The sequence below is a fragment of the Triturus cristatus genome, chromosome 2_1 (genome assembly GCF_964204655.1).
Source record: "Triturus cristatus chromosome 2_1, aTriCri1.1, whole genome shotgun sequence".
NCBI lineage: Eukaryota > Metazoa > Chordata > Amphibia > Caudata > Salamandridae > Triturus > Triturus cristatus.
The window spans coordinates 39,267,938-39,519,665 of record NC_140581.1 but is presented as its reverse complement, the minus strand read 5'-3'; the positions used below and the strand labels follow the sequence as shown (position 1 = coordinate 39,519,665).

The 251,728-nt window shown below is 50.3% G+C and overlaps 1 protein-coding gene across 3 annotated transcripts; it reads left to right on the top strand.

The window, feature by feature from the left end:
* The first annotated feature begins 72,045 nt into the window (after positions 1-72,045).
* LOC146863674 (sialic acid-binding Ig-like lectin 15) lies at positions 72,046-251,351 on the top strand. Of its 3 annotated transcripts, none has more exons than XM_085627792.1 (10): positions 72,046-72,152; positions 181,041-181,460; positions 202,509-202,850; positions 208,328-208,355; positions 224,517-224,593; positions 232,967-233,035; positions 236,181-236,240; positions 247,226-247,267; positions 249,885-249,925; positions 250,685-251,343. In XM_085627792.1, exons 1-10 carry the CDS (start codon positions 72,080-72,082, stop codon positions 250,697-250,699), a joined length of 1,167 nt encoding a protein of 388 aa, XP_085483918.1. In that variant the 5' UTR covers positions 72,046-72,079; the 3' UTR covers positions 250,700-251,343. The 3 variants fall into 3 exon arrangements, with proteins under 3 accessions (XP_085483918.1, XP_085483920.1, XP_085483919.1); XM_085627793.1 differs by lacking the exon at positions 72,046-72,152 and adding an exon at positions 111,805-111,868; XM_085627794.1 differs by lacking the exon at positions 202,509-202,850 and having other exon boundaries at positions 250,685-251,351.
* The last annotated feature ends 377 nt before the right edge of the window (positions 251,352-251,728 follow it).

The following is a 251,728-nucleotide window of genomic DNA, read 5'->3' as shown; positions in this document are numbered from 1 at the left end:
GGGAGCCTCCAATTCACAGGGACCAATAGAAAGGGGCACAGGACAAGAAACCGGATTACAAACTGGGGTGCCAGAAAATCCTACTGAAACATTAGTCAAGCCAGACAAAGGTGCGCCGGGGAGTTTAGAGTGCATGATAGAACTCTTTGCTGCACCAGTATCCAAAAGAAAAGGTTCTGCCACACCTGATGTAATCACTTCAACATAAGGTCCACTCTGGTCTACTGGAACTGACACTACTCCCTCCCTTCGTCCATGGCTGTCCTAACTATCATTAAAACCAGCACTCTCACTTCCAACATAATAATCATCAGTGTAGTACTGAGCGGACTGGACGGTCGGAACATTCTGTTGGTCAAAATAATTCATAGAATTCTGAGGGGAAAAGGAACGTTCATTCTGGGGAAACGTACCACGTCCCCTACCCCTAGGTACTTGTCGGAAACCACCACGACCTCTCAGACCATACATACCATTCGCACGCTGTAGCAAGATCGGGCAACTATTCTTAAAGTGACCTTCTTCTTTACAATAAGCACATTGATTAGGGCCTAGCGGGAGTCGCGAATCAAAAGACTCAGGCTTCTGCAACAGTTTCTGAAACTGTGGGGGTTGCTGAAACTGGGAAAGTTGCTGAAACTGACGCTGATTAGGGCGAGGCGGATAAGCCTGCTGCAGAAGAACTTTTGTTTTTAATTCTCCAGTCTTCTTCTCTACTTTATCCTTCTCATCTTTATCTCTATTCTCATAGTATTGTGCAGTAGCCAATATCTGAGCCGAAGAAGAAACAGACCATGAACTCTCAGAGTCCTTTAACTTATTAGAAAGTTCAGGAAGTAAATTAAAAACAAACTTATCTACAAACAACCTCTGACCACCTTCTGTACTCATATCCTGACCACTATGCTCAATGAATGTTTTCTCAAACCTAGTGAAGAAATCAGACATACTCTCGTCTTTCTTTTGTTTGCATGCTGCTAACTTGTCCCAATTCACCCGCAGAGGAGGCATCATAGTTTTCATTAAATTAATAATCCTACCAGGTAGTTCTGCAACTAAGGGTTCAGGTTTGGCACCTCCTACCTGCCGACCATCTGCAGCAGTAATATTAACCCACGTATCTCCTAACTCTGGCGCGTGATCCTCATGACGGATCTTAGCCCACAAGGGTTGAGGAACTACATTACCCATCAACATATCTATGTCAGCTAAATTCATAACACACGCATCAACTGTCTGAGACAACTCCTTATAATAACCAGCAGGATTTTTACGGGGGTCAGGCAAAGTCTGCTTAAGAGCCAGGACCTCAGCCCTCTTCCAAGGGACATGCACCCACACTCGCTGAAAATGAGCCGGTGCAGCCGCAATACCATGAGCGGCATCAGCCACAACTGCCTCTCTCCATACAGGGGGAACCTCTCTCATAGGATACTGCTTCACTTTTCTCCTAATAGAAGGGTCAGGTTCGAACAATGACTGAGGTGGAAGTCTAGACCTAAAAGTGAGTAGTGTCTCTACCGCTTACTCAACATCGGAACCCACTATCGTCCCTTTAGCAAATTCAGACTGAACATTAAGTAATTTCAGTGGAATTGAACCCAACTCATTATCTTCCCACTCCTGACGAAGGAAGGTACACATGACATCAAAAACATACCTTTGTTTTGGTGCCTCCCACTGTAGGAAGATATCCATAACCACTTGTGGACTGTACTTGGAGGTATTCTAAACCCATCTACGAGCAAGGAGATCTAACACTGCCCACTCTTCGGGACCAGGGAGCTGACTACATCTCTGCTTACGTTCAGAAACAGGGGTCATATTCAGTGACCCAAAGAAAGGAGATAAAAGACTAGTGACAGTCTCAGTCATTTGTTGCTGAGCAGAAGGAGAAGAAGTTGACATGAGGACAGGAGACAAAGTGTTTTGAGGTGACAGAGACGTAGGGACAGAAATAAGAGAAGTCGAAGATAAAGGAGTGTAAGGCAAAGGAGTTTGAGGCAAGGCTGGTGGCAAGGCTGGCGGCCCTGGAGGGGGCTGCGCCGGGGTAGGAAGAAACACCTGTGAAGCAACGGGTTGCTGAACAACAACAGCCAAAAAAGGTCATGCCGTGCCAAGGAGGAAATATTCTATTACCTGGGGTAGTAAATCCTGACAGTGAGACTCGTCGTTTAGCCCCTATGGCAAAGATGCACGATTCTCCTTCTGTTAATCTCCCACCAGAGGCTGTACCGCTTGTAGTGGTGCTTGCGGGTGTTCCCATTTTGAAGAGCGAGGTTAAAGAGGGATATTCCCAATTAAAAAACAAGGTGATTCACTGGCTGGGACAAAATCGCCCCCTCCCCTCATACATTAATGGGGAAATCCTACATGTTAGGCGTTTATCATGGTTGGGTAATACACCAAAAAACATAAAAGGAGACATTATCCTGGTTAACTTCAGGGACCCCAGGGCTGTTAATTACATTTTAAACTGGCATACAGATCACAGGAGGTCCGATATTACTACCTGGGAACTGACTTACTTCTTTCCTAGACCTAGGCCAGTTTCTAGTTTTAATCTTGGAACCTCACTATGTAACCAAATAAATGCCCCAATTTTGACGAGTAATCGCTTTGAGGTGTTAGCCAACCTCGAAGATGTAGATTGACTTAATAACAATCTGGTCATGATAGCGAGCCCTGTTCAACCAACGCTTGATCCACTTCTTTTTAGAAATAAGACAAGAAATCTCCAAAAGGAAGCAACTATAGACATCTGTCCAAAACAAGTTGATGATCCTCCATTGATCACTATATGCCTCACTAATGCCCAGGGAACTAAGGGGAGCTTATTGTCCTGGAATATTGCTGGGCTGATTTCCAAACTAGAATCAGCAGATTGGCTTAGTTTTGTCAACAATTATGACCTTTGCATATTCCAAGAGACTTGGTCATGTGAACCTTGTTTTGCTCAGGGTTATCTTAATTACTCTGTGCCGGCTTCTAAGGGCCTTAGGGGCAGACCCATGGGAGGATTAACAATATGGGTTCGCCAGTGCCTAAAGCTGGTTATTAAAGTTATTGATATTAATAACCAAGACATCCAACTAATTAGACTGGAATCAGATAAATTGGGAAGATTGGACATTTACAATGTATATGCCCGGAGTAACATGGGTAGAAGGTCCGATACTTTAGTCGCTCTAAGTAGTCTACTCGACACCTATTCTTTAAACAATAACATTGTCATTGCGGGTGATTTTAACAGAACTTTTGAACCCCTACTTAATAATGATGACTTATTTGGTGACGAGGAGGATCAACAATGGGGTGTTCCCAAACTAGAGCTTCCACCGGTTCTGCGGTGGACTTCAGATGTTATAGCCCTAAATTCCTTATGTTACGAAAAGGGCTTAAGAGCCCTAAACGGTAGGACTAGCGGCGACAGGAATGGGTCAAATACATTCGACAATGGTCGACATACCACTAGAATTGATTATGTGATATGTAGCCTAAAACTATGGCCCTTGATCTGTGATATGGAGGTTGTAAAGAGGATAGAGAGCGATCACAATCCTTTGTGTACCACTCATAAATGGTGGCTCTACACCATTTTACCCCCTTGTCCTTTTGCGACTGCTCCCCCACGGGTCGTTCCTACAAACGACATGCGGAGGTTAAGATGGGAAAAGGTAGCAACCAACCACCAGGTCATTGCCGCGATTAATTCCCGGGTGGACACTGCAATATCAGATATAAAGAAACTAAATTCACTTGGAAGTGGCTTAGGTGAAGTTGAAGGATTACACAATGCCCTTTTTCACAAGATCAAGGAGTATTTTCTGAAACCTGTTAAAAATAAAGGCAATAGAGCTCTTAAACCTGCCAAATGGTATAACGAACAATGCAGGAAATCAAGATTAACCCTAGGTGAAGCTATTAAAGGGGGTCAATCCACTCTAATTCAAGCCGCTAGAAAGAACTATAAAACTAGCATATCCAAGGCTAAAAAAGCTTGGGACGAACATCACTGGATCGAGTTAAAGGCAGCCAGTGACAGTAGGGATTCCCGGTTATTTTGGCATATTGTTAGATGGGGTAAAGCTGGTTCTCCGGGGTCCCCAAACAACAATGTGCCTGAAGAAGCATGGATAAAATTTTTCAAAAACCAGTATGCTGCTCTAAAAAATGACAGCATGGCTCAGGAGCCTAGGGTTGACCTCCCTAAAGTGAATCTTTTTGGCACCGCTGAAATTATGCTGGCCCTGAACACGGTTGCCTGTGGTCGTGCTCCTGGTCTTGATGGTGTGCCAGCTGACTTATTTGTAAATGACAAGGATCGCTGGTGCCAGTATATTCACCTTCTTATTAATGCTATAGCCTTGGGTGCTGCGGTTCCCAAATCCTGGCAGGGTGCAGTTATCATTCCTATTTTTAAGAAGGGTGACCGATCCCTTCCAGGCAATTACAGGCCAATAAGCCTTATTGATACCGTCCAAAAGGTTGTGGGACGCGTGATCATCAATAGGCTCCTGGAATGGGCGGATGAGACAAATGCCCTCTCACCATTCCAGGCTGGCTTTCGATGGTCCACAAGCACGGTCGACCAGGTATTCCGTTTTACCCTGCTACAATGGAAGACGGTGGTGCTGGGTAAAGGCAGCTTGTATGCAGCCTTTGTCGATCTACGGGCCGCTTTCGACCTTGTCCCTCGCTCTAATCTCTGGACGGTTCTAAACAAGCAGGGTCTCCCTAGCGATCTACTGTCTTTAATAATGAGGCTACATGAATCTAACTATGCCAGAATTCAGTGGGGAGGACTCGGTTCGGTAACCACAGACTTCCCTGTTGAAAGGGGAGTCCGGCAGGGATGTTCGATGGCTCCCGTCCTTTTCACCTTATACATCAATGATGTGGTAGCCCGCATGACCTCTGCACAAGTGGACGCTCCCTTTTTAGCTGGGATAAAAACTCCTATTTTAATGTTTGCTGATGACACGCTCATCCTATCTAAAACCCCGAGTGGTCTGCAGCGTGCCTTATCTATTTTTGACCAATTCTGTGGGGAGTATGGATTAGAAGTTAACACTGCCAAAACAAAGCTTATGATATTTAACCCTCATCGTAGCTTTAAATCAAAAATTATCCTAAATGATCGCCCGCTAGAAGTAGTGAATACTTTTACATACCTGGGTATGCACATTTCTAGCGAGATGAATTGGCGACATCATGTTGACATTGCTACACTTAGACATAGGCAATTGGCAGGTACCATTTCCTCAGAGCACAGAAAATCATTGACCAAACCTGTAAAACCTGCTCTACAGGTTTATGAAGCAAAAGCTCTAGGCTCCGCTTTATATGGTGCTGAGCTCTGGGGCTTTGAGAAGGTTGTTGCACTCCAATCTTCAGAAAACAAATTTCTTAGGGCAATAACAGGACTCCCTAAAAGTACTCCATTGGTGCCCCTCAAATATGATTTGGGCAGAAAAGCAATTTCAGACATGGTACAACTGCGCCCGATTTTGTATTGGCGCAGGTTATGGACGACTCCTGTTCTTTCCCATTATGTAGATGGTTTCTTAGACATCATAAGGTCTGATGTTCATCACAAAATAGAATGGTTAAAGGCACTTAGGACATCCCTGTATGAGCTTGGCTTGCGCTCACTCTGGGATGATCCTGCGAGAGCCAGCTTTCCATCCAAAAGTATTCTAAAGAACATCTATTGGGAGCTGGTTGCTCGACGGAATTGGAATAGTATGAGTGCTGGTTCTATGACTTCAGATTTTATAGAGGCAAAGATGTATCCTTGTCTGGAACCATACTGGGATATTATAACAAGGCCCTTAGAAAGAAAGCTTCTTTTTCAACTTGGAGTAGGTGCACTTCCCCTTAAATTTTTGACATCTAAGTGGGAAGGGGGTTCTGGCGATGGATGTCCTGTATGTGGCTCAGGTAAAGAAACCATTGGTAATTTTTTATTTGTTTGCAAGCTTTACGCAGTCCCTAGGCGTAACTGGTTGACCCCGATGTGTAAAAATTTAGGTACAACCAGTAGTACCGTGGCCCTGCGTATTATACGAACATGGATATCTGTAGCCACTGCAAAATATCTAGGCTGGGCGTGGTCAATCAGACAGAGACTGCTAGTCGTTTGACTATTCTTACAATTCGGGAGAGACTGCTAGTCTTTTGATTATTCTCTATGTTTTATGTCATTTTCTCTGCTATATTTAATTGGTTTTTAAATATCCCTATTTTATCATTTAGTTGAGTTTTAAAAACTTTTTACTTACCGCCAAAGTTCAACATGCCGCGGGGTTATGCTTATGATAAAAATTTCATGTGTATGCTTCGTATCTGATCCTTTGATCACAGTTTAATACTTTTTTTTAACTAAGTATGTAATTGTCTATGCAAATGTATTTTTTTTGCTTTTATGAATGATATTCGAATAAAGCATACTTTGACTTGAACAACAGGGGGTTGAACGACAACAAGGGGTGCAACAACTGGAGGTAACGGAGGTGCAGTAGCACCCTGCACATAAGGGGGTGGTAATCTCAGTACATGTGACATCAAAGGATCCTTTTCAGGGTCTACAGTCACATTTGAAAGGGGAGGTGGCAAAGCCGGGTAACATTTGTCAATGGCCATGCAATGTTGTCTATCTGACACTTCAATCACACAATCTTCTTCATCTTCCTTAAACTGCCTAGCAGCTTGCATTACCGATATATTCCTTTCCTTCCTATCTCTCTTAGCTTGCTTAATTTCTCGCTGTTTGGCTTCCTTACGCCAAAGGCGGAAAGAGTCAAATATCGCCGGCCGGGCTTTCTTCTTAAATAGCGCAACTTCTAGGTTATCTAAAACATCTGATTCAAAACTAACATGTTGGGGCCATCGTAAAACACCATCTTTCCTTGTATAACGAACCCATACTGCATTAAAGGTAATGGGACCTACACCATGCTTTGAATAGAGCTCATAAGTTGGAGTTCCAACCGTAAGTATCGGACACAAGTCCTCCAATCGGGAATCCCTATTACAACTACAACAAAACCATTTCCTAAATTTGCTAAAACCAGGCATCTTTTAGCTCACTAGTCTTGCTTCAAACTTCAAGGGGTTATCAAAAATGATACACTCGCAAATATACGAACCCCCCGGCTTCGACTATTGCAATGGCCGAATCAAAACCAAGAAACAAAACAAAGTCGTGGGAGCGACCCACTTATACTTAACCAAAATGTCTGTCTCGCCACCAGAAGACCGTCTAACGTCTCGCCTTACAAATCATCACAAGAGGGTCCGAGACAGGGCGACAGTCAGGGCAGCAGTCCTTCGCAGCCGTCGGAAAGGGGAAGCCTCGCAGAAAAAACCTTCGGTCCACGTCGACATGCAGGGGTCGATGAAGTAGCGGCCGTCCTCCAGAATTTCCTCACGGGGCTCCTCACAATCTTCGGGCTTGGACCAGTACTGCTGAAGTCGCCCCACGTTGGGCGCCAGTTGAAGAACCGGGGTTTAACCCAGCGGCGTCAGGGGCACGCCTAAGATCTTCGAGTTCACCTGTCTTGGTATACAGAGACACGGATTACTTCTGGATGGCATCAGAGACCAAGTTTATTAGCTGCAGCTAGTAACAGTGATCCTAGAAATACATCACGGTGTAAATTCTCAGGAGACTGCTCATTTTACTAAGGCGAGACGTCTCCTTTTATACCCAATATTCACAGTATAATTGTACACCCACTGCATAAAATTCTAGCCAATAAGGTACATTTTCAAACAAAGTGTCACATAACAAAAACTCAATTTACAGTATCCCAACCCAAAAGTTAATTATTAGGAATGTCCCAAATTCAATCTCCACAAGCCGGACAAACCTATAATTGAAAGCATAACCCATGTAATGAAGAAACATAAAAACAGAAACGGTAACAGATGCTGAACAAGATAAGGCATGTGCAAGGTAACTAAAAGTTAACGATGTCCTGAACATTGATTGGCAATCTCAGACAAAGATCGAACAGGGAAATTGGCTTTGCGGGGTCAGTTTCAGGTGCAGAGGTCAGTTTCTTACAATTCATTTCAGAGTCAAAAAGAAACCTAGTTTATGTATACATGAACTAAGAAGGCCAGGCCACTTTATTCGCCAGGCTACCTTCACAGGCCTACGTGAGGGCAACACAAAATGGTGGCACAGAACAAAATGGAGTCAGACTCGAGAATTACAGAACCTCAACTCTTTGCATTAAAGAAAAATGCAAATTTAGGAAATCAGTTCAGATCAAATTGGAATTCCAACAGGACAATATCAAAAGTAAAAACACTATGTGCCATATTTTCAAGGAGCTATCTCTGACTTAACGGCACTTTAACGCAGCCAAAGTCGTGATAAAGTTGTCGCCCCATTCACAAGCCGATGCAAACAGCCTACAGCGCCACTTTTCCAGCGTTAGCATCCGCAACAAACATCGTCACGGATGACCCCGGCAACTAACGCTAATGAGATGCAGAGTAGGCGTTCCCGAGCAAAAAGCAGCGACAACATCACTCCGCAACATTCCAAACGACCAGCCAGATCTGCGATAAGAACACAAAACATGCAATAAGGCGCGTTAGAACCAGGAAATTAATACCTGCTCTGACCTCGTGCAATGTCAGACCACAACCTGTACCAGACAAGGGAACACAGCTCATAGCCACACATGAAGAACAACAGATGCCCCCGAGCAACTGCACATGCAGCATGGACACCCAAGAAGGCCACAACAACCACCGACACCACACCCAGGCCCGCAACCCACCCCCCGGGCCCACCCCTCAACCCCGGACAATGAAACTGCACACCAACACTACGAATCCCAAAACAAAATATTTTGCCTGATGTGGCACAAGAAGGAAAATCAACATACGTGCGTGGCCAGAAAATGGAGAATCAGTCATACAGCAATGCAATCACCAACACAAAACACCATTCAAACAAAAGCTAAAACAACCATTCGGATGAGTCCTAGCGGGTCCTCACTGGACAATCTGTAGGACACAGCCTGGAAGACAAAATCCAAGAGAAGAAGGTGTGCCATGTGCCCAACAGAGGAAAGAGAGGGAGAGAGCGAGGAAGAGAGACAGAGTGAGATTACACAAGCAGCGCAAGGCCTCTTGGGCACCTGGCTCCACATGCCAACGTATGTGTGTGTGTGTGTGTGTGTGTGTGTGTATCGCCATCGGTACACCATTAGCCAAAGGCCTTGTCTCAATCTCAGCGCCAAAGCCACATCACATTCCGAAAACGCAAGTAGTAGTCAGACAAACATTAGGGATGAAAGCTCCTTTTTTCCAATGCAGAAGGCAGGAGAACACCTGCACCTCTGACCTTGGTCCTGATTGCGCCTGGAACACCCTGAGAGAGATGCCATGGCAGATGGGGACGACTCCGACACCACGCATTGCGCAAATGAACTATCCAACTTATCCACACCCCACACACAGAAGCCCCTGCCTGAGGTACCCCCGCATGGGATGTCCTTGACACTCACAGAAACAGCAACCTATTCTCCCCAAAGTTGCACACACATTCGAATCTTTGCTCAGAGCTGTGGCATATCCTCCACAAAACTGCCGCAGTCCAGAAGAGTGCCGGTTCCACGACATGCACCAACGCAATAGCAGGCCATCCCGGACATACGCACGACCCCTGTCACGTGGAACAGTACCGTGCACGTATGCTGCATTTACTGGGTGCACTGCCACTGCCAGTGCTGCGGATCAGTTACCGGCTGAGATTCCGCCTTGCCGAACATGCACTTTCGAGTGTCCCATGGATGCCTGTCTATCCAACACAACCGTAGATTAATTGGACTGTGACTTGTGTCTGCGCCCCCAGTTGGATCATGAACAGGAGTGTAACCGAGACACCCGTGCATGGGATGCCTTGACATACTGCGTATGCATTGTCAGTTGTGCATGGGAGATTGCACAATCCCTCGTGTGCAGTGACCATATCGAGGCGCTCCCCTATTGGGCTGTGTTGCGGATTGGTGAAACGGCGTGGGCAGAGCGCACCTGCCCGGACCAGTTAATGGATTGGTTCACCCTGGTGTTCCTTGAACACGACAACAACGTACTATTGGAACACATTGCACATGAAGCTGCACGGGCATTCATGGACGAGTAACTATGTTCCTGCAGCCACATCGGATTGTCACCCACAGCACAGGTCCCAACAACTTGTTGCATCATGGGGAATGCTCACATATCCCACCACAACAGAGGACATGTCTGCCTTCGTCAGGACTCTGGATGCATGTGCGTGGAACTACGCGTGTGTACACACACCTATGTAAGGTGATGCAGGTCCATGGTCAGAGCAACACAGAGTCGTTTGACAACATTACCAATTCAGACACACTGCTGGAGGGAGAGTACACCCATGGCAATGAAGCACAACATGTGAACTGGTCGGACCCTTTCACCTGCTCACTGTCAGCAGAGCAGACAATTGGCGCACTCTGGTGGCAGAGCACTATGCAGATCCCATGGGCAGTGAGTTGTGCCCCCTCACACGGGGCAATGGGCAGACGCAAAACAACAAATGACTCATCCAGCACGGCTAAGTGGGCTGAGACAGTTGCCATCTGTGATGATTGTTGTCCATTTTTGCCTCACCATTTTCTGAACCTCGACATGTTCCCATGCTGCGTGTAAGTGTCTTAAGCATGTCCCTGCCTGTTGTGGCCGTTGCCTCGTCCATACTGACACGCACATGCCAATAAAGTCTATGCAACTCCACTGGTGTCTAACTGTGATGAGTGTTGATTAGATTGTCCACTCGTGTGCCACAATGAGCATCGTCCCTACACAGGGAGGAACTGACTGACCCATGTACAATGGGGGTGGCTCCATTTTGCAAGCTCCACCTCTGAGAGCCCGAAATTGTTTTGGGATAGTTGCTGGCCGACCTGTGCACTTACGTGACTTCAGCAATGTGAGTATGGTGTCCAAATTCAGACCATGTGAAGCAATGTTATGAATTGTAACAGGAAGTGTCCACACAGATGTCTGTAGGTAGGTATGCGACGTGAAGTTCGGTTGTCACATGTGATGTAGGACCCCACTTCTGGCCTGCTACCGATCTGGTCATTCCTACACACAGCCCTATTCAATACATGGACGTGTGCCTAAGTTGGGGGGTTGTGAGATTGTTGTTGATGTGCAATGGGGACACAGCTTGGACTCACCTTCACATTCATCCAATTGGCCATGTGTCTCAGGGATACACATGCGCATAGATGTCAGTTACCAGGGTGTACCTTCATGTGCTATCATTGTCCCTACATCCAGCCATACTTCCATACGTGAGTGAACATAGTCATGACACATCTGTGTGATTTAGAATGTTTTATTCACATTGAGGTGATTGACGGAGCTGGAGCTGTACATGGTCCTCTAAGCCCACATTACATGGAAGCCCAGTGGTGGGCCAACCAGAGTCCTTTGGGTATTGAAAAGTTATTTGGAAGAAGGAGAGTGCAGTCCGCAGCAGGATTGATGTGTAATTGTCCAGCAGTGAAGATATAGCAGTCCGTGTCGGGGTCCAGGTGAATGTCGCAGAGTGTTCCGGGGGTCAGTGGGAGGTATCGTCCCAGTGCATGATGCATAGGTCAGAACCAGGCAGGGACAGGCCATATGGCGGTGATGGATGCTACTGCCTCCTTCCTCACACAGCAATTACCATCACCATCTTACTCCCCTGATATGGGTTCTGTGTCCAGTGTGTGTGGTGGGGTAATGGCTGCATCACTGTGTGCCAATGACACATCAGACTGCGAAGGTGATGGGGCTGCATCACTGTGTGCTACTGACACATCAGGGGTCGGAGCTGTGTGTATCGATGTTCCCGCTGCAGTCATCTGGGACAGGCTCAGTGGCAGCAATGGCAAGATGATGAACTGCAGGGCATTGAAATTCCCTGCTACTACTCGCTGGTGTCCAGCCGCTGCAGCCATACTTCCAGCCTGCATCTGCTCCATGGTCTCCATTGACCTCCGCATCTGTGCCAACTCTGTGCTGTCATCGCTGGTGCCTGTCTGACCAGACAGTTCTTGTATCCGATTAATGGCCCCAGCGAGGTCAGCCAAGGTCTGTAGTGGAGCATGGAGCATACAGGGAGTGTCCGATAGGGACTGTACGTGGTCCCTGATGGGACTCAGACACCCACGTATGGCATCGAGTTTGGCTGCCACGAGCTCGAAACCCACCCGCAGCTGTTCAGCCAACTCCACCTGGCAACCCCACACACGCTGTTGGAATTCCATGTATTGGTTGGGGATCCTGGGAGACAGTTGTGGTGGTGTGTGTTTCTTGCTGTGTGGTCTGTGCAGGTGGTGGGGTCACCTCGAGGCAGCTGGCCTGCCCTGCTACTGGGAATGGGGTGTGGAGGCTGTCCATTATCCGTTGGAGGGTGTCTTGACATATGTGCAGGTTGTCCTCTTCATCATCAATGATGAGAAGTGTGGTGTGCTCTGCAGGAGGTGCTGTTCTTCCCTCTGCAATGTAAAGGGGAGATGCAGGTTAACAGAGTTTCACATGCATGTTGAAGATTTGCAGATGTTTACATTCAGACTGCATGCCAATGTACATTGTTTCGGTGGAGCTGGCTATTTGATGGCAGTCAGTGGGTTTTTCGACTACATGACGGATGTGTGGTAGTACCCGTACATCATCATCACGCAGTGTCAGGCCGTGCCAGATGTGAGTGGACAGTTAATACGCATGAGCAGAACCTGTTGTGAGCTCTGTCCTGTGGTGTTGGTGTTGCACTTTGTACCACATTGCTGTCATTGCTGATGTTCTGTGATTGCTATGTGTGTGTGCTGCATTGTGGGGGAGTTGCCCCTGCAGCTCTGATTTCGTGTACCCTTCTCCCTTTGAGGCGGGGTGCCTTTGAATTGTGTGCTTTTCGGGGGCTGAATTGTTTTTGACTTGGGTCATATGTGCTCTCGGACAGATTTTGGGGCTTGGTGCATTGTTCGGCTGCTGCGTGTATTGTACTGCATGGGTTGTGGGTGCAAATGGATATGTCAGAGTGTGACCTGCTCCTTTACAGATGTGGTCCGCACTGGGCCACCTCCATGTCGATTCGTGGACCATGTCATGTTTTTTGGCTGCTGCCATGTTATCGGGCATGCAGTGTCACTTGCATAGTCAGTGTGACTCACAGAGCCGCTGCTTTGCTGAATTCAGCACATGTGCATGGGTGGGTTGTGATATTGGTACTAGGGAGGGGGGCCCCTTTGTGCACATTGTGGACCGGGGCCTACTTGGTGTTTCTATGTGTGCTGTAGTTTGCCAAGGCTATCAGGGACATGTTCCACGATCATTGTGGGTGTGCAGTATGCTACACATAATTGTGCATGTGTGCCATTGTGCCCGTCTCCTCCCGTCCCCCCAGTCCCTGGTGGTTACTCACCCTGTTGCTGTTGGGTCAGGTCGTATTGAGCTGTGTCCAGGCCCCCAAATCCTGCCACCGTCTCCACACTGCTGACTGTGGCCACCATTTCCTCCAGCTCATCCAGCTCCTCCTGTGTCGCAGGACTCCCACATCCAGTCGCCGTTGCTGCCTTCCTGTTGGCGGCGAGTTTCTGTTTGGTCTGCCTTGTCACATCATGCCAGCGCATTTTGACCTCCTCCATTGACCTCCTCGACACTCCGACTGCATTGACGTTGGTGACAATGGCCTGCCATATTTCCGTTTGGGTTGCCAGTGCTGCAGTGGAGGTGCCAAACAGTTGATGGTGTTCTATCACCTCCGTGACGATGATCCAGTCTTCCTGCGGACTGAACCCCGTCTTCCTCTTCCTCTTCTCCTTGCCCTTCCCCAAACACGGGGTTCCATGCTGGTCCTCCATGGGACTTGTGGAGTTTGGCTTGTCCTTGTCCTCAGCACTCGGACCGGGTGCATCCATGGTGCTACGCAGTTTGAATTGGTTTTGGTGGTTTTTTTTTTCTTTCTTTGTTAGTGCATTTTCCCGCCAGACGCGTGTGATTTGCAGACCTGTGGATGAGTTTCGCATTTTTGAGGCGTGGTGTTGATTTTCACGTTGACATTTGACCCGTTATCTGGTGACTATCGCATGCTACCGCGGCGTTGTGAATACTTGGTTGGCACTGCGTAACTTTCCCGCTATAGGCTGCGATGTTGAGAGTTGCGTTAAGCTACTCTTGCGGTAGTTATCACAGGTTCTTTTGAATATACCCCTCTGTTTTTGATTTGTCATACTAAAAATGAGGTTTAGGCCATCATCTGCCCATGTAAAAAAAAAATACATTGGGAAAAGAAGACAGGAAATACTTCAAAGAATTGTCCAACATCAATCAAGAATCCGAAAAAAAATTCCAGCACCATTGGTGAGCCCCTTTGAGGAGAAGCGCCATACGGAAAACGATCTGAGGTGGACGGTTTTAATAGCAATCCAACTGAGCCAGAGAGGGGGAGACACCGAAAGGATTTTGCTCCAAAAAAGAACCTTACCTCATTTTGTTCTTTAATAAGACAATAAAAGGATTTAACGAGTCTCCGATTTGATCTGAGCTGATTTCCTACATTTTTGAGTGATTAAATACAAACTACGAAATCCATCATGCTTAAATATGAAAATACAGGGGTAAAGACAATCGACTTTTAGACGCTGGCGAGGACAACTGGGTGCTTTATGCAGACGGAGAGCGTGTCAGTGTTCGGAAACGGGCTCTTGGTTTGGAAAATAGTGTGCCGATGTTTTATGTGTAACGTAAAAATACTTGTGAAGAATGTGTAATACACAATGTTCATTGAACAAAGGCCAAAGGGCCCGTGATAACATTGTTGCATGAGATCCAATGAGTTTGAAACAAGAAATGTTTATAAAAATAATTAAGAAATTGGTAAAATGAAAACCAAGGTTCGAGGTAATCACTATCCTGAACCTAAATGAACAACGTTGTTATAAATAAATCCAGATAAGGCAAATAACTTGTTCAAAATGTTAACGTGGGCTAGCCTTTGGCTGAGTGATAAGCCCAACCCCTACTCTTGGGACTCAAGGCATCCCTTTTGAAATTCCCAACCCGCTGGCACTCAGAGCACATTGGTGGCGCCTTCCCTAAGGGAACCATTTCTTTTTCTGCTCAGATGGGGAGTGGATTCCTGACTCCCAGAATTATTTTGGGTGCCTTTAGAGAACTCCTGGTTTTATGTTTGTCTCCAGCCTCCTTCTTCTGGTGGGGACCCTTCTCATCCTCGTGGTGACCCCCAAATTACCTTCTTGTGGACCCTGGTATTGTACCAACGGTCCACCTCCTTATCAAGCTCCCTGGGGCCAGTGAGCTTGCCATCAATCAGATTTTGACACAGATCTGCAAACAAAGGCTGCAACTTGTACTCTCGGGCACCCAGATTGTACAGTCCTTGGTGATCCCGGACTTCACTGCCCTTCACCCAATCATCCAGTGCCTTGTAAAAGGAATCTGCACAATCCACCCAGGACTGATTGGCCAGCTTCTGGCTGTCCCAAATCTTTTGCCTTTTCAGTGATGAAACCATATTTCCTGACGAGGGTTTCCTTCAATCGGGGATACCTCATCCTGTCCCCCTCCTCTAAGGCCAGAAGGATGCCCTCCCCTCAATGGGTATACACTCCCAGCAGTCAGCCCCTCAATCCACCTCAGGGATTCTATGCTTCTGCAAAGCTATCTCGTAAGCTTCAAACCATTTCCAATGTTGTCCCCCACAACAAAGCCAGGCAGCCGGCCTTTAGGGATGTGGACCGTCTTGTCTCCAGAGGGCACTGCAGGTAGGCTGCCCCCAATAATACTGGTCTCCACTTGCTTAGCTCTTATATCCATAACTCTGAGACTTAGCTTCTGAGCCATTCTCCTCTCCTCCATGACTAGTCTCTTTTCCTCCATGGCATGTTTTACCTTTCATCGTCCCTCTCAGCCTTCTTCTCCTCTGCGTACAACCTGAGTTTGGCTATTTGCAGCCTAAATTCCCTTTCTGCATTCCTGTCTGCTAGCTCCTCTGGGGACAGGCCTTATGAAGACACAGTGTCTTCGCAGTGAGCTCCAACACAGGAGACAAGTCCTCCCCCTCAGCTGAATGCTGCATCTCAGGCCTGGTATCCAGGTCCTCTCCCTGCCTTTCCACATCATCATTCCCTTCTGTTGCTGTAACCAGTGACCGGTGGACCTACATTGGACCACCTCCCGGCCCTTAGAGCCTTCTGGAGCTCCATATTTCTGGTGTGCTCTCAGCTGGAAGTCCCCTGTCTTTGCAGATCTCCGTGAGCTCAGCCACAGTGTGGGTGTCCATGTTGGTGGCTCGAACTCCATCCTCCAGGTGTGGTTTCAGGCTCAACGGTCAGAAGAATGATGGGGGAATTTGGAAAAAGCAAGACGGCCAATAAAGGAGAATCTAAAGCTTGAATTGGTCTCAAATTGGATAACTAGTTGAGGGGGAGGTGGGGGAAACGCTACTCGAGCAGCAACCACAATCCTTGTCAGGGTGAAGTCACAAGCAAAGCCCAAATCAACATATGCTCAACCCTCTGGTAGCTGGGCACAGAGCAGTCAGGCTCAACTCGGAATGAAGCAGACCGCTCACACCTCGGGGCCCAAGGCGCTGCACCTTCCACACTAATGTTAGCTACGCTTCAGGTCCACATGAAGATTGCTTTTATTACACACAAAGACAGGTACCTCGGCTCCTCGGCTCCATACATTTTATTTCATTTATTGGTGCCTACCATATCGCATCATAGTTACCTCTGATCAATACACAGGGGGCATAACAGAAGGCACGGTCCTAAAGAAAGCCATGTACGCTGCCCATCTTTGCAGGTGCTACTAAGTCTGACATCTACCGTCTGCCGGCAGAGTGCGCGAGGGAGGAAGGGCCAGATGTACATGGCCCTATGGCCTAATGTGTTTGCAACCCCTGTGGTTAGCCAATGATACTTTAACAATCTGCACAAGAGGTAGAGACATTTTCCATGAGGTTCAGGGCTAGAGAACATGATATAACGTGTATTTATAAAGCGCACGTTCACCCAGAAGGGCCTCTTGGCGCTGAATAACAAATGTTTATTATTACCCAACTCAATGGTGCTCGTTTTATCGACCTCAAAAGAATGAAAGGCTGAGTGGATCCATCGTGATTTGAACCTGTGACCATGAGCTCAAACACAGGCCCGACAGTGAAGCATTAGTTCACTAAGCCACCAGACCTTGCCCAAAATAGCAACATGTTTTTCACTAAAAACATAATGTGACATTGACTTCAAGTCCACAACTGATATGGCACGCATGCATGCATTCAGCGCCTTGAGACCCTCACGGGTGAGTAGTGCGCTATACAAATTGATTGATTGATTGATTGATGCATGGGCCTGGATGGATTGACCTGCTCATCAGGTCATCTGGCCATGGAACATCTCCAGAGTCCTAAACTCAAAAAACAAGCTTGTGTTGCCGGCAAACACTGCCCCAAATTGAGCATCTGCTGATTGTGGTACCCCATGTTTTAATCTCCCGTATCTCCCTAGCCCAGCTATACAAGTTGCACTGCAGAAAGAGACTGACACCCCATCTCTGTGAGAACCCCTCCTCTAACCTGAATTGAAAGCCCTGGAGCTCCGCCCTCCTCGGACAGCCTATGAAGAGAACCCCCACCCATCCCTTCTGTCAGCTTTGCATCTGAGCTCCGTTTCCCCAGCTGTTAATAACCAGTGCACGTGCACAGACCAAGGAAGCGAGAAGCACTGACAGTTCATGAGGTGCGTGTTTCACCATGACTGACCAACACACACCTACACGCACATGTGCACAGATAGACCGGCACACAGCACAAGAAGTAGCACAGCCTTGCCACACAGACACATGCAGAGAGCCAAGGAGTCGAAGATGAGGTACATCTCCACCCCCCATACACACCATAGATGAGGTACCTCTCTACACACACAAACGCACACACACAGTTGGACAACCCTCGCGGAGGGATCAGCGAGCTGCTGGGCTAAGGTTTCAGCGTGTGGTGCTCCTCTGCCCAAAACCCGGAAATGAATCACTGAATGAATGAATACGCACTTATATAGCGCATGGCTACCCAAAGGCATCCCAGGGCTTTCTGTGAAACCTTATCATTCACCACTAATCATGGAAAGAGAAAGGTCTTCAACTGCTTCCTGAACCTAAGATAGTCATGTTCAAGACTAATAAGATCTGGAAGCTGGACCAGACCTTGGCGGCGTTGTATGGAAACCGCCGGCCTCCCATCCGTGACCGTTTAATCCTAGGGACTACAAGAAGTTGTTTTACTATGTTTTACTAGAAGATGCTTTATTATTTATAACAAAAAGCATCTTTACTCCGAGCCGAGACCTTTAGTCAGGCTGCCATTATTTATGTTCTATAAATAGCTGCATGGCCACATGGACGATCAACAGATGACCACATTTGCACAATGTATGTACAGACCTTGTACGGGATGTCCAAGGTGCTGTGATTATGTTCTTACTAAGTAGGAATTTATAAGAAATGTTTTTTCAGAGATACTAATCCTGCATTGTCATGCACGCAAATGTGTGTTAAAAGTAATTGTGTGAGAGAGAAAGCAACTGAAGGAAAACATGTATCTATGCAAAATGACAGTGTTTCTCCACGGGCCTAGCTAATACACACGACACTGGTCATAAAATACTCCGAGAGCGTCTCCCTCCCTGAACCCAAGCAAGCATTTTAAATTGCTTATGAGCCCACTGATGCCGATTATGAACTTGTCCCTCACCAGAAATGCTGAAGTTCAACTTTTACTGCTATGTGCCCGACATACTTGAACCCAGATGCCACTGCCTTCACTACACATATATTCAGTTGGTGAAGATCACACGCCCCGGTCCTCCTAGACTAGAGGTTCTACCAAATGGAACACATGAGCAACAGCCCATACGTACTCAGGTGTGGGAAGAGGCCCAAGATGCTGACCTTCAGTGGCCACCACAAAAAGAACCCCAGAAGTTCTGACGACGTGACACACTAGACACACACACACTGGAAAAGCTTAAAGAACCTACCCTCCCCAACCCGGCAGCCTCCCTGTGCAGATCCTACTGTTTGAACCCACTTCTAAATGGCACCACTGCTAACAGTGATGTGCGCACCAAATGGTAGTGTAAATCGCACAGTTCACTCTGGCACCTATCTACTCAAATTACATGCCTACTCATCTATCCATAGGTATGCCTGCATGTAGTCTTTCTGTCTCTCTGTCCATGCATCTGTCAGCCTCCCATCCAGCCGTCATGCAGCTGCTGGTGTAATACCTTACACCAACAACTGGCTAAGCCAATACGTCTCACCCGTGCCAGCTATTAAGTTATAGTGCTTTTTTAGGTCTCGCCTAGCAGCGCGCATTGGAAAAAGACCCAGTCGGCAAGATGGCGGCCGATGCTTCGGTCGAGTGAGCTGGGCTGAAACTCTCCCTGCTGCTGGTGTTCCCCCACTGATACTGCTACAGAGAGGACTGACTTTTGGCAGGACGATGCGGATTCTATTGATTACCTGCGCTTAGGAGGTGATACTGTTTTCAGCTCCTTGGTGATGATCTGGCTCGCAGCTGCATCCCTTCTGATTCCGACGCACAGAAACGGCTGGCGTCTCGGAGCTGTCGGTGCTTTCCGCCTCTCCGCTCGGCGTTTTTACGCCGCTTCTGTCTCCGTGGCTTTTGGCGATCTTCGGGAGACCTGTGGAGAGATGCCGCCTAAGCCGATCGCCAAGGCTTCCGCCAGGAGTAGTAAGCTCCGTAACGCACAATCGGCAGCTGGTATTGACACTCCTGGAAATCCCGGGGGGCTCCTGAAGACACAGAAATCTCCTTCTGGAAGCGGCCCAACAGATTCTACGAAGACAGCGGCTGGTAAGACCCCCGTTGCTTCTGCAAACGTAGTAAAGAATACCGCCCCCTTGTTTGTAAAGCGCTCTCTGAAGAGCTCGGTGCAAAATGTATCGAAACCTGCCAGTACTGGGCCCCCCCTCGAGGCGACCTCAGACCCTCCCCTGATTGACAATGAATTGAATCATCTGAATCATTCTCTCTGCCAAACTTCTGAGCTAACGGCAGTTTGTCAACCTGCAGGATGCATTATGGGATCTGTAGTCCCCTCTATCCCTACTATCCTTTCTTCCCTGGCCGGTGGGGCTATAGCGGCGCCAGTTGATGTCCTCGAGGTTGAACCCCTGACGGGGGCTAGTGGGGGAGGTCCAGTGGTTAATGACACTGGAAGAGCTGAGCCCAACCACGATAATGACGCGCTGGATAACTTCTTTTCTCTCTCAGATGCATCATCGACCACTGATGACGATGACGCTACTAGTAGAGACTGGGCTGAGTATGAGGCTGGGTCTGCGAGCCAGGGCGAGATTGATGATTGCTTGATGGGTGGTTATATGAACTCGACTGTAATTGATGGTACAGTCCGGAAAATCAAGTCATCAAGCAGACAGGAATTACCTGTAAGCTCCGCACCAGTCAACAACACCTCTGACCCTCTGGTGGAGAATCTGGCCTGGGACTATTCGTTTTTAACCACACACCCACTGGCAATCGGCAATGACGGGATGGAGGGGATCTCAGCTACCGCCAACTCTTCAGATCCTATAAAACCGATCACCTTGGAAATGATTTATAACACAATGCTTTCACACAGGGCTGAGTCTAGACTTGAGAATGTCAGAATGCAGGGGGCTTGCCGCAAGCTGCAAAACGCAATTAGACGCATAAGTAAGACATGTTCTGAAATTGGCACCAAAGTAGGGGAGACAGAATCTCGCATATCTATACTGGAGGATGAAGTAGCAACACAGAGAGGAGTAGTCAATGAGCTAAGGACCCAAAAAGAAGATGTCTCCTGGAAACTATCCGAATTGGAAAATCGGATGAGACGAAATAACCTACGGGTTTTGGGTATTCCAGAGGGGGCGGAAGGGGGCGATACGAGACAATTTGTCATTCAGCTGTTTGTAGAGGCCTTCCCTGAACTCTCCCACTTGGACTGGGAGGTTGAGATTCAGAGAGCTCACCGCTTTCCCTTCCATAGCAAATCGCAAGCTACTCGTCCTGGCCTAGAGACCCCATACTCCCGTGCCATTCTGATCTCTATAAATAATTTTCTTGCACTAGAAGCCGTCTATGATCTAGCTAGACCTAACCAGAAGAGATCTGCCAAAGGGGTACATTTTTTTGTTAGGCCTGACTTTTGCCACGAGACAGTTGCTCGGAGGTGGCAGCTCCGCCAACTAATACCTCTCTTTCAAGCTAAGGGGGGGCAAGCTTTTCTTCTTAATCCCGCAAAGTTAAAAATTGTGTATCAGGGTCAGAATAAGTTTTTTTTTCCTGAAATTCAGGCCAAAGAGTATTTACATTCACTTAAGGCTGGCTCTTGAAAGTAGGAATGGCATAAGCTGGGCATACAAATAGGTTCTCTCTGTGGGCTACTTTTCTCTCTTTTGTATGTTATGCTGATTTTTTTGGGGGCACCGCAGGGAGCGTCACCAGCTTCCCATCACAGGGACCTAGGTCCCATTGCCACTGAAAAGGGAGGGTGTGGGGGGGTGGGGGCCCAAAGGGGGGCCGCGTGGGTTGGGGGTGGTCGAAGGGGGAGGGTTCAGGGGGGGGTATATGAACAAACAATTTGTTCCACAGTACACTTTTAGATTTGTATTCTTTTTCTGTTTTTGTCTATCAGGTTTACTTATGAAAAGGCTTAAATTTATTGGTAACTTACTACATGTTGAATTATGGCTAATACGAGGTTAAGAATAGGCACATATAACGTTTGTGGCCTCAATAATTATGATAAGCGCAAGAAGATTCAGGCTGAATTAAAAATTATCAATCCTGATATTATCTGTATGCAGGAGACGCATATCTCTTGGTCTTACAGGCAGAAATTAGCTAATCTGGGATATACTACACTTGCTACCTCCAAACAATCTGATACGACGCGAGGGGTGGCTATTTTAGCACGACCCTCTCTAGTCCTTTCAGGGCGCTCTTTGGTAGATATTCATAGCCGGTGGGCAATTCTCGAATGTTTAGTGGGGGAGACAAGATTTACTCTTTGTACTATATACGGCTCCAATGTAGACAAACCGGATATTTTTAATTACCTAAATGGGGAACTTACTCTTTGGCCCACTCCATTAATACTCTGTGGAGATTTGAATATTCACTTATCTGGTGATTGGGCTTGCTCTTCCTCGTATGTCTACAAGGGTCGTAAACCCAAAGTTTTTCAAGCTCTTCATAATTTAATGGGTGATCACGGGTTAGCGGATGTCTGGAATACGATTCATCCGCAAGATCCTGGGTATACTTTTTTCTCCCCACCTCATAGTAAACTATTTTGTTTGGACTATTTCTTTGTTCCTGTTGCTTGGGCTCCTAGCACTCAAATTCAAATCTTCTCGAGATTACTGTCCGACCATGCTCCCGTAGTTATTTCTCTTCACAATGTTACTATCTCTAGAGGCGTTAAGCCCTTCTCTTTTGATAGGAAATTGTTATGTGATCCTCATTTTTTGGGTCATATGAAAAAATGGATTCAGAATTTTTTTTTGTGTAATCGTGGCTCAGCCTCCCCCGTGGGGGTATGAGTTGCCTTTAAGGCCTGTTTTAGGGGTGAGGTCCTCAGTTATGGATTATTTGTTCAAAAGTCACTTAAACAAAAAATGATAGAACTTTTTTCTTATCTACGGAACGCTGAATTGGACCTCGCTACCCAGTTACGGGCAGCAGTGGATCCTAAGGAAAGCCTAGCAAAGCTTGCCCAGTGCAAAGCTAATATTAACCTTGTATGGGCCCAGGAGATCGCACTTAAGCACCATCTTTACCGGAGACAGCTTTATGAATTTGGAGAATCCTCAGGGAGATTTTTAGCTCAAAGAATACGTGCTAAAAGTCAGGCTTCAAAGATTAACGCTATTTATGATGCTCAAGGTACACTAGTTCATGATCCCCAGACTATTATGAAGGTGCTTCACCACTTTTATTCTGAGTTATATAGCCAACCGAATATTGGTGACCTTCCTCTCAATCTGGGGTTACCCGCATTGACGTGGGAACAGCTGGATCCGGCAGATGCAGAGAAAATGGATATGCCGTTCACTTTTGAGGAAATTGATCAGGCATTACTTAAAATGCCTTCGGTTAAGGCTGCTGGGCCAGATACTCTTCCTATGGAGGTTTATAAGGTATTTTTCCATGAACTGCGAGAGGATATGTTGAATACTTTTGAGGCGGCTAGATAAGGATCCCCGCCTCAATCTTGGGACGAAGCGCACATCGTTATATTTCCTAAAAAAGGAAAGCCTCCTGATCAGCCGGGATCCTATCGTCCCATCTCTCTGGTTAACTGCGACGGTAAATTGTATGCCAAACTCCTTGCCAATCGATTGGCCCCGTTTGTCGCTGGATTGGTTTCATTGCAGCAGCATGGGTTTGTTCCTGGTCGGGATACAATTGACCATGTTAGCCGGGTTGTTGCTCTTCTCGACGTCGCACAGGTCGAGTCCAGGTCTCTGGGTCTCGTCCTGCTCGACGCCGAGAAGGCTTTTGACCGGGTCGCATGGAGTTTTCTCTGGGAGATAATGGTGCGTATAGGGTTTGGGGGTGGTTTTATCCGCGCTCTTCAGGTCTTTTATCAGGCTCCTACTGCGAAGATATGTTCAATGGGAATTAAATCGGAACCGGTTCAGATCTGCAGGGGGACCCATCAGGGTTGTCCCTGCTCTCCTCTTCTTTTTGCGTTGTATATTAAACCTTTTGTGAAAATGCTGGAATTAAATACCCAGATCCCTCCTTTTGTTGTTCAGAATTTGCCTTGTATTGTTTTCGCTTATGCTGACGATATCACAGTGGTTACCTCCAACCCTGATACCGCCTTGCCAGTCATTGAACAGCTTGCTGTTTCGTTTGGTAGATATTCCGGTTATAAGTTGAATACTGCCAAGACTGCCCCTATATGGGCACCTAAACCCTTGCATACATGGGCCGCAAGTTACGTTGTGTAGGCCGTGTGTTTGGAAGGGTTCTGTCTTTCTTCTGTTTTAGTGTGGGAAGTGACTCCATGACAGTGCCTGATGACCACCGAGGTGTGGTTATGGTATCAGAGCTTAGGAATGTGGTGGATGGTGGGCTGTGAGAGTTAGATGTGACGTTTCGGCTTTCAAAACAATTGGGAACAGTGAGCGCGAGACAGACCACACTGCTTGCATTGCACCGAAGGGCACACCGAATGCAACGCCCATTACACCATCACTAGAAGCAATAGACTTCGTGTTTCCATGAAATGGCGTGTGTGCATACACTGGGCTAGGCAGATAGAAACACATAGTGTCTGTGTCAGCCCCCACCCACCCTTTAATCTGATAACATCTTCAGTTTCTACATATTAAAAATGCCGCAATCTCCTGATAAACAGGCACCAGCAGTGCAAGTGCAGCGTTTGGGCTAGAGATGTTATGGTCAGTGTCTGGCAACGGTGGTTACAGGGCAGAAGGGATGAATGCAGAAGACTGGGATTACTGTGGCAAGGGGACTGACTCCCTAAGAACGTGCTACCGGTACCCGATCATTGGCACGGTCCTACTGCATGTCCATCATATCTCTTCCCAACCTCCCTAAAACCAACAGATACAAATTAGAATTCACAAATCAAAACACGCCTTAGGTCAAAAATTACGAAATCCACAAGGTCTACCCGTTTGTACCAGAGACAATATACCTTTCTTGACGTTTACGAAACAACTTAGTGCCAACTAGGCAGGGCACGTTCAGGGGTGATTGTGAAAACATTGCTAATACCTCTCGCTAAACACTTATAACGTCCCAAAGGCGAGACCTATTGGCTATGTCAATGCTTGTTTTAAATTGCGAGGCGGAAGGCATTTACTGCCCTCAGTCCGAGATTCTTACGCCCTCCCACCACAAATTTTTAACCATTTTGAAAACTTTCAGCCCTGCTGCACCTCATTCATGCGGTTCTGCAACATGGCTAACACATTGACAAAGTCAATAGCTTGCATAGGCGAAACCTATTGGCTTTGCCAATGCTTGTTGTCTTGTGTTTTCACTTTATTACTGTTTGAAGTGTTACACAAATACTTTACACCTTGCCTCTAAGTTAAACCTGACTGCTCTATGCCAAGCTACCAGAAGGTTGGGCACAGGTTAAGTGGGGGTTTGCCTGTGACTTCACCCTGACAAAGATTGTGTTTGCTGCTTCAGAAGGGTTTCACCCCCTCAACCAGTAATCCAGTTTCTTACATCTGACTATTTTTTAGGGCTTTTGCCTGATGTGCATGCTGTACCCTCTCTTCCGGACAGGTCCCCGGGGAACTGGGCATTTCCGGTGGCTGTCTCCCCGGAAGCTGCTGAGTAAAGTACCCCAGCCGCACACGGGTAGAGTAGGGGCGCCTCAGGTGGAGACCTGTAGTGGGGCACCCATCCTCTCCCTCTTGCAACAGCAGCGCTTCTTAGCAGCACCCCCTCCCTCCTCCACCAAAGGCATCTATGCCTCGTCGGGGGGTGGAGGGAGGCAGAGGCTTTATACATTCAACTTGCAAACTTTGGCCCCTAGGACGCCAGTCCAGCCTGAAACTGCGGAAACAGCTCAGAACATGGCTTTTCCACTCTCCATGCAGATGCAATACATGAAATGCAAGTGATCTCACATGGTTAAAGTCGCTAGCGCCAAGAAGACGCCTTCGGGCATACGTCGCGCTCCACAGAAACAAAAAAAAATCTATCCCTTGGTGATCTACATATTAGCAGTTTACCATTTCCCTTCCATTTAGGGTGACCAACACTTCGTAAATTTCAGGGACTGTCTGTAAATTGGATCTCACGCCCGTTGTCTGTGACGATCCCTTTTACGGACGCCTTTTGTCCATAATTTTGGGCATTGGAGAACATCTCTGTTCCCTGACACAAGCATCTGCTCCCTGATGGGGCCGCCTCGCACTCCTCTGAGCACAAGAGCAGCCCACCCGAGTACTTCACAGGTCTCTAAAAGACAATTTACGTGTTAACGGGGCTTTATTGTGTTTTCACCCCTTCATCTCCACACTGCCTATTGCTGGAAGAATTAGCCCCCCACCACGCCTCCGAAACTTGTAGTAGCCTTAACCCCCCACCCCCCAAAATTTGGCTCTAGTTGCGCCTCTGATTGCGAGTGACAGATAAGGCTTGCTGTTTAGCTGTCAATGCTGTAATTGGATGTGTCCTCTGCGGGTGGTAGGTCTGTAAAGAGGTATGAGGTGTGAGGAGACGAGTGACTGAACATTACTGACACAAATAGGCCTGCGAGTGGCAGTGCTGGGAGGAGCGGGCCTGCAAGGCCATGGCTTTGAAGAACCGTGATCCGAAGCACATGGATGACCGCGTTGGGGTGTAATGGGCAAGGACAGCACAGGACTCTGGGGGACACGCCTCTGTGTAGGGGGACAGGCCCATGGAATGTGGCTCCTAACCGCAGAGGTTCATAGCACCAGCAGGAGGCAACACTCCCCACCCCCCCCACAATAGCATGCATGTTCTACGCATAAATAAAACACACCACACAAATTTTGTTTGGGTAAAAAACTGCTGCAGGTTTATTACATACATCGTTATGTAATATGGTGGGTTCTCTTACGGTTGATCCAAGGGCAGGCAACCATCTGGGCCACCTGCCCGCCTGATGAGCCAAGCAGCACTGGGGAAAACCCAGTCTGTGCTGCCCCTTCGGTGATCCTCTTCCTGGATCACGGTCCCTTATTACTCACGCCCCTTTCAGGGCAGAGCGTAGCAAGGCAAGCCCCCAGTTGTTCAGGCCCACAACCGCCCGAAGGATTAATGGGGCGCCGACACGGTTTTCCTCCCATGAGGCTCCTGGGCTCTGGCACCCCCTATGGTGCCGCGCAGAGGTACCCTTCGGTACCCATTTGCTTCCAGATCGCCCTGTAACTCTGCCACAGCTCTGGAGGCGGCCACCGTCGCCGCCAGAGCCCGCCACCAAAATAGCTATTGTCTTGCCCACTAACTCTCCTGTCTAGAGCCTCCTGCAAATCTACATGATTGGTATAGACAACCCCCATCTATATCCCAATAGCCCTTGATGTTAGCCTGGTTCAGCTAGTGTCTGATGAAATCAAAGCCCTTTTGGCCTGTGACTTGTGCAATTAACTCTTCACCCTTCTGCGTGAAAGTTCCACTGCCTCACATGACTCCACCCTGTGCCAACTCTGGCTGGAATGAATTCAGACACTATAGCACCCATTGCCCTATCTATTTGCTGATCTTCCTTAGCTGGTGCCCTTCTAGCACCGTGTGCGCCTAGACACCTGTGTCTCCCATCTCTGGGACAGCAGCCCACTTGTTAGGAGACCGCTCCTTCCCCCGCCTGCCTGCTTTGGCTATTAAGGCTTGCTAAATCATGATGCACAGGAATGTCCATAGCTCGGCGAATGTGACAATGAGCAAGGCTGCCCTCCAGCACTTCCCCTGCATCCCTTATTCCTTATGGGAATTTTGCCCGCTCCGCTCCCTCTGTGGTGAAACCCCCTGGGACTACCGGCTTAGAGAATCCGTCTGATTAGCACAGTGCGCACTGTCTGCAATATGGTGCCTAACATTCAAGATTGACTAAGTCCTACTTTACCACCATCCTCAAATTTTCCCAATCACCCTTTGTTCTGTAGTGCACTTACTTCACCCCGTTGACCTGACAATTGCACAGACCCCTTTGAGTGCTAACCCTGTTGAACACCTTATTGGTGTCAAATCTGGTTTGAACCATGTATGTATTGTCCCACTATTAGCGACACCTCCCCTTTCGTGTATTGACAACTTACGCAGCGCACCCCGCTTGCTTAACTGCCCTCGGATCACAGATGCCAGTACCTGCTAACTATCTCTGACCCTGGATGCCTAATTCGCAAAAGTGTCGGAATCCCAGATTCCCAGTTTTATGTTTGGCTGCAATACACCTTCAGTTGACTGTGAGAAGTTGGCCTGGTATATGATGCTCACTAGTTAAAGTGATCACCTTGTACCATGCCAAGCAACCCTTATGGTGTGGTTGTAAGTCAACCTTTTCGGACTAGCTGCCCTAGTAGTAGCGTAGGCTAAGCAGTCTTTGAGGCTAAACTCGTGAAGCGTGTTAAGCCAGCTGTTTTACCAAATGCAACCCCCTTTTATACCAATGAAAGGACACCACACAGATATATATTCAAAATATATATGTATTTATTTCTCAAAGTAACCCCTAGTCTCTTTATGTGCACAGGAGCACAAATCGTCAAACAAGATTACAGTAGAATACACAGAAGTTGCACTTTATATGGATAGGCCCTGGTGGCCACTCGAACCATATACTAAAATAGTGGTATAAGTACCACGAACAGAAAAGGGAAAAGGCCTAGGGCCTCTAGAATCGCTGGGCCTACAAGGAGCTAACGTCAGTTAGTGACCAGGAGGTCCACGGGTGGCGTGTGCAGAGCAAATAGTCACACGCGTGCTCCCATAGGTTTCAATGGGTGCGTAAAAAGTACAAAGTTACTGCAAAGAGGATCTTCCGGATGGACTAGGAACTCAAGATTTGGAACACAGGCACTAGAGATGTATTACTACACTTGGGCACAGGTGTGCCAGCTTTACCTCACCCACAGGAAGCGGGTGCATAGGCCTCGAAGTGCGTCGGGTTTCTTCTATCTGTTCCGTGGAGCTTGAAGACAAAAATGCTGCAGGCGGTCGGTCCGGGAGAGATGCAGTGGATCCAAGAGTGGATCGGAGATGTTGAAGACCTGTAAGCAGAGGGGACAGTGTTCACAGTCACTAGCCAGTGACCAGCGTGGCACCAGGTGGGTACCAGGCGATGTCGGGTGCAAACAGGAAGAAAGGTGTAGCTTGTCTCTGCAGCCACGTGGTCCCTGGAGGTCGACGACGTCCAGGAGTCGGTTCACGAGCTGTCCCACGCAGGCTCTCGCTGTCGGCGGTGTCGGCGACTTGATCGAAGCAAACAAGCCTTGGCAAAAGCAATTGTTGTAGGAGATGAAATAAGCTGATGGTTCTGACCAGCAAGGTCAGAAGGACTGCTCCTTTGGAGGGGAGCAAGAGCCAGTCTGGAGCAACCAGATCAGCGGTGTATTTCGTAGAGTTCGTCACCAAGATGGCCACTAGCCAGCGGGCCAGCAACCGGTTAGGCGCGTCGAGTGGCAAAATGCAGAAGGGCCCCACGCAGATCGTGGAGATGCTGGAGGGCTCACCTTTGGTGCAGATGCTGCTCGGGTGTTGGGCTTCTCAGATCCCAAAGCACAACTTGGAGGGAGCCTCGGTTGTTGCACTTGTCAGCTTGTCGTGGTCGTTTCAAGATGGCTGGCTCCACGTGTCTCGGTGCCTCCACGGGTCTCCTCTTTTCAGGGACTGTGGATCGGGCGGTGAGAGGTCTGGAGGTCCAGGTCTTGTCAGTCTCTGGGCTCGGGCTCCGGCGGGAGGCGGCGGCAAAGCAGACATTGATTCGCTGGATGGTGCTTGCGTTAGCAAGGTGGTCACTCCCTGACCACAGGGGAGATTGGCTTCAGTCCTCTGTGCAGCAGAGCGTCGAAGTTCCCGTCTTCTTCTTAGTGTTAAGTTGATTCCAGGATGTCTGAAGTCTTAGGACACAGCTCCTACCTTTAAGCGGATTCTAGGGGCCGGACTACCTGCTAGGTCCCTCCCTATGGGTGGGACCAGGAAGGGGGGTGGTTACACCCCCAATCCTTTGTCCAGCTCGCCCCAGGCCCGGGACTGGCGTGCCCCAGGACCGGTTTGAACTGGCATATGCACCGAGGCTCTTTGTGAGCCATAGGCATGTCTGGTTTCTTTCAAGCCCTACCTGACCAATACACAAAATCCTGTCTGGGGTGGTGCACGCACCTCCCCTGGCAGGAAACCCTTTGTCCACACCTCCCAAGCTGGAAGGACTCCCAGCAGCAGGAGGGCAGACTTGTGTCTGTGGTGGCAGCATCCATTTTGTGGAGCTGAGGCTATGTCTGATTTTACCCGGGTTTCAGGTACTGTACATGTCGTGTCCCTCTAGAAGGGTGGAATGCTAACCCCGTCGCCAGAATTGGCGAGGGGTTAGTATTCCAATTCGTATGACACCTTACTCGACATGTTTTGATAAAGCCAAACCAAAGATAGCATTTAACCGCGAGGTTCATAATGCACTTAAGAGTATATGGTATGACGATATCTGGAAACAGTAGAAGGAAGTTGTTCCGACCACTGCAGACAGGCTCAGCTCATGCCAGAGCACCATCTCACATGGAACCAAGCACTCTGCCTTCAGGATTGTTAAGGCCTGCCATAGGAGTGACTTATAGGTTACCAGGTGTCCCATTTAAGGTTAGGTATAGGTATACTACACCTTAGTAAGAGGTGATTACACCAACTTACCCCAGCTGAGTGATCAGCCAGTTGTGTCAAATTGTTAGGCCAAGCCTGGGGTGGCATAATACATGCTTCAGCCCTTGGCAGGCCTTGGGTACACCAATGCCCTGGGTACCTAGTGTACACTGGTACAGGGGCTGACAGGGTGATCCACTTCCAATTGGTTATGCACCTAGGGTGCATAGTTTTAATTTAGTAGAGAGAACAGCAGGCTGGGGGTCTGATTGGCAGGCCCACAGCCTCAATATGTCAAAAACCAGTGAAGCAAAAAGCAAAAATTTGGGGTGACCATAGGATAGCAGACCCTACTCTCCTACACAACCCCCCCCCAAACGCTGGGACATTAAACTAGCCTTGACCAGTCTCGTCTTCATGTCCTAAGTGGAAGTACCTGGAGAGACCATCTGCATTCCCATGGTCAGTACCTGGCCGGTGCTCCACGGTAAAGTCCATCCCCTGTAGGGAAATGGACCACCTAAGCAGTTTGGGGTTTTCACCCTTCATCTGATTTAGCCACAAGAGGGGCTTATGGTCGGTCTGAATCTTGAAGTGAGTGCCAAACAAGTATGGCCTCAGCTTCTTCAGGGCCCACACCACAGCAAAGGCCTCCCTCTCAATAGCTGACCAATTCTTCTCTCTGGGGGTCAACCTTCTGCTAATAAAAGCAATGGGTTGGTCTTGACCATCTACATTAAGTTGTGACAGCACAGCTCCCACACCCAACTCAGAAGCATCTGTTTGGACAATAAACTCTTTGGAGTAGTCAGGACTTTTCAGGATAGGTGCAGAGCACATGGCCTCCTTCAGGTCATCAAATGCCTTTTGACAGCTTACTGTCCACTGAACCTTTTTGGGCATCTTCTTGGATGTCAGATCATTAAGAGGAGTCACAATGGACCCATAGTTCTTAACAAACTTCCTGTAGTACCCAGTCAAGCCCAAGAAAGCTCGAACTTGAGTCTGGGTGGTTGGAGGGGACCAGTCCTTGATGGATTGTATCTTACTCTCCAGTGGTTGAACTTGGCCTCCACCTACAAGGTGGCCCAAATATACAACCTTACTCTGCCCTATCTGGCACTTAGTAGCCTTGATAGTGAGGCCTGCCCTTTGCAGGGCCTCAAGAGCCTTCTTCAGGTGGATCAGGTGATCCTCCCAGGTGGAGCTAAAGACAGCAATGTCATCAAGATATGCTGCGCAAAAGTCATCCAACCCAGTAAGGACTTGGTTCACCAGCCTTTGGAAGGTGGCAGGTGCATTCTTCAGACCAAAGGGCATCACCACAAACTGGTAGTGCCCACCTGGGGTTGAGAATGCTGTTTTGGCCTTAGACTCCTCAGCTAATCTGATTTGCCAATAGCCAGCTGTTAAGTCAAATGTGCTCAAAAACTTTGCAGAAGCTAGTTTGTCTATGAGCTCATCTGCCCTTGGAATAGGGTGTGCATCTGTCCTGGTGACAGCATTGAGACCCCTGTAGTCCACACAGAACCTCATCTCTCTCTTGCCATCTTTGGTGTGAGGTTTGGGGACCAGAACCACTGGGCTAGCCCAGGGGCTCTCTGAGGGTTCAATGACACCTAATTCCAGCATTTTATGTACCTCAGCCTTTATACAGTCCCTGACGTGGTCAGGTTGTCTGTAAAGCTTGTTCTTTACAGGCAGACTGTCACCAGTGTCCACCACATGGGTAAACCAGTCAGTTTGACTAGGTATCAAGGAAAACATATGTGAAAATGATTGCAACCTGTCAGACCTAATACTGGCCCAGAACAAATTCTTTAGATCGCTAGTAGGACTCCCACAATCGACCCCACGAATTCCCTTATTGTTTGATCTTGGTTGCAACCCAATTGAGGAAGTCGTCAAGTTAAAAATGTTATATTTCTGGAGAAGGTTGTGGTCGAATCAGGAATTAGTCCAATTCTCTAAGGCCCTACTCGAAGTAAGGGGGTTGGACCATTCCAATAAGATTTCATGGTTAAAAACCATCAAAAACCTCCTTATAGATATGGGCATGAGAGACCTCTGGTTTTCCCCGTCATCTACTGTAATCCCATCAAAATCGGACTTAAGAGTGGCTTTCTGGAGTTTGGTCAAATCAAGAAGGATCAACATACTATTGGACTCTCCTTTGACCAGAGCCTTTTTGGATTTTAAAGACGAACCCTCTCTTGAAGCTTATTGGGACCTGATCACAAAGCCCAGAGATCGTAGGCTGTTTCACCAGTTCAGGGTGGAAACGCTCCCTCTAAGGGATTTTACCAGAAAATGGAAAATAGGCCTGGGAGACAGGTGTCCGTTCTGCCCTGAGCATTCTGAAAACATAAGCCATCTCCTCTATGTCTGCCCAGCTTACCAATTACCTAGGAACACATGGCTTAAACCCCTGTGTCGCTCACTGGGCACAGCCTCTGCCCTGTCTGCTAAAAGGTTGTTAAAAATTGGTGACAAAGACTTAATTATTGTTGGTGTAGCCAAATTTCTTAGTTGGTCTTGGGCAATCAGGGAAAGGAGCGGAGGATTTTAGCCCAACTTGCTTCCCTCCATTTTTACTTATAAAGCTGATTTTATGACCATTTTACATTTTATGAATTGTGTCATCACATTTTAATTATGATGTATTAACTTGATTGTTGCTTTTTAAATTGATTTGTATAGTATGTCTTTTAAGATGAATAATCATAAATAAAGACTTTCTGAATGAAAATGATTGTAGAACCTGTCTACATTCAGTCTGCTGATGGGCAGTGAGGTTGCCTCCAAGGGTCACTCCTTCAACTGAGCCATCTTCAGGGTTCTGAGACAACAGGTCTGGGAGAGGGTCACTCTCTTCCTCCTGTCCCTCATCTGTAGCCATGAGCAAGCCCATGTCTGCCCTGTCAACATATGCTTTAAGCCTGTTAACATGGAGTACCCTGTGGGGACTCCTGGGAGTTCCTAGGTCGACCAAGTAGGTGACCTCTCCCTTCTTTTCCAGGATTGTATGGGGTCCAGACCATTTGTCTTGGAGTGCTGCTGGGGCCACTGGCTCCAACACCCATACCTTCTGTCCTGGCTGACACTCAACCAAGACAGCCTTTTGGTCATGCCAAGCTTTCTGTAAGGCCTGGCTTGCCTCAAGGTTTTTGGATGCCTTCTCCATATACTCAGCCATCCTGGAGCGGAGACCAAGTACATAGTCCACTATGTCTAGCTTAGGCTTTTTGAGAGGTAACTCCCATCCTTCTTTAACCAAACACAGTGGGCCTCTTACAGGGTGCCCAAACAACAATTCAAAGGGGCTGTAGCCAACTCCTTTTTGTGGGACCTCTCTGTAAGCAAACAGAAGGCAGGGTAGAAGGATGTCCCATCTTCGCCTGAGCTTTTCAGGTAATCCTTTGATCATACCCTTTAGGGTCTTGTTGAATCTCTCAACAAGCCCATTGCACTGTGGGTGATAAGGGGTGGTGAACTTGTAGTTGACACCACATTCCTTCCACATAGCTGTCAAGTATCCTGACATAAAGTTGGTACCTCTGTCAGATACTACCTCCTTAGGAAACCCCACTCTGGAGAATACTCCCAGCAGGGCCCTGGCCACAACAGGAGCTGTAGTGGTCCTAAGGGGAATTGCCTCTGGATACCTGGTGGCATGATCCACTACCACCAGTATAAATCTGTGCCCAGATGCAGTGGGAGGATCCATGGGACCCACTATATCTATTCCCACTCTTTCAAAGGGGACCCCCACCACAGGTAGTGGTATTAGGGGGGCCTTTGTTGTGCCACCTGATTTGCCACTGGCTTGGCAGGTCACACAGGAGCGACAAAACTCCTTTGTATCTTCATTCATATGAGGCCAGTGAAAGTGAGGGACAAGCCTGTCCCAAGTCTTGTTCTGGCCTAAGTGTCCTGCTAAAGGAATATCATGGGCCAAGGTAAGAAGGAAGCCCCTAAATTGCAGAGGTATAACCAACCTCCTGGTAGCACCAGGCTTGGGGTCTCTAGCCTCTGAATAAAGGAGCCCTTCATCCCAATACACTTTATGGGTACCTTGAGCATTCCCAGCAGCCTCAGCAGCAGCCAGCTGTCTGAGGGGTTCAAGAGAGGGACAGGATAACTGAGCCTGCCTCAAGTCAGCCCTTGAAGGTCCCCCTGTCCCCAGAAACTCAACCTGATCAGGTTCAAGCTCTTCAGGGACAGTTCCTTCAGGGTCCTCTAGATCAGCTTCCTGGGAAGGCTGATCATCACTCTGAGGCAGGGGGGAAGGCACAGCCTTGACCCTCCTGTTCTTCTTCTTGGTAGGTGCTTGGTCCATTGTTCCAGGATCCAAGACCTGAGGTTCAGTGAGGCACTTTTTGGCCTGTGACCTGGTCACAGCAAGGACATGTGATGATATACCTAACATCTCTGCATGAGTCCTGTACTCCACTTCTGACCATAGAGAACTCTCTAGGTCATTGCCCAACAAACATTCTACTGGGAGGTCTGCACTAACCACAACCCTTTTGAGGCCAGTTACCCCTCCCCATGAGAAGTTAACAACTGCCACACTATGTGAAGTAGTGGCATTGCTGGCATTGGTCACCAGGTAGTTCTCACCTGGTATGTACTGTCCAGGGTCCACAAAGCCTGGTGTCACCATAGTGACACTGGCACATGTGTCCCTGTAGGCTTGAGCCACTTTGTCATTAATTAAAGGAGTCTGTCTGTACTTGCCCAGGTTACTGGGGCTCACAGTCAGGGACAAATCAATGTCCCCATCACAGATCAAGACTGCCTGTGTCAGGGTTCTGTCTAAGTCAGAATCTCCTTCAGTTCCCATAGTGATTCCCACTACACCCTTTGCCTGGGGACCAACACTGCTAACAGTAGTACTGGGAGCAGGTGCCTTAGGGGCAACAGTGTTGGGGGCTCCACCCTTTTTGCAATCACTAGTCCAGTGAGTTGTATTTTTGCAATGATTGCACCAGGGTTTCTTTTGACCTTCTTTCTTCTTTTTGGACTGTTGTTGGGACCCACCCTCCTTAGCAGTAGTTTGGGGCCCTGTTGAAGACTTCTGGTCTTTAGGTTTCTGATCTCCACCCTTTTGGTCTGTTTTCTTCTGATCACCCCCTTGGCCCTGGTTCTGGTTCTTTTGCTTAACCCTGGTTCTGACCCATTTGTCTGCCTTCTTTCCCAATTCTTGGGGAGAGGTCAGATCAGAGTCAACCAAGTGTTGATGCAGTTGCTGGTTTTGACAGTTATTTAAAATCTGTTCTCTCATCATCAAATTATACAATCCTGTAAAATCAGATACCTTACTTCCCAGCAACCAACCCTCCAAAGCCTTAGTGGCACATTCAACATATTCAGACCAGTCCTGAGTCTGTGTCTTTTGGGTGTCTCTGAACATTAACCTGTACTGTTCAGTGGTTAAGCCTAACCCATCTACCAGAACACTCTTCAGGACTCTGTAATTTCTGACATCCTCTTCTCTAACAGTGAGGAGTCTGTCTCTGCCTCTTCCTTCAAAGGAGAGCCAGAGGATTGCTGCCCACTGGTCTTCAGGAACCTGCTGTACTTTGCAGGCTCTCTCAAGAACAGTTATCCATTTGTGGATGTCATCCCCACTTTTGTAGGGGGGCACAACCTTAGACAGGTTCCTATTATCAAAGACCCTATCTTTGTCCTTAGGGACAATGCTGCCACTAGTGGGTATAGCCCCACTCTCTCTAGGTTGCCTAGCCTTGTTCAGTTTTTCTTCCATCAGGGCTACTTCTAGCTCCTGCTTCCTGATCCTCAGCTGGGCTTCCTGCATTCTGGCCTCATGTTCCCTCCTCTGAGGGGTGGTCATCCTTTTCCTGGAGTGACCTTGAGAGCCTCTAGAGCCATGAGAAGCATTGGAGTCACCTGAGCGATTCCTTTGCCTCCCAAGCCGTGTGTTAAGTCCACTGGGGAGATCCAATGGGGTAAACCCACTGTCAATCCCCAATAGCCTTAGTTTAGCTGGGCCAAGTATAACACTTGGCACTGGGCTAGTTCTCCCTTCATCATCACTACTTTCTGTATCCTCACCACTTTCCTCCCCTGTAGTATGATTCTCATCTAAGGGATGGCTATTGGAACTGGGTACCTCTGTAGCATCTTCAGAAGGGGGGCCTCCTGTTCCTGACCCTAAGGGGGCTAACTGGGAAGCTTTCCTGAGTTCTCTCTGATTCTCATCATTTTGTAAGAGTTCTCTGAGCTCAGCAGAGGTAGGGTTCTTGGGCTGTTTAAGGCCTCTAAGAGTTGCCAAATGCCTGAGCTCATTCTGGTTAAGGGTAGCAAAGCTGGATGGTGCCCTCTGGGGGTCACTCTCAACAGAGATGGGTACAGTGGACTCCTCTGCCCCGGCCATTGCTCTTAAGTGTGGGTGGATGTGTTGCAATCTACCTACACTTGGGTTTACCTACTAAACCTATCTAGTAGTTGTAGTCAGGGTGTGCTACTCCCTTTGCTCTACAACAACTAAGTTCAGTAGAACTTATGTATATCTAATCTTGTTTTATATGTACCTACAGGTACCTATGTGATCTTTCAATTGGTAACCAAGAGATTACAATGGTAAAACACAGCAAGCTCAAATCCCACCGCTGCCACCAATGTGAGAAGTTGGCCTGGTATATGATGCTCACTAGTTAAAGTGATCACCTTGTACCATGCCAAGCAACCCTTATGGTGTGGTTGTAAGTCAACCTTTTCGGACTAGCTGCCCTAGTGGTAGCGTAGGCTAAGCAGTCTTTGAGGCTAAACTCGTGAAGCGTGTTAAGCCAGCTGTTTTACCAAATGCAACCCCCTTTTATACCAATGAAAGGACACCACACAGATATATATTCAAAATATATATGTATTTATTTCTCAAAGTAACCCCTAGTCTCTTTATGAGCACAGGAGCACAAATCGTCAAACAAGATTACAGTAGAATACACAGAAGTTGCACTTTATATGGATAGGCCCTGGTGGCCACTCGAACCATATACTAAAATAGTGGTATAAGTACCACGAACAGAAAAGGGAAAAGGCCTAGGGCCTCTAGAATCGCTGGGCCTACAAGGAGCTAACGTCAGTTAGTGACCAGGAGGTCCACGGGTGGCGTGTGCAGAGCAAATAGTCCCACGCGTGCTCCCATAGGTTTCAATGGGTGCGTAAAAAGTACAAAGTTACTGCAAAGAGGATCTTCCGGATGGACTAGGAACTCAAGATTTGGAACACAGGCACTAGAGATGTAATACTACACTTGGACACAGGTGTGCCAGCTTTACCTCACCCACAGGAAGCGGGTGCATAGGCCTCGAAGTGCGTCGGGTTTCTTCTATCTGTTCCGTGGAGCTTGAAGACAAAAATGCTGCAGGCGGTCGGTCCGGGAGAGATGCAGTGGATCCAAGAGTGGATCGGAGATGTTGAAGACCTGTAAGCAGAGGGGACAGTGTTCACAGTCACTAGCCAGTGACCAGCGTGGCACCAGGTGGGTACCAGGCGATGTCGGGTGCAAACAGGAAGAAAGGTGTAGCTTGTCTCTGCAGCCACGTGGTCCCTGGAGGTCGACGACGTCCAGGAGTCGGTTCACGAGCTGTCCCATGCAGGCTCTCGCTGTTGGCGGTGTCGGCGACTTGATCGAAGCAAACAAGCCTTGGCAAAAGCAATTGTTGTAGGAGATGAAATAAGCTGATGGTTCTGACCAGCAAGGTCAGAAGGACTGCTCCTTTGGAGGGGAGCAAGGGCCAGTCTGGAGCAACCAGACCAGCGGTGTATTTCGTAGAGTTCGTCACCAAGATGGCCACTAGCCAGCGGGCCAGCAACAGGTTAGGCGCGTCGAGTGGCAAAATGCAGAAGGGCCCCACGCAGATCGTGGAGATGCTGGAGGGCTCACCTTTGGTGCAGATGCTGCTCGGGTGTTGGGCTTCTCAGATCCCAAAGCACAACTTGGAGGGAGCCTCGGTTGTTGCACTTGTCAGCTTGTCGTGGTCGTTTCAAGATGGCTGGCTCCACGTGTCTCGGTGCCTCCACGGGTCTCTTCTTTTCAGGGACTGTGGATCGGGCGGTGAGAGGTCTGGAGGTCCAGGTCTTGTCAGTCTCTGGGCTCGGGCTCCGGCGGGAGGCGGCGGCAAAGCAGACGTTGATTCGCTGGATGGTGCTTGCGTTAGCAAGGTGGTCACTCCCTGACCATAGGGGAGATTGGCTTCAGTCCTCTGTGCAGCAGAGCGTCGAAGTTCCCGTCTTCTTCTTAGTGTTAAGTTGATTCCAGGATGTCTGAAGTCTTAGGACACAGCTCCTACCTTTAAGCGAATTCTAGGGGCCGGACTACCTGCTAGGTCCCTCCCTATGGGTGGGACCAGGAAGGGGGGTGGTTACACCCCCAATCCTTTGTCCAGCTCGCCCCAGGCCCGGGACTGGCATGCCCCAGGACCGGTTTGAACTGGCATATGCACCGAGGCTCCTTGTGAGCCACAGGCATGTCTGGTTTCTTTCAAGCCCTACCTGACCAATACACAAAATCCTGTCTGGGGTGGTGCACGCACCTCCCCTGGCAGGAAACCCTTTGTCCACACCTCCCAAGCTGGAAGGACTCCCAGCAGCAGGAGGGCAGACTTGTGTCTGTGGTGGCAGCATCCATTTTGTGGAGCTGAGGCTATGTCTGATTTTACCCGGGTTTCAGGTACTGTACATGTCGTGTCCCTCTAGAAGGGTGGAATGCTAACCCCGTCGCCAGAATTGGCGAGGGGTTAGTATTCCAATTCGTATGACACCTTACTCGACATGTTTTGATAAAGCCAAACCAAAGATAGCATTTAACCGCGAGGTTCATAATGCACTTAAGAGTATATGGTATGACGATATCTGGAAACAGTAGAAGGAAGTTGTTCCGACCACTGCAGACAGGCTCAGCTCATGCCAGAGCACCATCTCACATGGAACCAAGCACTCTGCCTTCAGGATTGTTAAGGCCTGCCATAGGAGTGACTTATAGGTTACCAGGTGTCCCATTTAAGGTTAGGTATAGGTATACTACACCTTAGTAAGAGGTGATTACACCAACTTACCCCAGCTGAGTGATCAGCCAGTTGTGTCAAATTGTTAGGCCAAGCCTGGGGTGGCATAATACATGCTTCAGCCCTTGGCAGGCCTTGGGTACACCAATGCCCTGGGTACCTAGTGTACACTGGTACAGGGGCTGACAGGGTGATCCACTTCCAATTGGTTATGCACCTAGGGTGCATAGTTTTAATTTAGTAGAGAGAACAGCAGGCTGGGGGGTCTGATTGGCAGGCCCACAGCCTCAATATGTCAAAAACCAGTGAAGCAAAAAGCAAAAATTTGGGGTGACCATAGGATAGCAGACCCTACTCTCCTACACACCACTGGGAGATACCACCAAATGGCCATTCAAGGGACATCTACCCCAGCATTGACTATCAACGTATTTGGGACACAGGTCGCAGAAGATGCCCCTTCCAGTTTCTGGTTCAAGCCCATAGAAGGTTAACCCAGGGGGCAGACCAGTCTGTGGGAACCAGAGGGGAACATTATGTGCAAATACCTGCAGTTTCCTGAATATTGGGAATGGCAGATGGTCTATAATACCCTGTCGCCATTTGGCTCTAACGCAGTGTTTACCAAACTTTTTTGCACCGCAGCACACTTGTTAAACGACAACTACCACAACCCGCCTGCTGCCCTGACTAAAGCGCGGGTGAATATGTCTTAACTGAAGTGACCTGTAGCCTGCCCTTGTTTGCAGAGGGCACTTTTTAACTGCATCGACCAGACATAGCAAGATGAGACGAGCTTGCGAGCCCCACTCCCACACAACTAAAATTAAACCTAGTCCATCAGGGGCCAAGGCATTGCCTTCGCTGCACCTCCCCTTGCGTTGTAATTGCCCAGAGTAAGTGTAAAATTGTACTATCCCACCATTGGGCTGGTAACCAAAGGCAAAGAAAGACAGAACCTGGGAATAAGATCCCCATTTCCTAGGGCAAAACAATAATTATCCTGCGCCATTCTCAAATGTGCCACAAGCACCCAATGCGCTATCCACCTGTTGCTATGCAGATGTCATCCAGTTCAATGACATAAGCGACTTATGAACCCATTCTGCCTATGTGGTCAACAAAATACCATCTGCCAGGATTTCTCCACTAATCCTATGATGCTGAACCTGGATTTGTAAGGCGCACGTGAGGTTCGGCGATCGTCCCAATACTAGATGCCATGTCCACCTTATCAATATCGTCCCACTTAGTGAGGGCACTACCAGGACTCGTGAAACAGAATAGAGGTCTAAAGTCTTAGTGCCAATTAAGAAACCGCCAGGAAACCTCCGCATCATGCAGGAACTAGCCAGTGGGGCCACTTCCCCGAAAATCGGCCACAAACCCGAAACTCCCATAATCCCGCAATCCAGATTTACACCAGGGGGGCAAACAGGCGACTCTGGTAGAGGTGAAAGAACATGCGAATTCCATCCTTGCAACCCGGGCATACTACTAAGTTAGAACCGCACATCTCTATAAGCAAACAAAAGGACAGCCGGACACAGTTGTGCCACATCCAAGAACAACCCTCTACGGTTTAAAACCCACTGAGGGGAGAAGTACAGTTCCTGCCTACTTCAAAACCAACAAAACTAAAGAGAAGGTAGACCTCACTGGAGTGCCCCACCTTGGCCCCCTGACATGCACATGTCTGGGGGGTTGGGGGCAGAGAAACCATGACCACTGAGTGGTCACTCGCGACATCGATTGAGTTGAATGCCCAGACAGAACTGATATTGAAACCTACATGCTCCATGATTTAACTCGGGCGCCATGAGACAGAGTCTTAAACAAGAACCGGTGGACAGCCGGCCCACTGGAGGCAGAGGTCTGTCCAGTTCTCCTCCGAATTCTCCGCTATAGGGGCTCCAGATAATCTCAGGTGTGAGAACAGTCTATCTAACGTAGCCAACCTACATTTTATACGTGAGTCACTGCCCCCCATTATGGTACGACCAAACCAAAGCTAAAGCAATAGGTGCATGAGGCCTTAAGCAACGGGTGTCTTTGTGTGCTGGAACCCTTAATTAGCCACTCAATGAACCATGGGAATCCCCGTAAATGCGAGTCATCAGATAGTCAACACAATAGTGTTGGATTTGAGACATCGGCGCCATCGAAAACTACTGATTAAAATTGGTGAAAATAGTTCTATGAAAGAAAAGCGTTGAACGAATCGCTCATCAAAGTCAAAGGGCATATCAAACCGCTTTGGTCTACCTTGCTGCGAAGGATGGAGCAATTCACCTTATCAGTATTAGTGAATGAAGGCATTATACATTCATGTTCAGCCAAAGTGATCAACACTGCCCCCAAGTAGCCTTCCCACTTTACGGCACCCTGGCAGTGCAAATTTTTTTAACGCACCAATAATCAACCCCCAACTGATATACTGTTTTGCCCCACCCAGGGCACCCTGTCCGGTTACCGCCAAGGCAGGCACTGCAAGGCCAACTGAGGGCAGAGTAAAACACAAGTTCTGGCCTAGAGCTGTTCACGGCGACACATACATAGAGACGCCCAATGTTGTGCCTAATGCAAATAGCAAGTAACTGGACAGCAGAGCCAGTGAACGGCATAGCTCTGTTCTGTTCTTGACTGGCATAATGTTAGAAATACACAGTGGAGCACTCGAAGAAGACATTTCATAAATAATGTGTCCACAGTGCTCCACCTCCTTCATAGGTATAGTAACAGTAAAATCGTGCAGCACTGCCACCCGGTGGCCTACATAGCCTATGGCACCAAGAGCTGAGGTGGCCTACATAGCCTATGGCACCAAGTGCTGTGCTCGAACCATAGGAAAGGAGACTGAACCTGAGAGTGTTGTTCCAGCCCGCCCACGTTAAATAAGTGCTGAAGGACGAACATGGTGAAGGTGGGCGAGTCCACGAGCTTGAGCTCGACACGCATTTAAGTGCCCCCTACCCCAATATGTCGTCCCACTAATAACTTGCTGCCCGCACGACAGGTTCATCAGCATTTGTGACCATTTTGAGAAGCACACACATATTGACACCAACAAGTGTACTATCTGAATACACCTTGTGTTAGTCTGCTAGTACCTCTTACATGCAGCTGAATGTCTGGCACTGTGCGCTTCTGGCTCTCGCTCCATGCGGAGTATTCCAATTAATGATTCCCGCAGATGCTCCCTGTTCAGTGTTCCCCCTCACTTCCCAGTCGTTCAGACATTCCCTCAAGGCATGGCAACCTCTTAGTGGGAGAAGTGACCGAGGCTGACCTTACCACAGCTGCTGGGGCTTACCTCCCCTGCACACGAGGGTTGATGGTGTTTGTCGAATTCGTGCGTTGGATCGCACTGTAATATCGCACCTTTTTTTTTTGCAAAAACAATTTTTATTGCATAATTCAAGTACAATAGCCATCTGCAATGACCAGCATATCATTGGTCTTCTCCTAGTAATATACTCCAGTGCATAGTACAGTGCAGACCACTTCCAACTATCAATGCTTTGCCCCCCAACACTCCCCAAACACAAATATTCCCTCCCCCCACCCGCATGTCAGTGTGCCATAGTCGTAGGTACCGTGAGAAGTCCATCTCGTGATTGGCCGTGGGAGCGGCCGCGAGCCACTCTCCACCCCCATGATCAGGCGCCAAGCAGCAAGGAGAAGAGGAGCCCTCCCGCCCCCACGTGTGACCCGTCAGTAGCCGTTCCACCGCTACTCTGCTGCATGCTGCTCCTGTGCGTCAGTGCCCTCCTCTGCTTCTGCGCCCCACCCTCGGAGGTCCACCACTAATGCTTCCCATGCATGTGCCATGGCTAATGCTTTTTCATCACTTCCCCGCAACGCTAGCTGCAGCCTAAGTGTACTCTCGCTACCCGCCCATTTTGTGAAGGTGGTTCTCCACCTCTCAAAGCTGGGGCCGGTTCTTGATTTCCAGTGCAGGGTAATTTCTCTTTTAGCCATCACCAGCCCTAGGTCGCAAAACTTGCTCGTGACTTTCGTGCGTGGAGTGTGGGGGAACCACAGCAGCAGGCAAACTCCCATGTCCACCCCCAATTCCCGCCCCGTTACGTGGGTCAAGCAATCAATGACCTCCCCCCAATAACCGCAGAGGACGCCACAGGACCAAAACATGTGCTTAAAGTCGGCCCCCTCCTCCCCACAGCGAGGGCACCGCGCACCTTTTACTCTCCATTCGCTCCGAATGGAGGGCAATCATGGAAAAGCATAGGGTCCAGCAGTCGCACCGGTGTTGAAAACTAAAACAGCGATCTGATTAAGCATTCACTAAAGACATGAATTCCTCTTCCTTAGAACAAGTTTCTCTTCTTATGTTGACTAATGTCTGGACTCCATCTTGTATTGTCGTGTCTCCACGTGCTCTGCACGAGAAGAGTCCTATCTTCGTGTTAGTTGCTCTTGTAATCTGCCTAGTAACAGTCTATAAATAGCTCCTTTGTCCGTCTGGCGCATGCCCAGACTTGACCACATCTGTTATCAGTTAGTCCTTGTTTGACCATGTTTTCGCGGGCTCAGGAAATTGCTTACTCCGCCCACATATTGATTTTGTATCGAAAATGTCCATAAAAGGTAATACTCTTTGCTTCATGTTGTATCCACCCACTTATGAGCCCCTCTGTTGTGTATAAAAGGGGACTGTGTATGCAAGTTCTTTGTGCTACTCTATGCAATACTGAAGAGTGTTGTATAGGTTGTAGGACCACCCTTAAGGGTTAATAAACGTTGTCTTTGTATTTGCAGTTTCCGTGCCAACTTCCTTCTAGCTTTTGTTACAGGAGAGCGAACCCTTGTATTCTGCGGGCCTAGCTGGGGCCTGTATTCATCAATTGGCGCCCGTCACGTGGGGCTCATCGGCGACTCGGATGCTCGAAGGATTGGTCGTGACGAAGGTGAGGAATTTGGCCGGGGATGTGATCACTGCCAATGGCGGTTTTAGCCCTGGCATCCCGAGGTTTTCTTCCTTCCCTTCCGAACTGACCTTCTGGGTGGCGCCGGTCCTCGACTGAGACCTCTTCTGTCGGTTTGCCGCGACAGCCGTTTGGGCGAATTTTGGAACTTGGGAGTTGGAATCTGGACACTCTTGATTGGTAAGAACCGTTGTACGGTACTTGCTCCGAGTTTTGAAGCCTGGGTTGGCTATTTGAGTTTGATTTGTGATGACTGGTCATATTTTGTATTGATTATTGTGAGAATATATGCGTTGCAACACATATAGGCAGGTAATGTGGAGATATTTCTCCGGAGTTGTGTAAATTTGAACGGCGCAAAGTTTAAGTGCCATTTTTGATAATACTGCATATGTTGCATTATTTTTGAGCATGCCTGCTTTTAGCGCACTCCGTAAGTGGTGCTGCTGCTTTGGAAACCGGTTAAATCTCGAGGAAGCTGCTCCAGCCCCCCCAGAGGGGACTCCTAATAGGGACATGTATGTGAAGCATGGTCTTTCCTCTATAATGTACAGCACAGTGTGGAGGAAATACACCAAAAAGGATCCTGAGTTACGATGGCCTTTGTATGGATCGTTTGATATGCGTAAAATTGAGTATGTGGAACAGTGTATGTGTAAACGGCGTGCTCGGCAAGACATGTTTGAATGTGTACGGTTATGGGTGAAGGAAGTGCGTGAGCGAGAGAAACGTGAGAAAGCGCTGTTTGATAAAGAGCAACGGAAAAATGATCATGTGAGAGCGCAGGAAGCGAAGCGTCGGGAAGAAAGAGAACTGGCGGAGAGACAAGAGAAAGAGCGTAGGTTGCAAGTCTCGGGTCAATATGCTGTCCGCCAGCAACTTTATCCTGTCCTTACTAATCTTGAAGATGATTTTTATTTATTAGATCGTTCTCCGCCCCCTTATGTTGGTGCGCCTGCTCCGAGGTCACAGGATTCTGGATCGGTTTAGGATAAGGTAGACACGCGGTCGATGTTATCAGTTGAGCGTATGGGTGAGCTTCGGAAAATTTCTCTTCGTGCGCTTAAGGGCAAGCTATCTCTTTCTGAATAATTGGAATCTTTGGAAAACTGGCGGGATAGAGAGAAGCTGTATTTTGTTGAAACTTTTTCTGATGAAGTGATTACTGCCTTTCGGAAATATTCAGATGTTTTCGAGCCTGATGCTGTAGTATCAGATGCTAAAGCATGACGTAACGGTGTTTTTTCTCCCTCTAAGGTACCCGATGCGGTCCGACGGCTGTTTGCATTGCGGGACGCGACGGTTGAACTTAAAGAGAGAGCGCGCCTGCAGGCAGGGGAGAAGGAGCAATTGGATTCACATATCGGCGGCGACCAATCATCTACCTCCCATTCAGATAAGAGTGAACTAGTGCATGCTAAACCGATGCGAGAGGCGGCACCTTTGTATGTTCCTCCTAAAGGAGCAGGAAATAGTTTGGATATATCTTCCCCCGATGCTAAGGGATATTTTGTGTATAATTGGGTTTATACTCCCTGGCATAGGGCTGATGTTATGGCATTAAAGAATGCACTGCCTGACCCCCGCAAGAATCCAGCGGCCTTTTATGAAGAGGTCGAAGGGGCCTTGAATTCTTGTACTATGAGTTTAGCGGATATAGATTTGTTCTTTGGGCTCATTTTACCACCGGATATGTGGAGATCTGTGCGGAAGGTGGATGATGTCCCCGCTTTTAAGGCTAGGTGGTCCGAGATTGAGGATGAGGATAGGGAGAGAAAACCTGCGCAAAAACCACCGCGGATTATTTTAGATCTTCCTGCTGCTATCTTGACTAAATTGAAAACAATTATCCCCCCTAAAAAAATTGACTCGAACATGTTAGCCTCATGTAAACAGAAGGTTGATGAATCAGTTTCAGACTTCTTTACGCGCTTTGAGGAGACATTTCATGATTTCAGTGGTCAGTCGCTCACGGATGATACGGGTCGACATCTCTTTGTTGATAAATATGTGGCGAATTTATTACCGGGAATAGCAGCTCGATTGAAAGCGAGTGAAAGTTCTTGGTCCACCTCGTCTCCGGCATCCCTCCTGACTATGGCTCAGTATTATGAGCGTCAGGAACAAGAAGCGAAGGGGAATGAGGAGAAGAAATCGAAAGATTTGAAAACTAAGGTGATGTTAGCACAAGTATATGGTTCGCCTCGTCGGGGTGTTGAAAGAGGTAGAGGAGGATTCTATGGTCCCCCTTCTGGTCGGTCAGATGTTAATAGAAATCAATGTGCGTATTGTAAACAGTCGGGTCATTGGGATAGAGATTGTCCGGTATTATATGCATCTCGTCAGGGACGTGGTCAGGGACCACCGCAAGGTAGAGGGGGCTTTTCGAATTTCAGGAGGAATTCTAATGATCGTGCTCGCTTTGAGCCTAACGTGCAGCAACGAGATAGACCTAATGTATTTGATCGGCAAAATCAGTATCAGATGTCTGGGAATGACCGTTCTGGGTACCATGACTCACAGCATGCGTAGGATTGCGTTGGATGGGGGTTAGAATCAGTTGAAGTGCCGGTTGATCAGAAGGGTCCTTATGTTTCAGCAAATGTTTTGGGTTCTACTGATCGGTTCCTAGTTGATACAGGGGCTACTCGCAGTGCGCTGTCCAAACAATTGGTTCCGAGGGCTCCCTCATCTGGCTTAATGGCTACATCGGTAGGGTTTGATGGTACACTCTCTCGAAGCCCTCTTTCCCGACCCCTTGCATTCCATGTTGACCACTTTTCTGCACCCTGTCCGTTTTTGCTTGCTCCGAACACGCCCGACAATATTATGGGTCTTGATATGCTCAAACACTTCAGAGCTACGATCCGCTGCTCCCCTACTGGAGTACGTGTGATATTAAACGATAATCACCCCATGACAGAACGGATGTGTGTGGTTGCGGAGGATACTGTATTGGCTTCCCTCCCTCATTCTTTGTGGGCCACTTCGGATACTGATGTGGGACAGATGGTGATTCCGCCTGTCCACATTAGTGTCCAGGAGGGTGCGGTGTTGCCATGCCTCCCTCAGTATCGCATTTCCCAGGAGGGGGAGGAGGCACTCATACAGATTGTGCAGGATTTGATTAAGGTGGGAGTAGTGGAGGAAGTTCCCTATAATGTCTGCAACAGTCCTATTTTGCCCATTTTGAAGAAAGATACCGACACTAGGGTTTATCGTTTTATCATTGACTTACGGGAAGTGAATAAGATAGTGATACCTCAGTATCCAGTGGTTTCTGATATCACGACGTTACTTACTCTGGGCCCGCCAACGGCGACCACGTTTTCAGTTATTGATTTGAAAAATGCTTTCTTTTCGATTCCTATTCACCCTGATAGCCGATACCTTTTCGGCTTCACTCTGAATAATAGGTCTTATAGATTTTGTAGAGTCCCTCAGGGTTATACAGAGAGCCCTAGTATTTACAGTCAAGCGTTGAAAAGACAATTGGATTCCTTTGCTCTGCCTGATGGTGTCGCCCTTATACAATATGTCGATGACATCTTGTTGGCGGCCGACACTCCTGAGCTGTGTGAGGAGTGTACGTTATCTTTGCTTTCCTTTTTGGCATCGCACAATCACAAAGTGTCGAGGAAGAAATTGCAATTCTGTAGACCAAAGGTGACTTATTTGGGTCACCTTTTGTCTAAGGAGGGGCGTGCACTCACACCAGATCGTATTCAAGCAATTTTGGACACGCCAGTGCCTTCCACACAGAAGGATGTGCGTGCATTTTTGGGTCTTGCTTCTTTCTGTAGGCAATGGATATTGGGGTTTTCACACATAGCTAAACCATTGTTAGCCCTTTTGACAAAAGACACACGGATTCCTCTTCCCTGGTCAAATGAGTGTGAAATAGCTTTTCAGCAATTACGACAAGCCCTCTGTTCAGCACCAGTGTTAGGTACCCCTGATTATACGAAGCCCTTTTCACTGTATGTGCATGAGAAAGATGGATGTGCATTATCAGTTTTAGTGCAGATGCACGGCGACAAGCAGCGCCCTTGTGCATATTTTTCGGCTGTACTTGATCCTGTTGCCCGAGCATTACCTGGTTGTTTTCGCTCGGTTGCGGCGACAGCTGTGTCAATACGCCAAAGCGAGGGAATTGTGTTATCTCACAAACTGTTGGTATTAGTCCCCCATGCTGTTGATGCCCTGCTTAATCAGACAAAGACGCAGCATTTGACCAGTGCTCGATTAACGGGATATGAGTTGACGCTTTTAGCTCCTCATATTACGTTAAAGAGGTGTGCAACGTTAAATCCAGCCACATTGTTGCCGTTCCCAGAAACTCAGTCTGAAGCACGGAAAGCACATGATTGTATTCTTGTGACTGAGGAACAGACAAAGGGTCGTATTGATCTCCAGGATACGCCCTTTACAGATGTAGATGGAGAACTGTGGGTGGATGGATCATGCCTGAAGCTACCAGATGGTACGACTTCAGCAGCGTATGCAATTACCACATTACAAACAATAGTGGAGACTGCACGCATACCGCAGAAATCAGCTCAAGCAGCGGAACTGATAGCATTAACGCGAGCATGTGAGCTCAGTACAGGATTGTGTGTGAATGTTTATACAGATAGCCGCTATGCCTTCGGAGTAGAACGTCACATGGAGCACAGATAATGTATGGAGAGTTAGTTCACAATCTTTTGACTGCATTAACATATCCAAAGAAGATTGCTATAGTTAAATGTAGTGCCCATAAAAAGGTGGTTGATAAAGTTGGAGAAGGGAATGCTTTAGCAGACCGGGTGGCACGAGAGACTGCGATGCAGCCTGGTGCTACTGCAATGTATGTTGTGAAGTCGCAGACAGAAAGATGGCACGATGCTAGGAGAGAAGTGCTGGAGATACAGAGGACCGCTTCCGATAAGGAACGGGATCAATGGTCCAATGATGGAGAATTGGATGATGAAGGGTGTTGGAGAAGTAAGCAGATGGATAAATGGAAGTTACCCACAGCCTTCGTACAACCTATGGTTCAGATGGCACATGGACTAGCGCATGTCGGAGCTTCCGCAATTGTTAAATTACTCACACGAGTTTGGGAGCATCTGGAGATCGCTAGTACGGCAAAGAGGGTAGTGCAGACCTGCATGATTTGCCTGAGGTACAACCCAGGAAAGGGTACACGAACTCCAGCAGGAGGATTTGCAACACCTACTGCACCCTTTGAGGTTTTGCAGATGGATTACATTCAGCTTGAGCGCTGTAACAATCTGAAGTATGTTCTAGTAGTGGTTTGTGCCTTCAGTAAATGGGTTGAGGCATACCCTACGAAAGACAATACTGCAATGACTACAGCCAAGATGCTATTGAAGGAGTTCTTCCCTCGATATGGTGTTTGCAGATTGTTGTGGAGTGATAACGGACCTCATTTTATAGCAGACGTTATCAAGTATGTCCTGAAAGGTCTAGGCATTACTCAGAAGTTCCATGCAGTCTTTCACCCCCAGTCTGCGGGATTGGTTGAGAAATATAACGGTACTTTGAAGCTTAAGATCGCTAAGATCCAAGCTTCGACTTCTTTGACTTGGCCAAACGCTTTACCGCTGGAATTATTGTCAATTAGATCGATACCGCATTCTTGGACCAGTCTCACACCCTACGAGATCGTGTTTGGACACCCAATGAATATTTGGGGTCCACCAAAACCGAAGTCAGTGTATGATGTACCTTGTGTAATGATGAATGATTATCTGGCACAGTTAACGGATAATTTGGTTTCCATTCATCAACAGGTTCGAGAGGCGCTCCCTGATCGGTCCACCGGTGAAGGCCATAATCTCCGACCTGGCGATCAGGTTATGATAAAGGTGTTCGAAAGGACGAACAGTCTGGAGCCGAGATGGGTTGGTCCTGAGCAAGTCCTGCTCGCAACGAGGACAGATGTGCGAGTTTCCAATCGGAAGAACTGGATCCACTCTTTGCACTGTCGTAAAGTGCCGCCTGGATTGGTGGAGCCTGCTGTGTTGACCGACCATCGAGGAATCCTGACTGCAGAGAAAGGCCGTGCTGTGGAACCGAACGACACTGAGGAGCTCTTCCCGGACCAAGCGATTCCTGGAGGAGGAAGATATCATCTTCGACCGAGGAAGTGATTTTTTTCTGTATCCAGATATGTTGTCAGAACGGCCCTTAGGTTAGTGAAACGGAGAGCCAATGAGGCAAGGTGGGGGGGGATCAGCCCTGCATTAGTGTAGTGACACCCGTCTTGGCCCGCTGGTGAAGAAATCAACGGCTGCCTAAGGGGAAGAGTTCTGACAACCTTTTAGTTTCAGGAAGATATTGACTTATTACTACAAGATGGAGAAGAAGAAGATTCTCTGTGCGACAAGCTTTATTATCATTGTGGCTATTGTTGGTATAACCACATGGTTTGTTGAGGACGTGACTCCTGCCCGTGAGTTGCTTGTTTTGACCACTCCAGTGCCTGAGGAGCACTACTTTTATACCCTTCCGTATCAGGAATTGAAGCATCGTCAGTCTTATTTGAATAACACTTTCATCCAGATGTTGCATCATACCCATGTTGCCACAAATGCTACGAACTGTTGGATATGTGGTATGATGCCAGCTCATCAGAAGAAAGGAGGAACGCCGTTTATACCTCTTCCTTTCTCTCATAATGGCTCTTGTAGAGCATGGTACACTTTGCTTTTTGCCACACGGAAACCTACAGTGGGACGATTACTTTTCAGACTTAATAGGGAATGTCATCAAGATAAAGATGGCTATCCACAAGCGAATGGGACAATATAGGAATGGGAAGAATATCGACTGGACAATGAATCGATCCCCTACATTTTCACGAATACCAGAGACACTGCAGGGAAGGAGCAATTCGTGATTCAAGTGGCACAAGCTCAAGCGGATCTGTGTGTTCAGAGTGTGGGTTATATTCCTGTTGGTGTTAGTGATTGTATTATTGTGTTAAATATAGATGGATTAAATAATAGTACTTTCTTAGCCTCCCATAATACATACTTTGTATGTGGGAATAAGGGCTACTATCGTTTGCCAGCTGGCTGGTCCAGAGTATGTTATGTAGCGTTCTTATTACCCCCTGTATTTTTAGCACCTGCATCTTATCATAAAGATTTGAAGTTGTTGAATAATGTGACTGTAAATAGGTATAAACGTACTCTATCCATTGATGATGTTGATCAAACCGATACTAGCTTACAGCAGTATGTTGATTTTAATCTAGGATTGTTTTTCTTTGTTGGAGCTGCCCTAAATAGTAGGAAGGTTCGAAGATTAACGAGAGTTGTAGAGGCTGTGACAAATCAAACCGCTGCTGCTCATGGGAATCTTACGGAAGAATTACAAATTACTAGAATTGTTGCATTGCAGAATCGTATGGTATTAGATGTTATGTTAGCTGACCGAGGTGGAGCATGTAAAATTATCGGAAGTAGTTGTTGTGTGTTTATTCCTGACCATATGCCATCAGTTTATAACGCTATTAATAAATTGCATAAAATCGCAGCTGAGATTCATACAGAAAATGGCACTTGGACCTTTTCTGGATGGTTTTGGGCATTGATCACTGCATAGGGATGGAAGGTTTTAACTGGTCTCTGCATTATTGTGGCAATTCTGTTTTCTTGCTGCATTTGTGTTCAGTGTGGTCCTTTACTCTGTTCGCTATGTGTGTCATTCTGTATTCCTGATAAGAAAGCGATTGCCAATGTCACCTATCAGAAACATTTAACCAAAGAGGCGGAAGAGATGATGAAAATTGATATATATGATGATTATCCTAATAAGCCGAATGTCTTCAGTAAATGCTGAAAGGGTCGTCTGTTGAAAACTAAAACAGCGATCTGATTAAGCATTCACTAAAGACATGAATTCCCCTTCCTTAGAACAAGTTTCTCTTCTTATGTTGACTAATGTCTGGACTCCATCTTGTATTGTCATGTCTCCACGTGCTCTGCACGAGAAGAGTCCTATCTTCGTGTTAGTTGCTCTTGTAATCTGCCTAGTAACAGTCTATAAATAGCTCCTTTGTCCGTCTGGCGCATGCCCAGACTTGACCACATCTGTTATCAGTTAGTCCTTGTTTGACCATGTTTTCGCGGGCTCAGGAAATTGCTTACTCCGCCCACATATTGATTTTGTATCGAAAATGTCCATGAAAGGTAATACTCTTTGCTTCATGTTGTATCCACCCACTTATGAGCCCCTCTGTTGTGTATAAAAGGGGACTGTGTACGCAAGTTCTTTGTGCTACTCTATGCAATACTGAAGAGTGTTGTATAGGTTGTAGGACCACCCTTAAGGGTTAATAAACGTTGTCTATGTATTTGCAGTTTCCGTGCCAACTTCCTTCTAGCTTTTGTTACAGGAGAGCGAACCCTTGTATTCTGCGGGCCTAGCTGGGGCCTGTATTCATCACCGGGGCTGAAGCTGCCCCTATACAGAGACCCGGCTGCTAGGATCAGCATCTTCCGAGGTGCGTCAAGATTTCTAAGCTCTAAGGATTAACCGCAGGCACGCCCTCGCAGCCGAGGCGTCATGCTGCTGACCCGTAGTGCAGTGTACAGTGCGGACGGGATGACTGGGACAGTCGACACGCCTCCCTGCTTCCAGCCTTGGGTCTGTTACCAGGATTACTTCATCCTTTGCAGTAAAAGTGGCCCACCACATGACGCAAATATATAACAGGACACCAAATTATTATTATTTTTTTTTTTGAAGAATGCGTAATACTCATTATAGGTGCTGTTACTAGACACGGGGAGATGAGTGGTTCACCCACACTCACGGTACGTTGAGCCCACGCCAAGCTCGAACCGGGATATCCCAATCCACAGACGGCACATCCGGCCGTTACTTCACCTCCTCTCTTCTCCCGATAAGTACCCATTTTGCAGTGCCTGTCGAGTGTACAAGTTTTTGCCAAATACATAGCGAACGAGGCATAAATTATCGCCCTTGCCTCCTACACATTGTGGGATTACCTCCAGCTGGGACTTCATGCTGACCTTAGTGGAGACAATTTCGGCAAGCTCGCTCTGTGCGAGACTGGGGAAAGGTATTTCCCCAACCTGAAGCACGTTGACGCCCGCCGGAGCTGCATGTATGCCACCCCCTGAAAAACACGGCACTCCGCGTGCGCGAGCCCGGCCCTTTTTATGCCGCAAATGTGCCACTCAATTTGCTCGCATGCCCGATTGTCGTCAGGTCAGACCTGCCCCAAATGCCCGCAGACAGGGACAGCCGTCCCTAAAAGGCATCGCCAGGAGACCAAGCAAACTGCCCCACTCCTGGGCTGGGGTCCCACACGGGCCATGGCCAGCGTGGTGGGACCCAAAGAGGGGGGGCGTGTGGGGTAGCACTCACCTCGCTACTAACGCACTGAAGCACGACCTCAGGGCATCGAGTCCCGCAGCGCGACCAACAGACAGCGTGTCCAGGGCACAAAAGAGGAAGACCAGAGGGTGGGGGCGGCCTATATACCCCCCCTGTTCCTCGCGCCCCAGAAATGACGCGCCCTGCGCGCAGCAGCCCCTGGCTGCCAGAGTGGGGGGACTCCTCCCCGAGGGGACCCCATACTTAGAAGAAGAGAGGTGGGCTGGTGCCTTGCTGGCACTAGAGGCCCGTCCTTCTAGGGCACCCTGCGGGCGCCAGGGCAGCTGCAAAGTGTAGGGCTCTGAGGCCAGTGGTGAGTGTATGGCTGCAAAGTGACAGTGTACAGAGGGCGGGGCTTTTCAAAAGTAGAACTTATGACGTGACCCAGCCAAAGCTGTTGAAAGGTCCCGTGCCATGTATGAATCACTAAACCAGTTCCGGCCTTTTAGCCAAAAGCAAATTGTAAATATGGGCATCAAAATCCCAGCATGGAGTGTGTTATTGGCTGGAAACAAAAAAGATAAACAAGTCGCTCTTGCACGGGCCTTCCTGGCAGCTGTGGTACCCACGGAGGCACCTGCACTACAGTCCAGAGCGACGGGTAACGTCACATACAGTGTCATCACATTCTTTACTCTGCAACATCCTTGGGCAACCAATAAAGGTCATGTGCTGGAATTGATATACTGATGCATGATACCAGGAAGACCTAACCACGATCGAGCCTGATGACAAGCCTTCCAGCAACTGACACCATGATGTGACCAACCCAAGAGCAGAGCTAAAACAGAAAGGCTACCAGTAACCCACCCTTCATTTCAGTCCAGCCCAAACCCACCTCAGAGTCCTTTTCGGGAGTTTTAAATTGACCAAAGAGGCCATATGTTTGTCCGTCATATTTGATATTTTAGTCTTTTCTGACTGCACCTTTGACATTCCTTAACTTAAGGGGTTTGACGTATGGAAAATTGCCACTATGTGCAGACAAGGGAGGGGGGCAAACAGAGTAGACGGAGAGGGCTTGCTATACGGCATGCAGGCTTTTAAACCCCACACTCCAAGCCTCGTGCCTTCCCATAGATGAACTTGGGTATGCAAAGACCCCTGCCTCTCACAGGAGCCCCTACTGATAGCATATGGGAGCAAAGGATAGGTGTAGGGAGGGGGAGGCTTCTGAAGAGCTGTTTCCCTGTCAATGGGTACGAAAGAGAAGCTGTGTGTGGGATCCCCCTTGTGGCAGATTAAAGCCCTCTCCATGTTACTAATGTGAAGGGCCATCACAATGGGAGGGCAGTGATTTTTCTGGGCCCCATGATGATGGAAGGATGGATGGCTAAATGAAAGAGGGATGTAGAGAGAAAGAGAGGATGGATGGATGAGTGAAAGGGTGAATGGGTGGAAGGATGAGTGACTGGGTGGATGAATGAGTGAGTGAGTGAAAGGATGGTTGGATGGGTGAAAGGGTAGATGGCTGGATGGTTGAATGAATGGATGGATGAGTGGAAGAGTGAATAAATAAGTGTACGGATGGATAAGGTGAAAGGATGAATGGAGGGATGGATGAGTGAAAGGGTGGATGAGGGATGGATGAGTGGAATGATGGATGGATGGAAGGATGGATGATGGATAGGCTCACAAATGGTTGAATACTGATATGGATGAGCACACAGATGGAAGGAGAGAAGGAATGGTGAAAGACTGAATGATGGATGAAAGAATGATTACACCTTGTAACCCCCATCATCTTAAGTACATTTCCTATAGATTGACTTTCACATTTATATGAGCCATTGTCTCTATATAATATGTGTGAGATGTAACGCACTCCAACACTCTGCCCTACCTACTTGGGATGAGTAGCACCATAGAAGAAGTTAGATACACATGAGAGAGGGTCTCTGTGAAGAGGAGGGTCACCATTGGAGGGTGGTAGCAAGGCCGGACTGGCTGGCCAGGCATCAGGTGTTTCCCTGGGACGCTGGAAAGGTGGGGGGGGGGTTGTTACCACAAGAAGACCTGCACATTTGCTCAAAGCTGCGCGCATACTGAAAAACCATGAAGTGCACCATCATCTCAACCTAATATAAACTTCTTTTTACTCGTACTTAAGTGGTTGTCTATTTTCAAACTTCTATATTATCGCGCCACCTCTTCTGATGTGTCTGTAAAACTTACCTTTTGTCCTGAATTTTGACCTCCTGTCTGGAATTTGCACCCATGGCAGTTGGTCACCCTACTCCCATTGCTGCAGTCAGGTCTCAGAGCTGACGGGTAGGTCAGGGTGTCACTTCCCATCGACGGGGGGAAGGGATGAGATTTCACTCCTGCATGGTTTCAAGACATCACAGTCTCAAGATGGCGAGAATGTCTCATTCTTTCACAATAATGAAGGTGCGTTCTTACTGCAGCGCCTGGAGTCATATAGCGCTTTACATAGAATGCTTCTGAATAACCTCTTTAACCTCCACTCATCTCATCCACCTTGGAAAGATGAAAGGCTGAGCCTGAGGTATCACTGCTTCCATCGGAATCTGTTAACTGAAGGTCAGGGACGCCTCTCTGCCTCTCTGTACTGTACAAACATTTCTATCTGTGAGACTAGACAGAAAGCTGCACTGGTGACAAAAATGAATATTTCACTAGTTGAAATATATGTAAACATGTATAAAAAGTAGGCCTTTGATAGAGCAGTGACGTCATTTCCTGTAGCACCCCTTCTTGTGAGGGCAATGCTTATAGTGCCAATATCGGCAACACTCCCCATCCCTCCCACAGCAATATCTTAGAGAAATAATCAGACAAGACACATTCTTAGTGGAGAAAATTGCTGCAGGTTTATTTGCATAACAAATATGCCAACATGGTGGGTTATCTTACGGGCGATCCCAGGGCAGGCAGCCCCTCACCGCCTGCCCACCTGATGAGCCACAATTTACCGTGGCCCTAGCCAACCGGTGTTTGTTAGATTTTGGGGAGGGGATAGCCCCTCCCACCGGTGGACCACCAGTCCACCCCCTTACTCACACCCCCCCCTAAGAGGGGTGGAGCGTTGAGGCAACCCCCGGTTGCTCAGGTCCACAACCGCCCGTAGGACTAACGGGTTGCCGTTGCGCCTCCAGGGTCCAACGCGAGGACCTCCCTGGGGATATTTGGCTTTAGCACCCTTACTGTGCTCGTGCAGAGGGTACCCTTCTGTACCTTACAGCCTCTGGATCACCCTGTAACTCCGCCACAGCTCTGGGTGTGGCCACCATCACAGCCAGGGCCCCCCACCAAGGTAGGCCTCTTCACCTCCTTCTTGCTGATTCCAGGGACTCTTCCAAGTCCAGCAAAATCAGTCTATGCCCACTCTGGGAGGTGCGCCCCATCCTCTTTCAAACCCCCAGTGGACTTAACATGCAGCATGCCAATGCCTGATGGACCAAACCCCCCTGTTTCTCGAATCTGCGCCTGGCACTGTAAACTCTGCTGCATGAGGAATCCCCGGCAACCTCTGACCGAGCCCCTCACCACACTCCAAGTGGAGTTATCTCTGCCCATCGTAACACCCATGCCTACCATAGGTTGCCTAACTTACACCCAGAGTATTTCATTACTGGCCGCAGTGCCCTCCTATCCCGGAAAGTAGAATCATGCCTCCCCGGTGTCTGACCTAACTTTTGGGAGGGGAGACACCCCCCCCCCCCAGTCCGTGCCGCAGCTTCTACAGCCAGCTGTACCAGCGCATGCTTGGGACCCCCAACCATATTATCTCAGTGGAGTGCCGCAGCTTCTCCAGCAAGCAGTTCTAGTGCATGCCTGGGGCCCTCAACCAAATAAGTCAGTGGTGGAAAACCATGCCCTCCAATTCTAGAATTTCGCGTGTCGCATCAATCCAAGGCAGCACGGACAGACCTTTGATCCTGGCAAAATAAAGGAATGCTAGGTTGCTAACACCCTTTATTGACCTCAAACCCCTGTCTTAGAAGCGCAGCAAGTCAAATACAGAGTTAAAACCCCCATCATTCTTGAGCTTAAATGCACCGGTACTAACTGCTCCTATTACCTGGAAATGTGTGGTGCGTCCCCAAGCTGGAAAACCTATGGGTGTGCACAGACAATGCCTGGAAACATGTAAAGCCCAAGCTGTTAGCAGATCCACCTGCATAACCCAGACAAGGAGTCCTGTCAGAACTCTGTGTCCCTTTACCTTGGTTCCGAGTAGCCCTGCCACTTTCTGATAATCAGTGGCCATCTCTGTCTCTGAACCTAACCCATGTTGAACTGGCTTGGGTGCAGGCCCTCAAGATCACTTCCATGGCCCTAAACCACTTCTCACTCTAAGGGCAAACCCCGGCGGCCAAAACAGGGCACTGGTGGGTGCCGCCTACCCTTTCTAAACAAGAGGTCGAGCCCAAGCCCCTTACATTTCTGCTGCTCCACAGGCCTGAAATTGTAGCCCAGGACCGACTTCTGGCACCTGACCCTTACTTGGACATGCCCGAGCTAGAAACCTACATCTAGAAGGCCTGCCAACCGGCTGACCACCTCCCATGCCAGAGTGTCACGCATGGCCAGGAACTAAACCAGGTATAGATGTCTCGGAAGACCCATCTCTAGGCGCATGCCTGCCACACATTTCACTGCGTATCCTAGTCTGTTAAAACCAGGGCGCAAGGTAGCCTGCAGAGCTAAGCCCACAAAGAAATCTCCCGCCCCTGCGTGCAGACCAAGCATCCCTTATTCGCCCCGCCACAGAGAACTACATGTTACATGTAGCTGTTATGCACTAGCCCACCCTGACGTGGCCAAAATTCCAGTCACCGAATATTAGACAATGGCATGCCAGCATTGGGCCCCTCCTAATAATACATTCTATATCAAAACCCTAAATTCAACTTGCAGGAAGTTAGAATACCAGTGCCAGGGTGACTAGGGGATTGCTGCGTCCCTGCGGACAAGTTTTTAACCCTATGACCCATCCCTGAAAAGATGCCAGCTGAAGGAGTTTGTGCGGGCTGTCCTGGTCGACAAAAGGGTGGGGACTGGCCTGAGTCTCCCTGCCCAGAACTTACCACAGACACCACAACACCCAAAGTTATTGCTCACCGACCTGAGTGCAGGAAGACACACTGGCCGGCCCTTAGACCAACGGACCTCTAACCCCAAACAAGGTAACCTGCCACAAGCAACTTAAAATTGCCATTATGGTCACCCCGAATTCAGTAAACAGTACTGCTGGGAGCACAGGCCACCAACTTCGCGACCATCGGCGATAGGACAGGCCATGCTCATGCCCAAACCAAACGACACAAGCTACCAACCACACGTGGCACCGTTCCCTTGCCAGGTTGCTACGACCTTTATACGCACCTACTGCAGGAGCCTGAGAATTGGTCTTGTGCTCTGCATTGTATAGATTAGTAAAAGATGCACGTTTGAACTGGTAGCTGATAATGTTAATAAAGCCTGCAAATACTCCAGTCAGAGCAACCCGCTAGGCAATGGCTTCCATTGAAACGGCTGTGGCAACAGACCTCCAAGCACCGAAGGCAGCACAATGGAGTACAGCTCTAATCTAACAGATGCCCCTTGCATCAGATATCAACCACACCCTCTTGGCTGAAAGCTGCTCAGTGCTTCTGATGCATCGGCACTCCCAGCCAGCTCACCCTGATAAAATCAGCTCATGACTGGGACTTAACCGTGCGATGAGAGCACAAGACACACTAGCCCGACATTAGCTCTAGAACCAGGCTCCACCACAAGAGCCCTTCACAAGCCATGTGGCCTAAAACATTCACTCTGTGGGGGGGTTGCAAATGGACTGCAAACAACTCCTAGGCATTCTCTACCAATGTTATAAGTGGAGTCTCTGGTTGGCTAAGGTCTGCACCTGAGCCTGGCCGAACCCCCCACTAGTCAGGAGAAGAGAGTACACCTTACAACTAACTCCTACTCACCACCTAGGTAGCTAGTCAGAGCCTTAGGGCTTATCCCAGAGGCAGTGTAAATATAATATTCAAGCCGCACACCCATAGTAGCAAACTAGGCACCCCACAGCGGAGACTGCATACACCTCTCACCTAGTTACCGTACTGTCACAGAACGCCACCACCATGGCTGCTGGCACCAGTCTTCACCCTGTCTTGAGCCATGTTGCCGCGGTGCGCCTCTCGCAGACATGTAAGGGACAAGAAACCAAGCAGATTCATGGATGTATTTTGATATGACGCTAGCATGCAGGTGACCAAAAAGCGTCCAGGAAAATAACTTTATTCACGGTAATTGGACGGTATATCAAACACACAGCCAAGCTCCTATGGAGGGAAGGGGACATCAGACAAAACCTTTCCTTATAACACTAATGTATCCAGCCTATCAACTGCACACCACATGATATATGTGCTTTATTAAATAGAGCTGTAAAGCAGAGACACGTGTAGCGACAGTACCCAAGGATGAAAAATACCCGTAAATAAGAAAACGTTGATGCGATAATGGCTCATAACCATGTCCAGGGGATCAGTTCCCGAACCTGTCCTCCCTCACCATGTCTGAAAGATTCTCAGACTGCTGCCGAATGGACAATTACCCAGCTGTCTGACCAGTAGGTGAAGATTAGGAGCTATGGGATAACCGCATGCACGCGGCCGAGACCCTAATCACCAGACTCGCTGCATGATGTAACTGACGTGTTCCAACGTACCCATAGAGGATCTGGTTTGAATATGAATGGCAGAGGACTGGACTCAAAACCCATTGAACAATACTGCCAAAGGTTTAGATTGCTATGTGTGACATTTTCGTGATACAGTGTAATGAGTGATAGTTACCCAACTATGAGTGACACTTTTTTTTTTGTGTGAGCATAATCAAGCCAAGGAGACGACGAAAACATAAATCAGAAATTGCACCAGTTCGAGCAACAAAACCCAAAAGATCGTACCACTGGTGCAAAGCACCAGAAACGGAAGGGCCCTTATTGCTGCAGGGTTGCAGTTTAGGAAGGACAGATGCAGCGAGCGATCCCCCAGCACACAGATGTAGCCGTAAAATCGCAGCATTCCTATTAAACTATCCCAAGAACCCATAAACCTTTGCTTGGGTTGCCGCTGAGCGCAGCGTTCTATTCCCCATAAATGCACCTCCCGTGCGAGGCGGCCACCTTTACTGTGAACGAGCACATCCGTTGAAGGATAAAAGTTAACATGGAACGTAACTACTGGAATATAGGGCACAAATTAGGCTCTAGCAAAAAAAATATCTGGGCCCAAGACATAATAGCCCTTTGCTTATGTTCGACCCTTCCCCCAAGCGCCACAATATTACCCCTACAAGACATCATGTGAGAGGTGGCCATGACGACGGGGCACAATGCCGCCCGTGACCACTCCCGCCTGGCCACTTACCCCGTAGCACGGTGGAGGCTCCACACGGCGGGGCGGCCTCTCCTGCTGCCAGTCGTGACCACTCCCAGGGCTCCCTAGGGATGTGGACGCGAGCCACCCAAGATAATGTTCTATTCGGTCCATACAGAGGCCAATACCAGCTGGGCAATGCAAGGGGTTTATTGGGGGATATTTAGGATTCAGCCGAGTATTCAGACGATTACCAGTATATTCTACTGCATCCCTTATCCAAATGTGTGTCGACAATGACCTACACACTGTAGCTGGGCCTAAGCCCCCCAGGCTCACTTGCCCTTCAACTAAAGCGCTAAACACTCGAAGTAACCACTCCAGGGAGGGCCAAATAGGTGGCATGCAGACACTCCCGCTGTGGTCTCCACCATGAGCATCACAATGGACGCAGCAAAGTGTCAACAGGTTTGTATCACACTGGTCGCAGGGACACATTTGTCCACAATGATACCAAAACTGTGTGAGTTTAAGCACAAACTCCTATGTCTCCTGTCTCCTGTGATTGCCAAACTGGTCCATTTGGAACTCGTCCAAAGGGATGCTCCGGCTGCAGCCTCCTTCCTGTGATAAGTGGACGTGCTAAGTAATACGCCTTATCACAATTCATATTCATCGGTGGTGCGTGGACGCGCGCACGCGAACTCTTCTGGGCCGACGCTGTTATCTCCGGATGTTGTCTGAGGAGAGCGCATAGTAGATGTAGGGTTGTGGGGTAGAGGGGTCACAGGCCACCCGCAGCCGGGGGGAAAAAGTGGGGGCAGTTAATACTCGTTTGCAGACAGGGCTGCGCGCTGGTGCAATCATTCCTGTGTGGGAAGGCGCGGTCTAGCGCCCATTGCATTGTAATCACGGGCAGTCCTACAGACGGCCCAGGGGAGGGAAAGAGGCGGGAAAGGGGCATGTTGGGCTGGGTAGAGGTCCTGCTGTCTGCCTGAAGGGGTGGAGACCTCCCGTGCCTCAGAGAGGGGTACAAGTTACTCGTTGTGCCAGTTCTGTGCAAAACGTTAAGGGAAATGCCGCTGCCCGCGTCCCACGCAGGGAGACATCAGCAGGGCAGCTCTCTAGTGGCCACCCGTCGGAGCCTCCTCCCCCCCCCCCCCCCCCCGTTCCATCTCTCTCGAGAGGCCGCGCCTTGGGGAGGGGAGGCCCCAATGGGCATTGCTGGGGGAGGCGGGCTACTGGGCTGGGCGGGGCCAGGCCCTATTTATGCCTCCCGCCCCCGTAGATCGCCCCCTGCTTCCTGTTACGCCCCTGGCTGCGCGGGTCCCTCACCACGTCGCCGTTTTAAGCGTCCTGGTCGTTTTGATCGTCCTGGTCTGGCTTCGGGTTTTGTGCCCCCTGTTATCCCGGTGAGTGTTAGTTGTCCCCTGTCCCTGAGCCTCACTGGCCTGGATGTGTGCTGGGTTGCCTGGTGGGGCTCGGGAGGTGGGCAGATGGGAGCAAGACTTATGCTGAGCGGCGGGGTAGTGTGCAAAGGGCGCGGAGTGTGGGTGCGAGGCCGGGGGGGGGGCCTTTGTGGTGGGTGCGAGGCGGGGGGGGGGGGCCTTTGTGGTGCAAGGCTTTCATGCCATTGGTCTCCTGTGCTGCGCGAGTTCCTGTGCCCTCTGCTTCCTGGTCTGGCGTCGGTCACACGGTTGTGTCCCGGTTCTGGCGTTGTTTTCCTTGGGGAGTGCAGGGCAGTACCGCCTCCCGTCTTTCCCCGATACTAAGTGGCTCTAGGCCCCAATTTTGGCAATATGTGTGTTGTAGGGGTTGAAGGCCCGCGACCGGGCACTGCCTTTGTGGTGTCTTTGGGGGCCAGAGCTAGCTGTTTGGCTCATGGGGGGCGAGCGCGGTCGGGAGGAACAATTTAGCAGTGTGGAGGGTGGTCCGGAACACTCGGATCGAATGGCTATTGCAGGTTTGCTCGGCGTGCGTCCGGTCAAGTGAGCTGCATATGGCAGATGATTACAATATTTTACAGCAAAGTGTCAATTAACATCTGCCTTTGTGTAACAGGCACTCTTAACGACTGGCTCTTCGGGTGTAACATTATTTCGAGTCTTTAGAAAGAAGTCAAGAAATGTCCGTGGTCAGCGAAAATTACCACAAGATAATCGATTCCCCCATGTCTAGTTTGTGGCTGAAGTGCTTTAACGGTGGTTATTTCTGTTTTATTTACATTGTAGGCGGGCTACACTATTTTGTCATCCCGTCTTTTACTTTCTTGAGTGACGTTTAGCCTACGTTAGATCGCGGGTGCGGCCATGTAGATACATATACGAATAAAAACAAAAATGTTCATGCGTTAGGCATTTGCCTTAAATGTACGGGGAAATCCCTCAAGAGGCGCGTAGAGCGGTGCCTACATTATCACAAGAAAGGCTCGTTTTCTGACTTCGGACTTTTATTCGTTATTTCAGTGTTGAACTCCAAATAATGCAGAGAAAAGGGCCTGAGCTGCTTAGTTGGCCCTCCTGGTGATAGGGAAGTGCCCACGGCGTGAAGCCACAAATGTGCGGTGGTCGCTCGTTCAGGCTGGAGATTGGCCGCGCGTAGCGCTATTAAGACTGCAGTGCCAGGGAGGCGAATACTAAGGGGGCAGAGGTCATCGCTTAATTGCAGCTGAACTAGTGCCCGCTTACCACGCTGTTGCTGTTGGAGGATCGCGTTTCCTATGGGTTACTAACGTTTAGGCTTTTGCGTGCGCGCCGGGGCGGTTCGGCAGAGTCGCGCATTATATATGGCGATCAGACCCGTGGATGAATCGGGGAGGGGATGTGGCGCTTCGGCTAGCCTGCCGACTTTGGGGCTGAGTGCCGGAGTTCGAGTCTGGGGTCGCTTCCGCTTCCTGTGATTCTGGGGCGGGTCGCTTGGTCTCTCCGTGCCTGCTGGTGTAGTGAAATACGGTGCTCGTGTGAAGCGCTCCGCTGCCTTCCGGTCGAGTTCGCGCTATATAAATATGCAACAATTTCAGCCGTTAAGCGCCGATAATACCTGCTTTTGCACGTGTCGCTGTGCCGCCACGCCCACTCGAACCCATCCCCCAACCCCTCCCCCCTAGCGCAACAGAGTTGGAAGCTACCTGGGCCCATCGCGGGTGGCGCACACGAGATCTGTCGCTGCCCCCCCCTCCGGTGGCCGCAATGCGGAGCGGGTGTGAGGGGGGCATGCATGGGGCGGCGTGCTCAGGAGTGCGTGGCCGTGGGGGAGGAGGAGGAGAGCGGGGCAAAGTGTGAGGCGAAGTTAACCTAGGAACGGGACGCGGTGAGAGAGATCACGTTCCTGCCCAGGGGGTCGCGTCTGTTCGCGGGTGATTTGCATCTGGGGAGGCCTCACGCTGGCCGCGCGTCAGGCAGCACTGGATTTCTTTCATCGGCAAGTACCAGGCCTTAATAAGGGTCAAGATAACTTGTGTGATTCATTATCTCCTGGTGAGAGATCAGGAATTGGTATAGGAGGTTTTGACTCTGTGTAGTTAGTGCAGAGGGTAATATGCCGGCTGCAAAGAACGCGTGCCAAGCAGATTGCAGAGTGTGTATGATGTAAATAGGTCAGCAGGTTACTATGTTCAAAAGAGGCATCCTTTTGTTAATCGCAATGTATATCTTAAAGCCCTAATAGTCAACAGTGAACTACGAACGCTCATCCTAGAGCTGCATACACACCGCTAAGCATACATTATTAGAACATTGATTAATGTTGCTAAGAGGGTTAATTTGGCTAGAAATCGACTGAGCTTGTGCTTCTCCACACCAACCAGCCTTAAACTATACTGCCTGCCAGTAGGGATGACATGAGTCTCCTACACTTTGAGTCCTTTGGCTCAGGTAACATTTCCTATACACAGATTCACATGCATATGATTGATTGGCTCTGCGGTTTTGTGTGGAATGCAAAGTTCTCGGACACCCTACACTGGTAGGAGTGGCGCTATATAACTAATTCAATGCATCTGAGAGTGTGGTTACGGAAATTTGGTCAACTGTGAAAGGGGGCTAGTGAGAGAATCTGTGGGGGAGGCGGCATTTGGGGGGGGGCGCCAACAACATTCTTGCACAGGACACCACCATCGCCAAGGCCGGCATCGCCGTGTGCCGCGAGAGTGCGTGAGTTCTACAACACTTTTAGGGCGTGCCGAATTACATTCATCATAACCAGCATAGCGCAGGATACAAACCAAATTATTTCCGGCAACTAAGTATAATTTTCTAGTGATACCCAATGAAACTGGTGTATCGGGCAGAAAATAACAGATTTCACACTTTAGCTACTGAAAATTATGCTTTCCATGCACAACTAGCTAGTGCATGGCCCATTACGATAGGCTGGGGAAGAACCAGGCCCGAAGCCTCAGCGCCTTATCAATATGCAGTGATGCTGGGAAAATCACTTATGCTCCCCGTGCCTAATAAGAAAGGAGTGTGTCCTTGGTGTACCGTTAGTTGGTGCGCAGGTAAAGCACGCAAGCACTCGATACCTTCTGGTCGTGCAGCACTACCATACACTGGAAAATATATATGGTACCAAATAGTCTAGCATGAGGGTGTGTTGCAGACATATTAGGGTAATTTGCGGCTCACTAGCTACTTTTTTAACAAGAGAAGCTGTTTTACATAGTGTGGACGTCAGTGATCTGGCTTTGTCATTCGAAGTCTGCAGCGTGCGCTTCACCTATTTCGGATATTTGGGGTCCGTAACAAGATAGCACTCACACATAGTTTCAGCATGAGCACCCCCCCTGTGCCAGCCGGTTAGTTGATAGCCCTAGCCTGGACTGACACAGCTAGATCTCTACAGCAGCCGCCTGTGTCTCCAAAATATCGTAAAATAAGTTCTGTGTGACACCATAGGTGTTTGGCGGCAGTATTGTATTTTCGGTGACTTTCTGTGCTGGAAGAAATGTGCGGGGGTAGCTAGCTTGGTTCTTACTAGATCAAAGTTGGAGACTCATTCTGAATGAGACAAGTATTGGTATAGAGACATGTTGTTAGTTGCAGGTACAGGAAACTGGCTACTTTTACGACCACTTCCTCGAACATAACGGCTTGCCAAAACAGCATGGTTTTCAGAGTCTGATGTAAGATATATAGGCATGGTTGCCCAACATCATGCTCATATTGGTCCCTGTAATGTAATTCTTATTGCAGCCCACACGCTGGTGGAACTACAATCCATGCAAGCAACCTATGGGGCAGTATCCCAAGCTCGAGTTGAGTTAGTGGTCTCTCTTAACTTGACGGATGTTTCATTCCTGAAAGCCCTGAACCAGAGGCCACCATCACTATTCACACTATTGTCCCCAAGCTTTCCTTCGATTCCTGGCTTCATGTTGAAAATGCATGGCTTTATATTTCAAAGGTACTCTTTTGCGGGCCACTCGCCATTTTACTAAGGAAGTAGGCCCAGGCTGATGGTGATTAAGATAGTCACATGTGATCAAATATTGGTTAAAGGTTTGGATTTGGAATACCGATGTTATTAGTGTGAGTTCCACGCTTGAGTCAAGAGGTGCTGCTGTCTTTCATCTTTGCCTTGCTATTCGAAAACAGCTGGTGTAATGTTTTATTTCAAATCACAGTCATAGTGGCAGCTTAGTCTATACGGAAAAGTCAGCAGCTTGAGCTGTTATGAGACAAGCTGAGGGCCTGGGTTTGTGGGTCATACATAACATCTTGAAGGTATTTATTAGTATTTATTTTATGATGGTGACAGATGCTATCACAGTTGTTTGATAGGCACCAGGGCCAGATGACATTTAAGTGCACTGTGTTCTGGGAACTAAGGATCGGGTCCATTTTAGTAAGCACAAGGAGCGGTAAAAATTTGGTGTCACTCATGAGATGCCCTGTGTTGGGTGAATGATATCTGAGAGCTGTACTCCTTCGAAAGGACATTGCCACATAGGCAAGCCAATGGCACATCAAGTGGTCATGGTGCAAAATCTCGAAAGTCATCTTGTTCTGGAATCAATAGCTCTCGGGGCCATGCAACTGAGCTATAATGGGGGAATTATTTCACTATATGCAATTAGCAGCACTGATTAACCAATAGAGGGGCTTGTTGCATGTTGTGCCCAATGTGTAGTAAATATAGGGATGCGATGACGTGCTTAGTATGGTACGTAACTGGAGCTCATTACTGCTACTACTGTCATTGTTATTAAACACAACTAGTACTTGTGGTACTGCCATGTGCACCCACACAATAGGTACTCCAGGACGCATGTCTCCCATTACACACATCTCCAGACAGGACTGCCCCTCCTCCTCCCCTCCAATTCTTGGAGCAATAGGGGTCCAAATACTTGTGGGGTTGGCAGGCTTGGACAGAGGTTGGTGGCAAGCTCCCACATCATTCGGTAGGAGGATTTCGTAGAGTCTTGGGGCAGGTCACCGGCCGCTTCCTCTCGCTGTGTTTGTTCTTTTAGGCGTGGTCGGGTCAAGTGATGGAAGAGAGCCATCATCGCATGGTATATCTGCGCATGAAGGAACGCCAGACAAGATTGTAGCGTGGGTAGATAGTGGTACTTATCGGGGACTGGAGGTTGGTCTCAATGGCATGCCGCCATGCAAGGGGACCATGGACCTAGGTCACGTACATCAGGCAGTGACAGGTGAACTGGGACCATAAGTACTAGAATATACAGGAGTGGTTCCCACAGATGGAAGCGGTCATCTTTATTCTCACTGGATATCCTTACTCCATCACTCCTATTGTAAGCTGAGGATGCCTGTTGACGCTGTTAGACCTGCTATTAGTTATTACACTCACCTGCGTGCCTTGGCATGGTTTGTCTCGCAGTTGGGCCAGTTTGGGGTTACTGGCGAATTGTTTGCTCTAGGGCTGAAGCGGGCGCTACTAGAACAGGGCAAGATTGATTAGGCCAGGTAGCATGACAAAGGTCTTTTCGGCACTGGCAGAATGGTGCAGGCTGCGAAGTAGAGCCATTGCAGAACATAGATTTGTCAACATTCGGCTAGGAAATGATTAGCAGCAGGAAGGTATTGAACCATGGTGAGCAATTGGTTGTGGGTTCGTGGTCAACAGGAGCAAGGGAATTGCTTTCTGTTCCATCAGGCTACGGGTACCGTCTATAGCACCAGAAACTTTATAGCTGCTATTTTCACCTGGGGCTGGCAATGTCCGCTAACTTTGCGGCCAGACACTGAATAGGCAAAGACAGACTTGCGTTGGTGCTACGGGCACTCAGCAGTAGTCAGCGGAGTATCATCACACCCTGGTATCTGTCCGTGATAAAACGCAAGGTTGTGTCTACACTCGAACAGGCACTCTAGGGCAGCTGGGTCGGGAGTGTGCCAGTGCCCGGAGGGTGCGGGTTGCCTGGTTAGGGCTGCCTGTTGGGAGGGAGCACTAATACAGATAGCCGCAAGAGCGCGTTTGCAGGCAGAGAAGGCTAAATTGATACTTTTATGGTAGGGTGCCAGTTGCTTCAGTTATGCGCGTGTTCCTTGGCAGTGTCAGGAACATCCAGAATGCAATGTTGGTGGTCAGCCTGTTGTCCTGCTTTTCAGAGGTGTCTTAAGCTCAGGCATGGCCAAGCATGGGTCTGAGGCCGGGGTCTGCCCTGGGGATTCGTGTTAACAGGCAGGTGAAGCAGCAGAACTTAGAGGGGCTTGGGTCGGACCCCTGGTTTCAAGGGCGAGCCGGGTCAGCTCACTTAGTTGCCTGTCCTTTAGTTCGACAATACAGGTACATTTATAGTGAGTAACGGTAAGGGGTGACTTCTCCCGCCCTCTAGCACTGCCTGGCAGCTATGCAGGCTGTGGAAGCGGCCTTCCCACGGGGGCGATTGGGTCCATATGTTTGGGGCAAACTCCTAGGAGGCATATTTGGGCTGCAAAGTAGCAGGAGTACCACTGGCATTCCCAGTATTAACATAGTGAGGCATTTATGCTTTGGTTCCCCCCTGGGTCACGCTGTCCTGTCTGCTCGCTGGTATGCGGGCAGAACTTTGGGAGGGCTAGGCTTCACATAGGGTGCTGACTGTCGGAAGGTGATGGTTATACTCCGACTGGGGCTAGACTCAGATAACTGAGGTAGGAGGAAGTAGAGCGGCTTTGTCAACTCTTACCTCCGCCCGCGGGCACTTCCTGGCATGAGTGGCTTGTCATAGGTATTGTTCTTCAGCCATGCAAAGGTAACATTGGACCAACGCCTATTTTAGGTTTCGGGTCACTTCAGTCAAAATCCACGGGGAGTTTTGATAGAATGGGGGTACTTGCCTGAGGGGGCATGCCGGCTCCGGGCCTGCATGGGCTAAGACTGGTTTGGCTGGATCTGGGGAAGCCCGGTTATCGGTTACAAATTATTGCCGTTATTTACGGGTTTCAGAACAGGATCCATAATTTAGCCCACTAAATGGGCAGGGCACCTATAACAGCGAAGGGAGGAAGGGGGGGCTCTGGCAGCGACGGCAGCCTCCCCAGAGCTGTGGCGGAGTTACAGGGCGATCTGGAGGCAGAAGGGTACAGTAAGGGTACCTCTGCGACAGTCGGTACAGTAAGGGTACCCCTGTCCGGCACAGTAAGGGTGCCCGAGCCAAGGTCCGAGAGCCGAAGGAGGTTCTAGGAAGACCGCGACGGTGCCCCGTTAGTCCTTCGGGCGGTTGGGGGGCCTGACCAACCGGGGGTGTGCCATAACACGCTCCGCCCCGTTAAAAGGGGCGGGAGTATTACACAGATCACGTGATCCAAAGGAGGATCTGAAAAATGTGCCGCACTGGATCGCCCGTAAGATAACCCACTCTATCGTCATACTTATGTTGTATGAAATAAACCTGCAGCAGTTCTTCACCCATAACGAATGTGTCAGTGTAATCATTGGGTGATGTCTGTGCATGCGTGTTGAGTGGAGCGGATGACTGTGTGGTCACTAGGAGCTGTGTGAGCATGGAATACAAGTGCACTCTCGGACCGGGGCTGCACCGAGCACAGATGCAGGGTGAAGGCTAGTGTTTGCACAGAGGTGAACGGGGGCTCGAGCTGTGCTCCGCTGCGACACACGTCACTTAAAGGAGCTGTGTGAGCATGGAACACAAGTGACACTCTGTCCAGGGCTGAACACAGCACAGATGCAGGGTGAAGGCCAATGTTTGCACTGACGTAAATGGGAGGCTCGAGCTGTGCTCTGCTGGGACACACGTCAGTTAAAGGGGATATGTGAGCATGGAATACAAGTGACACTCTCGGACCGAGGCAGCTCCGAGCACAGATGCAGGGTGAAGGCCAATGTCTGCACAGAGGTGAACGGGGGCTCGAGCTGTGCTCCGCTGCGACACACGTCACTTAAAGGAGCTGTGTGAGCATGAAATACAAGTGACACTCTTGGACCGGGGCAGCACCGAGCACAGATGCAGGGTGAAGGCCAATGTTTGCACAGAGGTGAATGGGAGGCTCGAGCTGTGCTCCGCTGCGACACACGTCACTTAAAGGAGCTGTGTGAGCACAGAATACAAGTGACACTCTCGGACCGGGGCTGCACCGAGCACAGATGCAGGGTGAAGGCTAGTGTCTGCACAGTGGTGAACGGGGGCTCGAGCTGTGCTCCGCTGCGACACACGTCACTTAAAGGAGCTGTGTGAGCATGAAATACAAGTGACACTCTTGGACCGGGGCAGCACCGAGCACAGATGCAGGGTGAAGGCCAATGTTTGCACAGAGGTGAATGGGAGGCTCGAGCTGTGCTCCGCTGCGACACACGTCACTTAAAGGAGCTGTGTGAGCACGGAATACAAGTGACACTCTCGGACCGGGGCTGCACCGAGCACAGATGCAGGGTGAAGGCTAGTGTCTGCACAGAGGTGAATGGGAGGCTCGAGCTGTGCTGCGCTGCGACACACGTCACTTAAAGGAGCTGTGTGAGCATGGAATACAAGTGACACTCTTGGACCGGGGCAGCACCGAGCACAGATGCAGGGTGAAGGCCAATGTTTGCACAGAGGTGAATGGGAGGCTCGAGCTGTGCTCCGCTGCGACACACGTCACTTAAAGGAGCTGTGTGAGCATGGAATACAAGTGACACTCTCGGACCGAGGCAGCTCCGAGCACAGATGCAGGGTGAAGGCCAATGTCTGCACAGAGGTGAACGGGGGCTCGAGCTGTGCTCCGCTGCGACACACGTCACCTAAAGGAGCTGCGTGAGCACGGAATACAAGTGACACTCTCGGACCGGGGCTGCAATGAGCACTGATGCAGGGTGAAGGCTAGTGTCTGCACAGTGGTGAACGGGGGCTCGAGCTGTGCTCCGCTGGGACACACGTCACTTAAAGGAGCTGTGTGAGCACGGAATACAAGTGACACTCTGTCCAGAGCTGAACACGGCATAGATGCTGATGGCGCCCTGTGCGACAATCACTTTTGGCGCCCTCACATCCCATGACCACCTCTTCGGATTCTCTCCCTACCACCTGCAAAAGTTCCCCTTGCCTCTCCCGTCATAAGATATGGCTAAACACAGCGCCCCCCTGAGGTCACAGCGCCCCCCTCCGCAAGTCAGCGCCCAGTGCGACCGCACCAGTCTCACTGCCCTAATGCCGGCCCTGAAGGCCAATGTCTGCACAGAGGTGAATGGAGGCTCGAGCTGTGCTCCGCTGGGACACACGTCACTTAAAGGGGAAGTGTGGTGAGCGGTGGCCCATTTCCTACAGCTCACTGCGAAGTGGCAGCGAGGTACTGGGGGGGAGGGATGAGGGGGTGTCCTGATGTAATCTCTCCTCAGCGCTCCCGGCGGTTCATGAAAGCAGAAGTGCCGACACTTCCTTCCCAGCTGCACCCCTGTGACATGGGGCCCTGTGTGCTCCGAGGACACTCAGTGTGACCTCAGCAGAGGATGGCGGAGATGGCGCCACGCGCTGCTCTCACCCCGCAGGGGATGCTGCTGACCCTGGCCTGCCTCCTGCCAGGTAGGAAGAGGATGAAGGAGGGGTGGGGTTGTGTGTGTTTGTGTGTGGAGAGAGTGGTATCTCATCTTCTGTGTGTGTGTGGGTGGAGAGAGCTACCTCATCTCTGTGTGTGCCTGTGTGGAGAGAGCTACCTCATATGTGTGTGTGTCTGTGTGTGGGTGTGCGTGTAGAGAGAGCTACCTCATTTTGTGTGTGTGGGGGGGTGGGTGTGAGTGAAGAGAGGTATCATCTTCTGTGAGCTTGTGTGTTTGTGTGGTTAGAGAGACTCCTTTGCTCTCTGCATGTGTCTGTGTGACAAGGCTGTGGTACCGCTTGTGCTTGTGTGCACGTCTATGCGTGCGCATGTGTGTGTTGGTCAGTCAGGCTGAGACACGCCCCTCATTTCCTATCAGTGTTCTAGCTCCCTTGGTCTGTGCACGTGCACTGGTTATTAACAGCTGGGGAGACGGAGCTCAGATGCAAAGCTGACAGGAGGAATGGGTGGGGGTTCTCTTCATAGGCTGTCCGAGGAGGGCGGAGCTCCAGGGCTTTCGATTCAGGTTAGAGAAGGGCTTCTCACAGAGATGGGGTGTCGGTCTCTTTCTGCAGTGCAACTTGTATGGCTGGGGAGATACGGGGGCAATGGGGTGAGGGGACACATCACACTGTTGGAAAGATTAAAACATGGGGTACCACAGTCAGCAAGTGCTTAATTTGAGGCGGTGTTTGCCGGTGCGCACCTCAAGCTTGTGGTTGACTTCAAGTAAATGTCATATTACGCTTTTAGTTACAAACATGTTGCCATTCTGGGCCAGTGGCCTAATGCCTCCACTGTTGGGGCTTATGTTTGACCTTATGCTCACAGGTTCAAATCCCAGTGGGTCCGCTCATTCTTTCATCCTTCTGAGGTCGATAAAAAGAGTACCATTGAGTTGGGTAACAATAAACATCTGTTATTGAGCGCTAAGAAGCCCATTTGGGTGACTATGCGCTTTACAAATACACCTTATGTTCTCTAGCACCAACCTCATAGAAAATGCCTCTACCTCTTGTGCAGATAGTTGGTGTCATTGACCAACTGCAGGGTTTGCAGCCCCAGTAGGCATAGGGCTACCTACATCTGGCCCTTGCGCCCTCTGCCGGCAGCACTCGCAGGTGTGAGGGCGAGACATGTCAGACTTGGTGGCACCTGCAAAGGTGGGCAGCGCACATGGCTCTGGCACCGTGCCCCCTGTGTATTGATCAAAAGTAGCTAAGAAGCGACACGGTAGGCCCCAATAAATTTCATTGAATGTATGGAGCCGAGGAGCCTGCGTTCCTGTCTTTGTGTGTAAGAAAAGCATTCTTTATGTGGACCTGAAGCGTAGCTAGCATTAGTGTACAAGGTGCAGCGGCACCGGGGCCCGAGGCGTGTGCGGTCCACTTCACTAACAGGGGCCCGTTTTACGTCTGGCGATGGCCAAGACCTTTTGGTTTTTTGGTTCCGCTAAAATTCGAAGTATGATGTACAATGTGAGACCAAAAAATGATTTGCTTTTAGCCAATGTTTTTTAAAATTTTGATTGATGAAGGCTCAGCAGTAAGACAATGTCAAAACACGACAGGCACTGACAAAGCCAAAAGTTCGTGGCCAATGCAGGCATAGTGGCTTTGCCAAGGCTTGTTCTTGCTTACATTTGGACCCACGGCCCCCTTACTAAACCGCCGTGTGCTGTGCGTCCCTCCTCTCTCAGGCCCTGTCCTCCTCTGGAGGGTTCCAGGTACATCCAATGTTCAAGGTGTGGTTGTGGGGAAGCATGCAGCCTGTGAATGAAGCCAGGACAGAGGGACAAGGGAAGGTCTACGGTGGAGGAAGGGACGGTGGGACCTTGATGACAATGGAGCCTGTGAATGAAGCCAGGACAGAGGGACAAGGAAAGGTCTACGGTGGAGAGAGGGACGGTGGGACCTCCATGACAACGGAGCCTGTGAATGAAGCCAGGACAGAGGGACAAGGGAAGGTCTACGGTGGAGGGAGAGACGGTGGGACCTTGATGACAATGGAGCCTGTGAATGAAGCCAGGACAGAGGGACAAGGGACGGTCTACGGTGGAAAGGGGGAAGGTGGGACCTTGGTGACAATGGAGCCTGTGAATGAAGCCAAGACAGAGGGACAAGGGACGGTCTACGGTGGAGGGAGGGACGGTGGGACCTTGATGACAATGGAGCCTGTGAATGAAGCCAGGGCAGAGGGACAAGGGACGGTCTATGGTGGAGGGAGGGAAGGAGGGACCTCCATGACAATGGAGCCTGTGAATGAAGCCAGGGCAGAGGGACAAGGAAAGGTGTGAGGCAGAGGGTGGGACGGTGGGTCCTTGATGACGATGGAGCCTGTGAATGAAGCCAGGACAGAGGTACAAGGGAAGGTCTACGGTGGAGGAAGGGACGGTGGGACCTTGATGACAATGGAGCCTGTGAATGAAGCCAGGACAGAGGGACAAGGAAAGGTCTACAGTGGAGAGCAGGTGGGACCTCCATGACAATGGAGCCTGTGAATGAAGCCAGGACAGAGGGACAAGGAAAGGTCTACGGTGGAGGGAGGGACGGTGTGACCTTGATGACAATGGAGCATGTGAATGAAGCCAGGACAGAGGGCCAAGGGAAGGGCTACGGTGGAAGGAGGGAAGGTGAGACCTTGATGACAATGGAGCCTGTAAATGAAGCCAGGGCAGAGGGACAAGGGAAGGTCTATGGTGGAGGGAGGGAAGGAGGGACCTCCATGACAATGGAGCCTGTGAATGAAGCCAGGGCAGAGGGACAAGGGAAGGTCTATGGTGGAGGGAGGGAAGGAGGGACCTTGATGACAATGGAGCCTGTGAATGAAGCCAGGGCAGAGGGACAAGGGACGGTCTACGGTGGAAGGGGGAAGGTGGGACCTTGATGACAATGGAGCCTGTGAATGAAGCCAAGACAGAGGGGCAAGGGACGGTCTACGGTGGAGGGAGGGACGGTGGGACCTTGATGACAATGGAGCCTGTGAATGAAGCCAAGGCAGAGGGACAAGGGACGGTCTACGGTGGAAGGAGGGACGGTGGGACCTTGATAACAATCGAGCCTGTGAATGAAGCCAGGACAGAGGGACAAGGGAAGGTCTATGGTGGAGGGAGGGAAGGAGGGACCTCCATGACAATGGAGCCTGTGAATGAAGCCAGGGCAGAGGGACAAGGAAAGGTGTGAGGCAGAGGGTGGGACGGTGGGTCCTTGATGACGATGGAGCCTGTGAATGAAGCCAGGACAGAGGGACAAGGGAAGGTCTACGGTGGAGGAAGGGACGGTGGGACCTTGATGACAATGGAGCCTGTGAATGAAGCCAGGACAGAGGGACAAGGAAAGGTCTACAGTGGAGAGCAGGTGGGACCTCCATGACAATGGAGCCTGTGAATGAAGCCAGGACAGAGGGACAAGGAAAGGTCAACGGTGGAGGGAGGGACGGTGTGACCTTGATGACAATGGAGCATGTGAATGAAGCCAGGACAGAGGGACAAGGGAAGGTCTACAGTGGAGAGCAGGTGGGACCTCCATGACAATGGAGCCTGTGAATGAAGCCAGGACAGAGGGCCAAGGGAAGGGCTACGGTGGAAGGAGGGAAGGTGAGACCTTGATGACAATGGAGCCTGTGAATGAAGCCAGGGCAGAGGGACAAGGGAAGGTCTATGGTGGAGGGAGGGAAGGAGGGACCTCCATGACAATGGAGCCTGTGAATGAAGCCAGGGCAGAGGTACAAGGAAAGGTGTGAGGCAGAGGGTGGGACGGTGGGTCCTTGATGACGATGGAGCCTGTGAATGAAGCCAGGACAGAGGGACAAGGGAAGGTCTACGGTGGAGGAAGGGACGGTGGGACCTTGATGACAATGGAGCCTGTGAATGAAGCCAGGACAGAATGACAAGGAAAGGTCTACAGTGGAGAGCAGGTGGGACCTCCATGACAATGGAGCCTGTGAATGAAGCCAGGACAGAGGGACAAGGAAAGGTCTACGGTGGAGGGAGGGACGGTGTGACCTTGATGACAATGGAGCATGTGAATGAAGCCAGGACAGAGGGCCAAGGGAAGGGCTACGGTGGAAGGAGGGAAGGTGAGACCTTGATGACAATGGAGCCTGTGAATGAAGCCAGGGCAGGGGGACAAGGGAAGGTCTATGGTGGAGGGAGGGAAGGAGGGACCTCCATGACAATGGAGCCTGTGAATGAAGCCAGGGCAGAGGGACAAGGGAAGGTCTATGGTGGAGGGAAGGAAGGAGGGACCTTGATGACAATGGAGCCTGTGAATGAAGCCAGGGCAGAGGGAGAAGGGAAGGTCTATGGTGGAGGGAGGGAAGGGGGGACCTCCATGACAATGGAGCCTGTGAATGAAGCCAGGGCAGAGGGACAAGGAAAGGTGTGAGGCAGAGGGTGGGACGGTGGGTCCTTGATGACGATGGAGCCTGTGAATGAAGCCAGGACAGAGGGACAAGGGAAGGTCTACGGTGGAGGAAGGGACGGTGGGACCTTGATGACAATGGAGCCTGTGAATGAAGCCAGGACAGAGGGACAAGGAAAGGTCTACAGTGGAGAGCAGGTGGGACCTCCATGACAATGGAGCATGTGAATGAAGCCAGGACAGAGGGCCAAGGGAAGGGCTACGGTGGAAGGAGGGAAGGTGAGACCTTGATGACAATGGAGCCTGTGAATGAAGCCAGGGCAGAGGGACAAGGGAAGGTCTATGGTGGAGGGAGGGAAGGAGGGACCTCCATGACAATGGAGCCTGTGAATGAAGCCAGGGCAGAGGGACAAGTGAAGGTCTATGGTGGAGGGAGGGAAGGAGGGACCTTGATGACAATGGAGCCTGTGAATGAAGCCAGGGCAGAGGGACAAGGGACGGTCTACGGTGGAAGGGGGAAGGTGGGACCTTGATGACAATGGAGCCTATGAATGAAGCCAAGACAGAGGGACAAGGGACGGTCTATGGTGGAGGGAGGGAAGGAGGGACCTTGATGACAATGGAGCCTGTGAATGAAGCCAGGGCAGAGGGACCAGGGAAGGTCTATGGTGGAGGGAGGGAAGGAGGGACCTCCATGACAATGGAGCCTGTGAATGAAGCCAGGGCAGAGGGACAAGGAAATGTGTGAGGCAGAGGGTGGGACGGTGGGTTCTTGATGACGATGGAGCATGTGAATGAAGCCAGGACAGAGGGACAAGGAAAGGTCTACAGTGGAGAGCAGGTGGGACCTCCATGACAATGGAGCCTGTGAATGAAGCCAGGACAGAGGGCCAAGGGAAGGGCTACGGTGGAAGGAGGGAAGGTGAGACCTTGATGACAATGGAGCCTGTGAATGAAGCCAGGGCAGAGGGACAAGGGAAGGTCTATGGTGGAGGGAGGGAAGGAGGGACCTCCATGACAATGGAGCCTGTGAATGAAGCTAGGGCAGAGGGACAAGGGAAGGTCTATGGTGGAGGGAGGGAAGGAGGGACCTTGATGACAATGGAGCCTGTGAATGAAGCCAGGGCAGAGGGAAAAGGGAAGGTCTATGGTGGAGGGAGGGAAGGAGGGACCTCCATGACAATGGAGCCTGTGAATGAAGCCAGGGCAGAGGGACAAGGAAAGGTGTGAGGCAGAGGGTGGGACGGTGGGTTCTTGATGACGATGGAGCCTGTGAATGAAGCCAGGACAGAGGGACAAGGGAAGGTCTACGGTGGAGGAAGGGACGGTGGGACCTTGATGACAATGGAGCCTGTGAATGAAGCCAGGACAGAGGGACAAGGAAAGGTCTACAGTGGAGAGCAGGTGGGACCTCCGTGACAATGGAGCCTGTGAATGAAGCCAGGACAGAGGGACAAGGAAAGGTCTACGGTGGAGGGAGGGACGGTGTGACCTCCATGACAATGGAGCCTGTGAATGAAGCCAGGGCAGAGGGACAAGGGAAGGGCTACGGTGGAAGGAGGGAAGGTGAGACCTTGATGACAATGGAGCCTGTGAATGAAGCCAGGGCAGAGGGACAAGGGAAGGTCTATGGTGGAGGGAGGGAAGGAGGGACCTCCATGACAATGGAGCCTGTGAATGAAGCCAGGGCAGAGGGACAAGGGAAGGTCTATGGTGGAGGGAGGGAAGGAGGGACCTTGATGACAATGGAGCCTGTGAATGAAGCCAGGGCAGAGGTACAAGGGAAGGTCTACGGTGGAGGGAGGGAAGGAGGGACCTCCATGACAATTGAGCCTGTGAATGAAGCCAGGACAGAGGGACAAGGGAAGGTCTACGGTGGAGAAAGGGACGGTGGGACCTTGATGACAATGGAGCCTGTGAATGAAGCCAGGACAGAGGGACAAGGGACGGTCTACGGTGGAGGAAGGGACGGTGGGACCTTGATGACAATGGAGCCTGTGAATGAAGCCAGGACAGAGGGCCAAGGGAAGGGCTACGGTGGAAGGAGGGAAGGTGAGACCTTGATGACAATGGAGCCTGTGAATGAAGCCAGGGCAGAGGGACAAGGGAAGGTCTATGGTGGAGGGAGGGAAGGAGGGACCTCCATGAAAATGGAGCCTGTGAATGAAGCCAGGGCAGAGGGACAAGGAAAGGTCTATGGTGGAGGGAAGGAAGGAGGGACCTTGATGACAATGGAGCCTGTGAATGAAGCCAGGGCAGAGGGAGAAGGGAAGGTCTATGGTGGAGGGAGGGAAGGAGGGACCTCCATGACAATGGAGCCAGTGAATGAAGCCAGGGCAGAGGGACAAGGAAAGGTGTGAGGCAGAGGGTGGGACGGTGGGTCCTTGATGACGATGGAGCCTGTGAATGAAGCCAGGACAGAGGGACAAGGGAAGGTCTACGGTGGAGGAAGGGACGGTGGGACCTTGATGACAATGGAGCATGTGAATGAAGCCAGGACAGAGGGACAAGGAAAGGTCTACAGTGGAGAGCAGGTGGGACCTCCATGACAATGGAGCCTGTGAATGAAGCCAGGACAGAGGGACAAGGAAAGGTCTATGGTGGAGGGAGGGAAGGTGTGACCTTGATGACAATGGAGCATGTGAATGAAGCCAGGACAGAGGGCCAAGGGAAGGGCTACGGTGGAAGGAGGGAAGGTGAGACCTTGATGACAATGGAGCCTGTGAATGAAGCCAGGGCAGAGGGACAAGGGAAGGTCTATGGTGGAGGGAGGGAAGGAGGGACCTTCATGACAATGGAGCCTGTGAATGAAGCCAGGGCAGAGGGACAAGTGAAGGTCTATGGTGGAGGGAGGGAAGGAGGGACCTTGATGACAATGGAGCCTGTGAATGAAGCCAGGGCAGAGGGACAAGGGACGGTCTACGGTGGAAGGGGGAAGGTGGGACCTTGATGACAATGGAGCCTATGAATGAAGCCAAGACAGAGGGACAAGGGACGGTCTACGGTGGAGGGAGGGACGGTGGGACCTTGATGACAATGGAGCCTGTGAATGAAGCCAGGGCAGAGGGACAAGGGACGGTCTATGGTGGAGGGAGGGAAGGAGGGACCTCCATGACAATGGAGCCTGTGAATGAAGCCAGGGCAGAGGGACAAGGAAAGGTGTGAGGCAGAGGGTGGGACGGTGGGTCCTTGATGACGATGGAGCCTGTGAATGAAGCCAGGACAGAGGGACAAGGGAAGGTCTACGGTGGAGGAAGGGACGGTAGGAGCTTGATGACAATGGAGCCTGTGAATGAAGCCAGGACAGAGGGACAAGGAAAGGTCTACAGTGGAGAGCAGGTGGGACCTCCATGACAATGAAGCCTGTGAATGAAGCCAGGACAGAGGGACAAGGAAAGGTCTACGGTGGAGGGAGGGACGGTGTGACCTTGATGACAATGGAGCATGTGAATGAAGCCAGGACAGAGGGCCAAGGGAAGGGCTACGGTGGAAGGAGGGAAGGTGAGACCTTGATGACAATGGAGCCTGTGAATGAAGCCAGGGCAGAGGGACAAGGGAAGGTCTATGGTGGAGGGAGGGAAGGAGTGACCTCCATGACAATGGAGCCTGTGAATGAAGCCAGGGCAGAGGGACAAGGGAAGGTCTATGGTGGAGGGAGGGAAGGAGGGACCTTGATGACAATGGAGCCTGTGAATGAAGCCAGGGCAGAGGGACAAGGGACGGTCTACGGTGGAAGGGGGAAGGTGGGACCTTGATGACAATGGAGCCTGTGAATGAAGCCAAGACAGAGGGACAAGGGACGGTCTACGATGGAGGGAGGGACGGTGGGACCTTGATGACAATGGAGCCTGTGAATGAAGCCAGGGCAGAGGGACAAGGGACGGTCTACGGTGGAAGGAGGGACGGTGGGACCTTGATAACAATCGAGCCTGTGAATGAAGCCAGGACAGAGGGACAAGGGAAGGTCTATGGTGGAGGGAGGGAAGGAGGGACCTCCATGACAATGGAGCCTGTGAATGAAGCCAGGGCAGAGGGACAAGGAAAGGTGTGAGGCAGAGGGTGGGACGGTGGGTCCCAGATGACGATGGAGCCTGTGAATGAAGCCAGGACAGAGGGACAAGGGAAGGTCTACGGTGGAGGAAGGGACGGTGGGACCTTGATGACAATGGAGCCTGTGAATGACGCCAGGACAGAGGGACAAGGAAAGGTCTACAGTGGAGAGCAGGTGGGACCTCCATGACAATGGAGCCTGTGAATGAAGCCAGGACAGAGGGACAAGGAAAGGTCTACGGTGGAGGGAGGGACGGTGTGACCTTGATGACAATGGAGCATGTGAATGAAGCCAGGACAGAGGGACAAGGAAAGGTCTACAGTGGAGAGCAGGTGGGACCTCCATGACAATGGAGCCTGTGAATGAAGCCAGGACAGAGGGCCAAGGGAAGGGCTACGGTGGAAGGAGGGAAGGTGAGACCTTGATGACAATGGAGCCTGTGAATGAAGCCAGGGCAGAGGGACAAGGGAAGGTCTATGGTGGAGGGAGGGAAGGAGGGACCTCCATGACAATGGAGCCTGTGAATGAAGCTAGGGCAGAGGGACAAGGGAAGGTCTATGGTGGAGGGAGGGAAGGAGGGACCTTGATGACAATGGAGCCTGTGAATGAAGCCAGGGCAGAGGGACAAGGGAAGGTCTATGGTGGAGGGAGGGAAGGAGGGACCTCCATGACAATGGAGCCTGTGAATGAAGCCAGGGCAGAGGGACAAGGAAAGGTGTGAGGCAGAGGGTGGGACGGTGGGTTCTTGATGACGATGGAGCCTGTGAATGAAGCCAGGACAGAGGGACAAGGGAAGGTCTACGGTGGAGGAAGGGACGGTGGGACCTTGATGACAATGGAGCCTGTGAATGAAGCCAGGACAGAGGGACAAGGAAAGGTCTACAGTGGAGAGCAGGTGGGACCTCCGTGACAATGGAGCCTGTGAATGAAGCCAGGACAGAGGGACAAGGAAAGGTCTACGGTGGAGGGAGAGACGGTGTGACCTTGATGACAATGGAGCATGTGAATGAAGCCAGGACAGAGGGCCAAGGGAAGGGCTACGGTGGAAGGAGGGAAGGTGAGACCTTGATGACAATGGAGCCTGTGAATGAAGCCAGGGCAGAGGGACAAGGGAAGGTCTATGGTGGAGGGAGGGAAGGAGGGACCTCCATGACAATGGAGCCTGTGAATGAAGCCAGGGCAGAGGGACAAGGGAAGGTCTATGGTGGAGGGAGGGAAGGAGGGACCTTGATGACAATGGAGCCTGTGAATGAAGCCAGGGCAGGGGTACAAGGGAAGGTCTATGGTGGAGGGAGGGAAGGAGGGACCTCCATGACAATTGAGCCTGTGAATGAAGCCAGGACAGAGGGACAAGGGAAGGTCTACGGTGGAGAAAGGGACGGTGGGACCTTGATGACAATGGAGCCTGTGAATGAAGCCAGGACAGAGGGACAAGGGACGGTCTACGGTGGAGGAAGGGACGGTGGGACCTTGATGACAATGGAGCCTGTGAATGAAGCCAGGACAGAGGGACAAGGGACGGTCTACGGTGGAAGGAGGGAAGGTGGGACCTCCATCACAATGGAGCCTGTGAATGAAGCCAGGGCAGAGGGACAAGGGAAGGTCTATGGTGGAGGGAGGGAAGGAGAGACCTTGATGACGATGGAGCCTGTGAATGAAGCCAGGGCAGAGGGACAAGGGAAGGTCTATGGTGGAGGGAGGGACGGTGGGACCTTGATGACAATGGAGCCTGTGAATGAAGCCAGGGCAGAGGGACAAGGGACCGTCTATGGTGGAGGGAGGGAAGGAGGGACCTCCATGACAATGGAGCATGTGAATGAAGCCAGGGCAGAGGGACAAGGAAAGGTGTGAGGCAGAGGGTGGGACGGTGGGTCCTTGATGACGATGGAGCCTGTGAATGAAGCCAGGACAGAGGGACAAGGGAAGGTCTACAGTGGAGGAAGGGACGGTAGGACCTTGATGACAATGGAGCCTGTGAATGAAGCCAGGACAGAGGGACAAGGAAAGGTCTACAGTGGAGAGCAGGTGGGACCTCCATGACAATGAAGCCTGTGAATGAAGCCAGGACAGAGGGACAAGGAAAGGTCTACGGTGGAGGGAGGGACAGTGTGACCTTGATGACAATGGAGCATGTGAATGAAGCCAGGACAGAGGGCCAAGGGAAGGGCTACGGTGGAAGGAGGGAAGGTGAGACCTTGATGACAATGGAGCCTGTGAATGAAGCCAGGGCAGAGGGACAAGGGAAGGTCTATGGTGGAGGGAGGGAAGGAGTGACCTCCATGACAATGGAGCCTGTGAATGAAGCCAGGGCAGAGGGACAAGGGAAGGTCTATGGTGGAGGGAGGGAAGGAGGGACCTTGATGACAATGGAGCCTGTGAATGAAGCCAGGGCAGAGGGACAAGGGACGGTCTACGGTGGAAGGGGGAAGGTGGGACCTTGATGACAATGGAGCCTGTGAATGAAGCCAAGACAGAGGGACAAGAGACGGTCTACGGTGGAGGGAGGGACGGTGGGACCTTGATGACAAAGGAGCCTGTGAATGAAGCCAGGGCAGAGGGACAAGGGACGGTCTACGGTGGAAGGAGGGACGGTGGGACCTTGATAACAATCGAGCCTGTGAATGAAGCCAGGACAGAGGGACAAGGGAAGGTCTATGGTGGAGGGAGGGAAGGAGGGACCTCCATGACAATGGAGCCTGTGAATGAAGCCAGGGCAGAGGGACAAGGAAAGGTGTGAGGCAGAGGGTGGGACGGTGGGTCCTAGATGACGATGGAGCCTGTGAATGAAGCCAGGACAGAGGGACAAGGGAAGGTCTACGGTGGAGGAAGGGACGGTGGGACCTTGATGACAATGGAGCCTGTGAATGAAGCCAGGACAGAGGGACAAGGAAAGGTCTACAGTGGAGAGCAGGTGGGACCTCCATGACAATGGAGCCTGTGAATGAAGCCAGGACTGAGGGACAAGGAAAGGTCTACGGTGGAGGGAGGGATGGTGTGACCTTGATGACAATGGAGCATGTGAATGAAGCCAGGACAGAGGGACAAGGAAAGGTCTACAGTGGAGAGCAGGTGGGACCTCCATGACAATGGAGCCTGTGAATGAAGCCAGGACAGAGGGCCAAGGGAAGGGCTACGGTGGAAGGAGGGAAGGTGAGACCTTGATGACAATGGAGCCTGTGAATGAAGCCAGGGCAGAGGGACAAGGGAAGGTCTATGGTGGAGGGAGGGAAGGAGGGACCTCCATGACAATGGAGCCTGTGAATGAAGCCAGGGCAGAGGGACAAGGGAAGGTCTATGGTGGATGGAGGGAAGGAGGGACCTTGATGACAATGGAGCCTGTGAATGAAGCCAGGGCAGAGGGACAAGGGAAGGTCTATGGTGGAGGGAGGGAAGGAGGGACCTCCATGACAATGGAGCCTGTGAATGAAGCCAGGGAAGAGAGACAAGGAAAGGTGTGAGGCAGAGGGTGGGACGGTGGGTCCTTGATGACGATGGAGCCTGTGAATGAAGCCAGGACAGAGGGACAAGGGAAGGTCTACGGTGGAGGAAGGGACGGTGGGACCTTGATGACAATGGAGCCTGTGAATGAAGCCAAGACAGAGGGACAAGGAAAGGTCTACAGTGGAGAGCAGGTGGGACCTCCATGACAATGGAGCCTGTGAATGAAGCCAGGACAGAGGGACAAGGAAAGGTCTACGGTGGAGGGAGGGACGGTGTGACCTTGATGACAATGGAGCATGTGAATGAAGCCAGGACAGAGGGCCAAGGGAAGGGCTACGGTGGAAGGAGGGAAGGTGAGACCTTGATGACAATGGAGCCTGTGAATGAAGCCAGGGCAGAGGGACAAGGGAAGGTCTATGGTGGAGGGAGGGAAGGAGGGACCTCCATGACAATGGAGCCTGTGAATGAAGCCAGGGCAGAGGGACAAGGGAAGGTCTATGGTGGAGGGAGGGAAGGAGGGACCTTGATGACAATGGAGCCTGTGAATGAAGCCAGGGCAGAGGGACAAGGGAAGGTCTATGGTGGAGGGAGGGAAGGAGGGACCTCCATGACAATGGAGCCTGTGAATGAAGCCAGGAAAGAGGGACAAGGGAAGGTCTACGGTGGAGAAAGGGACGGTGGGACCTTGATGACAATGGAGCCTGTGAATGAAGCCAGGGCAGAGGGACAAGGGAAGGTCTATGGTGGAGGGAGGGAAGGAGGGACCTTGATGAGGATGGAGCCTGTGAACGAAGCCAGGGCAGAGGGACAAGGGAAGGTCTATGGGAGGGAGGGAAGGAGGGACCTCCATGACAATGGAGCCTGTGAATGAAGCCAGGGCAGAGGGACAAGGGAAGGTCTATGGTGGAGGGAGGGACGGTGGGACCTTGATGACAATGGAGCCTGTGAATGAAGCCAAGGCAGAGGGACAAGGGACGGTCTACGGTGGAAGGAGGGACGGTGGGACCTTGATAACAATCGAGCCTGTGAATGAAGCCAGGACAGAGGGACAAGGGAAGGTCTATGGTGGAGGGAGGGAAGGAGGGACCTCCATGACAATGGAGCCTGTGAATGAAGCCAGGGCAGAGGGACAAGGAAAGGTGTGAGGCAGAGGGTGGGACGGTGGGTCCTTGATGACGATGGAGCCTGTGAATGAAGCCAGGACAGAGGGACAAGGGAAGGTCTACGGTGGAGGAAGGGACGGTGGGACCTTGATGACAATGGAGCCTGTGAATGAAGCCAGGACAGAGGGACAAGGAAAGGTCTACAGTGGAGAGCAGGTGGGACCTCCATGACAATGGAGCCTGTGAATGAAGCCAGGACAGAGGGACAAGGAAAGGTCTACGGTGGAGGGAGGGACGGTGTGACCTTGATGACAATGGAGCATGTGAATGAAGCCAGGACAGAGGGACAAGGAAAGGTCTACAGTGGAGAGCAGGTGGGACCTCCATGACAATGGAGCCTGTGAATGAAGCCAGGACAGAGGGCCAAGGGAAGGGCTACGGTGGAAGGAGGGAAGGTGAGACCTTGATGACAATGGAGCCTGTGAATGAAGCCAGGGCAGAGGGACAAGGGAAGGTCTATGGTGGAGGGAGGGAAGGAGGGACCTCCATGACAATGGAGCCTGTGAATGAAGCCAGGGCAGAGGTACAAGGAAAGGTGTGAGGCAGAGGGTGGGACGGTGGGTCCTTGATGACGATGGAGCCTGTGAATGAAGCCAGGACAGAGGGACAAGGGAAGGTCTACGGTGGAGGAAGGGACGGTGGGACCTTGATGACAATGGAGCCTGTGAATGAAGCCAGGACAGAATGACAAGGAAAGGTCTACAGTGGAGAGCAGGTGGGACCTCCATGACAATGGAGCCTGTGAATGAAGCCAGGACAGAGGGACAAGGAAAGGTCTACGGTGGAGGGAGGGACGGTGTGACCTTGATGACAATGGAGCATGTGAATGAAGCCAGGACAGAGGGCCAAGGGAAGATCTACGGTGGAAGGAGGGAAGGTGAGACCTTGATGACAATGGAGCCTGTGAATGAAGCCAGGGCAGAGGGACAAGGGAAGGTCTATGGTGGAGGGAGGGAAGGAGGGACCTCCATGACAATGGAGCCTGTGAATGAAGCCAGGGCAGAGGGACAAGGGAAGGTCTATGGTGGAGGGAAGGAAGGAGGGACCTTGATGACAATGGAGCCTGTGAATGAAGCCAGGGCAGAGGGAGAAGGGAAGGTCTATGGTGGAGGGAGGGAAGGAGGGACCTCCATGACAATGGAGCCTGTGAATGAAGCCAGGGCAGAGGGACAAGGAAAGGTGTGAGGCAGAGGGTGGGACGGTGGGTCCTTGATGACGATGGAGCCTGTGAATGAAGCCAGGACAGAGGGACAAGGGAAGGTCTACGGTGGAGGAAGGGACGGTGGGACCTTGATGACAATGGAGCCTGTGAATGAAGCCAGGACAGAGGGACAAGGAAAGGTCTACAGTGGAGAGCAGGTGGGACCTCCATGACAATGGAGCATGTGAATGAAGCCAGGACAGAGGGCCAAGGGAAGGGCTACGGTGGAAGGAGGGAAGGTGAGACCTTGATGACAATGGAGCCTGTGAATGAAGCCAGGGCAGAGGGACAAGGGAAGGTCTATGGTGGAGGGAGGGAAGGAGGGACCTCCATGACAATGGAGCCTGTGAATGAAGCCAGGGCAGAGGGACAAGTGAAGGTCTATGGTGGAGGGAGGGAAGGAGGGACCTTGATGACAATGGAGCCTGTGAATGAAGCCAGGGCAGAGGGACAAGGGACGGTCTACGGTGGAAGGGGGAAGGTGGGACCTTGATGACAATGGAGCCTATGAATGAAGCCAAGACAGAGGGACAAGGGACGGTCTATGGTGGAGGGAGGGAAGGAGGGACCTTGATGACAATGGAGCCTGTGAATGAAGCCAGGGCAGAGGGACAAGGGAAGGTCTATGGTGGAGGGAGGGAAGGAGGGACCTCCATGACAATGGAGCCTGTGAATGAAGCCAGGGCAGAGGGACAAGGAAATGTGTGAGGCAGAGGGTGGGACGGTGGGTTCTTGATGACGATGGAGCATGTGAATGAAGCCAGGACAGAGGGACAAGGAAAGGTCTACAGTGGAGAGCAGGTGGGACCTCCATGACAATGGAGCCTGTGAATGAAGCCAGGACAGAGGGCCTAGGGAAGGGCTACGGTGGAAGGAGGGAAGGTGAGACCTTGATGACAATGGAGCCTGTGAATGAAGCCAGGGCAGAGGGACAAGGGAAGGTCTATGGTGGAGGGAGGGAAGGAGGGACCTCCATGACAATGGAGCCTGTGAATGAAGCTAGGGCAGAGGGACAAGGGAAGGTCTATGGTGGAGGGAGGGAAGGAGGGACCTTGATGACAATGGAGCCTGTGAATGAAGCCAGGGCAGAGGGAAAAGGGAAGGTCTATGGTGGAGGGAGGGAAGGAGGGACCTCCATGACAATGGAGCCTGTGAATGAAGCCAGGGCAGAGGGACAAGGAAAGGTGTGAGGCAGAGGGTGGGACGGTGGGTTCTTGATGACGATGGAGCCTGTGAATGAAGCCAGGACAGAGGGACAAGGGAAGGTCTACGGTGGAGGAAGGGACGGTGGGACCTTGATGACAATGGAGCCTGTGAATGAAGCCAGGACAGAGGGACAAGGAAAGGTCTACAGTGGAGAGCAGGTGGGACCTCCGTGACAATGGAGCCTGTGAATGAAGCCAGGACAGAGGGACAAGGAAAGGTCTACGGTGGAGGGAGGGACGGTGTGACCTCCATGACAATGGAGCCTGTGAATGAAGCCAGGGCAGAGGGACAAGGGAAGGGCTACGGTGGAAGGAGGGAAGGTGAGACCTTGATGACAATGGAGCCTGTGAATGAAGCCAGGGCAGAGGGACAAGGGAAGGTCTATGGTGGAGGGAGGGAAGGAGGGACCTCCATGACAATGGAGCCTGTGAATGAAGCCAGGGCAGAGGGACAAGGGAAGGTCTATGGTGGAGGGAGGGAAGGAGGGACCTTGATGACAATGGAGCCTGTGAATGAAGCCAGGGCAGAGGTACAAGGGAAGGTCTACGGTGGAGGGAGGGAAGGAGGGACCTCTATGACAATTGAGCCTGTGAATGAAGCCAGGACAGAGGGACAAGGGAAGGTCTACGGTGGAGAAAGGGACGGTGGGACCTTGATGACAATGGAGCCTGTGAATGAAGCCAGGACAGAGGGACAAGGGACGGTCTACGGTGGAGGAAGGGACGGTGGGACCTTGATGACAATGGAGCCTGTGAATGAAGCCAGGACAGAGGGCCAAGGGAAGGGCTACGGTGGAAGGAGGGAAGGTGAGACCTTGATGACAATGGAGCCTGTGAATGAAGCCAGGGCAGAGGGACAAGGGAAGGTCTATGGTGGAGGGAGGGAAGGAGGGACCTCCATGAAAATGGAGCCTGTGAATGAAGCCAGGGCAGAGGGACAAGGGAAGGTCTATGGTGGAGGGAAGGAAGGAGGGACCTTGATGACAATGGAGCCTGTGAATGAAGCCAGGGCAGAGGGAGAAGGGAAGGTCTATGGTGGAGGGAGGGAAGGAGGGACCTCCATGACAATGGAGCCAGTGAATGAAGCCAGGGCAGAGGGACAAGGAAAGGTGTGAGGCAGAGGGTGGGACGGTGGGTCCTTGATGACGATGGAGCCTGTGAATGAAGCCAGGACAGAGGGACAAGGGAAGGTCTACGGTGGAGGAAGGGACGGTGGGACCTTGATGACAATGGAGCATGTGAATGAAGCCAGGACAGAGGGACAAGGAAAGGTCTACAGTGGAGAGCAGGTGGGACCTCCATGACAATGGAGCCTGTGAATGAAGCCAGGACAGAGGGACAAGGAAAGGTCTACGGTGGAGGGAGGGACGGTGTGACCTCCATGACAATGGAGCCTGTGAATGAAGCCAGGGCAGAGGGACAAGGGAAGGGCTACGGTGGAAGGAGGGAAGGTGAGACCTTGATGACAATGGAGCCTGTGAATGAAGCCAGGGCAGAGGGACAAGGGAAGGTCTATGGTGGAGGGAGGGAAGGAGGGACCTCCATGACAATGGAGCCTGTGAATGAAGCCAGGGCAGAGGGACAAGGGAAGGTCTATGGTGGAGGGAGGGAAGGAGGGACCTTGATGACAATGGAGCCTGTGAATGAAGCCAGGGCAGAGGTACAAGGGAAGGTCTACGGTGGAGGGAGGGAAGGAGGGACCTCCATGACAATTGAGCCTGTGAATGAAGCCAGGACAGAGGGACAAGGGAAGGTCTACGGTGGAGAAAGGGACGGTGGGACCTTGATGACAACGGAGCCTGTGAATGAAGCCAGGACAGAGGGACAAGGGACGGTCTACGGTGGAGGAAGGGACGGTGGGACCTTGATGACAATGGAGCCTGTGAATGAAGCCAGGACAGAGGGCCAAGGGAAGGGCTACGGTGGAAGGAGGGAAGGTGAGACCTTGATGACAATGGAGACTGTGAATGAAGCCAGGGCAGAGGGACAAGGGAAGGTCTATGGTGGAGGGAGGGAAGGAGGGACCTCCATGAAAATGGAGCCTGTGAATGAAGCCAGGGCAGAGGGACAAGGGAAGGTCTATGGTGGAGGGAAGGAAGGAGGGACCTTGATGACAATGGAGCCTGTGAATGAAGCCAGGGCAGAGGGAGAAGGGAAGGTCTATGGTGGAGGGAGGGAAGGAGGGACCTCCATGACAATGGAGCCAGTGAATGAAGCCAGGGCAGAGGGACAAGGAAAGGTGTGAGGCAGAGGGTGGGACGGTGGGTCCTTGATGACGATGGAGCCTGTGAATGAAGCCAGGACAGAGGGACAAGGGAAGGTCTACGGTGGAGGAAGGGACGGTGGGATCTTGATGACAATGGAGCATGTGAATGAAGCCAGGACAGAGGGACAAGGAAAGGTCTACAGTGGAGAGCAGGTGGGACCTCCATGACAATGGAGCCTGTGAATGAAGCCAGGACAGAGGGACAAGGAAAGGTCTATGGTGGAGGGAGGGAAGGTGTGACCTTGATGACAATGGAGCATGTGAATGAAGCCAGGACAGAGGGCCAAGGGAAGGGCTACGGTGGAAGGAGGGAAGGTGAGACCTTGATGACAATGGAGCCTGTGAATGAAGCCAGGGCAGAGGGACAAGGGAAGGTCTATGGTGGAGGGAGGGAAGGAGGGACCTCCATGACAATGGAGCCTGTGAATGAAGCCAGGGCAGAGGGACAAGTGAAGGTCTATGGTGGAGGGAGGGAAGGAGGGACCTTGATGACAATGGAGCCTGTGAATGAAGCCAGGGCAGAGGGACAAGGGACGGTCTACGGTGGAAGGGGGAAGGTGGGACCTTGATGACAATGGAGCCTATGAATGAAGCCAAGACAGAGGGACAAGGGACGGTCTACGGTGGAGGGAGGGACGGTGGGACCTTGATGACAATGGAGCCTGTGAATGAAGCCAGGGCAGAGGGACAAGGGACGGTCTATGGTGGAGGGAGGGAAGGAGGTACCTCCATGACAATGGAGCCTGTGAATGAAGCCAGGGCAGAGGGACAAGGAAAGGTGTGAGGCAGAGGGTGGGACGGTGGGTCCTTGATGACGATGGAGCCTGTGAATGAAGCCAGGACAGAGGGACAAGGGAAGGTCTACGGTGGAGGAAGGGACGGTAGGAGCTTGATGACAATGGAGCCTGTGAATGAAGCCAGGACAGAGGGACAAGGAAAGGTCTACAGTGGAGAGCAGGTGGGACCTCCATGACAATGAAGCCTGTGAATGAAGCCAGGACAGAGGGACAAGGAAAGGTCTACGGTGGAGGGAGGGACGGTGTGACCTTGATGACAATGGAGCATGTGAATAAAGCCAGGACAGAGGGCCAAGGGAAGGGCTACGGTGGAAGGAGGGAAGGTGAGACCTTGATGACAATGGAGCCTGTGAATGAAGCCAGGGCAGAGGGACAAGGGAAGGTCTATGGTGGAGGGAGGGAAGGAGTGACCTCCATGACAATGGAGCCTGTGAATGAAGCCAGGGCAGAGGGACAAGGGAAGGTCTATGGTGGAGGGAGGGAAGGAGGGACCTTGATGACAATGGAGCCTGTGAATGAAGCCAGGGCAGAGGGACAAGGGACGGTCTACGGTGGAAGGGGGAAGGTGGGACCTTGATGACAATGGAGCCTGTGAATGAAGCCAAGACAGAGGGACAAGGGACGGTCTACGATGGAGGGAGGGACGGTGGGACCTTGATGACAATGGAGCCTGTGAATGAAGCCAGGGCAGAGGGACAAGGGACGGTCTACGGTGGAAGGAGGGACGGTGGGACCTTGATAACAATCGAGCCTGTGAATGAAGCCAGGACAGAGGGACAAGGGAAGGTCTATGGTGGAGGGAGGGAAGGAGGGACCTCCATGACAATGGAGCCTGTGAATGAAGCCAGGGCAGAGGGACAAGGAAAGGTGTGAGGCAGAGGGTGGGACGGTGGGTCCTAGATGACGATGGAGCCTGTGAATGAAGCCAGGACAGAGGGACAAGGGAAGGTCTACGGTGGAGGAAGGGACGGTGGGACCTTGATGACAATGGAGCCTGTGAATGACGCCAGGACAGAGGGACAAGGAAAGGTCTACAATGGAGAGCAGGTGGGACCTCCATGACAATGGAGCCTGTGAATGAAGCCAGGACAGAGGGACAAGGAAAGGTCTACGGTGGAGGGAGGGACGGTGTGACCTTGATGACAATGGAGCATGTGAATGAAGCCAGGACAGAGGGACAAGGAAAGGTCTACAGTGGAGAGCAGGTGGGACCTCCATGACAATGGAGCCTGTGAATGAAGCCAGGACAGAGGGCCAAGGGAAGGGCTACGGTGGAAGGAGGGAAGGTGATACCTTGATGACAATGGAGCCTGTGAATGAAGCCAGGGCAGAGGGACAAGGGAAGGTCTATGGTGGAGGGAGGGAAGGAGGGACCTCCATGACAATGGAGCCTGTGAATGAAGCTAGGGCAGAGGGACAAGGGAAGGTCTATGGTGGAGGGAGGGAAGGAGGGACCTTGATGACAATGGAGCCTGTGAATGAAGCCAGGGCAGAGGGACAAGGGAAGGTCTATGGTGGAGGAAGGGAAGGAGGGACCTCCATGACAATGGAGCCTGTGAATGAAGCCAGGGCAGAGGGACAAGGAAAGGTGTGAGGCAGAGGGTGGACGGTGGGTTCTTGATGACGATGGAGCCTGTGAATGAAGCCAGGACAGAGGGACAAGGGAAGGTCTACGGTGGAGGAAGGGACGGTGGGACCTTGATGACAATGGAGCCTGTGAATGAAGCCAGGACAGAGGGACAAGGAAAGGTCTACAGTGGAGAGCAGGTGGGACCTCCGTGACAATGGAGCCTGTGAATGAAGCCAGGACAGAGGGACAAGGAAAGGTCTACGGTGGAGGGAGAGACGGTGTGACCTTGATGACAATGGAGCATGTGAATGAAGCCAGGACAGAGGGCCAAGGGAAGGGCTACGGTGGAAGGAGGGAAGGTGAGACCTTGATGACAATGGAGCCTGTGAATGAAGCCAGGGCAGAGGGACAAGGGAAGGTCTATGGTGGAGGGAGGGAAGGAGGGACCTCCATGACAATGGAGCCTGTGAATGAAGCCAGGGCAGAGGGACAAGGGAAGGTCTATGGTGGAGGGAGGGAAGGAGGGACCTTGATGACAATGGAGCCTGTGAATGAAGCCAGGGCAGGGGTACAAGGGAAGGTCTACGGTGGAGGGAGAGACGGTGTGACCTTGATGACAATGGAGCATGTGAATGAAGCCAGGACAGAGGGCCAAGGGAAGGGCTACGGTGGAAGGAGGGAAGGTGAGACCTTGATGACAATGGAGCCTGTGAATGAAGCCAGGGCAGAGGGACAAGGGAAGGTCTATGGTGGAGGGAGGGAAGGAGGGACCTCCATGACAATGGAGCCTGTGAATGAAGCCAGGGCAGAGGGACAAGGGAAGGTCTATGGTGGAGGGAGGGAAGGAGGGACCTTGATGACAATGGAGCCTGTGAATGAAGCCAGGGCAGAGGTACAAGGGAAGGTCTATGGTGGAGGGAGGGAAGGAGGGACCTCCATGACAATTGAGCCTGTGAATGAAGCCAGGACAGAGGGACAAGGGAAGGTCTACGGTGGAGAAAGGGACGGTGGGACCTTGATGACAATGGAGCCTGTGAATGAAGCCAGGACAGAGGGACAAGGGACGGTCTACGGTGGAGGAAGGGACGGTGGGACCTTGATGACAATGGAGCCTGTGAATGAAGCCAGGACAGAGGGACAAGGGACGGTCTACGGTGGAAGGAGGGAAGGTGGGACCTCCATGACAATGGAGCCTGTGAATGAAGCCAGGGCAGAGGGACAAGGGAAGGTCTATGGTGGAGGGAGGGAAGGAGGGACCTTGATGACGATGGAGCCTGTGAATGAAGCCAGGGCAGAGGGACAAGGGAAGGTCTATGGTGGAGGGAGGGACGGTGGGACCTTGATGACAATGGAGCCTGTGAATGAAGCCAGGGCAGAGGGACAAGGGACCGTCTATGGTGGAGGGAGGGAAGGAGGGACCTCCATGACAATGGAGCCTGTGAATGAAGCCAGGGCAGAGGGACAAGGAAAGGTGTGAGGCAGAGGGTGGGACGGTGGGTCCTTGATGACGATGGAGCCTGTGAATGAAGCCAGGACAGAGGGACAAGGGAAGGTCTACAGTGGAGGAAGGGACGGTAGGACCTTGATGACAATGGAGCCTGTGAATGAAGCCAGGACAGAGGGACAAGGAAAGGTCTACAGTGGAGAGCAGGTGGGACCTCCATGACAATGAAGCCTGTGAATGAAGCCAGGACAGAGGGACAAGGAAAGGTCTACGGTGGAGGGAGGGACAGTGTGACCTTGATGACAATGGAGCATGTGAATGAAGCCAGGACAGAGGGCCAAGGGAAGGGCTACGGTGGAAGGAGGGAAGGTGAGACCTTGATGACAATGGAGCCTGTGAATGAAGCCAGGGCAGAGGGACAAGGGAAGGTCTATGGTGGAGGGAGGGAAGGAGTGACCTCCATGACAATGGAGCCTGTGAATGAAGCCAGGGCAGAGGGACAAGGGAAGGTCTATGGTGGAGGGAGGGAAGGAGGGACCTTGATGACAATGGAGCCTGTGAATGAAGCCAGGGCAGAGGGACAAGGGACGGTCTACGGTGGAAGGGGGAAGGTGGGACCTTGATGACAATGGAGCCTGTGAATGAAGCCAAGACAGAGGGACAAGAGACGGTCTACGGTGGAGGGAGGGACGGTGGGACCTTGATGACAATGGAGCCTGTGAATGAAGCCAGGGCAGAGGGACAAGGGACGGTCTACGGTGGAAGGAGGGACGGTGGGACCTTGATAACAATCGAGCCTGTGAATGAAGCCAGGACAGAGGGACAAGGGAAGGTCTATGGTGGAGGGAGGGAAGGAGGGACCTCCATGACAATGGAGCCTGTGAATGAAGCCAGGGCAGAGGGACAAGGAAAGGTGTGAGGCAGAGGGTGGGACGGTGGGTCCTAGATGACGATGGAGCCTGTGAATGAAGCCAGGACAGAGGGACAAGGGAAGGTCTACGGTGGAGGAAGGGACGGTGGGACCTTGATGACAATGGAGCCTGTGAATGAAGCCAGGACAGAGGGACAAGGAAAGGTCTACAGTGGAGAGCAGGTGGGACCTCCATGACAATGGAGCCTGTGAATGAAGCCAGGACTGAGGGACAAGGAAAGGTCTACGGTGGAGGGAGGGATGGTGTGACCTTGATGACAATGGAGCATGTGAATGAAGCCAGGACAGAGGGACAAGGAAAGGTCTACAGTGGAGAGCAGGTGGGACCTCCATGACAATGGAGCCTGTGAATGAAGCCAGGACAGAGGGCCAAGGGAAGGGCTACGGTGGAAGGAGGGAAGGTGAGACCTTGATGACAATGGAGCCTGTGAATGAAGCCAGGGCAGAGGGACAAGGGAAGGTCTATGGTGGAGGGAGGGAAGGAGGGACCTCCATGACAATGGAGCCTGTGAATGAAGCCAGGGCAGAGGGACAAGGGAAGGTCTATGGTGGATGGAGGGAAGGAGGGACCTTGATGACAATGGAGCCTGTGAATGAAGCCAGGGCAGAGGGACAAGGGAAGGTCTATGGTGGAGGGAGGGAAGGAGGGACCTCCATGACAATGGAGCCTGTGAATGAAGCCAGGGAAGAGAGACAAGGAAAGGTGTGAGGCAGAGGGTGGGACGGTGGGTCCTTGATGACGATGGAGCCTGTGAATGAAGCCAGGACAGAGGGACAAGGGAAGGTCTACGGTGGAGGAAGGGACGGTGGGACCTTGATGACAATGGAGCCTGTGAATGAAGCCAGGACAGAGGGACAAGGAAAGGTCTACAGTGGAGAGCAGGTGGGACCTCCATGACAATGGAGCCTGTGAATGAAGCCAGGACAGAGGGACAAGGAAAGGTCTACGGTGGAGGGAGGGACGGTGTGACCTTGATGACAATGGAGCATGTGAATGAAGCCAGGACAGAGGGCCAAGGGAAGGGCTACGGTGGAAGGAGGGAAGGTGAGACCTTGATGACAATGGAGCCTGTGAATGAAGCCAGGGCAGAGGGACAAGGGAAGGTCTATGGTGGAGGGAGGGAAGGAGGGACCTCCATGACAATGGAGCCTGTGAATGAAGCCAGGGCAGAGGGACAAGGGAAGGTCTATGGTGGAGGGAGGGAAGGAGGGACCTTGATGACAATGGAGCCTGTGAATGAAGCCAGGGCAGAGGGACAAGGGAAGGTCTATGGTGGAGGGAGGGAAGGAGGGACCTCCATGACAATGGAGCCTGTGAATGAAGCCAGGAAAGAGGGACAAGGGAAGGTCTACGGTGGAGAAAGGGACGGTGGGACCTTGATGACAATGGAGCCTGTGAATGAAGCCAGGGCAGAGGGACAAGGGAAGGTCTATGGTGGAGGGAGGGAAGGAGGGACCTTGATGAGGATGGAGCCTGTGAACGAAGCCAGGGCAGAGGGACAAGGGAAGGTCTATGGGAGGGAGGGAAGGAGGGACCTCCATGACAATGGAGCCTGTGAATGAAGCCAGGGCAGAGGGACAAGGGAAGGTCTATGGTGGAGGGAGGGAAGGAGGGACCTTGATGACAATGGAGCCTGTGAATGAAGCCAGGGCAGAGGGACAAGGGACGGTCTAATGTGGAAGGAGGGAAGGTGGGACCTTGATGACAATGGAGCCTGTGAATGAAGCCAGGACAGAGGGACAAGGGAAGGTCTACGGTGGAGGAAGGGACGGTGGGACCTTGATGACAATGGAGCCTGTGAATGAAGCCAGGGCAGAGGGACAAGGGACGGTCTACGGTGGAAGGAGGGAAGGTGGGACCTCCATGACAATGGAGCCTGTGAATGAAGCCAGGGCAGAGGGACAAGGGAAGGTCTATGGTGGAGGGAGGGAAGGAGGGACCTTGATGACAATGGAGCCTGTGAATGAAGCCAGGGCAGAGGGACAAGGGAAGGTCTATGGTGGAGGGAGGGAAGGAGGGACCTTCATGACAATGGAGCCTGTGAATGAAGCCAGGGCAGAGAGACAAGGGAAGGTCTATGGTGGAGGGAGGGAAGGAGGGACCTTGATGACAATGGAGTCTGTGAATGAAGCCAGGACAGAGGGACAAGAGAAGGTCTACGGTGGAGGAAGGGACGGTGGGACCTTGATGACAATGGAGCCTGTGAATGAAGCCAGGACAGAGGGACAAGGGACGGTCTACGGTGGAGGAAGGGACGGTGGGACCTTGATGACAATGGAGCCTGTGAATGAAGCCAGGACAGAGGGACAAGGAAAGGTGTGAGGCAGAGGGTGGGACGGTGGGTCCTTGATGACGATGGAGCCTGTGAATGAAGCCAGGACAGAGGGACAAGGGAAGGTCTACGGTGGAGGAAGGGACGGTAGGACCTTGATGACAATGGAGCCTGTGAATGAAGCCAGGACAGAGGGACAAGGAAAGGTCTACAGTGGAGAGCAGGTGGGACCTCCATGACAATGAAGCCTGTGAATGAAGCCAGGACAGAGGGACAAGGAAAGGTCTACGGTGGAGGGAGGGACAGTGTGACCTTGATGACAATGGAGCATGTGAATGAAGCCAGGACAGAGGGCCAAGGGAAGGGCTACGGTGGAAGGAGGGAAGGTGAGACCTTGATGACAATGGAGCCTGTGAATGAAGCCAGGGCAGAGGGACAAGGGAAGGTCTATGGTGGAGGGAGGGAAGGAGTGACCTCCATGACAATGGAGCCTGTGAATGAAGCCAGGGCAGAGGGACAAGGGAAGGTCTATGGTGGAGGGAGGGAAGGAGGGACCTTGATGACAATGGAGCCTGTGAATGAAGCCAGGGCAGAGGGACAAGGGACGGTCTACGGTGGAAGGGGGAAGGTGGGACCTTGATGACAATGGAGCCTGTGAATGAAGCCAAGACAGAGGGACAAGAGACGGTCTACGGTGGAGGGAGGGACGGTGGGACCTTGATGACAATGGAGCCTGTGAATGAAGCCAGGGCAGAGGGACAAGGGACGGTCTACTGTGGAAGGAGGGACGGTGGGACCTTGATAACAATCGAGCCTGTGAATGAAGCCAGGACAGAGGGACAAGGGAAGGTCTATGGTGGAGGGAGGGAAGGAGGGACCTCCATGACAATGGAGCCTGTGAATGAAGCCAGGGCAGAGGGACAAGGAAAGGTGTGAGGCAGAGGGTGGGACGGTGGGTCCTAGATGACGATGGAGCCTGTGAATGAAGCCAGGACAGAGGGACAAGGGAAGGTCTACGGTGGAGGAAGGGACGGTGGGACCTTGATGACAATGGAGCCTGTGAATGAAGCCAGGACAGAGGGACAAGGAAAGGTCTACAGTGGAGAGCAGGTGGGACCTCCATGACAATGGAGCCTGTGAATGAAGCCACGACTGAGGGACAAGGAAAGGTCTACGGTGGAGGGAGGGACGGTGTGACCTTGATGACAATGGAGCATGTGAATGAAGCCAGGACAGAGGGACAAGGAAAGGTCTACAGTGGAGAGCAGGTGGGACCTCCATGACAATGGAGCCTGTGAATGAAGCCAGGACAGAGGGCCAAGGGAAGGGCTACGGTGGAAGGAGGGAAGGTGAGACCTTGATGACAATGGAGCCTGTGAATGAAGCCAGGGCAGAGGGACAAGGGAAGGTCTATGGTGGAGGGAGGGAAGGAGGGACCTCCATGACAATGGAGCCTGTGAATGAAGCCAGGGCAGAGGGACAAGGGAAGGTCTATGGTGGATGGAGGGAAGGAGGGACCTTGATGACAATGGAGCCTGTGAATGAAGCCAGGGCAGAGGGACAAGGGAAGGTCTATGGTGGAGGGAGGGAAGGAGGGACCTCCATGACAATGGAGCCTGTGAATGAAGCCAGGGCAGAGAGACAAGGAAAGGTGTGAGGCAGAGGGTGGGACGGTGGGTCCTTGATGACGATGGAGCCTGTGAATGAAGCCAGGACAGAGGGACAAGGGAAGGTCTACGGTGGAGGAAGGGACGGTGGGACCTTGATGACAATGGAGCCTGTGAATGAAGCCAGGACAGAGGGACAAGGAAAGGTCTACAGTGGAGAGCAGGTGGGACCTCCATGACAATGGAGCCTGTGAATGAAGCCAGGACAGAGGGACAAGGAAAGGTCTACGGTGGAGGGAGGGACGGTGTGACCTTGATGACAATGGAGCATGTCAATGAAGCCAGGACAGAGGGCCAAGGGAAGGGCTACGGTGGAAGGAGGGAAGGTGAGACCTTGATGACAATGGAGCCTGTGAATGAAGCCAGGGCAGAGGGACAAGGGAAGGTCTATGGTGGAGGGAGGGAAGGAGGGACCTCCATGACAATGGAGCCTGTGAATGAAGCCAGGGCAGAGGGACAAGGGAAGGTCTATGGTGGAGGGAGGGAAGGAGGGACCTTGATGACAATGGAGCCTGTGAATGAAGCCAGGGCAGAGGGACAAGGGAAGGTCTATGGTGGAGGGAGGGAAGGAGGGACCTCCATGACAATGGAGCCTGTGAATGAAGCCAGGAAAGAGGGACAAGGGAAGGTCTACGGTGGAGAAAGGGACGGTGGGACCTTGATGACAATGGAGCCTGTGAATGAAGCCAGGGCAGAGGGACAAGGGAAGGTCTATGGTGGAGGGAGGGAAGGAGGGACCTTGATGACGATGGAGCCTGTGAATGAAGCCAGGGCAGAGGGACAAGGGAAGGTCTATGGGAGGGAGGGAAGGAGGGACCTCCATGACAATGGAGCCTGTGAATGAAGCCAGGGCAGAGGGACAAGGGAAGGTCTATGGTGGAGGGAGTGAAGGAGGGACCTTGATGACAATGGAGCCTGTGAATGAAGCCAGGGCAGAGGGACAAGGGACGGTCTAATGTGGAAGGAGGGAAGGTGGGACCTTGATGACAATGGAGCCTGTGAATGAAGCCAGGACAGAGGGACAAGGGAAGGTCTACGGTGGAGGAAGGGACGGTGGGACCTTGATGACAATGGAGCCTGTGAATAAAGCCAGGGCAGAGGGACAAGGGACGGTCTACGGTGGAAGGAGGGAAGGTGGGACCTCCATGACAATGGAGCCTGTGAATGAAGCCAGGGCAGAGGGACAAGGGAAGGTCTATGGTGGAGGGAGGGAAGGAGGGACCTTGATGACAATGGAGCCTGTGAATGAAGCCAGGGCAGAGGGACAAGGGAAGGTCTATGGTGGAGGGAGGGAAGGAGGGACCTTCATGACAATGGAGCCTGTGAATGAAGCCAGGGCAGAGAGACAAGGGAAGGTCTATGGTGGGGGGAGGGAAGGAGGGACCTTGATGACAATGGAGCCTGTGAATGAAGCCAGGACAGAGGGACAAGAGAAGGTCTACGGTGGAGGAAGGGACGGTGGGACCTTGATGACAATGGAGCCTGTGAATGAAGCCAGGACAGAGGGACAAGGGACGGTCTACGGTGGAGGAAGGGACGGTGGGACCTTGATGACAATGGAGCCTGTGAATGAAGCCAGGACAGAGGGACAAGGAAAGGTGTGAGGCAGAGGGTGGGACGGTGGGTCCTTGATGACGACGGAGCCTGTGAATGAAGCCAGGACAGAGGGACAAGGGAAGGTCTACGGTGGAGGAAGGGACGGTAGGACCTTGATGACAATGGAGCCTGTGAATGAAGCCAGGACAGAGGGACAAGGAAAGGTCTACAGTGGAGAGCAGGTGGGACCTCCATGACAATGAAGCCTGTGAATGAAGCCAGGACAGAGGGACAAGGAAAGGTCTACGGTGGAGGGAGGGACAGTGTGACCTTGATGACAATGGAGCATGTGAATGAAGCCAGGACAGAGGGCCAAGGGAAGGGCTACGGTGGAAGGAGGGAAGGTGAGACCTTGATGACAATGGAGCCTGTGAATGAAGCCAGGGCAGAGGGACAAGGGAAGGTCTATGGTGGAGGGAGGGAAGGAGTGACCTCCATGACAATGGAGCCTGTGAATGAAGCCAGGGCAGAGGGACAAGGGACGGTCTACGGTGGAAGGGGGAAGGTGGGACCTTGATGACAATGGAGCCTGTGAATGAAGCCAAGACAGAGGGACAAGAGACGGTCTACGGTGGAGGGAGGGACGGTGGGACCTTGATGACAATGGAGCCTGTGAATGAAGCCAGGGCAGAGGGACAAGGGACGGTCTACGGTGGAAGGAGGGACGGTGGGACCTTGATAACAATCGAGCCTGTGAATGAAGCCAGGACAGAGGGACAAGGGAAGGTCTATGGTGGAGGGAGGGAAGGAGGGACCTCCATGACAATGGAGCCTGTGAATGAAGCCAGGGCAGAGGGACAAGGAAAGGTGTGAGGCAGAGGGTGGGACGGTGGGTCCTAGATGACGATGGAGCCTGTGAATGAAGCCAGGACAGAGGGACAAGGGAAGGTCTACGGTAGAGGAAGGGACGGTGGGACCTTGATGACAATGGAGCCTGTGAATGAAGCCAGGACAGAGGGACAAGGAAAGGTCTACAGTGGAGAGCAGGTGGGACCTCCATGACAATGGAGCCTGTGAATGAAGCCAGGACTGAGGGACAAGGAAAGGTCTACGGTGGAGGGAGGGACGGTGTGACCTTGATGACAATGGAGCATGTGAATGAAGCCAGGACAGAGGGACAAGGAAAGGTCTACAGTGGAGAGCAGGTGGGACCTCCATGACAATGGAGCCTGTGAATGAAGCCAGGACAGAGGGCCAAGGGAAGGGCTACGGTGGAAGGAGGGAAGGTGAGACCTTGATGACAATGGAGCCTGTGAATGAAGCCAGGGCAGAGGGACAAGGGAAGGTCTATGGTGGAGGGAGGGAAGGAGGGACCTCCATGACAATGGAGCCTGTGAATGAAGCCAGGGCAGAGGGACAAGGGAAGGTCTATGGTGGATGGAGGGAAGGAGGGACCTTGATGACAATGGAGCCTGTGAATGAAGCCAGGGCAGAGGGACAAGGGAAGGTCTATGGTGGAGGGAGGGAAGGAGGGACCTCCATGACAATGGAGCCTGTGAATGAAGCCAGGGCAGAGAGACAAGGAAAGGTGTGAGGCAGAGGGTGGGACGGTGGGTCCTTGATGACGATGGAGCCTGTGAATGAAGCCAGGACAGAGGGACAAGGGAAGGTCTACGGTGGAGGAAGGGACGGTGGGACCTTGATGACAATGGAGCCTGTGAATGAAGCCAGGACAGAGGGACAAGGAAAGGTCTACAGTGGAGAGCAGGTGGGACCTCCATGACAATGGAGCCTGTGAATGAAGCCAGGACAGAGGGACAAGGAAAGGTCTACGGTGGAGGGAGGGACGGTGTGACCTTGATGACAATGGAGCATGTGAATGAAGCCAGGACAGAGGGCCAAGGGAAGGGCTACGGTGGAAGGAGGGAAGGTGAGACCTTGATGACAATGGAGCCTGTGAATGAAGCCAGGGCAGAGGGACAAGGGAAGGTCTATGGTGAGGGAGGGAAGGAGGGACCTCCATGACAATGGAGCCTGTGAATTAAGCCAGGGCAGAGGGACAAGGGAAGGTCTATGGTGGAGGGAGGGAAGGAGGGACCTTGATGACAATGGAGCCTGTGAATGAAGCCAGGGCAGAGGGACAAGGGAAGGTCTATGGTGGAGGGAGGGAAGGAGGGACCTCCATGACAATGGAGCCTGTGAATGAAGCCAGGAAAGAGGGACAAGGGAAGGTCTACGGTGGAGAAAGGGACGGTGGGACCTTGATGACAATGGAGCCTGTGAATGAAGCCAGGGCAGAGGGACAAGGGAAGGTCTATGGTGGAGGGAGGGAAGGAGGGACCTTGATGACGATGGAGCCTGTGAATGAAGCCAGGGCAGAGCGACAAGGGAAGGTCTATGGGAGGGAGGGAAGGAGGGACCTCCATGACAATGGAGCCTGTGAATGAAGCCAGGGCAGAGGGACAAGGGAAGGTCTATGGTGGAGGGAGGGAAGGAGGGACCTTGATGACAATGGAGCCTGTGAATGAAGCCAGGGCAGAGGGACAAGGGACGGTCTAATGTGGAAGGAGGGAAGGTGGGACCTTGATGACAATGGAGCCTGTGAATGAAGCCAGGACAGAGGGACAAGGGAAGGTCTACGGTGGAGGAAGGGACGGTGGGACCTTGATGACAATGGAGCCTGTGAATGAAGCCAGGGCAGAGGGACAAGGGACGGTCTACGGTGGAAGGAGGGAAGGTGGGACCTCCATGACAATGGAGCCTGTGAATGAAGCCAGGGCAGAGGGACAAGGGAAGGTCAATGGTGGAGGGAGGGAAGGAGGGACCTTGATGACAATGGAGCCTGTGAATGAAGCCAGGGCAGAGGGACAAGGGAAGGTCTATGGTGGAGGGAGGGAAGGAGGGACCTTCATGACAATGGAGCCTGTGAATGAAGCCAGGGCAGAGAGACAAGGGAAGGTCTATGGTGGAGGGAGGGAAGGAGGGACCTTGATGACAATGGAGCCTGTGAATGAAGCCAGGACAGAGGGACAAGAGAAGGTCTACGGTGGAGGAAGGGACGGTGGGACCTTGATGACAATGGAGCCTGTGAATGAAGCCAGGACAGAGGGACAAGGGACGGTCTACGGTGGAGGAAGGGACGGTGGGACCTTGATGACAATGGAGCCTGTGAATGAAGCCAGGACAGAGGGACAAGGGACGGTCTACGGTGGAAGGAGGGAAGGTAGGACCTTGATGACAATGGAGCCTGTGAATGAAGCCAGGGCAGAGGGACAAGGGAAGGTCTATGGTGGAGGGAAGGAGGGACCTTGATGATAATGGAGCCTGTGAATGAAGCCAGGGCAGAGGGACAAGGGAAGGTCTATGGTGGAGGGAGGGAAGGAGGGACCTCCATGACAATGGAGCCTGTGAAAGAAGCCAGGGCAGAGGGACAAGGGAAGGTCTATGGTGGAGGGAGGGAAGGAGGGACCTCCATGACAATGGAGCCTGTGAATGAAGCCAGGACAGAGGGACAAGGGAAGGTCTACGGTGGAGGAAGGGACGGTGGGACCTTGATGACAATGGAGCCTGTGAATGAAGCCAGGACAGAGGGACAAGGGACGGTCTACGGTGGAGGAAGGGACGGTGGGACCTTGATGACAATGGAGCCTGTGAATGAAGCCAGGACAGAGGGACAAGGGACGGTCTACGGTGGAGGGAGGGAAGGTGGGACATTGATGACAATGGAGCCTGTGAATGAAGCCAGGACAGAGGGCCAAGGGAAGGGCTACGGTGGAAGGAGGGAAGGTGAGACCTTGATGACAATGGAGCCTGAGAATGAAGCCAGGGCAGAGAGACAAGGAAAGGTGTGAGGCAGAGGGTGGGACGGTGGGTCCTTCATGACGATGGAGCCTGTGAATGAAGCCAGGACAGAGGGACAAGGAAAGGTCTACGGTGGAGGGAGGGACGGTGGGTCCTTGATGACAATGGAGCCTGTGAATGAAGCCAGGACAGAGGGACAAGGGAAGGTCCACGGTGGAAGGAGGGAAGGTGGGACCTCCATGACAACGGAGCCTGTGAATGAACCCAGGACAGAGGGACAAGGAAAGTTCTACAGTGGAGAGAAGGTGGGACCTCCATGACAACAGAGCCTGTGAATGAAGCCAGGACAGAGGGACAAGGGATGGTCTACGGTGGAGGGAGGGAAGGTAGGACATTGATGAGAATGGAGCCTGTGAATGAAGCCAGGACAGAGGGACAAGGAAAGGTCTGAGGCGGTGAGAGGGACGGTGGGACCTTGATGATGAAGATAAATTGATGTTTGGATGCAAAGCTTGTTTTCTAAAAGTGAACAGAAGGTATTGAGATGCAAAAATAGTGTTATTTTTTGAGTGAAAATTAGGATGTGGTATGGTGGCGAGGATTACATCTCTTTTCCAAAGCTAGAAGTGTGTATTGAATAGCAAAAATGTGAGTGTTTTCATAAACTGACAAGCTGATGTTTTACGGACACAATTATTGGATTTTCAAATCTACATTTAAAGCAAATACGCGCGGTTTCCAGGTTAGAATTGATATAGGTTTGTTTTAGTGTGAGGTAAGAGTCCATAACAATTTAGTATCCTAATACCTGCGACCTTAGGATAGATCTCATCACGGCTGTTACTCACCGGGGGTTTTCTTGAGCCACTCCTAACCAGATAATAGTCATTTCAACCAGACCGGCCACTTGTAGGGTCTTTTCTGCTATGATCACTTTACTTAGCATCGAGAAGTCAAGCTTTTTTTCTCTAGGGGGTGTGGATTTTATCTCTTCCGGTATAAACACTTTAGTGAGTTTGTACTTGCACAACTGCAATCCCAAATACAATTAATTTTGGCGGTAAAGTGATGGACAAGCAATGATTTCAAGTGTAATTTACAATGAGGTGAGGTTGCAGGAACATCAAGCAGAGATCTGATGTTTAGCATGTAAATTATATTCAAATCTGATATTATAGCTGAAGGCGGATGACGTGAGAGGATCATTTTCATGTTTACTGATTAACCAGCGGTTTCCATCCTTGTAACAGAAGAACGCTGAGAACAAATTTGCGTTTTTTCAATGCTTATTCGTAAATACTCACAACTACTTACTTTTTCAATTTGATAAATTGCCAAAAGCGCCCATGTCCTTTCCTTACATTTAATTCACGAAGCACATTACTTTTATTTTTGAACAATTTGCTGTAAGGTCATTGGCCAGCTTGTATTCGGGTAATGTTGATAATGGTTTCTGAAGGCCTTTAGATGTCATTGACAGTATCACCACATCATCACATAAACCAGAGCGTTTGCTTCTCCGGTTTCAGCACAAGACCTTCTCTCATACAAGGTACTCAGCCATATCTGAGACATATTTAGTCCCATTGTCTGGAACCCGATTCACTAGGATTAGTGGAACCTGACAGCAGTCTGAGCCCGTACATTCTATATAATCTGAACGACAGCACTACAGTCCATGCCCGTACATTCTATATAATCTGAACGACAGCACTGCAGTCCATGCCCGTACATTCTATATAATCTGAACGACAGCATTGCAGTCTGAGCCCGTACATTCTATATGATCGGAACAACAGCATTGCAGTCCGAGCCTGTACATTCTATATAATCTGAATGACAGCACTGCAGTCCATGCCCATACATTCTTTATATTCTGAACGACAGCACTGCAGTCCTTGGCCGTACATTCTTTATAATCTGAACGACAGCACTGGGGTCCATGCCCTACATTCTTTAAACTCTAAATGACAGCACTGCAGTCCATGCCTGTACATTCTATATAATCTGAACGACAGCACTGCAGTCCATGCCTGTACATTCTATATAATCTTAACAACAGCATTGCAGTCCGAGCCTGTACATTCTATATAATCTGAACGACAGCACTGCAGTCTATACCCATACATTCTTTATATTCTGAATGACAGCACTGCAGACCATGCCTGTACATTCTATAAAATCTGAACGATAGCACTGCGGTCCATGCCCGTACATTCTTTATAATCTGAACGACAGCACTGCGGTCCATGCCAGTACATTCTATAAAATCTGAACGACAGCACCTCGGTCCATGCCCGTATATTCTATATAGTCTAAACGACAGCACTTCAGTCCATGCCCTTACATTCTGTATAATCTGAACGACAGCACCGCGGTCCATGCCCGTACATTTTTTATAATCTGAACGACAGTACTGCGGTCAACTCCCTACATTCTTTATAATCTGAACTACAGCCCTGCAGTCCATGCCCATACATTATATATAATCTGAAAAACAGCACTGCAGTCCCTGCCCATACATTCTATATATTGTTTTTAAAAACACTTTATTGGTGACTGCTGTACATCATGTACTTACAACATATAAACATACAAATACAGTCTTTTGGTTTTCTCCCCTCAGGTATCATTTACATCCCCAGACATTTGTTTCAATCTGATGTCTCCTATCTTGCATTAGAGGGGAGTCCTATATAGTGCATTATGAACCTGAAATAGTGCATTGATTAAATGCAACCGCCCATACATTCTATATAATCTGAATTACAGCACTGCAGTCCGAGCCCTACATTCTATAAACTCTGAATGACAGCACTGCAGTCCAGGCACGTACATTCTTTATAATCTGAACGACAGCACTGCAGTCCATGCCTGTACATTCTATACAATCTGAATGACAGCACTGCAGTCCATGCCCATACATTCTATATATTCTGAATGACAGCACTGCAGTCCAAGCCTGTACACTCTATATAATCTAATTGACAGCGCTGCTTTCCAATCCCGTACATTCTATAAAATCTGAATGACCGCACTGCAGTCCATGCCTGTACATTTTTCATAATCTGACTGACAGCACTGAAGTCCGAGCGTGTAAATTCTACATAATCTGAGTGACAGCACTGCAGTCTGATCCTGTAAATTCTACAGAATCTGAATGACAGCACTGCTGTCTAATCCTGTACATTCTACATAATCTGAATGACAGCACTGCAGCCCGAGACTGTACATTCTACATCATCTGAATGATAGCACTGCAGTCTGAGCCTGTACATTCTACAAATTCTGAAGGACAGCACTGCAGTCCGAGTCTGTACATTGGACATAATCTGAATGACAGCACTACAGTCGGACCCCGTACATTCTACATAATATGAATGACAGCACTTCTGTCTGATCCTGTACACTCTACATACGCTGAATGACAGCACTGTAGTCTAATCGTGTACATTCTACATCATCCGAATGACAGCACTGCAGTCTAAGCCTGTACATTCTACGTAATCCGAATGACAGCACTGCAGTCCTAGGCCGTACGTTCTACATAATCTCAATGACAGCACTGCAGTCCGTGCCTGCACATTCTACATAATCTGAATGACAGGACTGCTGTCCGAGCCCGTACATTCTACATAATCTAAATGACAGCACTGCAGTCCGAGCCCGTATATTCTAGATAATCCGAATGACAGCACTGCTGTCTGATCCTGTACATTCTACATAATTTGAATGACAGCACTACAGTCCGAGCCTGTACATTCTATATGATCAAAACGACAGCACAGCTGTCTGAGCCTGTACACTCTACATAATATGACGGACAGTTCGAACACAATCGAGAGGCAACAAACCACGTACAAAATTAGTCGATGCACACCAAGAGGAAATTTATCAAAACAATTCTCCAGTTGATTCTGTGGCTCTTTAATCAATTTCTTCCTCACTAGATATAAATAAGTGCAGCCAATGTGTTTCGCCTGGTTGCAGGCTTCCTCAGGGCAAGATCCTATGTCAGGTTGAACACACTGTTTAAAGCAGACATGGCGTTGCAATGGTTACACCGGTATTCCACGAAGCGTAGCAGCAGTGAGCTTGAAAATTCTGCCAGCTGCTGGTAGGCAAACAAATAGGTTTTTATGCCATTGTTGTGGGGAATTACCTCCATCCATCTATGTAAGAGTGAAAAAGCTAGAGATAGAAAAAACATACCTCTACTGGAAATTCATCCAAAGACATTTTGTGGTGAAAGATAGCCAGAGAAGGTTCAAAGCTGTGGCTACAGATATGAAACAGATGATCTAGAGATCACAGAAAATCTCCAAGGGAATTGTTGGTCAGACACGTAAAAGTGAATATGTTGCTTAATGGCAGCCAGTTTACTATGAAGTCCTTTCTATTTGCAATTTTTTCAGAGAGATGACAAATTCAAAATTACTGTTCCTCACCACAAACTTGTGTGAAAGAGAGGGGAGCGTTTTAAGAAACATGTTGACATCCTTCTTCATTTTATGCAGCAGCAAGCAAACCCCTTTGAAATGACTGAGCCTGTGCGACTACACAACTTTGTGACCAAACAATAATAACGACATAAAGACATGACTACTAGATGTCCTGGAACATGGATCAAAACTATACACAGAACTGAAGCAGGAGAGATTTGTATTGAAAGAGAAAAGGATGTTTGACAATCACTAAAGCTAAACCTCCATGCTTTAATTGCCATAGTAAAGTTTCGTCCAACCAGCCACTACAAAACATATTACAAAATAAAAACCTTTTGTACGCACATAGAGCGATGGATGTGGTAAGAGGTGAATTTATCAAGGACATTCTGTTGCATGATCTTCTTCCAACCAACGCATTGTTTGATGGAGATGCTGCAACCAAACAAGTGAAGCACAAACTCGTACAAGACCTCGTAAAAAACCTTTTACCTGAACAATTTCAATTCAAAAAGGTGTCCTCATTGAAAACTGCTGTTGTTCTGAACTATGTCACAATTGCGAATGGTCAAGATTTCATCCATGCAAAATTTCAGAGAGGTCATTCAGACCGTTCTTCAGATATCAAAGCAAGTGTGCACTTTGCAAGAACTGCACATTGTCTTTGACAGTTATCTTGAACTATCTGTCGAAGAATGTGAGAGATTCAGACAAATGTCTACAAGTGGAATAATTGACCTTACCTGCATCTTAAATTCGACACCTATACCTGTACAACGTGATAAATTGTGGTCATCAACTCCGAACAATATGAACTTGGAGATGTTAACTCGCCAAAACATCGCTGATGCTTCAGTGAACACTGAATTTTCAATATTTGCAAGTGGAATGATTGTCCATGAGGAGTTGGTGCCCGCAGAGATATATTCAAAAGGTGCGGGCCATATTGTTCAACAACTTAACAGCAAATTGGAGGAAGCTGACTTTCGTGTTGTGCCACATGTTGAGTGAGCTGTTCAAAATGGTTCCAATCAAATCATTGTGCTGTCAAATGACACAGATGTTAATATTGTTCTACTTAGATTTGTTGAAATGTTCATAAGTTAAGGATTGTCAGAGTTATTAATTCGTTATTGAACAGGTGAGAAAATACACTTAATCCCGCTTCATTGTACAAGAAACTTGACCCAGAGATGCCCAGTGTTCTTGTCAAGGCACATATTCTTGTGGGTGATGACATCATGAGCAAAACTAGAACAAGCCTTGGAGCTTTAACTGCTGAACCTGTGAAGTTTCTTAAAGGATTTGCTGGGACAGAAGAATGTGACTTTAAAGATGTAGGAAAATACCTTGTGCGTGTGTGGAAAACAAGTTCTGACTCTCACACATTTGACGATCTTCGGTACAGAGAGTTCAAGACATCAGTCCCGCTAAGTTACCTTCCACCAACGGCATATTCTGTGCGTGGGCACACTAGAAGAGAGTTCTACTTGATCAGAAGATATGTAAATGGTTTTTTATCATGCATAAATTGAGAAATATCCGTATGAATATGGCTGGGAAGATACTGATGGGGTGCTACATCCTAAAACAATTCTAAAGCCTCTACCCACAGAACTTGGGCACTCTACAAATCTTGATTGACTGATTGCAACCAATAGGAGAACAGGCAGTTTTATCAGACAGCCCCTCGAGACTCTCACAGGTGAAGCAGCAGCGCTCAACAAATCCTGATTGATTGATTGAACTTACACGTACTTGTACTTGCAAGACATGAGCTACAAAAAGGTGCACCTGTCGATCTGCTCTTATCAAATGTTCAACGTTCTGCAAATGTAGCACAAGTGATTGTCGAAACAAATAAATAAAGTGAACTATAAAAATGTGTCTAAAACACGAGTGATAAACGTTATTTTTTTCATTTTCAGATCACAAACATTTTTTGGGTATACATAAAAGAATTAAAAAACATTATTTGTTTAATTTCTTCATATGCCTCTTCTTCCTTTATTATAGCCATCATTTTGGAAAATGGCAGAAGGGTTGCTCTGGGAAGTTGTTTTCTGTCTCTATAAGACTGCTTGACCCCCAAAACCTATGTTTTGACACCAAAATAAAGTATATAGGTCTCATTGTTCCTAAAATATTACATCATCACTGCAAGACATCAGCCATTTTTAAAAATGTTGTCCAGAAAAATTTGGCCGGGATCAGCAATGTCTACCCAAGCTAAATTACTTCTCTACTGATCCAAAAACAGAAATCAAAAATGAAAATCTCTGAACAACAATGTTTTTCCGAAAGTGTATCAGGGGGCCGAGATTACCCCATTGACTCAGAAGTCTCCTGCCAGCGGATGTGACTGCAGGGCTGGCATTGAGAGGTCTGATGGCTGGAGATACATAGTCATGCCACTCACTACACAATGTTGAGTGGGTTTCCAGGGAGCAGAGTTTCACTTCTTACTGTAATAAATCACTAAAAATGAAATTTCTTAGGCATCAGCTGTGCCTCCTCCCATGTGCAGAGAACCTCCCACCATGGCGGAGGGCGCCGACCCAAACCTCTTGCAGCTTGTGTGACACAAGCAAACAGGAGACATTCTGCACTTAACCTGCACCTGCAAGGAGCTACTGCAAGAAGTGATACAGCTGTTAAAGGCCCCCTTCAAACAGAGAGGAATTAGCTCTAGGAGGCAAGCGGTGCTGGCATGTTTTGATCCAATTGAACTGCAGAGTGGTAACATTTCTCATGCTGTCCGAACAAAAAATGCCACAAGCTTCCGACTGCAGAGGCGATCAGGCTACCAGCTGAAGATGCACCGGAAGTCCACTGCGTAGTGTGCATAGGCCAAGAACTCGGCATTAGCCCTCTTGCAGAGACCCCTATTTTTAAACGACAACGTCACATTTGTAACTTCATCAAAGCAAAGAACCGGATTCCAGGAAACTCTCAAAGGAAGCCTGATTGACTCCATAGTACATCATGTCGGGGATGCAATCTGAGAGACTTTCTATCTTCTTCCTTCCGTTGGCGGTTCGCCCATAGGGGGCGCAGGGGCGGTGAACTACCAACAAGTGGCCCAGGCCTGCCTCATCTTTAATTACCAGCTGACATGATGTTACACTTTAACAGGAAACGGAGTGTCTGTTTTCAAATTAAACTGCAACATCATGGCAGCAGCAAAGGGGGCTCCACTGTCCCTTTCAAACTGCGCATGTGTCAGGCGGTGGCTTCTTCAGCCCACCTCACACATTCACACTGGATAGCAGACATGGAGCACTTGCCTCGGGCAGTGCGGCATGTCTGCAAATGAGGCTTCGGTGGGGCTTGTCAATCTTCATCCCTTTACCCTATCAGATGGCAGGTTAGGGGAGAAGGGCCTGCCCCAGCCCTATCCTGACATCTGATGGGACAGTAGCTCTTGTTCGAGGTCAGAGCAAGCTAAAGCTATCCCTTATGACAGCTTCCGCTCGTTTAGAATAGCGCGCAATTAGTGTTGTTCAGAATCCTGGAGTAAATCACGGCAAGGTCGAATTCGGAGCCCCAAGGTACAATTGTATTATTAGCTTTTGTGCGCGCGTGAATGACTGTGATTGTTTGTGTGTGATTGTTTGTGTGTGTGCATGATTGTGTTTATGCGTCGATAGTTCTATTTATGTACATATGCATGTATGCGTCTGAGAGTGTGCATGGTGTATGTTTCTCTTCTGCCATGAACACGATCTATACATGCCAGCATTTAAACTTTGAGAGGGAGAAACGTATGTGGCTGGAAAAGCATGAATATTCTTTTTTTTCTGAAGCCCCGTTCCTGAGTTCAGTTACCAGTTTTTGCAATTTTTTCTCTTCAATTTGCAGCTTCAGATGGATTGGAAGGATGGTGGGCGTCGGGTGGAGTGGGCATTGCAGTGCTATTCGTTTATTGAACATTATGTTCCTTTGCGACACATGGCACAGTCAATGCCAGGTTTTTGCAACCTTCCTATAACTACTACTCGAAATTAGGATGGTTTGTTATATTTTTGCAGATACCTCAGGCCCACATGGAGATGATTGACTGACGCGGTATTCTGGTGCAATAACTGGCCTCGGGCACATGCACCCGGACCCTTTTATTGACAGGGTCACCTGACTGGTGACGCCTGTGGTGGGTGGGTGTAAAGTGTGTTAAATTTGCGGGCAGAACACTAGAACGTGTCTAGCTAGACACTACATTCCCCCCACCTTAATAAAAAGAAAGGAACAAAAGTCCAACCTGGAAATAAATACACAACACATAGCACTAATTGAGGTTCTTCAGGCCGTCAGCCAGGCATCACTGGAGCTTTGGACCGCATGGTCATGATGTTTTAGTTGGGCTTGGCGAAGTGTTTTTTTTTTTTTTTTAGACCGGCCTGGTCTCGCAGTGTCGAAGTCTATGTACAAAGTCCAGTCTTCGACTGTGGCCTCCCTGCGTCCTGTGTGTGTCGAGGAGCTGCTGCCGACGCATTTCTCCTGTTCGGACTCCCATTTCACGGGAGCTCCGCCGAGGCCCCTTGCCCCTGGATTTCCACGTGACCACATTGGCTGTACAGGCCTTTGCGTAGGCCGCGCTTAGGGGTCGCTGCAGATGCAGAACTCCCCTCAGGGCCACGGCCTAGTGTTGCGTAATCCCTGAGGTGGATCTTCCAATGGCCGGGTGCGCTCTACTTCAGTATGCTGCAGGTTGACTGGGGCACACACAGACAGTTCCTGGGTGGCTCGCTCATGGAACTCCGGTTATCTGGAGTGTGTGGATTCACGTTGGTGGTGCGATGCTCCTTCGTAGTGATGATGAACGGTTGTTGTTTCTCAGTTGGGCAGCAGGCGGCGGTCTGTTGTCTTGGGTGAGTTTGTGGAGCGAGAAGGACGGGAGCAGCTTGCCTTTATCTTGCTCAGGTTGTCTTTCGCCTGTGTCATCTGTGGTGGGACACAGGGATGTCGTCTGACTTATCCCGTCAGTGTTTGGGACTGAATGGTTGCACGGGGAAACGTTCGGAGAGATACTCGCTTCCTGCTGGCGGCTTACGTTTGGTTCTCCTTGTTTGACTGTCTCCAGGGATTTCGGTCTGGCTTCAGGAGTGGACAGTCTCACTGGGATGCTTTGGAGAGAAACTTGGTTTGCGCTAGCTGCGACTTCCAGTTGGGTCTTCTCTGTGGGCTGTCTCCCGGGATGTCGGTCCGGCTGGTGGCTCTCTGGGTGTGCTCCTCCGGTGGTGGTCTTCTGCTCCTTTCCTCCTGCACGCCTGTGGTGGTAGTTTGTCCTGTGGCAGTGTGCCACTGTTCCTTCTCTCTCCGTGGAGTGGCATCATGTCACTCTCTTCTTTCTCATTCGACCAGGATCTCACTTGGAGGTGGCATCCTGCGTGTGTCTCATGTTGGGAGCACACAGCAGGCTGGCATGGCATACTCTCTTGTGCCTGCCAGTCACGCGCTCACTCTTTCCGCGGGTTGGGGCACTGTCACTTCTGGCTGCTCTCCTGCATGCATGCGGCCGGAGACTCACTCTTGTCTGCCAGTTGCAGCCACGTTCACGGCTGCTTCCCAGGACTCCGATGGTCAGCCGGACCGCCCCGGGGACCTCCGTCTTCACTACGGTGAGTGTCCTGTTCTTCCGTTTATTCCGATTGGGAGCCGGGCCTCGCTGCCACAGTCTTTCTGTGGCCTCGCCGCTCGCCTCACATTCACGGCCGCACACGCTGTATTGGCCGCAGCCTCTTTCACTCACTGCGCTGGGGGGCTAGCGCGGGCACCGGGGACCGCTGGCTCTCTTCTTCGTGGGGGCGGGTGAGTGGTTGGCTACTCCACTCTCCGTCCTCCCGCATTAGGCACACTTTCTCTCGCTGATGCGGGGTGGGCTCCCGCGAACCTCCGGCCAGAGGTCACTCTTCTTCGCACCACGGCCCCCACGACCCCTTCACTTCTACGGGCTCACCTCCTGCCCAGCGTGTCGTCGCTACCGATGCGGGTGAGCTCCGCTCGGCTCGCTCATCAGTCGAGCTTCAGTAGGCAGATGACAGGGACATGCCACCGGCTCCAGGACTCGCTGCGTGGGCTCTCTTCCTTCGTGTGCTGCCATGCGCTAGCGGGCACACCAGGTGTGGGGTGGGCGCCCAGTCACCTTCTCTTCACCCCGGGGCTCTTCACACGACCCGCGGGTCTTCCGCTCATCCCACCCTCGTTGCCAGTGTAATGTTGGGCCTCAGGCCCACATGGAGATGATTGACTGACACGGACACGCGGTATTCTGGTGCAATACCTGGCCTCGGGCACGTGCGCCCGGCCCCTTCTATTGACAGGGTCACCTGACTGGTGACGCCTGTGGTGGGTGGGTGTAAAGTGTGTTACATTTGTGGGCAGAACACTAGAATATATCTAGCTAGACACTACACCTGAGAGGTTGGTGTCTTGCCACGAGTTCCTCCTATTTTGGGCCAGTCAAGGTAAATTGTGAGGTCCAAATGTTTCCTTTGCATTCTTGTACTTGTAGTCCAGTGTATAACATTCTGCATTACAAATACCAGAATCCAAAGAACAGTTCAATGAGTTACTGAATGCGTAACAGTTTTACTGGTTTGGAAAACTTCAATGCTCTGGAATGCTCATTTCTTGATAATAAGGCGGGCTTGGCGCTGCCTCTATTTTGTTGTGATTGCCGAGCAGAGCAGGTTTGAGGCTTGGTTTGATTTGTTTCCAGTGAAGCAGCAGGCTAAGAGAGATCTGACTGTGGCACATGGGGGCTACTCAAGAGACTGTGTGTGCTTGTGTAGCTTGGCATGGGCTTACCTGTTTGGATCAATACTTTATATTACCTTAAGCAGGACCACAGACAATGCTGTGGCTGAGAGGGTGACAGGGGTTTGAGTGTTTCAGTGCATTGGAGTCCTGCAGCAGCAAGACACGGGCCGCACATATGGATGAGTTGGACCAGTCGCTTGTATCCTGCCAATGGAACAGCCCACGCCCTACATTTAAACCCATAGAGGCCCATATGTGACTTTAGGGCAGGCTCAAGATATGGGATGACATTTGCTTGACATACATTAGAACTAATTTACAAGTTCCCTTGTCTATATGCAGTAGATTCTTCAAAATTGAATTTCTGCAGCCATGAATCGGGAGGGTGGAGACTAGTTTTCAAATCAGCAGTCCCTTAACTCGCATTCTACAACGCAGATCTTAAATTGGCGCCTCACCACTTTTAAAAGCTACCAGTCGCCACTGCTTCCTTCTCCTTTTCTCTTTTCTCTCCTCTCCCTTCCTCTTTTTTCTTGAACTGTGAGCCCTGGCAAACGACCTGGCATCAGGCTGAATGGAAAGATGCCGCTTTTCAAATGAAAATGCTGCTCTTTTAAGAATAACTTCACTGCAACAACAAAATGAGTCATATTCTGGCTGCCCCGCGCCTGTTAGGTTTGATTTTCAAACATGTATACGTTGCACCGCACTCCGTTGAGTGTATTAAGCTAAGTGTGAAGAAACTGATTTCTAATCTGACAATGCCGCTTCTATTTGAATTATACCGTAAAAATAAGAAATGAGCATTTAAAGATGTACCAAATTCTATTGGCTCGCCACCTTCCAGGTGCTATCACCAGTGCACTGCACTTAATTGTGTGTATCAATGCTTTTTATTCATTGTTTTTAATGCATTGCAATGGTGTTTAGTAACTATGCAAATAAATAAACTAAAACTTCTTACTGTAATAAATGGAGTGAAAAAGAACAGGGAAGAAACACAGTGATAAGATTGGTAATGACTCTTCCGGCATAAGAGGGTTATAATGCCCGAAGGCTGCAATCTCTGGGTAAAAACTGCCTTTAACATTAAGGACACAAGTGGTTCTGGCAGAGACAATAAACATTTCTAGATTTTTTTTTTTGCATACCCATCAATTAACACACTATATACAAATAGGCATTAATGACACATTTTATTTTACATTGAAGATTGTTTATCAGATTCTAGTTTTTAAACAAGGCTATTGGAGCATTTGCTCCAAGGTAGGTGCAAAAGCGTAAGTGGTTGATAGAGTGCTCGAGATTAGATGCAGGTTAAGAGGAAGACAGGAATACAAATAATAATTATGTAGAATAAAAATGATCTAGAATCCATAAATCTGAAGCCTGTCTGTGAAATATTGACACATTTTAGATAATCCGTAGTTTAGAGAATGTTGACTTCAACTCATGTTGTCTAAACATGGATTCTGTTCCACTACAGGTTATTATGGTAGGAAATGTTGACAATGTCGGCAATGCAATAGGTCTCGCATTTATGCGAGTTTGAGCTATCGGCATTGTAAATGCCAATGCCTTTTAATTGTGTTTTGTTTTTTAAAAGATAAATAAAAGGCATTGTCATTTACAATGCTAATAGCTTAAACTCTCGCAAATGCGAGGCCTATTGCATTCCAAATGCTTGTTTGTAAAAGTGCCCTATGCCGCGCTTTCACTTTAATGATGACCACGTCCCTTTCTTTAGACGACCCGAGTCTAAAGAAAGGTACGCAGCCACGATTAAGGTGAAAGTGTGGTATGGGGCGCGTTTACCAAAAATGCATTTGTTTAAGTTGGCAAACAAATGTTTTTTTTGTAAAAGCGCCCCAAGTCACGCTTTGACCTTAATGGCAGCCACGCTCCTTTCTTTAGACACGGTTGTGTAAAGAAAGGTGCGCGGCCGCCATTAAAATGAAAGCGCGCTATGGGGCGCTTTGACAAAAACAAAAAATGTGTTTGTCAAGTTGACAAACAAATGTTTTTTTTTGTAAAAGCTCCCCATGCCGCACTTTCACTTTAATGTCGACACGCCCCTTTCTTTTAGACGCGGCTCGTCTAAAGAAAGGTGCCACTGCCATTAAAGTAAAAGCACAGTATGGGGCGCTTTTAAAAATAAAACGCATTTGTTAAGCAGCATAGTGCGTGCAGAAGTGCTGCGCTGTGCAGGGAGCATTTTTGAAAGATGAAGCGCAGTGTCCATGATCGGGCGCCGTGCTGCCAGGAAAACAGGGTGGGTTAGGGAGAGCCTGTCATGCCTGCAAAACCTGCTAGATTACAGACATTAAAAAAAATAGTGCCCATAGACTGTAGATAAAACAGACCCTGTAACAACACAAGTAAAAAGTCCAATCCTCATGGGAGGTTACAAATGCAGGCAAGGCGTTACTAAGGCGGTACTAGTAATTCTATTACCGAATCAGAAGCAACCATTTCAAAAGGACAGTAGCAGGAGCCAACTGAAAAGATGGTCAGAGAGTGGGCGGAGCTTCATGTTCAAACCTGAATACAGCATGCCTTGCAGAGCAGTGCATGCGTTGCCCAGGCTCGACCTAGAAATGATGGTTGCTAAATTCAGTGCTGCTTGATGCCTGATTTGCTTCTTTTCCTTCGGGTATCTTGTAACCAAGCGCTTGCCTCTTTCTTTAAGATCTTTCTGAAAGTTAGTGCCCTCTTAGCTAAACAGCAGCCGAGTGCGGTCGTTGAGCAGCGGGAGCATGTGATGGCTAGGAAGGACACAAGTGGCCCCCGGGCCGTACTTTGAGTATCACTGGAGGTAACCTCAGCCACTTTTCTCCTAACTTCACCAGCTGGAAAGGTTAACACATGTCAGCTGCCATTGTGCTCTCTACTTGCCATTCTCTGGCACAATTCAAGTGTGAAAGAGGCACAGATGCTGCAGAGCTCTGTGGATGCAGTGGGATCCGCGCTTAGGATGGAGTAACACAGTGTCACGTGCCTCTTTTCCACTTGAAACCTGCCAGAAAATAGCAAGAAGGAGAAAAGGGTGGCAGCTGCCAAGTAATAAACTTCAACTATTAAATTTAGAAAACAGTGACAGAAAGTACATTAGTAATAATGTCTTCTGCTGCACAGAATATTAAAATCACCCACTGTGGTGGAAAAAAGAGGCATCTAACATCACAGTCTACACCACTGTTTTTTAATCGAAACAAAGTACACTACACACATATTTGGAGAAAAGCCACTTAATTGTGTAGGGAAATAAAGATTCAGGTGTTAGCTTCTCGTCGGTGGCTAGTTCTGACGATGCAAGGATCTTGCTGTGTGGTCACAAATGTTAGGGCCACTAGAACTACGTGACCTGTGGCTTCAGCGCTTTCTACGTGATTGCGGATTCATCACACTTTCGACTGATTCCAACAAAACCTGCATAATTTGCAGATTTCATTTAAAAAAATGGTCCTTGGTCAAATTGATCAAAAGTTATTAAATAGCACCACATGGAAGCGCCGCAGTGGAAGGCCCCTTGTCAAGGTTAACTTGTCGCCTTGCATTTCCCGACTGCTGTATTTAGGTGTTAGACTGTTATTAATAATGTGAAATCTTTGCCCTGGCAGCATTAATGTGTCTTGAAACACAAAAATAATACAACAGCCGAACGTGCCACATTATGCACCATGATTTGCCTTTGTTACCGCATAATTTAGTCCACCCTGCTGCATAACTTTGTCCTTTTTTGCTGCTTGATTCCGGTGGCCCTTGATGTAGCACCGCAGGGCCGTAGCCACGGGGGGCCCAGCGGGGCCCGGCCCCCCTATATTTCTTCCTGCCCCCCACCCAATTATTGATATTAATAATATTTTTTAAAATTTTATTTTACAGAGTTTTATATAGCGCAAACTTGACCCGAATCTGGTATCAGAGCGCTTCACATAGCACCAGTTGCATTACATGAGGACACATGCATTAGGTCTCCCCTAGCGCTGCAGCGCGAAGGCGCTGCTATCGCTTTGCAAGGCATGCAGTATACACTATAGTGGGGGAAGCGCCGCCCACTCTCCGCCCATCTTTTGGATTGGCTTAGATCGTAAATGCTGCTTTCTGATTGGTTTTTAGCTTGTTAGTCCCTCCTCCTGACGGCCATGTTCTGATTTGTATCCTTCCATTGCTATCAGCCCCTTTACTTTGAAAACAATTTTGTTGCCGCGTCTCACCCCCTTCCCTTTCGCAGTCCATGATTTCTGGGGCCACCCCCACCCACCCCTGCACTCCCGTTCATGCCATTTTGCCCGCCCGCACTCCCGTTTTAAATGCAATAGGACTCACGTAAATGCGAGTTCTATTTCATTGCAAATGCTTGTTTTTAAAGTAGTCCCCCAAATGTCAGCAGCAGTTGCCTGGTTGTGGGCAACAGCACGCGTCACTTCGGCCTCGCTCGAGCCTCCCTGGAGCCCACACCTTCCTTTAAATATACATTTTACAGCAGCTGCCCGGCAGCATTGAAAGCGAAAGCGCGCTTAATATAAACACAGCACGTTGTCCTGCCCGAAGTAGGACAACACTTACTGTTTGTCCAGACTTTTGGCACACATGCGTACTATGTACGGTATCGCACGCATATAAAATGTTAATAACTGTTTATATTGAGCGCTGTGTGCGCGCCTTCGCTTTTAATGCTGCCGTGACACTCAACACGCTTGTTAATCGCCATCCTGGGCCGGCGACGCCACGGGTACACAGGTGCTGGTTGCTCCTCCTGGCAGTGCTGGGGCTCTGGTGGGGGCTACTGGTGCTCATATAAGGGGCTGTGGCAGGGACTCAATCTCCGATGCACCCGGTGCCGTGGGAGGACGCGGGCGGCTTACCGAAACCGACCGGTGTACGAGAAGCACAGCTTAATGAGGTTGCTTTGGGGAGCTGGGCCGGGCAATAAAGTTGAACTTGCAGGGCGAGGAGCGCACCAAGGAAAAGGTGTTGTCCGATGATTGAAAGTGTGTGCTGGAAAATAATTGCTGTAGTGGCCTGGACCGCCACCGCGGCTGCAGTGCGGTGCCTCACAGTGCTGACATACTGCACTACACCAGACTGCCTGTGAGGCACCGCACTTAGTATGTAATACAGCGTGCAGGAGCCACAACTCTTCTCCTGGAGGATGGCAGCGAGCCCGCAAATGGGTGAGAGCCTGCATCACTGACACTACGACTTCTCACCAGTAAGTGTCTGACTACCTGTCCTTTGAGCCTCAATTCTGGGCTTGTGTACATAACCTGGAGGCAGCCTCAGAGGTCCAGACACACATTTCTTTCACAGCACGTTCAGGTGGATTGTGTTGGCCTTATAACTAGAGTAAAGTGTCTTGTTTGGGAGCTGTTTTGCCTAATCGGTTTTAAGAGTCTGCATCTCATCACTCTCCCCCCGCCCCCCTCCCTTCAGCTGCCACATCTTGACCCTTAATTTTTCGGTTCCCACAGTACATGTATTCCAGCTCTGGTTGCGCGCTTGTCTCATTAAAGCGGCTTTTGAACCCACTTGTGTGGCAGTTTATTGGGATGCGCCAGCTCTCCCGATATCACACTTACAGTTGTAGCATCAGAAACCTCAGAAGGCCCTGAATGTTAGAGTCTCTCTCCCTCATGGTGAGGTGAGGGCTCTATAATTGGAAGAGTGTTGTAAAGTGATTAGGTAGGCAGCAGGATACTTCTTTGTAGTTGCAAGATAGATTTATTAAGAACACAGCAGAGCACACACCTCGCCAGCTAACCAGACATCAACTGACCAGAATGGAACTCTCAAACAGTACAAGGTAGGATGCACACAGGTATTCTGGGAGGCTGGGAAGGTGGGAACACGAAGGAAGGACTAATGACAACAGGTGGCCATCTTGTGAGGATCACAAGTATACTACACATCTCCCTCCCTCACAGGGAATATTAAATAAAGAAACCAAGAATACTGCACATCTCCCTCCCTAAACGGGAAAAGGAAATAAAGAAACGAAACACACAAAAGGAAAGCTCAAAGCATGAGAGACAACAACAATAATAAAGAAGACATGTAGGTGGTCGGCGACATCTCGTACTTTCAGGTCACGAAGGCAAAGAAGCGTTTAGAGAAAGGTAGAGAATCGTTTCAGGGTCACAGGTGAAATGAGGAGCAAGAGCAACGCGACTGATAAGCGTCACCATCACCTACTCCCTTCCGGCTGACAAAACAGGTAGAGACAGTCAATCTGACTCAGTCCACCACTGCCTTCCGCTCCCAGTCGTGGATAAATCGCTGAATAGATGCCTCCATGCTTTCACTTAAGAGTTTTAACCGCAGGCACTAGAGTCGTGTGTCCTCTTCTAGATTTTCAGGTGCAAAATCGCTTGTGATGTTTGCAGTGGTCAGACGAGATAATCGTTGGTCCGGCATGCTTCATCTTTGTCCGGTTTCTGGCCGGTTTTACTTGTCGGTCCTCTCGTCCCAATTCTGGTTCTCTTTCTCTGGTTCTGGTCTCGGTGACACAGTTCTTTTTTTCCTTTTCTTGGGCTCTCGGTGCTACAGAGCTAGCTTGAATGTAATTACACTATTTTCCCTTTGATACCTTCATCCACAAGGGAACTGTGGATCTGTGGAGGCTTTGGTGGGGTGAATTCCTATTCTCAGCTTCCAACGCATAACCAATGTCCTCTGAGCAAAATGTTCCCATCGCATCAGCGAGGCTGCCATGGATTCTGTATATTCGCAACCGTCTTTCCAACAACTGTGCAATTTCCCCAAGCTTATACTGTTCCTTCATATGCACTGCAGAATGCAGTTCTGTCCTCATATCTAGTAATACACAGTACACATCACAATTCTCCGGTAAGTTCCCAGTTTCTAGAAAGATCCAGGTGTAAACCATAACGCAGGTTTCTCTTGTACTTCCACCTAGATAATCTTCGTGTAATCACTGCAGAAACTGTCTTCACCGGATGGAACCTTCCTCTCCAATACTCGCAAAAACTGCACTCTGGGCTCTTATGACCCACAGTTCTCCGGGCACAGTTTTGTGGACTCACCAACCCGGTTCAAGTTGCAGGACCTTTGTCTCCGTGGTAGGCGTTCTGTACTGGCTGTGGTAGTTCCCATAGTTTCATGGTTCTGGACTCTGTGCTTTCACTGGTTCCAGGGTCTCTGGGCCTTTTTGACCCGGTTCAAGGCTCAATGTACATTCACAGGTTCTAGGCAACTTTCTTTTGCAGGTTTTAGCACTCTCCCTAGGGCGCCCTTTGAATTTTTGTTTAGAAACTGGACACACTGATTAGTCTCCGTAATAGGATGCATGGTTCCAGGTCTCACATCCTTTTTGAGGGTGTTGTTGTGTTTCTTTTCGCCTATACTCTTGATATGTTCGGAGTACTGTGAATGGCTACATGACGTCCAACTTCCTCTAGGTTTAGTGCTAGACGTGTACGTTCTCGGATTATGACTCTTGGAATTTCCGTAAACCCCATACAGTTATACAGTTCAGTAAAAATATTGTTCAAAGTTTCCAGTGCACTGATAATGATCAACTGTTTGTGGTCTTGCCTTGACAAGGGGTGGTATAGGTTCTGGAACTTTTGTCCCCTTGTAGTACTGGAGAAACAATTGTACCCTTCTGATTCTGGAGACCTCTCTGTCACAGTTCACTGTCGTAGTTCTGGGTTCTGTGTAGTGATTCTGGGACCTTAGTTCTTGTGGGACTACCTTCTGTCTGTTCCTGGTTCTGGAGGAACCTTTGTCCCCTTCTGGTTGTGGGAATTTTGGTTCTAGGTTCTCTGACCAGCTTGCAGTCATTGGACCGCCTTTGTTTCCTCCTGTTTCTAGGACCTTTGTCCCCTCCTGGTTCTGGGTCGACCTTTGTCCCCTCTTTGTCTAGGACGACCTTTGCCCCCTCTTGGTTCTGGGACACTTTTGTCCCTTCTTGGTTCTGGGACAATCCTTGTACCCTGCTGATTGTAGGAACCTCTCTGTCACGATTCTCTGTCGTGGTTCTGGGACGACCTTTGTCCCCTCCTGGTTGTGGGAACCTCTCTGTCATGATTCTCTGTCGTGGTTCTGGTTCCGGGACGACCTTTGTCCCCTCGTGATTCTGGGACGACCTTGTCCTCTCTTGGTTTCGGGATGACCCTAGTCCTCTCCTGGTTCTGGGAGCCTCTCTGTCACAATTCTCTTTCGTGGTTGTGGTTCTGGGACGACCTTTGTCCCCTCGTGATTCTGGGAAGACCTTGTCCGCTCTTGGTTCTGGGAACCTCTCTGTCACAATTCTCAAATGTGGGAGCCTCTCTGTCTCGATTCTCTGTCGTGGCTCTGGGACCATTGTCCCCTCCTGGTTCTGGGACTTTGTCCTGGTTCCGGGACGACCTTTGTCCTCTCCTGGTTCTGGACGACCTTTGTCCACAACTGATTCTGGGGCAACCTTTGTTCCTGTGCTGGTTCTGGACGACTTTTGTCCACTGCTGGTTCTTGGACCTTGGGGCGGTCTTTGTCTACCTATGTCACGCATCTCTGTCGTAGTTCTGGGACCGTAGCCCTGGTTCTTCTGTGAACCCCTTTGTCACGATTCTTTGTCATGGTTCTGGGACCTTAGTCCTTGTTCTTCTCGGAACCTCTCTGTCATGAATCTCCGTCCTGATTCTGGAACCTTAGTCCTGGTTCTTCTCGGAACCTCTCTGTCACGAATCTCTGTCGTGGTTCTGGGACCTTAGCCCAGGTTCTTCTGTGAACCCCTTTTTCACGATTCTTTGTCATGGTCTGGGACCTTAGTCCTTGTTCTTCTCGGAACCTCTCTGTCACGAATCTCTGTCGTGGTTCTGGGACCTTAGCCCTGGTTTTTCTGTGAACCTCTGTGCTGTGGTTCTTGGTTCTGGGACAACCTTTGTCTACTCCTTCTTCTGGAATTCAAATTAGGTTTGCATTTCACTTGCAATAGTGTCCTCGAGGTCAAAATACTAAATGCTACTTTCCAATCTTCCCATTTGCATTTCTTCCCAAGAGATTCAAAGCCCTTGTATACTTCTGAACGGTGACATCCCTTCTTATGACTTTAAGTCTGAAATATATATATTTTTTTTTAACATCTGCCTCACTTGCTTACAAGCTGCCCTCTGTCAAAACGCTGAAATAGTGATGAATCCCTCTCCTGCCCAGAAGATGTTGATAGCTGCCTAACAGGCTTTCTCGATTTTTTTTTTTTCCTAGTTTCACTTTTATTTTTTATTTTTAAATGAATTGGAACAGGTCTTCATTTGAATCCCGGTTTATGGCAGTGAAGAGAAAATGATTGCGAATGAAAGTCTTTCTATGTTTCAAGCCACTGAGATACACGACTTTGAACTGCTTCCACACAGTTCACAATTATCCTCAAAGCTTGCGCGCGCTCTTACCTTTATCCAGCGCCTGTCTTTCATTTCTTCTGAATTCTTATGCTCCTCTCCTCTCAATCACGCTGCCATATTGCGACGCTGTCAATTGGCAACGTTTGCTGATGTGGAGAATGCGCATGGAGAAGGAAGCAAGTGACACTGTTGCCTGGCAACGCTTTGGACATACTGAGATCACGCATACCAAAGGAAGCGCGCGCACTCAGTAACTGACAAAGGTAACGTCAGCAGTGCTTCACATTTAATACCCTTAATTCTCGTTTGTATTAATTTTCAGTTAACACTGAGGCCCGATCTTTGCCCCCGAACAACACCATTTATTTATTTATTTATTTATTTATTTATTTATTGGGCTTATTAAGCACGACAGATACCCAAAAAGGGCTTCCCGGCGCTAGGCAGAATACTGAACCAGAGAGACAGGAAAGGGCAATGGGATAAAAATCTGAACCGATCACTGGTTAAAAAGCCAGGTCTTTATGGCTTTACGGAAGTAAGTGTACATTGTTTCTGAACGGAGAGGTTGCGGAAGGGAGTTCCAGAGCTTCGGGCCAAGAAGGGAGAAGGATCTCCCTCCCATCCTCGCACGGAAAGTCTTAGGAACACAAAAAAGACCTTGTGGGTAGATCTCAGGCATCGCGCAGGCGTGTAGGTGTGTACAAGGGTTTGAAGGTATTTGGGAGCATTGCCCCACTTTATCCTATGCATGAGGCTGAGGGTCTTGAATTTGACCCTGTTGTCAATTTTTAGCCAGTGGAGTGCCTTTAAATGACTGGACATACGATCTCTTCTGTTACACTTACGAAGCAGTCTAGCTGCCGCATTCTGTACCAGTTGGAGACGCCGCATGACTGCCTGGGATGCCCCTAAGTAAAGGACATTCCCATAGTCCAGACGGGAGGTAATTAATGCATTGATCACTGTCTTTTGAGTGTTGTCAGGGAGCATCCATATGATTTTCCTGAGCCATCTCAGGATTGTGAAGCAAGTGGCTGTGAGATTGTTAACCTGGGGCTCCATGGTTAGGCCACTGTCGAGAATAATGCCCAAATTTCGAACTTGGTGTGATGGAATTGGCAGGGGGCCCATTTCAGATGGCCAGTGTCTGGAATTCCAGAGGTTATGATTGGGACCTACTATCAGAACCTCGGTTTTACTACCATTGAGTTTGAGCATATTTTTATTCATCCAGGAGGAAATATTTCTAAGGCCAGTCTGTAGGCGTGAGGGAGAGTCCTGATTTTCGTTTGATAGTGAAAAGACGATTTGGGAGTCGTCAGCATATGTGAACATGTTAAGACCAGCTGATTCAGCTATCTGGGCCAGCGGGGCTGCGTAAAGGTTGAAAAGCAGGGGGCTTAATACTGATCCCTGTGGAACTCCGTGCGGAGAAAGGTGGACCTTGGACGCCGCATTGCTGGAAGAAATTTGGAATGTCCTGAGAGTCAGGAAAGAGGCAATCCAATCTAGTGCCTTTCCTCTTATGCCCATGTTGGAAAGGGAAGCGAGCAGGGTACTGTGGGAGATGGTATCGAACGCCGCGCTGAGATCAAGAAGGATCAGCGCGGCAGAGTTACCCTTGTCGACCAGATGTCGAAGATTTTCCACGACTCCAAGTAAAGTGGTCTCCGTCGAGAATCCGGTACGGAAACCCGATTGGGAGGGATGTAGAATATTATTTGCCTCCGTAAAATTGGTGAGATATTTGTGGACATGCTTCTCCAAGATTTTGGAGAGAGCAGGTAGAAGGGATATTGGACGGAAGTTTGCCAAAATTTTTGGGTCGGCTGATGGTTTCTTAAGAAGGGGCGAAACCATGGCATGCTTCCAAGATGGCGGGACCGTGGCAGAGGAAAGGGACAAATTTAAGGTTTGACATAGTACTGTGAGAAGAGGAGTGTCCAGGAGTCTAAGGATAGACATCGGGAGGGGGTCGGCAGGAGATCCAGATTTAACCATACCTAAGATGTCCCGCAGGCCTTGGACATCAATCTCGGGCCAAAAAGTAAGTGGCGCGTAGGGTAAATGGGATTGGGCACAGATGTCGTCTGTCTTGGGTACGAAGTTTTGCGTACTATTTGATTGAGCTTGCTGTTGTGTTGTTATGTCCTGGTAGATATTTTCAATTTTTGATGTGAAGTATTTCGCCAGTTCCTCACATTGCAGACTATTAAGGGGCGGAGGTTTAGGAGAAGTGTTTGCACCTGCTAGTTCTTTTACAAGGTTAAAAAGAATTTTAGATTTGTTGGTAGCTTCAGATATGGATTTAGCTACATAATTAGCTCTAGCCTTGTGGCATGCTTTATGATAGAGCTTGAGCTCACTTTTGTAGAGTGTGCCGGCAGCCAGGGAATAGTCCTTCCTCCATAGGCGTTCTAGTCGCTTCCATTTGGACTTAGTAGCCTTCAATTGTTCGTTATACCATGGAGCAGGCGGGTTATGGGAAGTGTTTGTTTTTTGTCCTAGGGGCAGGCAAATGTCTAAAGCACCTAGGAGCCATTTGTTGATATTAGTGGCTACAATTTCAATGTCTCTGGTGTTAAGCGAAACCTCCGATGCGGTCACGCTGAGGATGGCCATGAGGCGGTTGGTGTCCAAATTTTTCCAATTTCTCTTGAGGGACTTACTGGTCCCGCTAGGAGGGCTGACAGCTGTATGGTCCCCCAAATGAAATTTTATTAGAAAGTGGTCTGACCAATCTAAGGGCAGAGCCTGCTGGCACTGAAGTTGGGGGAGGCTGGAAAACAAAGGGTCCAAAAGGTGTCCCCTTTTGTGGGTAGGGCCTGAGTTACATAGAGTGAGATTCATGGCAGCTAGGTCATCAATTAAATTTATGCCTGGTTTGTTAGCAGGGTCGTCGAAATGAATGTTTAGATCGCCTAGAATGGACAGATGGTTATAATTCACCCTTATCGAAGCGATCCAGTCCACTAATTGGGTGGCCCAAGGAAGAGTAGGGGCAGGCGGACGATAGATCAAAAGACCATTGAAAGTGAAGGTCGGATGAAGTTGAAGTTTGAAAAGGGCAGCTTCACATGCAAGTAGAGGAATGGGCTCCAGAGTACATTGAAGTGATTTTTTGAAGATAACTGCTATCCCACCTCCAATTCCGGAGGTTCGGTCTTGTCGAATGATAGCATTATTAGCCGGTAGGGCTTCAACAATGTCTGGGCCAGAGCTGGCATGTAGCCACGTCTCAGTAAGAAAAAGGGCATCTAGAGAGTTGTCAGACAGAAGATCGAAAATGTCCCTTTTGTGTTTGCAAAGTGACCTGCAGTTAAGACTGCCAAGTAACCATGAACGAGTTGGCTTGTGGCCATAAGGTCTAGGCCGTTGGCCACATAGTTGCGGGGTGTCAAGATAGAAATTACATGCACAACATGTGATACTATGATTCCTATGGTTAGTTAGTATTTCACAGGTAAGTAGGACAGGGGGACGTAGGGACCATAATAGGTCAGGTGTGTAGGTAATCAATTTTACGGAGTTTAAAGGCCCCGGACCCGGCCAGGCGCGGACGGGCGCAGACGGGCTTCCCTTTGGCGCCCCTTCGGCGCGCAAACGGCGCTCCCGCTGCGCTCGTCCGCTGCGCTTCCGGAGTATGCACATTTATAAGTCGTAAGGGAAAGAGCCGGAAGGGGCGTGGCCTCAGGTAGGGGGCGTGGCCGATGGGCTCGCCAGTAATGGCGGCAAAGGACTTTGGATTTTTCGTCCCGCGGCAGCGCTAAGCTCCGCTGCGCGGGTGTCACAGAAGAATGGCAGAGCCACAAGACGAAGTGCAGGTAAAAACAGCAATCAATTAGTGACACTCAAATTTTAAAACAAAGCGCTACTGTGGTCAGGCTCCCGGCTTTCCGCCTCAGGAGATTCAGAGCATCATACAGCTGACTCACAGATTAGACAAGTGATGACAGGTATTGTGGCATCTAGATTCTTTTGTCCACATTTGTGACAGAAGTTGGTTTAGACATGTAGGGGGAAACGCACGCACTCGAAACTGACTCTCACGGTTTGAAAATGTGACGTCACGAGTGCCTCCAAAGGGTTTTTCTTCTCATCACGTTAAGTGCTTAAACTGTCAAACACCATTAAACAACGCTTGGGCCTGAACCATGCCCTGAGCATTCTTTTCAGATGCAAGTCTTCAGGGTGCTTGACGTTCACACCGGGGTGCTATCTCTTGACGTTCACACCAGGGCCCGATCTTTGCCCCAATAAACTGCTTTAATAATGTCAATGTCACTACAAACAGGATTATTTAGCGTCGGGGTTAACTTTGCTCTGGCTTGGAACTTTCACAGTGTAAATGCACCATCTAGTTGCGAACAGTTTAAATGACGCATGCAGGGATAAATAAACCTTGACAAGTAACTGACTCACTCACGATTCAGACGAGTCACGGCAGAAGTGCTTAAGACCAATTCCTTCTATTTTTCAGTTTCTGCCAAATATTTCAGAATGTTTGACATTCATGCTGGGGCCCGTTCTTTGCCTGCAATCAACTCCTTTCACGATGTTAAACATTACAGCCAAACAGGATCAAATAGCATCGGGTCCAATCTTCGCTCTTGCTCGCATTACCAAAGTATCAGTAGACAGTCTTATGCTAAACTCGCGGACAAGCAATGGACGCGCTGCCAGAGACCAGTAATGAACTCGCGGTTGGAGTGACGAACGAAGTTACTGGCTTCTTGTTTTCTTCTCTTAGTTTCGTATTTTCAAGTTACCTTTGGTTTCTAGGTTTTCTTTGTTTCTTATGGTCACGTTACTGGCAGCAGATGGGTGGCACAAAGCAGCGATTTCACCAAGTAATTGAGGTACTTGTGACTGATTTCCTTTAGTTTTCCGGCGTTTCATAAGTTTCCAGTTGCTTTTCTCTTGCTTCTTGCCCCAGTTGGGTGGGCCACCGTGGGTTCTCGTTGCGAGGTGTTAGTCAGGACTGTGCTGTGTTTCCTGCCTCTCTGGTCTGGTCAGCTAAATCGTCGCCAAAATGTTGTAAAGTGAATAGGTAGGCGGCAGGACACTTGTTTGTAGTTGCAAGATAGGTTTATTAAGAACACAGCAGAGCACACACCTCGCCAGCTGACCAGACATCAACTGACCCGAATGGAACTCTCAAACAGTACAAGGTAGGATGCACACAGGTATTCTGGGAGGCTGGGGAGGTGGGCCACGAAGGAAGGACTAATGACAACAGGTGGCCATCTTGTGAGGATCACAAGTATACTACAAAGAGTAGTCCTGCAATTACAAAACTGGTACTTGTTTAAATATTTAGAAACAAATGTAGTAATGAATTACGTTTGTCAGTTCACGAGCAGAAAAACGAAAAAATGTAGCAAGTTGTTATATGCAACCGAGTCACAGATGAGTAACGGTGTAGTGCGTGAGGGTGCACACCATAGTGGGACGCTGGCTGGGCTCCTCCTTCAGTGGGCAGAGCGTGTGATGTTGATAGTATTGGACTCTGCAAGGTGGCCGAGAAATTAAGAGGTGAGGCTTGTTTGTTTTATCACATCTGTGATATGCTTGTTTGTTTTAGCACATCTGTGATATGCTTGCTTGTTTTAGCTCATCTGTGATATGCTCATTTGTTTTAGCACATCTGTGATGTGCTTGTTTGTTTTAGCACATCTGTGATATGCTCCTTTGTTTTAGCACATCTGTGATATGCTCGTTTGTTTTAGCACATCTGTGATGTGCTTGTTTGTTTTAGCACATCTGTGATATGCTCGTTTGTTTTAGCACATCTGTGATATGCTTGTTTATTTTAGCACATCTGTGATATGCTTGTTTGTTTTAGCACATCTGTGATGTGCTTGCGCTTTGGATCCCGCCTGGGTCCCTGCCAAACCTCATCTTCATGGAGCAGGGTACTTTTCTGGCCACAAAATGGAGCGTCTCTAGAGACGCTCCATTCCGGGTGCCCAGAAAAAGTCTCATTCAGGGCTTTAAGTTGCTCGGGTCACCGACAGTTTTTAAAAGTGACCATTGAACCAGTGGGGGCCTGCTCTGTTTTGCCCTGGTTTTCCCCCACGCTCCGGAGTCGAGGTTTACATGCAACAAATTCATGTTACAGCAAGCATTGGCATAGCCAATAGGTCTCGCGTTTGGGACCTTATAAGTGCACCAAGGATATTGTGCTGCATAACAACGAGCTGTTAACCTGATAAGTGTTAGGACAGTGCTTGGGGCAGGGGGGTAAGCACGATCAGCTTTGAACCTGATGATAAGTGTTAGGACAGAGCAGGGGACAGGGGGATAAGCATGACGAGCTTTGAAACTGATGATAAGTGTTAGGACAGAGCAGGGGACAGGGGGATAAGCACGGCGAGCTTTGAACCTGATGATAAGTGTTAGGATAGAGCGGGGGCAGGGGGTTAAGGACGGCGAGCTTTGAATCTGATGATAAGTGTTAGGACAGAGCGGGGGCAAGCACGGCGAGCTTTGAACCTGATAATAAGTGTTAGGACAGAGTGTGGGGCAGGGGGGTATGTACGGTGAGCTCTGAAGCTGGTGATCAGTGTTAGGACAGAGCGAGGGCAGAGGGGGTAAGCACAGCGAGCTTTGAATCTGATGATCAGTGTTAGGACAGAGCGGGGGCAGGGGGTAAGCACGGCGAGCTTTGAACCTGATGATCAGTGTTAGGACAGAGCGGGGGCAGAGGGGGTAAGCACTGTGACCTTTGAACCTGATGATAAGTGTTAGGACAGAGTGGGGGCAGATGGGTAAGCACGGCGAGCTTTGAACCTGATGATCACTGATAGGACAGAGCGGGGGCAGGGTGGTAAGCACAGCAGGCTTTGAACCTGATGATCAGTGTTAGGACAGAGCGGGGGGGCAGAGGGGTAAGCAAGGCGAGCTTTGAACCTGATGATAAGTTTTAGGATAGAGCGAGGGGCAGGGGGTTAAGCACGGCGAGCTTTGAACCTGATGATCAGTGTTAGGACAGAGCGAGGGCAGAGGGGGTAAGCAAGGCGAGCTTTGAACCAGATAAGTGTTAGGACAGAGCGGGGGCAGGGGGTAAGCACGGCGAGCTTTGAACCTGATGATATGTGTTAGGACAGAGCGGGGGTAGTGGGTAAGCACGGCGAGCTTTGAACCTGATGATCAGTGTTAGGACAGAGCGGGGGCAGGGGGGTAAGCACGATCAGCTTTGAACCTGATGATAAGTGTTAGGACAGAGCAGGGGACAGGGGGATAAGCATGACGAGCTTTGAAACTGATGATAAGTGTTAGGACAGAGCAGGGGACAGGGGGATAAGCACGGCGAGCTTTGAACCTGATGATAAGTGTTAGGATAGAGCGGGGGCAGGGGGTTAAGGACGGCGAGCTTTGAATCTGATGATAAGTGTTAGGACAGAGCGGGGGCAAGCACGGCGAGCTTTGAACCTGATGATATGTGTTAGGACAGAGCGGGGGTAGTGGGTAAGCACGGCGAGCTTTGAACCTGATGATAAGTGTTAGGACAGAGTGTGGGGCAGGGGGGTATGTACGGTGAGCTTTGAACCTGATGATCAGGGTTAGGACAGAGCGGGGGGCAGGGGGGTAAGCACGGCGAGCTTTGAACCTGATGATCAGTGTTAGGACAGAGCCGAGGGCAGGGGGTTAAGGACGGCGAGCTTTGAACCTGATGATCAGTGTTAGGACAGAGCAGGGGGCAGAGGGGGTAAGCACTGTGAGCTTTGAACCTGATGATAAGTGTTAGGACAGAGCCGAGGGCAGGGGGTTAAGGACGGCGAGCTTTGAACCTGATGATCAGTGTTAGGACAGAGCAGGGGGCAGAGGGGGTAAGCACTGTGAGCTTTGAACCTGATGATAAGTGTTAGGACAGAGCGGGGGCAGAGGGGTAAGCAAGGCGAGCTTTGAACCTGATGATACATTTTAGGACAGAGTGGGGGGCTGGGGGGTAAGCACGTCGAGCTTTGAACCTGATAAGTGTTAGGACAGAGCGGGGGCAGAGGGGGTAAGCACTGTGACCTTTGAACCTGATGATAAGTGTTAGGACAGAGTGGGGGCAGATGGGTAAGCACGGCGAGCTTTGAACCTGATGATCACTGATAGGACAGAGCGGGGGCAGGGTGGTAAGCACAGCAGGCTTTGAACCTGATGATCAGTGTTAGGACAGAGCAGGGGGGCAGAGGGGGTAAGCAAGGCGAGCTTTGAACCAGATAAGTGTTAGGACAGAGCGGGGGCAGGGGGTAAGCACGGCGAGCTTTGAACCTGATGATATGTGTTAGGACAGAGCGGGGGTAGTGGGTAAGCACGGCGAGCTTTGAACCTGATGATCAGTGTTAGGACAGAGCGGGGGCAGGGGGGTAAGCACGGCGAGCTTTGAACCTGATGATATGCGTTAGGACAGAGCGGGGGCAGGGGGTAAGCACAGCAAGCTTTGAACCTGATAAGTGTTAGGACAGAGCGGGGGGCAGAGGGGTAAGCACGGTGAGATTTGAACCTGATGATCAGTGTTAGGACAGAGCGGGGGTAGTGGGTAAGCACGGCGAGCTTTGAACCTGATGATAAGTGTTAGGACAGAGCCGAGGGCAGGGGGTTAAGGATGGCGAGCTTTGAACCTGATGATCAGTGTTAGGACAGAGCAGGGGGCAGAGGGGGTAAGCACTGTGAGCTTTGAACCTGATGATAAGTGTTAGGACAGAGCCGAGGGCAGGGGGTTAAGGACGGCGAGCTTTGAACCTGATGATCAGTGTTAGGACAGAGCAGGGGGCAGAGGGGGTAAGCACTGTGAGCTTTGAACCTGATGATAAGTGTTAGGACAGAGCGGGGGCAGAGGGGTAAGCAAGGCGAGCTTTGAACCTGATGATACATTTTAGGACAGAGTGGGGGGCTGGGGGGTAAGCACGTCGAGCTTTGAACCTGATAAGTGTTAGGACAGAGTGGGGGCAGATGGGTAAGCACGGCGAGCTTTGAACCTGATGATCACTGATAGGACAGAGCGGGGGCAGGGTGGTAAGCACAGCAGGCTTTGAACCTGATGATCAGTGTTAGGACAGAGCGGGGGGGCAGAGGGGTAAGCAAGGCGAGCTTTGAACCTGATGATAAGTTTTAGGATAGAGCGAGGGGCAGGGGGTTAAGCACGGCGAGCTTTGAACCTGATGATAAGTGTTAGGACAGAGCGGGGGCAAGCACGGCGAGCTTTGAACCTGATAATAAGTGTTAGGACAGAGTGTGGGGCAGGGGGGTATGTACGGTGAGCTCTGAACCTGGTGACAAGTGTTAGGACAGAGCGAGGGCAGAGGGGGTAAGCACAGCGAGCTTTGAATCTGATGATCAGTGTTAGGACAGAGCGGGGGCAGGGGGGTAAGCATGGCGAGCTTTGAACCTGATGATCAGTGTTAGGACAGAGCGAGGGCAGAGGGGGTAAGCAAGGCGAGCTTTGAACCAGATAAGTGTTAGGACAGAGCGGGGGCAGGGGGTAAGCACGGCGAGCTTTGAACCTGATGATATGTGTTAGGACAGAGCGGGGGTAGTGGGTAAGCACGGCGAGCTTTGAACCTGATGATCAGTGTTAGGACAGAGCGGGGGCAGGGGGGTAAGCACGGCGAGCTTTGAACCTGATGATATGCGTTAGGACAGAGCGGGGGCAGGGGGTAAGCACAGCAAGCTTTGAACCTGATAAGTGTTAGGACAGAGCGGGGGGCAGAGGGGTAAGCACGGTGAGATTTGAACCTGATGATCAGTGTTAGGACAGAGCGGGGGTAGTGGGTAAGCACGGCGAGCTTTGAACCTGATGATAAGTGTTAGGACAGAGCGGGGGCAAGCACGGCGAGCTTTGAACCTGATAATAAGTGTTAGGACAGAGTGTGGGGCAGGGGGGTATGTACGGTGAGCTCTGAACCTGGTGACAAGTGTTAGGACAGAGCGAGGGCAGAGGGGGTAAGCACAGCGAGCTTTGAATCTGATGATCAGTGTTAGGACAGAGCGGGGGCAGGGGGGTAAGCATGGCGAGCTTTGAACCTGATGATCAGTGTTAGGACAGAGCGAGGGCAGAGGGGGTAAGCAAGGCGAGCTTTGAACCAGATAAGTGTTAGGACAGAGCGGGGGCAGGGGGTAAGCACGGCGAGCTTTGAACCTGATGATATGTGTTAGGACAGAGCGGGGGTAGTGGGTAAGCACGGCGAGCTTTGAACCTGATGATCAGTGTTAGGACAGAGCGGGGGCAGGGGGGTAAGCACGGCGAGCTTTGAACCTGATGATATGCGTTAGGACAGAGCGGGGGCAGGGGGTAAGCACAGCAAGCTTTGAACCTGATAAGTGTTAGGACAGAGCGGGGGGCAGAGGGGTAAGCACGGTGAGATTTGAACCTGATGATCAGTGTTAGGACAGAGCGGGGGTAGTGGGTAAGCACGGCGAGCTTTGAACCTGATGATAAGTGTTAGGACAGAGCGAGGGGCAGGGGGTAAGCACGGGGAGCTTTGAACCTGATGATATGTGTTAGGACAGAGCGGGGCAGGAGGGTAAGCACGGTGAGCTTTGAACCTGATGATAAGTTTTAGGACAGAGCGGGGTGCAGGGGGGTAAGCACGGCGAGCTTTGAATCTGATAAGTGTTAGGATAGAGCGGGGGCAGGGGGTAAGCACGGCGAGCTTTGAACCTGATGATAAGTGTTAGGACAGAGCGGGGGCAGAAGGGTAAGCACGGCGAGCTTTGAACCTGATGATCAGGGTAAGGACAGAGCGGGGGGCAGGGGGGTAAGCACGGCGAGCTTTGAACCTGATGATCAGTGTTAGGACAGAGCCGAGGGCAGGGGGTTAAGGACGGCGAGCTTTGAACCTGATGATCAGTGTTAGGACAGAGCAGGGGGCAGAGGGGGTAAGCACTGTGAGCTTTGAACCTGATGATAAGTGTTAGGACAGAGCGGGGGCAGAGGGGTAAGCAAGGCGAGCTTTGAACCTGATGATACATTTTAGGACAGAGTGGGGGGCTGGGGGGTAAGCACGTCGAGCTTTGAACCTGATAAGTGTTAGGACAGAGCGGGGGCAGAGGGGGTAAGCACTGTGACCTTTGAACCTGATGATAAGTGTTAGGACAGAGTGGGGGCAGATGGGTAAGCACGGCGAGCTTTGAACCTGATGATCACTGATAGGACAGAGCGGGGGCAGGGTGGTAAGCACAGCAGGCTTTGAACCTGATGATCAGTGTTAGGACAGAGCAGGGGGGCAGAGGGGTAAGCAAGGCGAGCTTTGAACCTGATGATAAGTTTTAGGATAGAGCGAGGGGCAGGGGGTTAAGCACGGCGAGCTTTGAACCTGATGATCAGTGTTAGGACAGAGCGAGGGCAGAGGGGGTAAGCAAGGCGAGCTTTGAACCAGATAAGTGTTAGGACAGAGCGGGGGCAGGGGGTAAGCAAGGCGAGCTTTGAACCTGATGATATGTGTTAGGACAGAGCGGGGGTAGTGGGTAAGCACGGCGAGCTTTGAACCTGATGATCAGTGTTAGGACAGAGCGGGGGCAGGGGGGTAAGCACGGCGAGCTTTGAACCTGATGATATGCGTTAGGACAGAGCGGGGGCAGGGGGTAAGCACAGCAAGCTTTGAACCTGATAAGTGTTAGGACAGAGCGGGGGGCAGAGGGGTAAGCACGGTGAGATTTGAACCTGATGATCAGTGTTAGGACAGAGCGGGGGTAGTGGGTAAGCACGGCGAGCTTTGAACCTGATGATAAGTGTTAGGACAGAGCGAGGGGCAGGGGGTAAGCACGGGGAGCTTTGAACCTGATGATATGTGTTAGGACAGAGCGGGGGCAGGGGGGTAAGCACTGCGAGCTTTGAACCTGATGATCAGTGTTAGGGCAGAGCGGGGGCAGGGGGGTAAGCACGCCAAGCTTTGAACCTGATGATAAGTGTTAGGACAGAGCGGGGGCAGGGGGGTAAGCACGGCGAGCTTTGAACGTGATGATAACTGTTAGGACAGAGCGGGGGCAGAGGGGTAAGCACTGCGAGCTTTGAACCTGATGATCAGTGTTAGGACAGAGCGGGGGGCAGGGGAGTAAGCACGGCGAGCTTTGAACCTGATGATCAGTGTTAGGACAGAGCGGGGGGCAGGGGGGTAAGCACGACGAGCTTTGAACCTGATGATCAGTGTTAGGACAGAGCCGAGGGCAGGGGGGTAAGCACGGCGAGCTTTGAACCTGATGATAAGTGTTAGGACAGAGCGGGGGCAGGAGGGTAAGCATGGCGAGCTTTGAAGCTGATGATCAGTGCTAGGGCAGAGCGGGGGCAGGGGGGTAAGCACGGCGAGCTTTGAACCTGATGATCAGTGTTAGGACAGAGCATGGGGCAGCGGGGTAAGCACGGCGAGCTTTGAACCTGATGATATGCGTTAGGACAGAGCGGGGTGTAGAGGGGTAAGCAACGTGAGTTTTGAACCTGAAGATAAGTTTTAGGACAGAGCGGGGGGCAGGGGGGTATGCACGGCAAGCTTTGAACCTGATAAGTGTTAGGACAGAGCGGGGGCAGGGGGGTATGCATGGCGAGCTTTGAACCTGATGATCTGTGTTAGGACAGAGTAGAGGGTAGGGGGGGTAAGCACGGCGAGCTTTGTGTCAAGAATTCCTGTCATACAAGGGAAACACGCCCTTATGTAAACAGGAGAGCTGTTACATAACTCAAGGGAAACACGCCCTTATGTAAACAGGAGAGCTGTTACATAACTCAAGGGAAACACGCCCTTATGTAAACAGGAGAGCTGTTACATAACTCAAGGGAAACACGCCTTATGTAAACAGGAGAGCTGTTACATAACTCAAGGAAAACACGCCCTATAAAGGGAGGAACCGGGAGGTACAAGGCTGTCGGATATTGTGTTTACACCGACGTACCTGCTTCGTGTAGAGCAGTGTTCAGGAGTGGTGCTCCAATAAGGCAAGAACGGAGGTAGGTCGAGTCGTTACTCCCTGGGCCGTGTCTTGCCCCATCGTCACCTGTGAAGGACCCGGAAGCTCTACCGGTCAACCATTGAGCTTCGCTTTTTGACTCGGCTGAGTCCAAGCGCAGTGGCGCTTTTGCTGGTTGGAGTCGTAACTCCCAGCCCGACCAGAGACACAGGGACTGCCAGCTGTAACGCACACCAGGAGGTGTTTGCCGCGTTACAGACTCGGAAGTCCACAGGATCGATCGAGCGGCTGCTCTCGGTTCAGTCGTCTTGCTTGTGATTGGGGTATCGGTGACGCATCACCAGGAGGTGACTCCGCGTCCCGGTGCAGTCTGAGGAAGAGGTTGAGCGGCTGCTCCCTTCAGGTAGAGACCCCGGCTGGGTGTTTCCCTGACTCCTCGATTCTCCCCAACACTCTTCGTGCCCCTCACAGCCTACCGATTGGCATTGTCGGCCATTTCATTTCTGCCCTCTGTTGGCATACGCCGGGATCGGCGTATATGCAGAGGACGGTTAGGACCATCCGTGCTGTGGGCTGGTAACGTACTTAGCCTGGAGGATTCCAGTGACTATAACTTTTGTTTGTTCTTTGTATGTTATTTGCCTTCATTAAAAGAACTAACCCTTCACAAGTGGTTGCGTCCTCATTGTCGTGTCTGTTAAACGATCCTGAGACGTTCAGGGCGTTACAAAATATCCGACCTTATTAACACTAACTGTCTCCCGGTCGATAACAGACATGGCAACACTTGATGATGTGCTGGCTGCTTTAGCGGCCATGCAAGTTGAAGTGGCTGCCTCTAGGCAAGAAACAGCCGATGTAAAAGCCAGACTGGATGCTATCCAATTGGACCCGTTCACGCCCAGCACCTCCCTCACGAACCAGACCCCTGCGGTAGTAGTGGAAATGCCGGTAGCCATCCCCTTGGCAACACCAGAGAGGTACAGTGGGGATCCTAACACAGTGCAGGTATTCCTCACACAAGTGGCGCTACATTTATCGTGCAAACCAAAGGCGTTCCCCACGAGTCAGGCTCGTGTGGCTTTCCTTATATCCTATTTGGCTGGAAACGCGGCACAATGGGCCGTACCTCTGGTGAGCAGGGATGACCCCCTCTTATGTGATTGGGGTGCTTTTCGCGAGGAATTCCTGAAGGTATTCGACAGAAGGGCTGACTCGTACACGGCGGACCGTGAAATGCTTGAGTTGAGACAGGGATCCAACGACCTGGTGCAGTATCTCAACGCGTTCCGAAGGCTGGTTGCGGAAACCAAGTGGCCTGTTGCTAAACAGACGGCGCTCTTCCATCAAGGGCTGTGCGATGAGCTCAAGGACGCCGTGGCTCATATTGACCCTCAACCCAAGACATGTGAGGGCCTTATCAACCTGGTATTACGGCTGGAACATAGGCTAAGTGAAAGAAAGGGGGATCATGGGAGAAAAGGAAAATCCCTTCCATCCTATGTGACGGTGGGAAGTCCTGAAACTTCCACCGCATCCAAGGGAGAACCCATGGACATCGGCGCAATACGAGCGAGCCTCACAGCCACGGAGAAAGAGTCACGCCGTAAACAAGGATTGTGCCTATATTGTGGCAAAAAAGGCCACTACGTACGTGAATGCCCTGCCAAACCGAAGACGTCACGTTATCGGGCCAACCGGTCGGTAACAGCCGTGGTGGACATACCGGCGGAAAACTAGAGGACTCCAAGACCAGAGAAGGGGCATCTCGGAGTCACTCATCCATCCCTTCACTTTCCAACTCGGTCACTAAGGGACAACGACACCTGTTTATCACGGTGCACGTGGGAGTGCATGACCAGTGGATACCCGTTGTGGCCATGGTGGATTCAGGGGCCACTGGCATGTTTATGGACCACAACGAGGCATGCAGGCTAGGGCTAGTGCTTCTTCCCAAAGCAGTACCCGAAGACGTCTATGCGGTAGACGGAAGGCGATTGGTGACGGGGCCCATCGGACAGCACACGGGGGTCCTTCCGATGAGATATGGGAGGAACCATTTGGAACAAATCGATTTTAACATCATCCGAGCGCCCCAATATGGCGTCATATTGGGATTGCCGTGGCTACAGAAACACAACCCCTTTGTGGATTGGCCAACACATCGCATCGAAATGACGTCACCGTATTGCATCCTGCATTGTGGAATAAGAACGGAATCCCTTGACGCAGATGAGAGCGGGAGTCAGACGGTGGCTACAGCGGCAGAAAAAGATGTGGCTCTCCCCCAGGCTTATCACAGTTTTGAGGATGTATTTGATGAGGTGAAGGCGGAAGTGCTACCACCACATAGACAGTTTGACTGCCAGATCGACCTGGTGCCAGGGGCCAGCGTTCCCAGCGGCAGGCTGTATGCCCTGACGGAGCCTGAAAACGTGCATCTCCGGGGGTACCTGGATAAACTCCTCAAGCTAGGATTCATCCGCCCGTCCAAGTCTCCGGCCGCCTCGCCACTCTTCTTCATCCCGAAGGCTAATGGGGAGCTGAGAGCCTGTGTGGACTTTAGGGCATTGAATGCGATAACCATAAAAAATCGGTACCCCTTGCCTCTCATCAGTGTACTTCTGGAACAGGTCAAGAAAGCTCGTATCTACACCAAGTTGGATTTGAAAGGGGCCTACCATCTGGTGCGCATGAGGGACGGAGACGAGTGGAAGACCGCCTTTAAGACCAGGTTCGGCCTTTTTGAGTACCTCGTCATGCCGTTCGGTCTGTGCAACGCCCCGGCAGCCTTTCAGTACTTTTTGAATGAGGTATTCAGAGAGGAGTTGGATATCTACGTGGTCGTATATATCGACGACATCCTCATCTATTCGTCCAGTGTGGAGGAGCACGTACACCACGTCAAAGCTGTGCTCCAAAAGCTGAGGGAAAACATGCTGTTTTGTAAACTCAGCAAGTGTGACTTCCACGTCACATCCGTGGAATTCCTCGGAGTGATGCTGAGTCCAGAGGGACAGGAGATGGCAGAACGAAAGATCAAGGCGGTGAAAGAATGGCCGGTGCCCCAAAGCGTGAAGGACGTCCAAAGTTTCATTGGCTTCGCCAACTTTTACAGGCGGTTTATAGATGGATTTTCAGGAGTGGTGGCCCCAATCACACAGCTACTGAGGAAGTCCAAGGAGTTTGTCTGGTCCCCTGAAGCGAACAAAGCCTTTGAGGCCCTGAAAAGCGCCTTTGGTAAGGCGCCGGTGTTGGCTCACCCCGATCCGGATCTCCCCTACGTGGTGGAAGCGGACGCGTCGGATGTGGCGCTGGGGGCTATCTTGTCCCAACGCAACCACGACACAGGGGTGCTTCATCCCGTTGCGTACATGTCCCGCAAACTCAACGACGCCGAACGCAACTACCATATTGCGGAGAAGGAGCTTCTCGCAATCAAGGACGCCTTCACCGAATGGAGGCATTGGTTGATGGGGGCAAGACATGTGGTATCGGTGTACACGGACCATCGGAACCTACAGTTCATGACGGCCACTAGACACCTTTCTCCCAGGCAGCTGCGGTGGATGATCTTCTTTGCGGGGTTCAACTTCCGCATCACATTTCGGCCGGGGACGGAAAACCGGAAGGCGGACGCCCTGTCCCGTCAATCTGCAGTTAAGGAACCATTGCCTGCGACCGAGCGTTCCATCATTTCCCCGAGGATGGTATTGGGGGTTATCCAACCGGATACTTTCCTGAGGGGAATAAAGAGAGGGATCAGGTCATTCGCATGGCGGAGGTGGCTCCTCAGTCACAGAGAATGGCAGCTGAAGGACGGGATACCCCTGAAGGGCAGGTGCCTATTGATACCCACGCCTAGGCTAAGGAAACAAGCATTCATCTGGTGCCATGACTCTCCATGCGCAGGTCATTTGGGCTTTGAAAAAACGGTGGCTAGCATGGGACGGCATTTCTGGTGGCCAACCATGAGAGTGGATGTCAGGAGGTGGGGACAGGAGTGTCCTACGTGTGCTACCATGAAGGCCGACCATGGCCGAACCCAAGGGCTCTTACATCCACTTCCGACCCCGGATAGACCATGGGATAGCATATCACTGGACTTCGTGGTGGGCCTACCGGTAGACCAGGGGATGACGGCAATACTGGTGGTGGTGGATTACTTGACGAAAATGGGGCACTTCATCCCCTGCAAGAGAGTCCCTACGGCCGGGGAATTGGCGTCACTACTCCTAAAGAATGTGGTACGACTGCATGGATTACCTGGGGTGATCGTGTCTGACCGGGGGTCGCAGTTTACTGCGCAATTCTGGAAGACTTGGTGCACTGCGCTGCATGTTAAGACCGCCCTGTCCACCAGCTACCACCCTCAAACGGACGGCCAAACCGAGCGCCTGAACCAAACGCTCAAACAGTATCTGCGATGTTTTGTGGACCAGGGCAGGGAAGAATGGGTCGACTTGCTATGGGTTGCAGAGATAGCCTATAACAACGCCACTCACAGCTCCACACAGTCATCTCCGTTCTATAGCAACTATGGCCAACATCCCAGGTTCTTGCCATTTCTACATCCGTTCAGAGAGGACAGGATTCCCGCCACAGCGGACAGGGTGGCACACATAAAAGACACGTTGATGCGCTCAAGGGCTGTCCTAATAGAGGCCAAGAGAAGATACAAGGCTGCGGCAGATAGGAAGAGAAGGCCCGGGCCACTGTACCGCACTGGAGACTACGTCTGGATATCCACAAGAAACATGAGGTTTCGAAAGAACAGTGTGTTCCATCCCAAGTACATGGGCCCCTATCGAATTACCAAGTGTATGGGTCCCGTGAACGTGAAGGTGTGCTTGCCCCAGTCATTGCGGATACACCCTGTCTTTCATGTATCATTGCTCAAACCAGCACCCTCCAAGCCGTCTGGGACACCTAGGCCGGTATGCGTGGAGTCGGAGGTGGAGTATGAAGTGTCGGGCATACGGGCGTCCAAATGGCGCAGGGGGAAGCTGTGGTACCTGGTTGCGTGGAAAGGCTATGGCCCGGAGGAGCATTCATGGGAACCGGCTGAAGGGGTTCATGCTCCGCGCTTGGTCTCCTTGTTCCATCGGCGTTTTCCTGCCAGCGCTGGACCCGTGGGGAGCCGCTGAGAGGGAGGATGTACTGTCAAGAATTCCTGTCATACAAGGGAAACACGCCCTTATGTAAACAGGAGAGCTGTTACATAACTCAAGGGAAACACGCCCTTATGTAAACAGGAGAGCTGTTACATAACTCAAGGGAAACACGCCCTTATGTAAACAGGAGAGCTGTTACATAACTCAAGGGAAACACGCCTTATGTAAACAGGAGAGCTGTTACATAACTCAAGGAAAACACGCCCTATAAAGGGAGGAACCGGGAGGTACAAGGCTGTCGGATATTGTGTTTACACCGACGTACCTGCTTCGTGTAGAGCAGTGTTCAGGAGTGGTGCTCCAATAAGGCAAGAACGGAGGTAGGTCGAGTCGTTACTCCCTGGGCCGTGTCTTGCCCCATCGTCACCTGTGAAGGACCCGGAAGCTCTACCGGTCAACCATTGAGCTTCGCTTTTTGACTCGGCTGAGTCCAAGCGCAGTGGCGCTTTTGCTGGTTGGAGTCGTAACTCCCAGCCCGACCAGAGACACAGGGACTGCCAGCTGTAACGCACACCAGGAGGTGTTTGCCGCGTTACAGACTCGGAAGTCCACAGGATCGATCGAGCGGCTGCTCTCGGTTCAGTCTTCTTGCTTGTGATTGGGGTATCGGTGACGCATCACCAGGAGGTGACTCCGCGTCCCGGTGCAGTCTGAGGAAGAGGTTGAGCGGCTGCTCCCTTCAGGTAGAGACCCCGGCTGGGTGTTTCCCTGACTCCTCGATTCTCCCCAACACTCTTCGTGCCCCTCACAGCCTACCGATTGGCATTGTCGGCCATTACATTTCTGCCCTCTGTTGGCATACGCCGGGATCGGCGTATATGCAGAGGACGGTTAGGACCATCCGTGCTGTGGGCTGGTAACGTACTTAGCCTGGAGGATTCCAGTGACTATAACTTTTGTTTAGTCTTTGTATTTTATTTGCCTTCATTAAAAGAACTAACCCTTCACAAGTGGTTGCGTCCTCATTGTCGTGTCTGTTAAACGATCCTGAGACGTTCAGGGCGTTACACTTTGAACCTGAGGATATGCGTTAGGACAGAGCGGGGTGTAGAGGGGTAAGCAACGTGAGTTTTGAACCTGAAGATAAGTTTTAGGACAGAGCGGGGGGCAGGGGGGTATGCACGGCAAGCTTTGAACCTGATGATAAGTGTTAGGACAGAGCGGGGGCAGGGGGGTATGCATGGCGAGCTTTGAACCTGATGATAAGTGTTAGGACAGAGCGGGGGGGCAGAGGGGTAAGCACGGTGAGCTTTGAACCTGATGATAAGTGTTAGGACAGAGCGGGGGGGCAGACAGGTAAGCACGGCAAGCTTTGAACCTGATGATCTGTGTTAGGACAGAGTAGAGGGTAGGGGGGGTAAGCACGGCGAGCTTTGAACCTGAGGATATGTATTAGGACAGAGCGGGTGCAGGGGCGTAAGCAAGGTGAGCTTTGAACCTGATGATCAGTGTTATGACAGAGCGGGGGCAGGGGGGGTAAGCACGGCGAGCTTTGAACCTGATGATCAGTGTTAGGGCAGAGGGAAGGGCAGAGGGGGTAAGCACGGCGAGCTTTGAACCTGATGATAAGTGTTAGGACAGAGCGAAGGGCAGAGGGGGTAAGCACGGCGAGCTTTGAACCTGATGATAAGTGTTGGGACAGAGCAGGGGCAGGGGGTAAGCAAGGCAAACTTTGAGCCTGATAATAAGTGTTAGGACAGAGCGGGGCAGAGGGGGTAAGCAAGGCGAGCTTTGAACCTGATGATCAGTGTTAGGACAGAGCTGGGGCAGGGGGATAAGAACGGTGAGCTTTGAACCTGATGATAATTGTTAGGAAAGAGCGGGGGCAGGGGGGTAAGCACGGCGAGCTTTGAACATGATGATCAGTGTTAGGACAGAGCGGAGGGCAGGGGGGTAAGCACGGCGAGCTTTGAACCTGATGATAAGTGTTAGGACAGAGCGGGGGGCAGGAGGGTAAGCACGGGGAGCTTTGAACCTGATGATCAGTGTTAGGACAGAGCGGAGGGCAGGGCGGTAAGCACGGGGAGCTTTGAACCTGATGATAAGTGTTAGGACAAAGCGGGTGCAGGGGGATAAGCACGGCGAGCTTTGAACCTGATGAAAAGTGTTAGGACAGAGCGGGGGGCAGAGGAGGTAAGCATGGCGAGCTTTGAACCTGATAATAAGTGTTAGGACAGAGGGGGTAAGCAAGGCGAGCTTTGAACCTGATGATCAGTGTTAGGACAGAGCTGGGGAAGGGGGGTAAGCACGGCGAGCTTTGAACCTGATGATCAGTGTTAGGACAGAGCGGAGGGCAGAGGGGTAAGCAAGGCGAGCTTTGAACCTGATAAGTGTTAGGACAGAGCCGAGGGCAGGGGGGTAAGCACGGCGAGCTTTGAACCTGATGATATGTGTTAGGACAGAGCGGGGGGCAGGGGGATAATCACAGCGAGCTTTGAACCGTATGATCAGTTTTAGGACAGAGCGGGGGGCAGGGGGTAAGCGCGGCGAGCTTTGAACCTGATGATCAGTGTTAGGACAGAGCGGAGGGCAGGGGGGTAAGCACGGGGAGCTTTGAACCTGATGATAAGTTTTAGGACAGAGCGGGGTGCAGGGGGGTAAGCACGTCGAGCTTTGAACCTGATAAGTGTTAGGACAGAGCGGGGGGCAGGGGGGTAAGCACTGCGAGCTTTGAACCTGATGATAAGTGTTAGGACAGAGCGGGGGCAGGGGGGTAAGCACGGTGAGCTTTGAACCTGATGATCAGTGTTAGGACAGAGCTGGGGCAGGGGGGTAGCACGCCAAGCTTTGAACCTGATGATAAGTGTTAGGACAGAGCGGGGGGCAGGGGGGTAAGCGCGACGAGCTTTGAACCTGATGATCAGTGTTAGGACAGAGCCGAGGGCAGGGGGGTAAGCACGGCGAGCTTTGAACCTGATGATAAGTGTTAGGACAGAGCGGGGGCAGGAGGGTAAGCATGGCGAGCTTTGAAGCTGATGATCAGTGCTAGGGCAGAGCGGGGGCAGGGGGGTAAGCACAGCGAGCTTTGAACCTGATGATCCGTGTTAGGACAGAGCATGGGGCAGGGGGGTAAGCACGGTGAGCTTTGAACCTGATGATATGCGTTAGGACAGAGCGGGGTGTAGAGGGGTAAGCAACGTGAGTTTTGAACCTGAAGATAAGTTTTAGGGCAGAGCGGGGGGCAGGGGGGTATGCACGGCAAGCTTTGAACCTGATGATAAGTGTTAGGACAGAGCGGGGGGCTGAGGGGTAAGCACGGTGAGCTTTGAACCTGATGATAAGTGTTAGGACAGAGCGGGGGGGCAGAGAGGTAAGCACGGCAAGCTTTGAACCTGATGATCTGTGTTAGGACAGAGTGGAGGGTAGGGGGTAAGCACGGCGAGCTTTGAACCTGAGGATATGTATTAGGACAGAGCGGGTGCAGGGGGGTAAGCAAGCTGAGCTTTGAACCTGATGATCAGTGTTATGACAGAGCGGGGGCAGGGGGGTAAGCACGGCGAGCTTTGAACCTGATGATCAGTGTTAGGACAGAGCGAAGGGCAGAGGGGGTAAGCACGGCGAGCTTTGAACCTGATGATAAGTGTTAGGACAGAGCGAAGGGCAGAGGGGGGTAAGCACGGCGAGCTTTGAACCTGATAATAAGTGTTAGGACAGAGCGGGGGCAGGGGGTAAGCAAGGCGAACTTTGAGCCTGATAATAAGTGTTAGGACAGAGCGGGGGGCAGAGGGGGTAAGCAAGGCGAGCTTTGAACCTGATGATCAGTGTTAGGACAGAGCTGGGGCAGAGGGGTAAGCACGGCAAGCTTTGAACCTGATGATCAGTGTTAGGACAGAGCGAGGGCAGAGGGGGTAAGCAAGGCGAGCTTTGAACCAGATAAGTGTTAGGACAGAGCGGGGGCAGGGGGTAAGCAAGGCGAGCTTTGAACCTGATGATATGTGTTAGGACAGAGCGGGGGTAGTGGGTAAGCACGGCGAGCTTTGAACCTGATGATCAGTGTTAGGACAGAGCGGGGGCAGGGGGGTAAGCACGGCGAGCTTTGAACCTGATGATATGCGTTAGGACAGAGCGGGGGCAGGGGGTAAGCACAGCAAGCTTTGAACCTGATAAGTGTTAGGACAGAGCGGGGGGCAGAGGGGTAAGCACGGTGAGATTTGAACCTGATGATCAGTGTTAGGACAGAGCGGGGGTAGTGGGTAAGCACGGCGAGCTTTGAACCTGATGATAAGTGTTAGGACAGAGCGAGGGGCAGGGGGTAAGCACGGGGAGCATTGAACCTGATGATATGTGTTAGGACAGAGCGGGGCAGGAGGGTAAGCACGGTGAGCTTTGAACCTGATGATAAGTTTTAGGACAGAGCGGGGTGCAGGGGGGTAAGCACGACGAGCTTTGAATCTGATAAGTGTTAGGACAGAGCGGGGGCAGGGGGGTAAGCACTGCGAGCTTTGAACCTGATGATCAGTGTTAGGGCAGAGCGGGGGCAGGGGGGTAAGCATGGCGAGCTTTGAACCTGAGGATCAGTGTTAGGACAGAGCGGGGGCAGGGGGGTTAGCATGGTGAGCTTTTAACCTGATGATAAATGTTAGGACAGAGCGGGGGGCAGAGGGATAAGCATGGCGAGCTTTGAACCTGATGATCAGTGTTAGGACAGAGCTGGGGCAGGGGGGTAGCACGCCAAGCTTTGAACCTGATGATAACTGTTAGGACAGAGCGGGGGCAGAGGGGTAAGCACTGCGAGCTTTGAACCTGATGATCAGTGTTAGGACAGAGCGGGGGGCAGGGGAGTAAGCACGGCGAGCTTTGAACCTGATGATCAGTGTTAGGACAGAGCGGGGGGCAGGGGGGTAAGCACGACGAGCTTTGAACCTGATGATCAGTGTTAGGACAGAGCCGAGGGCAGGGGGGTAAGCACGGCGAGCTTTGAACCTGATGATAAGTGTTAGGACAGAGCGGGGCCAGGAGGGTAAGCATGGCGAGCTTTGAAGCTGATGATCAGTGCTAGGGCAGAGCGGGGGCAGGGGGGTAAGCACGGCGAGCTTTGAACCTGATGATCAGTGTTAGGACAGAGCATGGGGCAGCGGGGTAAGCACGGCGAGCTTTGAACCTGATGATATGCGTTAGGACAGAGCGGGGTGTAGAGGGGTAAGCAACGTGAGTTTTGAACCTGAAGATAAGTTTTAGGACAGAGCGGGGGGCAGGGGGGTATGCACGGCAAGCTTTGAACCTGATGATAAGTGTTAGGACAGAGCGGGGGCAGGGGGGTATGCATGGCGAGCTTTGAACCTGATGATAAGTGTTAGGACAGAGCGGGGGGGCAGAGGGGTAAGCACGGTGAGCTTTGAACCTGATGATAAGTGTTAGGACAGAGCGGGGGGGGCAGACAGGTAAGCACGGCAAGCTTTGAACCTGATGATCTGTGTTAGGACAGAGTAGAGGGTAGGGGGGGTAAGCACGGCGAGCTTTGAACCTGAGGATATGTATTAGGACAGAGCGGGTGCAGGGGCGTAAGCAAGGTGAGCTTTGAACCTGATGATCAGTGTTATGACAGAGCGGGGGCAGGGGGGGTAAGCACGGCGAGCTTTGAACCTGATGATCAGTGTTAGGGCAGAGCGAAGGGCAGAGGGGGTAAGCACGGCGAGCTTTGAACCTGATGATAAGTGTTAGGACAGAGCGAAGGGCAGAGGGGGTAAGCACGGCGAGCTTTGAACCTGATGATAAGTGTTGGGACAGAGCAGGGGCAGGGGGTAAGCAAGGCAAACTTTGAGCCTGATAATAAGTGTTAGGACAGAGCGGGGCAGAGGGGGTAAGCAAGGCGAGCTTTGAACCTGATGATCAGTGTTAGGACAGAGCTGGGGCAGAGGGGTAAGCACGGCAAGCTTTGAACCTGATGATAAGTGTTAGGACAGAGCGGGGGCAGGGGGATAAGAACGGTGAGCTTTGAACCTGATGATAATTGTTAGGAAAGAGCGGGGGCAGGGGGGTAAGCACGGCGAGCTTTGAACATGATGATCAGTGTTAGGACAGAGCGGAGGGCAGGGGGGTAAGCACGGCGAGCTTTGAACCTGATGATAAGTGTTAGGACAGAGCGGGGGGCAGGAGGGTAAGCACGGCGAGCTTTGAACCTGATGATCAGTGTTAGGGCAGAGCGAAGGGCAGAGGGGGTAAGCACGGCGAGCTTTGAACCTGATGATAAGTGTTAGGACAGAGCGAAGGGCAGAGGGGGTAAGCACGGCGAGCTTTGAACCTGATGATAAGTGTTAGGACAGAGCGGGGGGCAGGAGGGTAAGCACGGGGAGCTTTGAACCTGATGATCAGTGTTAGGACAGAGCGGAGGGCAGGGCGGTAAGCACGGGGAGCTTTGAACCTGATGATAAGTGTTAGGACAAAGCGGGTGCAGGGGGATAAGCACGGCGAGCTTTGAACCTGATGAAAAGTGTTAGGACAGAGCGGGGGGCAGAGGAGGTAAGCATGGCAAGCTTTGAACCTGATGATCAGGGTTAGGACAGAGCGGGGGGTAGGGGGGTAAGCACGGCGAGCTTTGTACCTGATGATAAGTGTTAGGACAGAGCGGAGGGCAGGGGGTAAGCACGGCGAGCTTTGAACCTGATAATAAGTGTTAGGACAGAGGGGGTAAGCAAGGCGAGCTTTGAACCTGATGATCAGTGTTAGGACAGAGCTGGGGCAGAGGGGTAAGCACGGCAAGCTGTGAACCTGATGATAAGTGTTAGGACAGAGCGGGGGCAGGGGGGTAAGCACGGCGAGCTTTGAACCTGATGATCAGTGTTAGGACAGAGCGGAGGGCAGAGGGGTAAGCAAGGCGAGCTTTGAACCTGATAAGTGTTAGGACAGAGCCGAGGGCAGGGGGGTAAGCACGGCGAGCTTTGAACCTGATGATATGTGTTAGGACAGAGCGGGGGGCAGGGGGTAAGCGCGGCGAGCTTTGAACCTGATGATCAGTGTTAGGACAGAGCGGGGTGCAGGGGGGTAAGCACGTCGAGCTTTGAACCTGATGATAAGTGTTAGGACAGAGCGGGGGCAGGGGGGTAAGCACGGTGAGCTTTGAACCTGATGATCAGTGTTAGGACAGAGCTGGGGCAGGGGGGTAGCACGCCAAGCTTTGAACCTGATGATAAGTGTTAGGACAGAGCGGGGGCAGGGGGGTAAGCACGGCGAGCTTTGAACGTGATGATAACTGTTAGGACAGAGCGGGGGCAGAGGGGTAAGCACGGCGAGCTTTGAACCTGATGATCAGTGTTAGGACAGAGCGGGGGCAGGGGAGTAAGCACGGCGAGCTTTGAACCTGATGATCAGTGTTAGGACAGAGCGGGGGGCAGGGGGGTAAGCGCGACGAGCTTTGAACCTGATGATCAGTGTTAGGACAGAGCCGAGGGCAGGGGGGTAAGCACGGCGAGCTTTGAAGCTGATGATCAGTGCTAGGGCAGAGCGGGGGCAGGGGGGTATGCATGGCGAGCTTTGAACCTGATGATCAGTGTTAGGACAGAGCATGGGGCAGGGGGGTAAGCACGGTGAGCTTTGAACCTGATGATATGCGTTAGGACAGAGCGGGGTGTAGAGGGGTAAGCAACGTGAGTTTTGAACCTGAAGATAAGTTTTAGGGCAGAGCGGGGGGCAGGGGGGTATGCACGGCAAGCTTTGAACCTGATGATAAGTGTTAGGACAGAGCGGGGGGGCAGAGAGGTAAGCACGGCAAGCTTTTAACCTGATGATCTGTGTTAGGACAGAGTGGAGTGTAGGGGGTAAGCACGGCGAGCTTTGAACCTGAGGATATGTATTAGGACAGAGCGGGTGCAGGGGGGTAAGCAAGCTGAGCTTTGAACCTGATGATCAGTGTTATGACAGAGCGGGGGCAGGGGGGTAAGCACGGCGAGCTTTGAACCTGATGATCAGTGTTAGGACAGAGCGAAGGGCAGAGGGGGTAAGCACGGCGAGCTTTGAACCTGATGATAAGTGTTAGGACAGAGCGAAGGGCAGAGGGGGGTAAGCACGGCGAGCTTTGAACCTGATAATAAGTGTTAGGACAGAGCGGGGGCAGGGGGTAAGCAAGGCGAACTTTGAGCCTGATAATAAGTGTTAGGACAGAGCGGGGGGCAGAGGGGGTAAGCAAGGCGAGCTTTGAACCTGATGATCAGTGTTAGGACAGAGCTGGGGCAGAGGGGTAAGCACGGCAAGCTTTGAACCTGATGATAAGTGTTAGGACAGAGCGGGGGCAGGGGGATAAGAACGGTGAGCTTTGAAACCTGATGATAAGTGTTAGGAAAGAGCGGGGGCAGGGGGGTAAGCACGGCGAGCTTTGAACATGATGATCAGTGTTAGGACAGAGCGGAGGGCAGGGGGGTAAGCACAGCGAGCTTTGAACCTGATGATAAGTGTTAGGACAGAGCGGGGGGCAGGAGGGTAAGCACGGCGAGCTTTGAACCTGATGATCAGTGTTAGGACAGAGCGGGGGCAGAAGGGTAAGCACGGGGAGCTTTGAACCTGATGATCAGTGTTAGGACAGAGCGGAGGGCAGGGCAGTAAGTACGGGGAGCTTTGAACCTGATGATAAGTGTTAGGACAAAGCGGGTGCAGGGGGATAAGCACGGCGAGCTTTGAACCTGATGAAAAGTGTTAGGACAGAGCGGGGGGCAGAGGAGGTAAGCATGGCGAGCTGTGAGCCTGATGATCAGGGTTAGGACAGAGCGGGGGGGCAGGGGGGTAAGCACGGCGAGCTTTGAACCTGATGATAAGTGTTAGGACAGAGCGGGGGCAGGGGGGTAAGCACGGCGAGCTTTGAACCTGATGATCAGTGTTAGGACAGAGCGGAGGGCAGAGGGGTAAGCAAGGCGAGCTTTGAACCTGATAAGTGTTAGGACAGAGCCGAGGGCAGGGGGGTAAGCACGGCGAGCTTTGAACCTGATGATATGTGTTAGGACAGAGCGGGGGGCAGGGGGATAATCACAGCGAGCTTTGAACAGTATGATCAGTTTTAGGACAGAGCGGGGGGCAGGGGGTAAGCACGGCGAGCTTTGAACCTGATGATCAGTGTTAGGACAGAGCGGAGGGCAGGGGGGTAAGCACGGGGAGCTTTGAACCTGATGATCAGTGTTAGGACAGAGCGGAGGGCAGGGCGGTAAGCACGGCGAGCTTTGAACCTGATAAGTTTTAGGACAGAGCGGGGTGCAGGGGGGTAAGCACGGCGAGCTTTGAATCTGATAAGTGTTAGGACAGAGCGGAGGGCAGGGGGGTAAGCACGGCGAGGTTTGAACCTGATGATCAGTGTTAGGACAGAGCGGGGGCAGGGGGTAAGCACGGCGAGCTTTGAACCTGATGATCAGTGTTAGGACAGAGCGGGGGGCAGGGGGTAAGCACGGCGAGCTTTGAACCTGATGATCAGTGTTAGGACAGAGCGGAGGGCAGGGGGGGGTAAACACGGCGAGCTTTGAACCTGATGATCAGTGCTAGGACAGAGCGGGGGGCACAGGGGTAAGCGCGGCGAGCCTTGAACCTGATGATCAGTGTTAGGACAGAGCGGAGGGCAGGGGGTAAGCACGGGAGCTTTGAACCTGATGATCAGTGTTAGGACAGAGCGGAGGGCAGGGGGTAAGCACGGCGAGCTTTGAACCTGATGATAAGTGTTAGGACAGAGCGGGGGCAGGGGGGTAAGCACGGCGAGCTTTGAACATGATGATCAGTGTTAGGACAGAGCGGAGGGCAGGGGGTAAGCATGGTGAGCTTTGAACCTGATGATAAGTGTTAGGACAGAGCGGGGGCAGGGGGTAAGCACGGCGAGCTTTGAACATGATGATCAGTGTTAGGACAGAGCGGAGGGCAGGGGGTAAGCATGGTGAGCTTTTAACCTGATGATAAGTGTTAGGACAGAGCGGGGGGCAGGGGGATAATCACAGCGAGCTTTGAACCTGATGATAAGTGTTAGGACAGAGCGGGGGGCAGGGGGATAATCACAGCGAGCTTTGAACCGTATGATCAGTTTTAGGACAGAGCGGGGGGCAGGGGGTAAGCACGGTGAGCTTTGAACCTGATGATCAGTGTTAGGACAGAGCGGAGGGCAGGGCGGTAAGCACGGCAAGCTTTGAACCTGATGATCAGTGTTAGGACAGAGCGGGGGCAGGGGGGGGTAAGCACTATGTATTAAGGGTAAAGTGGCCGCTTCTATAACATACCTAAAGCTGCTGGTTGAGAAGCTTGCAATGGACCCAGCCTCCCTTCTCCTCCCCTCTGAAAAAGTGTGGGGGGGGAGAAGGAGGAGAGAAGAGCTGCAGAGTGAAGCTGCTGGCAGACTCTCACCTTGAAGCCTAGAGGTGGGGGCCAGAGGAGCGAGCAGCCCAGAGTAGAAAGGGACACTTGTTTTCAAGAAATGAAATGCACTGTTGATGCCCTATTGACAAACTTCCATGGCATGAATAGTGGTGAGGCTTGCAAACAGGAGCAGTTCCCCTCCTCCCTGTCCAAACCAGAGGGGTCGAGAGGGGAAAAAGCAGGCTGGAGAAGGTCTGCGGAATGCAGAGGGCAGAGAGAACAGCCAGGGCCTTTGACCCATGACGAGAGCGGAAAGCCATATGGCGCCTCTGCTTGTAAGTGCGGGTCTGTGCACATGCACTCAAGCTCTAGGCCACAGTGGTACCATTTTCTGAAGCCCTTGCTAAAAGTCTCGCCAGAGTACAGCGCATGCGCTACTATAGGCTCGACCTAAAAAACGTGATCATATAACCAAACAGCTCTACAGCAACGTATTGACTCATTACGCGAGGCTAGTCTTTAAAACTTCCAGCTCACCTTCTGCAGACTGCCCTCCAGCTACATAAAAAATATAGCACCATGCTTTCTCCTCATTAAATGTGTTTGGTTTTATGGGCGGCTTCCAAAGGCTTTTCTCCAACTGAACTAGTTACATGTTTAGGACTCTGCCCAGTGTGGCTAATCAGACTAGTCTCAATATTTTGTTGTGTACTGTTTAATATGTTTTCTATTTCTAATCTTGTGTACGTATTTCTTTTTAGATGATTCCCATAGTCTGGGCTGCAAACTTCAATGTACGTGGGTCGCTTTTATTCCAGTTACTTTAAGCATTAATTCCCTGTACATTTTCTATATCCAGTCAGAAATGCACATGCCTGCAGCTGCCCGATGTTCTTTTCTTTCTCTAATTGACAGCACTAACCTTTCCTTCTAAAACCTTCCATGGCTGCACATGAACATGGAACGCTTATGCTTGAGCATTTAACACTGTACTAGCTAATGTATGACATTTATGCAGTTTGGAATTGACAGACCTGTGCTTTTCAAACACGGACATAATTCTGTGGTATCACTTTGTGCTGAATTTCTCATGATAATTTTAATGATGTCCCTGCAAAATTGCATTTGTGCTGCTCTTCAATCCATAGTTACAAAGTGATGCTGGCTTGTTCACAAGAGCAATTCCCTGAGGAAAACTTAAGAAGCTGTCATTGCGGCCGGTCACCTTAGCTAAAAAGACAATTCGCAGTTTGGATGTATTTATTGGGCAAATTGATTAAATATTACTATCCACCCAGTGGTGACCTCAAAGTTCTATAGGAGAGGATGCATAGAATAACAGATAGTTCATCACAATGAATGTGTTGTCTTAAATAGCACCACATACACCGTAATTAAATAGACATTTAAACATATTGCCAAATACATGAAAGTGCCTGGTTATGTGGGAAATATACCTTGACACAGTACTCCTAAGAAAAGGTAGGTTATTGCAACCCTCCCCACTCCCCAAGTTAGATATTCCCCACCCTACGATGTCCTTCATTCTGTCTCTTCTACCTCATTCCTCTTCACCGGATACCTCCGCGTCCCTCTTGCTCCTTCGCTTCTCCTCGGTCCTTTCATGCTAGCATTCTCTATTCTTCAGTCTCGCCTCTTCTCCCTTTGGCTCTTTTTTTCTGCTTCACATGCCCTTTTTATAGATCCCGTCCCCAGGTTTTTCACCCCACTTAAAGCCCTGGACGTCTCATTCTTTAGCTCGAGCCTGAACAGCGCATGCGCTGCTCCGAGGCATGCAGTAGTAGAGTGACTTCGAAGCCCCGTCCATATTTTTGATTGGCTTGAGTCATTGTCCTTCATAAACGCTGGCGTCTGAGTCGTTATTAGGCTAGTTAGTCCCTCCTTGGTACCGCCTTGTCTGCAATTGTTAACTCCTATAAAGACTGGACCTTTAACTGGTGGTGTTGCATGTTCTGCTCTATAAGTTGGTGAGCACTAGTTTCTTTAATGCTCTTCCCCTATTCCACCCACGACATCACAATAAAAATAGCAATGCCTTTTATAGATGTGTTGGGTTTACAATGCAATAGCTAAAATGCTTGCAAAAGGACACCTATTGCATGGAAAATACTTGTTTCCAAAGTAGTAAGTATGTACATTTCCACTGAGCCGCTGGTTTTGCTTAGTCGTTAATAGGGTGCCCACTTCCATGACAGCTTTACTTGTTAGTCGTCGCCTCTCTGTTTCACGAAGGAGTCAAATGTTGCGTGCTCCTGTTTACCTTCTGCGCAGAGGACCATGGAGCCTTCCTCTTGCCACTTCTTCATCACTTGGGGACATACACAGTCAGTGGGCCAGGTGTAGTTAGCCCACAAGGAGGCCTACAGAGAGCTGCGGAGTAGTAGTGCAAGGGTATGTTCTCAAACCCGCCTCCTCGTGAGCGCACACGCAACACTATCAGCGTGTGACTTCCCCAGCCAGCATAAACCAGCAGAGAGACACTGCCCCACCACCCTTCGTAAGTGGACTGAGCCACCGGTGCAGCGACTTTTGAAATGTCACGTCAAAGTAGGAGCTAAAGAGAACACGTGATTTTAAAGTGCTGCCGCAGATGATGACTGCACATGACGCACGCCATACAGTGATCACTCCTCCGATATCTTCTCCAAGACTAATGCACGTGCGCAGTGAGAGAGTGGACACAAGCATCGGCCTTGTGCAGGGACAGTGGAAGACTGCGATCACACACATTAGACTTGTGCACTTACAGTGCACTTCTCATGTATTGGAATTTGGAGTTGAGGCAGAGTGAAGCAGTGGGATGTTTGCCATCTGCTGTGATATGAACGGTGACTCTAAAACTGGCCACTAAGGCCAAATTGCAGGTTCATTACAGTCTGCAGTTGGTTGATGATTACATTGAGCCTCAAACCTCTAATTACCAGTGTTTCAGACTGACGGTGTGCTGCACGCATGTTCCTGCTGCATCAGGCCGACCCTTGACCTTGCCAGGTAGGTCGCTCCCCCCCGCTGCAGCTCCACCTGCGTTCCTGCTGTCACCGCCGTCTCATCCCTGGTGGCCAGTGGTGGCCTTAGGTTTGTATGTTTCTCTGAGTGCCCTTGTTGCCCCATTGCCGTTTTCTTCTGCTCTGTGTGCCCTTTTGTTCCTTCTGTGCCCGCTGCCCATCTTTGCCTTCTGTTCCCCGTGCTCTTGTGTGTCCTTATGTTCCTTCTGTGCCCCCCTGCCCATTTTTGCCTTATGTTCCTCGTGCTCTTGTGTGCCCTTTTGCTCCTTCTGTGCTCCGCTGCCTGTTTTTGCCTTCTGTACCCCGTGCCCCCTGTTGTGCCTGCTCACCCCCCTCGCCGCTCCCATTCCCGCCGCTGCATCCCCAGAGGCCCCGCCCCCCTCCATGCCCATTCGCTGCCCCCTGCCTCCCGCCTCCCGCCTCCCAGCTGCTCCTCCCTCCCACCTCCCCTTAAATGGCGGCCGCGCCTAAGGCAAGCCCGTCTGCGCCTGGACCGCACCCAGCGCCAGAACCCCTGGCCCCCGCACCAGCCATGAAGACCGCCAGCACCCTCAATGCTCTCAACTCAGGACGGACCCTCGCCTGCTGAAGGGCCACCCCGAAGCGCACCCACGGCCCCTTCGCCTGCCGGAACTGCAGCTTCTCCTGCATCGAAGACGCCGAGACACCCGCCACGACAGAACACAACCAGCTCCGATGCATCCTGATCAACACCCGCTCCGCACGCAAACACGCCGTCGAGCTCTGGGACCTACTCGACACCACATCACCAGACGTCACCTTCCTGACCGAGACCTGGATGAACAAAGCCTCCTCTCCAGACATCGCCATAGTCATCCCCGACGGATACAAGATCGCCCGCAGAGAACGCACCAACGGAGTCGGAGGAGGAATCACCATCGTCCACAAGAAGACCATCATGGTCTCAACAAACACCGACGACACTCTCAGCACCGCCGAACACATGCACTTCCAGATCCAAACGGACCCCAAGACCACCCTAAGAGGCACCCTCATCTACAGACCACCCGGACCCCGACCACAATTCTGTGACGCCATCGCTGACTTCATCAGGACGCACGCACTGACCTCCACCGACTACATCCTCCTCGGAGACCTGAACTTCCATCTGAAGAACAATAACAACAGCAACTCCTCCACCCTGATAGACAATCTCGCCAACCTCGGACTGGAACAGCTCGTCACAACGCCGACCCACATCGCCGGACACAAGCTCGACGCCATCTTCTCCTCACGACCCCACGTCTCCTTCAGCCACATCTCTGAACCCACCTCGACCGACCACCACTGCATCCACTTCACCTTCCGGAAACCCATCGCACATTACCGCACCCTACAGATCCCCCGTCGCTACTGGGGCAAAATCACCGAAGTACAACTACAGACAAACCTCGCACTCAACCCACCGACCAACCCCGACAATGGTGCGCGCACCCTCAGACAATGGATGGACGACTGCGCAACACCTGAGCCCCGCTGAAAAAACAAACCCTCAAAGACACCAGCAAGAGAGCCAACTGGTTCACCCTGGAACTCTTAGCGTCAAAGTGCACCTGCCGGAAGTTGGAGAACATATGGCACAGCGAGAAGTCGCCGGGCAGCCGCGCAGCCCACAAATACACCATCCGCAACCACCACCTCATCAGGACCACCAAGAGGACCTCCTTCAAAGACTGCCTCGACAACAATGCACACAACAGCAAGGAGCTCTTCAACGTCGGGAAGGAACTCTCCAACCCCAGCTCCAACGCCAACGACATCCCGCCGTCGCAAGCCCTGCTAGACTCCCTCGCCACCTTCTTCCACTGCAAGATCGCCGACATCCACGACAGCTTCAACCCCCGGACGACCCTAACAGGCCCCAACACGCCGGACCCACCACACCCCACCGACCACGACCCCCTGACAACCTGGGCCAACGTGAGCATCGAAGACACAATCAAGACCATGGGCACAATCCACTCCGGCTCGCCTTCTGACCCTTTTCCAACCCACATCTTCAACAAAGCCGGCAGCTCCATCGCACCCCACCTGCGCAACATCATCAACCTCTCCTTCGAGACTGCAACCTTCCCTGAGAGCTGGAAACACGCCGAGATCAACGCCCTACTGAAGAAACCCAAGGCGGACCCAAGCGAACTCAAAAACTTCCGGCCCATCTCTCTGCTTCCGTTCCCAGCTAAGGTCATCGAGAAGATAGTCAACATCCAGCTCACCCATTATCTCGAAGACAACAGCATCCTGGATCCCTCCCAGTCAGGATTCCGCAGCAACCACAGCACCGAGACCGCCCTCATCACCGCCACAGGCGACATCAGGATCCTACTGGACAACGGCGAGATGGCGGCCCTCATCCTTCTGGACCTCTCCGCACTGTTCTTGACAAAATACGGTAACGCCTGCTGCATCGCTTGTAATACGCTTGTATTTTACGCCTCTGATGCCATCTCCCTGCACTATTGCGTATTTTGCACTAATTATTAAATTAATTGTTTTTAAAATTATATTCTTATATTGTGTTTTTAATACTAAGTTTCAGCTTATCTGTCACTGCTGAAATCTTCATATAGATACTGTCCCTGACCCCGGTCCGTCAAGGCGTGTGCCGATTGTACGGAGGGTCGCCTAGGGGTCAGCAAAGTCAGCACAACTTCCGGTTTCGGGCAGAAGCTCGAGGTTGCGCTCTAGTCTTTTCCACACTTTGTCTATTTCAGTGGGGCGTGGGCGCGGACGCGCGCAGCACTGTTCTTGACAAAATACGGTAACGCCTGCTGCATCGCTCGTAATACGCTTGTATTTTACGCCTCTGATGTCATCTCCCTGCACTATTGCGTATTTTGCACTAATTATTAAATGAATTGTTTTTAAAATTATATTCTTATATTGTGTTTTTAATACTAAGTTTTAGCTTACCTGTCACTGCTGAAATCTTCATATAGATACTGTCCCTGACCCCGGTCCGTCACGGCGTGTGCCGATTGTACGGAGGGTCGCCTAGGGGTCAGCAAAGTCAGCACAACTTCCGGTTTCGGGCGAAAGCTTGGGGTTGCGCTCTAGTCTTTTCCACACTTTGTCTATTTCAGTGGGGCGTGGGCGCGGACGCGCGCAGCGGCGCGCCAAAGGCAAGCCCGTCTGCGCCCGTCCGCACCTGGTCGCAGCCAGCGGCCAGTAACCCTGCCAGTTTCCTGGCCACGCAAAGTCACATCTCCTTTCTCTGCTCTACAGATTCCCTGAATAACCCTCTCCTCAGGATTAGAGGACAATGGGTCTTATTCAATATTCGAGTGCCCAACTTAAAGACCTAAACGCCTCTCCTTTAAAGAGCACCTACATAAATGAAAAGGATCTGCTTCAATGCCCAGAAATTAGAAGTTTACCAGCTCAACCAACTCAATTACATCTGCCAGTCTAAAACCTTTGAGGAACTGTAAAGCTCCCCTTCCCTCACTGAAAACAATTTATTTCAACGCTCGCTCTGTCCCCAAACACGCTTTGGAAATATGGGATTTACTGGATCAAACTGACCCAGACATATGTTTCATCACAGAAACGTGGCTTCAGGAACACGCCAGTCCTGATTTGCACGTGGCCTTTCCGCCCGAATATAAAATTATGCGTACTGACAGGAAAGAGAAAAGGGGGGTGGTTTACTAATTGCCTCTAAACGCTCCTTAATAATCAATGTCTTGGAAAATGTTTCATGCAGTCAGATGGAAGTTTGTATTTTCAAAATCATTGGTCTCCGAAATGGGTCTTGGAGAGGAGCTCTGGTCTACCGACCCCCTGGTATAAAAGGTAATTTCTCTGATCAGTTAGTCGAAATGATTGCTCCACATGTCCTAGCTTCCGATAACTTTCTCCTTATTGGAGATTTTAACCATCATGCGGAATTGCTCCTCAATCCGGACACAGATAAATTATTTTCTAATATGAGCTCCCTTGGTCTCGTCCAAATGGTGGCGGGGCCAACTCACTATGCAGGTCATATGCTTGATCTTCTTTTTTCGAATGTACTAGAAATGGTCATTGAAACCCTGGAGCCGCTGTTATGGACTGATTATTTCTTATTGAAATTCGCTATTCCAACTATCTCTATAAATAAGCCAAAATCTGATTGTAACCAAGTACCCCACTGTGGAAATTTAGCTTACAAACTGAACATTATCTGCGCCATCTTGCCTCTCCTCAGCGCCACGCACAGCGAATGCACGGCCGCCATTTTAGGCACCCCACTCTCTCCCCACTCATTGTCAATCGCCAGCGCGGTCCCCTTGGCGCTGCGAGCATCCCCCGCGCGCTGGCCACCCCCGCTCTCTCATACAGGCCATAAACCCTCTCTTTCTGCGCGACCCTGCTACGGAACCACTTCCGACCGACAACCCATACATGGTCATGCCTCTCCTTTGATAACCCCCTTCCTCTGCGCCCCATTGTCTGAACTGGTCCCAGGCCATCACCTAGCCCTGCGGATGCAGTTTATTGCCCCTACTGTAAGGGAAACACCCCACATCAAAGGGATTACAGTAGATCAAGGCCCCCCACCCCCTGAGACCCGACCGGTCACACGCCCCCCAGGAATTGGCGGAATACCCTGCTGCGCAATAGCCATCTCCTACTGTGGGTGGGGTGGGAACTTCTACTGTATCTATGTGTGGGATCGGATCTGAACCGGGGCTTCAGGGGATATTCCCCCCGTACATCAAGGGAATCTCAAGAATGTACTATGTGTAATAAAGCAATAAACCAGTGTATAAGAGACCAGGTCTCAGAGATACAGTTAGAGCACCTCGTGACGATACCTTGCTGTCTGATCTGATGTGTTCTGCTCCGACGGAATAAAACTTTGTTTCCTGCCTTCCAGTCTCCGGCGCCTGCCTCTTTTATTGGTAAATTATCGAGTGGTATGAGAGGCGATTACCGCCGGGCAAATACTTGAAAGGTTATCGACTGAAACTGCCGCTACCATTTAACAATTGGCGCCCAACGTGGGGCCCATCAGCGACACGTGGATCCAGTGGGAGAGGTCCCGACGACAGAGTGAACGACTGCAACGATCGGGAGAGCTCCTGCCCAATAGACCCTCGTCTGGCAGCCGATCATCCGAACTTCACTGGTTCCGAGCAGACCTCTCTCGAGTGATCTACGGTCCTGACTGGGAACCATCAGGAGTGCCGCGGCAAATACGGAGAGTAGAGGACGATCGGACGCTGGAGGCGGAAGACGAGAAACTGTCCACGCGGTCCGGGTAAGGTCGTGATACACGACAAATTGAGAAATAATTGATTGATTGTTTGATGCTTTGGAAATACTAGTATTGCTCATTGATTGTTCTTTTTGAGATATTCGCTGTCTACAAACGGGGAGGAGTAGAAATACTCTCTCTCTCTCTCTCTCCCTTTGCAGATAGTGAAGGGTAGGTAACGCAGACTTTTGTCCCCGTTGAAACCCGTCGTGCCTATCTTTATCTCCCCATTGATTGATTGTCCGAACATTGATTGTTTTGAAGAATAGTGCTTTTTGAGATATTCTCTGTTTGCAAATAACGTAGAATAGGAATATTCTGTCTAGTCTTTGCAAATAGTGAAGGGTAGGTAACGCAGACTTTTGTCCCCGTTGAAACCCGTCGTGCCTATCTTTATCTCCCCATTGATTGATTGATTGATTGTCCGAACACTAGTTGTTCGATATTGGTTCTTTGGAGGTATTCTCTGCTTACAAATAACGAAGAATAGAGATATTCTGTCTAGTCTTTGCAAGCAGTGAAAAGATAGGTAGTGCTGACTTTTGTCCCCGTTGAAACCCGTCATGCCTATCTTCTCCCCACTGATTGGTAGTTGGTTCTGCCCGGACCGCTTATTAGAGGTGAACCACCCGGCTCCACTGGAAGGCACCCCTAATAAGGACATGTTCACTAAATATGGACTAGTCGCCGTAGCTTATAGCAAGCTGTGGCATAAATATACCAAGAAGGACCCCGAAAGTCAGTGGCCACTGATGGGATCCTTCGACGACCATAAGATAGAAGCGCTAGAAATAGCTCTGCGTAGCAATAAGACGACGCCTACTATGCTTGACAGTATCGGCATGTGGCGCAAAGAAGCGACGCAACGGAAAAAGAGGGAAGAAGTAAAAGCAGAAAAGGAATTACGAAAGGCAGCTCACCTTGCCGCTAGAAAGTTAGAAGAAGACATAAAGGAGAGAAGGGAAACTAAACTAAGACAGGAGCCCGAAACCTCAGGCCAGTACGCTGTTAGGACCCCTTCTTTGCTCTACCCTGAGTTGTCCTCCAAGCAGCGAACAAACGACGAGTTACTGTTAGGTCCCCCGATCATTTACATGCCCCCTCCGTATGCACCCTCCCAATCAATAGTGCAACACCCACAACCCCCGAACACGAGCGAAAGCAGTACAGGGGCCTCGGCCCTCACGGCCTCCGCGCCGGCTGAGCCTCTTGTGCCGAACCCAACGTCGACTACAACGCTAGACGACCATGAGATAGGAAAGAAAGAGTCCACCAGAATGAATCGATTAACTAAGGATGAACGAGCAGGAATTGACAAGATAGTAGGGACGCTGGTGGAACGAAAAGAAAGTGAGGAGTATATAACAGACGTGTATAACTCGTACGCCGACAGCCGCAGACGACACTTCGTCGTACGGCTCTGTTATCACGCCCTAAATGCATATGAGGATAGGTACCACGATAAAGGTCCCGAAGGCTTAGCGGCCCTATATAGGAAGGTAGACATTGGGGAAGAAAGAGAGGGCGATGTAGCGAACCTCTTCACTCGTACACTCGAGGTCTACCGACACCTTAAAGAACATGGACAGACCACCAAAACAGAAACCCCCATAGCAACTAAGCCCCAGGGAGGAAGGACCGATGCCATGATGCCCATTAAAGAAGCTGCCCCCTACTGGGTCCCCCCACGGGGTCAGGGAACACACGACGACATCAACCACCAAGATGCGAAGGGAAGGGTTGTATATAACTGGGTCTACCAGCCGTGGGACCGGCAAGATATTTTGACCTTTAGAAAGACTCTACCCGACTTGAGAAAGAACCCGACTGCCTTCTACACTGAATTGGGTACAGCCTTAGGCTCAACGATAATGACGTTCGCAGATATCGACTTGTTCTTTGGGCTATGCCTGCCGGCTGATGTGTGGAAACAAATCCGGAAAGTTGACCACGCTGAGCCGTTCGGATATACCTGGGTACAACTCGATACCATGGATAAACAGCGAGAACCAGGACAGAAACCCCCGAAGGCCATCTTAGAGCTCCCAGACAAGATTGTACAAAAACTGAAGACTCTAATCCCAGAAAGAAAGGTAGACTGGTCGATAGTGACGGCTTGCCGCCAGAAACCCCAGGAAGATGTGTCTGAATACTTCTCCCGATTCGAGACTGTGTTCTCCGATTACAGTGGCCAAGACATGACCACCGCAACCGGACATCACCTTTTTGTCCAGAATTATGTAAAGGGTCTGTCGCCAGAAGTTTCCCAGAAACTACAGACCAGCGAGAGTAGTTGGGCAGCCTCCAAACCCGCAGCAATTCTCCAGATGGCCCAATACTACGAAAACCAGAAGAACGAGAACGATAGGGCGTCAGAGAAGAAGAAAAAGGAATTAAAGGAGAGGGTGATGATAGCACAGTTGCAAGGGGTGACCATAGGAAGGGAACCCCCAAAAGAGAATTACCAACCAACCGCCCCTAGAAAGCTACCCCCTAGAGACCATACACCTACACCCTACAACGGACGGAGAGACTTAGATGGGAATCAATGTGCGTTCTGTAGAGGGTTCGGACACTGGAAATCCCAGTGCCCGGTCCTTCTGGAAAGGAACAAGAATAGGGACCCCAGAGACACAGCATATGACCCCAGAAATAGAGGACAGGGACGAGGGCACACGAACAACACCATCAACGACAGGCCAGGCAGACCAAACACCTTTGATCGCCCCCGACAAAACCAGTATCAGCAGTCCGACTACGAGAGCACCCATGACTTCGCATAGGACCGCCAGGGACAAGGGAGGGATCCAGTCGAACTCCGTGTTGACCAGCAAGGTCCTTACGTCACAGCTAAGGTCTTGGGCACAAAATCTCCATTCCTGGTAGATACTGGGGCGACACGTAGTGCGTTATCTAAACGACTGATTCCTAGGGCACCCTTGTCTGGCTCACACGTAACCTCAATAGGCTTTGACGGAACGCCCTCCACTAACCCCTTATCAGCACCAATCTCCTTTGACTTAGAAGATAACACCACTGACACGACCTTTCTGCTCTCCTCCAACACCCCCGATGCTATTATGGGGCTCGATTTGCTAAAACATTTTCGAGCCACCATCAGATGCTCCCCAGACGGAGTTCGAGTCATCCTACACGATAACCCAGATCTGTCCAGACCCTGTCACACACGGCGTATGCTCTCTATAACCGATGCTGATACGTCCCTACTCGACACATTACCTTCACATCTATGGGCTAAAACCGACTCAGATGTAGGGCGCATGGTGATCGACCCGGTACACATAACCGTCCGACCGGACGCAGTGCTCCCAAAGCTTCCACAGTATCGGATATCACCCGAAGGCGAGAAGGCATTGGTGGAAATCATCGAGTCCCTGGTCGAGGCAGGAGTGGTAGAAGAAGTAGTCAGTAATGTTTGCAACAGCCCTATCCTACCCATTGTAAAGAAGCAAGGCGAGGGGGATGAGAAAGCCTACCGTTTCATTGTTGACTTGCGAGAGGTTAACAAAGTAGTCATACCCCAGTACCCCGTAGTCTCAGACATCACCACCATCCTCACCCTGATTCCATCCACTGCCACCATCTTTACTGTTATTGACCTCAAGAACGCATTCTTTTCCATCCCCATCCACCCAGACAGCCGCTACCTGTTCGGCTTCACTTTAAAAGCCCGTTCGTACAGATTCTGCAGGGCACCCCAAGGCTACACTGAGAGTCCCAGTATTTACAGCCAAGCCCTCAAGAGACAACTGGATGCAGTCCAACTACCCGATGGAGTGGTGTTGATACAGTACGTCGATGACATTCTTTTGGCGGCCGACACCACTCCTCTTGCCGTCACAGCCACCATTCACCTCCTCCGCTTCCTTGCGGAGAACGTTCACAAGGCCTCCAGAAAGAAATTGCAATTCTGCCAGCCCCAGGTAACGTATCTAGGCCACCTACTATCCAAAGACGGGAGGAAACTTACCCCTGACCGAATTCAAACCATCCTAGAAACCCCTGTTCCCAAAACTCAGAAGCAAGTACGATCCCTAGTGGGCCTCACCTCCTTTTGTCGACAGTGGTTGCCAAACTTCAGTCTTACCATAAAGCCTCTGCTTTCCCTGCTGGCTAAGGATGTCCCCTTCCCCCTCCCCTGGACACCTGAATGTCAATCCTCCTTCAAAGAATTACGAGACGCCCTCTGCTCGGCCCCAGTCCTAGGAACCCCAGACTACACTAAACCTTTCTCCCTCTACACCCACGAAAGGGAGGGATGTGCGTTGTCTGTCCTAACCCAGTCCATAGGCCCTAAGCAACGCCCTTGTGCCTACTTCTCTGCCACTCTCGACCCCGTAGCCAGAGCTTTGCCCGCCTGTCTTCGAGCAGTAGCCGCCGCTGCTGTCTCTATCCGACAAAGTGAGGGGATCGTGCTCTCGAACCCCCTCACGGTATTGGTACCCCATGCTGTTGACACCCTCCTGAACCAAACCAAGACTCAACACCTGACTAGCGCACGACTGACCGGTTATGAACTGACTCTGCTTGCACCCCACATCACATTGAAACGATGCACCACTCTGAATCCAGCTACACTACTGCCTCTCCCTGACGCTGACCCCAATGCATCCCCTATACATGATTGCGTGACCCTCACCGACGAACAAACCAAGAGTAGGGTTGACCTCCGGGATACTGCCTTCCCGGACCCTGACGGAGAACTGTGGGTGGATGGCTCATGCATCAAGCTCCCCGATGGCACCACCTCAGCTGCCTATGCAGTCACCACAGCCCGAACAGTTGTTGAGACAGCCCGCATCACACAGCGATCCGCACAGGCGGCGGAACTAATTGCTCTTACACGAGCTTGCATCCTGGCAGCAGGGACAACCGCAAACATTTACACAGACAGTCAATACGCCTTCGGGGTAGTTCACCACTTTGGGCTCTTATGGAAAGAGAGGGGATTCTTGACTTCTCATGGCACACCCATCCTGCATGGAGATCTAGTCTCTGCCCTGACCGAAGCAGTCCTCCTCCCCACACGGTTAGCTGTGATCAAATGCCAGGCACACAAGAAGGTGACAGACATTATAGGACAGGGAAATGCACTAGCTGACATTACTGCCCGAACCACAGCCGAGAATAGGTCCACGACCCGTGTGTACGTGACCAGGTCACAAACTGAGAAATGGAAGGATGCTAGGGAAACAATTAGGGATATCCAACTAGCCAGCACACCACACGAGTTAACTGAATGGGCCCGGGTGGGATTGAAGGACGATGACGGTTGCTGGCGAACCAAAGACTTGAACAAATGGTTGTTACCAGATTCATACTTGATCCCCATGCTGACCATGGCACACTCCCCCGCACACATAGGGTCTGCCCCCATGATCGAACTCATCTCTAAAGTCTGGCACAACGACAAAATACCAGACTCAGCCAAACGTCTAGTCCAACAATGCCTAGTATGCCTCCAACACAACCCTGGGAAAGGAACTGCTGTACCCCGGGGAGGGTTTGGGGTCCCCAATCACCCCTTTGAAGTCCTACAAATGGACTATGTCCAGCTAGAAAGGTGCCAAGGTTTGAAGTATGTTCTCGTCATTGTGTGTGCCTTCAGCAAGTGGGTGGAAGCCTACCCAACCCATGACAACACCGCTATGACTACCGCAAAGGTACTACTGAAGGAATTCTTCCCCCGATACGGCCTTTGTCGAATTTTGTGGAGCGACAATGGCCCCCACTTCGTAGCCGAAGTTATCCAACTCATCTTAAAAGGGTTGGGTGTAAAACAGAAGTTCCATGCGGTTTTCCATCCCCAATCTGCAGGCCTGGTTGAACGACACAATGCCACATTGAAGCTTAAGATAGCAAAAATAGTCGCCACCACAGGGCTAAGATGGCCAGACGCTCTCCCACTAGCATTGCTATCAATGCGTTCCACCCCCACCAAACACCACTTAACCCCCTACGAGGTCGTCTTCGGGCGGCCCATGAACCTTTGGACTGCACCAAAACCGACATCCATCCACGACGTCCCGGACGTCCTCATGTCTGATTATCTGTACAATCTAACTAAAACGTTGTCTATCATCCATCAGCAGGTGCTACACGCCATTCCCGATGTTTCCAGGGGCCCCGGGCACGACATCCAACCAGGTGACTTCGTCTTAGTGCGTAACTTCCAGCGCACCAAGAGTCTGGAGCCCCGGTGGACGGGCCCCCTGCAAGTCCTGATCACCACCCGAACAGCTCTTCGAGTGGAGGGGAAACGCAATTGGCTGCATGCACACCACTGCAAGAAGGTATCACCGACCCTGACAACCACGGACAACGTCACCACCCAAGAGGAACTTCTGAACAAAGACCGACCATCCCTGAGCCGCTGCCCGGATAAAGAGACACTTGAATTGATTGAATATCCCGATCCCACTGTGCCATCCAAAGAAGGGTATAACTTGCGACGAAAGGAGAGAACTTCGGCTAAGCAGACCACAGGCTAAGTGGAAATCTCAGAGCGGTAGCCTAGTCACTTCAAAGGCCACCAGGAGAGAAACTAAGCAAAGTCTGTGGTTCTGCCCGCTACCGAGTCTCTCGAAGGTGATGGAAGCGCCCGACATGAAGGTGATGGAAGCAACCGGACGTCCGAAGATCCCCTACAAAAACCCAAAGACTGACCGAATGCACAGCTTTAAGACTATAACTCTTTTTATTACCCTTCTCTTTTGCCTTCTCCTCATGGTCACCTTCTGGATCATGGAGGAGAACACACCCGCTCATAAGACATTGCTGACCATCGTTCAACCTACCACCACGAAGGAGCACCATCTGATCTCACTTTCACCCCAACTCCGAGAAAGGCGTAAGGAGTTCTGGAATAACTCTTTTGTGCAGTTGCTCCACCAACACAATCTTGCCACCAACGCCACTAACTGCTGGATCTGTGGATTGCTACCACATGCCACTGGGCACTCAATCCCTTTCATCCCTTCACCTTTTTCTGTCCATGGTTCCTGCCTCGCCTGGCTGATCCTTCTGCAGGAGAGCTACAAGGACAATGCCACTTCCGGCAGAACCATGTCACACTTCTACCATGGGTTCTGGATGAACAAAACTGGTAGAACTTCCGCCCTCTTCTGCCCTCTGAGATCGAACACTTCCTTTCACATGGACATCCCTGCCAAAGAACGAGTTGAAATGCAAGTGTTCAACAATCCAGCCAGACCCACCTTCTCTTACCTCCGAAAACGGACGGCTGCCACCCTAACAGTGGCCCTGTCCGTCATCAACATCACTGGATCTGTATGCCTCGAAGGCCTGGGGGCACAGCTGGTGGGCCACAGCTCCTGCCTCATCACCCGAACATTGGATTCAGTTGACCCACCCACCTTTGTTGCCTCCCCGAATATGTACTTCGTCTGTGGTACTAAGGCCTACACCTGGCTCCCGAGAGGTTGGGGAGGCATTTGCTACATTGCCTTTGTCCTTCCTCCGACGTATGTGGCCCCAGCAAACCATCACCGACAGAAACGGGCCAAAGACATTGTGCAGGCCGACTCCACCGGAGCACAGTTCATGGACGCAGTCAAAGGCCTTGTTCCACTCTGGGGCCCAATGGCAAACAGCCGTGCCATCCGCCACTTAACCCAGGCAGTCGAAACGGCAATGAACATTACGGCTGGCGCCCTCGCCAACAACACCGCCGTGCTCCAGGCCGTCCGCTTAGTGGCCCTTCAGAACCGCCTCGTTCTAGATGTGGTTCTGGCTGATCGTGGAGGAGCATGCCGCATCATTGGGTCCAGCTGTTGTACCTACGTACCAGACAACTCACCCTCAGTCTACAAAGCAATTGAACACCTCCACAGACTGTCCACAGAGGTCCATCAAGAGCAAGAAGAATGGTCGCTGGGGAGTTGGTTTTGGGACGCTATTAAAAGTTGGGGATGGAGGCTGTTTTCATTTATCCTAATACCGATTGTGATACTATGTGGATGTTGCTTGGGGATTCAGTGTCTGCCACCTTTATGTTCGCTTTTTATGAACTGCATCTGCCCTAAGACTTTGAACTTTGAAACAGAGCGGATGAAAGCCCTTTATGAGGTGGAGGTCCGTAGTATTATGGGGATAAATCCGAACTAGACAAGCTGGCGAGATATGTTAAAAGGGAGGACTGTGGAAATTTAGCTTACAAACTGAACATTATCTGCGCCATCTTGCCTCTCCTCAGCGCCACGCACAGCGAATGCACGGCCGCCATTTTAGGCACCCCACTCTCTCCCCACTCATTGTCAATCGCCAGCGCGGTCCCCTTGGCGCTGCGAGCATCCCCCGCGCGCTGGCCACCCCCGCTCTCTCATACAGGCCATAAACCCTCTCTTTCTGCGCGACCCTGCTACGGAACCACTTCCGACCGACAACCCATACATGGTCATGCCTCTCCTTTGATAACCCCCTTCCTCTGCGCCCCATTGTCTGAACTGGTCCCAGGCCATCACCTAGCCCTGCGGATGCAGTTTATTGCCCCTACTGTAAGGGAAACACCCCACATCAAAGGGATTACAGTAGATCAAAGCCCCTACTCCCTGAGACCCGACCGGTCACACGCCCCCCAGGAATTGGCGGAATACCCTGCTGCGCAATAGCCATCTCCTACTGTGGGTGGGGTGGGAACTTCTACTGTATCTATGTGTGGGATCGGATCTGAACCGGGGCTTCAGGGGATATTCCCCCCGTACATCAAGGGAATCTCAAGAATGTACTATGTGTAATAAAGCAATAAACCAGTGTATAAGAGACCAGGTCTCAGAGATACAGTTAGAGCACCTCGTGACGATACCTTGCTGTCTGATCTGATGTGTTCTGCTCCGACGGAATAAAACTTTGTTTCCTGCCTTCCAGTCTCCGGCGCCTGCCTCTTTTATTGGTAAATTATCGAGTGGTATGAGAGGCGATTACCGCCGGGCAAATACTTGAAAGGTTATCGACTGAAACTGCCGCTACCATTTAACACCGTAGGCCCTGGCATAAAGTAACGTCGCTGCTATTCGAACAGAACTTCTGCCCCTATTCCTTAGATTCCGCAGCTAGTGTTAATCACGCTGCTGTGCAACTAAATAACGCAATACTAACTACACTTGATTTTATTGCCCCGGTCCGGAACACTAGGTCCAAGAATCGAACCTCTTCCTGGTTCACGGATCATCTAAAAACTACTAAAAAATCTGTGTCGCTCCGCAGAAAAACTGTGGCAGAAAACAAAGAACTCCATAGATCGTGAAAATTATAAAAAACAACACCATGGTTATATGCGCAAAATAAAACTAGCCAAAAAAACGCATTTGGTAAACCGGATAAATATGGCAGAAAATTCCTCTAAAGAACTATCATATCCTCAAAGAGTTCACCCCTGTTGCCAATAAACCTACTGTTCCCGTCTCGCAAAATTGGACGGATTCATTATCAGAATTTTTTGAGGAAAAAATTCTAAACATTCATAAAACCTTTTCTATCTCCCTAGACCATAGGTGCATTGAAGAACCTCTGTGTACGTCACTTGATCAGTGCAAATTTCTTACCGACTTTAAGGAGTGCGACCTTCAGTCTGTCACCACGGCCATGTTAAAAATAAAACCTGGTTCTCCCGCTGACCCTTTCCCCTCCAAATTCTTTTCTATTATGGCCCCTACAGTTCTACCAAGGTTGGTCAGTCTATTCAATAAATCCTTGGCCGAATCGGATTTCCCATCATGCTGGAAGACAGCCAGGATCAGACCAATCTTGAAGAAGCCTTCGGCAGATCCTGAAGTACTTTTGAACTACCGCCCAATCTCCCTTCTACCTTATTTTGGGAAAATACTGGAGTCCTTGATAAATAAACAGTTGGTGTGCCACCTTGAAAGTCACGGACTTTTAGATCCTTCGCAATCCGGTTTCACAGTGGCACACAGTACTGAGACTGCTCTGGTTGAGGTCACTGACAATATTAGATTAGTCTTAGATAAACATCAGTCAGCTATCCTCGTTCTGCTTGACCTGTTGGCAGCCTTCGACACCATCTCCCATCGGATTCTTGAACGGCGACTCTGGGAGGTTGGTGTCAGGGGACAGGCCTTGAAATGGTTCAGCAGTTACTTGAAGGATCGCAATACTATTGTCCAGATGGGAAACACCACCTCTAGAGAACGACCAGTAAAGATGGGTGTTCCTCATGGCTCTATTTTAAGTCCCACCCTTTTTAATCTCTACATAGCCCCCCTAGCCACAGTGATAAGATATGGTTTCGATGTCATATCCTACGCTGACGATACACAGATTCTGGTCACGTTAGGTCCTGACCCCAACGAAACTAAGTAACGTTTCATAGACTGTCTGATTCATGTGGACAAATGGATGGTATCGAACCATCTCCAGTTAAATGGGACCAAGTCTGAGATCATGCTCTTCGGGAAAGCGATTTACCACTGGACTCAGGACTGGTGGCCATCTAGGCTTGGTACATGTCCCCCCCACAAGAATCTAGTCCGAAACCTAGGATTTTACATGGACAATTGTCTGTCCATGAAGAGGCATGTGAATCATATTATTGGTACCTGTTTCGGTGTAATGCGGGGCCTTCGCAAAGTTTTTAAATGGCTTCCTCTCGAGGCCTGCAGACCCCTAATACAAGGTTTAATAATTAACAGAATGGATTATGGCAACGCCCTTTTGCTATCAATCAACTCTGATCTCTTAGACAGACTCCAGGTCCTTCAAAATACCGCTGCTAGGTTGGTCCTTGATCGCCCCATCGGCACACTGTCTGAGCACCCTCCACTGGCTCCCTGTATGGAAACGCACTCTTTTTAAGACCCTATGTCTGACACATAAGCATATGTATGATAAGGGTCCAAAGTACTGGTCGTCAAAGTTACGATGGTACCAACCTGCTAGGGCACTGCATTCTAGCAACTCTGCTCTGCTTACCCCCCTAAAAATTCGTACTGCTAGACAGGGGGGACGCGCCTTTTCGTTACTGGCCCCGGCATCTTGGAATAAATTGCCTTACGAACTTCGCAACATGTCAGACCATAGCTGTTTCCGTAAGAGGCTTAAGACCTGGCTCTTTGGAAATTAGCCTCTGGTTCCGTTTTAAATTGTTTCAGAACAGCCTGCTAGCGCCATGAGACTCGAAAGAGTGGTATGTGCGCGATATAAGTACCTCTGACTTCACTTGACTTGTCCGCCGCCTTCGACACCGTCTGCCACCGCACACTACGCACATGACTCCACGACACAGGGATCCGAGACAAGGCCCTGGACTGGACCTCCTCCTTCCTCTCCGGCAGAACCCAGAGAGTACGCCTCCCCCCGTTCCGATCCAAAGCCTCCGAGATCATCTGCGGCGTCCCGCAGGGATCCTCCCTCAGCCCGACGCTGTTCAACGTCTACATGGCGCCTCTCGCACGCATTGCCCAACATCACGACCTCAACATAATCTCCTACGCCGACGACACGCAACTGATCCTCTCCCTTACCAAGGACCCCCTCACCGCCAAATCCAACCTCCACCAGGGAATAAAGGCCGTCGCCGACTGGATGGAGGATAGCCGCCTTAAGCTGAACACAGACAAGACGGAGATCCTCATCCTCGGACCCAATCCCTCAGCATGGGACGACTCCTGGTGGCCCGCATCGCTGTGGACACCCCCCGCACCTACCAACCACGCACGCAACCTGGGAGTCATCCTTGACTCGAAACTCACCATGACCAAACAATTCAACGCTGTCTCCTCCACCTGCTTCAACACCCTCCGTATGCTCCGCAAGATCTACAGATGGATCCCGACAGACACAAGGAAAACAGTCACCCAGGCCCTAGTCAGCAGCAGACTCGACTACGGAAACGCCCTCTATGCCGGAGCCCCGACCAAGCTCATCAACAGACTGCAAAGAATCCAGAATGCCTCTGCACGCCTGATCCTCGACGTCCCGCGACACGACCATATCGACCCCCACCTGAGGAACCTGCACTGGCTCCCCGTCGACAAAAGAATCTCCTTCAAGCTCCTGATCCACGCACACAAGGCACTCCACAAGACCGGCCCAGCCTATCTCAACAGTCGACTCTCCTTCTACGTACCCAACAGGAATCTCCGCTCCGCAGACCTCTCCCTGGCTACCGTCCCACGCATCCGTAGAACCACACCTGGAGGCAGATCCTTATCCCAGCACGCCACCAAGACCTGGAACACCCTCCCCCTCAAACTACGACAAACGGAGGACCTTCTAACCTTCAGGAGACGACTCAAGACCTGGCTGTTCGACCATTAGCAACAGCACCCCCCCACTCCCCACCCTCAGCACCTTGAAACCCTTGCGGGTAAGTAGTGCGCTTTACAAATTATTTGATTGATTGATTGACAGCGAGGCGAGTAAGAAATGCCTGATAAACCTGCCTCCAAAATGGGTCTCCGTCCCTCCAGTCCTCTCCCCTCCCTCTCCTAGGTTTGCGGTCCTTGCTTCATACCCCTAATGAGGAGCAAGACTACATGAAGTGATTTGCCCCAAACTCTTTTTAGGTTGAGTCTGGGCAGCGCATGCGCTGCTCTGCAAGGCATGCTGTATTTGAGTATAAACTTGGTGTTCCAGCCATACTTTTCATTGGTTTGTGTCATTGTCCCTTGTAAATGCTGGCTTCTGATTTGTTAATGGGCTTTTTAGTCCCTCCTTAGTACAGGCATGTCTTAATTTTCAACCTCCCATGAGGACTGGCCCTTTTACTTCAGTTGTTACATGGTTTGTCTTATAGAGTCTTAGTGCAGGCATGACATACTTTCCTGCAACTTTTAGTGCGTCATGCACGCTTTTACTTTCCAAGCAGCCTGGGACAATGGCGGTCGAGGTCTTGTATTTACAAGAGTTTGAGCTATTGGCATTGTAAATGACAATGCCTTTTGTTTGTGTTCATTATCCAAACAAATCAATAAAAGGGATTGTCCTTTACAATGCCAATAGCTTAAACTCTCTCAAATGCGAGACCCATTGCATTGCAAATGCTTGTTTTTTGTTAGGCACGAGGAGATTAACTGATTTGCCCAGAATCACAGGATGTTCAGCGTCATTGCTGAGACTCCAACCCAGTTCCCCTGATTCTAGGTCGACCACCCTAGCCGTTAGGCCAACTCCTCTCCTCCATTATTATCAATAAAAGGTTGGTTCTTAAAAATACGAATCACAGCAATGGTGGCCTGCAGCAGTCAGCAGACCACAATGTTTATGATTGCTTTTAAATAAAGCAATTTTGTTTTGTTTTGTAATGTTTTCTTAAGCAAAACGGGATGTGTTTAAAAAAAAAGTGAAAGGATTTACAAACAATTTATTAAACTAGGCAGTGGTCCCTAGAAATATATTTTTGTCAACATTCCAAAGTGGAAACGATCTTTGGGGTGCAAATGGGGTATCACTACTTTCTGAGTCGCAAAATATTCACGCTTTGCAACCGGATTTCAGTCATAAAACATTGTCGCATCCCATTCCGACTCGCGTTTTGGAAGGGACGTCCTAAATACTCCCCTTCCAAAGTTTGATTTGGTGTGTAATCACAAACTCAAATTGAGATTTCGTAATGTGTTACCGAATCGAGTTGGGCTTGGTGCATACAAAATGTCACTTTGCAGCCACAAATGGTCCAACTTTGCAAACTGGACCCTTTGCAGCCACAAATAGCCTTAAAGCACAGCACTATTTTCTTTTACACATGCTTTTCACAGTAAATAGGTCAAGCCTACAGGGTTTGTCTGAATGTTTCATAATAAATAGATCAAACCTATGAAGTCTGGTATGACTTTTTCCCAGTGGACCCGTGAAGCCTATATCCTTTAACATTGGCTTTACACCTTACACAGCAATGGCCTGCTTAAGTGCACATAAACTGGCAGCCTTCATGCATTCAGCTATAACATTACAAATATGTAGAAAATATAGCTGGCAAAACAATATACAACTCCTCTCAACGGGGCCTAACAGGAATAATCACATTGAAAACCCCCCTGGGTTTGTCAAAGGGGGTGGTCAATGACAAAACCCCTTCCTACTACGGTAATCTGTGAGATTACATGTAATAACATATCTGACTGCAGCCTCTAGCACAATGTGATTACAACCAACTTTAAAAAAAAAAAACGTTCATACTAAGCAGACCACATCTACGGCATTCGACTTAACGTTCCCAGTGCACCAACCAGGCCTAGAACTTGTTACCATAACCAACTCAGTCCTACAGTATTCAGCATAAACCTTTCCACAAAGCCACCGTCGGGCACACAGTCATACAATTAGAAGAGTATACAAATTTGAAGTTGGCAGATTAAAGTACTGTCTCTGCTAAGAGGACCCAACAAGGCCTCTCACAGCGCAAACCTTCTATGTCCACGGCTTGTCTCACTGGATCACCAACACCAAAACCCTTGCCTACTATGGTAATCTGTGAGATTCCATGTAACAAAACTAATATATATATATATATCTATATGCAAGCTTTAATTTAGAGTAATAATTATTCCCATTTAAATGTCTATTGGCTTTAGCATATGCTTTTTACAATAGATGCGTCAGGGCTGGTGCATTTATCACAGCATTTCATACCACACATTTCAGGCCAGTAGCCATAACCTCTGGATTGCCACCAAAATTCACTCAGTCCTACTGCATTGACTATAATGTTTGCCACAAGTCAAAAGGGCAATACACTCAGTCTTTTTAGGGGGGAGGGGGTGCTAGTGAGAAGCACCGCTCCCGCGTTTGCTGCAAGGGGCCATATCGCAGCACTGCTGCAAAACCGGCCCCCACCCCTCCGGGAAAACACCCTGTGCCTGCTACAGCCAGTCCAGCCCTGCTCTCAGGGATCTAAGAACATTGATTGACCTCGCATAGAGTGGTGAGGACGGAAGTGTAATATGCGTGGGCTAGTTGATTCTTGTGCTGTCATGGCCGCTGCTTACTAAGCGCTACATCTCGCACATGTGGAGGGTGGGAGTCTGGCTGGGATCTGAGCAGTGACCGGACCAGGGCTTGACATACTGGGGCTCGTCTGCCTGTAGGCGCTTAGGGGGCGGGGGCACAAATCCCTGCTGAAAAGTGTTGTCCTCCCTTGGCCTAGAAGTTAGTTCAAATCTGGGCATTTGAAAGTTTCTGTAGTTTCTGCTCAGGATGCCAACCAAGCCTCGACCCTTCTCTCACTTTCGAGGTGTCTTTGTCTAGCGGGGGGCAGCACCCCTGCCTTCCAAATGGCTTCTGTCCACTGCCTGTGGCATTAACACCCTTAAACAGTCTTTTGGCTAAGCTTTTGGGTCTCCCTTGCCTCTGTGCCCTAGCTCCGTGAAACCTTTTTGGTGTATCTGCGCTTTATAAATATGTTGTAACATAACATTCGTGACCATTACATGTATATCCTTGTTTTGGATACATTGGAAGCAGTGAATAAATGAAAAACAAGTTACAAAAAAAAAAACATTCTTGACCCTCACTCACGCAATGCATGTTTACCTTGTGTATGCTGCCATATGGATTACTGGGTCTTCTCTGATTACCCTCTTTTCCCTTGCCCCCGTACACAGCCCCCATCTGACTGAAAATGCGCTTCAGCGCCCCAAAAAAGGGGTACGAAGCGCTAAATCAGTGCTTCAATACAATGGTTGGAGGATTTCGTCACCCCCTTTGTCTACGATAGCCTAAATGACAACTTGTACCCACGTAATCTTAATTTACTGTTAGTTACTGTATTTTTTAAAATCTTGATTTTTATTAAGAATATGTTTCGCGTGACTGAGACATCAAACTGCTGCTGTCTGAGGTGTAGTTAATTTCCTTTTCTACTTTACTTATGGATGTTGTTGGACTTGGCCCTTTTGGCAGGTTCATCCGTAAACTTGTTGCCTGTCTCCTAGCCTTTTCCCTGTGTAGTGTTGGTGGTTTTAGGCCTTTGGGCACTTTAGCACTGTGGCCCAGTGTAAAGTGCATGCGCTCTCTGAGTGTGTGTGGTGAGATTGGCCTGCCCTCCCATAGGAATGAATGGGGGATATGTGTGTCCATGGTAATTCCTGGTATGAGAGGAGTGCAGGGGCGAGTTGTATGAGTTCGTGAGAATAAATGCGGTGCAACGGTGTGCGCAGATTTATGGTGACTGGTGGAGAAGTGCCAATTTTAGAAGTTGGCATGTCTGTCTGCTCTGTGTCTGCCTGCCTGATGTGAATTGCAAGTCTGGCTTGTGAGTGACAGGAGCTGAGGGGTGTGGGTGGCTCCAGGAGGGGCAGGGTGAGTCAGCTATGCTGAATGGGACACCTGGAGGAAGAGTGGTGGGAGGAGTAATCCCCTGACTCTAAATGGGATGGTGCTTCCCTAGCACAATGTTGGCTCCGCCCCCTGTGGTGTGTCTGATCACTGAGCCCCCACCGGACAAAGGGGAAGAGGAGCTGGGTAAACAGACTGCTACAAATCCCCCCTGAACCAGTTGCATCTGGTTTTCCCCCAGCCCGGTGCCTACAGACAAAAGAAAATGTGATATAAATATAGGGGCTGTAACCCCATGAAAATGTTCTCAGTGTTGTGCTGTTCCTGACTTGAGGGGGGTGCCTGCTCCGGCTGGGCTCCAGGAGGAACCGCCACTAGGGACTGCCTCCCTGCTGGATGGCCCTGTGAGCTGGCCTGTCTGAGCCCAGCCTTTGCCCCCCCTTCCTCCTGAAGGGCTTTCCCTGGACTTTAGCGCCTGTGAGCGCTTTATTTTGCATTTTGAAGAGCGTTTATTTTCTTGCTCCCAGAGGAAACAGGAGCGTGTGGGGTCTTTGGAGCACAAAGCTGCACTTCATTGGGAGGGAACCCCCGACGTAGGGATTCCCCCGGGCTTTGTGGAAAAGCGGGAGCCCACCCCGCATTCGTGCCGCTCTGATGTCTTCTTAGCGTGAGCCCACCTCGCATCTGTGCTCCGCTAGCGGGAGCCCACCCCGCATTATGGCCGCCTTTTGAATTAAATTCTGCAAGTGGGTGCCCACCCCGCATCTCTGCAGTGAAATCACCGCCGTGGCCCGGCAGAAGAAGCCCCGACCCAGAAGCCAGGCAGAGTCCGCCTGCTTGGGGTTGGGGCCGGAAGCAGACGGAAGGTAGCGTGTGAAAAGCAGGGCTCCCGTGACCGGTGAGAGCCCTGCTGTATCCGCCTCCTTGGAGAAGTCCCGGCCCCCAGAAGGAGGACCGGGTGAAAAGGAGGACCAGGTTAAGTGGAGAACTGCCCGAGGAGACTGGAGGATTCGGGGAGCCCCGCGCGCTGCTGCGGGAGAGCAAGATCAGTGTGGAAGGGGAGACCGGAGCCTGGCGGGCTCCTCTTTTTCGCACTCCTCTTCCCCAGCGAGTGACCGCATTGGAGAAGCCGTCCCCTGTTAGTGGAACCAGGGAGAGGTAGGAAGGCTCCCAGGTGTCCAGCTGACCGCTACAAGGAACCACTCAGTCCCCATGGAACGGTGAGTGGGGCTGAAGCAGGAGTGTTATTGGCACCAAGGAGCTTGTAGGAGAGCACTAGGGAACAGAGCCCCAGGGCAGAGGGGCTCCCAAAGGCGTTAGGTAGCGCCCCCGGGTTGCGTGCCTGATTTCTGCACTACAAGTAGTCCCAGGTGAGAGGAGCTCCCCGGGGCACATTGTCGGTGCCCCCCCCTGTGGTCGCCCCGGTGCGGCACAGTGGTGCCAGTTCTGCCAGGGCCATTGGTGTAGAGTCTCAGGGAGGACTCAAGGCATGTTAGGGGCAGTACCTGTTGACTTCCTCAGTTGCGCCGCCGTAGCGGGCAACTGCAACGATTGGGCAAGTTTTGTTGTAGAGAGCCCCAGTGGAGGCCCTGGAGGGCACAGTGAGTGCCATTGCCCACATTTTTCTCCCCAGCTGCACTGCCATTAGCGGCAGCTGCAACGTTTAGGCCCTGTGCTTTGCGCCCCTTTGGAGTTTGCGGCATTTGCAGCTAGGCCCTGACATTGTTGGACATAGGGTATTTGAGCCCCGGTGAGAGGCCAGTCGGCCTGGGGCCAGTTCCAGGTTGTGTGCCCCCGATTGGGGCACACTGTGTTTATGATGATTATTATTCTAATGTTTTTATGCACCATGATTCTTGCCTAATGTGCTTTTACGTATGCGGTTGGTGCATAATGTGTGATGCTAATGAGGTCTGGGCCTAATGTGGTTCTATGCCTAATGAGATTCAAGCCTGATATGATTTAGGTGTCCCATTTTTATGTTGCAGGATAATGCTGAGTACAATGTTTGCCAGTAATTACTGGTTGTGATCTACCTTCATTACAAGTTCTACATTTACTCTTTTCACTTTGTGATGGTCCTGACAGTGGCCCAATTGGCCCTGTCAGGTGTATATAGTCCCCTGTAAATACTGCCTGGTGCCAGTTGGCACCGTGTACATTGTGTGATTACTATTCTAATGTGTTTCTGATAATATAAAGGCTATTTTTTATATAACCTTGTGTGGAATTTCTTTTGTGGTGTGCCAAGTGTGTTGCTGCTGTGTGTGTGCGTTGCACAAACGCTTTACACATTGCCTCCGGGATAAGCCTGACTGCTCTTGCCAAGCTACCAAGGGGGTAAGCAGGGGTTATCTTCGGCGTGTGACTCCCTTGCCCTGACTAGAGTGGTGGTGTCTGCCTGGCTTTGGCGCAAGCCTTAGCCAACCAGAGATCCCATTTCTAACAGATGTGTTAAAAGATGACAAGATCTCGATATTCCGGTTTCTTCTTTTATTCTATATGGTATCACCACCAACATGCAGCCTGCCAGTGCACTCCCAATATCCAACTGAGTCCACTGGACACACTCCTTGGAGCCCACAAGCGTCCTAAACATTAGCTGAGCAGGTGCACTTAAAGGGGTCAGTACATAACCACAACAGACCCACCTTACTAAAGTAAAAGCAGCAACAACAAGAAAAGCAATAATACATTGAAATAACAACTAAATATAAAATAAAAAATGAGAAAGCCAGATAACAGATATAGTTCTAAATGACTCCAATGGAACACTCTCCTTGGAGCCCACAAGTGATATAAACATTAGCTGAGCAGGTGCAGTTAAAGCGGTCAGTACATAACCACAACAGGATGCTTATATGAACCTATTTTAATGTAAGCTACCATAAAACAAGCATTTCCAATGCAATTGGTCTCGCCTTTGCGACCTTAAATGTATTTAGCTGTGCAGCACATTAGCCTGGGTGCTGAAACATCTACTGTTCTTTAACATGGAGGGAAAGTAAGCACCAAACTGTGTGACATGCCCGGTATGGGAACACATGGAGACAAATATTGCCTTTCAGCGGGAAATGGTATAGCCCAAAGCTCTGTTTTTAATATAAAATCAGGGCCTTCGGTGGTTATATCACTGAAAATACAAGATTTAAAAAAAATATTGTTGTCTAATGGTGCTCGTGGAAGATAATTTCTATGGACTGGAATCTAGATAATGCTAAAGTGATTCTGGTATTTTACTGAGCTCTGCTGGGCGTTTTCTATCAGGAAAGTTAAATAGAGGCTCTACTGGTCGTTTTCTATCAAAACAGTTAAATAGAGGCAGTTGAACAAGCAGAAAGCAATTCTGGTATTTTACTGACCTCTACTGGGCATTTTCTATCGAGACAGTTAAATAGAGGCAGTAGAACAGAAAAAAAGTCCCTAAGCGGAAGTAGACAAGTCCTAGGGCTGATCTCCAGAGCCCACTAAGTACATACACATATAAGTACATACTAAGGTATACACAAGAGGTCTTGAACGCTCGATTTAAAGATCTGCTTGGTGGGGGCCAGCAGGTGGTCAGTGCCCTCACTCTGAGGGCAACCAAGAAGAGAGTATCACACGGGACAATGGGTCATTGGTCATTAGAAGGCCCCTGAATAAATATATCAATAAGAAAAATAAGCATGCATCAGTAAACCATGTGACGCTGCTGTGTAACTCTCTTGTGTCTGTTCTTCACGCAGAGTTCAGCGGGGTGGAGTTTCAGACATGGACCACTGTTACATCTCCTGGTTGGTCCATGACCACAGCAAAGGCCATCAGCGGATGGAGGGGGCAGTCGGCCGTGCTACCTTGCAACTTCACCTACCCAGGCGACGCCTACCAGGGGGCCGTAAAGGCCATCTGGAACATGGACCAAGGGCAGGATTCCCCCCAAAAAATTATTTTTGAGTGCAGCGTCCAGAACAGCACCATCAAGGTACACCAATGGGACGCATGTATAACCGGAGATGACCAGTACCGGCTGGTGGGGGACCCCCATCAGAACGACCTCTCCCTGGAGGTCAGAAGTCTAAAGCTCAGCCAGAGCGGGAGCTTCTACTGTCGCGTGGAGGCAAAGGGCAAATGGGAAACACAATATGGAACCATGCTGTCTGTGTACGGTGAGTGCTCGCGCTCATGCTGTCTGTGTACGGTGAGTGCTCGCGCTCACGCTGCCTGTGTACGGTGAGTGCTCGCGCTCATGCTGTCTGTGTACGGTGAATACTCACGCTCACGCTGTCTGTGTACGGTGAGTGCTCGCGCTCACGCTGTCTGTGTACGGTGAATACTCACGCTCACGCTGTCTGTGTACGGTGAGTGCTCGCGCTCACGCTGCCTGTGTACAGTGAGTGCTCGCGCTCATGCTGTCTGTGTACGGTGAATACTCACGCTGTCTGTGTACGGTGAGTGCTCGCGCTCACGCTGTCTGTGTACGGTGAATACTCACGCTCACGCTGTCTGTGTACGGTGAGTGCTCGCGCTCACGCTGCCTGTGTACGGTGAATACTCACGCTCACGCTACCTGTGTACGGTGAGTATTCATGCACATGCTGTTTGTGTACGGTGAGTACTCACACGCATACCACCTGTGTATGGTGAGTACTCACGCACATGCTGTCTGTGTACGGTAAGTACTCTCACGCATGCCGTCTGTGTACGGTGAGTATTCGCGCTGTCTGTGTATGGTGAATACTCACGCTCATGCTGTCTGTGTACGGTGAGTACTCACGCTGCCTGTGTACGGGGAGTGCTCACACTCATGCTGTCTGTGTACGGTGAGTACTCACGCTGCCTGTGTACGGGGAGTGCTCACACTCATGCCGTCTGTGTACGGTGAGTACTCACACTCACGCTGTCTGTGCACGGTGAGTATTCATGCTGTCTGTGTACGGTGAGTGCTCGCGCTCATGCTGTCTGTGTACGGTGAGTGCTCGCGCTCATGCTGTCTGTGTATGGTGAATACTCACGCTCACGCTGTCTGTGTACGGTGAGTGCTCGCGCTCACGCTGTCTGTGTACGGTGAATACTCACGCTCACGCTGTCTGTGTACGGTGAGTGCTCGCGCTCACGCTGCCTGTGTACGGTGAGTGCTCGCGCTCACGCTGTCTGTGTACGGTGAATACTCACGCTCACGCTGTCTGTGTACGGTGAGTGCTCGCGCTCACGCTGCCTGTGTACGGTGAGTGCTCGCGCTCACGCTGTCTGTGTACGGTGAATACTCACGCTCACGCTGTCTGTGTACGGTGAGTGCTCGCGCTGCCTGTGTACGGTGAATACTCACGCTCACGCTACCTGTGTACGGTGAGTATTCATGCACATGCTGTTTGTGTACGGTGAGTACTCACACGCATACCACCTGTGTATGGTGAGTACTCACGCACATGCTGTCTGTGTACGGTAAGTACTCACACGCATGCCGTCTGTGTACGGTGAGTATTCGCGCTGTCTGTGTATGGTGAATACTCACGCTCATGCTGTCTGTGTACGGTGAGTACTCACGCTGCCTGTGTACGGGGAGTGCTCACACTCATGCTGTCTGTGTATGGTGAATACTCACGCTTACGCTACCTGTGTACGGGGAGTGCTCACACTGTCTGTACCGGGAGTACTCACGCTCATGCTGTCTGTGTACGGTGAGTACGCACGCTGCCTGTGTACGGGGAGTGCTTACGCTCATGCTGTCTGTGTATGGTGAATACTCACGCTCACGCTGCCTGTGTACGGGGAGTGCTTACGCTGTCTGTACGGGGAGTACTCACGCTCACGCTGTCTGTACGGGGAGTACTCACGCTCACGCTGTCTGTGTACGGTGAGTATTCATGCACATGCTGTTTGTGTATGGTGAGTACTCACACACATGCCATTTGTGTATGGTGAGTACTCACACGCATGCTGTCTGTGTACGGTAAGTACTCACATGCATGCTCTCTGTGTACGGTGAGTACTCACACTCACGCTGTCTGTGCACGGTGAGTATTCATGCCGTCTGTGTATGGTGAATACTCACACTCACGCTGTCTGTGCACGGTGAGTATTCATGCCGTCTGTGTATGGTGAATACTCACGCTCACGCTGTCTGTGTGCAGTGAGTACTCACATGCATGCTGTCTGTGTGCAGTGAGTACTCATGCTGTCTATATGGTGAGCACTCACGCTCACGCTGTCTGTGTGCAGTGAGTACTCACATGCATGCCGTCTGTGTACGATGAGTACTCACACTCACGCTGTCTGTGCATGGTGAGTATTCATGCTGTCTGTGTACGGTGAGTACTCACGCTCACGCTGTCTGTGTACAGCGTACTCACATGCATGCTGTCTGTGTGCAGTGAGTACTCATGCTGTCTGTATGGTGAGCACTCACGGTCATGCTGTCTGTGTGCGGTGAGTACTCACACGCATGCTGTCTGTACGATGAGCACTCACGCTCACGCTGTCTGTGTACGGTGCGTACTCACATGCATTCTGTCTGTGTACTGGTGTACGGGGAGTACTCACGCTCAGGCTTTCTTTGTCGCTGACATCAACCTAGCATCGACCCCTCTCGAATGACCTAGAACCGAGACCCTACAACTGCCTACAACATCTCAGTTCATTAGATACTAAAGCATGGCGGTCCAGGGAGACCTTCCATAGGAGCAGGGCATGTTGCATTGTGGACTCTTTTAGCTTAGGACGGTGTCTACACACACCCTCGTCCCGGCCAGACACACTCAGCGCCTTTTCTTCTTCTGAGTGACGCAATCCGGTCGGCTCAAATCCTAGTAAAAAGCACAAGGAAGGAGCACTCTTGGTGTTTGCCACATTTCCTTTCGAAGAAACAGAACCGGGTCAGGACCTGATTAGGATTAATATGCCCAGTAAGGACCCAGAATAGTCTGCCTGTCATCAGGCCTGATGACGTCGGACGTTAATTAGCCATAGGACGAAACACGTGTTGGCTGTCTGTCCTTGGTGCATCACTGATGTATAGATTTGATGTACAGAAACTACATTCCACGACAAGATTTGGAGGATGGAGTGAAGATTTCGGATAACTCGTGACTCCTTGATTGGACGTTTGCTTCGTTTTGAGCTCTGAGTGCTCAGAACAGTTGCTTTGTATTCATTTGAGCCGGCGTTGAGGGTTATATTTGGGGCACTTTGGTAGCCAGGCCCTGCTCTAGGGCACCCTTGATTTGTAATAATTCTCCTACTGTTCCGTGGATTATTTCGGTGAGCGCCTTGTTTTAGCCTGGCTACCCTGCTTCCTTGGATTATACTCAAAATCCTGCCCAGTGGCTTAAAAGAAAAAACAAATAAACTACCCGGTGCCCTTTGGGATACTTACCACTTTAGCAGCGCTGTCTCAGGGAATGGAAAACCTTTCTATAAGACATTTTTCAGCCCCTTGAAACTTCGCACACTACCTTACAATTTAAGAACAAGAACATGCTGGAAAAACCCCACAGCTGCTCTAGAAAGACCCTTTGAAATGCTTCTAAAATCAAGCCTGTGACGCTAAATTGTAAACCTTACAATTTAGAGGGAATATATAGCTTGACATCTTATATTATGTCATGACAGTCTTGACTAGTGGCTGGTAGACGCAACATGACTGTAGGTGACAAACCCCAACCCAATAGGGGCTTGGAGGAGAAGGGGGCTTGATCTCCATAAGTCCAGAGTTGGCCAGACAGTGGCATTGGCCGTCCACTGACAGCGCACAGATTATTACCAAGTTACATCTCGCGGTGACAGGTTTCTGAGCTCCCAAGTTGTGCACCGAAAGGATTGGGCATTATGAAGAGAGCTTGTAAGGTCTGAGGCCTCAAACCCTAGTAAGATTCACAAGCCAGAGATTCTAAAAGGCAATCAATGCTAGCGTTGCATAGAGGGCAGATGTATCCCCCACTCTCATGGGGTAGAATTCTACCCAAATTCACTGGGAACCTCCCCATCGAGGCAGACGTATTCCAGCCTACCGTCTGAGTGGGCACGCGGACTGCCAGTGTTGTGTCCGCTGTGAAACCCATCATTCCTGGTGACTGGCAGGTGTTACCCTCATTGGCATGAGGCATTTCACAGGCATGTGTGGTGTTTTACATGTACAATGACCACCCTAGTGTACCCTGGAGCTCTGAGAGTGTGGACTGTTAGCGGCCTCATTCTGGGTCGTAAAGGCCTTCAGTCATTCACTTGCATCACACACCACGCTGGATCGCTTTCTGAAGATTATTCCGTCAATGGTGCTTCAGTGCATTTACTTCCTTCGAAAGTGTTCACTAGCACTGAGCGTGGTCTAGGAAAGTTCTCCATTGGTTTAGGTCTGGCAGCTCCCGATCCAGCTGGACTGGGTGTGCCCCTGGAGGAGCTCTGCTCTGCCACCGACACTCGGCCCAGGTACACCACAGAGCCCTGCACCATCTGACACTTATTGCCCCTGATGGTCAGGTAGACCTGCCTATGACAGAAGTCCTCTGAAAGTACACAAAGTGTTCTTCCCACTGCAGCTAAAGGCAGTGACACTGAGGCAAGTGCTACACTGGAGTCTGCTACAACCCTCTGGAAGGCTCCAGGGGCATTGGTAATCCAAAGACCACCACAGTGAAGAGAAGCACCTGCTGGGATCAGAGAATGCTCTGCCCTCTGGACAGAATCAAAAGTCCTCCAGACGTTGTGCGCCTCTGTCATGCACAGAGGCTCAATGGACATGGGTCTCGAGTACGTCGCTCTTGGAGGCAGAGGTGAGCCTTGTGTTGGGCACACAGTGCCAGGTGTGGGAGTATTAGGGCTCCTTTTCAAACCAGGACTGGACAGAAGACTGCTGGAGGAAGAGCTTCCTTATCTAGACCGGCCTTCTCTACAGCTTATCCTTACTAACCATTGAGTCACTGTCAAGGACACAACATCCCCTGAGACCAAGGTGCAGATAAAACAGGCCAGGGAATCACTGTGGGACGTGCCTGCTGTCCCACTGCTGTCCATCTATCTGTCTGGGACACAGAGTCGCTCCTTCCATTCAGCCATCTTTCTTTCCTAAACTTAGCATGAATGGGCTCCTTGGCTTCCCTTCCTCATCATCTGCTTATCTTGGCCCTACCTTATTGATTATGAAAATCCAGAACGGGTGCCTGGGGATATTCACACTAATGAGGTAAATCATCAGGCTAATCTTCTTCAGGAGTGTGAGGCTTCCAGCCCACCTGTCCAGCATCCCAAACCTTCACAGGCTCTACCAACCAGACCTAACTGCATTTGTCGGTCTCTCCTCGGTGGTATTCACCAGAGTTGGTTATCCGCAGGCACACTGTTTCACACTCCCAGCAGTGACCCCCTCCATGGACCTGTCTTCAGTCTGATGAGAACAATGAACTTCCACCACTACGAAAAACTGAAGCCCAGCACTGAGCTCCATCTCCTTCACCCTACAAAACTGACCTGTAGAAGATCCAACCTGGGGTGTAACTGGTTCCAAAGGAGGGTTTTCATCACATCCAAAAAGAGCACACAATGCACAGAGCCCACACTCTTCTGATAAGGGCACAGCCCCTGGGCACCACACAGCTGCACTGGCTTCCAGTGAAGAAGAGAGTCACTTTCAAAGGACTGACGGCTGCACACACAGCCGTCTACAGGGCAGACCCCAAATACTTATGAGGCAAACCGACCCCCTTCTGTCCTAAAAGATCATTGTGGTCACAGTCAGGCCATCTGCTGGTTATTCCACTTACTAGGCGAAAGAAATGGGGCGGCTTGGCCTGTTTAGTACTGGCAGTCAAGCACTGGAACGAACTCCCTTGGCCCTTAGATGTATTCCCGACAATAAGATATTCCGCAAACAACTGAAAACCCACCTGTTCAAAGATTAAGCTGGTTTCTCCTCTCCTCTGCCTTATGGCTAGCTCCGGCACACTCTTGTAGTAGCCGTGCGCTTCATAAATCCCATTATTCATTAATTCATTCACTTCTTGGCCAATGATGGATGACGGTTCAGAACATGCACATTTTAGCTGGTAAAGTCCTAGCTTTGGTTGGAGTCAGGTCAAGAAGGGGATTTGCACTCTTTAGCTGTACGTGTAGGCGCTGCGCAGACCTCAGTGCAGCGCTGATGAGCTCAGCTTGGGTGCAGGGCATTCATTCCTAATTGACCCATCAGTGTGCTTCTCCTTGCTTTTTAGTGCTCTCACCAGCAAGTTTCTCCATTTGATTTATTCAACTTCTCTTTTGTTACCCGTGACCTTTCTGGGTTTTTGACTCATTGTACATTTTAGATCCATTATTTCTTTTATTTCTTATATTTTTTATTTTTCACAAAGCCATACAGGAGGTGGTGGAAGGACACGTGTGACACATTATTGAAAAGGGGTGGGTTCAGATAACCTAACACAAACCTGAGGGTCCCTTGGTCAGTTACACTTTAAGAGTCACCCCACCCTTGCTTATTACTCCTACTGTAAACCAGACCTTGGACATTCGGGTTGCAATTCAGCAGAAGTTTTTTGTGAGGTGTTTCTGATGGTATTCTCTTAGGTGTAAGGTTACTTGAAGAAGAGCGATTCTGCCCATTCCGTGTTGATGAAAAGCCTGAAGTAGAGTTGGGTGAATGTGGGATATCCACCCTAGTTACTGCTATGAACTCCAGTAGCCTCACTTTGGGGCAGGCGTTCTGCATCTTCTAAACTCTATATCAGACCCAAAGTGTCCTATTCCAAAATGCTAATGAAATGTGACCTTTCTATGGTGGATTACTTTTGGTTACAATAAGAAAACGTCATTTTCATGAATGTGTGGCAGGCATCTTCACAGGATAGTTGTCACTTGATTTCATAGTATTCTGCTCCAGAATCCCCCCAAAAACAAGTAAAAAGGTGATATATCCACCCAGACACTGTTTGGCATGTATGTGGGCTACTCACTGTGTCTAGTAAGTGTGGTGAGGTTGAAGGCTAGGTAGCTGTGTCAAAAATACTCCTGCACTTTCCGGATTGGACGCAAAGTCCGGAAGTGGAGAGAAAAGATGTTTACTGCCATGATTGTTTCTTGTAATGTAGACTTGGGGTGGTGGATCCCTTCTTCGTGGTCCGGAGTCACAGTGGGCACCAGTCAATAGTATTGTCAGTTTTGTCACATGCTCCAGATACTGTGATGATGATCAAATGAGGTGAGGCACTTGTTTTGGGATGTGATTGTAAACTGGCAGCAAGGTCGAGAACTCGAGGAGCTGCGGAAAAAGAACTCAGATGCGGTGGGACAAGATTATGGGGTACACCAATGGTTGACAATTCAGATACGAATGGACAACATAGCGGGGCACAACAATGATTCACACTTCAGATACCATGGGACAACATCATGAGGTCAACCAGTGGTTCACAATTCAGATACCATGGGACAACATCATGAGGTCAACCAGTGGTTCACAATTCAGATACCATGGGACAACATCATGAGGTCGACCAGTGGTTCACAATTCAGATACCATGGGACAACATCATGAGGTCAACCAGTGGTTCACAATTCAGATACCATGGGACAACATCATGAGGTCGACCAGTGGTTCACAATTCAGATACCATGGGACAACATCATGAGGTCGACCAGTGGTTCACAATTCAGATACCATGGGACAACATCATGAGGTCGACCAGTGGTTCACAATTCAGATACCATGGGACAACATCATGAGGTCAACCAGTGGTTCACAATTCAGATACCATGGGACAACATCATGAGGTCGACCAGTGGTTCACAATTCAGATACCATGGGACAACATCATGAGGTCGACCAGTGGTTCACAATTCAGATACCATGGGACAACATCATGAGGTCGACCAGTGGTTCACAATTCAGATACCATGGGACAACATCATGAGGTCAACCAGTGGTTCACAATTCAGATACCATGGGACAACATCATGAGGTCGACCAGTGGTTCACAATTCAGATACCATGGGACAACATCATGAGGTCAACCAGTGGTTCACAATTCAGATACCATGGGACAACATCATGGGATAGAGCAATGGTTCACTGGGTTTCTCAGCTTGTATCATAAATAGTATTGCATAGTAAACTGATTAGTACTGCAGCCGATGCCAGAGAAACAGCGGCAATTAACACGATTTTACTAGGTAAAATGCAGAAGGTACATTCCTGACAATGGTGAGTACTTACATACAATGATGGACTGCACGGTCAGACATTGCGTTGTCTAGATCATTGAGAACCCTTCAGCATTCTCAGATGACTTTTAAGATCTCTGTAGCACATTCAGTGCAAATTACGTCTTGTCCTGATTCATTCCTCTGCACAGACACTAGTACTAGGTGCTTGCACCTAGGGACTTATAGATAGGAGCCCTAGATCACGTATGTACCACATAAAGCAGTACAAGCATGATACAGGGCTGTGTATAAGATTTATGAAGCCACCCTGCGTGGCCTCATTAATCTTGAGTAAGGCAACGCAGTGCAAATTGCTGCATCGCCTTACTCTGCGCCCGAGAGGCATTCTATGGTACCTCTGACACCATCAATTTAACATATTTGTGTAAGCCAGGTGGATTTTTTATTTATCCCTGGACAGTAATTGAATACAGAACAAAACTAATTTGAACTCTTTCATCAAGACTTTTGGTTCCTGTGCAGCGACAGCTAATGCTTAGAAATAAGTATTTCAAACAATTTCACATACAATGGTGACAATCAATACAAAACAAAAACAACCACAAATAGACGATATTTACATCTGTACGCACTTGCAGTTAAACACAAAATGAAGAAGCAGTTGAACAGTACTTATACAAGTACACTCATACAAATTAATAAATGAGAGTACATCAAGGCAGTCCTACGTATTTCTTTGAATAGAGGTACGGGAACTCATTTGTCATAGAGTCCTCACAGTACGGACATCTTTTGTTTAGTGCCACAAGAACGGTGAGGGGGCCTCGTATAATGGAGACCAGATCCGCAGCCCTATAGATTAGAGGGGATTATTTTCTGTGGAAAATAGTCAAAAGTAATTTGACAATAGTTCTGTCTGGGTCCTTTGAGGCTTGCCTCCACCGTGAAATTACCAACGCGTTTCGACCTTCTGTATGGCGCTTCTTTAATAGGAGGTCTTCATCAGGGTACGTGAATTTTTCAACGCAGGACTCGTGATATCATCACGGTGGTAAATGGGTGACAGAATCCGAGGCTTCTGGAGTCAGTGCAGAGTTTTTTAGCCTTTCGTTTACATGTCAGGAAATTCTATGCTATCCTAGCCGGGGCTCAAGATGAATTAGTACGGCGTCTCGGTTACGCGCAGGAGAACCGCTGAGCGTCTCGATTCCTATTGCTCCGGCAGTAGTGCAGGCAAAGAGCATGTATGTGAAATTGTTTGAAATACTTATTTCTAAGCATTAGCTGTCGCTGCACAGGAACCAAAAGTCTTGATGAAAGAGTTCAAATTAGTTTTGTTCTGTATTCAATTACTGTCCAGGGATGAATAAAAAATCCACCTGGCTTACACAAATATGTTAAATTGATGGTGTCAGAGGTACCCTTGTTTTTTACTTTAGCTTTAGATTCCAACCTCTGTACTCCTTAATAGAATCATTCCCCTGTTTGTTTTTCGGGAGGCATTCTATGGGCATCGCAACACCAATGGATTTTCACGCTGCCCCAGATTTACAAAATCATGTTAACCTGGGAAATGCCAAATCATTACGTCTCCCAAGAATGAAGAAAACACTCTATGGATTGTTTTTATGCGGGAAGGTGCCCCTTCCTGCACAAAAACAATCCTACATGCAATGGAGCCAACATGGTGCAAGGGTGCCTGCATTGGTGCTACGCTGCCAAAAAAATGTAAAGGAGGGAGAAAGTACAGGAATGCACCGTATTGCATAAATAAAGTACATTCCTGCCCTTTTACTTTGGTGTAGGGCAGCGCACCAAGGTGCCTTGCTGAGTTGTCCTAAGCTAAAATCTCATAAATGATGGCCAGAGTTCTCACTGACCATCTGCTTCTATGGCATCAACTGCAGCAGTAAGTAGTTTCCTCTTCAAAACCATAGCAAGGAGTCCCCAGTGAACCTTTGTTCTACATACGCAGGTTGCCCATGTTCCTGTCAGGCACCAGGGGTTGCCCTCTTGCCCCTTGCAACTAGCCTTTTAACTGATCGGCAAACCAAGCACTGTAGACTGTGCAGACGGTCCACCACCATCTAGTTCAAGCCGGACCTTGGCACGGCTGATGATGAAGAATACACCTACGACAGGGTGTTCCACACCTAGGGTGGCTGTACTGCCGGAGTCAAGGGGATCCAATGTTTCTGGCTGATTCTTCGTTACCACCTTCTTAATAAAGCCATTAGTCATTGGTTTACATGAAAGGCTGTGTGGAGGGGCAGAGGTGGAAATGTCAACAACCCCACAAGCTGGCAACTGTCTCTCACCCAATCTGAGAACCGTTTTGCATATCTGCAATAAGGCCTCAGCTGTTATATTTGATTGGATGACTCCGTGCCTGGCAAGTATTGTGATAGCAAAACAAAAAGATGACGGGCGGAATGCTGAACATTGTCAAACATTCACCCCAGTACAGAGATCTGGGCCTAAATTCATCATTTTTTGCCTACCATGCCATTCCATTTTGGACCTAGCCATATGCAAATCAGTCTTGACCCTGTGCCTCATGGGAACAGTCCAGCCCGAACTGCCAAGCCAGGTCCTCCCTGGACCGGAAACACGCATCCTGGGACCGGATTCAGGGTGTCACCCCTCATCAGCCAGGCTAGCTTGAATCCAATGGCATAATGAGCACAAGATAGCCCAGCACACACCTGCATTCATGCTAAGTGTGCCCTTGCACATTGGACCATATGGAAATACTCTAGTTGAGTGAGTTTTATAAATAAGATAATGCTGGAATGCTCATGACACAGGTGCTGTACATGGCTTGCTTGCGGCCTTCGCTCAGTCCTCTGCAGCGCTGGCAGTATTTGGTTTCCCAGAGAAATCCACCAATTCCATGAAGTTAAAAGGGGGTTGCATAGATGAATGAATGAAAGGGCATTTATACAGCGCACAGCTACTCAGAATAGATCAAAGTAGCACCTTTCTGTCCAAGTCTCCCATGCCATAGGATTTTTCCCCCTATGCTGGGGCTGCTGTCCAGCCTTGCTCTAGGGGTGTGCATCAGACTCCAACCTCCCTGATCATCTGGTCCAGTCAGAGAGCTGAGACCGTGCTGTGTCTCACCGGGGAGCGAGCAGCGAAGTTCAGCTGAGCGACTTCCCTAGGGAAAGGAAAGAAGTCAAGGATCCTCTCCTGGTCATCAGGAGGCCACTCCCTGGGTCCTCCAGGAAGCCCCGTGTCTGCAGAGGCAAGCAGCCAACAGTATATGGTAGAGGGGACCCACGGGTCAGTAAACATGGCGATGGGCGAAACACTTTTATTATACCCCCACCTAATCTACCTTCCCTGGTGTCTATTGTGAGAAAGTGGCTCTGTATATAGTGTTCCCTAATAGGTACAGGGTGTACAGAGTCCACAGTCCCCCAGGGTTTGACAGAGGTTAAAGTTAGATATAACCTTACTCTCTAAAGTGGTAGCCTGGTCGAGCAGTAAGGCAGTACCAGAGGACAGTGTAAAGCATTTGTTGTACACACTCAGTCAGCAAATGGTCTCACACACTCAATAACTGAACTCTAGGCCAATGATTTGTATTGCACTGACTGCAGGTTGGGCCCCCACAGGTTCTTTGGGCGAGGCCTGGCATTGGGCCAGCACCTCCCTTTGGCTCAGTTCCACATCTAAGTGGTCATTTCCCAAGAGACAATCTAGGGGGAGGTTTTTACTGACTATCACTTTTCTCCATCTAAGGGACCCAGCTGTGGCAAGGGGCACTATAGCCACAGGCCTAACAGTGACTCCCCCGGGACAGTCCTTACCCTTCTTGTTTCCCCTGGGACATATTGGTGTGGGAATACCAACCTGTCATGTACCACAGTGTGACTGGCACAGGTATCTCTCAGGGCAGTGGCTGGGATTCCATTCACCAGTAGGTGGTGGAAGTGTCTACTCCCCTCTGGGATCTCCAGCTTGCTTCTTGAGCCCATTCCCCAGTTGAAAGCTAGGAGGATCTCCTCATCTGAGGACCCTCCCTCCCAAGCTACACTGGCAACCCCTGGGGCTACACCAGTCACCCCTGGAGCTGTACTAGGGATCTTGTTTTTAGGACAGCTAGAGTCCTGGGTGTAGTGTCCAGACTTCTGACAGTTGAAACACAATATTCTGTTGGGATCCCAATTCTTACCTTGGTACTCTGGTTTAGTTTGTGAGCTGTCTTTGGGCCCACCCTCCTGGTCAGGTTTTTGGGGTGCTACCTGGGACTCCTTACTTTTACCCACAAGGGGTTCACTCTCTTTCTTCTGGGGAGGCTTTGGGACCCCTCCCAGTGGACGTCCTAGTCACCCTAGTCCTGACCCAGTGGTCTGCCTTTTTTCCCAATTCCTGGGGCGAAATTAGACCCAGGTCTACCAAATGCTGATGCAACTTTTCATTTGTGCAGTTACTTAATATATGTTCCTTCATGAATAAATTGTACAATCCAGCAAAATCCTGCACACCATGTCCAGCTAACCAACCATCCAGTGTCTTTACTGAGAAGTCTACAAAGTCAATCCAGGACTGGGTCTGGGTTTTGTGAGCCCCCCTGAATCTAATTCTATACTCCTCAGTGGTGAATCCAAATCCCTCAATCAGAGCCCTCCTCATGAGGTCATAGGATCCTGCCTCTGGCCCAGAGAGGGTCAGAAGCCTGTCTCTGCAGTTACCAGAGAACAGTTCCCACAGGAGTGCCCCCCAGAGAGGTTTCTTTACTCTTCTTATTTCACAAGCCCTCTCAAATGCTGTGAACCATTTGGTGATGTCATCACCTTCCTCAAACTTGGGGACAATCCCTTTGGGGATTTTAGGTTCAGAAGTTTCCTCCCTATCCTTGTTTTTATTATTGCTGCCACCATTGATGGGTGCTAACCCCATCTCTCTTCTTTCTTTTTCTAGAGCCAGGAACCTGGACTCTAGCTCTACTCTTTTGGCCAGCCTTGCTAAAAGGCTGTCCTCTTCACTGGTGGGTCCCCCAGTGTTCTCTCTGGTACCAGAGCCACCTGTGTAGTCTCTAGGTGCCCAGATGCTAATCCTTGGATTGGAGGGTATGGGTGCCCTCTCCTCCCTAGGGAATAGTATGGGGGGGGGGGGGTTATTGTCAACCTCCCCTGCTTCCCCTTCCTCATCTGACTGGTCATCACCATGTTCAGATGGGTGGTCCTTAGCATACTCAGCCAAGAGCTCCTGGAGCCTTAGTTTGGTTGGATGCAGACCCATTGGTAAATTTTTCAATTTGAATAAGGACCTCAATTCCTTGAAAGACAAGTGTAAGTAAGGTGTGAGGTTGAGCTCCTCCACCAGGTCCATGTTATTATTGTCACTAACAGCTGGGTTTGTTTGAGACATTCTAACCTGTCAGTTCTAATCCTCTACCCTGACTATAGTGACTTTTAATTTTCTAAAATTCAAATGGGACTTAAGCAAGGCCCTAGCAAGACTTTTAGTACTTTTGGAAAAGACCAATCAGAATTCTAAAGGCAATTTTTAAGAGTTCTGTCGTGTGATCAGATGGTAACCAAGTAGTCCAACAAATGCAAGTTTGTATCCCACCGCTGATCCACCAATGTGAGAAAGTGGCTCTGTATATACTGTTCCCTAATAGGTACAGGGTGTACAGAGTCCACAGTCCCCCAGGGTTTGACAGAGGTTAAAGTTAGATATAACCTTACTCTCTAAAGTGGTAGCTTGGTCGAGCAGTAAGGCAGTATCAGAGGACAGTGTAAAGCATTTGTTGTACACACTCAGTCAGCAAATGGTCTCACACACTCAATAACTGAACTCTAGGCCAATGATTTATATAAAAAGAAATTATATGTTTGTTTTATTTTAGATTCAAAACAAAAAGAGAGAGAGGGATTATGTTAATGGAACACCATTAACAGGGGGGTCACTCCCAATCCCATATCGAGTGATCCCGTCTCCCTTGAGGTGCACAATTCCTGCTCTCTAAGTAAGCGCATTCCCCCCCTCTCCCTGTTTTGTCACCACCGATCGTGGGTTTATCACGTTCTTTTAATGGGTTACCACGCTATGCGATCTTGTAATTCACGTCGTGTTTAGCGGCCCGCCCTCCGTATTAAGTGAGGCTACGGTTTTTTACCCACCACTATATTTTAGTTATTCGTGGGTTCACTGTTACCGTGGATTTCGGGATTTTCCCGTTTTTCTCATGGTACTACTGGTGCACTAGTACACTTTTTACTCTTTTGAGAGTATATAGACACTCACTCCTTCGAGATACGTATGAGTGGGATTGAATAGTTGAATTCACTACTGTTCCTGATGTATGATTACTGATCGCCTGCATTATCATTATTCGTGATTGCGTGAATACACTAATGTCTATCATCGATGGAGTTCGTCTAATATTTCACGATTGTGACATCGAAACGGATTTTCTTGGCAGATAATATGAGTACTGACTGCACGAACAGAATGACGACTATATGTCTTTTTATGTGTTGGTCTTGTGTTTGTGTGTGCTTTCTTCACAGAATTTTTACTTTCAACGACTTGGAGAAAGTTTTCCTAACCGTGAGTAACGGATTAGGTCCCTACAACTGACCGTGGACAGGGCACACCTTAGCGAGTGTGTACCTCCCGGGTCATGTCTTTATGGTCCTGACGAAAACCTTTGTAATAACGTATTAATGGTTGAAACATGTAGACCTGTAAATACACTTTTTCACAATTTTTATCAAGATACCTTAGGTCAATTTAACCTTTCGTGGTATCTTCATTAATTTTTAACCATTGTCCAAATTACCCTAGAATAAAATAATTTTTGGGTTTAATCTGGCCAATTTCTATTTTTTCAAAAAAATCACCATTCATTCCAAAAAAACAGCTCCACTGTAGTCAGGTGTCGCAGCACACCCGGATGGCACTCGGCTCTCTGGGTGGGGCCCCGATGATGAAGCATGTCACCAACTAGGCTGGTGAGTGAGGGGCCTTCTAAAGAAAGATTATTTCTTTATCTACTCTTCCTGCCAATACCCCTAGACAGGTCTCTGTCTTCTGGGTTGCACTCCCTCATTTTGTTTGATGTTTTATTTTAGAACCAACACTTGGATTTAAAATATACTTTCTCAGCATGAGATGTTTCATATAAATACTTTTTCAATAAGCAATTGACTTTTGTAACAGTTACAAGTGGTTGCAATGGCCTTTATTTTTAAACACAACAATGCATTGAGCTCAATGATAAATTCAAGTTATTTGTAACAGATTACTTTTTAGATTACGTTTGGAATTCCAGGACTGGATCCTAGATTCAGTCCTGGGTCAGTATTCAGAATCAAGTGATGAAAGTCGACTTAAGTACTGTAATGATTTTTAAACAATATTTAGCTATTTTAAAAGTTGACACTTAGACAATATTTCAGAGAAAACAGTCAATGATTCCCTATGGAAGAAAATGCAGGTTACAGGTACAGTATGTTCTTGTTACTTTTGTAATCCAGTACTGGGTGCCTAGACTCAGTACTGGGACCTTTATCCAAAACAGGTAAGCAATTACGTTTTCAGATATCATACGATTTTTGAAGAATATTTAAAGATTGCAGAAATCGACACTTAGAAGAAATTTCACAGAAAAACAGTCAATGGTTTCCTATGGAAGAAAATTGAGTTAAGGGTAAGGACAGTTGTAGAGAGTCAGTGCTGGGCATCAAGATCCAGCACTGGGAGTTCACCTAGGAACAGGTGAGTAAATTCGTTTTTGCCACTCGGCTGATTTTTGGTGAATATTTGAAGATTTGAAAAGTCCCCACTTAGAAGAAATTTCAGGAAAAAGCCAGTCAATGTTACCCTATGAGGAAAATAGAGTTTGCGGTTTAAGGGTAAGTACTCGACTGGCAGAGTTGAGGTTCTGGGCACAGACTCAGGGGTCTCCCAGGGTCAGGTAGGTACAGTTGGTTCACCCTCAGCGGCTCTAGGGCAGGCCGGGTGCAGAGAGAGTTAGGCCCAATGTTATCCTATGAGGGATAGGGGGGCCTTGTTTGGTGGCTGCTGTCTGGCAAGCCACGCGGCTGTGGGAGCTGGGCTCCTGGTCACTTACTCAGGGCAAGTGGGGAAGAAGGTAGGTGTAGAGTTTTCACTGCCAGGGCCACTCGGGCGGCTGGGTGCAGAGTGCTTTTGAGCCTTCGAGCGCTCAATGGATTTCAATGGGAAATCTCCGGTTTGGAAAAAGACTACAAGCTCGGGGACGAGGACTCTTCAGGTGCCACCACCACTTCGAAAGGTAAGTTGGGTAGTTGGAGGATAGGTAGGTACCCCGGGATTGGACACAGAGGGCCGTGGGGCGCCGGGTGCAGGGGTGCCTTTTGGTGTCGGAAAATCTTACCCTCTGTTGATCGCGGTTGGGGTGGCACACTGTTCTGAGGCTGCAGGCTTCTTCAGGATTGTCGAGGGGGGTCCTTGGGTGCCGGACTCGGGGTCACAGTCGCCGTGGGGTCGTCCTCGTGGGTTTAGTTCACTCCGGCACCGGCCAGGCTTGGCTGGTGCAGAGTGGGCTGGGATCGCGGTTCCGGGCTGCTGCCAGGGGTGAAAGGTAGGTTCTGAGTAGAGCCTCTACTCATGGGAGTCCCAGGGAATCAGAGTTCAAAGGTAGCCAGGTCCTCCGGGGTTTCTGAGGTTGCTGGCCACAAGAGATGCCCCGCTGGAGCAGGAGCAGGTTCGAGGGTCGACAGGCCGGTAGGGCTGGGGCCAAAGCAGTTGGTGTCTTCCTCTTTTTAGCAGCTGCAGGGCAGGTCTTTGTTCTTTTTGCTCTTCTTGTAGTTTCGAATCTGGGATCTGGGGAAGGAAGGTTCAGGGTGCCCCTAAATACTAGATTTAGGGGCGTTACTGGTAGGTGAAGGGTAGGGGCCAATGGGTCCCTGTCCTGGGGTGGGTACACCCCCTATCCTGCCTCTCTCCTGTGGGAGGGGGGCAGGAACCTAGTCCTGATTGGGCAGGGCTTCCCATCTTCAAGATGGCGGGAGCCCGGAGATGTGCTTCACCTCGCCTCCCCCACCTGAGGGGTGGGGTTGGCAGGCTGGCACATCCCCTGTCCTTATTTGGGGTTTGCGGCCAGCTTCCCGCCAGAGTGGGGGGTTGCAGTGGCCTGGGGAAGCTCACAGAGGCGGAATGCCTTTGAAGCTTCCCCCTGCCCATCCTGGGGGAGGAGATTTAGCACCTCGCCCAGGATGTGCATTGTTGCAGGCCCAGGAGAGCAGGGGCTCTCCTACCCAGGGGTCCAGCAACATGTCTGCTGTGTGGCAGCCTAGGCAGCCTCAGAACAGACGTGGATTGTAGGTTTAGGATTCAGGGGGCCTCTCTAAGATGCCCTCTGTGGTGCTTTGTACATTAAATCACACACTGGCATCAGTGTGGATTTAATGTGCTGAGCAGTTTGATACCAAACTTCTCAGTCTTTAGTGCTGCCATTATGGTGCTGTGGAGTTCGTGTTTGACAAGCTCCCAGCCCCATATTCTCTTAGCTGGCAGCACTGCACTTACAGGACCCAGGAATGGACCTGGGTACTGTAGGGGCACAGGGCTCCTGCCTCTGTGTCCACACTTCTGGCATAGGGCACCCAGCTAGAGGGATGGCTGATGTATGCCAGGGCAGTGTGGGTTGTGGGCATGGCACACAGGGATGTGTGCCATGTCGACTCTCTGTTTTGTCTTGTATCCAGACACTCAGCCTGCAAGAGCAGTGTGTGTGTGTTAGGGTACAGGGCCTCTAAGGGTGGCACAATGAGTGCTGCAGCCCTTAGAGGCCTTCCCTGGTCACAAGGCCCTGGGTACCTAGGGTACCATTTACCAGGGGCTGACATGTGGCCAGCGTTTGCCAATTTGGGTTTTGGCTGTTAGGCAGTTTTTAGGGAAGGAACACAGGCCCTGGGCACCTGATTGGCAGGAGCCCAGGGCACAACAAGGAAAAGTGCATCAGCTATTAGGCAAAAAAAAGGGGGGGTTACTGCAACAGAAACCCACTTTCTTACATCTATATGCTCCTTTCCATCTTGTAGGATGCTCAGGTGCCTTCTAGCTCGGGTTCCACTGCATGGAGTCCAAACATATGTACATGTACACTTAGTTACCTCCCATTCCCTTCCCTCTATATGGTCGATATGCAGATGTGTAGAGTGTAATACGCTATTTATCATTATTGTCGAGTGCGGGGAGGGACTTTCACTCATGAGAAGCAAGGTGTCTCTGCAGAGCTTCAGGTTGGGCCCATGCCATGCTCTTCGATTACGTGTAGATTTTATAATCAAACAAACAAAACCAGAGCAAAGGGCTTTAATCCGTGGAGGTCTTTTTAGTACGAGCCAAGTTGTTTCCCGGTGTAACTTCAATGCAATGTAAAATCTGTGAGGCCTTGAACTGTGATTTCCAATAGTATTTAGGTAATTCTATAAAATAACACAGCTTGTGACCTTTGCACTGGATGAGTACACCTTTAGTACCACACTTATATGCAAATAACACAGCTTGTGACCTTTGCAGTGGGTGAATACACCTTTAGTAGTACACTTCCATTCAAACAGCACAGCTTGTGACCTTTGCACTTTGTGAATGCATCTTTAGTACAACCCTTCTATACAAATAACACAGCTGTGACCTTTGTACTGGGTAAATATACCTTTAGTACAGCACTTCTATAAAAATAACACAGCTTGTGACTTTTGCACTGGGTGAAAACTCCTTTAGTAGTACACTTCTATACAAGTAACAACGCTTGTGACCTTTGTACTGGGTAAATTATACCTTTAGTAGTGCACTTCTATGAAAATAACACAGCTTGTGACCTTTGTACTGGGTGAATCCACCTTTAGTACTGCACTTCTGTACACATACCATAGTTTGTGAACTTTTTATGGGTGAATATGCCTTTAGTAGAGCACTTCTATAGAAATAGCACAGTGCTTGACCATTGCACTCGGTAAATAGACCTTTGGTAGCACGCTTCTATAGAAATACCACAGCACATGACCTTTGCACTGGAAGATACACCTTTAGTAGTACAATTCTATAGGAATACAACAGCACACAACGTTTGTACTGGGAAATTTGTCTTTAGTAGTACGCTCATATAGAAATAATACAACACATGACCTTTGCACAGAGTGAATACACCTTTAGTAGTACAGTTCTAAAGAAATAAAGCACATGAGCTTTGCACTGAGTTACTAGACCCTTAGTACTGCACCTCTATGCAAATAACTCAGCATGTGACCTTTGTGCAGGGTGAATACACCTTTATTACTACATTTCTATAGAAATAACACAGCACAAGACCTCTGCACTGGGTGATACACCTTTAGTAGTACACTCATATAGAAATAACACAACACATGACCTTTGCACAGGGCGAATATGCCTTTAGTAGTACACTCCTATAGAAATAACACAACACATGATTTTTGCACCAGGTGTAAAACCCTTTAGTAGTACACTTCTATAGAAATAACACAGCAGATGACCTTTGCACTTGGTGAATACGGCTCTACTAGTTCACTTCTATATATATATACCACAGCACATAACCTTTGCATTGTGTGAATACACCTTTAGTACTACACTTGTATGAAAATAGCACATCATATGACCTTTGCACTGAGTGAATATGCCTTAAGTAGTACACTTCTATAGAAAGAACACATTGTGTGACTTTTGCACTGGGTGAATACGCCTTAAGTAGTACACTTCTATAGAAATAGCACAGAACATGACTTTTGCACAGGGTGTATACGCCTTTAGTAATACACTTCTATATAAATAACATAGAACCTGACTTTTGCACCGCTGTGAATACGCCTTTAGTAGTACACTTCTATAGAAATAGCACAGAGCATGACTTTTGCACAGGGTGAATACGCCTTTAGTAGTACACTTCTGTAAAAATAGAACATCATGTGACCTTTGCACTGGGTGAATATGCCATTAGAAGTACACATCTATAGAAAGAACACATCGTGTGACCTTTGCACTAGGGGAATACACCTGTACTAGTATACTTCTTTGGAAATAACACAGCACATGACCTTTGCACTGGGTGAGTACACCTTTAGTAGTACACTTCTATACAAATAACACAACACATGACCTTTGCACTGGGTGACTACGCCTGTACTAGTATACTTCTTTGGAAATAACAGCACATGACCTTTGCACTGGGTGAGTACACCTTTAGTAGTACAATTCTATAGGAGTAACACTGCACATGACCTTTGCACTGGATGAATAAGCTTTTAGTAGTACACATCTGTAGAAATAACATAGCACATGACATTTGCACTGGGTAAAAATGCCTTTAGTAGTACACTTCCATAGAATAGCACATCATGTGACCTTTGAACTGGGTGAATATGCCTTTAGAAGTACACTTCTATAGAAAGAACACATTGTGTGACCTTTGCACTGTGTGAATACGCCTTCAGTAGTACAATTCTAGAGAAAGAACACATCGTGTGACCTTTGCACTGGGGGAATAAGCCTTTAGTAGTACACTCCCATAGAAAGAACACATTGTGTGACCATTGCCATGGGTGAATACTCCTTTAGTAATGCACTTCTATAGAAATAACACATCGTGTGACCTTTGCACTGTGTGAATGCGCCTTCAGTAGTACAATTCTATAGAAAGTACATATCGTGTGACCTTTGCCATGGGTGAATACTCCTTTTGTAGTATACTTCTATAGAGAGAACACATCGTGTGACCTTTGCCATGGGTGAATATGCCTTCAGTAGTACACTTCTATAGAAAGAACACATCATGTGACCTTTGCACAGGGTGAATACGCCTTTAGTAGTAGAGTTCTATAGAAGTAGCACATCGTGTGACCTTTGCCATGGGTGAATACTCCTTTAGTAATGCACTTCTATGGAAAGAACACATCATGTGACCTTTGCACTGTGTGAATACACCTTCAGTTGTATACTTGCTTCAAATAACATGTTTTACTGGATGTTACTTATTCTCACAGGCATGTCATACACATATTAATGAAGGGCGCTCCACCTCTTCCTCTGTTAAACAGCACCACCCAGGATTCTCAACCTCACAGTCGAGGGAAACAACACAGTAGCGTGTGAGGTGGAAGGGAACCCCATCCCAAACATCTCATGGACGGGCCCCAACTTCTCGCATCTTCCCACCGAGCCCTTCTCCGAGTCGTACACAGCCCTCTCGAGGATCCTGGTGAGGGAGAACAAGACCTACACCTGCAGGGCGGAGAACGCATATGGGGTGGACCACAGGAGCCTGTCCCTGGGAGAGGAAGGGGCAGCAGCCGGGCAGCCGCTCGACCTGCTGCTGCTGCTGGTGGTGATCCCGGTGCTGCTGCTGGTGGTCGTTGCTGTGCTAGGCTGGAGAAGAAGAGGTAACATAAAGACAAATGGGTAAGAGGTTGGTGCCCAAACAGCGGGGAGAGAAGACTGCCCAGCCCCTCAATGACCCAGGAAGAGAATGTATGCTAGACCCTTCGGAGGAAGGGGCACATAATGGATGCTTCACCCAACCTTAGACCAGGCAGGGGAAATATACCAGGACCATCCAGGCAGGGAAAGGATGCCAGGACCATCCAGGCACCAGGCAGAGAAAGGAGGCTAGGATCATCCAGGGATCAGACAGACTAACAATGCTAGGACTATCCAGGGGCCAGGCAGAGAAAAGATGCTAGGACCTGCCAGTGACCAGGCAGAGAAGGGATGCTAGGACCTGCCAGTAACAAGGCAAGGAAAGGATGCTAGGAACTGCCAGTGACCAGAAAAAGGATGCTGGGACATCCAGGCACCAGGCAGAGAAAGGATAATAGAACAATCCAGGCATTAGGCAGGTGGAGAATGCTAGACCCAGCCAGTGACCTGGCAGAGAAGGACTGCTCGGACCACCAGGGAAGCAGGTAAAGTGTACTCCTCAGCCCATCAAAAGACCAGGCAGATAAGGAATGAAAGGCCCTTCCATCAAAATGGCACATAAAAGATGTTGGACCCACCCACTGACGAGGCAGAGAAAGGATGCTAGAGCCATGCAGGGACCATGCAGAGAAAGGATGCTAGAGTCATCCAGGGACCAGGCAGAGAAAGGATGCTAAGACCGTCCAGGGACCAGGCAGGTAGAGGTTGCTAGGGCCAGCCAGGGACCAGGAAGATTATCGATGCTAGGACCATCCAGAGACTCACGAAGAGAGAGAATGCTAAGACCATCCAGGGAACTGGCAGATAAAAGAGGGTAGGACCATCAAGGAAATAGACAGATAAACAGTGCTAGGACCATCCAGGGGCCAGGCAGGGAAAGGATGTTAGGATCCTCCAGGGATCAGACATATTAACGATGCTAGGACTATCCAGGGCAATGCAAAGAAATAATGCTAGAGCCATGCAGGGACCAGGCAGAGAAACGATGCTAAGACTATCCAGGGACCAGGCAAAGAAATAATGCTAGAGCCATGCAGGGACCAGGTAGAGAAACGATGCTAAGACTATCCAGGGACCAGGCAGAGAAAGGATGCTAGAGCCATGCAGGGACCAGGCAGAGAAACGATGCTAAGACTATCCAGGGACCAGGCAGAGAAACGATGCTAGAGCCATGCAGGGACCAGGCAGAGAAACGATGCTAAGACTATCCAGGGACCAGGCAGAGAAAGGATGCTAGAGCCATGCAGGGACCAGGCAGAGAAAGGATGCTAAGACTATCCAGGGCAATGCAAAGAAATGATGCTAGAGCCATCCAGGGACCAGGCAGAGAAAGGATGCTAGAGCCATGCAGGGACCAGGCAGAGAAACGATGCTAAGACTATCCAGGGACCAGGCAGAGAAAGGATGCTGGAGCCATGCAGGGACCAGGCAGAGAAACGATGCTAAGACTATCCAGGGACCAGGCAGAGAAAGGATGCTAAGACTATCCAGGGACCAGGCAGAGAAAGGATGCTAGAGCCATGCAGGGACCAGGCCGAGAAAGGATGCTAGAGCCATGCAGGGACCAGGCAGAGAAACGATGCTAAGACTATCCAGGGACCAGGCAGAGAAAGGATGCTAAGACTATCCAGGGACCAGGCAGAGAAAGGATATTAGGGCCATCAAATGGCCAGTAGAGAAAGGACGCTAGGCCTATCCACAAACTAAGTAGTGTCTGGACCCTATGGTCGTTAAGTGGTCAGGCACTATGGTAGGCCATCCAGTGGCCATGCAGAGAAAGAATGTTAGGATCATCCAAGGATCTGGCATGCAAATCAGGTTAACTCCCTCCTATAACCAGGTAGAAAAAAAAGGAAGCTAGGCACACCCCACGACCAGATGTCCCACCTCCTTCTCTGCTCCTTGACCCCCTGCTCTCGGCAGTCCTAGGTCTCTTTGCTGCCCCAGCAGTATTGTTATCCTTCAATTCATGTGCATCCTTTAATCCAGTTACTGCTGTTCCTTTCGACATTCCCTTCACCACTCCTTCACAGCTTTCCTCGATGTCCTCCTATTCTACTCAGCCAGAAAAGGGGTGGGGGGGGGGGGCACATTAGCTATCTGACCTCATCTGTTTGATGTTTGAATTTGCGCAGTACCGAAAAGCACCCAGCAGGTGGCAGCTCGGGGCCGTAGAAGCAGCTGTTTTTACCCTCAGGTCACTGGCCTGGCAGACCTCAGACAGGTGACATCTCCATGAGGTTCCTTCTGCTGTCGTGAGAGGTGAACCCATGACCCCTGTATGTAAGGCACATATAGCGTAGTCGATGTCCGTGTTGTGCCTTAGCATATAAACTCTGTTGTCCAATTAAACTGCCCTAGCAATATTACCCTCGATTTTAGAGAAACATGTGTGAACTGGCTTAGTAAAGGTCATTACACGTTTAGAGAAAATGGAGAAACTGTTTTCAGTCTCAGCAATGAAGCATTATATGTTCGGAGATACTCAGTCCGTTTCTGGATATTGTCTCACTATATGAATCCCCTGTGCCGAGCCGGGCTTTACATTTCCTTGAATATTTCATGCATCACCCTTCTCCACATATAGCCTCGATAGATGTAGTGCACCATCGGTAGGACAGCTCGAGGGGTGGGAGGCATGCAGGAGGAGGGGCGGGGCATAGTTGCTAAGGTTTCAGATTGCTTATGTGTGACATTTTCATAATTTCTGTGTAATTATGAGTGACATTCCACAACTACGAGTGACACTTTAGCGCGAGCAAAAATCAAGCAATGAAGACGAGCGAAGAAACATAAATATCAGAAATTACACCTACTTGAGCAACAAGAAACTCTAAGAAGATCTTAAAACTGTTGCAAAGCACCAGAAATGTAAGGGCACTGGGTGGTAGTGGTGAGCAAGGGCAGCTCATGGTTTCACTGGGTGGACCATCTCAGGGCCTCTAGGGGTGGCCCGTGTGGCCAGCTGGGGTGTGTCACCTCGCTATCCTGGGCAGCCCCCTGCCTGACTCCATCTGAGGGCTGCAGGAGCAGAGGGGAGGAGGCGAACAGCCAGTGGCGAGAAGCTGCCTGCCAACCCTGGTGGCCCCCCAGCCTGGCAGGGTAGATGGGCTCCCATGGCTGCTGGAGGCCTCCCCCTCTGTGGAGATGGACCTCAGCAGCTCTCTCCTTGCTCTGAGTCCTTCGGTGACTACCGTGCCCTGGAGTACTGTGGGGTTTCTGCACACACAGGTGCTCTCTCTGGAGACCTGTCCCCAGTGATTAACTGTAACTGGTGCAGAGGGCCTTAGACGTCCATGCGAGGCGGCCATTTTAGGATGGTGGGCAGCTAATTGATCTAATTAGACACTTCAGGCCTCATTTACGGGGAATTGTCGTAGGACAGAGCCGCATGTCTTCTTGCTGCGCTGCTCTACGCCAATGTGAAAGTGCAGGAATGCACCGCGTTTATGGAATACGGTGCATTCCTGTCCTTTGCTCTTGCGCAAGTACACAATTTGATGCCTAGCACGAGAGCAGGGAACCGTGCACCCTGGTGCAAGTGTGTCTGTGTTGCATGCAGGGTTGTTTTTGTGCAGGAAGGGGCACCTTCCTGCACAAAACAATCCTGGGAGGTGTTTTTCTTTTTCTATGTATGCTGCAAAATGTCGCGCAGTAATGGAAAGAGAAAAAACAAGGAGAAATACAAATATTTCTCCTCATTACGCCTGCACTGGGGAGTCATAACGCTTTGGCGCTGCCCCAGGTTTACGTGATTCATTAAATCTGGGACAGCGTCAAAATCCAGCAAATCCACCCACTGCAATGCCCATGGTACACCCCCTTGAAGCAGAGTAAGGCATCACAGCGCTTCGCCCTGCCTTGCCTTATTCCATATCTATGAGACCATGCAAAGAAAGCTACGCACAGTGGCTTTGCGTCGCCTCATAGATATGCTGGCGAGGCTTACGCTGACGGACTGTCAAAGTGACACTCCGGCGGAGCAGGCCTCTTGTAAATAAGCTGCTTCCTCTTTTATTGTAGCGCTGGAAAAGGAACACACCCTTCCTTTAGCAATCTGCCTTGTTTTTGCATTCACCAGGGGATTCTGAGGGGGCTCTGGTGGGGTATTGTTCCATTCCCCACACACCGATGATATTTCTACAGGAGGGGCAGCTGACCCCAGTCGTCTGCAGGGCTATCCTTTCATGAACACTACAACCACTGGTGCTCGTCTGCAGAATGTCTCATGGGTCTACTGCCCTCATCATCCCCCAAGTTGACTGTACTCTGCCTCTCCTGCCAGCTGCGGCCTGGACTGGGTCCTTTTGTGTGTCTCCTAATTTAAAAAAAATACTCTACCCACCTACCCTTTCCAAATCACCCTTGAAAAATGTGAAGAACAGTAAGTTGGGACAGTCCCCCGAGACACCGACTGCGACCACACCATGGATCTTGTTGCCTTCACTCTTGAGACAGCACATGGTGTAGACACTTGATGGTGTAGACACTTTTCTCAGGGTTTCTAATGTTTCCTGTCCCTCACAGCCACAAACTAACACTGTCTCCTTCACCGTCCTTCAATGACTCCAGCTCAAATTCCAGTTATAAGAATGGGACCAATGTTGGTCTGAAATATTTCCATCATTTCGTCCCAGCTCTTCTCAGGGCCATGAAATTGTTACCCAAGCTCCTCCACTGGTCAGGTTCACATCTCCCTTTTAATCCCTGGTGGACCTCTTTTCTGCTCCTCCAGCATCTTCCCTGCAGGTGTTCAGTCCCAGGCCTGCAAACACCGGTGCAAATAAAGCACTGCTTGGCACTGAGCAGGGTGCGCAGTGTCGGGCAGGTTCCTAAGCAGTCAGCCCGTCCAGCGTAGACATAAACCTCCTAGGCCGCAGCCTTCAGGTCAATTAATGCCCAGTAGCGCCAACAGACAGTAGACTTCAGTACAGTGGTTCTTAACCTGTGGTCCGGGGAGCTCTGGCGGTCAGCAAAGCCTAATCAGGGGTCTGCGAATGCTTAGAAAATCAAATATAAACAGATTAATAAAGGAGCAAAATAAAAAATCTTAAAACGATCTGTAAATGTGAAGACATTTGAAATTGGAGGCTAAAAATGAAGCCGATGTCCTCAGATTGATTCGCGGGACCAGTGAATGTACACGGCCTCACAGTTCATGAGCCTAACGGCAGCGCATTGGTGCAGTTCCTGCAGTAGTACGTGGAACACAGCGATCTACCTCCCTTGTCCCCATTCAGCTAGCACAGTCTGCTCACACCCACACTTAGGAAGGCCATTTCCCTTTCAACTTAAAAACTGATAGCTTTTTTTTCTATATTTTCCTCTTTAAAATTCCTCACTTTAATAAACGACTGTGGGCAAATATATTTTTAATTGGTGTTCCCAAACGTTTCAATATTTATCTGATGGTAACAGTCTGTTTTCTTTTCTTTTTTAGATTTGCTGCGTAAGAGTTCACCCAAAAGGTAAAAGTGAACCTCCATTTTAAATCCATTTATTTCTTTCTCCTGCTCTCTTCGTCTTGTTTCTGTTTTTCCTCCCTGCCCTACTCACTGTCCATCTCTGCCTGGCACAAGTCCTAACAAATAATGTTATAGCCAGAGGTCTGGCCATTTAATAAGTGAACGTGCTTCTTCAGAGGCGAGTTTTTGTATGTGGTTGCGTGGGTGGGAGAGCAAATGACGAACAAAATGTGTAAACAGTTGAATGGTATATGAAGTCCGGGGATGGGAACTGTGCGAGTGACTGATTGCATCGACAGCTGATGGGTGAGTGAGTGAGTGCAAGGGTGGTTGACTGAGTGAATGAATGGCAGAATAACTGTGTGCCTGGAGGGTTGTAGGCTGGTTACAACAATCTGACATACTGAGTCCCCAAGAAACAGAAGAAAATAACTTAAAGTGCCAAGAGGGACCAGTATTATTACAATCCAAGTATTGTGAAGGAGTGTGCACTATTGTGCCAAAATACATACAATATGTGAACTACTACCATGAAATTTGGTACACACAGTAATCTTAAATGCCTAATCACAGCTGCATCATCACTCATTAATACTAGGGGTGGGCGGAACTCGCGGAGCTTTACTCCATGGAATTCCATAGAGTTACATAAAAACTACGGGAGTGTTGGAAGGGCGACCCCCGGGGGCCCCCGAGAGCCTCCTTTCCGTAGGGGAGTAGCCGAGCGCCGCTGAGAGGCCTCCTAGGCGAGGTCCTTCTCCTATAATCGTAACAGCCAAGCAACCCCACCACACAGGACTCAACAAGAGTATCGATTCTCACAAATCTTTATCTGCATTAACGGCAGGGTTCAGTGGCAATATTTACAAGCGGATCGAGGGATCCAAAAGAGTCTCAGAGTCTTCTCAGGGATGGGTAGCGGGACAGTCTCAGTACCGGCCTGGTACGGGGATACTCGGCGGCCAGTTCTTAATCCTCAAACTGGGGATGTTCCGGGAGCCGCGACGAGGTCAGCAGGGCTCCGATGATTAGTTCAGCAAGGGTGGGCCGCGACTAGGTCAGCAGGGCTCCGATGGTTAGTTCAGCGAGGTTGGGCCGCGACGACGTCAGCAGGGCTCCGATGTTCCGTGAGGGTCTTCTTCTCAGCAAAGGGGGGAGCCGCGACGTAGTCAGCAGGGCTCGAGTTCCGAGGTCCAGGCAATGAGTCTCTCTCCGTGGGGTCAGCCGCGATCCGATCAGCAGGGCTCTTGACTCCAGGATACAACTGCTGTCCTGGTTTCGGCCGGCCCCAGATATAGGTCTGGAGCCCTTTGATGTCCGGACCCTCGTGCCTGGGGGGTCGGAGGGGCCGGGTTGAGAGAGTCCAGACACCCAGCGGGAGGGGGCGCCAGCGCCCAGGGAGGCCGGAGGGCGATCGAAACCAGGCGTTGGGGGGACGGCTGGAGGCCCCATCGAAACTCTCCTCCTCCGGGATCTGTGGAGTGGCCACTCGACCCCCTCCTGGCAGATCTTGGTGCCTCGATGTCGGGGCTTCGCTGGGACCGCGGCCGGGGCGGGTCGCGTCGTGAAGGTTGGTGCGGGTACAGGGGTACAATCCAGGGTGGCCCGAAGGGTTGGGGTGGCCCCCGTTGGGTCTGGTAGGGGGGTTCGGGACCTCGCCACGAGGCCGGGTCCAACAGGCGTCCCCCCCCAGCTGAAGGCAGGGAGAGTCACCCATCTCCTTGGGGGTTCTCCTCGCCGAGGCGGAAGAAACGGGACAGGCCGTCGGCATTGGCGTGGTCGTTGCCGGGCCGATGGTCTACAGTGAAGTCCATCCCCTGCAGAGAGATGGACCATAGCAACAGCTTCGGGTTCTCGCCTCTCATCTGCATTAACCACCGCAAGGGCCGGTGGTCGGTTTGGACCCGAAAGTGGGTGCCAAAGAGGTAGGGCCGGAGCTTCTTGAGGGCCCACACCACGGCGAAGGCTTCTCGTTCAATGGTGCTCCATCTCTGTTCCTGGGGCAGCAGGCGCCGGCTGATGAAGGTCACCGGTTGGTCAACTCCTTCAGCGTTCACTTGGGACAAGACAGCCCCGACTCCATACTCCGAGGCATCAGTCTGCACCACGAACTCTTTGCTGTATTCGGGGGCTTGCAGCACGGGGCGGTACACATCGCTTTTTTTAGGGTCTCGAAGGCTGCCTGACAGCGGGGCCTCCAGTGCACCTTCTTTGGTTGCTTCTTGGATGTGAGCTCCATGAGGGGGCCCGCAATACTTCCATAGTTCTGAATGAACCGCCTGTAATAGCCCATGAGACCCAGGAAGGCCCTCACAGCGGTTTGGGTGGCTGGGGGCTCCCAGGCCATGATGGCGTCGACCTTTGGCTGGAGGGGAGCCACCTGGCCGCTCCCCACTTGATGACCCAGATAGGTTACGGTTCCTTGGCCTATCTGGCACTTGCTGGCTTTTACGGTGAGTTCGGCCCTTTGGAGGGCGGTCAGGACCTCCCAGAGGTGCCTCAGGTGCTCGGCCCAGTGGCTGCTGAACACCGCAATATCGTCCAGGTAGGCGGCACTGAATGCTTATAGCCCGGCCAGTACCTTATTCACCAGTCTTTGGAAGGTCGCCGGGGCATTCTTCATGCCGAAGGGCATCACTCGGAAGTGGTAGTGGCCATCGGGGGTGGAGAAGGCAGAATGCTCCTGGGCGCCTGGGGTGAGCCCGATCTGCCAGTATCCGGCGGTGAGGTCAAAGGTGCTAAGGTAGCGGGCTGCTCCTAGGCGGTCGATCAGTTCATCTGCCCGAGGAATGGGATGGGCATCGGTTTTGAAAACGGCATTCAATCCCCGATAGTCCACGCAAAACCAGAGTTCCGGGGTGGCGCCTGGGGCGGCAGCTTTCGGTACCAGGACCACAGGGCTGGCCCATGGACTGTCGGAGGGTTCGACGACCCCCAGGGCTAACATCTTAGAGACCTCGGCGTGGATGCAGGCCCGCACCCGGTCCAGGACTCGGTAGGCGCGGTGTCGCACGGGGGGCTGTCTCCGGTGTCGACGTCATGGACGCACCATTGGGTGACCCCGGGAGTGAGGGAGAAGAGAGCAGCGAAGTGATGCAGCAGCCGTTGACAATCTTGGCGTTGCTCTGGAGTCAGGGTGGCGGAGAGGGTGACTCCTTCTACGGAGCCATCCTTTTCGGAGGTCCTCAGGAGGTCGGGTAGGGGTTCGGAGTCGTCTTCGGCCCCATCGTCCGTAGCCATCAGTAGGCTAAGCTCTGTTCGGGCAAAGTGGGGCTTGAGTCTGTTGGCGTGGAGGACCCGGAGGGGGTTCCTGGGGGACTCCATGTCGACCAGGTAGGTGACGGGGCTCTTCTTCTCTACCACCTTGAAGGGCCCGGTCCATTTGTCCTGGAGAGCACAGGGGTCCACGGGTGACATGACCCAGACCTGCTGGCCGGGCTCGAACTCGATGGAGGAGGCGTTCTGGTCATACCAGCGTTTCATTTCTTCCTGGCTGGCTTCGATGATGGCTTCGGCCAGTTCCCAGAATTTCCAAATTTGATTCCGCAGGGTCAGGAGGTACCGGTAGACGTCGGGAGGAGCACTGTGGATGGTAGTCTCCCAGCCTTCTTTGACCAGGCTGAGGGGGCCTCGGACAGGTTGTCCGTACAAGAGTTCGAAGGGGCTGAACCCCAGAGACTTCTGCGGGACCTCCCGATAGGCGATCAGGAGGCAGGGCAGCAGGACGTCCCATTTACGCCTCAGGGGCTCCTCCAGGCCTTTGATCATCCCTTTCAATGTCCGGTTAAATCGTTCGACTAGTCCGTTCCCCTGAGGGTGGTACGGGGTGGTGAACTTGTAGGTGACCCCGCATTGTTGCCACAGGGATCGCATATACGTGGAGATAAAGTTCGTGCCTCGGTCGCTCACGACCTCCCGGGGAAACCCCACTCTGGAGAAGATTTCCATCAAGGCCCGGCCCACTACGGGGGCCGTTATGGTTCGGAGAGGGATGGCCTCAGGGTATCGGGTGGCATGATCGACGAGTACGAGGATGAAGCGATGCCCTTGGGAGGTTCGAGGGTCCAGGGGCCCCACGATGTCGATCCCCACTCGCTCGAACGGGGTGGTTACTATTGGAAAGGGCTGGAGAGGGGCCTTGATCCTTCCCCCAGTCTTCCCGCTGGCTTGGCAGGTCGGGCAGGTTCGGCAATGATTGTCCACGTCCTTCCGCATTCGGGGCCAGTAGAAGTGGGTCACCAGGCGGCTGTAGGTTTTGTCTTGCCCCAGGTGCCCGGCGAGGGGCACATCATGTGCCAGATTGAGGAGAAAGTCTCGGAATCGAAGTGGGACCACTAGTACTCGGCTGGCCCCCAGTTCTGCGGTCTTCTGTTCGCTGTAGAGGAGGTCATTCTCCCAGTAGACCCAGTGAGTCCCTGTTTGGTCTCCGGTGGCCTGGGCGGCTGCTTGCTGTCTGACCCCTTTGAGGGAGGGGCAGGTCTTCTGTTCTTGGCGGAACTGTTCCCTTGTGGGGCCACCGTCTTGGCGCCACTGTGCGAGTTCGGGGAGGTCGCCGAGCGCGGTGACCTCGTCCGGGGTGAGTTTGTGCGGCCCGGAGTCCGCGTCGGCTCCTTCCTCGACGGAGGGAGGTGGTGGTTCGGGCCCCTCCGGCTCTCCGGGGGGAGCAGCTTCGTTGGGCCGGGTGGCCTGGGCGGTCATGGACCGGGTAGTTGCGCAGGCCCACTCGGGCAGTCCCAGCATTCCCAGATGTTCTCGGCGCTCGACCTGGGTCCAGGGGGAACTTTCCAGGTCGTTCCCAAGGAGGCAGTCTACGGGGGCGTCGTCGCGGACAGTCACCTTCAGCATGCCCGACATTCCCCCCCACTCGAAGGGAATCCGGGCCATCTGACACAGGCTCTCGGTGTTGTCGGCCGACCGGACGGGGCACAGTACATTAGGCAGGATCTGTTCGGGGGTCACCAAGTGGCAGCGGACGGCTGTCACGCTGGCGCCGGTGTCGCGGAGGGCTTCAGCCCGGCGTCCATTAATGGTGACCCACTGTTGGTACTTCTGGGTGTTGCTCGGGATGGGGGCCCGGTGCACCATCTCCCGGCTGCCCAGGCATACCAGCGACATGGCGGCGGGTTCCCACTCGGTTGGCTCGACGCCGTGGTTCTCTTCCTCTTCTCCCCCTTCCCCCAGGGCTGCGGCCGCCAACTGTCGGGGGGGTGGCCCGGTGGTCCCGGCTCGTCGGTTCACGGGGCAGGTCGGGTCACTGGCATAGTGCCCTGGCTGTTGGCAGTTGTAGCAGGTCACCGTTGGTCGAGGCCCTGGTCGGGCTATGGGGGCCCCTCTTCGGCCGAGGGGCGGGGACGTGTGGTTCGGGGCCGGTCCCCTAGGAGGACTCCGGGGCGGCCCTGCTGGAAAGTCTCTGTTCCTGTTCGATCCTCCTCCCCCGCCGCGCTGGCGGGGGGGCTCCAGGGGGTTCCGTTGCTACTCCCCCATCGAGTTCCGAGGGACCCGGGTGTTCACCCATCGATCGGCTTCGGCGGCGAGCTTCCGTGGCTCGGTCAGCTTACTGTCGAGGAGGTGTTGTCTCAGCTCGATGAAACAGTTGTTGGAGAGGTGTTCCCATACAATGAGGTCGAACAGCTGTCCATAGGAGGTGACTTTGCTGCCCTTGATCCACCCTTCCAGGGCTCTGCTGAAAAAGTCTACGTATTCCACCCAGGTGGTACCGGGGAGCTTCTTGCAGTCCCGGAAGCGCTGGCGGTACATCTCTGCGGTGAGACCATAGCGGGTGATCAGGGCCTCCTTCATATGATCATATGAGGTCATCACCTCGTCCGGGAGCTGCAGCAGGGTGTCCCGGCCTTCGCTGAGGAACCATCCCCATAGGCCGGCACCCCAATCTTTTCGGGGTACCCGATGGGCGGTCATGGCCACCTCGTAGGCCTTGAACCATTGTTGGATGTCGTCGTTCTTGTAGTACTCTTTGACGACATCCTTGGGGATATGTACTTTCGCCTCGGCCGGCGGATGGGTGTCCCTGTTTCCGGGGATGCCGGTCTCTCCACTTTTGGACTTAAGTTCCATTTCTTTAAGGCTCCGCTCATGCTCGAGGGTTAGCCTCCTCTCTTCCAGTTCTCTGTGCCGATTTTTCTCCTCTATTTCTTCTTGTAACCGCAGTTGTTCTAGGGCCTGTTTCTTTTCGGCCAGTAGGAGTTCGCCATCCAGGCGGAGTCGGGCGAGCTCCAACTCATGGGTCCGGACCCTCTCCCGTTCTTGTACCTCTTCCGGGGAGATGCCGGTCTCCATGCTGGTTCTTCTCCCATTTGCTGGGGCTGTGGTTGGTTGTAGGGGCATGTTTGGTACCGGGTTTTCTTCGGTTTGAGATGAAGCTGCTTCGGACTCCACCCAGGCCTTTAGGGCTTTTTGCATGTCCTCTTTTGAGCTTAATCCGGTGGTCGAAATGCCTTTGTCTTTACAAAACTGTTTTAGTTCCTTATGGGTATATTCTTCCAACCGTTCTTGTTGGAACTCCGCGGTTGGGGTGGTCTCTTGGTTGCTCATGGTTACTCTGTGTCTGGGTAGGTGGTTGGTGAGTTACTCGCTGTACGATTCGCGTCCGGCTCGGATCCCGCCGCTGGCCACCAAATGTTGGAAGGGTGACCCCCGGGGGCCCCCGAGAGCCTCCTTTCCGTAGGGGAGTAGCCGAGCACCGCTGAGAGGCCTCCTAGGCGAGGTCCTTCTCCTACAATCGTAACAGCCAAGCAACCCCACCACACAGGACTCAACAAGAGTATTGATTCTCACAAATCTTTATCAGCATTAATGGCAGGGTTCAGTGGCAATATTAACAAGCGGATCGAGGGATCCAAAAGAGTCTCAGAGTCTTCTCAGGGATGGGTAGCGGGACAGTCTCAGTACCGGCCTGGTACGGGGATACTCGGCGGCCAGTTCTTTATCCTCAAACTGGGGATGTTCCGGGAGCCGCGACGAGGTCAGCAGGGCTCCGATGATTAGTTCAGCAAGGGTGGGCCGCGACTAGGTCAGCAGGGCTCCGATGGTTAGTTCAGCGAGGTTGGGCCGCGACGACGTCAGCAGGGCTCCGATGTTCCGTGAGGGTCTTCTTCTCAGCAAAGGGGGGAGCCGCGACGTAGTCAGCAGGGCTCGAGTTCCGAGGTCCAGGCAATGAATCTCTCTCCGTGGGGTCAGCCGCGATTCGATCAGCAGGGCTCTTGACTCCAGGATACAACTGCTGTCCTGGTTTCGGCCGGCCCCAGATATAGGTCTGGAGCCCTTTGATGTCCAGACCCTTGTGCCTGGGGGGTCGGAGGGGCCGGGTTGAGAGAGTCCAGACACCCAGCGGGAAGGGGCGCCAGCGCCCAGGGAGGCCGGAGGGCGATCGAAACCAGGCGTTGGGGGGACGGCTGGAGGCCCCATCGAAACTCTCCTCCTCCGGGATCTGTGGAGTGGCCACTCGACCCCCTCCTGGCAGATCTTGGTGCCTCGATGTCGGGGCTTCGCGGGGACCGCGGCTGGGGCGGGTCGCATCGTGAAGGTTAGTGCGGGTAGCGGGGTACAATCCATGGGGGCCCCGAAGGGTTGGGGTGGCCCCCGTTGGGTCTGGTAGGGGGGTTCGGGACCTCGCCACGAGGCCGGGTCCAACAGGGAGATTCCATGGAATTTGGCAAGCAGGCAGGATTCGGCTAGTCGCGCTGATTTTTTGTATCGGGAGCTTGTTCTGTGCTGCAAAATCAGACCAAATGAAAATACTCGGCTCACCAGAGTACATTTTCTACTTGAGCTGCAGCTTTGAGTTATAAGGGTAGATAGGATTTATTTAGTGTAGGAAATTGGGGTATTAGTTGAAGGGGACAAGTGCCCACATCAAATAATAACCTAAACTGTTGTCAAGGGGAACCACTATCAGAGCAGGAAGCCTTAACTTAGAGGCAATGTGTAAATTATTTATGCAGCACCAAAACAGTAATAAATTCAAAACACAACTCAAGAAAAATCTCATACCAATTTAGAAAAAACCCTGAGTAAATTATAAAAAATACAATGACACCCTAACAAGGGAAACCGAAGGTATGCATTTTTTAAAATTTTTAAATGTAAAAAAGCGTTAAGCGGCAACTGCCGGAAGCGCTTGACTGGCAACAGAGCGCTGGTCAGATACAGAAACCAGGTTCGACCCGCTCTGAAGTTTTACCTTTGGACTTAGCCTCTGAAATGGAAGTCAAAAATGTTCTATAGGGCAAGGCAGCAGACTGTGGCCAAAGAGGGCTCCACAACACTGGAGAGCCACTGGACGAAGTCCTGGTGAAGCTGCTGACTTTTGGCATCATTGCTCTGAGTGGGGGAAATTTAAATTTCGAGCTCACCGAAAGTCCCACCGTAGGCCGGATAGTTTTGGCACCTTCGCCCGGTGAGGATTTCTACCTTTGGGTTTAGTTTCTTCTTTGGAGCTTGATTTCTTCCAGCAGGGCTTGGTAGCTGGCTGTAACCATAGGGTGACAACTCCGTGAGGCCAGATATCTTCTTAGCGAGATCCTGCTGAATCGGATTTGCTGCTGCGGCCAGGCTCCGAGCAAGAATAACCTGAATCTTTGGCCCAGCAGCGACTCACCTTCGTCAGATCGACTTGTCAGGTTGGTCCCAGTCCTCCAGTTCTTGAAGCTAAAAAGTTTCTTTGTCACAAGTTTCAGGAGATGATAGGAAGAGTACACGTTGACTCCACCCAAGGGTCCAGAACATTGCATACAACACTTGTAGGTCAAGACTCACTCCAGCAGAGGCCAGCAGCAGGGCCCAGGTTAAGCCCAATTGGAAATGGTCAGCTGGGCAGTTACAGAAAAGGGCCTTTGTGTAGCTTGTTGTGTCCCTGTAGCTTGAACAGGAGGTCAGCCATATAAACCCTGGAGTCCTGGGTACAGGAAGGAGACCAGGTCCAGTCTTCTAGGCTTCATACTGTAGATGCGCCAACAAAAGTGGTGCATTGAATAGTTACATACGCCAGTAAAGCGTGCAAGTGCTGTTCACAATATGTACAGTCTAGAATCTGATATTTGATATCAACTTCAACAACAAGACTCATATTTAGAGTAGAATGTGTACATTATTTCTATCAGTCTCCTTTCACCTTATTTAGTTAACGTTTCAACCCCAAGATAATTTGTTACGGTCATCATTATGTCGGGGAAAAACACTGAGCGGTCCGGGCCCGCCTTTGCCTACCCGGTTATTGCGATGTGCACTACAAATTGGCTCTCAATGTACATCATAGAAACATAAAACGACCTTGCTGCTCGTTATTACTCATCGTAGCATACAGATGTTACCGAAGAAGACTGTTCATAACACGACATACAACACCATACGCCCCTGCACTCCCACTGCTGGACACACCCAGAAGCCATACGTTCATCAACACACGCGAATTACGACATCTAAAGGAAAGGCGGAATTTGCGACGTTGGGGATTTATACCATGAGGGCAACTTGATGTCTTTTGCTCTTTTGGTGGAGAGTAAGGGGATCCAACCGGGGTAAATCCTCATGCACCGAATGATCATAGCCACATTACATAAACCCTGGGGGGACATGTCATGAGAACCCTCAATGCACTTGACGATCCAATATTTACACATTATGGGGTGGGGACACCAACTGATTAAATGGTTCTCCGCCTCCCTTAGGCACCATGGCGACCACATTACTCCTCTTGCGGATGCGCTGGGAGGGCGATCTACAGCGACCCTTCACGGATGCGGAATGAAACAGGGGACTGGAGGGGCTGAATAATGTCCCGCGCAATATGAGATTTCACCTAATACAATATTACATTACCCAAAATGCATACCTCACCCCAACGAAAATCAATAAATACAATAATACACAGATGTTGCACATGATGTGGAGCTGGCCTTACTTGGGGGAGTATTGGGAATCAGTGGTGTCCTCCTTGAGTCGCTACACAGGCGGCACAATACCTCTGAACTGGGAAACTTTTATACTGCACCTCCATGCTAACACCAAAAGCTTAAGAGTAACCTCCCGGTTCATCACATTGGGATTAATTGTAGCAAAACGATTGATTACCAAAAGATGGCGGTCCTCTGAAACCCCAAGTGGGCTTGCCTGGAATGGCTGATTACAAGTGTGGGCCAAGGCAGAAAGTGTTGTGCTGCGTAGAGAGGACGCGCTGGTACTGCGCAAAATACCAAGTGCAGTACACTGGGACACAATATTACAAGAACTACTGGACAGGGATTAGGTCCCTCAGACCACACTGGTGTTCACCACAGACAAGCCCTAACATAGACCTAGCGTAAACGCTAAGGGGTCTTCTTACGGATGAGTCCTGGAAGAGGGCCAACGTGGTCCCCCTTCTTAAAAATGCAAACGCGGACCCTGAAGTACTAGCAAACTTCAGACCAGTCTCACTAATGCCAGTGGCCACCAAGACTTTGGAAAAAGTGGTGAATTATCAGCTTACCACTTTTTGGGCAGAAAACAAACTTTTACACTCGTTCCAATCTGGCTTCAGAGCGCCACACAGCACGGAGACAATGCTAATAGAGGTCTCTGAATCCAATAAGATCAGCTATGATTCCAGACCTAATGTTGCTCTGGTGCTGTTGGACCACAGCATTTTGGCGGGTACAGCTAGGGGTGACTGGTCCAGCCTTAGGCTGGCTGGGCTCATTTCTTGGGAACCAAGAGCAGGAAGTCTGGATGACCCCTGCTTCTCTAGAGCTAAACAATTGAAATGGGGTGTCCCTCTGGGCTCCTCACTCAGCCCTACTCTTTTTAATATGTATAGGACTCCATTGGTTTTTCTGGTCGAATCTTTCGGCATTAAAGTCATATAATACATGGACAATACGCAGCTCCTGCTCAAATACTAGGGGGCCTATGCGAGCGCAAAAGAATCATTCGTCCTCTGCATGAAGGGGCTACTGGACTGTCTCCAGACAAACAAATTACAATGCAACCCAAACAAAACCAAGATCCTATTGTATTAATTGAACTCTTTCCCAGGATGGACAGGAGCCTGGCCCAATAATATCCCCCCTCTGCCCCCATTAAGGCGGTGGCTAGAAATCTGGGCATGATGTTTGATCCATGATGAATGCGGGGATGCAACCCAATGGAGGTAAAACTTTCTTCTCCCCTCTGTCCCCCCTCTTTCCTTCCCTCCTGACCTCCCATGGCATGCCTCTGCCCCCTTCGGGGGCCCTCCTCCCCCTGTCCACATCACAGCCACAACAAACACGTCTTCTTCAAGCCCCAGCACCAACCACACCTACCATCCTGATCTCCTCCACCACTTCCAGCCGCTACCCAACTACGTTCACCCCCGACACATGTTCTACAAGCATCACCGCTGCCCCGTACATAAGGATTGGTGACATCCTCCGACCACCTGTTGCACACTGGCACACATACCCTGGACTTCTAATCCCTTTACGCAAAGTAACTATCTCAGAGACATTCATGCGGACACCGGGTAAATCTTGGCTAGCCAATGTGTCTATTGTTGCATTGTTGAAATCCCAGTACAAATACTTGTTACAAAAAAAAATGTCTTGAAACTATTTGATTGTCCTTAAAAGCAGCATAAAATACAAATTCTAATTGTATGAGGAGGATAGCTGTAGATCACTACGGTGGGAGGTTTCTCGTATTCCCTTTTGAATTAATTGTTGCCAAGTCGTCTTGTTGAGTTTTATTAAAGAATCTAATGGTGGTAGATCATCCTTGGTTACAATTAAAGCAATCTTACTTCCTAATCAAGAGAGATTGTTCTGATCACCCAGTTGTTTTTCAAATTAAATTACTTTTTTAAACTATTTTTAGCAGCCATTGTACAGAGACACAAATAGTTTATTAGAGCTATGTTACACTCCTTATTGTTGCCTTTGATTTTTTAACTGCTTTGAGAGGTCAAATAAATCCATATTGCAGCATATCAACTGTCTGAAGGGAGGTGGGTCCCCAGAAAACATCAACAGATTTCGAGAGATGCTCTGGGTTCAATATCTTTTGGTTCCTTCGGTCTTGGACTTTGGGGTCTTGCTCCTGCCGGTCAGTGTTTGCCAGTGCGGCCGGCACAGCTCGCGGGTGAGGGGGCGGGGAGACACGGTCTGCTTTAACAAAACAAAACAAAAAAGTAAAATAAAACTTACCTTGCCGCTGCCGGGTCCTGCTTCTTCTCGCCTGCTCGCCCGTGTCTGACTCCAGGTCAGAACAGGAAGCAGGCGGCCAGGCTCTCACTCCTAAGCCAATCACAATGCTCCAATGGAGTGTTGTGATTGGTCTGAGTGCGGTGACACAGCTCTAAGCCAGGGGCTGGAGGGGTGGGCATGGTCTCCATGCAGGCTGTAAGGCAGCCTGCATGGAGAACAGGGGACTGCGCATGACTGTTTTGGGTGGCCCGAGAGGGCCGACCAGTCACTGCCCACAAGAGTGTTCTACAACTCCTCCACAGCAGCTCCGCACCGCCCCCTGATGCATTCCGTGTTTATCATTTTTTTCCCTTTATTTCCTGCTCATGGCAGTAGGGCGACTCTCCTCCGCCTCAGCGGAGGAGCCGCCACTGCTATCATTTCTTGGTATTGGCTCCTGCTGGTTCGTGCTTGCCGGTGGTTCCCATAATTTGTCCTGTGCTTTCGGGACTTGCTATTGGCTCCTGCTGGTTAGTGCATGTCGGTGATTTCTATAATATGTCCTGGGCTTTGGGGTCTTGCTATGGTTCGTGCTTGCCGGTGGCTCCTATAATTTGTCCTGGGATTTGGGGTCTTGCTATTGGCTCCTGGTGGTTAGTGCTTGCCGGTGGTTCCTATCATTTGTGCTGGGCTTTGGGGTCTTACTATTGGCTCCTGCTGGTTATTGCTTGCCGGTGGTACCTATCATTTGTCTTGGGCTTTGGGGTCTTGCTATTGGCTCCACTGGTTATTGCTTGCCGGTGGTTCCTATCATTTGTCCTGGGCTTTGGGGACTAGCTATTGGCTCCTGCTGGTTAGTGCTTGCCGGTGGTTCCTGTCATTTGTCCTGGGCTTTGGGGTCTAGCTATTGGCTCCTGTTGGTCAGTGCTTGTAGGTGGTTCCTATAATTTGTCCTGGACTTTGGGGTCTTGCTATAGGCTCTTGCTGGTCTGTGCTTGTTGTTAGTTCCTTTCATTTGTCCCGGGCTTTGGGGTCTTGCTATTGGCTCCTGCTGGTTAGTGCTTGCCGGTGGTTCCAATTATTTGTCCTGGGCATTCGGGTCTTGCTATTGGCACCTGCTGGTTAGTGCATGTCAGTGGTTCCTATAATTTGTCCTGGGCTTTGGGGTCTTGCTATTGACTCCTGCTGGTTGATGCTTGCCGGTGGTTCCAATTATTTGTCCTGAGCATTCGGGTCTTGCTATTGGCACCTGCTGGTTAGTGCATGCCGGTGGTTCCTATCATTTGTCCTGGGGTTTGGGGTCTTGCTATTGGCTCCTGCTGATTAGTGCTTGCCGGTGGTTCCTATCATTTGTCCTGGGGTTTGGGGTCTAACTATTGGCTCCTGCTGGTCAGTGCTTGTAGGTTGTTCCTATTATTAGTCCTGGACTTTGGGGTCTTGCAATTGGCTCTTGCTGGTCTGTGCTTGTTGATAGTTCCTTTCATTTGCCCTCGGCTTTGGAGCCTTGATATTGGCATCCGCTGGTCTGTGCTTACCTGTGGTTCCTATCATTTGTCCTGGGCTTTGAGATGTTACTATTGGCTCCTGGCAGTCAGTGCTTGCTGGTGGTTCCTATCATTTGTCTTGGGCTTTGGGGGTCTTGTTATTGGCTCCTGCTGGTCAGTGTTTGTCAGTGATTACTATTATTTGTCCTGGACTTTGTGGTCTTGCTATTGGCTCTTGCTGGTTAGTGCTTGTCGGTGGTTTCAATTATTCGTCCTGGGCTTTGGAGTCTTGCTATTGGCTATAGCTGGTCTGTGCTTGCCGGTGGTTCCTATCATTTGTCCTGGGCTTTGGTGGTCTTGTTATTGGCTCCTACTGTTCTGTGCTTGCCGGTGGTTCCTATCATATGTCTTGGGGTTTGTGGCCTTGGTTTTGGCTGGTAACAACTGAAGAACCAGAATAACACACTTACTGGTTCTCGGCCATACCCTCCATGCGTAGTAAAAGGAGACACAGGAGCCTTCGTCTGCAGGAGGAACCCAGATTTATTCAAATAGCCCGGGCTATGGAACAGTGTCCCAAGCTAGTCACAGACAAAACCCAGGAGGCTGCTGCTTTACTCTGCAGCTTACAAGCCTTTTATACTTTTTCATTCCAGTCTTTTGGCTGTTAGTCCATTGTTCAATCAGGGCAGTGTTTGCAGTTGATAACCAGATCTAGACGATGTTTGTAGGTGGTGACCTGGTCAAGGCTTGGTACACAAATCATTGTTCACTCAGTGTGATCAAAGCTGGTCTTGCAGGTCATTGTTCACTCAGCTTGATCAAAGCCTGGTCTTTCAGGTCAATGTTTAGTCACCCTGATCAAAGCCCGGTCTTTCAGGTCATTGTTTATTCACCCTGATCAAGGCCCAGCAGACAGACCATTGTCCAGATAACCTGATCACGGTGTCAAGGATGTTTACCAGGCTGGGAGCAGGAGATGGAAAAAGAATCATTTACCCAGGGCTTGAGTGTCTCATGGCTTTCTGTTGAACTGCAAAGAACAGCGGGGGTTGGGTGTGCGACAGTTCCTGGGCAGAAATGCAGGCTGCAAGATGGTTTTTGTCGTGTCAGTTAGAATTTTCCCAGGCATCAGCAGAAACGACCAGGTGGGTCGTGTGGAAGTGTTTTGACATGAGATGGCAATGAAAAAACAATGGAGTCTCGGTACAAATTATGCCGATCAGAAGAACACTTTTCCTCACAACCAACCAGTACCATGCAATTACAAGTAGCATTTCATTCATTCATTCGTATGTTCATTCATTTCATAGCAGCTTAACTTATACTTTGTGCAATGCACTTTTTTAAAATAATGACTTGCATAGTCACAGTGTCTACAGTCAAAGGCAGGGACCATGTGCCACTCAAATTACACCTCACTACTCTCCAGTGCACCAACCAGGATTTAGTTCTGTAACTGTCTGGTTAAGCACACAGACATCTGCACTGATGGTAATACGCTGTTAGCCCAATGGACGTTGTGTGCCTGCTCCTGAGTGTGAGGCGTATGTGAGTTTGAGTGTGCACCAATGTTAAGGTGGCGATATTCCACATAAGCTGTCAGAAGATAGCATCTTTTCTTTCATTTTTCTCCACTGTCCCTCTTTGGCCTTTCCCTTCTGTCCTGTCCATGCAGCAGGTGAGGTCTCAGCCCCACCACCTCAGGTTGCGTACACAAGTGCCTGAGATCGGAATGTCTGGATGAGTGGCAGCAGGAGAGTGGCTCTGCTGGCTGCTGCTCCAGCCATGATACTCCGAGGGCGACAGACCCTGATCAGCTCTGGAAGCAGCAGCAACTATTACCCTTTTCTTGAGGCCACTTCTGCTGCCACCTGACCGGAAGTAGAGGCCTGGCACACCATCGGAGACTCCGCATCCAATCCCTGCGCTGCTCTCATGCTGCACGAGAGCAGCACGGGGAGTGGCGGAGCGGGCTGGTTTAACAGAGGAAAGATTTACACACACTCCCAGCAATTCTTATGTTGTGAGACGGCGGCTTTGGGTGGGAGACGCGGGCAATGCACGATTTTCAGCCGTAAATAAGAAATGTAATATAAAAATGTTCTTAAAAAATATATAAGATTAATGAGTATGTGGTAGATCAAATGATTAATTGCTTTGATCTGCATTGACATAACTTTCTAAAGAAGTTGCTCTGTGAGGTATATTTTCCATTCTTTGCCTCAAACACATAGAGGCACCAGAGCGCAGTGGCAGAGGGATAGCATGCTACGCTATGGAGTGCCATAGATGGAACAGTGCGTGTTTCTCGTGCAGCTCCTTTGAGTGTTTTGATGTCATGTATGAGGACCAGAGTTATTCACTTAATACGTTTTGTTGCTATGCTTCAGCAGGAACATATCTTAATATTTGCTTAAGCTAGACATAAATCAGAGAACACTCTCTCATCTCGTGCCTCATTGAAGAAATCAAGAGGGAAGAATATCTCATCCTTACTGACTTCTGTTTCTTGACCTCAGGCTTCCTGATTGCAGAAAGTCCAGTGATGTCACTGCACTCACTCCAGGGAAAGTCCAAGAAAGTGCTCCAAAGACAGGTAAGAATGAGCCAACCATTGCAGGACTTCAAGAGTTCTTAGGTGAACCACCACGGAAGACCAGCAGCAGTTGGTTGACCTGCATAATAAAACATCAGTTCTCCATGCTGAACTTCACAGGTACTCTGATCTACGCATGAGCAGCTTTAACCTTGCTCATGCCTAGGAGAGCTTGTGGAAGGAGAGTGAAGACTAAAGCGACAGGGTGGCACCTCCAGTCAACGATTGATGGTGCACTGATGAGGATTAGGGAGACTGGCATCTCACGCCTGGGAGCAGTTCTTGACCCCCGCGGTCCAGGTCACCGTTACCCTGCTGCCTATCATTCCCCACCTGACTCCCTGACCAGGTACTGCGCCACAGTTCCCGAGCCCCTGAGCCATGGATTGGTCCCACTGGGGGATTATCGAGTTTTTGCAGGATGGCACTCAAGACCTGGTTGTTCGAATGATCACACCATCATGCAGCAAAATGATTCTCCAGCGCCTCAAGACCCTTACGGGTGATTTGCCGCACGCTATAAATGACTGATTGATTGATTGACACCATTTATCGATCACAGGATGCCACAGATGGCCAATGTTTCAGGCAAAATCAGAATGAATGGATTTATAAGCAAGGGGGCCAACCCTCACCACCACCTCGCATCAAGAAGTGGTAAATTCAGAGGGTGAAGGTTGGAGGGTGATATGATTGTACCTTCTGACTGTAGAATCAAGCGGGCTGCAGCAAGCAGCATAGCCTTGGCATAAAAAAACAAGCATTTGCAATGCAATAGGTCTCGCATTTATAAGAGTTTGAGCTATTGCCATTGTAAAATTACAATGCCTTTTATTTATGTTTTGGTTTTAAAACAAATAAAAGGCATTGTCATTTACAATGTCAGTAGCATAAACTCGCATAAAAGCAGTGTGCGGCATGCAGCAGTGTGCGGCGTGCAGCAGTGTGCGGCGTGCAGCAGTGTGTGGCGTGCAGCAGTGTGAGGTGTGCAGCGGTGTGCGGTGTGCACCAGTGTGCGGCGTGCAGCAGTGTGCGGCGTGCAGCAGTGTGTGGCGTGCAGCAGTGTTTGGCGTGCAGCAGTGTGAGGCATGCAGCACAGAGTGGCGTGCAGCAGCGTGCAGCAGTGTACGGCGTGCAGCAGTGTGCTGCGTGCAGCAGTGTCGTGCAGCGTGCAGCAGTGACTAATGCAGCAGTGTGCAGCAGTGTGTGGCGTGCAGCAGTGTGCGGCATGCAGCAGTGTGTGCCGTGCAGCAGTGTGTGGCATGCAGCAGTGTTTTGTGTAACATTGTGCGACATGCAGCAGTATGCAGTGTGCAGCAGTGTGTGGCGTGCAGCAGTGTGTGGCGTGCAGCAGTGTGTGGCATGCAGCAGTGTGTGGCGTGCAGCAGTGTTTCATGTAGCAGTGTACGGCGTGCAGCAGTGTGCGGCGTGCAGCAGTGTGTGGCGTGCAGTAGTGTGTGGCGTGCAGCAGGGTGTGGCGTGCAGCAGGGTGTGGCGTGCAGCAGTGTGTGGTGTGCAGCAGTGTGCGGCGTGTAGCAGTGTGCGGCGTGCAGCAGTGTGAGGCGTGCAGCAGTGTGAGGCATGCAGCAGTGTGTGGCGTGCAGCCGTGTGCGGCGTGCAGCAGTGTGTGGCGTGCAGCAGTGTGTGGCATGCAGCAGTGTGTGGCGTGCAGCAGTGTGCGGCGTGCAGCAGTGTGTGGCGTGCAGCAGTGTTTCGTGTAGCAGTGTGAGGCATGCAGCACTGTGTGGCGTGCAGCGGCGTGCAGCAGTGTGCGGCGTGCAGCAGTGTGCTGCGTGCAGCAGTGTCATGCAGCATGTAGCAGTGAGTAATGCAGCAGTGTGCAGCAGTTTGTGGCGTGCAGCAGTGTGCGGCGTGCAGCAGTGTGTGCCATGCAGCAGTGTGTGCCATGCAGCAGTGTTTCGTGCAGCGGTGTGTGGTGTGCAGCGGTGTGTGGCGTGCAGCAGTGTGTGGCGTGCAGCAGTGGGTGGTGTGCAGCAGTGTGTGGCGTGCAGCAGTGTGTGGCGTGCAGCGGCATGCAGCAGTGTGTGGCGTGTAGCAGTGTGTGGCGTGCAGCAGTGTGTGGCGTGCAGCAGTGTGTGGCGTGCAGCAGTGTGAGGCGTGCAGCAGTGTGAGGCGTGCAGCAGTGTGAGGCGTGCAGCAGTGTGAGGCGTGCAGCAGTGTGAGGCGTGCAGCAGTGTGTGGCATGCAGCAGTGTGAGGCGTGCAGCAGTGCTTCGTGTAGCAGTGTGAGGCGTGCAGCAGTGTGCGGCGTGCAGCAGTGTGCGGCGTGCAGCAGTGTGTAATGCAGCAGTGTGTAATGCAGCAGTGTGCGCAGCAGTGTGCGGCGTGCAGCAGTGTGTGGCGTGCAGCAGTGTGTGGCGTGCAGCAGTGTGTGGCGTGCAGCAGTGTGTGGCGTGCATCAGTGTGTGGCGTGGTTTGTAAACAACAAGAAAAGCGGACATCAAAGGAAGGGTGGGATTGAACGAGCATATGGGGTGTGAGTTATAACGAAAGTTAATTGTTGTAAGAGGGGATGCAGGAAGTGAGGCTGAGCGCACGCTGGCGTAAGCAGTCTGCTGCTTTCAAGTCCGATGCCAGATGCCAGCTTCGCACTTGAATGCCTCACATGCAGGCCATGAACCGCAGTCCTAAGGTCTTGTGCCCCTTACTAAATCTCTCTGAATGCGTGAGGCGGCGCACGCGCAGGAAGTAGCTTGTGGCAAATGGAATGCGGGTGGTTGTGCGCGTAACCGCCACCCGATCCGCCTGGGAAGCCTTTGGGAGCATTTTCTGAAGTCCCTACATAAGTCTCGCTGAGCGATCACTTACGCAATAGCCAGGTGAGACCTAATGAGGACCTAGAAGGCCTGCCAGCCCAAGATTTCCTGAATCCAGGCGAGGGACCCGGGCTACAGAGGATAGGATGAGACGTGGCCAGAGTGAGCAGATCAAACGGTCAGATCAGATGGGGGAGTGAGCAGGTCAGAGGTTGGGATTGTATGCAGCCAGAGGGCACAGGTCATAGGTTTGGGTCATACGCTTCCAGAGTGCACAGGTCTGAGGTTGGTATGAGATAGGGATGGAGTGTGCAGGCCAGAGGTTGGGAACATATGCAGCCAGAGGGCACGGGTCATAGTTTGAGATTGTACGCAGCCAGAGTCCTCAGTTCAGGGGTTGGAATTAGACAGGAATAGTGTGCGCAGGCCAGAGGTTGGGAGTTTAAGCAGCCAGAGGGCACAGGTCAGAGTTTAAGATTGTATGTAGCCAGAGTCCTCAGTTCTAAGGTTGGTATGAGACAGGGAAAGAGTGAGTTGGTCAGAGGTCGAGAACAGTGGTTGGGATCAGATGAAATTAGAAGCTGCAGGTCAGAGGAGGTTGGGACAGATGGGGCCAGAGGGTGCAGGTCAGAGGTTTGAAGTAGACAGGGCTATAGTGCACAGGTCAGAGGTTGGACTCAGATGAGGCTAGAGGGCGCCGATCAGAGATTGGGATAGATGGGGCCAGAGGGCGCAGGTCAGCGGTTGGGACAGATGGGGCCAGAGGGCACAGGTCCGAGGGGGGGACAGATGGGGCCAGAGAGTGCAGGTCAGAGGCTGGGATCAGATTAGGCTAGATGGCCCAGGTCAAAAGTAGGGATCATATCACATGCGGAGTGTGCAGAGGTTGGGCTGCAATGGGACTACAGTGAGCAAATAAAAGGTTTTGAATAGATAGAGTAGGAGTGCGGATGTCAGAGGTTGGGATCAGATTAGGCCAAAGGGCGCAGGTCAGAAGTAGGGATCAGATTAGGGGTGTGCGGAATTTGCAAAATTCACTTTCGCAAATTATCGCGAAAATGTTAAAAATCTCCGCAAACACGCGGAAATATTGCGAAGATGCGGAAGTTTTTTTCCCGCCCGTTCGCGGTATTTTCTGCGTGGTCGCGGCTCGCCAACTTACCCATGCGGTTGCTCGCGGGCGCGGCCATCTTGTTTTCACTTGTCTCGCGGTGCATGATCACGAGAAGAAAGACGTGATCGCGTGACGAATGACGTTACTGCGGGCGCGAACTGTCGCGAGACAGTGCAAATGGCTACCAACAATCCAACATCTCGTGGAGAACGCGATCGGACCGGGAAAACTTGTCGGCGAACGCGGGGATTCAGGTAAGGCGATCGCGCGCACGCGAGTATGTATTATTTTACAGCGCGAGCAAGCAAAAAATTTCCGGTAAAATGCGGATTGCGGAAATTTTGACATTTTCGCGCTCTCCGCGGAACGGGAAAATGTCAAATTATCGCAATTTCCGCGAGCGGAACGGAATTTTAGCCCAGGTCTAGATCAGATGGGGTTAAAGTGAGCACTAAAAGGTTAAAAGTAGATGGCGCGAGAGTGGGCAGGTCAGAGGTTGTGTTGAGATGTAGCTAGAGTGAGCAGGTCAGAGGTTGGGGTGCGATGGAGCTAGAGTGAGCAGGTCAGAGGTCGGGGTGCGATGGAGCTAGAGTGAGCGGGTCAGAGGTTGGAATGAGATGGAGCTAGAGGGAGCATGTCAGAGGTTAGAATGAGATGGAGCTAGAGTGAGCGGGTCAGAGGTAGGGATGAGATGGAGCTAGAGTGAGCAGTTCAGAGGTTGGGGTGCAATGTAGCTAGAGTGAGCAGACAGAGGTTGGGGTGCGATGGCGCTAGAGTGAGCAGGTCAGAGGTTGGGTTGAGATGGAGCTAGAGTGAGCAAGTCGTAGGTTGGGGTGCAATGTAGCTAGAGTGAGCGGGTCAGAGGTATGGATGAGACTGAGTTAGCGTGAGCAGGTTGTAGGTTTGAAAGAGATGGAGCTAGAGTGAGCGGGTCAGAAGTAGGGATGAGATGGAGCAAGAGTGAGCAGGTCAGAGTTTGGGGTGTAGTGTAGCTAGAGTGAGCAGGTCAGAGGTCGGGGTGCGATGGAGCTAGAGTGAGCGGGTCAAAGGTTGGAATGAGATGGAGCTAGAGGGAGCATGTCAGAGGTTAGAATGAGATGGAGCTAGAGTGAGCGGGTCAGAGGTAGGGATGAGATGAAGCTAGAGTGAGCAGTTCAGAGGTTGGGGTGCAATGTAGCTAGAGTGAGCAGGTCAGAGGTTGGGGTGCGATGGAGCTAGAGTGAGCAGGTCAGAGGTTGGAATGAGATGGAGCTAGAGGGAGCATGTCAGAGGTTAGAATGAGATGGAGCTAGAGTGAGCGGGTCAGAGGTAGGGATGAGATGGGAGCTAGAGTGAGCAGTTCAGAGGTTGGGGTGCAATGTAGCTAGAGTGAGCAGACAGAGGTTGGGGTGCGATGGCGCTAGAGTGAGCAGGTCAGAGGTTGGGTTGAGATGGAGCTAGAGTGAGCAGGTCAGAGGTTGGGGTGCGATGGCGCTAGAGTGAGCAGGTCAGAGGTTGGGTTGAGATGGAGCTAGAGTGAGCAGGTCAGAGGTTGGGTTGAGATGGAGCTAGAGTGAGCAAGTCGGAGGTTGGGGTGCAATGTAGCTAGAGTGAGCGGGTCAGAGGTATGGATGAGACTGAGTTAGCGTGAGCAGGTTGTAGGTTTGAAAGAGATGGAGCTAGAGTGAGCGGGTCAGAAGTAGGGATGAGATGGAGCAAGAGTGAGCAGGTCAGAGTTTGGGGTATAATGTAGCTAGAGTGAGCAGATCAGAGGTTGGGGTGCGATGGAGCTAGAGTGAGCAGGTCAGAGGTCGGGGTGCGATGGAGCTAGAGTGAGCGGGTCAGAAGTTGGAATGAGATGGAGCTAGAGGGAGCATGTCAGAGGTTAGAATGAGATGGAGCTAGAGTGAGCGGGTCAGAGGTAGGGATGAGATGAAGCTAGAGTGAGCAGTTCAGAGGTTGGGGTGCAATGTAGCTAGAGTGAGCAGACAGAGGTTGGGGTGCGATGGCGCTAGAGTGAGCAAGTCAGAGGTTGGGTTGAGATGGAGCTAGAGTGAGCAGGTCAGAGGTTGGGTTGAGATGGAGCTAGAGTGAGCAAGTCGGAGGTTGGGGTGCAATGTAGCTAGAGTGAGTGGGTCAGAGGTATGGATGAGACTGAGTTAGCGTGAGCAGGTTGTACGTTTGAAAGAGATGGAGCTAGAGTGAGCGGGTCAGAAGTAGGGATGAGATGGAGCAAGAGTGAGCAGGTCAGAGGTTGGGGTGCGATGGTGCTAGAGTGAGCAGGTCGGAAGTTGGGTTGAGATGTAGCTAGAGTGAGCAGGTCAGTGGTTGGGTTGAGATGTAGCTAGAGTGAGCAGGTCAGAGGTTGGGGTGCGATGGCGCTAGAGAGAGCAGGTCGGAAGTTGGGTTGAGATGTAGCTAGAGTGAGCAGGTCAGTGGTTGGGTTGAGAAGGAGCTAGAGTGAGCAGGTCAGAGGTAGGGGTAAGATGGAGCTAGAGTGAGCAGGTCGGAGGTTGGGGTGCGATGTAGCTAGAGTGAGCGGGTCAGAGGTAGGGATGAGACTGAGTTAGAGTGAGCAGGTTGGAGGTTGGGTTGAGATGTAGCTAGAGTGAGCAGGTCAGAGGTTGGGTTTAGTTGCAGCTAGAGTGAGCGGGTCAGAGGTTGGGGTGCGATGGGGCTAGAGTGAGCAGGTTGGAGGTTGGGTTGAGATGTAGCTAGAGTGAGCAGGTCAGAGGTTGGGTTTAGTTGCAGCTAGAGAGAGCGGGTTAGAGGTTGGGGTGCGATGTAGCTAGAGTGAGCGGGTCAGAGGTATGGATGAGACTGAGTTAGAGTGAGCAGGTCGGAGGTTGGGGTGCGATGTAGCTAGAGTGAGCGGGTCAGAGGTAGGGATGAGACTGAGTTAGAGTGAGCAGGTTGGAGGTTGGGCTGAGATGCAGCTAGAGTGAGCGGGTAAGAGGTAGGGGTGAGATGGAACCAGAGTGAGCAGGTCAGAGGTTGGGATCAGATTAGGCCAGAGCGCGCAGATCAGAGCTTGGGACGAGATGGGACCAGAGTGAGCAGGTAACATGTTGTGAGTAGATGGGGCCAGAGTGTGCAAGTCAGAGGTTATGCTTAGATTAGGCTAGAGTGTACAGGTCACAAGTGAGAATCAGATGGGACCAGAGTGTGCAGGATCGAAGTTGGGATGAGATGGGGTAAGAATGTTCTGGTCAGAGATTAGGTGAGACAGGGACAGTGTGAGTAGATGAGAGGTTGAGACAAGTTATGGTGTGTGTGCGCAGGTCAGAAGCCGGGATTAGATGAAGAGAGACTGAGCAGGTCAGAGGTTGGAATGAGACCGGTATGGAGTGAGCAGGTCAGAGGATGGCACCAGAGAGGGTCAGAGTGCACAGGTTAGAAGCTACGATCAAATGGGGTCAAAGCACACAAATCCGAGTCTGGGATGAGATGAGGCCAGAGTGAGTAGGGGCAGAACTGGGATGAGATGGGACCACAGTGCACAGATCAGAGGTTGGGATGAGATGCAGCTAGAGTGAGCAAGTCAGAGGTCAGGAGGAGATGAGTTCAGAGTGCATAGGTCAGAAGCTAGGGTCAAATGTGGCCAGAGTGTGGAGCTCAAAGGTGGGGATGACATGATGCCTGAGTGCACAAGTCAGAGATGGGATGAGATGGCCAGAGAGTTCATGTCAGAAGCTGGGATATAATGGGGACAGAGCTTGCAGACTAGAGCTTGTGATGAAATGGCGGAAGTTCGGAGTAGATGTAGCGAGAGTGCGCAGGTCAGAGGCTGGGATCAAATTGGGCCAAGAACAAAGTGAGCAGGTCAGAGGTTGGTATCAAATTGGGCCAGAGTGCCAGGTCACAGGTTGAGATGAGACATTAAAAGCGTGAGCAGGTAAGAGGTTGGGACAAGACAGGGCCTGCAGAGGGTGTATGTCAGAAACTGGAGTTTTATGAGCTCAAAGTGTGCTGATCGTAAGTTGGAATGAGATGTCATCATTCACAGCAAAACATTTGGTTACTACCGGACTGAAATGCTACTAACAACTCATTCAGGGTCCAGACTGGGAATTTGCGATCAGGGAGGACCCTTGCCCTAGCAGGTCTGTTCAGGCACAAATGACAAAGAGATGATATTGTGGTTGGTTTGGGGCAGGTCTGCTCAACCAATCCTTAATCACCTCCAAGCCCATTAACCCCTTGTCTCGTTGTCCTCAGTCAAGGATAATCCTGGCCTTTTGATAATAGCAGCTTTGCCACTGACATTTGTGTGATTCTTGGCAGGAAATGTTATCTCTGTGAGTCTTCATTTAACCTGGTGCTGCCATGAGGTCTTTTTCACCTTTCACTGTCACTTATTCTGGTGTTCAATTTCTGTTAACTAATGTAACCAGGCTGTTATCTATGATAAATAACATACAACATGATTGTAAACATTTCCGACCCAAGGAAACAAAGTGACAAAAAAGAGTCACATTACATTTCTTGTTTGTCTCATTTTCAGGGTCTGAGTATGCAAACTTGGAAAGTTTAAGCAGACAAAAACAGAACGCTAACACGAACGAGGCTACAGGTAAGATCTTGCCAGGTGAGATTCAACCATACACTGCTAATGCTTGGAGCGAGATCCCCGAGACCTCAGGAGTAAGATCTCTCAGTAATAACAATTAACTTCATGAACATGGGAGGTAAAATCCTCAATCCTGAGTGACATAAAGCCAAATCCTGGGAGGTAAGAACCTGAAATCTGAGTAGGTGAGAACCTGCAGTATTGGGAGGTTAAGAACTAGTAAACTCCAGGAGGTAAGATCCACAAATCCTTGGGGTTAAATCACTAATCAAGGGAAGAAATAATCCCCAGTCGAGACTAGCCATGGGAGATAAGAACTATCAAGCTGAGGAGGTAAAATCCGTGAACCTAGGAGTTCTATCCATAATCTTCGGAAGTAAAACGTGCAATGCAGGGAGATAAGAATGTGCAATTTTAGAAGGTAAGGTCCCTCTAATTCCCACCTGCTTTTCTGGGTGATAAGAAGAACAAAAAATCTGGTTGGTATGAATCTCCCAATCTGTGCAGCAAGATCTGCCAGTGCATGAACCCTGAGAGTTAAATCCACAATACTGGGAGGTATGAAGACCCATTCCTCCCCACCTTGCCTGGGGACATTCAGTAGAGTACTCAAGACCTGGCTCTTTGACTGAGACCAGCAATACCCTAGCGCCCGGATACCCTCAGGGGTGAGGAGCCACGCTCGATAAAAAAAACTGATTGATTGATTCCTGCAAGGAAAGATTCTATGGTACAAAACAACATTAAATGGACAGCTGTAAAATGTGTTTATGGACCACAGTGATTCCTGTGACTCACAGATCTATAAGGACCCAAGACTGAGAGAAGGGCTGGGGCAGTAGGTTGGGGCTCCTCACCGCCTATCGGGCAGAAGAGCCCATGGTATGACCCTGGAAAACTGCTGACTGGGAATTCAGACAGGTAAGCCATCTCTCCTACACTGGAAGCGTTGATTTCTCCAATTCTTGGAGACAAAATTCCCTGGTTCTGGAAGGTAAGATCTCCCTATAATGGCATGTAATACCTTCATTACTCAAAAGAGTCACTCAATACTGGTGCCCTCAATGTTGGGAGGCAAGAGCCCTCAGTATCGGCAGGTGCGATACCTCCACATCGGGGGTAGGATCCAACAATGCTGGTTTGTGTTACCCCCAATATTGTGCATTAAGAGTGCTTTCATACTGGACATGAAATGCCTTAATATTGGGAGATAATATCTCTCAGGACTGGCAGGCATAATCGCTCCACCCAGCGATGGACAATGCCCAGAGTTGAAAAGGACATGTCATTCATTCTGGGATATGGGTTCACCTCAATCCAGGAATGTAAAACTCTCAATTTTGGAAGGAAGTATTCCCAGAAGTGTGGACATGAGAAGATCCCTCAGTAATGGGAGACTGAATATATCAGTACTCGTAGGCACGATCCTTCAGTACTGGAAGGCATGATGCACTAATACTGGTTTGTAAAACCTAAGGTGTGGAGAAAGAGGAGTTCTCTTAAATACTAGGATGTAAGATCCCTCCGTACTTAGATGATCCCTCAGTACATGGAGCTAAGATTCCACATTCCAGGTGTGTAAACCCCTCCGTATTGGGAAGGAAGATTTCCTTAATGCTGTCTTGAGGCACACAGCACCGGGGATAACATTGGAAGCACTGGAAGATCATTTCCCTCAATTCTGGTATGTAACCCTCCCTCTGAGAGGTAAGATTAAGATGGTTGAACAGCCACAAATGTTGTGAAGGAAGATTTCCTCAATACTCAGAGGTATAATCCCTCACTGCAAGGGCCAAGAGTACAATGTTGCTGGATTCTGGGATACCAGAGGGCAGGCTTCCCAAATCCAGCTCATACCGCTGGGAAACAGCCATTACAACGCGGTTTTTACCACGCAGTGCAGTTACATCGCATGCGTTACAACGCATGCGATGTTACAACGCTATGCCATTACAACGCAAGTCTGTACATCGACTTGCGCTAGATGGCGTGCTAACATTACAAATAGTGTAGTTTACTATCCCAACACCTTCCCTACTGTTAAGTGGACTGGAGTTGGAATAGTAAATTACACTTTTTTACTGTTAGCACGCCATCTAGCGCAAGTCGATGTAAAGACTTGCGTTGGAATGGCATAGCGTTGTAACATCGCATGCGTTGTAACGCATGCGATGTAACTGCACGCGTGGTAAAAACCCGCGTTGTAATGTCATACATCCCATACCGCTACACCAAATTTTAAGGACTAGAATTGTTCTCCCTGAAATGGAGAATAACCAAATGCATCCTGAAATACGGGGTCCTTTTCTGTGTGTTTTCCTCTTTTCTGGGGAAAAAACACTGGCAATGTTTGCCTGTTCAGAGCAGGTGGAGGGTGTTTCTATGAGGCTGTTGGAATCCTAGGGCTTGGCTGGTGATGGTCCCCAGCTCCTGGCCATGGTCTTCACACTATTGATCATCAGTTCCTGCCCATGGTCTACACACTATTGATCATCAGCTCCTGGACATGATCTCCACACTATTGATCACACATTCTTGGACTCAGTATTGGCCCCTGGTCAGTAGGATACGCACTTTAGCATTGGCTGACCACACGCCTTTGTCCATATAACAATCACATACTTTTAGGCATGTGTGGACTATGGTCCATGGCCATATGATAGCGATGGTACACTCCTTGGCATATTGTTCACTGCAGGCCCACGCCCATCTGATAATTATCACACTCTATTTTGCATGGTGTTTACATCGGGTCATATGATCCATATGAAAACAGTTACATACTTATGGGGGTCATCGCAGCCCCTGGTTTATATTATCCCACAGCTCTGCCGAGCTTCGCATCTTCATGGATAGAGCTATTCCCATAGACTTGAATCTTCAACAATTGACTGCATACCTCTCCACTATCTAAAGTCCCACATTACAGGGTTATTGTTCGACACAGAATGGGTCTGTGTGAATTTATTCCTAATGAATGGTCTAATAATGTTATCTTTGCTATGCCAACAAACAGTAGTATCGCCTCAGAGTCTCAATGCTTGCATCTCCCTGTATTTGGACCTATGCCTACTTCTAAGCAGAACTGCTGTATATTAAGGCGTACTGATGCACAATATAATATAACCTTTCCTCTTCTATTTTACAGCAGAGAATCAGGACGTGTGCACTTATGCAGACATTGCCTTCACAAATAAACCAAAGCAAGGTATAAAGGAGGTCCATTGTGTAGTAAAGTAAAACAGAATAAATAAAAAAGCAGAAAGAAAAGAATGGGGAGAAAAGGAAAAATACAAGAGAGTGAATATGTGAAATATGAACAAAAATACAGTAAGGAAGAGCGTGAATGAGATGAGCAAAAGAAAAAAATTAAACAAGAGGAAAAGGAGTAAAAGATTACAGAGATTATGATTAAAAGAATGAACCAAAAGAAGCACATGAAAAAGAAGAGAGAGGTAATGAAGGACAAAGGGAGCAATAGGGACAAAAGACATCAACAGCTAAAGATTTTAATTTAAATTTTTTATTTTTCATCATTTAATATGCAAACAACATGGTTTAAATAAATCATTTTTTTATTTATTGAAGTTAGAATATCATAAAATCATTCACATAACGTACTTGATATTTCAAATTAAGTATGATGAACTTAAACCCTGCTCAGCAAACTCACCTCAGATGACTATTTCAACCAAGAGCCAAGCTATTTACCATCGCCAGGAGACAACCGAGGCCAACTACATCTTTGTGGGAGATTTCCATCTCCACTGGAATGACACTGTAGATTGCATAGATTATGCAACTGATCATCTTTCTAAGTAACAATGATCTAACACAAGTGTATGCATGAGTCTGACAAATAAGAAAGGATCAACTCTATATGTCCTAATTATTAAAGAAGGGTCCCTTTCTATTGACTGCAAACTACCAGTGGACTCATCTGACCGCAATATCCTCCTCTTCCACCTCACCTCCGAACGATGGCTAATCAAATGCCAAGTCTACAGACCAAAGCAATGCATTAGAGCCACAAGTCAAATTAATACCGCAGGCTGACAATACCAATGAGCTTGGTGCAAACATTGTGTTGCATCTTCAATTCATAAACAAGAAGCAAACAGCGACCAACCTGATCTCTCACTACAATAAAACCATAGTGAATATAATGGACAAGATTACACCCATGAAACTTGAGGTAAATAAACCAAAATCTCCTCTCTATGGTACAATAAGGAGCTAAATCAAGAGAGAAGGGAGCATAGAACTGTGGAAAGAAGGTGGAACCAAAATCCCTCAATCATGCATCTGCCTCAACTTTGAAGTGAAAGGAGAAGGTACAAGAACAACATCTTTGAGGTGAAAGTTCCTTCTTCAGATCTCAATTGGACCAGGTGAGAAACCACCCAGAAAACTCTTTGACATCATCAAGCAACAATCATGTCCAGCCTCTAAAATTGCAGTCAACAGTCCAAAGGATAGATGGGAGGAGATGTCTGACTTCTTTGCTGAAAAAAAGAGAAAGATCAAACTCTTACTATCAAGTATTTCAGCAGGCAGCCTGTCTTACTTCTTACCCCAAAGAAGGCTCCCGAGAGCAAATTCAGAAAACTGAAAGATAGCAAACTCATCAATACAATAGCTAAATTAAGACCTGCAGCACACATTACGCACTCAAATCCCTACACCTTAATTAAGGGGCTCAGCTATTACATCTCCCCTTGCTTGGATGCAAGTGATCAATCCCTTGATGACCCTGGGTGTAGTTCCAGACTGTATGAAAATGGGTGAAGTCATCCCACTCTTGAAAAGAGGAAGAGCTCACCCTGAAGACTCAAAACATTTCCATCCAGTAACTCCTATTCCTTGCAAAGACTTTGGAGAGCTGTCTTTTGAATCAACTCGGGCAATTTATTGAGGCTAACAACCTAGAAGGCAACTTACAATCAGGTTTCAGAGCTGGTTGCAGCACAGAAACAGCTACTCTGCAGATGATGGAAGACGCTTTTCATATACTGGACAAGGGTGATACCTGCGATCTCTCTGTGGCATTTGATACAGTCAATCGTGATATCGTACTAAACACTCTAAAGGAGGGAATCGGGATAAACGACATAGTTGTACATTGACTCCCCTCGTACCTCAACCAGTCCCAACACATTAAATTTACCCCAGAATTATCACAGGGTTTCATACTATCACTTACTTTCTCTAATCTGTACATGGAACGTCTGACCACAGTGCTAAATGACTTGAAATTTACCTACTATCTTAAAGCCAAAGATACCTAGCCTTACCTAAACTTTCACCTCTGGAAGGTAGATTCCTCCTAAACTAAATACAAAGGGATATGTTCATCTTAGCTCTAATTCAACCACCGAAAGATTAACCTGCTGAAGACAGAATTGCTCCTCATCGCTCCCCCTCATAATTCCCCCCGATTCAAGACTGGCTAGACTCACTAGATGTACCAAACTGAAAGCCCTAAATCACTGAGTGCATCAGATCTCTTGGGATCACCCTGAACAAGAACGTGAACTTGATAGCTCACATCTATGCTATAACAAAATGCAGAAAACACCAACTTGTACTGCTCAACTACAGCAATGTGATACCAACCGGAGTGCCAAAAACACATGTAGCATAATTGAAGTCTACCCTCAATGCAGCAGTAAGACTGGTTCCCGATCAAAGTTAGATGCTTCCTCAAGGTAGTCAGTTTCGCTCACCAAGCCCTACACTGTGGCACCCCATAATACCGGACTCAATAACTCATCTTATCTGGGGGTAGCCATTCTCTGCACCGTGTGGAGTCTCTTCTTTTGGCACCTCAAAGGTTTAAGAAACAAAAACCTTCCTTTCGTTCATTTTCTGGACGTGCACCTAGCGTATAGATATTAATTCCTCCTGTGTTAAACACAATCAATTGTTCGATGCTTTTCAGAAGAACTTAAAATTCCCTACTGATTGATAAATACATAATCTCCCTACATTGTGTGCTCTGTAAATAGATTCTGATTTGGTCCTACCCTTAGTGCTTGAGAAATACTTGCTTGATAGCTCCACATTATGTGCATTGTATATCATTTCTAGTTTGGTCCCCCCTCCCTCCCAGCTATCTAGACAGTTATGTTGTCCCTCTTAAATCCTAGATAGCTCCTTGACGTGTCAGTCACTGCAACTTTCTTATAGATGTTGTACAGTGCTCTGGCACTCATGGGTATTAGAGGTAAAATATATATATAAATAAATATCCATATACATTCCATGCCTTGTGGCAGTGGGTGCCCACATCAACTGTTAGCTTTAGACCTAATGAACTTTATCTTAAGCTGTTATATGTATTTTTAATCAATTTGGCGATATTATCAAATTCTGTGTTTTGAGATGTTCTTGTTTTTACACAATAACATGTTTTTCGCGTTTAATGAAAAATTTCCTAGCTATCGTAACGGAAAGTTTCAATTCTATTAAGGACTCGGAGGCGAGGATTATGCTATTCGTTCTTCACTTTATTGAACAGCAGCCATTTGTAGTCAATCAAAACAAACTACTATTCCCATGAACCATAGGGAATAACAACAAAAACAATAGAGTCCCAGTCTAGAGTGCACCAATCACAGGCTCCCAATGTGTAGGTAGACCCCTGTCTCTGCCCATTCCTCCTCTTTCGTCGCTCGGTCAGCCACCGGACAACTCAAGGATCTTGTTTGTTGGAATCGCCTGCAAGGAGTAAACGCATAAAATCAGCGACAGTAATGGCTAAGTATTACTTCTGTGGAAGGAAGCGTTTCAACATGTAACCAAACTGTCAAATCAAGCAGATAAGAAAACAACTTTACTTACTCCAATACGAGGGAGGGAAAACAGCAAGGAACTTGTACCCTGGGTGGGATAATCCTCGCCTCCGAGTCCTTAATAGAATTTAAACTTTCCATTACGATAGCTAGGAAATTTTTCATTCTATGTCAGGACCGGAGGCGAGGATTATGCTCGTTTAAAGCTTACTCACCACCAAGTGAGCCATATCGATAACCGGTTTGAAATAAAACCGCTTAAAGGTAGAGTCTGAAGACCAATCTGCTGCGTTCAGAATGTCTTCTAGACGAGCTCCCAGGGTAAATGCTTTGGAGGCCATCGCCCCTCTCACAGAATGTGCTCCAAACGCACGCAAGTCGATCCCGGCTTCGTGCATCACCCTGCTTACCCAGCGAGCAATTGTGGGGGAAGACACAGCCTTATGAGGCTTCTTGAAAGAAATGAGCAACTGACGTTCCCCCGGAGGCCGGAACTCCTCCGACATCTCCTCATATGCCTTGAGGCAAGCAACCACGCACAGTTTAGGGGAATCCGGTAACGCGGGATACGAAATGGACTTCGTTCCAAACTTAGTGCGCCTATGGATAGTAAAGGTAACTCCCGTAGGGGAAAAGATTCTACCCGAGACATCCAAGGCTCTAACATCCGAGACCTGTCTGCAAGAGATCAGACAAAGCAACATAGCCAATTTTGCAGAAAGCTCTTTCCTAGAAAGGAACCTATTCGGCTACCAGGAAAACAGCAAATTCAGCACCCTATTGACATCCCATAATTGGGAGTAACGAGGCTCAGGGGGCACTGACAGACGGATGCCACGGAGCAAACGACAGACCAAGGGGTTCTCCCCGACCGGTGAACCATCAACCATGGCATGCCCAGCAGAAATAGCGGAGCGAAAGGTATTGACGGTCCAATAGGCCAAACCCTCTTCCACTAGAGAGGCCAAAACATTTAAAATAGAGGTCACATCCGCTGCCACGGGATTGACACTCCATCACACACACCAACGACACCACCGACCCCAGGATGTTCGGTATCTTTTGCCGGTACTGTCAGCCCAGGCTCTAGCCAGTAATGCCGCAGCCGGTTCCAAAAGGCCCGCGACTGCCCATCATCCCCTGTAATCCGCCATGCCATGAGGGTCAGAGATCCCTGTCCGATGAGAGGCTGAGGATTCCCTGTCGGATTGAGGAAAACAGTCGGAAACATGCGGAGTGGGATTGGAAAATCCCAAGAAAGTTGCAGCAGAACTGGAAACCAGACTTGTGATCTCCAAATCGGCGAGATGAGCACCACCTCCGCTTTCTGACGCCTCACCTGGGCTGTCACTCGCGTGATCATGGCAAACGGGGGAAAGGCGTAACCCGCTTCCTCCCCCCCAGTTCTGTAGGAATGCATCTGACTTCTCCGCCAGGGGGTCCGGCCTCCAACTGAAGAACCGGGGAAGCTGGTGATCAAGACAGGAGGCAAAAAGTTCCACTGAAAAGGGCCCCCAGAGGCTCTGCAGGTCTGCAAACACTCCCGGGTGAAGCTTCCAGAGACTCCCGTCGTGGAAATGCCGTGACTGGAAGTCCGCCACTAATTTGTCCTGGCCAGGAAGGTACTCCGCTGTGACCGAGACCCGGTGATCCAGGCAGTACTGCCAAAAATTCGCTGCCAGATCGGAGAGAGCCTTTGAGCGCGCTCCCCCTAGATGGTTGATGTACCGGACCGCCGACACATTGTCCATTCTGAGGAGGACGCAGGACTGTATCGAGTCCTTGGTCCAGCACTGGATCGCGAACGAGCCCGCCAAAAGCTCCAAGCAATTTATGTGTAATTTCTGCTCTGATGGTGACCACACACCTCCTGTGGCGAAGTCGCCGCACCGCGCGCCCCATCCGGACCTGCTCGCGTCGGACTCTATAACCATATCTGGTGTGGACCCGAAAATGGCTCGTCCATTCCACGCCTCCATGTGAGAAAGCCACCACTGGAGTTCCTCTCTGGCCTCCACTGAGAGAGCCAGCCTGTGGGAATAAGAAAGCCCTTTGCGCAGGTGCGCCGCCTTGAGGCGTTGAAGGGCTCTGTAATGATGCGGGCCCGGAAAAATTGCCTGAATGGATGCAGACAGAAGACCGATAATGTGAGCGAGCTGTCTGAGAGAGGTCTGAGACTGGGATAGAGACCTCCGAATTTTGTGACGAATTTTTGTCATCTTGCGCGAGGGAAGGCTCAGGGTGGACTCCATGGAGTCTATCGTAAAGCCGAGAAACAGAACCGTCTGAGACGGGACCAGGGTAGACTTGGCCTTGTAGATGACAAATCAGAGGCTCTGAAGGAGGTCGACAGCCGACTGCAAGTGCCGCGAGAGTGTTCGAGGGTCTTGCGGCATCAAAAGAATGTCGTCTAGATAGACAATGAGTCTCATGCCCGACGTCCGCAAACGTTCGATCACCAGTCAAATGACCTTGGTGAAGCACCAAGGAGCGGAGGACAGGCCGAAGGGCAGAGTGGTGAACTCGTAAGTCTTGCCCCTCCAGGAGAACTGCAGAAACCGACGATGAGGCGGGAAACCGGGATCGTCAGGTAGGCGTCCTTGAGGTCGAGACGTGCCATCCAAACGTTGGGGCGAAGAACATCGCGCAGCAGATGGATGCCCTCCATTTTGAAGTGGCGATAGACTAACCACTTGTTGAACTCGCGCAGCTTTATAACCGGGCGCTTTCCCCCGTCTGGTTTGTCCACTAAGAAAAGATTGCTGATAAACCCATGGGGGTGAGGCGAGGTTAGAGCAATAGCCTCCTTGTCCAGGAGAGACGGCACCTCTTGATCGACTAACGAGGAGTCTGCGACGGAAAAACAGAGCGGACGGGGAGGCACGGGTTGAGAAGGAGTTCCGAGAAACTCTATGCGGAAACCCTGCACCGTCTGCAGGACCCAGGCGTCCCCGATTATGGAACTCTAGGTTGGGAAAAAATGCGCCAGACGGCCCCCCACTTTAGGGAGAACACTCACCGGAAGAACTGGAGATGCCACCGCCTCTGCCTCCTCTCTTCTTGCCTCTCCGGCCTCGGGTGGGATAAAAGTTGCCAAAGCGGGCCTGGTCTTGGTACTGCCCGTTACCGGAGCCTTGACCCCTGTGTTGGTTGGGACGGCCGGACAAGCGGCCCCTTCCTCGACCGGCCCCTCGGAAAACCCGAGGGCGAAACACCTTTCTGATAGAGGACTGCGCCCAGTCCAGGGAGATAAAGGTATTAACGAACCTACCCCAAATCTTTTATAAAGGGTTCGCCAAAGAGGCTTCCCTGTACCACAGCGTCCGCCTCCGAATCGGCCAGATCCCACAATCTTCGGGTCTACTTTAATCAGAAGGGACCGGCGGCGTTCCGTGGATATAGCACAGTTTGCATTACCCAGGAACACCACCACACGTTGAGCCCACGAGGACAGATGTTCAGGAGAAATAAGGGAACCGGAAGCCTTGGCCTCCTCTGCCATGTCTAGGATCTTAGTAGACGGGCACAGGATATTAAGAAGCTTGTCCTGGCACGCCCACCAGGACCTGTCGATGCCCTTTTTAGGATCTTTGATAAACTTCTGAAGGAAGGTGGCTATTCTCGGGTCGATGTTGGGCGTGGCGGCCACCTTCCCCTCCAGAGAGGGACGAGGACATTCCGCCCTAAGACAGTTCCGAGTCACGGGTTCAAGCGGGCGGAGAATACGTCTGGCCACATATTGGGCAACCTTGTCCGAGCGGGCCCAGTCGGAGGAACGCGGGTGGAGAACATCATCAGGATCCAACATATCCGCACAGAGATTCTGCCCGTCCGAGGAAGGTTCTGGGCGAGAAGGGCGCCAAGGCCGCGAGGGGCCGGCAGCATCATCAACATCGCCCTGGTCATCATCCCCAACAGGAACCGGGGGCGTCAAAGGGGTATTGGGAGGGACCGGTTGCGGGACAGTACTGGCAACAAAATGCCTGCTTGAGGCGGTCAAAGGCATCAGTGTCTATGCCAGCGGGTTTGGCGCGCTTCACTGGTGGTTGAGAGTCCGTCAGAGGAACAGAAGAAGGAAGGGTGGTAGAAAGGCCTTGAGAAGCTCTAGCCAGGAGATCGCAGGCTTGATCTATTTTACGAACCAACCTCTGTTCAAAAGGAGTCATAAACTGTTCCACCGCTCTGAGGATGGACGCATCTACAGCGTCATGGAAATCATCGTCCCATTGAAGGGCTGCAAGGGGGTCTTGCTCCCACTGGTCATCCTCATAAACTTCATCCTGGAATTCCACCATGGTGTCCACTAATCACCAGGGGAAGATGAACAGGAATCAGGTGAGGGAGTATACCTCAGATAATAAGGGGGGCTGGGTAACAGCCTAATAAATGCGGGCAATGCACACAATTACAAAGAGGGCTAAGCCCTGGACCCCAACAGCCCTGGTGCCAACCGATTGAAAGGGCAGCCCTGCAGCAAAAACGGGTCCCCAGCAGACACTGTCTGCGGTACTGACTCCCAAAGAGGAGCGTTTTTAGCCTATAAAATACGGACCTCAAGTAAACAGCAAGAATGCTGACCCGTAAGCACAGGCATTCAGGGGGCGTAATCAATCAAAGCAGCTTGGGAATAAATCCCCAGCGGAGGAAACAGGGATAATTCCCCAAATATGTAAACAGACCCAGGTCAGGGGTGTCGCAGCAGGCAAGGACAGACCAGGCTTGCGCGGCAGCAGTGCTCCGGATTCTGACGTGATGTCGGAATGCGCGGAATCCGGAGCACGCACGTCGCGTCAAGCGCGCTACCCAAGCGCCCTCTAATGAGGCAGTGCTGTCACTGCGGGTCGCAGGCACCACAGAACGTGGCCGCTAGGGAGCTCAGACGCTCCCATGGCCGAACGCGAGCTGCCAAGTAGCAGCGGTCTTGCAGAAAAGAAACGTAACTAACTAAATTTTAACCAAATTGGAAAACACACGGCGAGCTCACGATTCCCGACCCGCACGCCGCCTGCACACTGCCGTGAGGTAAACGGCTATGAAAACATTACGGCGCTACGCGCCTAAGGCAATAAACAAGCACAGTGACAGCGCTAACTAATAAAACAGCGCGATAAGCAAAGCATTACGTGCTGCAAACAGACTAAAACACAGTAATACAGGTCAACAATATTACAACACAATTAGAAAAAGGTCAGACTTATCTTGGCTGCAAGCAGTGAAGAAAGAGGAGGAATGGGCAGAGACAGGGGACTACCTACACATTGGGAGCCTGTGATTGGTGCAGAGCATGGACACTCTAAACTGGGACTCTCTACTGTTTTTGTTGTTATTCCCTATGGTTCATGGGAATAGTAGTTTGTTTTGATTGACTACAAATAGCTGCTATTCAATAAAGTGAAGAAAGAATAGCATAATCCTCGCCTACGGTCCTGACATAGAATTCTTTTATCACTTCCTCTTGACCATGTAATGTAGACATAACTTTGCCCTCAATCAATGTTTGTTTTATTAACGTCTTAGCAGATCTCATAATTGGCTGATAAAACATTTACTGGCATCTATTCCTTATTACTAATGGTATGAATAGGTGAGGTGTTTTCATAATATTCCCATTTAAAACTTCACCAAAATTGTTGGCATTGTTAAGCTGTCTTCCACAATATAGGTACACGGTTATCCTGCTGCCATCTAAACATAAGTAATTTGGCATTATTCATTCAATGACTCTGGGTTCCCAATGTCCAATTATTTCTCCATGGTTCCACTTCAATGCTATCTTTTAAACCTTTGTGCCTGTAGGGAGTTTCTATTGAGAAGGTTTTGTAGACTTTGAATTGTGTTGAACTGATAGCTTTAACTTGGCGTATGCTATTTAAAGTGTTCACTCAATACAAGCCTTAAAACCAACTCCTGGGAGATGAGTAATCAATAAACAAGGGATAGTAAGTCAAACTACAGGATCATTTAGAGGTTAATGGTAAGAATGGAAGTAGAAATAATGAGAGCCAACTTTTTTGTAATGAGACAATTTGGAACACAACATATATGTACTCAAATTAAGAAACACATTATTGTCATTATAGTTATCCGCAGGCTATGACATATAGGTCACATGTGAATCAATTAAAGTGCCTGGATGTAAACTACTGATGTGCATATGAAGAAGGCGCAAGAAAAATCATTAACAAATCTCAAAAATGGGAGAAGGGGGAGGGTTAAATAGTGCTATAAATAAATGAGAAAGTATGTAACAACTTAAAATCACTATGGATGGCTCATTCTAAAATAAAGAGGGCAGGCATGAAATAAATAGGATCAAAAATGGCTGACAGAAGACTGGTTTCAAAGTGCAGGAGTACAGTGCTGGTGTTGTGTGCTGGGGTATTCCAGTGTGCGGCGTACAGAACGTGCTCAGTCATGTTAGGGGTGTATTGAGGAAGCAGGTGAGAGCAGTATGGGCAAGCCTAGGGCTGCCTTGAAATCCTTAGTTAGGAGTGTATAGAGTTCAGGATTTTGCTGATAGGCATCTGAGTGAGATGGGGAGGAAGTTTAGGGAGGGTGGTGGGAGCAGAGCAGAAGTATGAATGGGGTCCAGATGATATAGGCTGTAACGTCCTTGTGGGCAAAGGAGCATTTTGAGAGACTGACCAAGGGGCACTGCTGCTCTGTGCAGCTGAGTGATTTAGCTACACAGAAATGGAACATTTCTTACATTTTTAGACGCTGAAGCGGTGCGCAATATCAATAAGGGACAGAAAAGATCTGAGCTGCATCTTGGTGTCCAAAACAACTTCCAAATATTAGACAGCAGTTTCTTGGAACAGCATTTTAGGAGGACCGATGAAGGGACAGGGTAGAATGGATGGAACACATGTACTGCATGAGGGATGCAAGGAAGTGTGGGAGCCCAGAGCTGTGCCTTGGGGGTGCCAATGTGTAAACACCTGGAAGAGGGAGGGGGAAAAGCAGCAGGATACAGATAAGGCCCGATCAGGAGAACTAGTCAAGGGCAAAGCCCTCAGTGCCTACAGAGAAGAGGGTGATGAGCATGGCACAGTGCTCCAGACCTGCAAGCTTCAGAGAGACCGAGGATGGGAAATTGGTGATACTGATGGGTGAATGAACACAGGCTCAATGGAGTAGAGAGCATAGAAGGAGTAGGTACTGAAGGAACAGCTGTAAAATGAGTTGTTAAAGACAGGAATTTCAAGAAGAAGGCAGCAGGGTGGCAAAGGTAGTAGTTGGCAGGGATAAGGGATCAGCCATAGATTTCTTGAGCAGGATGAGTAGGAGCCGGTGAGCAGAGATTGGTTAAAGAGGTTGCTGAATGAGGATAGAACCTGGGAGACATGGCCAGTGGTTTCATCGACAGATGCTGATACAACATGTTTTCTTTTTTAAGGTGCCCATGAACAAGGATCAACAGATCAACAGCAGCAGGAAGGTAATGTAAATGACACTTCGCCTCCACACTCACCAGGGCGCCAAAGTTTTATTTAACATCAAAATTATGACATCCAGCACACAAATTATAGTCTGTATTTCACTTTGTTATAGGACACTCCCCATTACCATGTATCCCATAACACCGCACTCCCACACACCCTCCGCAGAAAGGCAACCCACTCGCCCACTCTGCAGTGTACTCAGTCTTCCTATTGCCTCTGCTAGCATGCCAACTCCTCAGATGGCACACGCACTATGTAGGGAGATGATCCACTTCATCGTCAAACCTGATGGTATGAGCTCTATGTAGGAAGATGATCCACTTCATCGTCTGTCCAGATGGCATGCGCTCTGTGTAGAGAGATGATCCACTTCATCATCTATCCGGACGGCTCACACTCTATATAGGGAGATGATCCACTTCATCTTCTACCCTGATGGCATGCGCTCTATGTAGGGAGATGATCCACTTCATCATCTATCCGGATGGCATGCACTCTATACAGGGAGATGATCCACTTCAACGTCTACCCTGATGGCATACGCTCTATACAGGGAGATGATTCACTTCATCGTCTACCCTGATGGCATACGCTCTATACAGGGAGATGATCCACTTCATCGTGTACCCAGATGAAATGCACTCTATGTAGGGGGATGATCCACTTCATCGTCTTAACCTGATGGCATGCGCTCTGTGTAGGGAGATGATCCACTTCATCGTCTTAACCTGATGGCATGCGCTCTATGTAGGGAGATGATCCACTTCATCGTCTTAACCTGATGGCATGCGCTCTATGTAGGGAGATGATCCACTTCATTGTCTGTCTGGATGGCATGTGCTCTGTGTAGAGAGATGACTCACTTCATCGTCTATTCGGATGGCACACACTCTAAATAGGGAGATGATCCACTTCATCTTCTATCCGGATGGTATACGCTCTATGTAGGGAAATGATTCACTTCATCGTCTATCAGGATGCCCTGCGCTCTATGTAGGGAGATGATCCGCTTCATCGTCTACCCTGAATGTAAATGTATGCGTCTTGTAAAGCGCACTGCTGCCCTGAGGCGTCCTGGCGCTGTAGACCGCTGGGGAACCCGTCCTGGCTATCCCTGTGAGATGATCCCTCCTGGGTATCTCCAAGGTGAAACCAGACATCCCCGGTGAATGTGGGGGGCCGTTGTGGAGATGAGGCAAGCTAATGCCCAGAGTTGCTGAGTGTGAACCCTGGTTAGAGTAGGCACCGAGGCGAAAATTATCGAGTCCGCTGGCCCTGGTCCACGACCCTGCCGCGTCGGGAATTGAACCCTGGTCCCGGGCCGTCCTCTGCTTCCGGGTCTGCTGCCTCTAACCAGTGAGCCACACCACTCCATACGCATACGCTCTATGTAGGGAGATGATCCACTTCATCTATCCGGATGCCATGCGCTCTATCTAGGGAGATGATGTACTACAACGTCTGCCTGGATGCCGTGCTCGCCTGCAGCTTCACTCAGATTGTTCACCACCTCCACCCCAGTGTGCGTCACTGGGCCTACTACTGAACAACTCTGGCAGAGCACTTTTCTCTGCAGTCATGCACCATTGCTTTTGTGACATGCACAAATGAGCCAGAGAAACTCTTTACAGTTTCTAGAGGGATGCTTTATTGTCATTCTATATGCAGTGCCTAGCTCACAAAAGTACATGCTCAACCTCATTGCTTTACACATTAATATAAATCCCCAAAAGTCAAGATAACATATTATATCTCTATTATTCTTCCACCATAAATAAATCTACCCACCAATTGACTGGAATGTTATGCAGAGGACACCTGGATCTTTTTCTATTAATGTAACACACATTTCCTCATCTCAACCTATGGGTCCTCTGGCAACGTACCCCTCTCACTGGAGTGTCACATTTCAAGAGCATACTTGCATGCTTGTAACTACTAACAAAGGTTTCTTGAAACAAACTTGAATCTAACGTTGCTTTTCCACATGGTTTGAAAGCCCCCCCCCCCATATCAAGTGACAAACATACCATCTCTAAATAAAATAACATTCCTGTGGTACCATGTTTTAGCAAACCAGTACCTCTACCCTCAGTCAAAGAACAGGACATGAATTCCCCCCTGTGCTGACATCACACGCCAGCTGATTGACAGTCAAGGGCCATTGTTGTGTTATTTGGGTCACACCCAGCGGATTTCCTAAACCCCATTAGGACAATGCAACCTTTTGGCAGAAAAGGGAAACTGGCAGGTGTATTTCACTGCGCCTTCAAAAACAAAAGAGCCCGTCCATACTCTGTGTGCTAACCCTCGACAGGATAGAGAGAAAACCTTCAGTTTTCTTATATAACCCTCACCCACCAGGATTGCCCCTTGGTGGCATGCTTCATCCTAGGGATCCTCTCATTCCGCTGTGGAACGGGCGTGCTGTGACCTCCGAGCACTAAGTAGTATGCTCTAATGATGTCCTCCCCAACAACTGGCTCCTGATTGCTAATGGAAGAGTACTGCTCTGGCTAGGGGAGGGTCAGTCCAAAGCGTCGGTGGTGAGGTAAGGGACCATACTCTCTGTGTGTGCCGTGCACTTTAACAATTGTTTTCTTCTTATTTTAGAAGTAACCTACGCGGTGGTGGCAGTACAGAAAGACACGCAGGTAGGTTACTGTGGAATCATTACTTCTGACAACCAATGGCTTATGCATTCTCTACATGTGCTGGTGATGCAACAGGTAACTTTTGTGCAACCTACCCTTCCTCAAACCCTTTCCCTCCTCACCTAGTCATCCACTACCGGTGATTGAATGGAGGTTCATACTTCCTCATACCTCAGAATTTTCTGTGTGTTGGTAATATCACACTTATGTATCTTAAAAGTACAATAACTGGATGCCACAAGTTTGCCTGCCATTACATTGCATGTCACAGTTTACGTTGTCTGCTTGAAAGGGTAAGCGCTGCAGGGTAGTGAAGTCGGAGGGGCTTTCTTTAATATTTGTGACCTTTCCTTAGTAAAGAATAAACCCCATCGAAATATTACCTGCCCCTCGCATCCGCTACTTTTTCTTTGGGGGCACAAGTGCTGCGAAAGGGGTAATATCAACTAACAGACCCAGCCATAGTCCCTACTTCTCCATTACTTTACTTCGCAGACCATCCGAGAGATGTTGTACGCTCTCTATTGTCTCAATATGTCATCTGTGAAGGTGGCTGCCCCCATATGAGGCCTTCTTCTAATGAGCAAGTGTCTCACTGCTCAGGTGGTAGAGGGTGGCGTCTAGATCTATGCATTCTAATTCAAAAAGGCCACAGAAGCCTTGACCTCAACCTCAGCCATGAGGATAATCCATCATACGACTCCACTGTTTGCTTCTTTGCTAAGGGCAGCGTTGTAATTAGATCTTTTGTTTTTCCAGATTGGACCTAGTTAGAACCCTCCACTGAAATGAATCACAGGTTGTCTACGTATTCAAGGAAAGCCACCTCTGCTGCATGGACTAAGAAGCTTTGGATTTGAGTCGTATGCACCAGCAGAATTTGACAACCGGCTGCTTCCAAAGCCGAGCCATAATGACCACCTGACTGTTCACTCTATGGACTGACCCACCGATGAGGCTAAATCAGTGATTTATCACAAGTATCTGCACTGGTCTCTCCCAAAAGAGCACTCTAGAACATTTTCATAACTGGGATCATATGTAATGACCACTCGTAACTCGTCCTCTAGATACCAACAAACTAAAAGCGAGGCAGCCGCATTTTGAAAAAAAGAATATTGCTCAAAATTCTAGAGTGTATCTAGAAGTGATCAGGATGGGTTGTTTAACATCTTCATTTAGGACTTATATTGTGGAGATGTGAATACTCTGTTTGTATTGGTCATCACTGATTATGGTTTGAGCCAGATCTGGTGGTTTAATGGACTAATTCATCCACTGCACGGGCCTGTGTTTGACCTCATGGTCACAGGTTCAAATGCCAACAGGCTCACTCAGCTGTTCATCCTCCTGAGCTTTATAAAAGGAGTACCATTGAGTTGGGTAACAATAAACATCTTTACTTCAGCACCAAGGTGCCCACGGGTGAACAAGCGCTTTACAAATATAGGTTATTTAATGGTATTATGGTTAATCTGAGCAGTGAGCAGTCTAAATATCGAGTTTTAAATTTCGAACTACAAGTATATCGAGTTGGAAATATCGTAGGTAAAGAATATCGAAGTCAAGAATATCGATGGACAGAATATCGACCCCAAGGTAAGTATTATCGAAGTTAATAATATCGAAGTCATTAATATAGATGTAAGTAATATCGTAATCAAAAATTTCGATGTCAAGAATATCGATATTTTATTAGTGTAATGTATTTTAATATGTATTTTATTTGTATGTTAAAGACTATTGTAATGTATTTTAATACATTTAAAAATAAATGTTTAGAGATTAATAATTATGTAAAAT

Coding starts and splice junctions, on each gene's coding strand:
- LOC146863674 (XM_085627792.1), top strand. CDS start 72,080: ATGGCGGAGATGGCGCCACGCGCTGCTCTCACCCCGCAGGGGATGCTG. Junction 72,153..181,040: donor CCTGGCCTGCCTCCTGCCAG/GTAGGAAGAGGA, acceptor TTCTTCACGCAG/AGTTCAGCGGGGTGGAGTTT. Junction 236,241..247,225: donor CACAAATAAACCAAAGCAAG/GTATAAAGGAGG, acceptor TTCTTTTTTAAG/GTGCCCATGAACAAGGATCA.